Genomic DNA, 285,120 nt, shown 5'->3' on the forward strand with positions numbered 1-285,120 from the left:
TAACTCAAAAAGGGCTTCGCGCTGCCACTGCCTCTGCTGCTGCCGCCGTCACCACCACCGCCAGCCAACACAGGAACGCTAGCTTGGCTTCCGCTTCCTCTTGCTCCGCCCCTTCCTGCTACATCAGCAAGTCCAATGGGGCATGGAAGATCTTTAAATCCCATAACCCTTACAGTGACGTAGGCAACTCTAAACTAAGTTAAGGATGAGTTGTAGATTGGTGGAGGGAGTTGATGAGGGGGTTGTTGGGGGTTCCCCAGGCTTATAAAATCAAAGGTTCCGAAATCCCATTCTCCTAAAATGTCACTTGAGTTAATTCATTCCTTTCTAGAAAAATCTCCAATGAATGAACTTGGCAATTAAATTCAATGAATATTTCATCTACCATGTATAAGGTCCTGTGGTAGGCTCCCTTTTACTACTGTTATATGCAAATTAAGTGGTAAAAGGTAAAATGTTAAATTTATTGACACATCCAGTAAATCTTACAATGTTTTACATCTTTAAAAAACTTTTGATTTGCAATGTGCTCTCCTTTTGTTCCAATCACTTGTTTTACATGACTTGTCATTGTGTTCACAAAATTTTGATCCAAATCTTTAATTCTTCATCATGAAGCCAAACTTTTAACCCATTGGATATTAAGTATATTTTTGATGAATATTCCATTTTCACAAGTCTAACCTTAATTATAAGCCATAGGTTTTCAATGGAATTTAAATCAGTCAAATTCCCAGGTCACTGTCTAGGTAGGTAGCTAGGTGACATAGTTGATAGAGATTCTTGGATCTGAAATCAGGAAGACCTAAGTTCAAATCTGACCTTAGACATTACTAACTGTGTGACCCTGGCCAAGTCACTTAACATCTGTCTGCCTCAGTTTTCTCATCTGCAAAATAAGGATAGGATATAGCACCTAACTTTCAGGATTATTGTGAAGATCAAATGAAACATTTGTAACGTGTTTTATAAACATTCCTCAAAGAGATTTAGGGGGATATTTTACAGGATGATGAAGATGTTCAGATCTTTTAGACTCACCCAGACCTTTTGGACAATGGTTTTCCTGTAGCCTTCAATGAAAAAAAAAACCACAAGTTTTTTTTTTTATCAGTTAAAAACTACCTTCCTTCCAGTCTTTGGTGCTCCAGTCTTTACATTGCCTCGTCCATGGCAAATGTTTTTTTTTTTCTTCATAATAATAGCTAGCAGTTATTTTCCGACTGGTTTTCTTGCTGTTCTTTCCACTTGAAGAAGCCTGCATCACACTATGGAAGAATCGATAGCAACCCTTCTAGCTTCCAAGTTTTTGCCAAAAAGGTTTACTTTTTTTCTGAGGATTAATGAGGCCATTTTTTACAGCAATAGTTTGTCAGTTCGACACTGCTTTCCATTTCCAATTGTACTTTGCTTTATACTTCAGAGAGACAAGTTCTCTTTCATTGTGGGTTTGATTGACCCTTGAATTGCTTGACTTCCCCACACCAACAGTTGTTTCAATCTTTCCGAGGTATTTGTAAAGCAATTAATTTGCTCAGAACTGGTTTTGTTTGTAAGAATGGTTCAAATGCCTCTTTTTAAATGAACATCACATTTTTTTCCATTGATGATTAGGTTCATTTGCAGGGAATGTTACACTATTCTAGTCCCTTCTGGGGTTTCTGGTGAGTACAGAATAGTCTACACTATTTCATTTTTCCTTCCTTTATATTTTAAGGTCTTTCTTCTGGTTGCTTGCAGAATTTATTGTTTGTTACTGGAATTGTTTGTTCGATTTAATCACAATGAATGAATGAAGAAAGCATTTGTTAAACACTGACTGTGTACAAACCATTGTGCTAAGTGCTGAGGATACAATACCTAAGTAAGACAGTCTCTGCTCTCAGAGAGCTCAGGCCCTAATAGGGCAGACAGTACTTATGGAAGGTTCAGCAGCAAGTCAGATGGAAAAATCCCTTGATTCCTTTTTTTGTCTTTTTTTTTGGAGGGGGGAAGGCAGGGCAATTGGGGTTAAGTCACTTGCCCAAGGTCATGCAGTTAGTAAGTGTTTAAGTATCTGAGCTTGGATTTGAACTCAGGTCTTCCTGACTCCAGGGCCAGTGCTCTATTCACTGCACCACCTAGCTGCCCCCAAATCCCTTGATTCTTAAGGTGCAGTGGTAAAAATAGATGGTAGTGCATTTAATGCCTTTTTCACTGACAAAATCACATCATTTTCTGGTGTTGAACCATTTGATGGGGCCAAGGGCTTTGGTGGCAGGAACTTTTCCCTTCTGAGTCTGCAGAAGTTGTGTGGCTGTAGCACCTAGCCGCCCCGATGTTCTGCAATCTTTCTTATAGTCTTATGAAAAGTTGTAACTCTTATTACAACTTTTGCATTACTCCTTGGAGTAATATCCATTATTTTTTTTAAACCCACAGAATTAAAAATACAAGAAAAGAATAATAAAGCACATGTGAAGAATAATAAAGCATGAGATCCAGTAATTTATTGACTGAGAACTAATTAACGGTGGACAAACTAGTTCATCTCAATTTCACCTTTTAAAGGTCAGTCTTTTAAAGTCAGATTTGTGTCTAAATCCTACATCCATGTCCATTACTTTCACAGAATGAAAGCATATCAAAATTAGTATTTGTCCCAAGTAATTTGCACACAACCAGTCCAGACTAAGTTCCTTTTTTATGGATTTCAAAGGCCCTATATAGCCTATCTTTCTAGTTAAAAAAAAACCCCACAGATTTAGAGACAGAAGGAACTTAGAGGTTATTTCGTCCATACACACCCCTCTTACTTTACAGATGTAAACACTGGTGCTTAGAGAGATTAAGTGACTTCAATCAATCAATAAACATTTATTAAACACCTGCTAGTGTCAGGCACTGTGATAAGGAAATAAGAGGCAAAAGGCAATCTCTTCCCTCAAGGAGTTTATAATCTAACGGGGGAGACAATATGCAAACAAATATATATCTATGTACAAACTATATATAGGGTAAACAAGAAGTAATTAGCAGAGGGAAGGCACTAGAATTAAGAGGGGATACGGAAGGCTTCCTGAAGCAGGTGGGATTTTAGTTGAGACCTACAGGAAGCCAGGAAGATTGGCAGTCAGAGAAGAGGAGGGAGAGTATTCCAGGCATGGGGATAGGCAGAAAAAAAATGCACGGAGCTGAGAGATGGAGTGTCTTGTTTGTGGAACAGTCAGGGGGCCAGTGTTACTGGAGTAAGGTCTAAGTTACAGTGTCAGGGGATAAGCGAACACTGGAAAGGCAGAAGGGCACCCAAGGTCACTCGGATAGTAAATAGAAGAATTAGGAATCAAGCCCAGGGTTGTTTGACTTTAAACCATGGTATCGTTGTTGTTGTTTCCCATTAAACCATCCTAGCTTCTCATATTAATCTTCAGTGTACTCTAATCTTCAAACTAGACAGTCCTCTACCCTTTTACTATGTCCCATATAGTCCCACCTATCTCTGTGCCTCTCCTCCCTTCCTTCTGTTAATTCCTACTCATCCTGTTGTAGAGAAAAAAGACACATCATGTTTCCAGAGACTAAACTCTTAGCCCCCCAGGAAGTATGCTTTAGCATGTCAACAGAAGTGCTGCACAATTTGGGGACTGGACCTTCGGAGAGCTGGAAAGCCTGCAAGGGCTTAGGGAAGGGGGAACCTGAGCCTGAGATGGCAGGGTAGCCACTGGGAGGAGCATGGCAGTAACAATGGCTGGATCAGTCGTGGTTTCCTTTCCCAGAGCCATGTAGAAAAGAAGGGAAGACAAGGGTGCTTACCTAGGAGTCAGATAATGTTTAATCATGACCTCTTCTCTTATTGGCCGAAGCTCTGGTCAGATGGCAGGTACCTATGTTAGGGATACGGAAAACCTGAATTATCTCTGTCTAATTTCCCTTCCCACTCTGCTAGCTTGTTCTCAAACAAGCATTTGTGTGCCCGTTTGTGTTGACAATGGTCTAAGCCATTCCTTTACACTGACCTGGGTTGACCAGGACATTCATCCAGACATTAACTGTGTTCTGAAAGTGTAGAGAGGGCGTGTAAGTTTGTACCTGGCGGTGTATGAGCTAATCCAGTGTGGGGAGGCCCTATCGATCCCTTGGGATCTAAGGAGCTCTTGTTTACTTTTATGAATGATTGCAGAGCTCTCCCAGCCAGCAGAATCTTAAACTTGAACTGGGACTTTCACTTTCACCAGAAGAGTGAACTTGTTGGAACCTCCTGGCTGGTCAATCTGAGAGCAGCCAGGGCAGGTCCTTGAGGCTAAACTTTGACCTTTACCTGAAGGGGGAGGTGCAGGGAAAATAAGAGCAAGGAGTTTTTGCTTTCAGTTTACTCGGCAAACTTACTCTGAACCTCTTCCCTTCTGCTCCTTTAGCCCTTCCCCAGTAGCTGCACTATGAAGGCCAAGGCCAATGCCACCCTGATCCTCCTCCTATGTGGAAATGAGCTCTCTCCACAGGTCTCATAAGACACTTTATTTTGCAACTGCCTAGTGTACTTATCATACAGTGCTATATTGTAATAATAATGATAGAGCTGGCTGGCATGGATAGGGTGCCTACTATGTACCAGGTACTGTGATAAGCCCTTTACAATCATTACCTCATTTGAACTTCACAACAACCCTCGAAGGTAGATGCCATTATTACCCTCCATTTTACAGAGGAGGAAACTGAGACAAAGAGGTCAAGGGACTTGCTCAGGGTCACACAGCTACTAAGTGTCTAAGGCTGATTTGAATTCAGGTCTGCCTGAGTCCAGGTCTGGCCCTCTATTTCCTGTGCCATCTAGCTGTCCCTACGTATTTTAGTTATTTTATTTTTTACCTTGTTCCCTAGTTAGACTGTAAGCTCCATGAGGGAATGAATAATCTTATCTAAACTTTATTGACTTCCACTGTGCTTTAACGAATACCTTGCCTATAGAAGGAATTTTTTTTTGTTTTGTTTTGTTTTTTGGAGGGATGAAACAAAGGGGTTAAGTGACTTGTCCAGGGTCACATAGCTAGTATGTGTCAAATGTCTATGGCCGGATTTGAGGTCCTCTTGGCTCTGGGGCCAGTGCTGTATTAGAGATTGTTGTTTAATAAATGTTTGTTGAATTAAATTATATGATTAGACTTAGATGAAGTTAGTTCGTTTCACTCAAGTGAAATACCTCAGTATATAAGGTACAATTATCATACTAACCATTGCAGTTTTCTCTTGTGAAGCAAGATAAGAAAAAAGTCAAGTTTAAGTATTGGTTGATTAGAAATAGTTCAATCCAACAAACCCATTTAAAAACATTTAAGAAATACTTTCTACATGCAAGAAACTGTTATGTGCGAGGGAATCAAAGAGTCAATGCCAACCCTTAAGAAGTGTATCGTCTAGTAGGTTAGGTGACGTGGTAGAGAGAACACTGGGACTAGAGTCAGGAAAAGCTGAAATCAAATCCTGCCTCCTATATTTACCAGTTATGTGACCTTGGAAAAGTCACTCGACCACTTTGTGCCTCAGTTTCCTTATCTGTAAAATGGGAGGGGAGTAGGAACTTACTGGTCTTTAATACTCCTTCCAGCTCCATTAAGCTTACATTCTATTGGGGAGAAACTATAATGAATGCAAGCACATACATACAAAGTAATTTCAGCATGAAGAGAATTGGGAAAGGTTTTGGGTAGAAGGTGGTACCTGAGATGTGATTTTAAGGAAGCTAAGGATTCTATTAAGGCAGAGAGGGGAGGAAGGCAAGAATTTCAGACAGAAGGGAGCGTCTTTGCAAAGGCATGGAGGGGGAGTGCCTCACACCCAGATGATGCGCTGGTTCCCTAACGCCCAAAGCAGCCTGTCAATGCCCTCTTTCCTCTCTTCCCTCCCAAAAGGGCTTGCATCCCCAAGATTGACCCACCATCTTCATCGAAGCAATTTAGTGTGTTCAGGCTGATCTGTAAAATTGATTTTCACTCTATATTCACAATAAGCGTGCTCTGCTTTGTGAATTAAAGCCTCATGTTGGAGAACATACAACATGAAAATTTGAGAGAGCTGGTTCCTAAATTAGCTTTTTAGCTTGATACCTTGTACTGTTTTTGCTGTTGGGATTAGTGCATTTTAAAGGAATCATCAAAAGTAGTTTTTGTCTCCAAGTTTAGATTGAAAAAACTCTCCAAATTTATCAGTTTTTTATAAATGAAACAGAAATGAAAATAAATGGGAAAAATCCTTTCAACCAAGAATAACCATTCTATTTGAATCAGAAACATTTGGAGGTAGGGAGCACAGTGATATGCTATTAATTTTTATCTAGAACTAGCTCTTCCTTAGTTTTATTATAGGGCCTTTCATTTCTGTGTCATTAAAATGGGAAAGAGAATTGATTATTAAATAGCTGGAGGAGTTCATGGCTTCCTCTTCCAGGCCTGGCCCCTGTTGGCCAATGCTGGTACACATTCTGCTTAACCACAACCAGATCCCAGTAGAACCGGCTGCTGGCGCTGTTCCCAAGCTCGCTGATGCACTTCTCCTTCTGAGGACTTCCCTGCTCCCTACCCTGCGGCACAGAGAGAGTGAGGTCACCCTGGTTAGTCTTTAGAGAATTCTCTTTGCTACTGGTATGCATTCCTTGAGCACCCCACCTCCATTGGGAACATGGCAGCTGCCAAGGCTGGCCCTTGGACTGAAAACTATGTAAATCTGAGACCCCAGTGGCTCTGGGCCTTTAATCAGAGTAGAGATCCCACTGCACCACTGCATGCTACCCCATGGGAAGAGGGGGTGAGAAGGGCCACATGCAATTCTGTCTCTAAATGAATCTCCATCCATCTGTCTATACTCTCTAATACTGTGCTTGGCTGTGAATATTAATAAACCTTTTGACTCATCCTGGGGTCATTCAGGTTAACCCTACCCCAAATCTGTATGACAGTTTTCATTCTATAATGAATAATGAGGAAATGTCTGCTACTTCACAGATTTTTCAGAAGGACTAAATTTCTATGTGTGCATGTGTGTGTACTCATGTGCATGTGTGTGCGTGTGTGTGTTTATATAAAAGGTCTTAAAATTCTTGAAGTTTTTAAGCCTCAATAGCTAACATCTGTGTGTGTGTATACACACATACACACACCCAGAGAACATACATATACATATGTATGTATGAATAGCAGGGCACATAAAAGGTATTTGCCATTGTCAGTGGCAGCCTGGCAGCACAATGGATAAAGACCTGAGCCTGGTGTCAGGAAGACCTGAATTTAAATATGACCTCGGATACTTACTAACTGTGTAACCCTGGGCAAATTACTTCATAACTGCCTGCCTCAGTGTTCTCAACTGTAAAATGAAGATAATAGCGGAATTTACCTCAGAGGATTTGTTGTGAAGGTCCAGTGAAATAACACAAGTGACTAGCACGATGCCTAGCACATAGTAGGTGCTAAATAAATGTGGTTTCCTTTCTTTCTTCTTTGAATAAGGTGTAGTGAAAGGAGTGCTGGAGTTGGAATCAGGAGGACCTGGGTTCTAATCCTGCCTCCTGTGACCTCAGGCAAGTTGCTTAGCTTTTCTGGACCAATTTCTTCTATAAAATAGGGACAAGAGCTAGCTATGTCATAGTGTTATTCTGAGGAATTAAGGAAATAATGTATGTAAAGTGATTTGCAAACTTTGAAGTACTTTATAAATGTTGGCTATTATTGGGTTTTTTTGCAGGTTCAAATGGAAGAGAGATTTCCTACGGATGATGAGTCACTCAGTATGTTCCTAGTTATAGGATGACACTGTGTACTAGAAGGTGAGTGTCTTGGTGGTAGGAACTGTCCCAGATTGCCCTTCTTTGTAAACCCAAGGCTTGGCCCTTGTTAAGTGTTTAACAAATTCTTGTTGACTTGACTTGATTTGCATCAAGCCCCAGAAGAGTGAAATCCATATTCCTTTGAAGAAGGTATGCTCAGGAGAATCTGGGTAAAGCCCTCTGGAATCTCTGCTGTGTCTCCTTAAGGAGTTTCCCTCTTAACCAGGTGGGCTCCTTGCAAATGGTAAACTTGTCTAACCTACCACATTAAAATTGGCTCACACACCTTGGCCATACATACATACATACACACACACATGCACATGAACACACACATTAGGCTATATATACACTTTGCTTATGAATTACCATTGTGCTTCTCAAATCAATATACATTTATTAAGTGGCCACTATGTTCCAGGTGCTATTATACTAAATGCTGGGGGTGCAAAGGAGGTAGAAACAGTCTGTACTCTCAAGGAACTCATAGACCAATGTGGGAGATAACATTCAAACAACTATATACAAACAACACACACAAACTATACAATTGCATAGAAACAAGACATAGCTATCTATATCTATATTTTGAAGACAATCTCAAAGGGGAAGGCACTGGTACTTTGGGGGATCAGCAAAGGCTTCTTGTAAAATGCAGAATTTTAACTAAGACTTGAAGGAAGCCAGGGAGGCTGGGAGGAAAAGATGAGGAGAGAGACAGATAGGAGACATGGGGCACTATGGAATTCAGTTGGAGAAAATCATGGCATCAGGAGATGGAATGTTGTGTGGGGGAAGCAAGGAAGCAAGGAAGCCAATGTCACATGGAGGGGAAGAACGTGTAAAGACGCTGGAAAGATAGAAGGGGTCAGGTTATGAGAGCCTTTAAAAGTCAAACAGAAGATTTTATACTGGAATCTGGAGGTCAAAGGGAGCCACTGGAATTTGTTGAATAGGGGGTGGGATGAGGGGAAGAGGGGCATGACACTATCAGACCTGATCTTTTGGAAGGGAAATTTGACAGCAAAGTGGAAGATGGACTGGTTTGGGAGACACTGGAGACCAATCAGTGGGCTATTGCAATAGTCTAGAGGTAAGATGATAAGGGCCTGCCCCAAACTGGTGGCAGTGTCAGAGGAGGGAAGGGTGTGTATAAGAGAGATATTATGAAGGTAAAATCGACAGGCCATGGCAGAAGATTGGATATGAGAGGAGGAAAAAGTGAGGAGCAGAGAATGACACCTGGGTGACTGAAGGACTGATCATATACCATGTACTGACATTACCAATGGTACTCTCAACACTAACAGGGAAGTCAGGAAGAGAGGAGGGTTTAGGGGAGAAAAATGAGTTCTGCTGGCATATGCTGAGCTTGAAGTGTCAATGGGACATTCAGTTTGATGTAGTCAGACATCTCATTTCCCACTTAGCTGTACTCATTTTGTACTTTCTCCACAATGCTCCCACTAAACCTATTGCTGGGAAATCTCATCATCTTGCAAGATCCAATTAGCCTTATTACTCACACCTCGTTGGTACCCTCTGCCCCTCTGGTGGGAGGTTGGAACCATAAACTCCTCCTCAGAAGGAGAGGGGACAGGACTGACATCTCAGACGCTTCATTTCCCCCTGGCTGTGTTCTTTTTGACCCTCTTTGGGTTCTCCAACATTCTTCTGCCCCTGGCTGGATACCTTCCCTCTTCTACCCCCACCTTTTCATCTTTATTGTGTTGTTTTAACCCTTTATAAGCTCTTTGAGGGCAGTGGCTGTCTCCTTTTTTTCATATCTGTATCCCCAACACTTAGAACAGTGCCTGGAACTCAGTAGGTGCTTAAGAAATGTTAACCAACTCAACTCATGAGTTTGAAATATCTGATAGGCAAGGCCAGGATGCAAGACAATAGTTACAGTAATTCCAGTTACAGCTGGATAAATAAATATGAGAATAATCTACACAGAGGTAATAATTGAATCCATGGATACTGAAGAGATAACCAAGAGAAATGGTGGAGAGGAAGAAGCAAAGATGGCTCAGGAAAGAGCCTGGAGGGATACCCATGGTTTGTGGGCATGACCTGGATGAAGATTCAGCAAAAGATAGATGAATGGTCAGACAGGTATGAGAACAGAGAGAGAGCAGTGTCTTGAAAGCCTAGAAAGAAAAGCTGACCAAGGAGGAGAGGGTGATTGGTGGTGTCCAACGCTGCAGAAAGGTCAAGATGGATGAGACTGGAGGAAAGGTCATTAGATTGGGCAATTAGGAGATCTTTGGTAACTTTGAAGAGCCCTGTTTCAGTTGAATGATGATGTTAGAAGTTAGACTGCAGAGCGAGAGGACAGGAAGTAGAGGCACCTATTGTAGATGGCCCCAGGGAGGTTAGTCATAAAATGGGAGATACAGAACTACATCTAGTTCTAGCAGGAATGTAAGGATGGCATGAGATATTTTTGTTTTGTTTTTTAGGATGGGGGAGACATGGTTGTCTTTATGGGCAGTAGGGAAGCAGCTGGAAAAATTGAAGATTAGTGAGAGTGGGGATGATAGAGGAGAGCACACTGCTGGAGGAGAAAGGAAGAAATGAGATCACCTGTGCCTGTAGAGAGGTTTGCCTTGGCAAGGAGAAGGGCCACTTTTCCATGTGAGACATGGTGAAGGAAGAGAAGGCAGAAAGCATCTGTGTGACAGCAGATGAGGAGAAGGGGAGAAGAAGGGATTTTCAGTGAATGCTACTGTAATGTAATGCCAAGGAAAGGCAACTTCCCAAGGTTCAGAATACCAGCATAGGTGGCTCTCCATTTTATTCAGTGACCAACCAAGAACAGAGAAGATCAAAACATGACATCATTCCAAATACAGCATTTACTAAGGATGATTAAATAATCTCCAAGGACTACCTCACCCCAGGACCTTCCAATCATTCAATCAATTACAAAGTCCTGGTTCTAAATACTACTTTACCCCTAGGCTGTACCTTCATTTAGTCCACCACAAAGCCCCTCTTCTCAAATGGAGATTAATTTCCAATCTAAGTAAAATACATTCATTTTACTCAACCATAGAACACAAAAAGGTCAAAAGTTCCCCACCCCTGGATCACAATTGAATCTACCCCAGAGTTACATCAAGTTTAAGCTCAGCACTTAATACCCAAATGGAGGTCTTTTCTTCATCTTGACACAAGGCAAGTTCTCAGCAATCTTAGTTCCTGGGGAGACAAGGCTTAGCAAGGCCACAAGATACATTGCCAGTCTCCTCATTAATTCATCCTCAGTCTGTAGAACAGTCCTAGAACCCCTGAAAACATTAGCAAAACCCTCTCCCAGGATTTCTGTAAACATACAACAAGAAAATCCTTCTTGAGGGCTTCTGAACCAACAGAAAGGTTCCCAGACCCCTGCAACAACAGCACTGCCCTTCACCAGTGGACAGTATTCACTCTGTCTGCAGGACAGTCTCAGGGCTTCAACAGGACAGTCTTTCACCAGTGGACAAATCTGGCAAAACAACATCAAAACAGACAGACAAAGTACCAGCAAAACAGCCATGTCTCCTCAGTCCTTGGCAGCTCAGGGGGCAGGTCTCAAAAGTCCAGGGCGATTCAAAGCGGCCACCAGCAATTCTGTTAGTCTCTCTCTCTCTCCACGAGGTGCTGCTTCCAAAAAAAGTGTCTTCTGCCTCTCACTTGTCTCTCCAAATGTACGTCACCAGCTCCTCCCAGTTCAGGACTTTCTTTTCACATCAACAAGTCCATCCCACAGGTGGGATTAACAAGCTCTGGGTTTTAACACAATCAGTTTGAAAACCAAGCCAATATGGGGGAATCTTTAATTGCCATTACTATCACAGCTACCCATTTTTTTCAGTGATATATGAAGTTGAGAGGGTGGAGGAAGGGGAACAGAAATTTAAGGAGGGATAGAGAGGTGTAAAAGGATTGCCTTGCCTCAATTTCCTTGACAGCCAGTAACAAAGGCATTTACTCAAACAGCATAGTAAGAGTAGTGGTTATCAAGCATTTCCCCCCAAATTTTGAGGTGCAGTCTTCCATTAATATACATGGAGTCCGCAGGGGAAAAGACCATATCCATGCTTACATTACAATGGCAATGAAGATGTAACAATAATACAAGATCCCAACACCCACAGCGGTTATGAATATACTGGTATAGTTGTGAATCACAAAATGTAACAGGCTCTCTATATGGAGCATAGAACTAAAGCCTTTATTAAAATACCAGTAAACTGAGTCCCAGAACCAGAAAGCCAAAGTCATTACAGTAACCATGAAGTTGGTACACATGGTTAATGTAGTGAACACCCACATTGCCAAGCCTTCACAACAGAACAGGCTCCCTCAAGCAGGGATCCTCCTCTCTCACTTACCATACCTCCTCAGCCTGGTTCTTGGAAGTTCTCAGCAGAAATTCCCACAGGAAAGGTCTCAGCAGAAGAAAGATCTCAGCAGAAGCTGCGGCCTCCAGATGGTCACTGAGAGAAAATTTCCCCTCTCCCTCTGCCCCACCACCAGCAGCTGCCCTGCCTCCTCCATGCTTACCCCAGGAAAATTCTGTCTGTCTAGCTGGTGCTCTTCCTTATATACTTGTTAGCTCCTCCCTGTCCTGCCCCTTCCTGTTACATCAGCAACTTCTTCCCAAGGTGTTAACTACTTGTGTTAATTAAATAGCTTAAACAAGGTGTTAACTTGAAACAAGGTGCTAAGTACCTGCTTACTTGCCAATACAAGGGGGCTTGAAAGATCTTCAGATTCCATTAACATTACAGAAGAACACAAGTAGGCAACCCTTGAGGCCAGGACAATTCACTGCTCTGGAGTCCTGACTTCCTTTCTCATTTCAATCAGTTGGTTGTGGGGAATGGCTTTGCTGAATTGGACAAAGCAAGTTGTTAAAGTGCCTGGATGGTCCCAAAGCAGACCTGGCTGCTGATGGACTGGACAAGATCAATGACTGGCCACTGGGCATAGGTTTTGCTGGAGTTAACCAAGCATGTCACCCTGTGGCTGGGCCCTTCATAGCGCATGGCATTTCTGTTAAATGGATTGAACCGCTGGACTCCCTGAGATTGATCTTAGTAAGGAAAATAACTTTGGCCACTATGTGGAGTATATGTTGTGAATGGTGAAAGACAAGGCAGGACAACTGATTAGCAGCACACTTGCCCATTCAGGCAAGAGGTGAAGAGGATCTAAGTTAAGATTATGGCTGTAGGAGTAGTGAAAAAAGGTCAGATATAAGAGATGTTTTAGAAATAGAAATAGCAAGTTTTGGCAATGGATTAACTATGTGGGGTGGGAGAGTAAGGAGTGAATAGAGATGCTGAGATTATAAATCTGTGTGACTTGTATCCTCAACAGAAATTAGGAAGTTCAGAAGAGAAGAGGGTTTGGGAGGAAAGTTAATGAGTTCTGTTTTGGACACACTGAGTTTGAGATACCTATAGGACAGTCAGTTTGAAATGTCAAATAGGCAGCTGATGATGAAAGAATGGAGTTCAGAAGAGAGACTGAGGCAGATTGTATAGAATCATCTGCATAAATATGACACAGGAGCTGACTAGGTCACTAAATGAGAGGGTATAGGAGAGAAGAGATCAAACCTTGGGCTTCATCGACAGCTAGGGGGTGTGATCTCCTGGGAGAGGTTACTAGCAACTGGGGAGAATAAGGATGGGTTTCCTGTAGGTGGTGTCACTTAAGCTAAGTTTTGAAGAGAAGAGGGGAGTCTGTAAGGCATGATAAGGAAGACTTGTGTTCATGTCCCACCTTAGACACTGTGTGCGACCCCAAGAAGTCAGTAAATTGCTCTAGGCCCCAGATTCTTCATCTATAAAATTAAGGGGCTAGAATCAATTACTTCTAATAGACAATCCACCTAGACATAAATTAAATTCCGATATTCCAAGGGAATTCCTGGGGAGGAGTCAAGAGCCAAACAGATTGTGAAAATCACCCTTTTCCTCTTCAAGATTGAATCTGGACCATGTAAACTTAAACTTTAGTTTTGGGTCATGAGTTACAGCTCAAAAATAGTAAACTTAAAATCCATACAGGAAAAAAGATCCAGATAGATGAAAATGTCTCTTGTGCAGACTATCATATGTAAATCAAATGGTCAGTACCTCAAGTTAATAATCAGTACACACTGTATATCTAGAACAGGCACTGAAGATATATCTCACATAGCATTTTATCATATAATACTGTGAGTCACCACACTCTGTCCTGCTGACCAGACCATTTTTTTTCACTTTGGAGGTAAGATGTCCCTTGAACTCCCCACTGATCCAAACTAGATGTTCTAATACCTTGTTGAATATCCTTCCTATGCTACTGCTAAGTAAATCTTTTGTTAACTGCTGAATGACCAATGGGGGTCTCATTTTGTTCTAATATACCATTGGTACCTAATGGCTCAAATCAGACTTGCCTGTTACAGATATAAATGTAAAATGATCTAAAACAATGCAATGAAAATATTTGGCAAAGACTCTGCAGAGTAAATATGAGAGGACAAAGATGTCAGTGGTTTGTGATCTACAGATGGAGGGAATGCCCATGAAGAAGTTGAAGTTTTGCAGCATAATTCTAAAGCATTACTTTGAATCATTATTGCAACCATATGCTTACCTTGTGTTGGCAAACTCTTGGTTGATCCACCAACATAAGTTTCCCATGATTTAAGAGGGTTGACTTTTAGGCACTGAAGTGGGTACGTGTGCTTGCTATGGGACCATGCAGAGATGAGCAGGTACAGATAAGGAGGAGAATGTTGCTATGTTATTGCCTCCTACTGGGGCTGCTTCTTTTGAGAAAGTCATTATTCCTACTGCCTCCTCCCCTTTTACTGATTATTGATATCACCATTGCCTCCAATGTCCCCTGCCCTGGCTCTTTTGTGGGGCCATCAGGAAAAACTCCTTTTGTTCTGGTGTAGAGAGAGGAACCAGCTTAAGGGTTGGTGCTCTGGGACAAGGACTAGAATGAGCTCTGCCACCACACCTCCCCTCCAACCCCCCACCTTTTGGTTTAGTGGGATCCAATGGCAGAGGACGGTCAGATAGAGATGGTTTTCAATCTGCATTCTAGATCTCATTATATTACCATCTCCCCAAACCTATCCCTATTCTGTTGAGGGTACTACCATCCTTACAATCTACCACATTTTGAATCTTGGTGTTGTCGTCATTTATTTACTCCCAAATCTGTCCCCTTCTCTCCTCCAAGCACCCAACCACCATCCTAGTCCGGGCCTTTATTATCTCTCACATGAACTATTGCAGTAGCTTCCTAAGTGATCACTCTGACTTAAGGGTCTCCCCTCTAAAATAATACATCCTCCAAATTGCTGCCAGTGATTTTCCTTAAAGGCAAGACCGACCATGTTGTCCCCCTACTCATTAAACTCCAGTGGCTTCTTACTGATTCTAGTATCAAACATAAGTTCCCTATTTGGCATTTAAAGCCCTTCATAGTCTGTTCATTCTAATTTTTCACATTTGTATATCAGTTACCTTCTTGCACTTTACATTTTAGCCAAACTAGTCTTCTTGTTTTTTTGTATTATTTATATGGAAACAAACCATAATAGCCACTCAAGAATAGGAAACTAAGGGGCAGCTAGGTGGTGCAGTGAATAGAGCACCCACTCTAGAGTCAGGAGGACCTGAGTTCAAATCCAGCCTCAGACACAACACAAAAGCTAGCCGTGTGACCTTGGCAAGTCACTTAACCCCAAGTGCCCTACCGGCCCCCCTCCAAAAAGCAGAATAAAACAAAATAAAAAGAATAGGAAATTAAGGAACCATCCATTATGCAGCACTTGGTTAAAAAAGGGGGGGGAAGGATCTTTGGGAAACTTATGGATAAAAGTAAATTTTCTTGTTTTGGTTTATATGGAGTTAATACGTATACACAGAAACATGACTCTTCCTGTTAGGTTTATTTACAGTTACGACCTATATTTTTTGATCAGTGCGTCATGTAACATTTGATTTTTTAAAAAGTAGCTTAAAAAAAGAAAATCCACTTTTTCATATTGATTTCACGTTTCACATTGATCAAATTGAATGATTATTAACAATTATTATTTAAGAATCCTTTTTATCCCCCAAGATATACACATGAATTTTCTGGAAATAATGAAGCATGTTCAAAGACATCACTGTCACAGAAAATAATATATATATGTAGATATATATATATATATATACATATTTTAGTGAGAGAAAAAAGGATTTTGTATTACTTTTTAATAAAATATTTTAAATATATCTTTTTATCTAATCTCTACACTTTACAAATGTTGTACAATATATACAACATGCTATTAAAGTAGTGATGTATATAATTTTTAAATGTACAGGGTGTGGAGTTTAACTGCACTAAGACTTTTTGGACACATCATATGTGGAGGGTGTGTTCCAAATTTTTACTGATTGGGGTGGGTGCCACCTGAGAATGCCAGGTAGTGGGGATTTTATCATTCATTATTTGGTGGCAGAAAAAAAAATCTTAGTCTGGTAGCCTGACAATTTAATAGTTTTCCTGATGGTTTCTGACATTTATAAAACCTTGTTTTGGTGGCAATCTGTGTTTCTCATTAACTACACAAGGAGACACAACTTACTGCACAAGCTCCTTGGAGTAATGTTAGGAGTACAGCGTGAAAGATGACAAACTGAGCCACTGTTTTAACAAAACCGCTGAATCTTTTGGTGATTCCCTTCAGGAGGCCACTCTAATCTACTAGTCATGAAGGCATCTTTAATTTGCGATATTTTCAAAGGTTGAGCAGGATTAAACTGAATGAAATAAATTTTAGTTAAATATGCCTCATGTTTCCCTTTGGGATCAGAAAGGGTCCAAGGTTTACAGCCTTCTTGGTGCCCCCTTCAATTTCACTTAATATTTCTTTCTTCAGCTGTGACTTGGTCTTTTGGAGGAGCTCCTAAAACAATTATCTCTCTGCTCCTTTGCTTCAGGTGGATAAAGATTTTCCCTCCTCACTGGCTCTATACCCTTGAGGGGTGGTGTCAGAGACAGAGTACCACGACTGCATGATGGGCAGGGCCATTCCTAAGAGTTTGTTAGATCCAGAGTACACCACAGTGTCCACCCCTTTCTTCTTCCCACACCTACGCCTGGCTGAAATTCCCATAAAGACAGTAGCCCTAGGGGTGGCCAGGTGGCGCATTGAGTAAGAGCGCAGCCTGGAGTTGGGAGACCCGGGATCAGTTCAGGTCTCAGATACTTAGCACCCACACAAAATAACTGGCTGTGTAATCTTGAGCAAGTTACTTAACCGCAATTGCTTTAAAAAAAAAAAAGACAACAGCCCTAAAGAGGAAAAGAAGGGAGAGGTAGTCTGTGGGGTCAGTATGAAAGTGGTGGCTGGTAGCTGGCCAGTCCCTAGGTCTGAGTAATCTTTTCTGTGCCATCAACTGGCTTTGCTCCCCCTTTACTGGTGAGGGAGGAGGGGAAGTTCCTATTTAGCTTCAGCCCCCTAGGCCTTACTCCAGGTAGGGGGCTCTTCAGATCAAGGTACAGAGGTGAAGGACCAGAGGAAAGGCTCTATATTGTGGAAAGTGAAAAGCACTGATGGTAAAAGGGGCAGGGAGCTGCCATAGTAGTGGGTAGCGCCCTCCTGTGTTCAAAAGTGAAGCATGAAGCCATTATGTTTTAACTACTTTGCATTACAGAAGATTGGTTTGGCCTTCTGATGTGTTGTTTCCATAGAAGCAGAGCTTAACCTTTTAAGTGAGGATTATAAAGCTACCTAATTCATTTAAAATTAGGCTTCAAGCATATCAGCACTTAATGCTCAAGTGTTATTGTGGGACTTGATATAGTCATTGATCTAACAGCCTGGCAGAGTCTGTTATTTTCCAACATTTGAAGAATCTTATTTTGGAGGCAATCTATATATTTTCCATCAGCTCCACAAGGAGACACAACTTCTTGCACAGAATAACAGGAGTACTAATAAATACCTTTTAATTAACAGACAGCTTTAACTCTTTTTCATACATACAGGAATCTGGTACATAAGCAAGAAATATGCATGTTCAATTAAAGTTATTTATTGTTTTCTTTCAGAACGGACATAAGGAGCTTCTCAGGAATTGATTTCACAACACAATGTTATACACCATTTTCACAACTAGTCCTTTGTTGAATTTGTTTTAAAGAACATTGTAATTTAAAAATATCTAAATATTTACATAGTAATAAAACATATGTACATAAGATTGAGACATTATTCATAGATTTGGAATGATTTTTCTTTGCTAATAAAGCCTATAAAAGATTTCTGAATAAAGTCTGAACAGTAGTCACAGTAGGTAAACACAAAAACAATTTAAATTTACAAAACATTATTTCACTGTTGCAGTTTTACAATTTGTAACTCCAATTTGTGGATTCATTGCAATTATTTTTGGGTTACAACAACCCCCACCCCTCCTGAAGTGCTGAAAATTCCAAGCCATAGTACAAATGATTACTCCAGCCTCAGAAGGAAATAGTTTGGAAGGTTCATGGTACACATTTAACAGATTCCATGGTTCAAAAGCAACCGTTTTCACCTTCACTAGCAACATATTCATTATATTTTAATGGAGTTGAAAGGTCACCAATTTATCTTTTAGATTCCATTGAGAACTATTTCCTTCTGAGAGGCAGAAGACAAATTTTCAAAATGTGCTAGAGAAAAACAAAAGCCCTTGTTTCTAGCTCTTCAATTAGACTGTCTGGTTAAAAAAAAAAATAGAATCAATTTGAGAAAAGGAAAAATAAAGGTGTGTCAAAAACAGCTTCCCTGGATCATCTCATCCTATTACCCCCTCCCCCCTCAATATTCAAGATGTTACTGTAAAGTAGTAAGATTGATTCCATAAGCTATACAGGAAAAACCAGTCTCATTACTTCATAGCTACACTCAGTACTCACATTAGTTCACTGGCTGATGATCAAAATGGAATAGTAATTTATCTATGAGTTCTCCTCTTATCTCACTTTAATTTTGTAGTTGGGCCTAGTAGAAAGCACAGTGGAACAGGAATCAGGAGACCTGGTTCTAGTTGGGCCCCACCACTAATTAGTTATGTGACCTGCTACAAATCACTTAGCATCTCTAGCTTCAAGTTCAATGACTCAGAAAAAGAAGGGCTCAGACTAGACCATATCTGTGGTTCTTTCGAGCTTACCACTGATTAGTGCCTTGAAGTCAGAGGCTGTCTCCTTTTTGCTTTTGCACCCCCAGAACAGTTCCCATCACATAGCAGGGGCTTAATTATGTTTATTGAATTGGATATTATATGATTCTATGAAACAAATGCTGGCAAAAGATATTAGACTGTCAACATAGCTATTGATGAAGCAGAGGGTCCACACCTTAAAAATTAAGGTTATTTTTTAGCCCTTCTGATTGGTCTGCCAAAGTGCCCAAAGTGGCACTTATTACCAATTTTAGTTTGCTTTATGTAAAAGATGTGTTTCTAAAAAGTTATATATAAATAAATAAGCTCACTGTTTGTGAGTCAAATCTGTTTAAAATGCATTAGCTTGTTATCTTGAGAAATCCTGTGATAAATACTTTTGTAAAGTGAATCTGCCAATTTATATTTTTCTATAAACCCAGATTTTAATATTTTGAGTTTGCTTAAACTGGTTGCATAACAATATTAAAAACAAAACAAAACACAGAATATTTCACTAAGAGCCTTTGTGGCTACGGCAGAGTCCACATGATGTCCAAATATCTGATGCATGCAAACACAGTTTTCAAAAAGTCTATGAAACTGTTGTGTCGGGTTTTTAGGAGGCTAATTATAAAGATTGACTAAAATTTCCAATTTCTGATCAGCTACCTTTCTATCACGTAGAGAGAGCCTAGATCTCACAAATACTCGCTATTGCTCAAAAGCTTTCTCGTTCCCAACAACAGAGATATCATTAGCACTTAATCTGTTCCAAAGTCTCACTTTAGTTCCACTGATAACAGAGCTAGCTTGTTCTAACAGATAAGAGCTATCCTGTCCCCCAAAAGAAAACTTTATCTTCTAAGCCAATGGAGGTCAAGTTTATTTTGGCTTTCAGCAGGGTGCTCTCAGTGTAGGAGAATTGCCAGTCTTTATCTGTATTCTATATCTACATAACTTAAGTTAAAATAAATATGCAGCATTATACTGTGCACAATCACATGAAGGAGATGAAGGGAAAAAAGGGACAGAGAAAGCTGCTCGTTACAATGGATACCAAACTAACTGGATAATATATGGGACCTTCAAAGGGTAACAAATCAATTCTAAAGATGATAAAGGACCCTGAAACAATTTAATGGCTTGATTGTCCATGTTACAGAAAAAATATGTGAAAACAATTCAAACATGAAGGTAAAATGTTATAGAGCGTCCACATGGTATGGTAACCTGAAATGCCTACACAAATTTTAGAGAAATCTCCAAACAGAGTTACATTTGCTAATGAAATGCCACAGAAATGGAAGTCTAGGCAGTGAAATCTGGTTCTATGTCTTCTATCTTCTCTGTCCTGGTTTCAAAAATATTACCTAAAATACAGACAAGAAATAAAAAAGTAACTTCTAAAATGAACAATACGGTTATGTTCTTCAACAGTTAAACACAGGCATTCTTAGGAGGTAAAACACTTTCATTGTTCACATTCTTCTTTGAGGAATAAGGTTGCTAACTGTGCTTTTCTTTTTAGTAACAAAAGTTAGCAACTAGAAATAATGCTTTTTATAGGAAAGCTCATGAGTGTGGATGGCAGTTATTAAAATAAGCCCAAATGGACTTTGACGGAAGCCTTCCTGAATCCCTACTCCTCTCCCCTCTGTCCAGTCACAAATAACATCTCCCTACACTGAAATAATATGGTATTCTAGACCTCTTTTGCTGCACGTTCAACATCCTTTGTCTTTTCTTTATGCTAATCCCTCATTACCATCATGATAGTCTAAGTTTCTTGATGGCACAGATTGTGTCTTATTTTTGTATCCCCCTTGTACAGTATAGTTGTCACACAGTGCATGTATTCAATAAATATTTATTGAATAAATGAATGATCCTACAAAGCCCCTTTTCCTCAGATACAGAAGCCATATCTTAAACATTAGAGATGGGCTGTTCCTTTTTATTTCATAAATTATTTTTAATTTCCAAATCACTTTTCAGTTCCCTGATAGCTCTGGTGGGCAGAGAAATATCTTACACATATATGTGACGGAACCTGGGTCTACACGGGCAAAGAAAAGTGGAGAATTAGATAGACCTCTTGTCTAGTTAATTCAACTTCCTGTACTTTTTCATTAAGGAATTATTTTAATGCAATTATATGGATATTTATTTTAATATTTCACCTTGCCTATGGAGATACAGTCTGTTTCCTATTTTTCTCTATAGGTCATCTCACCATATTTAATGATAATGACTCACATTTTGTTATTTGTTAACAACTTGCATTTATATTTTGCTTTGGGCTATGAAAAATGTAATCTCCTGATAACAAATCAGTAAATTAGGTAGTATAAATATTTTAGCCCTATTTGACAGATGTTGAAACTGAGGTTCCAAGAAATTAAATGTCTTGCTCATGATTACAGAGTTAGTTAAATGTCTGGGATGAAATTTAAATTTGCTTCCCTGACTCAGTATCTAGGGTTCTATCTGCCATATCATGCTAACTGTTGGCTTGGATTGCCTGCTCTAGGTATTATTCCCTTAAGAATTCCTTCATTCCATAGCTTCTGCAACCATCCCTATATTCATCCAAACTAAAAATAACTTTTGTCTCTGTGCTGGAGTTAACAATTTTTAATAATTAATTATTATAAAAGTTTTTTTTCCTGTATTTTCAATTGATGTGTTCTTAAGTCTGCCAAAGGAAAAATAATCATGCAAGTCTTTACTAAAAAAACTCTATCCTTTTTTATTATAGAAAAATCTCTTATAATGCTTCAAATGTTTTCTTCCATGAGATGGCACAAAATTAGCAGCTACTGTTGAATATACAGAGCTGCTTTATGTAATATATAAAAATACATGTGATTTGATCACTAGCTGATGGCCTGTATATTTTGTTTTGGCTCTGCTGAAATTCTAAGAAAAAGAATAATAAGTATTTACTGTGATCAAGGTAGCCATAAGAACCCTTAACCTCCCTCTCTGTTTCTTTTTCTTTTTCTTTTTTAAGGGAAAAGAACCCAAGAGGTGAAGATGGAATTCTAAAGTTCAGAATGTGTTTAACTTAGTCCAGTCTGGAAAACAAGACAACTAAGATGCCTGTTAGGCCACTTGGCATGTTGCTATTGTTCTGGATCCACTTCTCATCTTTCTCTTTGTCTGTCATAGAGTCAATCTTAGCATTAAATTTCATCTAGAGTGAATAGAAGCTCTCTTTTAAGATTATCTCAGGATATGTGAAGGAAGAAAAATGATAAAAATTAGCATAATATTATTCTTGTTACTACTCAGCCACACATGAAAATGTACCGAGTGGTGACAGTTGAATGAGACAAGGGGTGTCTAATTTGCATTCAATTCAATGTCCATTTATTAGGCACCTAATATTTTTATGAAAGGTATTCTACAAGGTCTTGGAGATACAAAGACAACATTAAAACAGTCCTGGTCCTCAAGGAACTCACAATCTCCTGGAGGGAAAAAGGTAACATCAATACACAAGTGTGGCTGGGATCAGAGAACACCTCATGTACAAAGGGCAACTTAGATAAGCTGACCCTGAAGGAAGTTAGAATCTAGGAATTACCCACCAGTCATGGCATGCCTATGCAAAGTCCTAGAAGCCAGTGATGAGAGACTATACAGACAACAGCAAGGAAGCTGCCATAGCTAAGTGTAGAATACATGAAGAAGAAGAATGTGAAATAAGTCTGAAAAGGCAGTCAGTTTGTACAGGACTTTCAGAGCCAGAGACCTTTGTATTTTATCCTTGAGGAAAAGTGGTCAGTAACAGATCAGACGTTGGTCTAAAACAGTATTTTGGCATCTAGGAATGATGAATTGGGGAGAAGATAAGACCAGAAACTGGAGAAGCACTAGGAAGCTTGTACATAGGGCAGAGAAGAGGTGATAAAAGTCTTGTTAGGATGTGTCTGCATGAGTAGAGAGAAGGGAAGAGATGGGAGAAATGTTATAGAGGTAGAACCAAAGATTTGGCAAAAGACAGGAATGGAGGGGGAGGGTAAGGAAGAGGGGAAAGATGACTCCTTGAATAGGAAGAAGGGTGCTGTTCCCCACAAAAATATGTAAGTTAGGAAGGGAGGAAGTGTATCTAGTGGAAAAAATAATGAGTTCTCTTTTGTAAAAACTGAATTTGAAATACTTGTCTAGGTAGAGATGGCCAACAGGTGGGATGAACTCAGGAGAGAGACAAAACCTAAATAGGTAGATATGGGAGTTACCTGCATAGAGATGACAACTAAAACCATAAGATTAATGCCATGGAAGTTGGGGAAGGAGTGGTCAACAATGTCCAAAGCTACAGAAAAAGCTAGAAAACTGAGGACTGAGATGAAGCAATTGGACTTAGCAAATAATAGATCTTTGTAAACTTTGTAAGGAGAAATTTCAGTTGAGTGGTGGGGTTGGAAACCCAATTATGAGGAATTATAAGAAGTGAGTAGGAGGTAAGAAAGCCAGAAGCAAGGAGTGTAAAAATATGTCTGTGAAAAGGAAGACATGTATGGGAGATAGCTTGTGTGGGAAGAGGTGGGAGTGGGAATGGACAACTTATCAACTGGGAATGATTTGGCTGGCTTGGGCTATTGTGATTCAGTCAGCCGCTTTGAGCTAGACCTCTGAAATGGGGTCAAGCTGACCCTTTTTGCCCTTTTCTGGAGAAATTCAGAGATTATAACAAAGAGCAGATCTGGGTTCTGGTGGAGGCAGGCATAGGGGATAGATATGTAGTCTTTTTTCTTCAACTAGGAATGAACTAGTTGCCTTGTGCCAGAGGCAACTGCAATCACACATGCTCTCACTCAGGAGGCCCAAGAAGAAAGTGCTTGGACTCTTAGAACTTGACTTCAGCTATGGAAAGGCAGCAGTATAACCCCTAAGCCCAAGAGATCAAAACCTTGGACAGCATTAGATGGATTAAGGGGTAAAAATTCCTGAACCCTCCTTGACTGATTGTTGATTTCCTGGAGAATGTCAAGGTCCTTAAGAGTTAGCTTGAGAGGCAGCTAGGTGGCACAGTGAAAGAACTCTGGCCCTGGAGTCAGGAGGACGTGAGTTCAAATGCGGCCTCAGACACTTAACACAAAAACTAGCCTGTGACCTTCGGCAAGTTACTTAACCCCAAATGCCCTCCAAAAAGCAAAAAAAAAAAAGTTTGCTTGAGCACAGTATTCAGCACAGTACCTGGAATATAGTAAGCACCTTAATAAATGCTAACTGATTGAGGTGACCCATATTTCAAGAGAGAGAGAATGGAGTTTCTTGGCAGCATAAGTCTCAGGTTTGTCTCTTTAGTAAATCCAAATCTGAATATTCCAGAACCCATTCTTCTAGAGAGGGAAGGGAGAATAGCTGGGCAATAGCAGACTCTTAGAAAGAAAAAGACTGAGCACATGGCCCTGGAGCTGGGGGAACAAGGGCTGAGCCATGTTATAGGTGAACAAAGACCTGGACTATGTCTTCCATTCTTATGGTAAGACATTCAGCCAGCATACAGCTGATGAGAAGAGAACTGCCTTTCCAAAAAGTCCAAATTTGTTTTCCTTCTAGGGGAGTCCAAGCCCATAAGGGTAGTACCATAAATCTGCATCCCCAGAGTAAACACATAACTCACCAGATGAGGAGTTCTGAACCTTCTCTGTGTCATGGACCCTTTGGGAAGTCTGGTGAAGCTTATGGACCCATTCTCAGAGGAAGGTTTTTTAAATGCATAAAAATAACATACATAGGATTAAAAAAGGAAACTAAATTTATTGAAATGCATCTTTTAAAATATAGCTACTAAAGGGCGGCCAGGTAGCAGAGTGAGTAAGAGCACCGGCCCAGAGTTGGGATGACCTGGGATTGAATCTGGGCTCAGACACTTAGCACCCACCCAGAAACACCTGGCCATGTAACCTTGAGCAAGTTACTTAACTCCAATTGCTTAGGGGTGGTCAAGTGGCGCAGTGAGTAAGAGCACTGGCCCCAGAGTCAGGATGACCTGGGATAGAATCTGGGCTCAGATACTTAGCACCACACCCAGAAATAACTGGCTGTGTAAGCTTGAGAAAGTTACTCAACCCCAATTGCTTTAAAAAAAATATAGCTACTAAATATCCTGAAATACAGCTATCAGAATAAAACAACAACAAAAATCAAGTTCATGGCCTCCAGGTTAAGAATCTCTGCACTAGAATGAATGCTGATGGGGTAACTCTCTAGCAATCACAGCTGTTTCCATTCTAAGGGGACTTTACTCAGAGTAGTGCTAGGGGGACTAAGGCCCTGGGGAGAAAGAGAGGCTCAGGAGGAGGGAGAGCTGTATTGTTCATGGGCTATTGTGAGTCTGTCATGCCTTATCTGCATTTTTCACTGTTACCTTAAAAGCTTTTATGGGAGCTAGGGACCTTTTTACCTTCATCTGTGGAAACCTAGGCATGAAATATATTCCAGTCATTTTTTATGATTCCTAGAGAAAACTGGAAGCAAAGGAGTCAGAGAGGTAGGATTTATTTTAGTGGACGGCTGACTCTAAGAGCAGGTCTGTATAAGCCCGAAGTACTAGAGTAGTGGGTACATATTCAAAAGGGGCTTAGGACCTTGGTATCTAAGGACTCTTCCCTCACGTCATACTGGTAAGAAGATGTACTTCTGTGTGCCTCTTTCCCAAGGCAGCCATTGCTGGCTCTGAGGAGGGAGTCTGTGGGCATGTTCCCTCATCACCTATCCTTTAACTCAAACATGCTCTTGGTTCTATTGCCAATTAGAACTCTTTGAAAACGGGTCAAAAAGGCCCAGCTTTTAAAAGGGCCCAACTTATGGGGCTTGCACAAAAGGATAAGAGTTCTGATATACAATATACCAAGCCAACTAAATCACCTCCAACTGATGAAACTTGAAGAGGTGTCACGAGCCATGCCCCAAGAGAGGTTGCCCCATTATTTCAACAAGTTATCACTGGGCATGTCCTACATTCTTTATATGGAGATAGAATCAAAGTCTTCCCCAAAGGGTTACCACACCCTGTAATCTACTGGGTTCATCAGGCCAGCTGCCCACCAACCTTTTCATTAGCATATAAGATATCTGAACATGTTTTTGGGCATCAGGGAAGGATATAATAATAATAATAACAACTGACATTTATATAGCACTTTAAAGTTTATAAAGCAATTTATATATTTTTATTTTATTTTGCTTTTTTCTTTGGAGGGCAATTGGGGTTAAGTGACTCGCCCAAGATCACTCAGCTAGTTTCTGTGTTAAGTGTCTGAGGCCGCATTTGAACTCAGGTCCTCCTGACTCCAGGGCCGGTGCTCTATTCACTGTGCCACCTAGCCGCCCCAAACACTTTATATATACTATCTCATTTGAACTCCATAACAGCTCAGTTAGGAGGGTTCTATATATGCTAATAATTCTCATTTTGCAGATAAGGAAATAGGTTTAGAGGGATTAAGAGAATTCCTCATGGTCACACAGCTAATAAATGCCAAAGGCAGAATTTGAACCCATATCCTCTCCTAATTCCAAGTGCTACACCAACTATATCTTCTATACCATCTATCTATCTAAGCATATAAATAAAGACTGTGAATAGAGGAAAGATTGGAACCGTGTGTGTGTGTGTGTGTGTGTGTGTGTGTGTGTGTGAAAGAGAAAGAGAGAGAGAGAGAGAGAGAAAGTGAATTTAAAGGAACAAGCTTCCAGAATAGATGGGAGGTGATGGGAACAAAGGCACAAGTAGAAGACACAGCCTTTGCGATGGGAAGAACTACCTTTTCCTCAGAGACTGAAGCAAAGAAAGAGAGGAAGAAGGATGATGCCAAGAGGTTTTAGCTGTAAAAATGGGGAACAGAGGAAATTTACAAAGGATAGACTAATTCAGTTGTGCTACTAAAGAAACTACTACCCATGTTATATTAATTGGCACATTAAATTAACTGATCCAAAAGTATTATTTGTTGAGCATCCACCATGTGTCTAGCTACAATTTGTTCTTTAGAATCATTTTATGGCTGTTGTATAGATATGGACTAGACACAATGGCAGTCATCTTTCCAAAAAGATATGATTTTAGTAGGATTAAAAAATATAAAGATTTTGTGGATGAAAGCAAAGGCTCATTTCTGGTCTGCAAAATATCAAAATACTACCTTATTAGGATTTGTTCTTTTGAGGTTTTATAAGTATGCATCAGAGTAATAGGAAAAACTGTAAGATTTTCATGCTTTTTACAGTCAATCTGAAAAACTCCCTGAACACAGGACATTTAGAACCTCTGATAACAAGGGGGATTTTATAAAATCAGTATGCTTGAGCATCTACATCGCTAATATTAAAAACATTTTCCATTCAAATATTTTTGCACTATATTTTCCAGCAGGTGATCAAAATGTAAATGTATTTTACCTGTTGGTGGTACAGAAATGCTGTCCAGTTTTTCATCACAGTCAGCTACCTCTGCTGGTTACAAACATAAAACACAAATCTCATTAGTTTCAGAGAACACATTCATTTTACTGAATACAGTAATGCAATTAGAAAGCTGCAATACACATAATAGTTTTCACCTTCTTCCTTTAGTTGGGTTTGCTCCAATACAATGTATTATGTTAGTATTGAAACAAAGTAATTTTCTGACAATAATACAAAGCAGATTTTAATTTAGTAAATAAATGCTGGACAACTTTTAAGAACCTGCTCAACATAAAAGTTACTATGTATACACACACACACAAACATAAATACATATATTTTAAACAACAGTGTAAACAGGAACAGATAGCCCGATTAAAAACAAAGGAGCAAACCTGCTCATATCAACACAAACATCTTCACTACTCAAAGCATCATAAATTTCAAGGTATGAAGTCAGTCCGCCATTATGTTTTGGCAGAGAGGCTGCTAGGAATAATGTCATGAAGTCAAGAAGACTCAGATTCATATTCTCCATTTGACACACTTATTAGCTATATTAACATAAGTCTTGTACACTCTTTGATCCTCTCTTTTCTCATCTGTAAAATGGGTTACCTGGGGCGGTCAGGTGGTGCAGTGAGTAAGAGCACCGGCCCCAGAGTTGGGAGACCTGGGATCGGTTCCGACCTCAGATACTTAACACCCACACAAAATAACTGGCTGTATAACCTTGAGCAAGTTACTTAACCCCAATTGCTTTAAAATAAAATAAAATAAAATGGGGTACCTGGTATATCTGCCTCACAGTGTTGTCATAAGGTTCAAATGAGATGAAACATTTAAAGTCTTCTACAAATTTTAAAGCACTACAAGAATGTCAATTATTATTTGGTCCTTGAAAGTGACCTCCACACTAAAATTCTGAGATGAAAACTAAACATTTATATACCTACATACATGCACGCATACATAGTGTGTATGTTAAATGTCACATATATGTTTATGCATGCATAAGTGCATATATATGTGAATATATATACACATATATAAGCACATTAAACACATGCACACACCCTTTCTCTTTTTCTCTCTCTACAAAGTTAGTTACTTTATTTGGATGTTTGATAGGAAAGAATCTAGCACTCAAAAGTGTTCAAACTAGTTCATATTATCCCATGTGGGTAGCAGACTCAAATTGCAATAAAACTTGAAAAGACCTTTGGTGGCCTAGGAGAGATATGTCATGGATGGCTTACACGGACTTTAAAAAAATCAGGATAGTTAAAGTGTGTCAGTGGACAGGTGAGAGGGCTGAATTTCACTTGCCATCCCCAAGAAAAAATCCTGGCAAATAAAGCTTTACCTTATAAGAGGAAGAACTGAAAATTTTAACTCTCAGTGTAGTCTACCTGATAACAACATCCAGTCCATTTCTATATCCTTACCCTGGAATTCAACGTCCTCCACTTTCTGGTTCTAACTTACCTTTTTAGTCTTTAGCCTTCTGCCTTAGCATAGACTTATGCCAACTCTGCTAATGCACATAAATTCCCATGAAAACCAAAATTATGCTAGGCAGCCTCCCCCAATCTACTGACTGAGATCTTCTAATTTAAATCCCAATGCATAGGGTATTAGTTTCTTAATCACTCCAGAAAGTTATTATTCCTTCATTGAATTTCTTATGTCAGTTTACCCTCTCCTATTCAACAAAACGTTTCAAATTTCTATCATAGTTATCTATATACATCCAACATCTCTCTCTACTAGATTGTAAGTACTTTGTACATTCAACATTTAGTGGTACCTTTCACATATAGTAGATGTTTAATACATGTCTGACTGAATTATAAAGAAATTATAAATATTTAACTAATCTTCAAAAGATACTTTCCATCCGGAATCTAAAAATATAAACTATTGCCCATCCCTGATTTAAAAGTATCTCATCTTGCTTGGAGTTTTCAGGAAGCCTATAGTTCTAGAGAAATATCCACCAAGGTACACAAAAGAAAATTCTGTTAATGTATTGGACTGAACCTTTTTCCTATTCTGCTTTGAATATTTAAAAAAAAATTGCACACTGGCCATTTTGATCATTTCTGAAATGTCTCCCATGCGCTAATTCAAGTAACTCCTGCCTAAAATCTCCTACTGAAGCCTCTTTCCTTCTGATTTACAATGGTTTCACTGCTTAATGCATGTGCATTTAGGAAAACCACCCCAGGAGATCAGTCAAATGGTGTCTATAACAAATCATAGGATCATGAATTTGGAGATAGAAGAAACGTATACTTAGAGTCCAACCCCCTGATTTTACAAATGAGGAGACTAAGACACTGATTCCTTAAGTGACTTGCCCAAGGTCATACAACTAATAAGTGTCTGAGGCAGGGTTTGACCTCTGGTTTTCCTAAGTCCAGCACTCTTATCTACTACACCATACAGCCTCCAAGGAATAAGTGGGTTGATGTGAAACCAAGTAAATATTATGCCCTTACTGTCTTTACACAATCTTGATTTAAGAAATTGGCTAAAAAAAGGATAATGGGTTTTCTCTAGTTTACTGTCTAATACTTTATCCACCACTTGACATAGCTTTGACTTTCGTGGACATTTGGCCCCTCATTGCACATTACCATATAACAGCAGCTAGGAGGCACAGTGGACAGAGCCCTGTCTGTCATCAGGCAGGCCTGAGTTTAAATCCAGCTTCAGATACTTAGTAGCTGTGTGAGCTTGGGCGAGTCTCCTATCCTTTGTTTGCCTTACAGTTTTCTCATCCATAAAATGGGGACAATAATACTAACATCTACCTCCCAGGGATGTTATGAGGGATAATAACTGCACAGTACCTGGCAATACAGTCAGCTCTATATAAATGTTAGTTATTACTAAGGGCTGAAATTATCCCAAAGAGTGAAATAAGAAACAACAAGAAGGAAAGAAATAAAGATAATAATGTAGGGTACTTAAGAAACATTGGCAGATGAGTGACTGAAAACCAAGGGAGAAGGAGCAAACATTAAAGTAAGTGGACTGAATGCAGAGCTAATTTTTCTCTGTAGACCAGAACCTTAAAATATTTTTGTGAGGCAGCAGTAAGAGCCCAAACATTTATCACATCTGTGATTTTATATGTCAACTAAAATACAATAAACCTTAGAAATAGTTATTTACTTCCTGGAATTTACATATATGGAGCCTTTCCAGTTAGGCACAGAATTGCAAAAATCAGTTTTTAGTGATCTTTTCCCTTTGTAATTCAGAATCACCAATCCTTTCAACAATAACCCTATGCAATTATGTGTTTTAGTAAGTGTACTCTAAAGAATGGAGGGCATATAACAGATGAAAAAAAATAAAAGAAAATTAAGATATGCTGGTTGCATGAATTGGGACCAAGTGTCATGGCTGAAGAACATGATTGTGTTATTTAAATTTAATTATAACATCTGTTTGTAACAACAATCTCATAGTCTTTCTTCCCTGGTGACAGTCAAGTTGTGAAATTTGGAAAAGATTGAACAAGGCCAATAAAAATTTAATAGCAGTGACAGCTTTACTCTCAGATCTAACACAAATAAAAAAATTGTGGTCTCAGATCTGAGGTAATAATCTAATGAAAATGATATAAAAAAATCCACACCAGGAAAGGAATTATTCCAGTTATAGAAAAAATATATTACATATGATGAGAGCCCCAAATGAATTTCTATTTGGATTAGGATAACAACCTTTCAAAGTCTGTGCAGGGGAAGGTTTTTCCCCCTTCTAGAAGCAGTGTGGGCTTTCTTAAGCAGTCTGTTGATTAGCTTGCCCAGTCAGAGTCTGTATCTAATTCCAGGAACTGAGCCAAACATGATAAATGAGGTTGAAGTTGTGGAGAATGGATGATATAGTGATTATATTATCATTCAAATTGAAAATACTCATGAGGGAAAGTAGAAGGAAAACAATACTTAGGGCCTAATCCTCCAGGTATCTGTCGGGACTTTCTGAAAATATTCCTGTCAAATTCAAAGGAAATAAAATGGCATTTACAGGGGCAATGTTCCCATTTCAAGAGATATCACACTGGCTCTTTTTGAAAAGGAGGGACAAGAAAGATGGGGACAAAAACCTTAAACCTGCCACATCACTGTTTTAATAAGCAGTTTTGAGAAGTTCTTCTGATGGTGCTGTTCAGCTCAGCACATGGCACCCTGTTCTGCTGCCCAGTTTCAAAAGTGCCATGTCTCTGACACGAATGGATCAAGCACCAACACTGTTACACCTGGCCTCTATCTTCTTGTACTTTTTAGTTTGTTCTCTTCCCCTCTCCTTTCCTTTTTTAAATGGTGGACGTACAAACAGAACACTCCCCCTCTCAGTATAGCTGAGTGGGTAGATGGCGATCAAAAACATAGGTAATACCAGGGGTCAAAGGCTCCCTGATTACAAATTAGCTGATGGTGGAGTCAGAACTTGGTGTCCTGAACACATGGCGGGTGTGATTCTCTGTGCAGGGGGCAGACTGCAGTGGGCAAAGCAGAGAGTAGTTTTTCAATTTGGGGCCCATTCCTTAGGGACGGGGATATATAATGGAAGAAAGACTAATTGTTTGTGGTGGCTAGAACATATTTCTATTAATAAGATTGCTGAGATGCTAACAAAAGTGCTCCCTAGCTAATTCTTCTCCCCCCAGTTTTCTTTTTCCCTTTTGCTTAAGATCATGGGAATGCAGATACTGACCTTTTCTGGGGAGAGTGTACAGAAATTAAAACATAGGACCTATATAATACTACAGATCTAAAAAAGGAGGGATTTAATGGAGAACTGTGGCTCTATAGAAGTTACAAGAGAGGATGCCAAATAATCTAAGAGATCTCAAAAGTGTGCTAACTATTTAAAACAAAGTTTATTATTTCAACCATAGTTCCCATGGACAGCAAGGCTGCTCCTGTCTCTAAAGAATATTCTACTCTGAAATATCTCCTTACTTTATGACCTCTACCATCAAAGATTTGCCTTGAAACTAATATTCTTCAAGCACTTTAGAGACTGCTAACAGCTTTCCACAGCTAGAGGCAGGTGTTCTTTAATACAATATACTCTCTTTTTCCTCTCTGGGTGGTCTCTGCAGCATTTAAGTTAAATTAGCAATAGCAGCATTCTGGATTGATATAGCACTTATCTCCTGAAGAGCTCCAGTGGATCACATATTTTTTCATTTACCTTATTCTGCTCCTGTGAAGGAGGCAAGTTGGGGCAGATATTAAACTTATACTGTATCATAAAGGAATAAAAAGGAGCACATATGTTAATTGGCCATCTTAGGTCATACAGTTTTTGGGTTTTTTGTTTTGTTTTGCTTTTATATAACTAGAACCAGAAAGCCTGATGGATGGTTTATTTTTGGTTTACAATGGCTGTTTCTTTTGTTAAACTTTACTTTTTTCTACTTTTGTGAATGAACCCAGGTATCCTTTATGGTAATTATGTAAAATTTGAGTTTACTTTTTGTAATGTACTTTACTTACATATTTGAAACTCCCTTTTCCCCAAGTAAAATGTAATTGCCTCTCACTAAGGAAAATAGGTTTTTTTTTTCTTTCTCTAGGTTCTCTTACAATTATAAAAAAATGAAGAAAATGCTAGTTTTCTAGTAGTTTGCTATACGAACAGGGATTTCTGGGAAGAATTTAGTCAGTGGTAGTACCAGCTTAGTTCTGATTACTACCTGGTATCCCTGAGATACAGCATTTTTTTCTACTGAACCCAGCAAGTTACACTGATTTATTACTAGAAATCTGCTTTAGGGCCTAAGAGCTGAGGGGACAAAATACCTACCAAAATGACAGTGCCGAACCAATTAAATTTACTTTCCTTTGCCCCAGAGGGATTAGACTTCTGCTTGGTCTCAGGAGCAATGGCTAAAAGTTGCAAGGAAAAATGTCATTTTGCTAGATGGAAAAACTTGTAAACAATTACAACTAGCCAAAAGTGAAATGGGTTGACTCAGTACACAGTAGGTTTTCCCTTACAAGTGTTCAAGCAAAATCTGGATGACCATGCATTAAGTATGTCATTAAGGAGATTCTTATAAGGTATGAGCTGGGCTAGATCATTTCTGAGGTCTGGGGCAGAGAAAGGGAAATAAAGATTTCCCCAAAATTTAAAAGTATACTAATTACCTAATGCTTATTTTTAAAACATCTGCTATAGTGGAATAAAACCTTAATGGAGATTTCACATTGCAAAATCTTCTGAGGTTTGCAGCATGGCCATTCCTGAAATTTTTGTATTGATGAACCTCTTACAAAAGTCCTCAGGACAGAGACAGGTCAGTCACCTTTCCCTCTTCCTGTATTTTCTTGTTGGTTACTGTATCTTATAAGATATTTCACTGTCACAATTTTACCAAGCATACTTACTAAATGTTCAATATTCCTTCAAGAATAATTCTGGGGACAGCATGTGAACCAGAAAAAAAAATTATGGCATTTGAGTTAAATCACTTCTTTGGGTTTTTTTTTTCACTTTAAATGACTAAATATATCTTTTCTAAGTCTATGCAGACCCGGAGAAAAAATAAGAGGCAAAGAGAAGTAAATAAAAATTTTAAAAGAGGCTAATTTTTTTTATAAGTAAAACTCATTAAAGCACAAACAACACTGATAGACAGCACGGATCATGATATTAAAAGCAAATAGTTTAACATGACTTTTACTATCTCAATGAAGAATTAGAAATTCATTTAAACCAGACTTTTACACCTAAAGAGCACACTATGCTGACAGGCTTATTTGTTTTAAAAGGCCACTCAAATACACTTTAAAAAACCATTCAACAAACATTTATTAAACCCCATTTTATATCAGATATTATGCTAGGCACTGGAAATACAAAGACAGAAATGAAATAGTTCCTGACCTCAAAGAGAATGCACTTTATCACAGTCAAATCCATAGCAAAGTTAAAGGTGAGGGAGCACTAGTAAGAGGCAAGGTCTGGGCTTCAGCTCAGGCCGTAAGAGTTCACGCCTGAGACGAGGATGAAGGGCTGAGCAGTGTGTCGTAATCAAGCACTGTGTGGTTCTATGCCAGTTTTAAGCCCAGCCTGGTGCTGGTTGACCTCATCCCACTGACTTGTCCAAACCTCTGTCAAATGGAGAGGTCCCTATGCATTTGCCTCTATGGAATCCACGGGACGTGGGTCATCACTGTTCAGCTGTGTTACACACACCATTTGCCTCACTTCTGGTTTTAGGTTGTTCTTCTTTTATATCTAATCATCACAGTACAAGGAAGTATTGCCTGGTAGACAGAGAAGTCATGAAGACCTAGGTTCAGGACCCACCCTTGACACAAACTGGCTAGGTGGCCCTGAGTAAATCACCCACCTCTCAGGGCCCCAGGCAACACTCTAAACCTAAAAGTTGCTCAGCATTTTCAGATTTGCAGTGGTAGAGAGGAATTTCCTACACTAATGAAATCATGTCTAGACTCTCATCACCCCCCTCCCCAAAAAACATGTCTTAGTACTGAATTTTTGTTTAAAAAGCAATTAAAAATAAAATTTCATGAAATAATTTTCTCTAAGACTCAGCTCAAGCACTACCTTTCATGTGAAGTCTTTCCTAACCAACCTCCTTCAATTTTTAATGTTTTCCTTTCAAAAATAACTTTGTTCTAGATCTGTTTTCTATATGTTACCTCCCCCAAAAGAATGTAGGGTCCTTGAGGCAAGGGTTGATTCACTTTTGCCTTTGAATCCAGTCCAATATATGGCAGATAGTGCTTAATAAATGTTTGTTGACTGACTGATCCAAAGGCTCAAATTTCAGCAGTAAATTCAAGAAATTGCTTCCCTAAAGGACCCACATGTACAAAAATATTTATAGCAGCTCTTTTTATGGTGGCAAAGAACTGGAAATTGAGGCAATGCCCATCAATTGGGGAATGGCTGAACAAGTTGTGGTATATGAATGCAATGGGATACTATTGTTCCCATAAGAAATGGTAAGCAGGCAGACTTCAGAAAAACCTGGAAAGACTTGCATGAACTGATACTGAGTGAAGTTAGCAGAGCCAGGAGAACACACTGTGCGATGACTGACTTTGTTAGACTTAGCTCTTCTGAGCAAAGCAATGATCTAAGATAATTCCAAAAGACTCATGATGAAAAATGCCATCCACATCTAGAGAAAGAACTTTGGAGTCTGAATGTAGATTGAAGCACACTATTTCTATTTTTTGCTTTTTCTTTCTCAGGGTGTTTCCCTTTTGTTATGATTCTTCTTTCACAACATGCCTAACATGGAAATATGCTTAATATGATCATATATGTATGACTTTTATCAGAGTTCATGTCCTCTTGGTGGAGAAAGAGGGGGAGGGAGGAAATTCAGAGCTCAAAATCTTATAAAAGTGAATATTGCAACTAAAAATAAATGAAGTTTTAAAAAAGAAATTGCTTCCCTGAAGCCTGTGCATACCTGAGCCTCTTTTTAACCTTCTTCTGGCCAGTTTAATTTGATCCTGTAGAATCTGTACCCAGTCTCTTGGGCCAGGAAGTTTATCCACATGGTTAGCAGTGCAGTACTTTTCTGTGAAGACTGAAAGGAAATATAAAAGAACGTTAAAGTTCATGGTAAGGAAGATATATGAAGGTATGTGGCCACAAATTTTTAAAAATGTATTAATAATAGGAATTCTGCTTAGGGCTGCAGTTGGCATTGTCCATATAGATCTATAGCATCTCTTTGGCAAAGGTGGAAAAGAATGAACTTCTGGCCAAACTTGCCTTTGTTCCAGTAGAACTAGTTGCAAGCATTAAGTAACTGACATTGAAAAGTTCTATTTATAGGGGCAGCTAGATGGTGCAGTGAGTGGAGCACTGGCCATGGAGTCAGGAGGACCTGAGTTCAAATGTGGCCTCAGACACTTAACACTTACTAGCCGTGTGACCTTGGGCAAGTCCCTTTACCCCAATTGCTCTATGTTCCCCCCTCCAAAAAAAAAAAGGCAAAAAAAAGTTATCTTATGTAAGTGTGCTAAGTATCTGGTAGATACCTATTCTATAGTCAATGCAGAAAATGGTACCATGAACAAAAGAGGATAAGACAGACTGTTTAGCAAAATTATCAGAAGGATAGTGTCATTTCATTAATTCAGCATCTATGGTATGGGGAAGAATTTAAGTGTCATTCCAGTACAAATGGAAGCTTGGCAAGATATTCTCAATAAAATTATGCAAAAAAAATCTCCATGATACTGTTCTTATGGTGACATCATACCAACTCAATCATCACTCAAATTAAATGAAAATGCAATTGTGTTATGCAGTATAGCTTTTAAAAATCTTGCTACTGATGCCAGACTTATAAAAGTTCCAGATCTACTTTTGAGTCACCCTTTGGCACCTTATTGCACTAGCTTCTAGGAAAGAGCTGTCCAATCAAGCAAGATAGAAACTACAGTGAATCATATAAGATAAAAGCCTTGAAAGACAATTCTCTGATTGTAGTAGTACTACCAAAGCTAAAGGATCTGTTGGTGACATTTTTGCCTTATACTCTACTTCTGAGGGGTTCTTAGCTTGGTCTTTTCAAGTTAATGTTCACTGGGTCAAAAAGTAGCATCCTGTTGAACTACTACACTTGGGTTATGAAATGATGATAATTTTAGTTTATAAAAAATATTGCTTTGCCTTTTAATATCAATAGCTATATTCCCTTGGCTACACATTCAGTTTTGTAGCAGGAACTATTTTTTTCTTGTTGCCCTCACTGGTGTCTTATATAATTTCAGTGATCAAAGCAGATATGAGTCTAAGAGCTTCCTGGTAGCAGCAGCAGAAATCACAATTCACACAGCATTTCGAAGTGTGCTGAGTGTCCCAGTGATTATATGTCATGATCTTGTTGTTACAGCATGCCCATGACACTTTCTGGTTCATATGTAGCTTCTAACTATTCTCTTTATGTATATATCCAGAAATTCTATACACTCCCCTCCAAACTTTCCCCCTCACATAGCTAAAGGTTTGCTTTTTATCAATCATTTCATTATACAGTATCTCCATATTGCAATGTTGAGCTATACTATTATTTTTTTAATTTTCGCTTTTTCTTTCCTTATTCCTGACACATAAAATTAAAACTTCATACAATTGAGCCACAATTTTTCATCCGCTTTATTTTATGCTGGAACGGTATTAACTGTCTTACTTGTGTTAGCTTTCTTATTTGTGATTATGGTCCCTGCAGACCTTATTCATTATTCTTTATATAAGGAGGATTCTTCTACAAGTTTTCAACAAGTAGAATAGTGACATGGGTATATGAGATAAGGTATAAAAAGTATAACACCAAGAGGCATTAACCCAAAAATTTTATGTTTGTGATGTTATTCTCAATCAATACAAGTTTATTAAGTTTCAACTGGCAGAAGGCACTGTGATAAAAGTTGAAGATTCAAAAACAAAATAGTTTCTGTTCTACTAGATGGAATGAGGGAAACATGTTATTTATTTACACAAAATCCAAGGTAATTTGAAGACATAAATATCACTAACTGGGGGTATCATGGAAGAATTAATGGAAGAGGTAGCATTTGAACTAAGACTTGTAAGAAGAGAGTTTTTGAGAGACGAAAATTATTTTTCCACAAACTGCATAAGTTTTCCTGACTCCCAGCTTTCTTATCCTTGATTACACACAGTCAACTCATAAGGAACTTATGAAACCCTCACTTTTCTCAGAATGTTATCTGACATGCTTCCACCTGATAGCTGTATAGTTGATTTTTGAATCCAAGTATAAGATATTACATTTATCCCTATTGAATTTCATCTTACTTTATTTGACTTAATATATGTACTGGTTGAGATGAAATCCTTTTGGATTCTGACTCTTTCCTTCACCATGTTAGCTATCCCTCTTCTGTATATCTTTCTGTAATCTGCCATTTTGATAAATGTTCTCTACACCTTTATTCAGGTTACTGACTAAAATACTAAATTTTACAGAGGTATACACAGATCTCTGGGGTACTCTAAAAGTTCTCCTTCCAAGTTGCCATGGAACCATTAATGCATAGTTTTTGGGTACGTACAATCAACCAATTCTGAAGTTACCTAACTATATTAGTGTAACTAGCATTACATACTTTCCCCACATGCTTAATTAAAATCTTTGCCCAAACTATATCTTCAGCATTCTCCTGATGTGACTATCTAGTAACTCTGTCAAAAAAGAAATTAGGTCTGCCAGTCATCATGTGTTCTTTTTTTACTCAATTTTGTTTTATTTTTAGTTCTAAATTCTTCTCTTTTCCCTCAGCTACCCACAGAGAAGGCAAGAAAAACAAAGCCCATTACAAATATGTATAGTCATGCAAAACAAATTTTTGAATTAGCCACGTCCAAAAGAAAAGAAAAAAAAAACAAAGGAAGATAATATGTGCTTCAATTCTGCACTCTGAGTTTGTCACTTCTGTCTGGAGACAGGGACCATGTTTCATTGTGAGTCCTCTGCAATTATGGTAGGTCACTGTGTTGGTTCTCTGTGATGACTACTTTCTTTTCTAGATGTCCAAAGATAATCTCTTTAATAATCTATTTTATAATTTTTTTTCAGGAATAGAAATCAAGCTCACAAAAAACCAACATGGCTTCATCAAGAATGGTTATGCCAACCAGGAGAACAATTTGCATAATAACAATAGTATTGTAAAGACAATCAACTCTAAAAGCCTTAGCAACTCTGATCAACAAAATCTTCTTTCTTCTCCTTTCTTTCTTTTTAAAAACCAGTACCTTGTCCACCAATCCTATGGTACCTTTCCCATTCTCCACAATACAATTCAATCCAGCAATCATTTATTAAGTGCCTAATATAAGCCTATGCAAGGTACTGCACTAGGCACCAGGAATACAAAGACTAAACAGGCTGTGCACTCTAGGAGCTTGTATTCTACATGGAAGACACTCCACATGCAAAAATAGAAAGTCATTTCAAGAACAAAAGAATGCTAACATGTAAGGGGTGGTGGTGGTGGTGAAATGGAATTGGAAAAGGCCTTGTGTGATGAGAAGCATCTGAGCTGTGCTCTGAAGGAAGCTATGGATTCTTCAAGAGTGAAGATGGAATGCATTCCATACACAAGTGACCACTTTTAAAGATCAATGGTTACGGTTCAGAAATCACATCAGTCAGTTCTTTTTGGAGAGAAGTTCATCTTGAATTTATCAAGGGCAACTAAATGCTCTTTATCTCTCAACTTATCTTGGGTATCAGTTCCCTACGAACGATTATTCCCCCGTGCTTCCAAGGCCAAATATTGTTTTGTTTTAGGGGGCAGACAAAATAGAAGGAAACTTACCAGTCCAGTAGTTCTGTCTTCTCCATTGTCCATTATCACGGTCTCACCTATCCTCAATGGTCCTATCCCATTTTTGATCTTGTTCTTTCTCTCAACACACCTTTTGCCAGTTTTAGTGATCTCTGCTTCCCTCAGGTCATGCTGAACTTCTGTGATCCTGATACTAGTTTTACAGGACCATGTTATACTTTTGTATTTTTACTGTTACCAGACCTTGATCTATGACTCAATAGTTGCTTCTATTTTCTGTGCATTTCTTTAAAAAATTTACACCAGCTGCCAATTTCCTTGTTCATCTACAATATCTCTTTGACAACTTCATTTAACCTAATCATCATAATTAGCTTCTCAAAAAATGTCATTCCTGATAGCCTTTTTATCTTCTCTAAGTTGATTTCTCCTATGGACTTTTAATCCAAGAGATCCTATCTGTTTTTCCTCTGGATACCTTGAAATATGTTCTCTTAACATTTAAGATATATTGTCAGAATCCTTAGCTCTCCTCTCTAGTAAATTCTAAGTTGGAGCTTTACCCCAAGATTTCTAAAACTTCCACTCTAGTAATAAGTCAGTCAGTCAACAAACTGGAGAAGAAAATGGCAAACCACTCCAATATCTTTGCTAAGAAAACCCCAAAGGGGTCACAAAGAGTTAGACAAGACTGAAAAACAACTATGTGCCAGGTACTAATACCAAAGATACAAAGGAAGGCAAAAATCATCCTTGCTCTCAAGGAGCTCATAGTCTAATGTGGTAGACAACATGTAAACTACTATGTACAAACAAGTTATGGAAGGCACTAGAATTAAGAGGGATGAGGAAAGGCTTTCTGTTGAAGACAGAATTACAGCTGGCACTTGAAGGAAGACAGGGAAGCCTACAGGCAGAGATAAGGAAGGAGAGCATTCTAGGAAGGACAGATAGCTAGTGAAAATTCTTCCATTGGAAGATGGAGCCCTGTTTGAGGAACAGCAAGGATTATAGAGCAAATAGAGGGAAGTCAGGTGTAAATAGACTGGAAAAGTAGAGGGAGCCTGTTATGAAGAGCTTTAAAAGTAAAAGAGTGGATTTTATATTTGATCCTAGAGGTAATAGTGAGCCACTGGAGTTCACTGAACTACACTTAAAATGTCTATTGCACAGCTAGTATGAGATGCCCAACAAGCACTTGGAGACTTAGAAGTCAGGAGATAAGCAGATCTGTGGCTTATCTGCATAGAGATGACAATTGAATCCATGGGAGTTGATAAGATTACCAAGTGCCAGAAGAGAGCCTTGGGGAACTACCATGGTTACTAGGCACAACATGGTTTGAAAGTTGAGCAAAGGAGATAGAGAAGTAATTAGACAAGGTAGGAGAACCAGAAGACAGCAGTGCAATGAAAACCTGTAGAATAACATCAAAGAGGGTCAGACTTGTTGGGAAGTGGCTCCCTTATGACAATTCCTTTCATTGGTTACACTGCCTTTTGAAGAATGAAATTGTCATGAACACAAGTCAATATAAATTACTAGTTGCTTTTGGTGTAGAGTTGAGAAAACTCTAGCAGAAATCCAAATGAACTAAATTTCCCATCATACTTTATCATGCCTCCATGCCATGCTTGTGATCTTTCTACTTCTTGTACTTATTTATTTCCTCACAAACATCACATACTCTGTGCAGGGTGTTGTGAAATTTTACTTGTGTCCATAATCCTATTGCCTCCCATCTCATCCAGGATCTTAATTCACAATCTTCCTCTCTTTCTAATACATTTTCAATCTCTCCCTCTCCATGTGATCCTTCTCATGTAAGTACAAATATGCTCAGGTCTCTGCAGCCCTAAACCAAAAAATAACAAAATACCTTTCCTTGATCTTTCTAGCCCATTCAGTCATCAATTATATCTTTTCCTTCACAGCCAAATTTCCTGGAAAAGTTGTCTGTACTCCTCTTTAACCCCTCATTATCTAGCTTTTAACTCCACAACTCTTCAAAACTGCTCTCAGAGGCCACCAATGATCTTTTTAAAAGCAGATTTAGTGATATATTTTGTTTTATATCACTTAGATTTCTCCTTGTATTCCGTTCTTTCCCCACCTCTCAGAAAACTGTCCCATATAAAAAAAAAAAAGGAATAGGGAGGGGCGGCTAAGTGGCACAGTGAATAGAGCACCAGCCCTGGAGTCAGGAGGACCTGAGTTCAAATCCGGCCTCAGACATGTAACACAAAAAACTAGCTGTGTGACCTTGGACAAGTCACTTAACTACAATTGCCTTCCAAAAAGCAAAAAAAAAATTTTTTTTAATTTAAAAAATTAAAAAGGAATACGGAAAAAGAGGAAGGGAAATAATTTAGTAATATTAATACATGGAAAAAAATATGATGTTATATGCAACACTGCATAGTCATGAACTCTCCCCCCCCAAAACACACACACACACACACACACACACACACACACACACACACACACACACACCCTCTGGAATAAAGTGTATGTGTATGTGTGTGTGTGGGTATCTTCTCATATCTTTTTTTGGGAGGCAAGGTTTTTTTTTTGTAATTTTTCATCATTCATTTTTTTTATTGTTTTATAGTTGTCCTTTCCATTTACATTGTTATAGTCCTTGTGTAAGCTGTTTTCTTGGCTCTGTGTAATTCACTTTACAACTACTCACGTAAGTCTTTCAAAGCTTCTCTGTACTTATCATGTTAGTCATTTGTTACAACAAAGTAATTCCATAACATTCATATACCATAATTTGTTCAATGATTTTCCAATTGGTGAGCATTTACTTTGTTTCTAGTTCTTTTATACCAGAAAAAGTGATCATATTTTGATATATGTGGAGCATTTCTTTTTCTCAGTGGAATCTCTGGGTCATAGGGCACGAGCATTTTAGGCAGTTGATCTGCACAATTCTAAACTACTTTCTAGAATGATTACACTGATTCATAACTCCACCAACACTGAGCTAGTGTGACTATCTTTCTACAACCCCTCCAAAATGGACATTTCCATCTTTTGTTATCTTTACCAATTTGCTAGGAGTGAGGTAAAACCTAAGGGTTGTTTGGATTTGTCTCTCACCAAAAGTGAATGTTCTTTCATATGGTTATTAATAATTTATAATTCTTTTAAGAAATGTTTATTCCTATCCTTTGATCACTTATCTATAGGATAGGACCTCTTAACTGCCAAATCCAATGGTTTGTTTTGTTTTTTTGGCCCTTATCTTCCCAGATTTCTCTTTATCATTAACCACTATCACTACCTCCTTCAGGATGCTTTATCTTCCTTTAACACAACATCCTCCAGCTTCTCCTACCTTTCTAATTGCCCCCATTTCCTCCTTATCTTCTTTTTTAAAAATCAATTTTATTTCCACTGCCAAATTCTCTTACTCTCTCCTTTCCCTCCCCTAACCACTTTGAAGGCAAGAAAAATAAAACCCTTTACAAATATGGATAGTCATGCAAAAGAAATTGCCATGTTAGCTCTGTGAAAAAAAGGAAGAAAAAAAGAAAAAGGAAAAAGAAAATAAAATATGCTTCAAGCTTCACTCTGAGTTCATCAGCTTTCTATCTAGGGGTGGAGAGCATGTTTCATCTTGAGTTTCCTGAATACTTAATGTAGGTGTTTCTCAAGGTTCTGTTGTTAGCCCTCTTTTCATCTTTCTTTATAATACAGGTTCTTAACGTGGGGCCTATAAATTTGGCTGTTTTTTTTTTAAAAAAAAAACTATTTTGATAATTTTATTCCAATAGAATTGGTTTCCTTTCTGTTATTTTATGTATTTAAAAACATTATTCTAAGAGGGGGCTATAGGTTTCATCTGACTGCCAAATGGGGTCCATCACAGAATAGAATGTTAAGGATCCCTGCTTTACATTCTTTTCTCTGGCAATTTTACTCAGCCCTATAGCTTCAATGTTACCCCTCCATATATGAGAACCAAATCTCTATTTTTCAGCACCCAGACTCTCACCTCAGCTTGAGGTTGAAACCTTTAATTGCCTATGAAGACATCTCTACCTTCACATTCTAAAATCAACATATCCCAAACATAACTTAGTATCTTTTCTATCAAATCTACTCCTCTGTCAATGGTACTACTGTCTTGGTTGTTTGAAAACATAGCATTATATGGCTCCTTTCCTGTCTCATATCCACTTAGTTACTAAGTCTTATACATTTTACTTGTGCCAGGAGTGGAGGTGGGAGGGGCTGTAGAACATTTCATACAATGTCATACTTGGTCAACCTGTTGCTTAATTTTGTTGATGCTATTTTTTATTAAAATTCTGTTTCATTAGAGTAGTAAGCATGGAAACTAGACTGCAAGGACTATGGAGTGGGTAATAAGGAAGTAGATGCACCAAACTGTAAACCTTTCTAAAGTAAAGAAGAGACAGATAGGGTCTATGTGTCAAAACTATACAAGACTTCAAGAAGGAAAATGATCATGATCACTCGGAGTACCAAAAATAAAGTTTATTACTATTAAGTCTACATAGTAACAATATACCAATAAAAGTATAGCCAAAAAGAAGTTCTTCAGACTTAAATTGATAGTGAAAACAGATATTTAGCTTATTGCTTATTTGTGGACAATTTATATGCTTGAAAATACTTTTTTCTTTTATGCAGGTCAACATCCCTCCTTGCTCTTCCAAACACACAATATTGTTTTTTTCTTTTTAAATTAGTGGAGTCAAAATTAACTCATTCCCCACCCTTAATGTCCCTAAATATACAGCTTCTGGATGCTATCTGTATTCAGGATGAAGTTTATGAGAACTGGATGAAGATTATAGATCACATTCACCACCACAGCCACCAAGACCTGCTTCAAACCTGATATTTCTAATCACACCTTGAATACAGCCATTAAGACACTCTTTTAGAAAGCCTAGTTAGTCTTTATTTTCTCTTCTCAGTTAAGTCCTATGTAGTTTCAGTAGAAATGTGCCAGGGAAAAAGTTAACTCCCAAGCTTTCTGTCTGAGATCCTTGGAAGCACAGCATTACACACATCACAAAAATGCCTGTGCTGCTGATTATTGACATTCTAACTCGTGAATTGCATTCTAACTTCAAAAAGACATTCAACTAGCTCTACCTACTAAAGACTATACATCCCGCCTTCCATTACACTCATATAGATGAGCCCTAAGAACAAGACCAAAAGATTTTCATTATATTGATCTGAATGACTCAATATGCTATGTGAATAGAGGTATTGAATAAGCAAAGATATTCTTACCATTTTAAATTATAGCAAAAGGTCAAGTTATTATGCCTGTAACTTCCATTAGGAGTAATGATGTGAAAAGAAGTACTGCATTAATGCACTGTGTTCTGACTATGTTAATCGTAGGTCATTAAAAATCATAGTAGAACAATTTGCATTTGTCCTCAGAAAGCAATAGGTCATTAACTGAAGTTACCTCCCTCTTTCTATTTCAATACCATTATAGAGAAACAAAGGCTAATTTTAAACAACTCTAAATAACCTGAAGAATTGGAATAAGGCCAACCATAACACTAAATAAAAGAGCAAAAGCTCCTACTATCTTTAACATAATTTGATGTGCTAAGAAAAAGTGTGTTAAATAATGAGAAACAACAGATTTTAATTTTGATCTATATATGAATAATGACTTTTTCTTGATGTTTATATTCATTCGAATAATCTCCCACAAATACGTAAAAATGAAAATAAACTAATGGTGGATGAGCAAAAGCTACAACAGTGATGTGCACTTATTACAATCTTTGAGTAAGTCTCTTATACAGAATGGCTGACCCAGTACATCTGACATGTGGATGGCCACTGTGGATTGGTCATACTCCTTGACTAGTGGTCTCTTCACTCCAGAGTAAGGGGCTTTCAATGCTGATTTTTCTGACTATTTGTGTTAGGAAGCAGAATACTATATGGAATTTGGTTGTAGGTTTTTAAAAAAAATTAATTTTAACAAATACACTTGAAGAGGCAGGGACTACCTCATCTGTGCTGAGAGAGGATTCTTCACCTGAGTTACCAAATAAGCAGAACAAGGGACCCCACTTCATACTACTTGGTGCTGCTCTAAAGGCATGCTAGAAAACAATCTCAAAAGAACCTACAGAACCACAGTACTGTGGTTAAGCTGCAAATTGACAATGGGGGATAAATAATGAACTCGGCAGAAATTAGGATCACATTATGTTGATAAAATTGTTTGAGCAGAAACTTTAGAGCTGGGAAGGGCCTTAGAGATCACTTAGTCCAAAAACCTATTTTTACAGATGAGGAAATTGAGTCCCAGAGAAGTTAAATCACTTGTTTATAGCCACAAAAGTGGCAAATGGAAAAGTCAGATTACAAAGCTGGGACCTCTAACTCCAAATCCACTATTTTTTACAAATTGGAAATAAAATCTTGGGAAGTAATTAAACATATACACCACCATAAGATGCTTATAAAGCACTTTCAAACCTTAAAGTAATATATAAATGTCAGAGATTATTATTATTACTATTACATTAGTCAGTCCTGCACATCAGGAAAAGGATAGTCTGGAGGAAAGAAACAAGAGAGAAATGGGTCCTCTTTTGGCAACTTCAATCCCACTTCCTTCAGAACTCTTAGATTTCATGTTTGAGGAGGAATTCAGTTATCTAGCTCAAACTTTACCTGAACAAGGTACAATTCCCCTAGTATGGAGAGAAAGGCACTAACAATTGGGTGGACTAATTATTTTCTCATCTGTACAAAATCTTTATGGGAATAATATACACAATAAAGTGTCCCAGTTGAGGGCATATGAAAAGAGAAAGCAAGTTTCTGCAAATGGTATTCTATATAGACCACATTTCTAGTCACACAGTTGACTGAAAGGTATAGATAATACAAAAATTCCACTTATTGATTGGTTGGCTGCTGTCCTTTGTTCTAGAAGAGAACCAAAATGATGTCACTCTGCTGGGGCTGAGGTACAGCGTGTCTGGGCTGATCAGACCAAGAGGAGCATAAAAGGTTCCACCACAGGTCAGGCATTGTAGTCCATATGAACATTTGGAAGGGAGATGTCTCCAATTTGGGTATCTCGGGTTTCTTGCGAGCTAAAGCAATTCTGCTTGGCTCATAGAGCACAGCATCTTCTTTGATGCAGCATGCCACGCTAGGTGGTCCTGTGCCAGTGTCTTCCACGTCTCACAATTGATTCCAAAGTTCTTCAGGGAGACCTTGAGAGTGTTCTTTTATCACTTCTTCTGACCTCCACGTGAGTGCTTGCCTTGTGTTAGCTCTCCATCAAATAGAATTTTAGGCAAACATGAGTTTGGCATTTGAACAATGTGGTCAGTCCATCAGAGTTGCACTCTCTGCAGCAGAATTTGAATGCTTGGCAGTTTAGCTTGAGAAAGGACCTCAGTGTCCAGTACCTTATCTTGCCAGGTGATCATCATAATCTTCCTAAGACAATTCAAATGGAAGTGATTCAGATTCCTGGCATGGTGCTGGTATATTGCACAGGTTTCACAGGAATACAACAATGAAGTCAGCCCAATGGTTCTATAGACTTTCAGTCTGGTAGGCAGTCTAATAACCTCCTCTCTCCCACACTTTCCTTCAGGGCCTCCCAAACACTGAGCTGGCTCTGGCAATGCACGTGTCAACCTCATCATCCATGTATACGTCCCTGGAAAGTACACTGCCAAGGTAAGTGAACTTATCCAAGGATTCAATATTTCTCCATTTGCTGTAACTGACGGTTCAACATATGTATGGTGGAAGGAACCTGTGTTTTCTTGGTGTTAATTATTAGGCTAAAACTAGTACAAGCAGCAGAGAATAGATCCATACTTTGTTGTATCAGCCTCAGATGCTGCATTGAGTGCACAGTCATCTGCTCAGAAATAGTCCTACATCAACTGTCCCTCCATTTTGGTTTTGGCTTGTAGACTTCAAGTTAAATACTTTACCATCAGTGCAATAGACCCTGACTTTGATGCTGTATTAGCAAGCACCACTCTAGCACACTCGGGATGGCTAGCACAGATTCTTTTATGTGCTTTTCTAAAGGAAAGACAACTTTAAAGGGGTTAACATATTCCTTTAATTAACAGACAGATAAGTAGAAAGAAATTACTATCTAAGAAAGAATCCAATAGATAAGCCTTCCAACTGTCTAAACAGAATAATACAACCACCTACATATATGGAGAGCACCACCAACATCTGAGTAGTCGGGGGGAGGGGGTGGGACTCTCTTAACAAATGGCTACTCAGAGTCCCATCTAGGGAATCAAAAGTTTCTTCTAGTGAGTATGCCCCCAAAGTAAAATACCAACCTCCCAGTATATATAGTTTTCAACTAATAAACTCCAGGTCAGAAGGCATCACAACCTTCTTGACTCAGTGCCTAGTTAGCTTAGCACCACAAGGTGTGAAAGTCTTCCTACAAGCAAGTCTTCCCTTAAGCAAGCCTCCTCCTAATCAAGCTCCTCCTTAGGCAAGTTCTTCCCCAAAATGGGTTCTATGTGATTGAGGATATATCACAGCTGTGAAAGCAGCAAGACATCCATGACTGAAATGCCTGTGTATCTTTAGACCTGGGAACACGGCTCCTGTTTCAAGGGAAAGGGGGACACATGGTCACATAGGCCTATTAATAGACAGGGAAAATCTTCCCATTCCATTAACATTATAGATGCCATTTTCATCCTCACTGAAGTTGTCTAACAACATTGCTGAAAACATGCTAAAAAGCATGGGAGTAAGTACACAGTTCTGCTTCCCTCCACTGGTGACTGGGAAAGCATAAGAGCGTCATCCATTACCCAGAACCTATGTAAGTATGCCATCAACTAATGTACAATACTGATCAACTTCTCTGAGTTATTAACTATTTGATCTGGTGACACAAGATGCCACTTGTGTGATAACGGCTCTCTTCCCATACAAGTATCTCATATTAACATTTCAAAATCATACGAGATGCCTCGAAAGATTTAATAACTGAGATCACTCTGAGAGTTCATCCAGCCTCTGATTATTACCAAGCAAGGTCTTATAGCAGTATGACACAGGCTCATCAAAGGTGTTTGATGTTATCAGGAGGAAGTTCAGCACAGAGTCTGAATGGAAGAGGGCTTCCATATTGTGAAGTCTTCCAAATACTCCTCTTTGCAGATTATATTATGTCCATTATAGAAAATCTGAAAACATTTAAGAAGCTCCTCTAAAATCACTGAAAAATCTAGCTTAACTATATGTACTATTTTCAGTTCTGGGGACCATATTTAAAATGGCACTGAGAAAATGAAGAGTAATAACCAGAGGAGGACAACTATAATGACTGAGGAAATGGGGGATGTTAAAGAGAAGATTTGGGGAAGGAGTATAGTATAGTTGTCTTCAAGTATCTGAAGTACTGTCAAAAGGGATTGTTCTCTCTCATCATAGATGGCATAACTAGGAGCAATGAATGAAAATGGCAAAGAAGAAAATTTAGGTTTGCTCTAAGTAAAAAAAAGTTTTAATAATTACATCTATCCAAAGTTAAATGGATGATCTTAGGAGGTAGTGGATTCCTTCTCATTGTTATAGGTCTTCAAAGAAAATATGGATGACCTTTTGGAGAAGACTGTAGAGACGATGCTTTTCCAGGTGGGAGTTGGCTATCCACCTAGCCAATTGTGAATCTGCCTCTAATACAATCGCAACTACCCTTATCACAGAACATTTCCCCACTTTGCCTTCACCCTCCACTGCTCAAGCTCTGTTATCTCCCTTCTGAGCTCAGCATTAAAACCTAATACCCCTGCTCAGCACCCCCTACCCCAACCTCTAAACTACATCATGGTTGTGGCAGGTGCCCCTTAAAGATTGATCTCTGTGCTCTGGAGTAGTGACCTATGAGTGAGAGTCCTGCTTTTCACCTTTTCGTTTTGTACGGGGCAAAGTAAGTTGCACAGGAAAAGCAGGCTTTTATATGTTCTGCCTGCTTCATAGATCTAAAATGACCTTTCTCCCCTGACCCTTCTTTTTTCCAAAAGTACTTCTATAACTTTTGAGGGGACTGTCATCCTCTCAGGCATCTAGGTTCACACTCTTGGCATCAGCTTGAATTTCTTAGGTTTGTTCACTCACCCCACATGTCCAATCTGGCTGTTTGGTCTTCTCAACTCTCCCTCTCTCTAAAGCCACTGCCCTATTTCTGGCTCTCATCACCTCTCACTTGTACTATTACAATAGTCTCCCTACCTCAAATCTCTCTTCTCCAATCCATCCTCCATATAGCTGCATGATTTTTCTAAAGCACATGTTTGACTAGCTAAATTCTCTGAAAAAGCTATCTAGATTCAATGCCTCCATTTCCTCTCCTCTCACTCTTCTAAACCCTCTGCATCTGGCTTCTAACTTCACCAAGGATCCCTTGCCTGCCAAATTTAATAGCCTTTTTTCAATCTTCATCCTTCACTCTGTGCAGCACTTGGCACTGTTGATCACCTTCTCCTAGATATCACCTCCTCCCCAGGTTTTCTTGATGCTGCTCTCTGTTGGTTCTCATACTATTTGTTTGACTACTCCTCAGTCTCCTTTTGCTGGATCTCCAGCCATGTTACTCCCCCTAATAGTGGGTGTTTCCCAAGGTTCTGTTCTGGTACCTCTTCTCTTTTCTTTCTATATTATTTCACTTGGAATCGATTTGCAGAACTATATATCAAACCGGAGCCTCTCTTGAGCTCCAATCCCACATCGCCAGCTGACTAGTAGACATTTTGAGCTGAATGTTCCATAGACACCTTGAGTTCAGCATATCCAAAACAGAACTCATTCTCTTTTCCTATTGACTGTCCCCTCCTCTGAATATCCTCTTTATGACAAAGGTAACATCATGCTCTCAGTCACCCAGTTTTGTAACCTTAATGGCATCTTTGACTCTTTGCTGTTATTTACCCTATTTAATCAGTTGCTAAATTTTGTCAGTTTTTTGCCTTCACAACATTTTTTTGTATACATTCCCTCTCTTCATTTACATAGCTACCACCCTAGTCCAACTCCTCATCACCTTTCGCCTGGACTATTGCAAAAGACTTCCGAATGGTTTCCGCCAACTCATGCATCCCCACTCTAATCAATCTTCCACAAAGCTGCCACAGTGATTTTCATCAAGTGTAGGTCTGACCATATCACACATACCTCCTCCCCACCCCCACCCCCCCAACACAGACACACTCAAGGAATTCCAGTACTTCTCTATTACCTCCAGGATCAAATATAAAGGGCTTTGTTCGGCATTTAAAGATTCTTCACAACCCAACCACTTACTACCTTTCCACAAACTCTATGACCCAGACATATCGACTTACTTCCTGGTCCTTGACACTCTGTGCCTATCTCTGTGCCTTTGCATTAGCTCTCACTCCTTTCTGAAATGCCACTCCTTCCTCTTCCAATTCATGGCTTCCTTCCAAGGAAGGCTTTTCCTAGTTCCTCCAGCTGTGAGAGTCCTCCCTTCAAGGTTACCTCCAATTTGTCCTGTATGTACCTTGTCTATATTTTTTTATTTTCATGTTTTCTCCCCTACTGTAAGCTCCTTAAGGGCAGAGGCTATTTTCCCCTTTATTTGTATCTTCAGTGCTTAGCACAGTGCCTGACATGCAGTAAAAATGGAATAAATGCTTGGTGAATCACTAAACATGTCACTTCCCTACTCAGCAAATCTCATAGTTCTCTATTCACTTTAGGATTGACTATTATTCATTTTTATCTCATTTTTTTAAGTTTTGTATTTATGTAAATTATAAAAGATACATAATTATTAGTGTAGGAGCATATAATTTATAATATACAAAAAATGTATTGATAGGGATATATGATTTTTTAAAAGTTATCTTAGGTGAAAATAAAAAAGACAGTGAATTAAAAAGTGAAAATTTTTAAAATCCAGAAACATACAGAATAGGGAATTTGGGAAAATCTAGTAGGAATTATAGAACTATGGAAAGTCAGAGTAGCAATGTCTAAAGCACAAGGGATACTTATTAATCTTATATTTTATAAATGAACTTATTTTTACAGGAGGAAATGCCTGTTTTCGTGGCATACAGGAGTTTATTTTGTAATATATCAAACTGCATGTGTTGTAAAGACCAAAGCCTTCAGTGAATAGTAACACCTAGAGTACAATCTTCAAATGTCAAAACTGGTATAGAATGTTCAAATGTTTTCTTCTGCTCCTGATCCCAATCCAGATTCAACATTATTTAGTTAACAAGTATTTATTAAGTGACATTTTCACTGCATGGAGTTTATAGTCTTGTAAATTATGGTCAAAAAGTAACAATTATACCCAGATTAAACTCCCCTAGTGACACCCTTTGAGGATGAGAGATTATCTGGTAAATGGAGTAAAATCCAAGTGAGGGCTTTCATGAAGCTTACAACCAGCCCTGTTTGCTCCCACTGTTGCTACCATCACCAGTCCCTTGAAGGTATTATAGCTCTTCTCTTCATTTGCTAACCATACAAAGGAATTAAAAATTTATTGCTCTTGTCATATGAACCTGCAGACTTAATACCCCTAATAATAAAATAAAAATTGATGCTTATCATCATTAACATTTATGATATGACCTTGCATTTGAATAGCACTTTTCTTGGTGATAAGCAATTTAATTCCTTACCTTGTGAGATAGGTAGGTTTAAAAGTTATTAACTTTAATTCACAGATAAGTAAACTGAAGCCTAAAAAGATCAAGAAATGTGTACAAGGTCATTTAGAAAGAGAGTGGTAAAAATAGACCTGGACCTCAGGTTTATGAGTCCCAGTTCAGTTTTTTTTTCCTAATAGTGCATACTAGGCCACAGTTTATTGTTCACATCAGCTTCAGAGGAAGCGGTGAGGTGTCCTTCATTCCTTCTAAGTACAGTTCCTTCTTTGGGTTCTAGGTTTTATTCCCTTCTGAATCCCAGTAGATCTTGTTCCCACACGATTGCCTCCCTTCTCTAGAATCCTGAATATTTCTCCATATCATAATTCACTTTTGTCTCCAAATAATCACAACACTCTATCTTAAAAACAAAATGAAACCTTTTAATTAATGCTGCTAATTAATACTTTCTTTTACCAACAAACTTGTCCAATAAACTGTTTATACCTGTTGCTTCGTCATTCATTCTTCCCCTAGCTTCCTGCAAGCTACCTTCCGCTGTCATCATTAACAAGAATGATAGCTTACATATATGTGTACATACACACACATACACCTCATTACAGACTATTATAGCAGAAATGACTATATGTTGTTTTTTCCCCAGTGGAATGTAATCTCCTTGAGGGATAAGTCTACTTTTTCCCTTTGTATCCCTAATACCTAAAACAGTGCCTAGTACATAGCAGGTGTTATATATGTATTAGTTTACTGATTTGTTTCTAATTAATCTCTTGGTTGTTTAGCAAGACATTTAAGGTATCTTGGTCCCAATTTTAACTACGTTAACTTACTAATTTGTTGACTTACTAATACTGATACTAATAACCATCAACATTAGGAGCGGGAAGGCTCAGGCACATCGCTGCACCTCCCTCCTACATATACCCAGACACACATATTATGTCAGAAACCTTGTTGCTGGGGGGATAGCCACTTCTATATCTACACTGTCTTACTCCATATCTCTCCCAAGCCATCTAAGATAACAATTAACTAATCCGATAAACTTAATGTAATTATGTGTCTCATCCCTACACTGCTCAAGTACATTATAATAAGATCTTCTGGTATAAAATTTTTATTTGGGCTTTCTACATATTGTACTCATTCTTAAAAAAAATTCAGATGTGCAATTTAATTGGCACACTATTTACTGTCAACTATTGGCCTAGGTTATCTTTAAGGTCTTTTCCACTTCTAATAAGATTTCTACAATCCTTTTTGATACAATAACCCTGAGAGATAGGTATTGCTAGTATCATGTCCCTATTTGCAAATGAAGAACTGGAAATTTAGAGAAATTGAGTTCCAGTGATGACACCTGACATTCATCTAGTTACCTGACATAGAAAATTGGAGACTCATCCATCATTTTCATCTCTCACAATTAACCAGTGACCAAATTCTCTTGATTTTTACTTCAAAATAATTTCCACATTTACCTCTCCTTTTTTTCATCATTTTAATTTGCTTGTCTTAATTTATTCAACAAACATCACAATTATTGGCAAGGTAATTTGCTATGGAAATTCTGACATGCTCTTATGTACTTATTGCTTACAGTTTTGATAATTATATACTGCCTTGTTATGTAACTACTTAAAGTGTTTCTATATTGTCTTTTCAACGACATTTTAGGTCACCAATCTTCACAATAAGCAACTACTCTTTATAACAGGGACTTTTAATGGTTTTTATTCTTTTTTGCCAGCCTGATGAAACCTATAGACACCTTTCTTAGAATACTGTCTTTAAAATCATAAAATAAAATATAAAGGATTACAAAGGAAACCAATTATATTGCAATACGGTTCTCAACATTTCTTGTAGAAGGTGAGATTTTAGCTGAGACTCAAAGGAAACCACAGAAGTCAATAATAAGAGCAGAGAAAGGAGACCATCCCAAGGATGGGAGACAGCCTGGAAAGGTAGGAGGTGGCTAGATTATGAAGGGATTTGAATGCCAAAGACAGATTTTATATTTTTTTTGAGGGGGGAAGGCAGGGCAATTGGAATTAAGTGACTTGCCCAAGGTCACACTGCTAGTAAGTGTTAAATGTCTGAGGCTGGATTTGAACTCAGGTCCTCCTGACTCCAGGGTCAGTGCTCTATTCACTGCGCCACCTCGCTGCCCCAAAAAGCATTTTATATTTACTCCTGGAGGCAACAGGGAACCATGGGAGTTTATTGAGTAGGATTATAACATAAGACCTACACTTTAGGAAAATCACTTTTAGTGGCTGAAAAGAGGATGGATTAGAGTGAGGAGAGACTTAAGGAAGGTAGATCCTCCATCAGGCTACTGCAATAGCCCAGGCGTGAGATGACCAGGGCCTGACTAGAGTGGTGGCAGCATCAGAGGAGAGAAGGGGGCATATTTGAAAGTGGTTGCAGAGATGAAATTGACAGACCTTGTCAATAGCTTGGAGATGGGAAGGTGGGAAGGAGAGAAATGGTGAGGAGTCCAGGATGAGTACTAGGTTGCACGCCCAAAGAACTGGGCTAAAACCTGTTCTAAAACCTGTTCCTGTCTAAAACCAGTTCAGAGATCCCACATTAAGAATTCCTGCTCTATACTAAGGTTTTATTACATTTAATGTTATAAATTATATACACATTATTTTATATACCTTTAGAGCTACGTGTAGGCTACAATTTGTCATAATTTTTGGTTTTACCCAGGATATTAAGTATTACAGATGCTGAGCTCCTAACAAAAACTTATTTTTAGGTGAGATATAACTTCTATTCATTTCAAAGGTGGTGTATCAGTAAGAAGTTCTCCACTGCCTCATCATAACATGGGACTGACTGGATTCTTTAAGCTGATGCAGGTTCTACCATGTTAAAAAGGCTTTAAGCAATAGATATGTTTTCCCAGGATCTCACCAGTTGGCTACCTACCTGTTGTTGTTCTGACCACAGCAACACAAGATAAAAATAAAAAATAGTCCTTCATCCTGAGTGGCCCCCTTCTACTTTTGCAGTGACAGTGGCAGATCACGCATTTTATAGACTACTGATAAACTTCAAATAGGAAAAGCTGCTGGATTGAACCTCAACATACTCCACAATCCAACAACACTGGCCTTCATGCTGTTCCTAACAAGAACATTAAATCTCCTGATTGAGCCTTTTCAATGACTGGCTCTCATGCTTGGAGTGTTCTCCACTCCATACTTCCATTCCTTGGTTTCCCAGATTTCCCTTGATACTCAGCTCAAAATTCCATCTTCTGCATGAAGCCTTTCCATCCCCTCTACATCTTCACCTAACGCTGCCTTGCATACACATTTACAGTGCCCTCCCTCTGATATTACCACCCATTTACACAGAATACATACACATACACACGTGTACAATTTTGTTAGAATGTTGTCTCCATCATTAGAATGTGAGCTTCTTAGGGGAAAAACCGTGTATCCTTTCTGTGTGTGTGTGTGTGTGTAACACAATGCCTGGCACACAATGAGCAAATAATAAATGTGTGCTGATTAATTGAGTGAAACAAATATGTAAGTGGAACAAATATACAAGAAGATCTGTGACAGAAGAAATCCAATTGGGAAAGCACCGAAGAATGACCATACAAGGTAACTAAAGGAAATACACCAACGGCATAGAAAGAATACTGGACTTTTTGAAAACTCTGTGGCATCCTGGACAGAAAATTTACTTTGGAGTCAGGAAGACTTGGATTTAATCTTGCCTCTGATATTTAATGCCTGTGTGACCAGTGGGCAGGTGATCAACTTTTCTAGGTTTCTCTTTTCTCATCTATAAAATGAGAGAGTTGGACTAGATGGCCTATAAGATCCCCTTTAGCTCTAAATCCATGATGCTAAGATCCTATGGAAAAGTTAAAAAACATGGATTGAAAGAGCACATCATTAACTGCCAATCTATATGCCAAATCTCTACACAAAATCTTTGTGGAAGTTAGTTATATATAAATTAAAAACATCCTCAAGAGGGTTATTTTGGTAGAGAAAGGGCAGACTTTCACATGGGATATTCCACACTTCATTTCACAATTAAGTTGTTTTAATCAAATGTTTTATTAACTTCCAGTGTACATCATTCATTTCCACAAGATTTTCAGTTACAAATTTCTCCCCCTTTTTCTCCTACCCACCACCCCAAAATAGCGATCCCACTGGATATCCCCTCCTACAATCTGCTCTCTCCCATATCTTCTGCCATACCCCCTCCGACTTTCCAGTAGGGCACAGTGGATCTCTATGCCCCAATGCCTGTATGTCTTATTTCCCAGTTACATGTAAAATAATATTAATAATAAAAAAATTTAATAAAATTAAAATTAATTATATGTATATAAACATTTGATTTTAAAACTTTGAATTCCAGATTCATTCCCTTCCTCCTTTGTCACCCACCCTTACTGGGAAGATAAGCAATTCAGTATAGGTTGTACATGTGTAGCTATGCAAAACATTTCCATAGTAGATATATTGTAAAAGACTGACTATATTTCCCTCCCTCCTATCCCACTTCCCACCTATTCTATTCTCTACTTTGATCCTCTCCCTTTTCAAAAGTGTGTGCTTCTAACTTCTCTCCCCCCAACCTGCTCTCCCTTTCATCACTCCCCCCATTCCCTTGCCCCCTACTCTCCTGTAAGGTGAGATACCCTATTTAGTGTGTATGTCATTTCCTCCCTAAGCCAAATTCAATGAGAATAAAGTTGACCCATTCCCTTTTGCCTTCCTGTTCTTCCCCTCCATTGTAACCATTTTTCCCTTGCATCTTCTATATAAGATAGTTTACCCCATTCTGTCTCTCCCCATCTCCTCTCATTATATTCCTCTCTCAACTCTTAATATCACCTTTTAAGTATCATCCCTTTCTATTAAATTGGTGCTGTGCCCTCAATCTATGTATACCTGTACACATATATACACATTCATATATGTATTCATATGCCCATATACACTCCTGTATAGACATATATATATATATGTATGTGTATATATTTCTATTCCCTTCAACTATTTTCATACTGAAAAAAGTTTCATCAGTTACAATTATCATTTTTCCATGTAGGAGTGTTAATAGTTCAACTTTGATAAGTGGCTTATGATTTCTTTTCCCTGTTTAACTTCTCAAGCTTCTCTTGCTTCTTGTATCTGAATGTCAAATTTTCTATTCAACTCTGGTTTTTTCAGCAAGAATGCTTGAAAGTTCTCTATTCCACTGAATGACCATATTTTCCCCTGAAACATGATACTCAGTTTTGCTGGGTAGGTGATTCTTGGTTTTAATCCCAGCTCCTCTGCCCTCCAGAATATCATATTCCAGGCCCTTTGATCTCTCATTGTAGAAGCTGCCAGATACTATGTTATCCTGATTTTGTTTTCACAATATTCAAATTGTTTCTTCCTGGCTGCTCTTAATATACTCTCCTTGATCTGGGAATTCCAGAACCTGGCTATAATATTCCGAGGAGTTTTCTTTTTGGGATCTTTTTCAAGAAGTGATTATAGTGAATTCTATTAACCTCTATTTTGCCTTCTGGTTCTAAAATATCAGGGCAATTTCCTTGAGAATTTCTTGGAGGATGATTTCTAGGTTATTTCTTTGATCATGGCTTTTAGGTAGTCCAATAATTTTTAAATTATCTCTCCTGGATCTATTTTCCAGATCAGTCGTTTTCCCAATGAGATATTTCACATTGCCTTCTATTCTTTCATTTGTTTGGATCTGTTTAACATCATCTGGATTTCTCATAAAGTCACTAGCTTCCCTTTGCTCCATTCTAAATCTGAGGGAATGATTCTCCTCATTGAGCTTTGGAGCTTCTTTTTCCATCTGGCAAATTCGGCTTTTTAAGGCATTCTTCTCCTCTTTGAGCCTCTTTTGCCATTTGAGTTAGTCTGTTTTTTAAGGTGTTACTTTCTTCAGTCAGGTTGTTGACTCTCATTTCATAATTGTCTTGCATCATTCTCATTTCTCTTCCCAATTTTTCCTCCACTTGTCTTACTTGGTTTTCAAAATCCTTCTTAAGGTCCTCTATGGCATGTAACCAGCTCATATTTTTCTTGGAAGCTTTTGGTGCAGGAGTTCTAACTTCACTGTCTTCCTCCTGTTCCACGCTTTCTTCCTTTTTGTCCCCAAAATAGGAGTGTAAAGTTGGATTGCTGTGCTTGCTTTGCTCCCCTCATTTGCTCATGTTGCCACTCAATTACTTGACTTTTGGGCTTTTTGCCACAGTAGGACTCTGCTACCAGACAGGGGAGCTTCATCCCAAACTCTGGGGTTTTCTCAGCTCCCAAAGGTTTTAGTTGTGTGCCCTCTTTGAAGCCTCCACACCCTCTGGCATGCTGGTTGCACACCCTAGTAGCTTTACCCTAGACCACAATCCAGATCCAAGCAGGTTAAAGCAAGCACGGTTACCCCCCAGACTGGAATGCTCAGTCCCCCTACAATCTGCAGGCCAGGAGCTGAAGCTGCCACGTTGCTGCGGCTGCATGGCAGCTGCACCTCAGCCACTTCTCACCCCTGGGGCAAAGGCTGACCGTACTCCCAAACTACTGGATCCCAAAGTCCACACTGCACTGACTTCTCACTTTGTCCTTAGCATCTATGTGTTGATAATTCTGGAAACCACCACAGCTGCTGGTGATCTGAAGTCCCTCCAGCCAGCAGCTGGTCAGGCCTTCCCGAGGGTAAAACCCAGGCTGGGCTTGGCTCCCTGAGCACTGTGCTGGTTGATTCCTGCCAGTCTGTCAGGCTGTCCTGAGCAGGTGGTTAGTTTCTCTGTGTCATTTTGTGGGTTCTGTAGCTCCATAGTTTGTTTCTAGTCATTTTTTACATGCATTGGAGGAGGTGGAAGCCAGAGCTGCGCGAAAGTCCTGTTTCTACTCTGCCATCTTAACTCTGCTCCCTCAAGTACCCACAATTAATTTTAAGATGTAGAAAATATAAGCTCTTATTTTTCTTACTGTTTGGCAGCAAAAAGTTAATTTGATTGTATATAACAAAATGCTGTTTTACAGGCTCTTTTCCAATAAGTTGTCCCATTCACACATCAAAATCATTCAAGATAACAGAAATAAACCTGTTCAGCAACTGTCTGGTAAACTCCTGATGAGTCATAAAAGAGAGAGACAGAAAGAGATGCTTGCCAAAGGTATTGACCATTGTGGAAAAAATCCAGGACAAGGTCTAGGTCAAAGAGAGATTCCCAGTATATGCTAAGGTCTTCCAGATGGTCCTGTTTATAGATGACATTGTGCTAATTGCATTTAGCTTCAGGTCTCTTGGAAGAGGTCTATAATCACGCAATGGAGTTTGACCTGACTATTCACATAGGAAAGAAGAGTGGATGAAAAATGTTTATTGCCAAAATTTCAACATGCACATGGATGAAAATTGTAGCAGGTTTTCTTAAGCTGCAGTTGACAGAACCCTTAAAGAATCCCTGGATAGATTTCAGGAAGTCTGTGAATTTGCATGGGAAAATAAGTTATTTTATTTCAATATAATTGGTTTCCTTTACAATCCTATGTGTTTTATTTTATGCATTAAAGAAATTATCCTGAGAAAGAGTCCAAAGGATTTATCAGACTGCCAAAGGGGGACATGATAGAAAAAAGTCTAAGAATCTCATTCAGTGGCACAGTGAATAGCGCACCGGCCCTGGAGTCAGGAGAACCTGAGGTTAAATCTGGCCTCAGACACTTAACACAAATACTAGCCATGTGACCTTGGGCAAGTCACTTAACCCCAAGTGCCCTCCAAAAAAGCAAAAAAAAAATAATCTCATGCAGTTTGACCACCAGTCATAAAACTGGAACAGACAAAACAGATTAAACTGTGAGTTAGAACTAGAGTTAAATGAGGAACATAGTCATTTAGGCTGCCTTTAGAAAACTGCAAAACTGCTTTACTAATTCCAAACTTTCACTGAAGGCAAAGGCCTATTTTTTTTATTTTTTAGAAAATGCTAATGGTGTTATATGGCAGTGAGACACACAAATGGCCTATGAAGAATTAAGGATAAATATCACAGAGAACACTAGAGAGGGACATGCTGAAGTGAATAGGCTGTAACATTTAACCTATCAGGAACTCTGAAAATGAGGAGTAAAACATTTCACCAAGGAATTGTATGAGAAGAAGAGATGGACTGGTCATGTAATCAGATTGAGAGATGACTACTTTAATGGTATCCTTGCAATGTCAAGAAAAGAGGAAGGCCTCCAGCATGGGGTATACCCCTTGTGCCAAATTTATTGGAGGACAAAAACAAAATTACATAATATTAGAAGGTATAGATGGAAGGATCTATATTGTTGAAAGGAACTCCAAAATTGATCAGATCAAGTCAATTTGAGTATCTGAGTATCAGTAAGATGTGATGGAGTAATTCTTCAGCAAAACAATCTTTAGGAATGAAGGGGAGTAGAGAAATAATTTCAAATTGGTCCCATCTGATAGTATTTATGGTAATCATTTATAAAATGGAAATTTTAGTTTATGTGCCAGCTTCTGTTGCAAAGGATAGCTGAGAAATCCAAGATAGAACTCTTTTTAAGACGCTCCAAATTAAATCAATATATACTTTAATTTTTGTTGACTTAAAGGTGTGCATCACAAAGGAAATTTTTAAAAATGCTGGAAAAGATGGCTTAGAATTAAGGGGACAAGTTTAAAAAAAAATAGGAAACTATATGCTAATATGGTACGATTACTTTCTTTAAGAGAGTCAGAAAGCCCTAGCAAAACTAGTACCAACTAACACCACAATGCCATATTGTGGTGTGGCTATTACCCAAAGTCCATACTAGCAGAATGTAAACCTGATCAGCTTATATGGCACGTTGGAAATCATTAGAGTACCAGTAAAAACTATGTCTACTTTTCAAAGACAAGTCTCAATAAGCATAGAGGGGCTCATCACCTGGAGATATCGACTACCAGATGAATTCTTTGATTGTGACCAAGGCAACCCATGAAACACAGAAAAATACAAAATGTATTTCTTCCCATTCTGCTTCTTTATTGATAATGGCAAAAAAGAGAAAAAGAAGAATCACATAGGTCTTAGTATGTGAACATAAATGCAAAGTATGCTTGCTAAATAGGAGGCCTTTGTCCAGTGAGCAACATGTAGATATAGTAATGGAGGAAATGAATAATTTCAATCTTGACATTCTTTCTACAAATGAAATCAGAAGACAAAAGAAGTTTAAGCTAAATGGAATTATGGTTCACAGTTGTCCTTGGAAAGACAAAATAAAAGTCCTGGTTTTATCATGTGTTTAAAGGCAATAAGAACCTTGCTGTTGTCTAATTCCACTGGATATCTGGTCATCTTGCATTGCAATGTTCAGGACAAGAAATTTCAAAAATACTACCAATATAAGCTGTTGCAAAGGGTAAGGAAGGCAGAGAAATTCTACCAAAAAAACCCCCCAAAACCAACAACAACCTTGTTAAGACCCTACATACTAAATCAACATATACTTTAATATTCAATTATGTCAACAGAAAGATGGGAGAAAAATAAAAGTTTTGGTTAAATATGGTTCAGGTTTAAGAAATGAGAGTGGTAAAAAGCTATAAAGATTGTACTGAAGCCTCACATCTATATTTTCTCAAAGATTGCTTTCTTTGACAAGAGAGTCAGGAGGAACTAGATATGGTGAACATCTAAATTACATCACAAAAATAAAGTTGACTATGTTTTAGCAGGTAGGAAATTACTGATTACAGTTGCAGGATCAATTTCTGAATTGTTTCTTTGTACAATCAGGACAATAACTTGTTTGAGCGAAAATAAAATCAATAATCAATTTGGAAGAATAAAAATGAGAAGATATGGCATACAAGTGAACTCTTCCTTGACTTATCTGAACAAGCAATGCAAAAAAACCCATTAAGAAATGAATAAAAGAACAGACAACAGACTACAACAATTCTCTGAGAAGCTTAACTAAAACAGTTCCCACAAAGTGAAGAAGAGCTTTGAAACTGCATGAGTCAAACACCTGATATCCTTGCAAAGAAGAAGGCTATAGCAACCAGACAATAGCAGTTTATAATCTAAGCTTGTTTGTGAAATTTTATGGAGGATGGTAGAAGATAATGAGAAGTTACCACCTTATAAAACCTCATATCACCATATTTAAAAGCATGGGGAAAACAAAAAAGTTTAGGAGAAAGACAGTGTTGTAGATCATCTCTAGGGCATTTAACATGAACTAGAACAAGGAGAATAAATAGAACAAAAATGTAAAAAAAAATTGTAAAGATTTGTAAAACAAACTCTTTTTTCCCCTCTTGTGACAGGACCTACCAAATTTGTAGTCAAAGATTATAGCTCTTGATGTGCCACATGAGGAAACAGAAATGGTGCTAGATAAATCAAAGACAGAAAGAGCAGGTGAACTAGAACAACAACATAAAGAGAAGGCATGTGCTGCAAGTGAAACATTTTGCAGGAGTTGAGGAATCAATTTCAAAGATGTGATTGGAGGATATCAAAAGCTTCAAACAAATCTTTGACATTATTGCTATCAAAAAAGGACACAGAAAATAGCAATAATTCCTGGGTCATATCTCTATGCAATAGAAATCATCGATAGATTCATTGAGGCACTGAAGGTTTAAGAAAAGAGCAGATTTTTTTTATTTTTAGTTTTTTTTCAAATGCTTTATTAACTTCTGATTTACATCATTCGTTTCCACCAGATTTTGAGTTACAAATTTTCTCCCAGTTTTTCCCTACCCACCGCCCCAAAATAGCAGTCCCACAGGATATCAACTCTTCCAATCTGCTCTCTCCCATATTTTCTCCCATACTCCTTTTGACCTTTCCAGTGGATCTCTATGTCCCAGTGCTTGTATATCTTATATCCCAATTTCATGTAAAATATATTAATAATGGTATATATATATACATATATATATATATATTTTGAGTATTTGATTTTAAAACTTTGAATTCCAGATTCATTCCCTTCCTCCCTTGTCACCCACCCTTACTGGGATGATAAGCAGTTCAGTATAGGTTGTACATGTGTGGCTAATGCAAAACAATAACATAGTAGATATAAAAGACTGACTATATTTCCCTCCCTCCTATCGCACCTCCCACTTGTTCTATTCTCTACTTTGATCCTATCCCTTTTCAAAAGTGGGTGCTTCCAACTTCCCTCCCCCCTAGCCTATTCTTTCATTTGTTTGGATTTGTTTAACAGCATCTTGATTTCTCATAAAGTCATTAGCTTCCATTTGCTCCAATCTAATTCTGAAGCAATGATTCTCCTCAGTGAGCTTTTGAGATTCTTCTTCCATCTGGCAAATTAGGCTTTTTAAGGCATTCTTCTCCTCATTGCCTTTTTGAGTCTCTTTTGCCATTTGAGTTAGTCTATTTTTTAAGGTATTATTTCCTCAGTCAGGCTGTTGACTCTCATTTTGTAATTTTCTTGCATCATTCTCATTTCTCTTCCCAATTTTTCCTCCACTTCTCTTATCTGCTTCTTGAGGTCTTCTATGGCCTGTCACCAGCTCATATTTTCCTTTGAAGCTCTTGGTGCAGGAGTTCTGACTTCACTGTCTTCCTCCTGTTCCATGTTTTGCTCCTCTTTTGTCACCAAAATAGGAGTCTAATGTTGAAATCTTTTTTCTGCTTTGTTTCCTTTTCCTGGTCATGTCATCCCTCAGTCACTTGACCCCTGGGCTTTTTGCCACAGTAGGACTCTGCCACCAGACAGGGGAGCTTTTGTCCCAAACACTGGGGTTTTCTCAGCTGCTGGAGGTATTAGATGGGTGCCCTCTCTGAGGTCTCCACATGCTCTGGCAAGCTGGACACACACCCCAGGACCTCCATCCTAGACTGCAATCCAGCTCCAAGCAAGTTAAAGCAAGAGCTATTACCCCTCAGACTGGTGCTTGGTCCCCCCACACTCTGCAGGCCAGGAGCTGAAGCTGCCATGTGGTGCTGGCTGGCTGTGTTTTGCCCCAGGGGCCAAAGCCACACACTCCCACTTACTGGGTCCCAAAATCCAGACTGCACTGACCTCTCACTTCGTCCTTAGCATCTATGTGTTGATAAATTTTGCTGATCTGGGGTCCCTCCTGCTGGTGGCTGGTCAGGCCCACCCTGGGGCTAATGCCTCGATGTGGGGCTGGGCTCTGCTCCCAGAGCACTGCACTAACTGATTCCTGCTGGCCTGCCGGGCTGCCCTCAGTGGGAGGTTAGCATCTCTGTGTCATTTTGTGGGTTCTGCAGCTCCAAAATTTGTTTGTTTAGAGTCCCCTTTTTACATGGATTGGGAAGGTGGAAGCCGGAGCAGCAGGGAGGTCCTGCTTCTACTCCACCATCTTGACTCCGCCCCCCCCAAACCAATTTTTAATATACATTTATTCATTCATTCATTTTCATAAGTTACAATGGCTAAAAAATTCAAGTAGTCAGCTTGCTGGTGATGAGTTTGTCTCCCTGTACTTAGAAGGGCTTATTCTTGGAGAAAATACTAAGTCTATTGCTAGGATCACATGAAAACCTTTCTTTGCTAGAGCTTATGTTCCACTGGCACAGGCTTAAAGAACAAGAGTTACCTCCACATAGTGATGAGACATCAGAATAGGACTTTGTAGAGAATGCATGCAGATGTATTATGCCTTGGTATCCTGAATATTTTCTTTGAGAAAAGAACTGGTAGGTTCTGGACATGATGAGAACCAAATAATATCACAAAAGCATAATAGATTATATTTTAACTGATAATAAAAGAGTTGCTATCAATATGGGAATTATTCCTGAATCAGATGTCTCTGTACAGTTGTGCCACTGATTTATTCAGGTAAAGTACAGAATTAGTAAAATCATGATGAGGAGGATGACAGAAAAATATAATGTAGCCAACTGAAACAACTCAATCCTAAATTATTTTTTAAAAAACAATCAATAATGCAAAATGGGAAATGCATATCATAAGAGAAATCAATATCAGTTAGAATCTTTTTTTTTTTTGCCTTTTTGGAGGGCAATTGGGGTTAAGTAACTTGCCCAAAGTTACACGGCTAGTTTTTTTTTGTGTGTGGGTGTTAAATGTCTGAGGCCAGAACTGAACTTGGGTCCTCCTGACTCAGAGGTTGGTGCTTTACTCACGGCGCCACCTAACTGCCCACAGTTAGAATCTTTTTATCCAGAAACTTAATTTCTTATATAAATCTATTGCCATAACAAAAAGATCAAAAGAGCCTAGATAATGTCTTATAGCAAACATATGACTTACCTGTTCAGTGGAAAGGAACAACAGATAAGCCAATATAAATTTGGAACATAAATTCATTTGTAAAATATTTTAAAACTTGAAAATGTTTATAACCAGTACAATCTCATAATGAAGAAATAAACAGTGGTATACTCATCAAGAGATCCAACTAAGCAAAGTCATGTCAAATGTATTTAAGGACAAAAATATGACAACAAATAGAAGAAAAATGGATACAATCTGTATAGAATACTAAAATAACCTTTGCTAATAAGGATACTAGAACCACCACACTTGGACGCTAATGTTGCAGACCTGGGTATGCTTTCATGGGTAGTAAAAATGGAAATAAAGACTACAAAGACAAGAAAAATAAGCTAGAGGAACCAAGAATAGACAGAGGAGATCCTTGCTAGAGGAGACATAGTTATGAAAGTTCTGGGAGAACAATATGCAAGCTATCTTAAGGTGAAAAATAGAAAAATATTGAATCTTATTAATACCAAAAAGGACAACTAATCGAAGATCAAAGATTACTAATCTACATGACTATTCTCTTACATTACAAATGTTTACATTACATAAAATGTTATGGCCATCATCTTGATTCATGAAACAGGTACATCTTTGATGAAGATAGTAGTAGGGAACAATCAGGCTTTTGCGAGAAGTATTAAACAATGCACCATATCTTTACAAGATTTTTTAAAAAATTATTTTTTAAAATTCTGAACATAAACACAAAAAAGAACATTTTGTACATAGCAGAACACAAGAGGATTGTATATGAAACTGTTTCATACTTCTTACTTTTAAAAAATGTATATATTCAACACATTCAAAACTGTCCCCTTTATTTGTACTTCCTTCCTTGCACTAACAAATATTACTTCAATGACCTTTTTATATCACAACATTACTATTAATTCTTCCCCTTTCCCACAAACTCTTCCTCCAAATAAAACTGAAAAAATAACCCCTTGTGACAAATAATCAGTCAAGCAAAACAAAGCCATTCCCTGCAAATGTTTGTTTTCCTACACCTTGAGTCCACTACCTCACTTTAAGAGCTGACTAATATATTTCATGAGTCCTCATTGATTTGATGAGAGTTCTTAAATCTTTCAAAGATGCTTTTATTCACCATGTCTGTGTCCATGTATAAATTGTTCTCCTACTCACTTCATTCTGCATCAATTCATACTACCCAGGATTCTCTGAGTCTCTTGTTATTTCTTACAGCACAATTATATTCTATTACATACAAATACTACTTCAGTCATTCTCCAATTTGTGAGCACCCACCACACTCCCTTAATTTCTTGCTTTTTTTCCCCCTTTCCCCCTTTTAATCGCACCTTCAGTATCGAGAAGTTGTTTTGATTTTGACTATTCTCTCCCCTGTATTACTGTCCCTCTTTCATGTATTTCAGCATCTCCTTATGTGGTCAACCCTCCTTCAAGTATTTCAGACAAGACTAAGCTTTATCTAAGGTCTACTCCCCTTACCTCTTCCATGTCTATATACTTTTCTTCTCACATATCCCAATTATGAGAAACGACCAATTCCATCTTTTTCTTCTTCCTTTCTATACTACTACATTCTTTTACCCTCTTTGCCCTCCAAAAACCTCAGAACAGAACCAATTCAAACGAAGATCCTTTTGTTTTTCTTATCTAATTCCCTCAATATCTTTGAGGACATTAAGGTTCTGAAAGGATACTGGTTTCTTCTGCTTCCATTAGAATGTTAACTCTGCTTCACTGCACACCTCCTTCTAATTACTCAAATGAATTTACCTTTTTTATATTTTTTCATGACTTTATGTTCACATTTCCAAGTTCCTACTTTGCTCAGAATTATCTTAAAATTCTCTATTCCATCAAAGATATATTTTTTTCGCCTTACAGGATTATATTTGGATTTCCAGGTAAGTTATTCTACTCCTTTCAAGAGTCTTGTAGGGGTGGCCATGTAGCACAGCGAGTAAGAGCACCGGCTCCAGTGTTGAGAAGACCTGGGGATCGAATCCCAGGCTCAGACACTTAGCAACCACCCAGAAACACATGGCCGTGTAACCTTGAGCAAGTTACTTAATCCCGATTCCTTTAAAAAAAAATTTAAAAAAAAAGTCTTGTAACAGTTTTTCTTTGATAAGGCAGTTCTGGATTTTGGCAACAAGTTTCCTGGGACTTTTCTTTTTGAGGTACCTTTGAGTAGGTAATTGGTAGATTTTTTCCTATCTCCACTTTGCTCTCAAGGTTGAATAGATCTGGGAAGTTTTCACTTTTGAAAAGTCAATTTGGAACAAATTCAACAATATTGTAACAACAATCTTACCAAGAGGCATTATAAGATGGAATTCTAAATATTAAGATAACTTATTTTGCTTCTAGAAATAATATGTTCCTTTTAGGGCTTGTATGCTTATGCAGTTTTACGATCAACAAGGAAGAGGAATCAAATCTGAGCTCATATCTCTACCATCCTCCTAGCTGAAAGTATTATGAGAATACATATAATTTAACAACAAGAAATAACAGAAATCAGAAATATTAAATTAAATGTCATTTTCCACAATCCAAACATGGTGAATTAAAATAGCCTATAGGATCAAATTTTAAAATTTGTGCCATTTCTATTCTTGTTATAAAGGAGCCATTTAATCTTCTTAAACAAATTCTAGATAAATAATGATAAGTATAACAAAACAAAAAGTAGAAATGCAAAGTCCACACAAATTTTTAAATACTTCATGGAAGACACACAGATACATAGTCACACACACACACAAAGAGGATGGGATAAGATCATAACATATCCACAGGTCTTAGGCTTTAATGGCCCATTTTAGCAAATCTCAAGGAAGGGTGTAAGCCAAATACAGCCAGTTTTCTTAATCTTACAGGAATCATAGTTCATTTCTTGGAGTACCACCAAGAAGTGTTCCCTCCAAGAGGATGTTCTGATCTGTTATTGTTATCTAAGCAGACCATCGGTGCTAGCATCATCCCAAGAAAGCAAAGACGTTTGTGTATTTTATGTCAGTGAATAAAAGTAGCCAACCAGTACTCTCTGATGCACTTGTAATTTCTTATAAATGTCACGGATCCAAGAATAGGATTAATGTAATACATTTTGATTTCCACCAGTAACAAAATGTGATGATAAAATTTCCTAAATGTAACCATTATTAGTCCAAGTTAAAATCATTACCTAGGTCATAGGAAAAATAAATTTACTGCAGTGTTCAAATAGTCACTCTACATATTATATATGTCTATATCTATATACATGTATATATGTATATGTGTGTGTGTGCAGTCTATAGAGGCTACAGTAGGTATAGAATGAAGTAGTCCATTATATAAGGAGTAAACACATTAGTGAAATACTCTAATCTGTTTATGGGTTACCAATTATGTTCTAAATTCAAATCACAATATTTAGTTTTATCTTTAGGTAAAAATCTTAAGGTATAGTATCATATCTTCCCTATGCTGCTTAACACTAGCAAGAAGTAACTATTATGAACTTAAATTATATTTTACTTCAATGGATCCATAATGAAACTAATGTGGGTACCCTTTCCAAAGAGGCAGCTAGATGGCTCAGTGGATAGAGTGCTGGGCTTGGAGTCAGGAAGATGTGAGCTCAAATCCTGTCTCAGATACTTACTAGCTATGTGAACCTGGGCAAGTCATTTAACTTCTATTAAAATAGGCAACAGAAGTTTCACTTAATCCAACTGGAGAAGGAAATGATAAACCACTAGAGTATCTTTGCAAAAAAAACCCCATGGATAGCATTGGTGTACCATGGTTCACAAGGTCACCAAGAGTCAGACACAACTGACTGAACAACTCTTTCCAAAAGGGCATATTATAATCCATCCATGCCTTCTTATCTTATGTATCTATTGTCCACTAAATCTTCTATAGCTGTATCAATTAACATGGAGACCTTCCTTTTAGATCTTGTGATATAACATGCATACCAACACTTGGGCTGTTTATTTGTTATACATTGCTCTCACTATATGACCAGCTGATCTATGAATATATGTGGAGATTTGAATATATGTATATATATGAAGATATATGTGACTACTCCTTCGATGATATCTCTCATAGTGTTTCTGGTATACAAGTCATTGCTAGATCTCAGCCATATAGCATCACTGGAAGAACACTGGTTTTAAAAATGATAGGTTTTGTTCTAGATTTACAAAATCTCAAAGCTGCAAGGGACTTGAGAGCCCATGTAATCCAACCCACAACTGAACAAGAATTCACTCTACAATATAATATCCCTTAGCTTGAAGACCTCCAGTAAAGAGGAATCCCATGACTCCTAGAAGCAGTCCATTCTGTTCCTTAATACCTCTAATTATTAGGAAATATTTCCTTAAATCAAGCCTAAGTTTTTTTTATAGGAGGTTGATTAGGGGATGATGCATTTATTGGGAAGTGCATCTTTAAGACTTCAATTGTACCTCCCTATCAAGTGCTATGGATATGACTATTTGACTCATTTTAAATTCAGTGTAGATGGATTAAGAATTAATTTGTTGGATAGGACTGTGGAGGAAAAGCTGTTGGGGGAAGGGATACTACTGTGTTGGCACAACAAAAAAGTAGGTCAGTTGCAGTCAGTCTTTTGCTCTTATCTTCATTTTTTTTTTTAAAAACAGCAGGTCTAAGAGAGAAATAGAACTATGAATTGAACTGGGTTGTTTATCAGCTACTATTAGTCCTTTATGTGTTTCTGTATTTTCGGGGTGGGGGGAAGGAGCTAAAAAATGTCCTATACATGATACTATTGCTTTGGAAGGTGACCAATTTACTCACATGTTTCAAGACCCAGATGAGCTATAGTTAACTTATTTTCTGAGATTTCCTAGAGGCGACTTTAGGTTGAGAAGGAAATGATGCAAAGAAAGACTGATATGAAGGGAAGCCCCCAAGACTAACTATGTCTATGTAAGCCTAGTGCTTGGTATATTGGGCCATGGATTACATGATTCCCCCACTGTTTTTAATTCTGCCCTCTGAGCGGAACAAATTTAATCCCTCTTCCATGCAGCAGCCATTCAAATATTGCTTTTGTCATTCTAAACTGTTTCATATAAATCTTTCCACATTTGTATTCTTCATTTGTTTTCATTTTCATAATTTCTTATAGTGAAATAATTTTTCATTACATTCATGTACCACAATTTATTTATCCATTTCCCAATCAGCAGGCACGTAGTTTTTCTTTCAGGTTTTTTTTCTATAATAAATAATGCTATAATGTTTTCTGTTCCTGTAAGTCTTACCTTCTTATCACCCATAGTACCCTACTCCTTAGGGTATAAATCCAAAATAAGATCTTTGGGTCAAAAAATATGAATATTTTGGGCTGACTGTACAATTCCACACTGCTTTAGGAAATGGTTTTTACAAATACTGACTACCATTAAATTTTATCATCTTTTACCATCTCAGTCAGTATAAGATGCTACCACAGAGTTGTTTTAACATTTCTCTAACTGTTCTAATGTAAGTAATAATCACAATAGCTAACATTTTACAATGTTTTGAGGTTTACAATGTGTTTTACATTTATTATCTCATTTGAAAGTTGAGTGACTTGACTACAGTAACATAACTGGTAAATGTCTAAAGTAGGATTCCAATTCAGGTCTCCCTGACTTCAAATCCGATGTTCTACCCACTAAAACATCTAGTTGACTATTATTAATTATCATTATCAGTAATATTGATAATAATTATAATTGCCTTCTGGAATAATTTCCGTCCCAAATTATAAACCTTTTAAAACAGTTACTAATTCATCCTTTTGTCCTATTCTATTTTATTTACAGTATTAAGTAGCTGATCATTATGTTCCTTTAAGAACTGTATACTTATATTCATTGACCACTGATTTCCTGGAAAATAGTTCTTTTTCTTATAAACTTTGTGTCAGTTCCATATAGATTTTTTCATATCCTTTTTTTCCTGAGGTTTTTAATACAAAATTGTTTCTTCCTGTCTATACATTTTATTATTACTTTGGAAGCAATGTTTTTCATTGTATAAAAATCATTTATCTTTTATAATTTCTTATACACTGAAGAGGTTTAGAAGTGATCTGACAAGGAAATTAATAAAGCAAATATCAACTGAAAAATATCAGCCAAAAAAAACCATTGGCTGCCTGAGGTACTTTTCAAGATGGCAAACTGAAGTTGCAAAAGAACAAGCTGAGGTCAAGGTAATCTTTGCTCTGACAAGGCAATCATACCCTGTTATTCCTCCACAATCATACTAAAACAGATTCCCAGAGAATAGCCACAGAAAATTGTTTTCTTGCTAACATCTCCAAAAAGAAAAGAACCTAGAGTAAATGTATTATAGAGACTATTTCAGTACTGCTCAAGGAGCACACATTCTGAATAGGTCAGGGTCAAAGACTATGCCAGGAACCAAAGTCAATATGGCTCCATGCAGCTAAGATTCTTGAAAGCAATACACAATTTCCAATCCTCTCTCTTCCTCCTTTACAGTATAGGCACAACACATAGTATATCTATATTCTTTGTCCAAGATATACATACTGATAGGCTAGCTTAATGGGATGTCCAGTCATCTATGTATCATAGTCTGGACAACAGGCATTTTTCCTGTATAAAGTGTTGGGCAAAATTCTTTTGAGTGCCTGTTGATCTCATTGAGGATGCTATTCCTAGTCTGATGAAATCAGTATATCAACCACAATAGCAACTGGAGGAGTTTAACTTCAGAGAGAATAAATGCTTCTTTCATTTGGATTCCATGATGGACATCCTCCATAACACAGGCAAATACTTTTGGCAAATATTCATCTTCCTATTTTATGCCTCCCTCGATATGAATAATCAGAGGGTTGCCAAAAAAAATTAATTATTTTTCTTGTTTTATTTATCAAGGAATTTTGATATCATAAGAGACACCTTTTTAGAGAATACTTAAAGGTATGTTTTGCTCTGAGTCACAGTTCTTATGATCAGCAAAGAATAAAAGCAGTTATATCTTTTATTTTCTGTACCTTTCAACTGTGTCACTGTAAATATGAGGCCTGCTGTATTTTGTATAAGCTTTTCTATAGCTTCTCATAATTTCATCAAGGATATCTTTGAGACATCTGTAGATCAATCTCATAAAGATTTCATAGAGATAAGAAAGTAAGCATAACATAATTGTTATATCATGAATTAATTATGAAATAATTATCTTTTTTCCCAAAGTTAAACGGCAAAGAACGTAGGTGAGAATAGCTGAATAAGCATTCCTCTATTTTTGCATCATCTTGATCAACATTATAAATGCATATTTTATGTTTTACCAAAATTTATTACACAACATAAAATAGAAGAAAAACTTTAAGTTACAAGGAATTTAGATTCTCAAAATATAGTGAACTCAGCAGTTGGGGTTATTAATAACTGATATTAGTAATACAATTACCTTTCTAACCAACTTGTGTTCCAAATTATATGCATTCTAAGACGGTTACTAATTCAGACTTCTGTATAACTACTTTACCTACAGAATTAAAATTCCTCCAAGAAATGAAGTCCCACTGTTTGTTTTATCACTGATTTGTGCTATGATGAGTCAGTCTCTGGAGACTCTTGTGTTCTTCAGTTCCAATATGCTACAAAGGGCTATAATAATATTGCTTTGTGCTCTGAAGGATGTTGTATGGAACTGCTAAGGTTTTAGATGTTTATAAAATCTTTCGACATCATATGTCAAATGGTAATTATAACGATACAAGAAACTTGTGATAGAATGGTGGGCTTACATAAATAGAAGGAAAGAAACCCACTAAATTTCCATTAAACTCTCATAATCTATCAGATATAGTAGACTTGAGTTGAAGAATAAAAACTTTCTTATTTTTCCCTACCAATATATGCTAAGAAAAACCAGAAGAACTTTGCATAAATGAATTTTTAAAATAACATGTCTTATAATATACAGGTTAATTAACTTTGAGTTAATAGGAGCTGGATGAGTTGAACAGAACATTTAGATAAGTGTTAGGAGAACGGGATATTTATACATGCTATTTTTTCTTTTAGAAAATGTTTATCACATTCATTAGTTGGTAGATCTTATCAACATTGTAAAGAAAGTTGTTTTAAAAACCTTTAAGATAAATTGAGTAGAGGTGAGAAATATTACTATCACGGTGTAAAAACTGAGGCATAGGAAAATCACTGAAGGATAAGCTGGAACAATAATTAGTGTACCTTAGGAATTAGGTTTGCTGAGGCTGTGTCTACAAACTTGAGTGAGGTTTAAGGATATTATCAGGATAATTCAAATAAAAATCATATTTGTTTCAATTACTTGAATATTTTGGGTCAATTGTTTCCCAAGCCTGAATTATCTGGACAACTGCCTAAACACTTCACCGTGATAAATATTGTCAAGGCTGAATGTCCTGAGGTTATTCTAATCTCTAGCCAGGGAGTGGGAAGTTGACAGAATCAAGGCACATCTGATATTCCTTTTATAATGTACCTTTTCCAAACTCTTGCATAATGTCCAATATTTCAGTCTAAAATGGATAAGGAAACAAACATGTATCTGTCTACTTGCAAAGAAAAATTTCATCTACTATCCATTATTAGGATATCTCAAATGCTGCTTTTTAAATGGGCCATGATCATGTATGGTTTCTAATTTCCAATTTCTTTAATAATGTTAATATACTGTCCTGAAAAAAAAAGGAAAATTAAAACAATTTCTGGCTACTATTCAATGTGTTTAAAAGTTTCAGCAACAAAAAGCATCTTCAGATTTGACCTTAAAATTTTCAGGAGATCCCAACCAAATTAAATTGAAACAGGGCCCATCTTTCAGCAAATTGTAGTTACATCACTGACCATTTTTCAGAGAGTAAAACCCTATTTTCAGTGTCACTCCAGACGGCACCACTCTGTCCTGAAATGGAACGGACTGTGTCATCTCTGCAGCTTGTCATATTAACTACAACTTAACTGTCACATTAAGCAAAAATAAAAAATTCTAATGGAGAATAAGTTATGTATTAATAAAGGTTTCAGTTTCAGCACTAAACGAAGGAAACTATAGTAGAGACACATTGGGTGTCTGGCACTTATCAACTCTATTGAGAAGCATTTTTTTCTTTGCAGAATTATTGGTCAATTTCCACATATTCTTTTATTACTATAAAATTGATTTATGTTGCAAGATGACTGGAGAGAAAGGAATATATAAATGTATATCCTTCATATTTGTGTTATACAGACAGAATACCTGTGCATTGTGTCCATGGAATGGAATATAGGTGTTGTAATGGAAATGCAAATTTAAAGATCTTCCCTGCCCCTAGGCTAAAGTGCACCTGGAGCCTGGGGAGGGAGGCTTGTTTTTCAGTTGATACTTTTTGATTGGCCAGTGGGTCCAAAAGGTTGTTACATTCTCTGAGCCAGGAGAAGGCTATATAAGCCCTGATGTGTAGCTTTGTTTTGGGACTCACTTTGAGAAGTGTTCTGTGATTTGATCTGAATTCTGGGAAGCCGTTGTTGAGAGTCCCCCGGCTTTGAAAAACCCAGAATGTGGAAACCCAGATGTTGACTGGGTATGGATGTAATGGTTGGACAGTTTGGAAATCTGTCTACTTGATGTTTCTGTCTTGATAATTATGCCTGTATACTTTGAGGTTCAGGGTGCTGACCTTTTCTCCTGAACAAGGTAAACGATATATGTCTGACTGATTAAAGTAAGCTTGTTAACCCATTTTGAGTTGCTTTCCTTTAACAAAGCAGATCCAAGAACCTGTATGGGCAGCAAACCCTGAGGACGCGCTTGGGGTGCTTGCTGCTACAGGTGTATACACACATATGTGTAATATGTATATACATAAGTATATGTATATACACCTGTACTTCCATTCCACGGACATCTGATTCAGAAGAATAAGGAAATAAATTATTTTTTATCAATTATTTCCTTTTTAATTATTACATTAACCAATATTTCATTTTCATGGATTTTTCTCCTACTTAAGAATTAAATTATGATCTTTGCTTAAATAACACTTAAATATTTAAACCTGGTGCTTGATGACTATCTTCAGCAGATCCTTGCTACTGAGTACTTTTTTTTTTTTTTGCTTTTTGGAGGGGGCAAGGCAGGGCAATTGGGGTTAAGTGACTTGCCCGAAGTCACACGGCTAATAAGTGTTAAGTGTCTGAGGCCCGATTTGAACTCGGGTCCTCCTGACTCCAGGGACGGTGCTCTATTCACTGTGCCACCTAGCAGCTCCTACTGAGTGCATTTCTAAGTCAGGCAATGGACTTGGGCTAAGGAATTGGCTATGGCTGGCTACATGCTTATAAAGCACTTGAATACATTCTATAAATTCATCAGAAGCATGCTTCTCCATAGTTAAAACAATGGATCATAGCCATATGTTCAAGAAATTACTTAAGGCAAAAGGACCCATGTTTTTCTCTGCATGTGCTAGGATACTTGTCATGGACAATGAGGCTTCAATACAAGTCAGAAACAAACAAGAGTACATAACTCTATATCATAGACTAATAACTAGGCTTAAACAGTCCTAAGTAGTTTTAACCCAAGGAAAATAATTTTTGTGCTCTGAATTTATTACATTTAATTTCAACATCTTTATAAGAATAAGTCACAGCTTTAATTCTTAAAACAAAAGATCTATGAAAATAAAGTTTTTTTAATCAAGCTCATAATTAGTAATTATGTGGTCTATTAAATCAATCTTTATAGGAAGTGCTATATTACACTCCCTTCTCCTCCCCCCCCCACACCCCTCTTCCTTTTTGGTGCTGCAGTTGGTCCATTTGACTCTTACCATATATTAACAAATTTACCAGGCAAATAGCCAGCTCTAGTGATAGTGTTTAGAGTAATGAGTGATAATGTTTGTAAGTAAACACCTTGTTGATTAAAGTTTAGCTTTTGGAACTAATTCACTAATATTTCAGTTAATTTATCATGTTTTTTCAAGTTAAATCTTATTGAATAATAAACAAAATTGAACAACTGAACAAAAAACTCATTAAGTGAAATGATGTTGACCAACCTTTTATTGCACCCACAATATTTTGGTCTAATCCTTTCCGGTTGTCATTGAGTCCTCTTTTCCTCTTTCCATTGGGCAAGGAGTTTGCCAAAGTCTTGTCATCAAAAAATGCACATACCAATTTTCTAAAGAGAAGACTTCCTGAGCGAGTGTAGTTTGACAATATAGAGTCCAGCTGAGATTTAGGCATAAATACATCAAAGCCTTCGGCAAGTTGCACTTCTGGCTACCAAAAGAACATAAATATTGAATTAAAAAGTGTATTTATCTTATTGGAATATTCTAGTTGAACATCTGTACATCACAAAATATTGTTATTTATTGAAATGCCCATAAACTATAGATGACTCATCCCAAGATTCTGCAAACAAATATTTCTAGTTTGATTTGCACAACCGTTTATACTCTGTGGCTCTTTAATTTATGTTTCAAAAATTAAAAGAATTTTTAATCATTAGAGCTGTTTAAAAATGGACTACTAAGATTGTTTTTAACATACTAAAAACTGTATATTACAAAAATCTATTATAATTGTTTCAAACTTGAATATGTTGAAATATAACTAGGGTAAGCCTACCATAACTCTAAAAATATAAATCAATTTACAAATGATAAAATCCAAAATCAAAAAGAATAATGCCTCATTTAAACACTCTTCATTAAAGCTTTTACTACAAAAAAATCTGTGCACTTTCAAAACTGAAAATTTCTCCTCTTCCACATTAGAGTGCTCCTTGCATTATACTTATTTGTATCTATGTTGGATTACATGGCCTCATTGTTTTTCATCTTTATATCCCCAGAGACCTAAAATAGGTGCTAGGGCTTACAGAGTTGCTTAATGAATTTTCTGAGTTGAGTTGAAGTCAGGTAGTGCTTTAATTGTTCTAAATAGACACATAAAGAGTCAAGGTTACTCTCTGAGTTGTCAGAGGATGTGTGACTGTCAAGGAAAGGAACCTCATAACAGATTTATTCCAGACTCCTGACATCCCTGATTTCTGTTGGAATTTCTAAAATAAAACGTGGGAGTCTTTTTAGACAGAAGATCTATGGTCAGATGTTGCTTCTACTGCCCAAGTTCTCTTGTAAGGTAGGGGAGCATCTACTTTCCATTGTAACTAGAAGAACAAAAAATTATTTTGGAGATGCTGTATTAGATTTAGAATAAATGACTTACCTGATCCCAAAGTGCCTCAAAAAGAGTTCATTAGATATTAGGGTTTCTTCTAAAGGAGTATTACCTGAATGAGCATTATCATCATGTCACAGATTCAGAGTTGGAAGATTATTTCATCTAAATCACATTTAAAAATGAAACTCTACTACAATATTACTAACAAATGGTATGTTAGCTTCTGTTTGAAGATCTCCTGGGAACTGGAACCTACTCCCTCTTAAGCAAACTCATTTCACTTTTGGACAGTTCTAATTACTAGAGTTTATAAAGTTGAGATTTGCCTTTCTGCAACTTCCTAGTCCTTAGAAGCAGTTAGATAACACAGTGGCTAGTGCTCTGAGCCTGGGGTAAGAAAGATCAAAGTTCAAATCAGGCCTCAGACACATAATAGTTGTGTGACTCTGGTAAGTCACTTACAATCTGTTTGCCTCAGTTTCCTCATCTGTAAAATGGGAATAATAACACTTACCTCCCAAGAGTGTTGTAAGGATCAAATGAGATAACACTTATAAAACACTTAGCACAATGCCTAGCACATAGTATATGTTATATAAATGTTAGTTATTGTCATTATTCTTAAAATTTTTATTATTTTTATTGCAGAATTGTAGATCAATAAAACCCTCCTCCAAAACTCCTTCAAATAAATTAAGGTGGCTACCAAGTTCCTACTAAGGATTTTTTTGCCAAGTTAAACATCCCTCATTCCTTTGGATGAAGTTTATAATGCCATGTTCTCCACCTGGTTCACATTCTAGTCTGACTCCAATTTATTAAAGTTCTGCCTAAAATGTAGCAGCCATAACTGAACACAAGAATAAAGATGTAGTCAGACCAGCACATACTACAACCTGAAAAAGAGAAGACTTGGCCAGAGGATGGTTAGAAATGGGAGGAGACTCCACCCCCTCCAATTCATGTAAAAGGTGACTCTGAACAAACTTTGAAGCTACAGAACCCACAAAAGGACACAGAGAAGCTAACCTCTCACCAAGGACAGCCTGGCAGGCCAGCAGGAATCGGGCAGCACAGCGCTCTGGGAGCCAACCCCACAGCCAGAGGTTTTAGCCCAAGGGAGGCCTGACCAGCCGCTGGCTGGAAGGACTTCAGATCACCAGCAGCTGTGGCAGTTTCCAGAATTATCAACACATACATGCTAAGGACAAAGTGAGAGGTCAGTGCAGTGTGGACTTTAGGATCCAATAGTTGGGGGTGCGGTCGGCCTTTGCCACCGGGGCGAGAAGCCACCGAGGCACCTTGGCCACTGCCATGTGGGAGCTTCAGCACCTGGCCTGCAGAGTGTAGGAGGACCAAGCATTCCAGTCTGAGGGGTAATCACTCTTGCTTTAGCCTGCTTGGATTTGGATTGTGGTCTAGAGTGGAGGTCCTGGGGTGTGTGACCAGCCTGTCAGAGCATGTGGAAGCTTCAGAAAGGGCACCCAACTAATATCTTCAGCAGCTGAGAAAACCCCAGCACTTGAGACAAAGCTCCCCTGTCTGGTAGCAGAGCCCTACTGTGACAAAAAGCCCAAAAGTCAAGTAATTGAGTGGCAACATGAGCAGGCAAAGGAAGCAAACCAAGCAGAGCAATCCCAACTTTACACTCCTATTTTAGGGGAGAAAAAGGAAAAAAGCTTGAAACAGGAGGAAGACAGTGAAGTAAGAACTCCTGCACCAAAAGCTTCCAAGAAAAATATGAGCTGGTTACAGGCCACAGAGGATCTTAAGAAGGATTTTGAAAACCAAGTAAGACAAGTGGAAGAAAAATTGGGAAGAGAAATGAGAATGATGCAAGAAAATTATGAAATGAGAGTCAACAATCTGACTGAAGAAAATAACACCTTAAAAAACAGACTAACTCAAATGGCAAAAGAGGCTCAAAAAGGCAATGAGGAGAATGCCTTAAAAAGCAGAATTTTCCAGATGGAAAAAAAAGCTCAAAAGCTCAATGAGGAGAATCATTCCCTCAGATTTAGAATGTAGCAAAGGGAAGCCAGTGACTTCATGAGAAATCAAGATACTATTAAGCAGATCCAAACAAATGAAAAAATAGAAGGCAATGTGAAATATCTCATTGGGAAAACCAATGACCTGGAAAATAGATCCAGGAGAGATAATTTAAAAATTATTGGACTACCTGAAAATCATGATCAAAAAAAGAACCTAGAAATCATCCTCCAAGAAATTTTCAAGGAAAATTGCCCTGATGTTTTCAAACCAGAGGGCAAAATAGAGGTTGAAAGAATCTACCTATCACCTCCTGAAAAAGATTCCCAAAAGAAAACTCCTAGGAATATTATAGCCAGGTTCTAGAATTCCCAGTTCAAGGAAAAAATATTACAAGCAGCCAGAAGAAACAATTTGAATATTGTGGAAACACAATCAGGATAACTCAGGACCTGGCAGCTTCTACATTGAGGGATGGAGTAGCTTGGAATACGATATTCCAGAGGGCAAAAGAGCTGGGATTAAAACCAAGAATCACTTACCCAGCAAAACTGAGTATCATGTTTCAGGGGAAAATATGGTCATTGAGTGGAATAGAAGACTTTCAAGCATTCTTTTTTTTTTTTTTTTTGCCTTTTGGAGGGCAATTAGGGGGTTAAGTAACTTGCCCAAGGTTACACGGCTAGTTTTTTTGCGTGGGTGTTAAGTGTCTGAGGCTGGAACTGAACTCAGGACCTCCTGACTCCGGAGCTCTACTCACTGTGCCACACTTTCAAGCATTCTTGATGAAAAAATCAGAATTGAATAGAAAATTTGACATTCAGATACTTCAAGAAGCAAGAGAAGCAAGAGAAGGTAAACAGGGAAAAGAAATCATAAGGAACTTATCAAAGTTGAACTACTCATATTCCTACATGGAAAAATAATAATTGTAACTTATGAAACTTTTCTCAGTATGAGAATAATTGAAGGGAATAGAAATGTATATATATACCTATAAATATACCATACATACATATATAAGTCTATATAGGAGAGTATATGGCATATGAATACATATGTGAATGTATATATATATATATATGTGTGTGTGTATAGGTATACATAGATAGAGGGCACAGGAGCAATTTAATAGGAAGGGATGATACTAAAAGGTGATATTAAGAGGTGAGAGAGGAATATAATGAGAGGAGATGGGGACAGATGAATGGGATAAACTATCTCAAATAGAAGGGGTAAGGGAAAATGGTTACAATGGAGGAAAAGAACAGGAAGGCAAAAGGGAATGGGTCAACCTTATTCCCATTGAATTTGGCTTAGAGAGGGAATGATATACACACTAAATAGGGTATCTCACCCTACAGGAGATCAGGGGGCAAGGGGATGAGAGGGGGGATGATGGAAGGGAAGGCAGGTTGGGGGTGGGGAGTTGGAAGCACCCACTTTTGAAAAGGGAGAGGATCAAAGTAGAGAATAGAACAAGTGGGAGGTGGGATAGGAGGGAGGGAAATATAGTCAGTCTTTTACAATATATCCACAGAAAAGTTTTGCATTAGCTATACATGTACAACCTATATTGAATTGCTTATCTTCCCAGTAATGGTGGGTGACAAGGGAGGAAGGAATGAATCTGGAATTCAAAGTTTTAAAATCAAATGTTTAATATATATGCATATACTATTATTAATATTATTTACATATAAGTGGGAAATAAGATATACAGGCACTGGGGCATATTATTTTACATATAAGTGGGAAATAAGATATACAGGCACAGAGGGGGTATGGGAGAAGATATGGGAGAGAGCAGATTGGAGGAGGGGATATCCAGTGGGATTGCTATTTTGAGGTGGTGGGTAGGGGAAAAAGGGGGAGAAAATTTGTACCTCAAAATCTTACGGAAATGAATGATGTAAACTAGAAGTTAATAAAGCATTTGATTTTTAAAAATAAATAAATTATTTATCAGTCAAGGGCAAAAAGAAACATCACAAGTTATTTGATATTCATGATGAGCATTAGCTTATATGCTGTTAAAAAGATAAGGAAATAATAAAATTCTATGAAGAAGTGAATAGGACCCTATAATTAAATATATATTTTTAAAAAAAATTTGGGGGGGGGGCAGGGCAATTGGGGTTAAGTGACTTGCCCAAGGTCACATGGCTAATATGTGTTCAGTGTCTGGGGTCAGATTTGAATTCAAATTCCCACACTGGCCATGTCCAATAATCTACATTTAATTCTACACCTTTTGTCCACCACCTCTTTATCAGATATTGAGTATGAATCATTATTTGCCCTCTGAAATCATACTGCATAAACCAGTTTGTAAGTCTTTCAAAGTTGTCTTTATAACACTGTTGTTCTGTGTAAACTGTTCTCCTGGTTCTGCTCACTTCATACTGAATCAGTTCATACAAATTTTTAGAGATCAAGAATTATAAGGAAACTATTTTCTTTTACTATCAATTTTCATAGACTTTACTATATTGTTTATGTTTATGAACTGAATGTGTAACTGAATTTTATATTCAGTTTGATATTTATGCTAGCTTCCACTAAAATCCTACTTTAATTCTTAATCACTAGAGATATGAAGAGAAAAGTAGAACAGTTTTTGTCCCCAAGAAGCTTATACTCTAACAGGGGAGACAAAATGTACATTCAGAATATATACAAACTGAATGAAAGTTAGCTTTGGGGAAGGTATTAGCAACTAGTGGCATTAGTAGGAAAAGCTTTGTATAGAAGATAGTGCTTGATTTGATATATGAAGAAAATCAGAGATTCCAACAGATAGAGAGGGATATTAGGAATGGGGGGATAGCAAAGGCAAAGGTATGGGGAGGGGAGATAGAGTGTCCTATGAAGAAGAACAAGGAGGACAGTATTGTTGGACTATAGGGTATATGAAGGAGAAGTAACATAAAAAAAGAATGGAAATGTAAGGAAAAGGCATATTGTGAAGAGCTTTAAATGTCAGACAGAGGAATTTATATGTAATCACCGATATAACAGGGAACCACTGGAGTTGAATGAATATGTCTGTGATATGATGAAATGTACACTTTAAGAAATTACTTTGGTGGTTACATGGAGTATAGATTGGAATGGGGAAACCAAAAACCAAAATGAGAAACTAAACAGGGGGCTTTTACAATAATGCAGGTGAGAGATGATAGGGGCTTGAATTAGACAGATGGCTGTGAGTGGAGAGAAAAGAACATATGTAAGAGATGCAGTAGAGACCAAAAAGAGATTTGGCAATGATTGGATATTGAGTTGAGTAAGAGAGAAATAAGGATCACATTAAAACTGTAAACTTGGATGAAAAGAAGGATGGTTGTGTCCTCAACAGTAATAGAAAAGTCTGGGAAGTGGGATGGGTTTGGGGGAAAGAAGAGTTCCAGTTCATATAAGTCTTCCAAGTCTCCTTTTCACAAGTTCTTATGGCATAACACTATTCCACTAAATTCATATGCTGTAATTTAAGTGATTCTTCAAATGATGAGCATCCACTTAGTTTCTAGTTCTTTGCCACCAAAAAGAGGGATATCATAAATAGTTTTGTACATTTAGGTCCTTTCCCTCTTTCTTTGATCCCTTTAGGGTATGAACCTAGTAGTTAATATTGCTAGATCAAAGGGTATTATGTACAGTTTAGTAATATTCAGGTATAGGTCTAAATTGCTTTCTGAATGGCTGGTTCAGTTTACGGTACCTGTTTGCCTAAAGTCTCTCCAGCCTTTCCCATATTCTCTTTTTGTCAACTTTCTCAATTTGATGGGTATGAGATGGAACCACAGAGTTGCTTTAATTTGCATTTTTCTAATTAGTAGGGATTTGTAGCATTTTTCCTATGACTAGTATAGCTTATATTTCTTCTGAAAACTTCATATCCTTTGACCATTTTTTAATTGAAAAGTGTCCTTATTTTTATAAGTTTGAATTCTTTCCATAGATGGTTTAGAAATAAGGCCTTTATGTGAAGAAATTGCTGCAAAGAATTTTCCCCAGTTACATGCCTTCTCATAGTTTTCAACATATTTTTCACTTAACTTCACCTATTTTCATCTTTACACAAAAGTACATGCACTTGGATAGGTCTTACCAAGTTCTCATAATTTGTCTGCTTTGCTATCTTTTGCAAAAGAAGTTGATAAGCTGCTATTATTTTCACAGGACTCTTATTGCAAATGTTAATCATGAGCATTTCAATCAGAGTTAACTCTACCATGAAAAAGATGGGTCTCTGCCTTTGGATGTATAATAACACCATCTCCACCAATTTCTTTAATTGTCTCTCCAAGGAGAAACGGCATGCCATCCTTCTGTGTAGATACAATTTCTTTTTGTCTTCTGGATTCATTTAGAAAAAAATGATAAGATTGATATGATTCAGTTTTTCCTGTAAGGCATCTACTATCTAGTCACCAGACAACACTTTCACATTTAGAATGATGATAAAGTTAGTATTTGTAAATGAAAAACTGTGATTATTAGCACCCACTGTCTCCTTTTCCTTTGCTCTATTAGTCAGCCAGCAAGTATTTATTAAGCAATTGTGTGCCAGGTATGGTGCAAATTGCTAGGAATACAAAGAAACGCAAAAGCAGTCCCTGCCCTGAAGAAATTCCCATTCTAAAGACAGAGACAAAGATGAAAATAACTAGATATACAAGAGTTTATACTCAATAGAGTGAAGGTAATCTCAGAGGCAAAATTATTGGCACTGGCAGCTGGGTGGAGGAACAGAAGACCCTTAAAGAAGCTAGGATTTGGGCGGGGTCAAGATGGCAGAGTAGAAACAGGAACTTCACACAGGTCCACCACCTCCAATTCATGTAAAAGGGGACTCTAAACAAACTTTGGAACTACGGAACCCACAAAATGACACAGAGAAGCTAACCTCCTGCTGAGGACAGTCTGGCAGGCAAGCAGGAATGGGCCAGCCCAGTGCTCTGGGAGTGGAGCCCAGCCCCATGCTGAGGTTTCAACCCCAGGGCTGACCTGACCAAGCTACGGCTGGAGGGACTCCAGATCACCAGCAGCTGTGGCAGTTTCCAGAATTATCAACACATAGATGCTAAGGACACAGTGAGAGGTCAGTGCAGTGTGGACTTTGGGAACCAGTAGCTGGGAGTGCGTCAGCCTTTATCCCATGGAGGGAGAAGCCACCATGTGGGAGCTTCAGCTCCTGGCCTGCAGAGTGTAGGGGGACCAAGCAACCAGTCTGAGGGGTAATCGCTCTTGCTTTAACCTGCTTGGATCTGGATTGCAGTCTAGGGTGGAGATCCTGGGGTGTGTGACCAGCTTGCCAGAGGGTGTGGAGGCTTCAGAAAGGGCACCCAACTAATACCTCAGGCAGCTGAGAAAACCCCAGCATTTGGTATGAAGCTCCCCTGTCTGGTGGCAGAGTCCTACTGTGGCAAAAAGCCCAAAAGTCAAGTAATTGAGTGGCAAAATGAGCAGGCAAAAGAAGCAAAACAAGCAAAGCAATCCAACATTAGAATCACTCCTATTTTGGGGACAAAAAGGATCAAAGCATGGAACAGGAGGAAGACAGTGAAGTCAGAAATCCTGCACCAAAAGCTTCCAAGAAAAATATGAGCTGGTTACATGCCATAGAGGACCTTAAGAAGCAGATAAGAGAAGTGGAGGAAAAATTGGGAAAAGAAATGAGAATGATGCAAGAAAATTATGAAATAAGAGTCAGCAGACTGACTGAGAAAAATAACACTTTAAAAAATAGACTAACTCAAATGGCAAAAGAGGCTCAAAAAGGCAATGAGGAGAAGAATGCCTTAAAAAGCCAAATTTGCCAGATGGAAAAAGAATTTCAAAAGCTCACTGAGGAGAATCATTCCTTCAGAATTAGATTGGAGCAAATGAAAGCTAATGACTTGATGAGAAATCAAGATGATGTTAAACAGATCCAAACAAATGAAAAAATAGAAGGCAATGTGAAATATCTCATGGAAAAAACCACAGACCTGGAAAATAGATCCAGGAGAGATAATTTAAAAAATTATTGAACTACCTGAAAGCCATGATCAAAGAAAGAACCTAGAAATCATCCTCCAAGAAATTTTTTTTTTTTTGCTTTTTGGAGGGCAATTGGGGCTAAGCGACCTGGGCAAGGTCACACAGCTAATTCCTGTGTTAAGTGTCTAAGGCCGGATTTGAACTCACGTCCTCCTGACTCCAGGGCCAGTGCTCTATTCACTGTTCCACTTAGCCACCCCCCTTTTTTTCTTTTTTTTTCCTCCAAGAAATTCTCAAGGAAAGGTTTTAGAACCAGAGGGCAAAATAGAGGTTGAAAGAATCCACCGATCACCTCCTGAAAAAGATCCCCAAAATAAAACTCCTAGGAATATTATAGCCAGGTTCTGAAATTCCCAGATCAAGGAGAGAATATTACAAGCAGCCAGGAAGAAACAATTTGAATATTGTGGAAACACAATCAGGATAACTCAGGATCTGGCAGCTTCTACACTGAGGGATCAAAGGGCTTGGAATATGATATTCTGGAGGTCAAAGGACCTGGGATTAAAACCAAGAATCACCTACCCAGCAAAATTGAGTATCATGTTTCAGAGGAAAATATAGTAATTCAGTGGAATAGACAACTTTCAAGCATTCTTGATGAAAAAACCAGAGTTGAATAGAAAATTTGACATTCAGATACAAGAAGCAAGAGAAGCATGAGAAGCTAAACAGAAAAGAAATCATAAGGAACTTATCAAAGTTGAACTATTAACATTCCTACATGGAAAAACAATAATTGTAACTGATGAAACTTTTCTCAGTATGATAATAGTTGAAGGGAATATAAATATGTATATATGTCTATATTGGAGGGTATACAGGAGCATGAATACATATGTGAATGTGTGTTTATATGTTTACAGGTATACATAGATAGAGGGCAAGTAAATGGGAAGGGATGATACTTAAAAGGTGAAATTAAGAGGCAAGAGAGGAAAATAATGAGACGAGATGAAGAGAGAATGGGGTAAACTATCTCATATAGAAGGGGCAAGGGAAAATGGTTACAATGGAGGGGAAGAACAGGAAGGCAAAAGGGAATGGGTCAACCTTATTCTCATTGAATTTGACTTAGGGAGGGAATGACATACACACTAAATAGGGTATCTCACCTTACAGGAGATTAGGGGGCAAGGGGATGAAAGGGGGATGATGGAAGGGAGGGCAGGCTGGGGGGGAGGGAAGTTGGAAGTACTCACTTTTGAAAAGGGAGAGGATCAAAGTAGAGAATAGAACAAGTGGGAGGTGGGATAGGAGGGAGGGAAATATAGTCAGTCTTTTACAATATATCTACTAAGGTAATATTTTGCATTAGCTATACATGTACAACCTATAATGAATTGCTTATCTTCCCAGTAAGGGTGGGTGACAAGGGAGGAAGGGAATGAATCTGGAATTTAAAGTTTTAAAAATTAAATGTTTAAAATATATATGTATATATATGTACTATTATTAATACTATTTTACATGTAATTGGGAAATAAGATATACAGGTACTGGGGCATAGAGATCCACTGTGCCCCACTGGAAAAGTCGAAGGGGGTATGGGAGAAGATATGGGAGAGAGCAGATTGGAGGAGGGGATATCCTATGGGACTGCTATTTTGGGGTGGTGGGTAGGGGGAAAATGGGGAGAAAATTTGTAACTCAAAATCTGGTGAAAATGAATAATGTAAGTCAGAAGTTAATAAAGCATTTGAAAAATGAAAAATATAAAAGAAGTTGGGATTTGAGGTGAGCCTTGAAGTCAAGAAAACACCAAAGAGGCAGAGGTGAAAAAGAAGAACATTCCACTGTCATAATAGAAGGGGAAGAAAAACACACAAAACTGAAGGCTACTTTTTCCTTTTCTTTGTTTTATGGGTCTCTATAGCCAAGGGATTCATCAACCAATGGCCTGCCTACTGGTAATGAACCTCTCCAGACTTAGTTATAGCCTGTTTCATGTGAAGCAGACACAATTTTCTATTAGGATTGTGCTCAGAAACTGTCCAATATGGTAAACTCTACCACAGTTTCTAAGAACCTATATTCCCTAATACACCAAGATAAACCTAGGGTCATCTTCATGTGGTCATGAGTAGTAGACACAGAGGCAATACTTTGATAAAGAACTTAAAAGCTACTTTAATTCTATTGAGCATCCTAGAGTACAGAATGACTTCTTTTTTACTTTATTGAAAATTACTGGGGTGGCTAGGTGGCACAGTGAATAGAGCACCAGCCCTGGAATCAGGAGTACCTGAGTTCAAATCCAGCCTCAGACACAACACAAAAACTAGCCGTGTGACCTTGGGCAAGTCACTTAACCCTAATTGCCTTCAAAAAAGCAAAAAAAAAAAAAAGAAAAAATTACTTCAGGAATTAGAATTTTAGTACATTTACAATAAAGCAAGATAACCATTTTCTATTTCTTTCCAGACTTTCACATATGCCATTCCTTGTGTCTGAAATGTTCTCACTTCATTTCCATTAAATCTATCCTTCCCCTTCAAAATTCTGCCTAAATTCATTTGTATGGAGCCTTACTTAATTTCATCCAGTTCTGGTTTAAATAAATAAATGAAGGAATGAATCAATGGATTAATTAATAAGTAAATAAATAAATAAGCAAATAAATCAATAAATCAATAAACCCATTTATTCTACACATCTCTACAGCTGTAATGAGGATTAACCTCATCTCTGCAGAATGATTTTTTAATGTTTTTCAAGTGTGTGTATGATTATACAGAGTATATACAATGTATGTGTATACAGAGATACACATAAATGCAACGTAGATACATATACACATGTGTGTACATGTATATACACATTTCTACATGTGTACATATAATTATGTATGTGTACATATATGTTCGTTTATGTATATTTGTACAAAAGCAACATTATAATAAACAGCATGTTACCAAATGAGAAAATAGTACTATGAGTTTCTTAAGAAGTTGACCTCATCATGGGTTTCAATTGTCAGAGAATTTTACATAGTAAGTAAGAATTAAGTTAGAACTTCACGAACAGGAAAACATGGAGATGTTGGGTAGAGCAAACAATAAGATCAAAGGTACAGAAGAGGGAATGAGTGTAATGATGGGAGAATGAGCATATCAATCTGGCTAGCACACTTTAGGGCAGAAGTAGAAAAGACAGTTAAAACTAAGTAGTGTATTGCTTTGAATTCCAGGACTATGGAGGTTATTATGTAATTGCAATAATACAATGTTATACTTTTATAGCACCTTAGTTTTCAAAGCATTTTCACAGGCTTTGATTCTCACAATTGTGGGAGATAAGTAGGTCATTTTTATCTAAGTAAAACAAAAGTCTCAGAGAAGTTAAGAAAACTGACTTGGACAAAAACTCTGGTCTTTTGACTCAGTTCAGTGTTCTTTCTATTATACTACAATGCTTCTAGATAATGAGAAGCCACTGAATATTTTTCAGCAGCACAAATAAGATAACTGAAAACAGTGTTTTAATAAGATTAATAAAGCAACTGTGACATATTACAGTGAGAAGAGACTAGATGAAGGGAGACAAATTAACAGATTATAACAACTGTACTGGTAGAAAGTAATGAGATCCTATAATTTATGAAACAAAAAACTGAAAAAAGAGAATCGTTATGAGAAAGATTTTGAGAAGGTACACATAGCAAAATTTGATGACTGAAAGGAAATAATGGACAAGACAGGAAAGAATCAAAGTTGATGCCAAAGTTCTAAGCCTAAGAAACTAGGAAAAGTATCTGGAGTCAGAAAATGGAGAAGATGATGATACCAGTAACAAACATGGAAATCAGGAGGAGAATCTAGCTTTGGGGGATAGGGATGGAGAACTATTTAGACAAGCTGAATTAGAGGAGATGGTAGGACAACAACAAACAGTTACTGATAAGTTGTGCAATGTTTTATAGATGTACTCTCAAAACCAAAATTTTCCCCCAAAACTTCTAGGATCCTTCTATACTGAAATAGACCTTTACTCCTTTGATGCCCTCTTCCATAGGGTGTTTTTGGAAGCCCAGTTTCTCAAATAACCAATCCTACATACCTTCCCCACTTGCCCCCTCAGAACACTCTCTGAAAACTTGTCTTCAATATATTTTTTTTTCCTGCTCTGAAGATCCTCTTCATTTGAGAAGGCTTATAGCTAGAGGATAATAAACTAAGAAAACATTGTATCTATATACCTGGGTTTTAATGTGCATGTGTTTCCAACTAAGGGATTTCATTTCCTATTCCTGCTTAAAGAACAAAACAAGAAATTCCTATTAATGCTAATAAGAGCTACAGACAGAATTCTCCATTGCAATTACAGAACCAACTATCTAATTATTATTATTTTTAAAATATATTTTTTATGTGTGTAGTCATCAATCTGGCAAGCAATCCCTGAGTCAATATAACTGCTTCCGCAAGTGCTACAGCCACACCTACTGAAGACCCAAAAAGAAAATTCTTTCCACCAAGGTCCTTAGGATTGTCAAATAGTTCATCATCAAAAACAGATATAATTTTTTTATCAGTAAAAAATAACATTCAACAAGCATTGCCATCTCCTTAAAGCACCTTAAGGACCACAGCATCTTTCCATGGCCTTTTATAGCTAAAACCTTCCATAAGAGTTGTCTCTCCCATTAGAATCTATATGAGATCCTTGAAAGCAGGTTCTGTCTAAATTTTCTATTTGTATCCCCAGTGCTTAGCATAGAGCTTTGTACATAGTGAGCATATATTAAATGCTTTTATTCATTTATTTTAGATACTTTTTCTGTTGAAAACAAGAATCAATCTGTATATTAAATACATAATTTGGAGATAAAATGCTGATTTATTTCTGCTTTTCTTTAGGAGCAAGGGATTTTCCAATCAAAGATAATCAGTGCCTAATTGAGCTTTCACAGATAATGTTCAAAGTACTCTACCAAATGTATTAGCTTGTTAGTAAATAATAATCAGGAAGCAAAGAATAGGCAAATTCTTCATGTATTGTACATAAATAAAATCTGAATGCTAAAACTTTTATGTGGTAAATATAATAGCCAGTGAATTCTATTTTACTCAAAATATTTCATGAATATCTAAAAGACTTTTTCCATATGTTTCTTAATAAGAGAGGATACTGGTAAATCAAATAGTAAATAATAATGAATAATAACAATTCATTTTAATATTATAAAAGCCACATAGGTTCACCCTCAACTATAGGTAATTTTAGATTCAGAGCTGAAAAGAAACTTGGAGACCATCTTTTCTATTCAAACTTATTTTACAGATGAAAAAACTAAGGACCAGAAAGGTTAAACAAGTTGCTCAATATCACAAAGGTAGGGGAAATTCAGGTAAATTTTTCATCTGTTTGGATCATAAGTAGGACATTTTATCTCCCTGCTCAACAATGCACTTGAATTCAGCTTTACTAGTCTTCTAGTACCCCAGGCAGTATGCCTCCCCTAACCTCACATACACCATCAGTTGCCAACTTCTCTTACATCTGACCACTTCTCTGTACTCACACAGGTACCCTTTTAGTTCAGGTCTCTATCACCATTCACCTAGATTATTTCAATGGCTTCCTAATTGGTGTCCTGACTCAAGTTTGTCACCACTCTAATCCATTCTAAATGCTGCTGCCCAGAGATTTCCTTAAGAGCATAGCTAACTATGTTACTCCCCTAACTCAATCAATTCCAATTCTCTGGTTGTTTTTTTTTTTTCTAGGATAAAATATAAGCTCCCCTGTTTAGCTTTTAAAGATCTTTGCAAGCTGGGCCTATTCTCTCTTGCTGGCTTAATTGGACATCACTCCCTGTCTCACACTCTGCAATCAAGCTAAACTAGCCTCTTCTTTGCTTCTCACATAAAGCATGACATCTCCTACCCCCGTGCCTTTGCACTGGCTGTCTCCCATCTCTGGAATTCACTCCCTTTCCTCACTTCTGTCTTGAAGAATCACTCTCTTCCTTCAAAATACAACTCAAGCACCATGTTCTACATGAAGCTTTCAGATCCTCCAACTGATAATGCCTTTCTTCCCAAACTTCCTTTATTTGATGACTGTGCATTTGTTTGTATTTATTCTTTTTATATTTATTCTGTACATAATTATATATGGACTTGTAAGCTCTTTGGGAGGAAGAATTTTTTAACTCTATACCTCTATCCTTTGTATCCCAGGAGGCCCTGGGATAGCGTACAGAACATAGTAGGGACTTAATGTTTGTTGGTTAATTCAGTACTCAGCAGATTAATGTAAAAGGCATCTTTTTTATTCACATCTATCAGTTTGACTCAGTAATTATCCAATGAACACTTCTTATATCCAGAAAGAAGACATCCACAACTATTAACACTTGCCTGTTTTCCCATTTTTAGAAAGAATGACAATGTCAATGAATGCAATGAGAGCATTCTTGGTGAAAATAAGATGAAGCAGTATGTGGGCATTTCTGGTGATTTTTAAAATATAACTACTCCTTTACCATCACACAAATTATTTACAGGTATATAAAATTCTCTGTACATTCTACTTGGTGCTGAGAGAGATAAAGTAACTAGGTTTGTGATATTATTGATATATAGAACTTCATAATTAGTAAACTACCAATACATATGAGAATTTTCTCTGCAACACACAGTCTTAGAGAGCTGCCTATATTATTGAGTTTCAAGAGACTTGCCCAGGGTAACAAAGAATACCCCAGATCTTTCTGGTTCCAAGGCTGGCTCTCTATCTGCTTTGCCATAGATACATAGTTTAAACAAGGTCTAGTCTCTGCCCTCTCACAGAGTTTATGTAGTCTTATAGGTAGATATGGCACCTAAACAAATAACTACAATACAAAATAATACCTAAGTGTATTGGTGAGGCCCTCACATGACTGAGAAAGAAATCTAAACTTTACCTGGTAGGCACTACAGTGCCATTTTTTGAGCTGAAAAGTGTTATGACAAGATCACATACTACAATGCCAAGTACACAAGGGGTATAAAGGATGAATTAAATGGCATAGTGAAAAAAAGAGTTAGGAAGACTAGGAGGCTACTGAAACGCTCTAGGTGTGTAGTACTAGAGTAGGACCTGTAGGAAGACAGAGAAAAAAATGGTCAGAAGATACATAGAGGTAGATTCAACAGCATTTTACAACAGATTGAATACTTAAGGAATAAGAAAGGAAAAAACCCCAAAGATAACATCAAGGCTCCAACTATGGGAAAATGAATGAATGGTAGGGCCATTTGAAAGAAAAAATAATATATTAAGTGTTATGGAATCATAAAAAATTTTGATGAAAAACAATGACAGAGGATTTCTAGCAAGTATGAAGAGGAGAAATTTTGCAATGACCTGCATAGAGTGCACAATTATCTTTCTGAAATAGTCATGTAACTACTATCTGTCCCCAAAGTGCAGGGTAATCTTCCTTAAAAAAAAAAGTAAAGAAATTTTTTAATTGTCTCTCTACTTTCCAGGTTAACAGGTAGAATGGAATATTCCTTTTAAAAATAGCAAAGGTCTTCAGGATAAAAACAAATAAGATAAAGAATCTGAAGAGACAGAAAAGGAATATTGATAAGGGTTCAAAGGCTGGAGGGTATAAGATCATGACAGAGAAGGGAAAAGCAAGAAGGGCCACAAAACATTTAAAACAAGTTAATAGCTATAAGGCTGTTAAGGATGGAGTTGGACACCTTAAAAAAGTAGCAGCTACTTGTATCCAAAGGAATAATGGTATGGATCCACATGGATATGAAGGCATCAGATTAGGTTTCATCCAGTAAAAGTCAAAAAAGAAGACACAAATAATAGTGGTTGATCACTCCCTACCAGGGAGACCTGATACAACTATGTGTTGACAGTAGAGAGGTCTGCTGTCTAACAAGGGCATATATCTAGGGCATAACTAAAAAATTCCTAAGACTTATCACACCTTCTGACTATTTCCCATTTCTGGAGATTCACATGGATACAAATAATACTGCCAGGAATAACTTTAAAGTCATCTGTGAGAATTATGATGTATTAGTGAAGAAATGAAAACCTTGGGGGCACAGGTGGTGCTTTTCTCACTAGTATCAATTGAAAGCAAGAGTTTAAGAAGAAAAAAAAGATTTAAGAAGTAAATAACTAGTTAAGAAGATGGAATCTGCGAACAGGATTTGGATTTCTGGACCATAGGAATGAGGGACTCTTGGCTCAAATGAAATGTACTGAACAAGGGCTGGTAAAATTTATTTTCCTGGATTCTTGTAAATCTAATGAATAGGACTTTAAACAGGCTTGTCTTTTTTTTTTCTTCTCTTTTTCAAGCATCCTACCAATTTTTGTTGCTGAGGTGGTGACAGTGGCCATGCTGGTGCTGAATATATGACAATGCCATCCTTGTTCCTGAGCACAGTGATCATACCTGTGGTAATTGCAGCCCCGCAGAAGGCTCTGGAGAACTCAGAATAGCCCAACTGCCACCTCTCTCCCAATAAGTATATGATCTGCTTATGGTGCCAGTCCCAATGAGACACGTTTACTACTTTCATGACTCACAGCCTCTCCCTCTTCTAACTTTTCCAGTTCCTATACCCTACCCTCAGGATGTAAATTCATTTCAACATGTATTAAGCTTTTAATATGTGCTAGGTACAGAGCCAGGCCACTAGCTAAAACCTAGCCCTCAAAGAATTTGCTTCTGGAGTACAGAGATGTGAAGATAAGTGAATTCAAAGTAGGAGTGATATAGACAGTGCTCTAAAGAAGTCTGAGCAGGGAAAGGGCATTTTCAATTAGAGGCAATCAAGGAAGATGACAGAGAGGAACTTTGAAAGGAGAGGGAGATTATGAAAAGCAAAATCTACCAACCTACGCCACTGCACATATCAGGATGACGCACTGAGCCTGGGGAGGGCTACTAGTCTCGGTTGCTGATTTTAGATTTTAAATATTGTAGAGAAGATTATTGAACTGCTCCAGATTGCACTATCTAGCCTCAGAAGTCCCTCTCAATTCTTTTTTTTTTGCTTTTTTTTGGAGGGCAATTGGGGTTAAGTGACTTGTTCGAAGTCACACGGATTTGAACTCAGGTCCTCCTGACTCCAGGGCCGGTGTTCTATTCACTGCACCACCTAGCTGCCCCATCCCTCTCAATTCTAATGTTGTATGTAAAAGCCTCTTTAAAAGTCTTCTATTTAAGTTCTACAAGCTAGCCTTTATATTCCTGCCATAATTACTTTTCTGAAGCATAGATCTGGTCATCAAATCCAACAAATATTTATAAAGTACCTACTAAACACAGGACACTATACGAGGAAAAATTAAAGTCTCTGGATCAGGTTAAATTCCATTGAGGGAATGTATACACAAAAAATGTCTTAAAAAGTAATAAAAGGTAATTTGAAGAGGGAAAGACCACTAGAAACTGAGCAGCCCAGGGAAGTCTTCAAGAAGCTGATGGGAACTGAACATTATAGGACAATAAAGGATTCTGAAGTGGAAATGCAGAGGAATGGGGAGAAATGGCAAGTTCAATTTGACTGAAACAAGTGAGTGATGGAAAATAATGTGAGATAAAGTTGTTAAAGTAGACTAGGGCCAGATTGTGAAGATGGCCTTTATATTCTTTTTTTTTCTTTTTGAAGGGGGGAAGGCAGGGCAATTAAGGTTAACTGACTTGCCCAAGGACACCCACTAGTAAATGTTAAGAGTCCTAGGCCAGATTTGAACTCAGGTCCTCCTGACTCCAGGGCCGGTGCTCTATTCACTGTGCCACCTAGCTGCCCCTGGCCTTTATATTCTTCACTGAGGAATTTGTGTTTTATGCTAGAATCTGCTAAAGATTAACAATGAAGTGTAATGATGAGACCTATGGTTTAGAAGCTTATCTTAAGCAGTTTTGTGGAGGATAGATTCGTGCTAGAGGAAGAAACTGGAAAGGTTGAAAAGTAATTAAGAGCCTGTTACCTTAGTTTAGGTGATAGATGTTGAGGACCTGAACTGGTCTGCTTGAGTAGGGGCTGAAAAGAAATCAAAATGGTATTTGTAGTATGTGTGTAATTCAATGGCTATCCAGTAGTATCCTTCTCTTCTCATCCCTCTTTTATTTTAACCTTTGTTGATAGCCTCAGAAGGACCAATGACTTCATAGCACTACAATGTTTCCTGAGTTCAAATCTGGCCTCATACACTTACTACCTGTGTGTTCCTGCACAAGTCACTTAACCCTGTTTGCCTCAGTTCTTCATCTGTAAAATGAGCTGGAGAAGGAAATGGCAAACTCCAGTATCTTTTCCAAGAAAACCCCAAATGGAGTCATGAAGAATCTGACTCAACTGGATAACAATGATCCTCCACAGCATGGGAGTAGACAGAGCACCATAGTTTGGGGTGGCATGGTTCTGAGAGAAGTGACTATTTTTCTTTATATTAATAACCAATTGTTTAATTTGGATTAAGGTTTTTCCTTTCTATTTCCTCATTCTGGGACCAGCCCCTGTAGGTCATTCAGCCAGTCTTTAAAGGGAGGCTGACAGATGAGATTGGCCTAATCCTTCCTCATGCTCCAAGATCTTGGGAGGGACCCCACCCAACTAGGAGACCTTACTTCTATTTAGAGTGTAAACAGAATCTAATCTAGGTGAATGCCATCCTTAGAGTATTGTCTATGCCCTCAAAGTCCCTTCCTACCACTGGAGTTTAGGGTAACCCTACTCATGAAGGAAAAAACCAGATTCCTTTGCCCAGGTAGCTGAATCTCATAATCAGGACCTATTATCAGCAGGAGGAACTGAAGGCTTTCAGCACACAATCTCATTTGAAAGTCTATCCCCTCAAAAACCCTGATTAGGGTTGATTTTCACCTGCCAAAAGGTACCCCGTTTTCTAAAAGTGTTTAAGCATTCAGTGATCTCTTGTGGTTTTGTCTTTGGTTACTAAAAACACTGACCACCAATTTATTATCAGCTAACCTAATTAATAAATTGATTATTAATTACTCTTGGCCGTTCCATTCATCTCATCTCTAAGTTTTTAGGGAAGCTAGGTGGCTCAGTCGATAGAGTACCAGTCCAGAGTTGGGAAGATCTGAGTTCAAATCTAGCTGTAGACACTTGCTAGCTGTGTGACCTGGGACAAGTCAAAAAACCACTATTTGTTTCAGTCCCTAATGTGTGAAATGGGAATACACTGGGGAAGAAAATGACCAACGATTCCAGTATTTTTGCCAAGAAAACCACACAGAAAAGTCCACGGAGTTACAAAAAGTCAGACATGATTCAACAACAACAAACCTATCACATATCTCAAAGTGGGTGCTGAGACTTACAAGCTTTTATGCTGAAGATTCTGCAAGTTAAGCTTCAGCAATATGTGAACTGAGAGTTACCAGAAGAGCAGGCTGATTTTCAAAAAGGCAGAAAAACTAGAGACCAAATGGCCAATATTCAATGGATTAAGGAGAAAGCAAGGGAGTTCCAGAATAATATCTACTTCTTCTTCATTGACTACAGTAAAGCCTTTGGCTATGTAGATCACAACCAAATGTGCCAAGTCCTCAAAGAGATGGGAGTACCAGATCATCCTATTTGTCTCCTGAGGAACCTGTAGGCAGACCAAGAAGCAACAGTTAGAATCAAACATGAAACAACTGATTGGTTCAAGACTGGAAAAGGAGTATAAGAAGGCTGTGTATTATTGCCTTATCTATTTAACTTATATGCAAAGTACATCATGCAAAATGCTAGGTTGGATGAATCAAGAGCTGGAATTTAAGTTGCCAGGAAAATTTCAGATATGCTTACAATTTCACTCTGATAGGAGAAAATGAAGAAGAATTTAAAAGCCTCTTGATAAGGGTAAAAGAGTATAAAATCTGGTTGAAGCTTAACGTAAAACAAACAAACAAAAAAAACCCCCCAAAGATCTTGGCAACTGATTCCATCATTTCCTGGCAAAAAAGGGAGAAGAAATGGAAACTGTCAGATTTTATATTCTTGAGCTCAATGATCACTGCAGACTGTGCCTGAAGCCATGAAATTAAAAGATACTTTCTCCTTGGAAGGAAAGCTACGGTAAATTTGGACAATATACTAAAAAGCAGAGACATCACCTTGCCAATAATGGTTCATATAGTTAAAGCCATGGTTTTCTCCAATAGCAATGTATGATTGTGAGATTTGGACTGTAAGTAAGCTAAGCAGCATAGAATCAACACTTCCAAATTGTGGTGCCAGAGAAGACTTTTGAGAGTTCCTTGGGCAGCAAGATCAAATCCGTCAACACTTTTTAATTCACTCTATTCATTGGAAGGTCAAATATTGAAGCTGAACCTTAAATATTAGCTACATAATGAGAAGATGAAACTCACTGGAAGATACCCTGATGTTGGAAAAGATTGAAGGAAAAAGGGATGTCAGAGGATGAGATGGATAGATAATTATCATGGAAACATCCTTGCATAGACTTTGAGAGATAGTGGAGGACAGAAGGGCCTGGTGAGTTATGGTCCATGGGGTCACAAAGAGTTGGACATGACTGAAAGACTGAAGAACAACTATAATGCTATTATTCTCTCCAATTCTCTCATCTCAAGAATCCACTGTGTAAATCAGAAGGCAGAGGAGTTTGAGATCTTCACTCCTTTCAATAGTGGTGGTGTGCCATTCCTGTTCTTTCCCTTTGGGGAAATTTTAAACCCAAATTTCTTCTAGAGTTGAAGAATGCCATAGGAAATTGACAGTTAATACTGAGCTTTCACAAAGAAGGGCTTCCATTATTTTGGGTCCCCAAACTGTAAAGCAGTTTGTGAGCTATTACGCATCATTTACCAAGTAGCCTGTATCAGTATTATCATTAGCCTAATGGGTAGTAGCAAAAATGTTATGTAGGGGTATCTTTTTATAATGTTTTTAAAAATTTTACTATGAACTGGACAAATATGAACATTTCCAAATAAAAAAGAACATAAAAATTCCTGTATGTGATACTATGAATAAAAAAATAAAAATAAACTACAAAGAGTAAAGGGGAAAACTGTTTACATATATTTATGTAATTATATACTACAACACCCAGAAATAACTGGCCGTGTAACCTTGAGCAAGTTACTTAACACCTGTTGCTTAAAAAAAAAAGACATTATATACTACAGAGAGAGAATATATAAGATTAGAAAAATAATAGTGAAGTCCATAAATTCGAAGGAGATAAAAATCCAAGAAAGAAGCCCAAAATAAAATCTATTGTTAAAAATATCTATATGCAAATGCAAAAAATATAGGTAACAATCAAAGTAAACCAGAGTTCTTAATGCCATGAGAAAAATTAGGCTTCACAAATATCACTGAAACTTAAGAGGGATGAAACTCATCAAAGGACTAAGGTTTTGGATTATGCCTTAAAAAACAGTAACAATAAAACCAGGATAGGTAAATGGGGGCAGGAGGGTGGTGGTTTTAAGAATAGCATATTAATTTTTTTCATGCTACCCATCTTCACGTAGAGCTCTAATGGGTTTGGATTACAGAATAAAGCATATTTTCTTCTATCTGTTTTTCTTTTTCTTGTTTTTTTTTTTGGGGGGGGAGGGGTGACACATGATTAATGCAGAAATTTGTTTTGCATGACTATAAATATTTGTAATGGCTTCTACTTTTCTTTACTTCTCAGTGGTTAAGGGAAGGGAAAAGGAGAGGATTTGGAATTGAAAATTTCTTTTTAAATTGAATTTTAAAAAGTAATAGTATATTTATATTACGAAGATGCACTCACCTAGCTGCTAGAGGCAGCCAGATGGCCTACTGATTTGAGTACTGAGCCTGGAGTCAGGAAGACCTGAGTTAAAATGCAGCCTCAGATACTTACACTATGTGACCCTGGGCAAGTCATTTAATCTGTTTGTCTCAGTTTCCTCAACTGTAAAATGAAGATGATAATAATAACCCCTATATCACATGGTTATTGTGAGGATCAAATGATATAATATTTGTAAAGTGCTTAGTGCATTTCCTGGCACATAGTAGGTGCAAGATAAATGCTTATTCCCTTCCCTTGACATGACTTAGTCCAAAGAACCAGAGTAGAGAAAACATGATGGAAATTATTTGGGTGAAGATTAATAGAAATAGGAGTGTATGGTATTGGCAAATACTAATATCAAGACCAACTGGACAGAAAGAGAAAATAGATAAAGAATTCAATAAACAGAATGTAAGTCTGGCATAAAGGCAAAATATAGTAGTGTTGAGGAACTTCAATTATCTAGACATCTTCTGGAGTGTTCTCTTTCAAAAGCAGAGCAGCTAATAATTTATTGGCTTGACAGTGACAATTTAAGTCTTCAAAAGGAGAATAATGTAGTAAGGGTAACTGCTATCCTGGACCTAATCTAACCAGGAAGAAAGAACTACTTGCTGGAGTAGAAATGATGGAAACCTTAGGGGGAAGTAACCACTAGTGTCATTTTAGTTTCTATAACAAAGGAGAGTAAAGTCAGATGTACTCAACATGCACTCGAGATTTTTGGAAAGCAGATTTTAAAAGATTCAAGGAAAGGGTAGGTAAACTCATATGGCCTATAACACTACAGACGAAGACATCTGTGAGAAATTTTCAAGAATAAAATTTCTTAAGAGATATAAATCTAATGAATAGGAAAAGAAGGAATATGGCTGGACAGGGCACTTAGATGCAAAACTTACTTAGATTAAAAAGGCAAATATATCATCAGATGGAAGCTAGGTGAGATAAACAAAAATTCAATTCAAGAGGAATTTGGCATAAGCCAGAAAACTTGAGACAACCAGGTTATGAAGGATTTTAAAAGCCAAGTAGAAAATTATATATTTGATCCTGAAAGATCCTGAAGTTTAATGAATGGAAGTGAGCAGAATGGTGATGGGGAGATTTGACCTTTAGGAAGATCAATTAGTCAGCTGAGTGCAGGCCAGACTAAAGCAGGGAGAGACTTAAGATAGGGACATCAACCTGAAGGTTATGTTAATAGTCTAGGTGTGAGGTGATGTGGGCCTATACCAGGGTATTAGTAGTATTAGAGGAAAGAAGGGTGCATTTATAAAAGATATTATGAAAGTGAAATCAACAGGACTCGGCAACAGATTGTATATGGGGCATGAAAGAGAGGAAGGAATCAAGAAATACACCTGCTTTGTAAGAAAGTCTGGGAAGACAGTGGTTCCTTCAACAGTAACAGAGAAGGTAGGAAGACAGAAAAATTGGGTGGGAGGAAAGATAATGCATTAACTTTTTGACATGCTAAGTTTAAGATGTCTATGGGACATCCAGCTTAAGATTTCCAAAAAACAACTGGAAATGAACTATTGGTTTAGGAAAGAGGTGTGGGCTCTTTGAGTAGATACTAGATTCATTAGAACAGAGACAATAACTCAATCAATGGGAACTGATGAAATCACTAAGACATAGTGTAGAGAGAAAGGGGTCCAAGTCAGAGCCCTGGAGAGCGTTCATTGTTACTGGCCATGACCTAAACAAAGCAAAGAAGAGTATGAAGAAGTGATGAGAACCAGGATAGAGTATAATTGGTCCTTTTCAATATTCCTTAGTGCAAAATCGTCTATCTCCCATCATCTAAGTATGAGAATTATTCCCCAATACTCTTCCTTCTTTTCTCTTCCCTGATGACTTCAATAGTTTCCAAAGGTTCAACTATTATCTCTATACTGTTGACTTCTAACTCTTTTCATTCAGCCCAAATCTCTTTTCTAAACTCTACTCCTGGATCATCAGTTATATGCTGGACACCACCTGGAAATCCCATCACCATGTCAAATTCTACATAATCAAAAAGGAACCGATTATCTTTGCCCTTAAATTCACCCATCCTCATAAATCTCCTATTTATTTTGTGTACACCATCATCCTCTCAGTCATCCAAGACATAAAATCAGAGTTCTTAATTATCCCCTCTATCTCACTGCCAAATCCAATGTTCCCCAATCCTAGGGGTTTTACTTTCACAATAATCCTTCCATTCATTTTCTTTTCTCTATCCCTACATTTACTATCCTAGTTTACATGCTATCACCTTTGAAATGGGCTACAATAGCCTTCCACTTGTGGTCTTTCCTTTTCTGACCATGCCACTCTCCTGCTCAAAAATTTTCAGTGCTTCCCTACTGCCTCTTGAACAAAACAGAAATCACAGACTGACATCTAAATCCTCCACAATATGGCTCTAACAAACCTTTCTAGATTTGTTTCATATTATTCACCTTCATATATGTATAGTACATTTCACCCAAAATGGGTTACTATTACTGCCTGAACTGGACATTGCTTTGCTCATTTCTATACTTTCATTTCTATACTTGCTTGAAATGTACTGTTTCCTCATGTTTCCTCCTCAGTCTTTACCATAGCACTTAATTCAAATGCCCTTCTGTGAAGCTTGCCTTGATGTCCCCATTTGTAACATTCTCTTCATCTGTAAAGCACTTCGTATCTATACTTTTCTATAGGTATATTTTATTTCCTGGAAAAAAAAGTAAGCCTTTTTGAAGGTTGGGATTTGGTTTTCTTTTTCCTTTGTAACACACATATATTTGACAAACCAACGTGATTAAGTTTCTGAATTCTCTAAGTTTTTTTTTGTTGTAGCAACTATTTTATATTAGTTAACGTCTCTAAAAAAGGATAAAGTTAGAGATGTCATTTTTTGTTTGTTTCTCATTTAATAAACCAAGCTGGCTTGAGCTGCTAATAAGTGCATATGGTACACTTGATCCTTTTTTTCTTTACTGTCTTCTCTAACCAGTCAAAGACAGTTGAAATTATTTCTATGTATGTAACTGCTTATTCTCTAATACAATATAATAAATTTCACTTTTATGGTGATCAATTCCTTCCACATACAGCAGCTTCTAACTTTCTTCTTAAAGTATATGATATTCATGGCTAAGGCTTCTGATCAGTCTGATTGGCTTTTTTCATGTCTTAACTAGACATATATGTACAAAACACATACTTCCAAACAGTTTTTGGTGTCTTCCTATACACTACTTTCATACTTAAGTTGTGAAGTATCAAAGCATAAAATGACTTAACTTGGTAATTCTTCATAAAAATGCCCTACTTCAGGGTGGTTAGGTGGCGCAGTGAATAGAGCACTGGTCCTGGAGTCAGGAGGACCCGAGTTCAAATCCAGCCCCAGACACTTAACACTTACTAGCCGTGTGACCTTACGCAAGTTACTTAACCCCAATTGTTCTGCCTTCCCCCCTCCAAAAAGCAAAAAAACCCAAAACAACAACAATGACAAAAATTTCCTACTTTCTTATTCCCTCTGCAATGTATACTGTTATATAAGCTGCATTTTTCTTCATGATGGTGTCTTTGCTTAAATTCAAAACAAATATAATTAATCAATGAACCAGTCATAAAAATGGTACCTATTAAGTGTCTCACATTGTGCTAGGCTTTGGGAATGTCAATGCAAAAAATTAAACAAGTATAAGATTAAATGAACAAAGTATCTTATGAAAATTGTTTTTTGTTGCCTTTGGCCCCATGATGAAATCACTTCCAGGCCTTCATTCAGCTGCTATCATTCTTTTGTAGTTAGAATGTCAAAACAGAAAATAGAAACTTGTGGCTTGTTGATCAGAGATTATGCACTGAGAATACTATAAGAAGTTAAAGTAACAATGGTCTAAAAACTGGAGTGATTCTTAGAAGTACCATGATAATACAATACCTCAGTGTGGCATGAATTGATTCATGAAGGTCTCTACAGCACGGTGAAAAGTCAGGGTTTCTACCAAGCTGGAAAGGCTTCATATCCAGACTCAGCACCTGTCATAAATCTGTCATCTAAGAACCAATTTAACTAAATGCACAGAAACTCATCACCAGGTGACTGGTTACCAGATGATGACTTCCTTTGGTCAATAGTTATGCTGAAAACACTTATAAAATGGCACTTGTTCACTTCTGCTTCCACAGTGAATACACCAGTAAGCAGTGGATTGATTGTAAAGGGGTCTGAGGGTGCCAACTGCACAAATTACTTTCAGATGAGAAATAAATTCTTATTTTTGAAATGTTTTAAAGGTATAAAGTCATTTATTAAACTTTGTAGTAGTTCTTAGCAAGATCCTTAGGTCATAGCCTGATACTTTCATAATAAAAGACTATTCATTCTTGTTCATTTTAGGAGCTCTCATAGCACGTGTGAGTCAGAATACACGAATGCATGAACAAATACTGTAAACAGAATAGCAATCATAAATATTAAATATTTTTAAAGAAGCTATCTTATTAACTACTAAGTAAAAATATAGTCAGTAGGATTACAAGCCATCAAATAACAACTGTAAACATTTTAGTTATACTATTAAAATAAGAAAACTAGTGGAGAACATTAACCTCTTATTACATAAATGGTAAGAAACTGCAACCTAATTAGCAATGTAGCTTGTATCTATAACAGAATTAACACAATTTCTCCTTTTTATTATTAGTTTGTTTTTCTGGAAAGGTGAGACCTTATCTGCATGGTTCTGCTCATTTATGCTCACCTACAAAAGGATTTAATTATGTTCTTTTTAGTTCTCTATGATAAGGAAAATTGAAAACTGCCACTTCAAAATTAAAAATAAAAAAGAAATTAATGATCAGATTCTTTATGAAGGAGTTTTTTCTAGATGTCACTATCCTAACCAACAAAGCAAATCAATCACCCTCTTTCCTTCAAGATCAAGGAACAGAAGCTTTACTAAGAGAGAAAAGATGAGGGAAGGAACATTTCAAACAAAAAAAATTACCTACAGTCTCTATTTTCTTCATCTCACTTTCAAATGTATCAATAATTTGACCTGTTTTATTTAAAAAGTATAATGAGTTATCTTCTTACCCCTCCCCATGTGTATTTTGTACTAGCTAGTGAAGGAAACTTGTTAGTGCTACAAATTTATCTCAAGTTACATCACAGATTCTATAGTATTAAATATCAACTTACATCTGAAGATGGTGATTCAAGAACAATGCCAAATCCTAAAACGTGATTCTCCTCAGCTGGGATGCGTTCAGCTTTTTGGAGAACAGATTGTTCAGAGGTAACTGCTGTCTTTTCATTCTCTATTACACTGGACTTCTTATTCATAGGAAGAGATTCAGTGATCTTTGGGAGCACTTTTTTCTTTTTATTTCTTTTTCGGGACACAGCTGTTCTCTGGGAGCATAGATGGGAAATTGGGGTCTGTTGCCTGTTTTGACTTCCAACTGCAAACAAACAAACAGAAGTATGGTAAAAGTACCTGCCAACTCAATTTAAAACTTCTAATCAAGCTGTCTACTATTTTACAAATTTTGTGCTAAAATGAAGCCCTTTTATATCAGTACCTCAAATATGGCCTGGCAACAAGGATTAAGGGAATAAAATACAAAATTAACTTCGAGCTGGACACAAAAGCTAAGATATAAAAAAAAAAAATCTGGCGGTCATCTAATGCAAGCTCTGGAATGCTGCCAAAGAAAGTTTTAAATAAGAAAGGCTATCTAGGAGAAAAACCTTGCTACTGGTTTTCAAGCAAAACATCACAGAGAATATCTCAAGTGGATTTTACTAGTATTATAAGTTATAAGGAAAGAGGCAGTTATGAGGTATTCTAAAAAGAAAGTATCATATTTTAAAATATGTCTTTATATATATATATATAATTAGATTTATCTAATACATAAGAGAAATACTCTAGGAACTTAGTTTAAGTATATATCATTAATACTCTGCAGCATAAATACTCAGTGCAGTGTAATGGAAAGAGCAACGAATCTGGAATCAAAGTAACTGGATTTGAGTAGGAGCTTTTCTATTTACTAGCCATGAGACCATGGGCAACTCACAACTTTCCTGGGCCTCTGTTTCCTCAAAAATAAAATGATGTTAATAATATATGTATGACAAAAAAACTAGCCATGTAACCTTGGGCAAGTTACTTAACCCCAATTGCCCTCCAAAAGGCAAAATAATAATAATAATAATAATAATAATAATAGTAATATATGTATAATCTATGTTTTAGGGTTGTCCTGAGTAGATCAATTTGTAAAGCTTCAAACACTAGCTCTCAGTTATTATTGTTGTTGTTTCTGTTGTTATTATTACCGTTGCTATCATTATTATGATTATTCCATGAAAATTTGAACTACAGCATTTTGTTTAACTAACCAGCTGCTCTCTGTGTGGCTCCATGATTGGTAAAGATGCAGAAGTGGTAACTCTATGCTATTGTACCGGCAGATATGATTTGTAAGTCTGAGCAAAACATTGAGTTTGGAATTATTTTACAATACAAGTGATGTTTGTCACTGAGCATGTAGGCAGAATCTACAGCCAGGACCTGTTACTGACTTATTAGATTCATTCATATATTCAACAAATTATTTCTTAAGCATCTACCACGTTCATAGCTCTTTCCACATGGCTTCACCTTTCTGCACCTCAGTTTTATGTATCTGAAAAATGGGAACAATGTTTTTATATCTCATGGACTATTAAGTGAATTAATGCAAGCTATAAAACACTTTGAAATCCAAAGATGAAAAACACCACACATGTACAACAGTAGTAATACTGAATAAATACTTGAAGAATTAAAGTATAACAACTATAGTCCTTACAATATTGTTCCAAAAAAATAATGAAAGTTTATAACACATTTTGGAAGCCTTTAATGAAAACTGCCATAAAGATTTATACCCTCAAGCATAAAAACACTGCTAAGTGTAACTACTGGGCATGCCGGTAATAAATCCATAAATAAATGTAAGATATGAAATCAAAAGAACTATTAAGCTAAAAAAATTTTTTTATACTGTCATTTTTTCCAATGATCAAAAAATAATTTATTCCCAAGAAGAGGCATAGAAATGCAAAAATTATTGCTCATAACTATAGTAATTGGCCTACCTAGTTTATCTTGATGTCTATGCTAACTCTAGATACATCAAGTGAAGTGGGTTACTTGGACAATTATCACAATGATTAAGAACAGAAATATAGAGTTGGAAAAGATCTTAAAAGTCATCTAGTCCAATCCCTTCACATTACAGCTGATGAAAATGAAGCCCAGAGAAGGGAGGTGACTTGACCATGGTTATACAGAGGATAAAGCAGCGGAAGAATCTCAGTGTTCTCCCTGGTCAGCTTTCTTTCCATTGCCCTGCTCTGTCCCTCAGACTGTTCTTGCCTTAGTTGTGAGAATTCTTCACAAAGAAGTTTATCCAACTTGAGATGCTAAGGAATTGTTCAAACTTTGCAGCTCACTTTGCCTCTTTAGATATAGTTTAATCTTCCTACTGGCAAACTTAATACTGACTCCTGTCTTTTATCTTTTCCTTGAAATAGAATTAGAACTTTTAAAAACAGAACATAAATTTAAGTCTAGGAGGCAAAACATCTTTAGCAAATGGATAATATGATATAAAGTTTTACATTTTTTTAAATTAAGGAAAATGAGAATAATTAATTTTGTTTTATCTTGTATACAATCAGTGACATTATAAAATCCTGAAGTTCTGGTGTATAGTTTACAATCCATTCTCTAAAGAATCAGAAAAGAAAACATGGTGACAAGGTGTCATGTATTGTTATAGCAGAAAGGTTTTGGGGATTTAAAGAGTATATAATGTGTAAGCTTGTCATTTCAATAGCTAGGAGTTGAAATATAAAAATTATCATTCTGTTTTCATGTTCATGTTTCCTTAAATGAAAATTTTAGAAACTAAAATACAAGTAAAGTTAAGTGCTTTTTCCCGAGGAAAAAAAAATCCTGCATGATGTATAAAAGTAATTGTTATTTCTGTCTGAACTCTACTTCAGGAGACATTAACTATGTACCAAGTTACTGAGATAATTTCCATACATCACTTTAAAGTTTACAGAACTTTTTCCTCACAAAAGTCCTATGAAGTAGGTAGTACAAATACTATTGTCTCCATTTTATAGATTAGGAAACTGAGGTTTAGAGAGGTTAGGTGACTTGCCCAAAGTCACACAGGCAGGAAATGTCATGGGCAGGATTTGTTCCTGGTCCTGGTCCAGTCAACTTTCTACCTCCATTGCTGCCTCTGAAATTATTTATTTGTTATTATGTTATTATTGAACAGATTGAGTAAAATTCTTATCCTTAACCACAATAAAACAAAATACTTAAAAAATGACCATTTTACTTTTCATTGAGTATGTTACGCATTTAAAAGGTAGAATTTAGTTCATATGACCATGTGTGGCTAATATGCTAAACAATAAGCTTTTGGAATCAAATCCACATCACTAAATGTTAGGATTTTAGTAAAATTCACTAGCTGGCTAGAAAAACAAATGTGAATATCTTACTATTCTATAAACAAAAAAGAAAAAAAATCCTTCCTTGATCGGCACTAAAACTCTATCATACGTTTACATCCTTTTTTTTTTTCCTTCCATTTTTCTTCTTTGGGCTAATGTAAGCCTCCTTTTTCCTTGAGAAAACAGACATTTCATGACTTGCTGAAAGTCTGTAACTTCTCTATAACTAATATAATTCTGTTTTATTCTAGTTGTAAAGAAAGGGAAATCTAACTGATGTAGTTAAGAACTAAAATCCTGGGAACTCTAGAGTTCCACCATTGATGAGGCTCTATGAACAAATACAAGTCTCCCATCTTTTTAATGTCTCAGAAAACTATAACAGTCACCTCAAAAAATAATACAAATTGATTTCTCTGAACCACCAGGAACACAATGTTTACCTACTAGATGCCAATGAAATGAGCAATAATTAGAGGAAAGATCAATGAGATCTACCATTTTTTCTCACTGATCTCTTCATAAATGCTTTTGTACCATTGGGAGTCACACTAGAGTCCATGCTTTCTAGGTGGCAGCTACATATATGTAGCAAAACAAAGGAACTTCTCTATGGGCAGTATAGACATTCACAGACTACTTGGCATGGAACATATCTAATGTGATTTCTGGGACAGTAAAAGTAGAAGAGAATTCCTGTACAGGTACAGGTTTGAGATGGCTTCAGATGTCCCTTTTGATTCACAGATACTATGTTAGATTAATGAAATATATAAAGCCCCGAACCTAAGCATCTCAAGAAGTAATGAGCTAGATTGCCCCGTTCTCTTTCCTTGTTTGAATGAACTTTACTGTTGGTTACAAACAGTAAATAAAAACATTAAATACATTAGAAGAAATATTCAGAAATTCAATGAAACTAATACTTGTGAAGTAACTGAAGAACTCAGAATGACATGTAGCGAATAAAGACAGAACACTGTTAGCAATAAAAAAGTAAGTTTGTTTTGCTGAAGGATGAATGGATTACATAGGCATAAAGAGCTAATAAAATTGATAACATGAAGGAATACCATAAGAAAGCAAGGTGGGAGGGAGTAATAAAGAAGGCACAATAAACATCTGTTCCTAAAGATGTCAGATTTCATTAAAAGTTGAAAGAACCAGGTTTGAGGCCATTATTTTTATACCTGCTTGAATCTGCATTAATTTTCTCATGGTCTTGAGTTCTTGAAGAATGGCCTGCAAAGTTGACTGGCAGTTACAAGTACAGCAGTTTGATCCAATTGATGAATTCACTGCTGGAAGTTCTCCTAAGTATGAAAGAAAAACATGACAGACTCCAAACCAAAAAAATAAAATTTAAAGGGAGAAAAAATATATCTTGACAGGATTTTGATGCATATACTATTATTATGGAACCATGCCTAAGGAAAATGTACCTAATAATTTTCACAACCTGAATTTTGGGTCTGATTTTATCCAATTATACAGACTTCCATATAGTAAGATACATGCTGCTTCATGGTTTGGCAAAGACTGCATGCAAGTATGAACACAATGCAACCTCACAGCAGTCTTCTCTATTGTCAGACTAGTTCATCTAAGATAACAATAGCACAGAAATTCATTATAAACACTCTCACTGTATTATGCATAAAAAACTGACTCTAAGAAAGAATAGACTTGCAAAGAACTGGTAGTTGTATATGCAATAAAGGTTTATATTAAGAATTAAAAGAGAATCTACTCAAAAATAGTTTGAATACTAAAAATAATGCCTCATAATACAAGTAACAGTGGGTAAAATAAAAGCAGAGAGTTTGTTCTAAGATAGGGGAGAATATGAAAGGTCGAGTTATACTATGGGAGAAAGAATGTAGATATATAGTACTCCCTCAACTTAATAAAGAAAATTCTACATTTTTACCTCTATATCCTCCAGCTTTCTTTCAGCCATCACTTAATTCCCCTTTATTTCACATAATTCTCTTCTATTTCCCTTCCTAATAGGCTACAACTTTTCCCCATAGCCATTGTGGCAAAACTACACAATGCATTCCTACTATGAAAGTCCTTCTGATGTCACTATTCATCCTCATCCTCAAAAACAGAGTATGCAGAACACCTGGGCCTTATATATTAAGTACACCTTACATATTAAATACAATTTAATTTCTACAACATAAATTTTAATCCACGTAGCTTTTCCTGACCAAGAATGCAGTTAGAAAACTGGCCATAGCAAAACTACTTTATTCTTGAAATACCTTTAAAATTCTGAGTTGCAGGAAATCTTATATTCAAAATTGTAGGAAACTGACATGTGAAGACTCAAAAATTACATATGACAAATGATATATGCCTATAAATAGTCAATATCTAATAAAAGTATATTTAATATCTAATAAAAGTATATATGCAATAAATGATAAAAAATGTTTTGACATTGGTACATGAGAAATTTATGTGTTAACTCCTATTAATTATAAACAAGTTACTAATGTAAATCCACTATCAATTCTGCAAATTGAAAAATGAGACTTGCTTTTCAATTGTGAAGGAAAGGGTCTACAAACTTCACACAAAAAAGAATATTTAGTTTTTTTTTAATTATTTCTTCATATCAACAGTTTGGAGCATCTTAAAGAAGAATATTCTTAGTCAATTAGTATAGTCACTGTTCCCAGGTACAGTATTTATCGATTTTAGAGGACAATGGCAATCTTTTTCAACTTGTTATAAATCATTTTTTTAATTTTGAAGAGAACTGACTTTTTATTTTTATGGAGGAATTTTTAAAGAGCTATCGCCATCTATCCTGTAAGTAAGCCAAAATGTGAATTTGGTACTGGTTTGTATAATAGCTGAAAGAAAGAGAAGATAAGAATACAAACTCATTACCAGGTGTCTTTAAAGTAGTTTTTCTTGCATTTGAACTAGTTACTGAAGATTATAGAAACATCACAAAAATGTTTAAATAGCAAGAACACATTAAGGTTTTCCTTTTTGAGAAGGATACTACAAAGCAAGGTATAAAAACTGAATTTAATAAAATAAAATGGAAAAAAAGGAAAATAAAATAGAAAATAAAAAGGAAAAATATCTTTGGAATCTTCATTTTCTAAAGAAATTGAAAATGCACTTTCCCTTCAAATACATTCTTATTTGTCTTCTTCCTGTACAGATCAAGGCTCCGACAATGTATAATTTATACAAAGGAAAATGGGAAATATATTAATGGGTGGAATATTAAAATGTGAAGAAATACTAGTTATTATTTCCCATATGCATTCTTTCAAAACTCATGAAAAAAAATTGACACACTATAATTACGTGAATTTTTCTTTAAGTGAATTATTTTCATTGCTAATGAAGCTAAGCTGTAAAATATGGATTGCTGTTTCAGTAGCTGATGGATAAGATTAAAGCAGTGGTGCTACTTTGGACTCAAGGTTATAAAGTCCTCTTCTTGGCTATGAATTCAGTGTCACTGACACAGAGTTGCGCTATATTACAGAAAAATAAAAGAGTAAGCAAAAGGAAATATAAATATATCACTTCACTAAGCAACCTCTTTTGAGAGCAAAGGTCAATTTTCTATCATGCATATGAGGGAATGGTTTCTGCCTTTGCTCACTCTGCTTCCTATTCCTAGAATGTACCCTTTTTGCCCATGGAATTCCTACTCATCTATTCCTTAAATGCTACGTGGTCCATGAAGTTTTCCTGAATACACCTACCTACACACCTCCATCAGAATTTACCTTCCTCTGTGGATCTTGCACATAATGCCCCTTAATTATATTACAGGGGGGAGAGAGACAGACAGAGAGAAAGAGAGAGAGAGAGAAAGAGAGAGAGAGACAGGGACAGAGAGACAGACAGACAGAGAGAGAATGATACTTCCCACAGACTAGAAGTTTTGCACCATGTAGGTGCTAATAAATATTTTTTGGATTAGAATCATGAATAGCTTAATTTCTTAAAGCAGTACCTTTGCTTTTAACATAGTTTAGTCAAGTAAACAATTCTTAATTCTTAAAGTGAGTTAAAAATATTCTTGGACCTCAGTACAATTGGCAGCATTTTCAGTTATAACTGAGATTTTTACCTCTTCTAAAATGATTTGGCTGATTTTTGTGATGAAGGGTTTATTATACCGAACCCCCAAAAATAAACCACATATACCATAAAGCTTAACAATGAAAATCAGAACATAAATTAAGATCATACCATTGGATCCTCCAGTAGTTTTGGACTGAGTCTGGAAAGTTTTCGATCGCGTTCCATACTGCCCAGGGAACTGGCCAATTTGGGATGGTAACTCATTCCATGTACCACTGGGGGAAGGGTGGAGGCTCTGTGAGACCTCAGTGGAAGAATTCAAACTTTGAGCCCAGACTAAGTCTAAATCCTGGGGTTCTTCCTTTAGTTTTTCTCCTTCTTTGCCAACACGCTGATAGATTCTTCCAGTGCTGTCATTCAATAATCTTCTCATCCCTGTAATTTGTTTTTTAATTTCCATGCTTTCATCTCCTAATGAAAACAGAGCCAGAGTTATCACTGCAAATTAGAAAAAAAAAACTCCTTCTACCTCCTCCCCCACACATGAAATTACTGATTTCTGATGCTAGTTACAGTGATACAAATAATGCATAAAATAAATCTACTAATTTCATCCTGGCTATACTAGAAAACGACTGAATTTTCTCATGGTAAAAGATTTCTGGAACTTACTTTATCTCATCAATATTTTTCAAGTCCTTTCTAGTAAGAAAATATTTTGTTTTCTGCTAAGCATAAGGTAGAAGAATGTGCAGAGGGTGAGGCAGCATAGATAAAAGCCTTCCAGTCACATCATAGCCACTCATTTGCCTTCTCACCGTGCCTAAGTAATTTACTACTTTATGTTTTCTACACATGGACAACATTAACCAGGCTTCCTGTTCCATCCTTACACCACCCCCTAGCAAGTGTCTGGAGAAAGAGTTTATAACATTAGGAGGTAAGATATTTTTGGATAAGAACTGCATCATTTTTCATGTTTTATAAAGTGCCTGGATCAGTAATACTTCTGTAAACAAAAATAATGTGCTATAACATTATACTTTGTTGTAAAAAATCTTATCAATCCGTAAGTTCCTGGAGATCATAGACTTAGAAGGGACTGGAAAGGAAGCTGAAAGGGAACAACCATTTTACTGGTGAAGGAATTGAGGCCCAGAGAAATCAACAGGCTGGCTGATCATCACACTGGTAGTAAATGGTAGAACTGGGATTTCAACTTAGGTGCTCTGACTGCACATCCAAAACTCTTTTCACTCTATCACACTGGCAGGGACTATGTCATATTTTGTATCTTCTCCCAATAACTAGTAAAGGAAACCATACATAGTAGAGAACAATTAATAAGTATTATCTAATGAACTGGTAAATGATATAGAAATAATAAAGAAGACACTGGGATTTATTTAAAAATGGATTCCTTCTTAAGAAACCTTAAGGCCACTCTCCTCTACCCTACACATAACATGGGATTGTTGTTTCCCTACTTTCTTGGTTTGTTGATGATAAGGACAAAAATGCCTCTCTTAAGACAGCTTCCCACCCAGTTAAATGGGTATTACATATAGCAATTAATCAATAAACATTTATTAAGCACTCACAGACACTGTAAATAGTGGGGATGCTTAAAAGAGGTAAAAGACAGTGCCAGCCTCAATGAGCTTACAATCTAATGAGGGAAACAACATTCAAACAATTACATACAAAGCAAGCTTCATACAGGATAAATAGAATAGCATTAACAGAGGGAAGGCACTGAAATTCAGAGGGGTTGGGGAAGGCTTCCTGTAAAAGGTGGGATTTTAGTTGTGACTTAAAGGAAGCCAGGGAGATCAGCAGTTGGAGCAGAAGAGGATGAGCATTGTAGGTATGGGGGGCATCCAGAAAGAATGACAGGGCTGAGAAATGCAGTGTTCTCATTCATAGAGCAGCCAGGAAGCTAGTGTCAGTAGATCAAAGAGTATGTGTGGAGGAATAAGATGTAAGAAAAAGGCTAGGTTATGAAGGACTTTCAATACCAAATAGAAGATTCTATATTTGATCCTAAGGGCAACAGGGAGCCACTGGAATTTACTAAGTAGGGAAGAGATATGATTGGAGCTGCATTTAGGAAAATCACTTTAGTGGCTGAATAGAGGAAGGATCGAAGTGGGGAGAGACTTGAGACATATTCACCAGCAGGATACTGCAATAATCCAGGTGTACGGTGATGAAATCCTACAGCAGAACGTCAAAGAAGAGATTCAAGCATACTTGAGAGATATTGCAAAGGTGAAATCAATAGGCCTTGACAAAAGTTTGGTGATGGGAAAATGAAGAATCTAGGATGACTCCTATGTTGCAAGCCTGAGGGACTGGGAAGATGGTGTTGCCCTCTAAATGATAAGACAAGTGTAGGAGAGGGGATGCAGAGGATTTAGAGGGAAAGATAATGAGCTCTGTTTTGGACTTAATAAGTTTAAGATATCTAGTGGACATCCAGTTCGAGATTCTGAAAGACAAGCTAGAGATGCAAGATTAGAGGTCAGGGGAGAAACTGGGGCAGGAAAGGTAGATTTCTGAATCAGCCACACAGGGATGGTAATTAAACACATAAGAGTTGATGAGATCACCAAGTGAAGTAGTATGGTGGGAGAAGAAAAGAGGGCCCAAGAGGGAACCTGAGGGACACCAATGGTTAGAAGGTGTGATCTGGAGGAGAAAAAAAGACAGAAAAGGAGCAGTTAGATAGGAATGAAGACAACCAAAAGACAGTGATGTCCCAAAAATCTAGAAAGAACAGAGTATCAAAGAGGAGGGAGTGATCAATAGTGTCAAAAGCTGCAGGGAGAGGGGCAGCCAGGTGGCTCAGCAAGTAAGAGCACCGGCTCCAGTGTTGGGATAACCTGGAGATTGAATCCCGGGCTCAGATACTCAGCACCACACCCAGAAATAACTGGCCGTGTAACCTTAAGCAAGTTACTTAACCCCAATTGCTTAAAAAAAGCTGCAGGGAGGTCAAAGACAATGAGGATCAAGAAAGGGTTTTGGATTTGGCAACTAAGAGGTCATTAGTAACTTTGGAGAGAACAGTTTCAGTGGAATAATAAGGTCTGAAACCAGATTGTAAGGGGTTAATAAGAAAGAGGAGAGAAAGTGGAGGTACCTATTGTAGATCATCTTTTCAAGTTTAAGAGATATAGGACTATAGTGAGGATTGATTAAGCAAGGATTTTTCAGGATGGGGAGACATGGGAGTGTTTGTAGGCAGTAGGAAATGAGCTGGTAGAAAGGGAGAGACTAAAAATAAGTGAAAGATGTAGGGATGACAGAGGGGGCAATCTGTTAGATATGTAAAGGAATAGGATTGCTTGAATAGGTAGAGGGGTTAGCCTTGGTAAGGAGTAAGGCCACTTAAAGATGAAGGAGGAGATAGTGGAGGAAGGCACCTGAGTAATAGGACATGACAAAGAAGGAGATGAGGGAGTTCATGAGGGAGGTCCTGATAATTGGCCTCTTTTTTCCTGAAAATATGAGGCAAGGTTTTCAGTTAAGAGAGTGAAGGGAAGGGGAAGTTTGAAGAGGGATTGAAAAGCTACTGTGGAGAGTGGGATAGTGAGTAGAAAAGAAAGGTATTATAGGACTTCCTTGAAGCAGTAAAGGCTTACTTGAGATTGTGTAACATAAATTTGTAGTGGATCCAGTCACAACAGTTGTGTGATTTTTTCCACCTTCATTTAGTAGCACTTGTGTAAGACTGAATGGTGGGAGTGATTCAAGGCTGAGGCTTGACTGGATGTAAATGGCAATATGGTAAGGAGGCTAGGGATTCAAAAGAGGAGGATAAAAGTTGAACTGGTTCACCAATGAGTCAAGATGGGGAGAAGAAGAAAGTGATTAATGCAAGGGTAATGGCCTGGAGAGAACTGTGAGTCAAGGGATTAGAAGTGAAGGTACAGATAAAGAACAGGGTTATGTAAAGGAAGGCAGAGGGGGAGGTAAACAGCCAATAGATTATGGTCAGATGAAGGGATTCCAGAATAATCAAGCATGGAAAAACTACAGGTTCCCAAATCTTAGGTGACTGATTCATTCAAACTTCTACATACTGCTTTCTCTCAGCCTAGTCTGGTCCCTGACCCAAACTTAAGCAGTGATTCAGGACTTACTCTTTCTCAATTACATTGCAACTAGCAAGGAAATGAGAATTTCTCTCAACCATCTCCTTACCTAAATCAATTTTGTTAAGAGAAGTTTTGTATCCAAAGGATTTTTAAATTGTGGTATTAGTCTACTATACATTCCCTACAGGCAATTACTAAACACTATTTGATGTTATTATGAAGCACCATGCAATTATAAAGTATTTTAAAGAAATGATGACACCATTAGGGAATGCTAACCCCTATTGGGAGCTATAATAGAATCATATTTGTAATCAGAGTACCTAGGTTAAAGTCCCAGCTTGTGTTACTCTGTTCATATAACTCTCTGAGCTTCCATTTCCTCATCTATAAAGTGGAGACAAAAAACAAAACAAAACCCAAACAACCGAAACTTACACTATCTACATATACAAAAACATCTAATACAGTACTGGACTAGGGAATCCATTAGATCTGAGCTTGAACCCTACCTCAGTCATTTACCAGCTGTGTGAGCCAGGGCAAGTCACTTAACCTTTCTTTTTTTTTTCTTTTTGGAGGCCAATTGGGGTTAAGTGACTTGACCAAGGTCACACAGCTAGTTTGTTGTGTTTAGTATCTGAGGCCGCATTTGAACTCAGGTCCTCCTGACTCCAGGGCCAGTGCTCTATTCACTGTGCCACCTAGCCACCCCAACATTTAACCTTTCTCAGCCTCAGTCTGTCCAAGAGTAAAACAGGTATAACAATGGTGCTTACTTCACAGGGTTTTTATTAGGCCTAAGTGAGATAATACATATGTATGTATATACATGTTCTAGATTATGTACATATATATCATGTATATTTATATATAAAATCATATATCACTACAAATATTAAATTGCTATATAAAAGGTAGCAACCATTATTACATAAGTATATGCAATATATGAGTATATACAATTGAAAGAGAATTCTACCAACACCAAAATTAATTACAGAATATACTTCAAAATAAATATAAGAGATGCAAAAAATTTAAATAAAACATTAGGAGATTACAACGATATATTACAAATATTATATACTATGACCAGGTGGATTATACCAGTAATGAAAGACTGGTTCAATAGTAGGAAAACTGGCAGCTTAATTAACCACATAAATAACAAAATCAATAAAAATCATATGATTATCTCTATAGATGCAGAGTATGGTTTTTTTTTTTTACAAACTGCAACACAGCCATTCCTATTAAAAACACAAGAAAGCATAGGAATAAATGAAGCTTTCCTTAAATAAGTAGATCATCAGCACATCAGCAAGCATTATCAATAATAGGAATAAACTAGAAGCCTTTATAAAAAGATCAGGGGTGAAGCAAGGATGTCCATTATCACCACTACTATTCAATATTGTACTAGAAATGCTAGTTATAGCACTAGCAGAAGAAAAAGAAATAGAAGAAATTAGAATAGATGAAGAAACAAAACAATCAGTCTTTGCAGATGGTATGATGGTATGCTTAAAGAATCTGAGAGAATTAATGAAAACACCAGTTGAAATAATTAACAACTTCAGCAAAGTTGAAATTTATAAAATAAATCCACCTAAATCATTGGCATTTCTATACACTGCCCAAAAAGTTCAGCAATAAGAGACAAAAGGAAAAATTCTATTTAAAATAACTGAAGACATTACAAAATACTTGGGATTCTAGCTGTCAAGACAAATCTAGGAACTGCATAAATGTAATTATAAAACACTTTTCACAGGAGTTAAGATGGCAGAATAGAAGCAGGACCTCCCCACTGCTCCGGCTTCCACCTTCCCCAATCCATGTAAAAAGGGGACACTAAACAAACTTTGGAGCTGCAGAACCCACAAAATGACACAGAGAAGCTAACCTCCCTCTGAGCACAGCCCACAAGGCCAGAAGGAATCAGCCAGCACAGGGCTCTGGAAGCCCAGCCCAGCTCCACACCTAGGCTTTAGCCCCAGGGCAGGCCTGACCAGCAGCTGTGGCCATTTTCAGATTTATCAAAACAAAGATGCAAAGGACAAAGTGAGAGGTCAGTGCAGTTTGGACTTTGGGACCCAGTAAGTGGGAGTGCATGGCTTTTGCCCCCGGGTGAGAAGCCGCTGACAGGCCAGCACAGCTGGCCAGCGCTATGTGGCAGCTTCAATTCCTGGCTTGCAGAGTGTAGGGGGACCAAGCACCAGTCTGAGGGGTAATCGCTCTTGCTTTAACCTGCTTGGAGCTGGATTTCAGTCTAGGGTGAAGGTCCTGGGATGTGTGTCCAGCTTGCCAGAGTTTGTGGAGACCTCAGAGAGGGTACCCATCTAATACCTCTGGCAGCTGAGAAAACCCCAGAGTTTGGGATGAAAGCTCCCCTATCTGGTGGCAGAGTCGTACTGAGGCAAAAAGCCCAGGGGTCAAATGACTGTGGGGAGACGTAAGCAGGCAAAGGAAACAAAGCAGACAGAAGATTCCAACATTAAACTCCTATTTGGGGACAAAAAAGGAGCAAAGCATGGAACAGAAGGAAGACTGTGAAGTCAGAATGAAAATCTTCAAAGGAAAATACGAGCTGGTTACAGGCCATAGAGGACCTTAAGAAGCAGATAAAAGAAGTGGAGGAAAAATTGGGAAGAGAAAGGAGAACAATGCAAGAAAATTACAAAATGAAAGTCAACAACCTGACTGAGGAAAATCACACCTTAAAAAATAGACTAACTCAAATGGCAAAAGAGGCTCAAAAAGGCAATGAGGAGAAGAATGCCTTAAAAAGCCGAATCTGCCAGATGGAAAAAGAATCTCTAAAGCTCAATGAGAATCATTGCTTCAGAATTAGATTGGATCAAATGGAAGCTAATGACTTTATGAGAAATCAAGATGCTGTTAAACAGATCCAAACAAATGAAAGAATAGAAGGCAATGTGAAATATCTCATGGGATAAACCACTAACCTGGAAAATAGATCCAGGAGAGAGAATTTAAAAATTATTGGACTACCTGAAAGCCATGATCAAAGTAAGAACCTAGAAATCATCCTCCAGAAAGTTCTCAGAGAAAACTGCCCTGATGTTTTAGAACCAGAGGGCAAAATAGAGGTTGAAAGAATCCACCAAACACCTCCTGAAAAAGATCCAAAAGAAAACTCCTAGGAATATTATAGCCAGGTTCCAAAATTCCCAGATCAAGGAGAGAATATTGCAAGAAGCCAGGAAGAAACAACTTGAATATTGTGGAAACACAATCAGGATAACCCAGGATCTGGCAGCTTCTACACTGAGGGATTGAAGGGCTTGGAATATGATATTCCAGAGGTCAAAGGAGCTGGGATTAAAACCAAGAGTCACCTACCCAGCAAAACTGAGTATCATGTTTCAGGGGAAAATAATGGTCATTCAGTGGAATAGAGGGCTTTCAAGCATTCTTGCTGAAAAAACCAGAGTTGAATAGAAAATTTGACATTCAGATACAAGAAGCAAGAGAAGCATGAGAAGGTAAACAGGGAAAAGAAATCATAAGGAACTTATCAAAGTTGAACTACTGTGTTTCCCCGATAATAAGACCTATCCTGAAAATAAGCCCTCCCCTTACTGTGTAAGATTCCTCTAAAATAAGCCCTCCCCCGAAAATAAGCCCTATTGAGATTGCTACTGTAGTGAAGGTGATCCCCTGCGCCGAGCTGCATCCAATCAGAGCTGCAGCAGTGAGCGCGTCATCCTGTTCTTTATTGAATTCATTATTGAATAAAGGTACATTTTTTTGTTCACATTTACCTGTTTATTAAAATTGCTGTCAATGTTCATTAAAATAAGCCCTCCCCTGAAAATAAGCCCTCTGGTGTTTTTCTGTCCAAAAAATTTAATAAGACAGTGTCTTATTATCGGGGAAACATGGTATTAACATTCCTACATGGAAAAACAATAATTGTAACTTATGAAACCTTTCTCAGTAGTTGAAGGGAATAGAAATATATATATATATATATATATGTCTATATATGAGGGTATGTGGGCATGTGAATACATATGTGAATGTGTGTATATATGTATATAGGGATTTTCTGTGGGACTGCTATTTTGGGGTGGTTGGTAGGGAAAAAAGGGGAGAAAATTTGTAACTCAAAATCTGGCAGAAATGAATGATGTAAATCAGAAGTTAATAAAGCATTTGGAAAAAAAAATAAAACACTTTTCACACAAATAAAGTCAGACATAAACAACTGGAAAAATATTAATTGCTCACAAGTAGACCAAGCTAATATAATAAAAATGACACTTCTGCCTAAATTAATTTATTCAGTGACATACCAATCAAACTACCAAAATGTTATTTGTAGAACTGGAAAAAGTAGTTAAAAAGTTCATCTTGAAGGACAAAAAAATCCAGAATATCAAGAGAATCAATGAAAAAAAAAAGTGAAGGAAGGTGCCCTACCATATCTCAGTACAAAGTAGTAATCATAAAAACAATCTGTAACTGGCTAAGGAATAGAATGATGGATCAATTGAATAGATTAGGTATACAGTAGACAGTAGTAAATGACCATAGCAATCTTGTGTTTGATAAACTCAAAGATCCCAGCTTTGGCAACAAGAACTCATACCTATTAGTTTGCCTAATATGACAGAAAGGAAAAATGACAAATGTTCGAGGAGATGTGTTAAAATTAGGATAACTAATGCATTGTTGGTAGAGTTGTGAACCAATCCAACCATTTTGGAAAGTAATCTGAAACATGCCCAAAGGGCTCTAAAATTGTACATAGCCTTTGACCCACATAAAACATTACTATGTCTGTATCCCATAGAAAAGGGAAAAGGATCTATATGTACAAAAATATTTATAGCCATGCTTTTTGTGGTGGCCAAGAATTGGAAGTGGAGGAGATGACCATTAATTGGAGAAGGCTGAATGAGTTGTAGCATAATATTACCTGACAACCTTCTAATTGGTTTCCCTACCCCAATTCACTGCTTGCTCTAGTCCATCTTACATAGTGCTGCCAAAGTAATTTTCACTGAGTTATGACCATATGAATCCCCCAGTCAATCAACTCCAATAGCTCTTTGTTATACATTATTATAAAACTATTATATAATTAAGTATATATCATTATATTATAAAATATAAACTTATTATAAATTATTATAATATTACTTATACCAGTGCAAAATGGCACTTGCCCTGTTAATTACAACCCATGAGAGTTGCCTGATCCACTAAGAGTTTAAGTAACATGTCCAACCGGTATGTGTTAGGGGCAAGACTGAACACAGGCATGTTATCTATTGATTTTGGGGGGTAATTTTCTTTTAATTACTTGCCTACTATTTTTTCCATATAAATTTTTTTTACTGTTGTACCTAATTCCTTGAATTAGGCTACTGGTATGACATTAAGTCTATAAATTACTTTGGGTATTGACATACTTGCTATATGAGCTAAACTTAATTTGGTGCTGGGGCCAGCTTTCTAATTGTGTGTATTTTCCTATATTTCCATTAAAATAATTTAAAAATTAACAAAAGTTCTTGGCAGGTTAATATTAAAATTCTAGATATACAAAGAAAAGTAATTTTTCATTTGTAAAATGAAGGAGCTGGATTATTAAACAGCCTTTGAGGTCCCTTTTAGCTCTAAATGTATAATCCAATGATCCTATGAACTGAAAAACCAGAATAATGTTGTTACAAAAACCAAAGAAGATGCAAAGAGATAGATGGTCAATGTAAGTATGAGACATAAACCTCTTGAGCTGACAGAGTGTAAGTATTAGGCCAGCATTAATATCATAATCACCAGTCCAAATAAGTATGGGGATAGTTTCAAGAAGAATTATATCAAACAAGGCAATAGACAAAGCAGTATGCTTTAATCCTTTTCCTTGACTATTATTACAGTGAAGCTTAATCTTCAAGATAGTATAGATAAACCATATTCACAGATTGGCTATACAATGTTTCTGCATGGTACAATGCAAAGTGCTGGATCAAGAGTCAATCCCAGCTTGGCCACTTTCTAGCTGTTTGACTTTGGGCAAGCTACCACCTTTCTGGGTCTCAATTTTCTCACTGAAAAATGAGTGGGTTGGGTTCAGTGCTTGCCAGAGCCCTTTCCAGCTCTAAATCAATAATATAAATAAAAAGCATTTGATCCTAAGGTCCCTGTAGCAAAACTAGCTCTTCTATACCACTATTAAGTCTATACCCCAAAGACAAAAAAAAAGAAGAAAAGGACTAATATGCTATTTATAGCAGTGCTTTCTGTAATGGAAAAAAACTGGAATCTAAGACAGGTAACCATCTATTAGTGAATGGCTCAACAACTTATGATACATGAATGTAACAGAGTATTACTGTCTCGTAACAGAAAACAAAAGAGATGGTTTCAGGGAAATCTGGGAAGCTTTCTATTACAGAGTAAAATAAGCAATAGTAGAATTTTTATACAATGACAAAATTAAAAATAAAATTCTAAAAGTCTTGGGAACTCTGATCAATTCAATGACAAACTACAACTCCAGAAGACTGATTAAAACATGTTACCCATTTCTTGACAGAGAGGTGATAAACTCAAAGAGATGCAAAATAAATCATACATTTTCAGACACAGAAAATGTGGAAATTTATTTTGATTGACTACACATATTTGTAAACAATTATTTTCTTTTTTTTTCCCCAATGGGAAGTTGAGGAGAAAGGGTAATAAGTATAGAAAAACAAAAATTTTTTTTAGTTTTTTTTTCAGTGAGTCTGAAGCATCTTTCTTAAAAATGAAAAGATCAGAAGAAAAAGATGAAAGAAATAAAAACAAATAAGACAGCTCTGAAGCTACATGCTGAATTTAACATATATTTAAAAAGAAAAGCAAGCAGTATATAATAACTCTGCAGTTTCCTATACAATTTGCTTTTTTATGGTCTACTCTATGTATGAAATGGCTATTTTATTTAACATTTGTTAAGTTCAGAATAAAAATAAATTTAAAAAAAGAAAAGAAATTGAGGAACTTTCAAGCAACTTGCTGATGTGAAAGGTTCCAACCAACAACATTATTCACAATGGGAAACACTAGAACCTTTCACACTAAATAAAAGAGTAAAGCAAAGATTAACTTTTTTCTTCATTGTTATTTGATATATTTCTAGAATTTCTAGTGGTAGCAATATAACAAGAGAAAGAAGTTCATAAAGTTCAAAAACATAGTGTCAAAGAAGGCACAAAATTATCATCTGTTGGTAAGATGACTGTTTACTTAGAAAATCCCAGAAATTTGGCAAAGAAAGTAATGTAATTAATTTCCTTAGTAAAATAACAAGATATAAAATAAATCCATACAAATCAACAGTTTTTTTCAACATAAAGCAAGAAAATAATCCAGACAAAAAGAATAGAAGGATTAAGTTCCATTCAAAATGAGTACAAACTATATAAAATATTTGACAATCTACCAAGGCACAGTCAAGACTTATATAAATAAAATTATGAAACATTCATAAAAGAAAAACAAATAATTTGTGAAATGTTCATGGCTCTTGGCTGGGCTACCCTGTAGAATAAACATAATGATAAGACTTCAATTAATTTGGAGCAATAAAAAATATTAGAATGCAAGCTGAGAGTATGGATTATTTCATTCTTTGTATTTATACTTCCGGTGACTAGCAAAGTACCTGGCATGTAGAAGATGCTTAATAAATGCTTGCTGATTAACTGAGAATCCTTAACTTAAAAAGGGACAGAGGCATTTACATAACATAAATCAGATAATTTAAATTATATAAAATTGAAAAGTTTTTGCAAAAACAAGATTGATGCAATGGGGGTAATAATGGGAGTTTTCAATTGAGACTTGAAATTCATATTTACAATGTGAATGAAAGTAGAGAAAAATCAAATTTGCAAAGGGGTAACTAATAATGATAAAGAAGAAATAAGGAGAGTTGGGGCATCTAGGTGGTACAGTGAATAGAGCACTGGCCCTGGAGTCAGGAGGACCTGAGTTCAAATCTGACCTCAGACATTTGACACTAGCCATGTGACCTTGGGCAAGTCACTTAACCCCAAATGCCCTGCCCTCCCCCTTCCAAAAAGCAAAAAAAAAGAAGAACAAGAAATAAGGAGAGTAGTAAACCATAAAGATAACTGGATTTAGAGATAGTAATGGGGCTCAAATTCTAGCTCTGTCAGTTACTACCTCTGTGACAGTGACAAGTTGCTTGACCTCTCTGACTCAATTACTCATTTGTAAAATGGGGGGGGGGGGAGAGGCTAGAATGGAAAGTCTCTAAGATTAATTCTAGTTCTAACTATATAGTCATATGATCTTTTATCCCCATTATATGGCAATAAGGCAGAAAATTGAAAATAAAATGTATAAATATTTATAAAAATGCAAAATACGTAGTTTGATAGAACAAATAATAAAGAATTTAAACAGAAATCAGAATCTAGAAATGGAAATTGAATAATCCTTAAACAAATCCCTAAGAAAAGTCCCCAGATGTAGAGGGTCTTATTAGAGAATTATATTAAATGTTCAAAGAGTAATCAACTTCTATATTACATAATTTTTACCAAAAAAAAAAAAACAAACCCAAAAGAGATAGAAGATACCTTATCAAAATGCTAAAAGACAATTGTGATTCTAATACTCCAAACCATAGAGAGATAAAAAAGAGAAAGAAGGGGCAGCCAGGTAGCACAGCAAGTAAGAGCACCAGCTCCAGTGTTGGGATGACATGTGGATCGAATCCGGGCTCAGACACTTATTACCCACCCAGAAACACCTGGCTGTGTAACCTTGAGCAAGTTACTTAACCCCGATTGCTTAAAAAAAAAAGAGAGAAAGAAATACATAGGCTAATATCATTAATGAATACTGATGTAAAAATAATGAATAAAATATTAGCAAAGATATTACAGCAGCATCATCAAAGGATTATTTACTATGTCCAGGTAGGATCTATGCCAAAGATGCTTCAACATTAGGAAAATAACCTATTTTGCTAGACCATACACAGAACAAGAAAAAAATTTCTGAATCACAACATTACATCAATAATTGCAGAAAACTAAGCAAAATATAGCATTTGTGCCTATTATAAAACACTTAAAAAAAGGTTAAATGGATTTTTTTCCTTAACATGATATATAGTAATAAAACCAGGATATAACATTTTTGATAATGAAGAAAACACTAGAAGCTTTTCCAATAAGACCTGGGATAAAATAAGGTTCCAAAGTTGGTCACTGATAGTATTAGATATAGTTCTAGAAATCTATGGCAAATCTACAAAAAACACATATAAACACACACAGACACACATACAAAAGTAACTGAGAGAATGAACAAAGAAGAGTAAAAAATTATCTCTATTTTCAGATGATATGATAGTTAATTCTAAAAACCCTAGAGATTCAATAACAACAACAAAGTCAAAACAATTAGCAGCTTCAGTAGAGCTTCATTAAAAAGCCAGAATTTTTGTACACTAATAACAAAACCTAACAGGAGGAGATAGAAAAAAAATCCCACTCAAAATAACTACAACATGTGCAAAACATCTTGGACTTAAACTCAGGACATACATGAATACAATTGCAAAACACTCTCTAAACTGCTAGGTGTTGTGGTAAAGTACTGGATTTAGAGTCAGAAAGAACTAATTCAAATCCCCTTCAGATATTCATTAACTACATGATCTCAGGCAAGTCATTTAACTTCTCTCAGCTTCAGTATCCTCATCTATAAAACAAGGATATTAATAACACCAACTTCAAAAAGAATAACAATACAACTTTATAACACCAATAATAATTGCTGTGAATGAGATAATTTATATAAACCACTTCATAAACCATATTTAAAGTATTAAATGGTAACTACGGCAATGTTGGTGATAATGAAGTTGATGATGATGATGGAAATAAAGGAAGATTTAAATAACTGGAGAGATACTCAGTACTTATGGTTGGACCACAGCAATATAATAAAAATGAAACTATCTAATTTATACATTTCATATCATATCAGACTAACAAAGGGTTAGAACTTGACAAAATATTAACAAAATTCATCTAGTGTAACAAAATGTCAATAGTCTCAAGAGAAATCACCAAAAAAAACAAAGTTAAAGAGACCTAGCACTACACATGATTACCAGAAGTAATCATCAGAAGTATTTGGTGTTGTTTTTAAAAAGAAAAGTTGATAAATAGAATAGACAGGTTAACTATAAACAGAAGCAATCACATAAAATAATCCAGTTTTGATAAACCTTTTCTTCCTTCTCTTTCCCCAACAATTGATAACTGTCTCAGTTACCTCAACTGTAAAATGAGGCACTTAATAAATGCTTGTTTCCTTCCTTCCTCCCTTCCTTTCCAATATCTTGTTGGTGAAACCATAAATTATTATCAAACCATTCTGGGAAATAATTTGTAGTTATTCTGAAACATTAAAATTGTACATGCCCTTTAACCCAATGATAGTCCTATTAGGTAAATATTCCAAAATCAAATAAAGAGTGATATATTTCATATATATTTAAATATTTATTTATTATTTTTATTTAAATATTTAAAGCAGAATTTATTGTGGTACAATGATCAACCACAAATCCAAAGGGCTCATGATGAAATGTTCTGTCTACCTTAAAATAGAAAGCTGATAGACTCAAGACTGCAGACAGAAATATAGTTCTTTTTTCTTTCTTTTTTTAAGGGAGAGGTGTTTGGGGATGGGTGAGTAGAGAGATATGGCTAATGGGAGAATTTATTTGTTTTGTATGACTATACCTATTTATAATGGATTTTGTTTTTCTTGCCTTCACAATGAGTGGGAGAGGAGGATGGAGAAAATTCAAACTTGAATATAAAATGAATTTTAAAAATAATTTATTGTGATAGCAAAGAGACAGAATAAAAGATGGGTGCCCATCATGAAAGAAATGACCAAAGGAATTGTGGCAAATGGATATAACAATAATTGCTGCATATAAGAAATGAAGAATATGAAAGATTCGGAGAAACTTGATAATACATAAACAAAGATGCACAAAAGAGTAAGAAGAATTAAGAAAACAATGTACACACTGAACACAATTGTATAAACAAAAACAACATTGAAAGACTTTCAGAACTCTGATCAATGAAATGATCAATCATGACTTCAATGAACATAAGGGTAAAGCATCCTTCTTGTCTACTGGCAAAGAAATAGTGGACAAGTATGAGTCATAGCATACAAATTCCAACTTGACCAATTTCTTCATTTTTTTTTTTTTGTCTTTTTGGAGGAGGAAAGGCAGGGCAATTAGGGTTAAGTGACTTTCCCAAGGTTATAGAGCTAGAAAGTGTTAACTGTCTGAGGCTGCATTTGAACTCAGGTCCTCCTGACTCCAGAGCCAGTGCTCTATTCACTGTGCCACCTAGCTGCCCCATGTCTTCATTTGTTTTGCTTTACATTACTTGCAACCAATCACTGGGACTTGCTGGATGCTTAAAAAAAAAAAAAAGCAAAGACAAAATTTCTTATTTAAAGATTAACAGGAAGATAATTTTAAAGGGCCAAGGTAAGAAAAATGAGGAGGTATCTGCAGATGTTTGTGAAGCTTAAAGTTATACAGGTTCCTATAAGAACGAACTAAATTGAATTAGGTTTCAAGTAGGTTTTAACTATTTCTCTTGGTGGACCTTGGGAAATAGTTCTGTACCAAAAGGTTACATATATGATTACAGGAATGAAAGGGTAAGAGCTAACAGTCAACAGTATCAAATGCAGTGTAGTCAACAGAATGAGGATTGATGCTCAATGTACTTGTCAATTAGGGTTCCACTGATGATTTCTGAACAAGCAGTTTCATTAGTGTTGAAGAAACTAACCACACAGCAAGCAATAACGAATAAGATAAATAAGAATTCATCTGATAAATAAAAAAACTTCAACAGAAAGTATAGGCTACTATTTTAAGAGTTTGGCTATAAAAAGGAAGGGGAAGAAAAGATGATAATTTGAGGTAAAAGGGTAAAGGCATTTTGATGAGAAATATGGATGTGGTATATGAACAATAGAGAAAAAGACAATTCAGCTAGATCGCAGAGTATGGTAGAGGAATATTCAGTGAGGCTAGAAAAGTAAGTTAAGATCAGATTGAGATGAGCTTCAAAAAGTAAACAGAGCAGGTTATATTTTTCCTAGACCACTTCAGTTCACTGAGCAGAGGAATGTCATGGTAAGATTTGTAAATAAGGAATTCACTTTAGCAGCAGTGTGTAAGGATGGACTGGAATGGCAAGAGACTTGAGGCAGGGAGACTAATTAGGAAATTGTTGCAATGATACAGCAAAAAAGTGATGAAGGCCTTATCTAAGGTGGTAGCTATGTAAGTGGTAAGAAGGTGGTCAGATGAGCAAGAGGCTGTAAAGGCTGAAACATCAAGAACTAATAATAGATTGAATATGTATGGTTCAGGAAAGTGAAGAAGTAGAGGATAATGCCAAGATTTCAAACCTGAGAGACTGGAAGGATGATGGTATCTTCAACAGAAATAGTTAAGTTTCTTCAGTAGAGTGGATAATTTGGGAAGCAGGGAGATAAGAAGAAGAAGGATGGTAATAGTTCGGTTTTAGACATGTTGAGCTTGAGATGTTTCTAGGATATCCAGTTGGAAACGTACAAGGGGAAGGGATGATGTTGGACTGAAGTTCAGGGGAGAAACAGGGGCTAAATATATAGATGTGGGAATCACATGCAAAGAGAATAAAGATTTAACCAATGGAAGCTGATAAGGTTACTTCCATTTAAAGATGGAAGAAGACCTTGGACATAACCTTGTGCTTTATCAAGGATAAAGAATTTAATATAGCTGATTAACCAGCAAAGGAGACAGATGGGTGAGAAGTCCAGAAAAAAAAAGTGCTGTCAAGAAAACTCAAAATTCAGCAGGTCAGTTAGGAAGATGAGAACTGAGAAAAGACCATCAGATTTAGCAAGTAAGAGGCCTTTGGAAATATCGAAGAGCTGTTTCAGGTTGAGTGATGAGGTCAGAAAATAGACCATAAAGGGTTGTGGAGCAAGGGAGAAGACAGGAAGTAGAGGCAGCAAGTGTTGACAATTCTCTCCAAGAAGTTTGGCTGAAATTTGAAACTATGCCCAAAGGTCTATAAAATCATGCATACCCTTTGACCAAACAATACCACTACTATATCTGTGTCCCAAAGAGGGAAAAAAAGACCTATATGTACAAAAATATTTATAGCACCTCTTTTAGTGGTAGCAAGGAATTAGAAACTGAAGGGAGGTCCATAAATTGGGAGATGGCTATACAAGTTGTTGTATGTGACCGTCATGGAATATTACTGTGCTATAAGAAATGATGAGCATAGGGGCAGCTGTGTGGAGCAGTGAGTAAAGCACTGGCCCCAGAGTCAGGAGGAGCGGAGTTTGGTTCCGGCCTTAGACATTTAACACCCACACAAAAAAACTAGCCATGTAACCTTGGGCAAGTTACTTAACCCCAACTGCCCTCCAAAAAGCCAAAAAAAAAAAAAAATGATGAGCAGGATGCTCACAGAAAAACTTGGAAAGACTTACATAAACTGATGCAAAGTGAAATGAGTAGAACCAGCAGAACATTGTATATAAAAACAGCAGTAATGTTCAATGAAGAACTGTGAATGACTTAGCTAATATCATCAAAACAATAATCTAAAACAATTTCAAAGAACTCATGATGAAAGATATCATTCATCTCCAGAGAAAGAACTGATGGAGTCTGAATGATGACTGAAGCATACTTTTTCTTTACTTTCTTTATTTTTCTTGTTTTTTTACTGTGTTTTCTTTTGCAACATAGCTAATGCAGAAATATGTTCTGTATGACTCTACATGTATAAAGGATAAGGGAAGGAGAGAAATTGAAACTCAAAAAAGCTTTAAGAAGATTTTTAAAAATTGTTTTAAAATATAATTGGGGTAAATTAATTAAAAAAAGAAGTTTGGCTGAAAAAGAAAGGATTGATATACTGTAATAAAATAATTTAAGGGAAGGGTTGGGTGTAATGCAGGGTTTTTAAGGATAATGGGGACTTGGGCATGTTTGAAGGCAATAGGGAAAGAATCAGTAAACAAAGAGAGATGCAAGATTCCAAAGAGAGAAGAAATGGTTGAGATTGCAATTTTGTTAGAAAAGATGCTAAGGGCTGGGACTAAGCATATATATTGGTTATCACAAGAAGGGCCACCTCTCTTTCAGAGAATGGAGGAAAGGTAAAGCGAGTGGAGGAATATGTCAAGGGGGTTTTGAGATGAAAAGAAAGGGATGAAGGAGTTCAAATCACATGACATCATTTTTTTTTTTGCTTTTTTGGAGGGGAGAGGGTAGGGCAACTGGGGTTAAGTGACTTGCCCAAGGTCACACAGCTACTTGGGTTTGTGTGTGTGTGTTAAGTGTCTGAGGCCAGATTTGAACTCAGGTCCTTCTGACTCCAGAGCCGGTGTTCTATTCACTGAGCCACCTAGCCGCCCCCATCAATTTTCTCAGTAAGATAAGAAGCAAGGTTCTCAACTGAGAGAAGGGACCAGGAAGGGGGAAGTGATGGAGGTTTTGGGAAAAGAAGAGAAAATATAGAGTAACTTCTGCAGGTAGTGGGATGAGTAACCAATTAAGGAGCCACAAAAGGCCTACCCTAGTGCAGATAGGCAGGCAGTAAGGAAGGAAAGAAGCATTCATTAAGTGTCTATGTATTAGGCACTTTACTAAGCACTTTTCAAATATCTCATTTGATCCTTACAACAACCCTAGGAGGTAGGTGCTATTATTATCCACATTTAACAGTTGAGGAAACTGAAAAAGACAGAGATTAGGTGATTTGTCCAGGGTCACACAGATAGTGCCTGAGGACTGATTTGAACTCAGGTCTCCCTGACTACAGGCTTCCACAGAGTCACATAATTAATAAGTCTGAAGCCGATTTTGAATTCAGGCCTTCCTGATACCAGATCCAGCATTCTATCCACTGTACCACCTAACAACCTCCTAGCAAGAGCCTAGCTGAGATTGGATAGCATAACTAAAATTCAGACCATAACTTTGAGGTTAGGTATGGAATCAATGAAGACAGGAGAAGCTGATAAAGTAGACTCCAATTCACTTTTATGTGCTTATATCCCTTCACATCCACTATGATCCAGTCAAATGGACTTTCTTGTTCTTCCTCAAATACCCCTACCTCTTCCCTCTGTCTGTGCATAGATTATTTCCCTGGCCTACAGTGGACCTGATCCTCACCTGTACATCTCAGAATCCCTAGTTTCCTTCAAAGCTCAACTCATATACCACCTCCTACATTTCTATTACTCGTAAAAGAAAGTATTGCCTCCAATAAATTATCTTGTATTTAATTTGCATATATTTATATAGATCTGTGCATTGTCTCCTCTGATAGAATACAAGTGCCTTGAAGATAAGGATTGTTTCAATTTTGTCTTTATGTCCCTCTTACCATGCACAGTGTCTGGCACAAAGTAGACTCAAATGCTCGCTGACTGAGAAAAGGAAGTGCAAACCAAATTCAGAAGTGACTGAGAAGGATTTGGGAATGTTACTGACATTAGCAAATAAAAATGACAAGGATAGATTTTGTAAGAAGCATTCAGTAGTGATAAAAATAAAAACTGTAAATGTGATTAGTGGAACTGATTAAGTAAACAACATAGATAAGAATAACATTCAATAAATGCAAGGGTAAAACTGGGAGAACTTAGGCTTAGACTGATACTTCATACCATAAGTCACAAAAACTTCCAAAACTAAAAATGACATATATATATATGTGTGTATATATATATATATATATATATATATACACAACGCCATAGTATTAACAAATTAGAGCAACAGAGAAGAAGTCTTTCACAACTACAGATAGAGGAAGATTTCTTGATCAAACAAGGGATTAAAGGGTAATAAAATGGACAATTCTGAATACATAAAATGGAAAAAACTTCTGCCCCCCGCCCAAAATCCATGCAGTTTGAATTAGAAGGAAACAGTTAACTGAGAAATGATCTTTGTAGCAAATTTCTCTAATAAGGGCTGATACCCAAAATACTAGGAAACTGAAAGAGGAACAGATAAAAATGTAATCTGTCAGTTCTCAAAAGAAGAAATGCATACTAACAACAATATGAAAAAATACTATAAATCATTGTTTTTTTTAAAGAGAAATGGAATTTAAAATGACAAGTTTCTACTTCATACCATCTGATTGGCAAAGATGATCAAAAAGGAAAATGACAATTGTTAGAGAAGCTATGGAAGGACAAACTCATTAATATACTAATGATGGAGCTATGAATTAGTTCAACCAACCTAGAAAGCTATTTGGAACAATATTCCCAAAGTTACAAAACTTTATACCATTTGACCCAGCAAAACCACTACTATGCATATGCTCCAAAGAGAAGAGGAGAGGCACATATGCACAGAAATATTCATAATAGCATTTTTTTGTTATAGAAAAGAACTAGAAACAAAGTGGGTACCTAACAATTTAAGAATGATTGAACAAATTACTATATATGAATATAAATGAATATTACTGTACCATAAGAAATAAAGAAAGGTGCAGATCAAAGAAACTTGGGAGGACTTGCATAAAGTGAAGCAGAGCAAAGGAAGCAGAACTAGGAAAACAACGTACACAATGACTATGATGTGGTAAAGAAAAACAAATGAGAAAAACTTCAGAACTATCACCATTTCAATGATCAGTCACACAACCCTAGAAAATTGATGATGAATCCTCCTTCCTGTCCATTGGCATTTCTGAAATCATGAGACAGAAGTGAAGAATGGCATGGTCCAGGCACAGCCAACCTATGAATTTGTTTTGCTTGCCTAAGCTTATTTGTTATAAGGCAGGACATTTTTGGGAGGGAGGGAAGAGGGATCATGGGGAGAAGAAAGAAGATAATTAGTGAGAAAGACAGAGAGAGAGAGAAAGAGAGAGAGAGAGAGAGAGAGAGAGAGAGAGAGAGAGAGAGAGAGAACCAATGAAGTATTTGAAAAATACACATAAAACAACAGAAGGAAGCTCATAAGGGGGCACAGGCAAGTGGAGCAATGTTAGAACTATGTTAAATTTAACATTTTTTAAGTAAAATATGCCCTAAGAGAGATTCATGGTGTTATATACAATACTCTTTTTCTGTTCTTTGGTTAAAAAATGTTGGTCTTTGTTAACTTTGTCAAGTTCATAATAATTTTTTAAAAAGAAGCTGTTTGGGGTAATGAAGGTTAAACAATAGTCTAGAAGCTGCAGGGGGTTAATAAGGAATCACAACAACTCCTGTGTCTGTTAGTTTGAGCAAGTAGGAAAAAGTAAGACTTTCATTGCACACAACTTGAGGCATGTAGAATCGTGGATGGAAGACCAAATTTCAGTTAATTGGAAGAAATGTAAAGGAAGTTTAAAGAGAAGGCAGAAGGCCTAAAAGAATTCATTCACAACAAAACTGGGGATGTATTAAGAGGCTTAATTTTGTAATTGGAGGAATAGATAGAACTATGTTGTCCCCAGGACTTTAATCCAGCGGTTGCTGCTAATAGTTTTTTTGTTGTGGTAGTGGTAAAAGATTCTGTGTTTTACTAACTAGGACATAGGGAATAATACATAGTCATTACAGAAATCACATCTACCAATAATATTACATGTGAATTTATGTGCTTTCCAGGACATTTTCACTTGAAACTTTTAGAAAACTTTCATCACATCACTATCATCTTCAAAATTCCTAATGATTCCTGATTACTTCTTTTTTTTTTAAAGCAATTGGGGTTAAGTAACTTGCTCAAGGTTACACAGCCAGGTGTTTCTGGATGGGTGCTAAGTGTCTGAGCCCGGATTTGATCCCTGGTCATCCCGATTCTGGAGCCGGTGCTCTTACTTGCTGTGCTACCTGGCCGCCCCTCCTGATTACTTTTTACATCAATCTAGGGAGGATAAAATTTGCTTAATTGTTCTTCCTTTCCATCTTTGTGCCATTTGTACCTTTTTTATATCATACCAAAAATGTTTCAAATACAAAAAGACCTATCATCTTCTCTTACTCAAAATAAATAGATGGTCTAAAGATTTTCCCCTCAAAAACTTCACAATTTCTATGTTCATTCATTCAATTTTCCAGATGTGAAACTCTGGTATAAGATCTTTTACACTTCCCTCTCCCACACCTCTTATATAATTACTAAGTAGAACTGATTTTACATCTACAACATTGCTTACATCTATTCCCTCTCCCTGACTAATTTCAGTGCCACTACCCTAGTACAGACCCTCCCTATACCCCCTATGTATGATGCAATACACTCCCAATTTGTCTTTTCAGTTCCATTCTTCCCCCTTTCCTATCAATCCTTAACACAACTACCAGATTAATGTCTCTAATGCAAAGGTGTGATCATATTACTATTCTATTTAAAATCCTTCACCTGTTCTCCAATGCTTCCTAAGTAAAGTTCAAATTCCACAGTCTGGCATTCAAGGTCTTGCATGATCTGACAGTATCCTAACTTTCTTTTTTTTTTTTAAAGCAATTGGGGTTAAGTAACTTGCTCAAGGTTACACGGCCAGGTGTTTCTGGGTGGGTGCTAAGTGTCTGAGCCCGGGATTCGATCTCCAGGTGTTCTCAACACTGGAGCCGGTGCTCTTACTTGCTGTGCTACCTGGCCGCCCCAGGTATCCTAACTTTCTAGCCATGTAAAAAGTTCCTCAAGTACAGTCATACCTTATTTTATTGCACTTTGCTTAACTGTGCTTCATGGATACTTTGGCTTTGTTTTATTTTTTACATATTGAAGTTTTGTGGCAACCCTACATTGAGCAAACTTATTGGTGCCATTTTTCCAACAACATGTGCTCATATCATGTCTGTGTATCATATTTTGGTAATTTTCATAATATTTCAAACATTTTCATTATTGTTCTATCTTTTATGGTGAGATGTTTTACTATTATAATTGTTTCAGGGTGCCACAAACCACACCCACATAAGATGGCAAACTTAATTGATAAATTTTGTGTGTGTTCTGACTGCTCCACTAATCAGTCATTTCCCCATCTCTCCTTTTCCTTGGGTCTCCTTATTCCCTAAGACACACAAAAATGGAAGAATATTACATAAACCTAGTTGATACAACAACAGCAGGGTTTGGGAGGATTGACTCCCAATTTTAAAAGAAGTTCTACTGTGGGTAAAATGCTATCAAACAGCATTGCATGCTATTGAGAAATTTTTCATGAAAGGAAGAATCAATCAATGTGGCAAACTTCATTGTTGTCTTATTTTAAGAAACACTACAGTCACACAACCTTCAACAACCACCATTCTGATCAGTCAGCAGTTATCAACATCAAGGCAAGACCCTCCATCAGCAAAAAAGATTATAACTTGCTGAAGGTTCAAATAATGGTTAGCATTTTTTAGCAACAAAGTATTTTTAAATTAAGGTATATTCATTGTTATTTTAGACATAATTCTACTTCACAATTAATAGACTACAATATAATCTAAACATGACTTTCATGTGCATTAGGAAATGAAAAAATTAGTGTGATTCACTTTACCATGATGTTCACTTTATTGCAGTGGTCAGGAGCCAAAACCACAAAATCTCTAAGGTATGTCTATAATATAGAGACCATTCACAAACTCTGACTTAAAACTGAACATTGAATCTTTTCAGTTTTTGTTCCATATGTACAAAATTCTAGTCATACTACCCTCCTTCATTTACTACATTCCAGAAAAACTGGATTACTCACTGACCCTTGCACAGACGTAATGGTTTCCCACCTTCATGTTTCTGTTCACAATGTTTCCCATACCTACAATATCATGCTCAACACCACTGCTCCACTTATTAGATTTCTATTCATTTTTTTAAACAACACTCGATTGAAACTTCCTCTGTGAAGCTTTCCCTAATATTTCCAATCAATGACACTTTTCTCATTAAACATCATATCATTCTTTTTGTATCTCTTGTATAATATTTTGCATAAGCTAATAATGAAACAATATCAAGTGAACTTCAAGAAGGCCCACCGCATGTTACATGGACCCTGAGGTGGAATTATGTGAAGATATGAACAAGAGTTGCACAGAATGGTAAGGCATGGATGGTTAACAATCTACATTGCTGAAGAGTGCCTAATGGAGTGAGATCACAGATCCATTAAAGTTATAATTAGAGAGACTATTTGGTGCCATGGAAAAAAGTATGTCACTCTGAATCAAGAAGACCTCGGTTTACAACCTTTTCTCTAGCAATGACTAGCTATATGACCACGAACAGTTATTTAAACTAAGCCTCAGTTTCTTTACTTCCAAAATAATTCTAATATCTATAATCCTATTACTCCCTCCCAGATTTGTTGTGAGGATCAAATGAGATAATGTACTTTAAGAGCATAAGTAAGGGGCAGCCAGGTAGCACAGCGAGTAAGAGCACTGGCTCCAGTGTCAGGATGACCTGGGGATCAAATCCGGGCTCAGACACTTAGCAAAACACCCAGAAATAACTGGCCATGTAACCTTGAGCAAGTTACTTAACCCTGATTGCTTTAAAAAAAAAAGAGCATAGGTAAGCCTTAAAATTCTAGACAGATGCCATTTATTTTGTGATCCATTGTCATAGTTATCTTTGTATGTTCCTCAAACTTTCTTAGTGAAAGTTTGTATCTTCCCTAAGATTTAGTATTAGGTACCTGTACACAGAAGGTACTTAGTGTTTGTTACACAGAATTAAAGAGCTAGAAGATGAAGATATGGCTGGGTTAGAGGGAAAAATGGACTCCCCAATATTCTAATTCTTTTTCATACAAATATTCCCCATCCTTTCCTGTCCCTCCTATTTAACTGCAGTCCAGGGTTTTTCTTAAGTTTGTCATTAGATGTCCAACTAAATGTCCTGGGCTCTAGAGTTTTAAATTTTAAAGATGGGAAAAAACACCAGTAAAGTGAGGAAAGTGTTCATAGTAGATCTTGTCATAAATACAGAATTTCTTCACTTAACTAAAGAGAGTAAGGGAAAAGTTATGTGGGATATGAGTGGAAACACTGCTCTAAACAACAAAGCTGGGGTTGGCACCTTTACTTCAAACCCAGATTAGTATGCAGATGTTATCAGGGTCTCAACCAGCTAGCCTCAGATATAACAGGCATGTTTACAAGTGACATGAGTCTGGGGCTCATAACGCAGCAGTGAAAGGATTTGAATAGCATTAGACTGGCATATAAAGATGGTGGAAGAGCTAGTGTGAGTCACTTGATTGGTTTACTCAAAAACTGTATAGTATGGGATATCCAGAAGCATATAAGATTGGAACCTGTTGGGAGCTCTTTGTTGGTGGTAGAAAAATTACATCTAAGAAAAAATTAAACAATCAAATGTAGTTAAGTGGTATAACATGCTTGTATTTTAAGCCTTACTTCAAATGATTTAAAGAATAACTGGATAGTTCTTTCATTTCCTTAAGAAATACTGAGCTATGTGCAAAGCATAGTGCCAGATACTCCAGGAAATATAAAGAAATGCAAGATAAGGTCCCTGACCTCCAAGATCTTACAATCTAGGTGAACAGATATATTGCCTTACGCTACAATTAAGCTGGAAAGACGAGAAACCTGTTGGTGGGGAAATAAAAAAAGAAGAGGTGGGTGTTGTGGAACCTAGTCTGCTTCTTCAAATCAAAAACAGCCGTCCTTATGAACCCAATGTGGAAGGTAGAACTGAATATGGAGAGGGAAAGGGGACCCAAAGGCTGGCACAGCTCTTTTCACCTAAGAAGGCTTCTCTGCTGAATGGAACAACCCTTTCTAAAATGGCTGAGTACCAAAATTTTGTATAGGGTCCCTATTTACACTGCATAGAAATCTAAGAGTTCTGCTAGACTAATTAAATAAAATACATAGTTCTCAGGAAGATATTATTGCATGTAGTAGGTATCTACAAGTATTAGTATAACCATAGCTATGTCAAGACACAATGAAAAAACACTGAAATAATTTATTCTAAACTTTCTTTATAATAATACAAATAAAAATTATTTGATTGCTCCAAATATAAAACCTTTCCTAAGAAGAATTCTGTATGTAATTATTCTTCTAATAGGAATATAGAACTGTTTTCAATGTTTTAGCTAGACTAGCAAGTTTATAATTATCTGTTAAAATGAACACGATTTATATTTCCATGCTAACAAAGTATATACATTTCACCCTATGGTAGAAACCATGTGATTACTTTTAGACCTACAAAGTTTGTAATTAAAGGCCAGGAAAAAAAAGAAATAGAACTTACCCTAATATTTCATAGAAACGTGTAGAAAAAAATGTTTGAAAGAACTGATGATATAGAAAAATTACTGATAGCAGTGAATTAAAGATATTGTCGACTATCTTTGCAGTATTCTTGTAGTATTTAATAGGTTTTCATTTAACAAAAAATATAATTTTATCATTTTATGTTGGTAAGAGACAACTCAATATGACTTGATATGCTACTTCCCTATTAAATTGGCTGTACAGAAAATTTTCTTCAAAATAATATCAACAACAAAGAAGTGTAAATTCTCCTTTCTGTAATGAAGTGTTTAAGTATCTGTATTAGTGGTAATGTATGAAAGAACAGTATTAAATCTTAATATAGTGGATATTCATTTAATGCTGGGTGAAAAAAACCAAAGCAATTAAATGTATACACATGTAACAACTGCATCATCAATATAAACATTAATGATGATGACTATAGAAGTAATGTCTCTTTATACAATGCCTTCCTTCCAAGAAGCCAAAAGAACTTTCCTAACTGTGAGTGTCATCAGGAATTGATAGCATGTGATTACATTTTCAATAAATCTAGAAATACTAGGAGTGAGACAGCAAATACAGTGAAAACTGCACAAGAAGGTATGAGGCACAACGGTACTTTGTGGTAGGAAAGAATTGGAAACAAAGTGAGAACCCATCAGTTGGGGAATGGCTGGCTGAAAGTAGGTTGTATAAATGTAATAGAACATTATTGTGCTGCAAGAAAGGGAAAATATGATAAGTTTGAAGAAATATGGAAAGGTTTGTATAAACCAGCACAAAGCAAAATGAGCAGAATCAAAAGGACAAACTATACAATGACAACAACATAAATGAAAAATCACAAAAAGGAAGTCAAACTCTTAGTAACTGAAAAGCCAGTCTTGGTCCCAGAGAACAGAAAATAAAACACCTCTCTCAGCAGGGCAGAGGGACAAGGAATGACAGGGAAGAATGTTGTATACACTGTCATTTGTAAAAAGTATTTCTTCTGTTTTTGATTGTTTCTTTTTTAGAATAAAAGTTTCAATAGGAAGGGAGGTGAAGGGGAGTTTTTTCCAGAAATGACTTCAACATAAAGACAAAAGGTATCAATAAAAAGATATGCTTTAAGAAAATAAGGGGAAAAAGCAGGGGTGAAGAAATATACTAGAGACAACTAAAAACTATCAGTGAGGTAGAGGAGACACACACTTCTACATAAACTACAAATAAAATCTTCCTTTCCCCCAATATAGGTAGACTGCTCCTTAAGACCATATGTGCCTTAATACTACTCCATTATCCTGAGAAAAGTCTGTAGAGTCTACAGCATAATTTTCTAATTAATCCTCCAAAAAGGGGAGAAGGCAGATAGTATTTCTCCAATCCAACAAATGAGAAAAGTTAGACACTTGGTTCAAGATAAAGCAACTCTGGAAGGTGAACAGAACTCCTACTTGAAGGTTCTATAAACTAGGCTATATTGATGTTAAAGTAAAATCAGGTTAAAATTTAAGTGCAAAACTACTAAAAAAAATGCATCCTTATAACATTTACTCACTTATATTTCACACAATGCATACTCAGTTACACATTAAAGTCCCACTAGTAATTGAAAACATTATATATGAGCAATATGAATGAGTTAATGTTACCAAAAGAACCTTAACATTTGCATCTCTTGACTTTTTTAGGTTTAAGTTTGTGCCTTAACCTTGTATTTTCGTTACTTTCCCATTTATGTGGAGGTATAAAGACACATTTGAGATATAATTCCATTAAACATACAAGCAACTTCATGGACTATTATGTTAGATCAACTTTTTCTGTAAAAATAAATTGTTAAAGATATTATTCCTGGAACAGAATAAATTCTTGGAATTACTGAGTAACTTATGTACTGTACCACTGTTCCAAGAACACATTACTTATTTTATCATGACAAAGTAAAGTTATTAATCTTCTGGCTTCCATTTCAACAATGAGAAATGCTATAAGATGCACAGACACCTGCATTACATTTCAGCATAACTTTATATCATCCATAAACATTTCTGGTTTGGACATCTCTTCCAAACAAATGCACACAGAATACTGTATGTAGCATTTGATTTTATGAAACTATAAAAGTTCCTTGCTGTTAATTACAGAGACAAATGTCTTATCACACATTTGGTTACCAGATAGTATAATTACTTTTCTACATTAACCTTTCAAATGCAAAGTCTGATTTTCAAGTATAAAATATTGTAAAACACTAGAATTAAAATTCTTTACACTGTATTTCCACAAATTTGCAAAAGGATAATATGTAATTCTAAGAAAACCAATTTATAAGGGTGTTGATTATTAGGAATATTGAATAAGAATCTGATCTTTATAATTTTTAAATCTAATATACCATAATATATGAGTCTTTGTATAGTAATTACTACCCACCATCAACAGAAATACACCCTTTGATCTCTTCTGCTAGTAATGGTGAAGAATTGTAACTAATCTTTTATATTCATTCTCTTGGTCCCCCCTTTTATGTACCTGAAAGACAACTGACTGAAAGCAGAAGTGTAATCTGTAGAAAAGAATAGAGCATTTCTGTCCAAACCTAAAAGACTCACGTGAAATTTGAAGTTACAACCTGGACTCAAGACTATAAATCCCAAAATGAGAGGGATTGTATCTTACCTAGACTGTTTCACTCAACACAGTGTGTTCTGAATATAGTAGATGATAAATGTTTGTTGAACTAAAACCATGTTCTAACTGTAAACTAGCCTGGCCTAATGTTATAACATGGTATATTATACTTTGGGTCAACTCTTAATAAAAAATAATTGTCAAGGGGCGGCCAGGTGGCTCAGAGAGTAAGAGCACCGGCTCCAGTGTCGGGATGACCTGGATCAAATCCAGGCTCAGACACTCAGCACCACACCCAGAAATAACTGGCTGTGTAACCTTGAGCAAGTTACTTAACCCCGATTGCTTTAAAAAAAAACAATAAAAAATAATTGTCACCAAAAGTGAAGAAATGAAGAAAAGAGATACTTCTGATGAGTGAAAAAACACACAATTGTATCCTAACTGTAAGCATCCAATTAAATATATAAACAGGCAAAGCAAATTTTCATGTCAGGTCACTGCTTGTGGAGTTTAGACCTGTCAAAAAACCAGTGGGTGGTGTTACAAAATGGCCTATTTCATTCTGTTAAATTTAGAACTAATTTGAACCATACATTCTAGTTGACTAGGAGTGTGAAAGAAGAAGAAAGAGACACTAATCAGTTAATCTTTCCCTCAACAAATAAGATACTTTCCATATTTTCTGCATGTTTTACTATGAGATGCCTATCCCATTGTTGTAATTTCATGTTATTTTAAATATGATTATAATATTCTCTTCAGTGAAAGAAATCTATATTCCCATGTGAACCATATTTTGCTTATAAGCATGAAATTCTCTAAATATTCTTTAGTATGCTTTTTATATCCTTTACTCTAGTTAAGTTAGAAAAACTTGTCCTTCAGAGGCCAAGTGAGTATAAGACAATGTCAAAAACAGTTTATAAGTCAGGTAAATATTATCTTAAGCACTACTTTAAAAGTCGATAATGTTTTAAAATGTATAGACATTAAATAAGTACTGGTCATGCACTTTTTCATTTCTGATTCTTCAGAGTTTATGTCCTTCATATCCCCTTTGATAAAAACTGTTTTTAATCTGTTCCATTTCTGGGCAAATCTCTCAGGCCAACAAATTTCTACTCTGATTTAGATGATCAAAAAGATTTCTTAAACAAAACACAATATAATTTATTTGACTAAAGTTTCCAAAATCTCAATAGTCTGTTTGTATAGAGATAACAATGAATTTATAACTAGATTATTTATTCATTCAACAGATATTTGAGCACCAATCATGTATAACAAACTGCGGGCAGAAGAGAATGATTACACCAAGAATCAGAAACCTAAATTTTTGCCCTCTAGCAACTTAAAATCTAGTTGTAGGGGTGGCTAGGTGGAGGTCCTGAGTTCAAATCTGGCCTCAGACACTTAATACAAAAACTAGCCGTGTGACCTTGGGCAAGTCACTTAACCCCAATTGCCTTCCAAAAAACAAAAAATAAAAAAAATCTAGTTGGAGAAGATACACACACACACACACACACACACACACACACACACTGCAACATAGCAAGTGCTGCATGAATAAGAGATGAGCTATAGGAATTCAGAAGAAGAAAAAAATAACTTCTGGTTAGAATTAAGATCTTTCTGAAGTACGTAATATTTGAGCTGGTTCTGAGGACTAGGATGAATGTTCAAAGGTAAGAAAGAAAGGTGGAGGCAGGAGAAGAAATCAGATCAACAATACCATTGTTACTAGGAAAGCATAGAAATATACCACCACCTCATTTCATTCAGAGTACTCTGATTCCAAACAGTGAGCTGCCAAACCAAAGCTCCCATCCTTGGTCACTGTTTTCTACTCTCATACCTATGTCTTCCAGTCTCATCCTCACAATTTCCCTTTTCTACTCTATCTTTCCCTTCCACAGTGTCCTAAGGAACCCCCATTCTATTGTTAACAAACTACCTTTTATATTGATATGTGTCCTCCAAACATACAGTGACTATTTTTTATTGACTTTGTTTATACATGTTGTTCCTCGCCTGGCTCACATAATAGAATATAAGCTCTTTGAAGACATAGACAATTTTTTTTCTTTGTCCCTAGAAACTAACACAATGCCTAGAACACAGAAGACACTAAAAATACTTATCAAATCAATAGGATTAAATAAGTTGAGAATAGACATGGAGGTAAGAAAGGGCAAGGTGTGTTCACAGGACCTGTTTGCATTTGTTCTCATCTGGCATACTACCCTCTGACTATGGGAAAAGGTTTTCATGAGGAAATAGTTAAAGATAAGACTGGTAAACCTTACACCTATCAGGCTGGTTAACATGACAAAACAGGAAAATTATAAATGCTGGAGAAGATGTAGGAAAACTGAAACACTAATGCATTGTTGGTGGTGTTGTGAATTCCAACCATTCTGAAGAGCAATTTGCAACTATGCACAAAGGGCTGTAAAACTCTGCACACTCTTTAGTCTAGCAATACCACATCTAGGTCTGTATCCCAAAGAGATCATAAAAATGGGAAAAGGACCCGAACGTACAAAAATATTTATAGCAGCTCTTTTTGTGGTGGCCAAGAACTAAAAACTGAGAGGATGCCCATCAGTTGGCGAATGACTGAACAAGTTGTGGTATATGAATGTAATGGAATACTACTGTGCTATAAGAAATGATGAGCAGGTGGTCTTCAGAAGAATCTGGAAAGACTTATATGAACTGATGCTGAGAGAAGTGAGCAAAACCAGGAGAACACTGTACATAGTAACAGCCACATTGTGAGATGATGACTTTTATAGACTTAGCTCTTCTCAGCAATGCAAGGACCTAAAACTCCAAAGGACTCATGATGGAAAATGTTGTCCACATCCAGAGGAATAACGATGGAGTCTGAATGTAGAGTGAAGCATACTATTTTCTCTCTTTTTCTGTGTAGTTTAGTTTAGTTTTCTTTCTCATCGTTCCTCCCATTCATTCTACTTCTTCAATACAACATGACTAATGTGAAAATATGTTTAATAAGAATATATGTGGAGAACCTATATCAGATTGCATGCCATCTTAGGGAGTGGGTAAGGGAGGGAGGTGGAGAAAATTGAAAACTTATGGAAGTAAGGGGTGGCCAGGTGGCTCAGTGAGTAAGAGCACCGGCTCTAGTGTCGGGATGACCTGGAGATCAAATCTGGGCTCAGACACTTAGCACCACACCCAGAAATAACTGGCCATGTAACCTTGAGCAGGTTACTTAACCCCAATTGCTTATAAAAAAAAAACTTATGGAAGTGAATGTTGAAAACTAAAAATTAATTAATTAATTAATTAATTAAAGAAAAAAAAAAGATAAGACTGGTAAGGCAGAAAGTACAGGGTCTTAAAGACCAGGAAAAGGAGTCCAGGTTTTATCCCACAGATTAATAGAAAGCAAATGACCAGGGAATTTTTGACCAGGAGAATAATTTAGTATTTTAAGGAGATTAAACCTAAATCTTACAATAGTATGAAAGAAGAGTAAGCTAGGAAAAAGTCTAGATGATGAGAGAACAGTTTGGAGGTTATTATTAAAATCTAGGTAAAAGATTACAAGAGTGTAACAAACTAGGGTCATCAGAGTGAGAAGGGAAAAGAAAGAATGTATGTATAAATGTACAAAACTAAATTTAATAAAGTAAAAAGTGATTAGTAAAGAAGTAGAGAAAATGAAGAATAGATACCTTATTCATTAAAAGAAAGGAAATGGTAGCTAAAAGAAAACAGGAGAGTGAAAAGAGAAAGTATGGCTATTAAGTCTTAACTTTATATTAATATTGTGGGTTAGTCACAATCCACCCACCATCAATTTTTTTAGTTTTCACGTAAGTACTTTGGTTAACATAGCAACATTTGGTGCTTCTCTTGATCACTAAACAAAAACCTTGTTTCCTCAAGAGAATCTCTAAAATTTGATTCAAAAAATAATTTTCTAATTGTCCCTAAAACCATTCTATAAATCTGTCATCTGACTTGAATGTCACATAAATAATCAAAATGTTTTCAAATGTTAGAGCAGTTAAGTACTATTTCAAGACCCTAGGCTGTTTACTATATTAGCTTAGCATCAAACATCTAAACCAAAATTCTGTGTAAGAACACATGCTATTTAAAGTTTACATTACTGTTCCAAGCAGTATTAGTTGGCTCATTAAAATATCCAGAGACCTGTTTCAGCATTCTTTGCTACTTAATCTGAATCTCTCTTCCTTGCCACTAGGTTACAACATAATACTAACACTTAAAATTAATATAGGTCCTTAAGCCTTACAAAGAACTTTTATACACATTATCTCATTTGGTACTTACAACAGAACTATGAGGTAGTAATATTAATTAACCAGTTATTTTTATCTCCACGTTACAGATGAGAAAACTGAGACCTAGAGAAGTTAAGTGTCTTATCCATAGTTCATAGAATTAGGAAGTATCATAGACAGAATTCAAACCCAAGTCTCTCCACTATATAATTCTACTTCTCATGTTCATGGCCCCTGTGCTTCTACCTATGCTCTTACTACCATATCCTTCCCCCACCACCCTTCTCTATGCTTATCCAAATTTGATCCATCTTTCTTTTATTAATTTTTAAATATATTTATTTCATTATTTCCTAATTATGTTTTTTAAATGTTTTAACATTTATTTTTTTTAAATTTTGAGTTCAAAGTTCTCTCCCTCCTATACTTTTTGAAAGAGTAATATATCGATTATACATGTGAAGTTGTGCAAAACATATTTCCATCTTAGCCATGTTGCAAAACAAAACACACACACAAAAAACCCCAGGAAAAATAAAGTAAGTATGCTTCAATTTGCACTCCAAATTTCATCAGTTCTTTCTCTGGAGCTGAACAGCATTTTTCATCATGGGTCCTATGGAATTGTTCTGGATCACTGTCTTGATCAGAACAGCTAAGTCTTTCACAGTTGATCATCCTTTCAATACTGCTGTTACTATGTTCATTGTTTTCCTGGTCTCACTTCACTTTGCATCAGTTCATATAAGTCTTCCCAGGTTTTCCTGAAACCATCCTGCTCATCATTTCTTATATCACAATAATATTCTGTCACAATCGTATGCCACAACTTGTTTAGTCATCCCCAACTAATGGCCACCCTGTCCTATCTTTCAAGTTCTACTTTGGATCTCACCTCTCCTTTGAAGTCCATAAGATCACTTTGCTTTCCTTTCTCTGAATTGCTAAAGAACTTAATACCCACATTACTCATTTGGGCATTTACCTGTACTACTTAATTAATCACAGAATGCTTTGCCACAGGAAAAGCTAGGTGGTACACTGGATGAAGTGCAGGACCTGAAGTCAGGAAGATTCCTTTACCTAAGTTCAAATCTTAGCCTTAGATCAGACACTCAGCTATGTGACTCTGGGCAAGTCACTTAATTCTGTTTGCCTCAGTTCCCCATTTGTAAAATGAGCTGGAAAAGGAAATGTCAAACCACTCCATGATCTTTGTCAAAAAAAAAAAAACCCAACAAAAAAATCCAACCCAAATGGGGTCATAAATAGTTGGATACAATTGAAACAACAGAACAATCCTGCCATATATCATTATTTTAATTGCTACTTGAGTTCCTGTAGGTCCCAATTAGATTAGAAGCTTCTTAAGTTCAGGAGGTATTTTTTACTTCTTTTGTATTCACACTTCTCTTTTCTCACAGAACTTTTCTCCATGAGTGTTCAAATCATTCTCATGGACAACATTACAATTTGGAAGTCTACACAGTGAACTACCCAGGTCTAATATTATTACATTGGTTCAAAACATAAGAAAAATATCAAAACACTTGGCCAAATAAATGTTTTATTTGATCCAGGAAGAAACTAACCAAATTTTCTTTCCACAAAAGATGCTAATAAAGAACTTATACAATTTTTAAATTTTATTATTTTATTATGCAAACTTGCATATAGCTTATACAAATTTTTAAAGTATATTTAATTTGAGGACTTCTGAAACATGGAACAAATTTATTTTTTTTTAAACTTTGATCTCATCAATGTGAAGTATATTATCTTACAAATTGACATAAATGGACACTTCATATAAACATTAAGTTGAGTGTCCATGTTTCAGTTAAATACTGAGTAAAACTGCTATAACTGTCTTTCTGGTACTTTTAGTAATAAACTCCTTTTGGGTTCACTGAATTCCAAGCTAAGCAGTGTCAAAGCCATGCCTCAGTAAATTGTATAGCAAATACTACTTAAATCTATATTTTGATAATATATAAACATAAACTGAAAACATGTATTTTCATATCAGCAACAGAATTTTTAATTAACCTGTGGATACTGTCAATAACACTAGTCACAGATGCTTTAAAATATTAATTTTATAATCACTTCTTCCTTACTATTTTATTACTCTAGCTACCACAAAATCAAGATATTCTTTGAGAAGCATATCTTACTTCCTCAAAGTAAGCAAGATTTTGAGAAATATCACATAATATACTTTGATACTACTAAAAGCATAGACTCTTTTGCCCTTGACAGGAAAGGCCTTATTTAACAATAACTTCAATTACACATTCTAAAACTCATCTTTCTTTTCATGTACTTTATCTTCATGGGTTCTCGTTGTAAAAAAGGAAATCAGTGATGTCATCTTTAAGAGATTTCATTTTATTTCATTCTATATACTGGTTACATTAGCATCCTTCATGCTCCTCAATCTATATGCCTCTAGACTGGCATACCCAAAATAAATAGGCACTTGACAGTGTCATTACTATTTTCCAAGTACACAGAAAAAAAGCCCACTTCTTTGGAGAATAACTAAATCAAGGACATCATGTTCCCTTTTTTATGATAAATGCTGATTTTACACTAAAAAGCTAGTCCTTCATTTCAAAAGACTGAATAAGGCAGTACTTAAAAAAGAATTCCAACTGTTTAAATTTAGGGGTACTGAAAAAACTAAAATCCAAAAATATTCTGATTGTAGGTCACAAAATTTCATTTTATTGTGAACTGGTTGAAATTCCTTGAGGTTGAAACTTTTACCTTAGGTATTTAGTTCTTTTAACAAAGGTAAACCAATGCTAATAGCTATGTTCACCATAGTAATACTGCCTCCTTTAACAGATAAACTATTTCAGTTGTATTAGCACCAATTAAAGATGGTGTTGTATATTTGATACAAAGGTTATGTGATATAACTGATATCAGTTTAGTGATATAAGAAATACTGAAATGCTCTCCACCTTGTCTTACTTCTTTATACATAGATTTGATCTATTCCCTCTACCCTTTTATACAGGGAGTTTATATGACTCTGTAACTGTGCGTGTGGACACAAAACAAAGGCTATCTAAGCAAGAACTATACTCTCTTACCTTGAGTTGTTGTGGTGTTGTTTTGGAAAGGAAAGTTTACTCATATATATGCTGACTTTAGTCCCAACTAGTCTGGGTCTATTCAGGAGTCCTACTAACCCATCCTAGCATGCACTCTAAAGATTTCCACTTGCTGTCATTTACCCATCTTCTCTCCCCAGTTCAAGTGGTGATACTTTCTAGTATTTTTTTTTACTTGTTCCTTTCCACATGTTATTTCTTTATTATGCTGCATTAACCTTTTCCTTTAGGGTTGTAGCTAGAACATCCATTGCATGCACATGAAAGCTAGAAGAGGCAAAGCCTAAAGCAGACTTTGATGGCCCAGGAATATTCTACTTACTACCCCACTGCTTTAGGTTATTATGTAAAATCTCAATTATCATATAAATTACTAGGAGCCACCAAATATCTACCTGTTAGTCAATATACAATAATTTTAAGATCTTCAGGTACAATATTTGTACCAAAAATGATAAATGAAGAATGGAAATGTTTTTTCCTACCTACCCATCCGTCATGCAGCTATACTTGTTTGAAGGACAGTCAGAGATGCTGCTTTTGTTCTACTTGTCCTTTAGGTGAGCTGGGAATGAGGATGGTAAGAGGAAAGCACAGTTGTTCTTTCTGATCAAAAACTCTCTGAAGTATATAAAACACTATTGACCACCCTCTCCTTCTTAAAGTTCTTTTCTTGGTTTCAATGCTTCTCCACCTACCTCATTGGCTATTCTCCTTCCATCTCTTTCTATAGCACCTCTTCCCTCTCCTTCTATCCTCTATCCTAAAGATAGATTTCCCTTTGCCTCTGTCCTAGGTCCTTCCCTCCCCTGTTTTTTTCATAATCTTATTTGCTATCATGCTTCAGCTATAACTTCTAGATAGAAAATTCCTAATTCTGAACTTCTAGTTCTGATCTCTTCCCTCAATTGAAGACACACATTTCCCACTACCTACTTGCCACCTCCAATTTCATGTACAGCTAGCAGTTCAAGTTCTACAAGTATAAAAACAAATCCATCATTTAAAAAAAAACTTGTTCTTTTTTCTAATTTCCCCATTTCTGCTAAAGGTAAAACAATTTTCTCAGTCACCCAGACTCAAAAACTCAGTCATCTTTTTTCATCTCTGCCATCCTTCAACTAACCAATCCTCCAGTTCTTTTATGATTTTACCTCCACAATCTCTCTCCAACCCGTTTTTTTTCCCATCAGCCTCAGCTTCTCTGCACATTTACAAACTGGCCTCAGTTCTTTCTCCACTCAAATCCATCCTACACATTGTCATCAAATTAATTTTTCTAATGCACAGCTCTATTCAATTACTTCCCTCCTCAAAAACCTTCAATAACCCTCCACTCCCTATCAAATAAAGTTCAAACTCCTTGTCATGACATTTAATGGCCCTCCTCAATTCTGAACCACCCTTTGAACTACTCTACCTTTCTACCCTTATCCTACTTTAGCCCCCTTTGTAGGGTACACTATCCTAGCCAAATTAGACTCCACACTATTCTTGATATCATCCTATCTTCTCCCACCTTTCTTTGTACCATTCTATATGTCTGCAATGTGCTGTCCCCCTATCTCAACTTAGTGAAATCCTACCCTTCTGTCAAGGGCTCATCTCAAGTGTCATTACCTCCATGACAGACATTATGTGTCCCTCTTCTGAATTCTATTAGTATTTTGTTTATCCCACACTTACAATGTTATAAATGATGTGTATAACAACTCTGTACGTATTTCTTAGTAGGCTGAAAGCTTTTTAAGAAGGACCATGGTGTGTATCCTGTATGTTAGTACCCTTGTACATAACTGGAACTCAATAAATGGTTAGCTTGAAATGAATACAAAACACATGAAAATGATAAGCCCCTCAGTGATAACTAGTACTATCAAGAGATAGTTAGGCAGGCAATAATACTTCTGCTTTCCTCAAACTTTTAAAACTGTAGATTTAATTTAATTTTGTCATGGCAGGATTAGCAACCAGGCTACAGAGGTGAAGGGACATTACAATATGACAGCACATTAATCCTCTATCCCACCCAAGGCAGAAGCAAAACCAAACAAATAGCAGCTTCCTGGAAATTGAATTTCTGTTATCCAGATGTCAAAGATGTAATACCCCAATTACACAAACTATTGCCAGTGAAGCATGCCAGCAAATATGCAATGTAAATGGGGTGAGCACAGAGCTACAAAACTGCACAGTCAGCATCTGGCTCTGTGAGTGAGTGATAATTAGCACTGTGTGTAGACACTAATAAACATTTATGTCTGAAATTACAACTTTTAGCAATGTTAATAAGGGATATATTGGCAATCTGTAAAATAAAAGGTCTTGAAAAGAATGTCATACATTAAGCAATGGCAGACATTTCCCGTTCTTGCACAATCTTTTTTTTACCCCCTAATTGCAAATGGCCACACTGTTTTGCTAGAAATTAATCGACATAAGAACCTACCTAAAAAAATGGGTTGTGTCTCTTTGGCCTCTCCATTAACATCATTGCTGAAGTCAGAAACCTTATATATTTCATGGTGATAATCTAGAAGAGAAATAACCAAAAATTAGAATTCTAATGGCATGGAAGATATAAAAAAGGCATTGAACACTAGAGTGTTATTACATATGGTATTAAAATTCTACAATTTAATTTGTAATTGTAATTTTTAAAAAATCAAATTAACCATAGAATACAAACTCTAGCAGCACCCAAGAATTTATTAGTATTTTTGAAACTGCAAAACAAATCAGATTTTTGAGAAGAGCTTTGCCTGACCTATGTCAATTTTCACTGACAAGAATGTCAACATGAAAGTCCAGACATTTTTCTAAAGCTCAGCAAGTAAATTCGTAATCAAGAGGAAAAATGTATTGCATCCCAAGTCATAGAAGTCTTTTACACTTAACTTTACAACCAAATTTGTAGAGGGCTTATTAAGAGTACTCCTAACATTTAGCTACCACACACTTGATTTGAACAGTTAATACTGAAAAATACTGGGAATCATAAGCAGTTTGAAAGGAAGCCCATATGAAAAATACTAATTTGTTGTTTTAAATAGAGTAGGATTTGAATATGGAAGCCAGGGTCTCATCTTTCACACAAGGCTATCTTTTGCATTCAGCTACAGCATTTTAATATGTAGTGGCTTATTTTCTGGAAATGCACCTGCATAGTAGAGAAAAGAATCAGACTCAGAATTTGTTATAAACTTACTATGTCAGTCCAATTTAAAAATGCAGTATTTCACTAGCCACTCTGTAGAGGCTCATGTGGTTTTGATATAGTTCCCACAAATTGAGATCACCTAAATATCTGCTTTAAATGTAGATTTCTTTTTATATCCATGCCTTTTGGGGGCCTTGGACATTACAGACCAATACCTATACAACTACTCTCATTTTCAAGATACAGCAGAAAGTTATATAAGGTTAGAAAAAACAGAAGTAACATATATTCTTGAATGAATCAAGCCAAAAAAAAAGGCAGGCTATATATGGAGAAACTTTTAAAAGTTTAAGTAACTGAGCAATCAACTCTGTTGAGCAAGTTATAAAAAATAAAAAAGAACCTAATATTTTGAATAGGCACAGTGACTGAAAACCCCTTTCACAAAATTCTATCCACTTGCTCAACTATTTAAATCAGTTTAAATGGGAAGAAGACATATAATCAAATGAATTTTCAAACAAGCTAAAAGTAGGCTTTATTTGCTCCACACTAACATTTAGCTTAGCTGGGGTTTAATTAGAAAAAACCCTGTTATTTGCAAATAGCCCTCCATTTTTCATTAGTCTTACAAGATGACTTTTTAGAATTGTTAAAACAGTTAGTTTGCTCCCACCCCCAATAGCACACAAAACATCAGAGGAAAAACTGGTTCTGGATTTTTGTGTTTGTTTAAATTTAAGGTTGACTCAAAAAAAAGAGGTTTAAGGAAAAAAGATGTTCTGAACCCTCAAAATATAAATGTGACATTACACTGTACTAATCACCTACTTTGAATTTAACAAGGCACAGGGTAGTTAACAGATACAGCTTACTTTTTTTGCCTTTCGCTTTAATTCTTCTCAGTCTTTTCTAAGCCAAATTAGAAAAATTAAGATTCTAACAAGTAATTCATCCTCAACTGACAAGCGTTTCCCTGTCCTACTACTCTTTCCCCTCCAAATAACCTAAACCCAAGCAGTTGAGATATACACCTGTTAAATTATTGAGAGATTTATGGATTTTTAAAAACTGATTTTTACCAGATGCATAATTCTTTTAAAAATACCTTTTCCTAAACCAATCACACAACCCAACAAGTTAGATAGCGCCAATTCTTCCTTAGGCATTGTTTTTCCTCCGAAATGAAAAAAATAAAAATAAAACCCAACACCAAAACCTTTCAGATGGGGGGGGGGGGGGGGGGACAGGAGGAGGAGGGTCGGGAGAAATTTGGCCATAAGGACAGGAATCATTAGTCCAGATTTCTAAATGCCACTAAAATCGAATAGCAAACACCTCACTTCCCAAACCTGGCCACGGTAGTTGAATGCACAAGAAGGTTCTTTGCTCCCTAAGTGTCATTGTTTGTTAATTTCCTGATTCGCTTTTTGGGCTGTTTACGTTCAGTAACATCCTGCTTCCCCCCCCCCCCCCCCCTTCACAATACAACTTTATTTTGTGTACAGCGGTCTCGCCGTCAAGCATCTACGTTGCCCCCACCACCACCAAAACGCCCCCGCTTTAGAGCGGGTTCTTTAAAAAATAAATAAATAAAACCCCTTTTAAAAGGTACAGTTACTGAATTGAAAATATACAATTTCATTGACAAATAACAACAGAGGGTGAGGAGATGACAAGGGAGGGGGCGAGAGGGGCTCAGAGAGCGCTGGTGGCTGGGAGATGTTTACACCCCGGTAAAGTCTCTTCTCCGGGTCTCTGGCACCCACCCGAGAGAAGCCCCCTAGCCCGTCCCCACGTTCTCATTCTCTCTCTCTCTCTCTCTCTCTCTCTCTCTCTCTCTCTCTCTCTCTTTCTTTCTCCTTCTCTCTCTCTTTCCCTCTCTTCTCTTCTTACCTTGATTCACCAGTTTGAAGCTTTGGGATTTCCTGCTTCTTTTCCTCTCGGAGAACTCCATGGTGCTCGGGAGAAGGAAGGAGGAAGGGAATGTGGCAGGGGAGAGAGAGGAGGGAGGGGGCGGCGGCGCTTGTCACCCGGCCGCAGCAGCAGCCGCCAGCAGGACCAAGGTCCGTCTCTCGAATCAGCAGGAATGATAATTGTAAGAATAATGTAAACGAACAAAACAAATCCGGCCCCCCGGGCGATTTCGGACCCGGGCGTGGGCGGGGCTGGAGGCTTCTCCGGGACAAGTTACCACTTTGCTGTCGCCCCCCAGCCCCGCACCCCTTGCCCCCGGCCCGAAGAAAAGGCGAGGAAGCCGCCGAGCCCGGGCCCCGCCGCCCTCCGCCACAACTTTCGGCTGGGGCCGGACTTGGCCCGGGGCTGGCTCGGGGCTGGCCCCGGGAGCAGAGGGCTGGGAAGGGGGCGGGCAGGCGCCGGGCGCTTTTTTCCTGCTCCTTCCCCGAGAGGCGGCGGCGGCGGCGCGAGGGCGGCGATGGGCTGCCGGGGAGGCGGCGGCGGCGGCAGTAGGTCGGGTCGGGCCGGGAGGAGGAGGCGGCGGTGGCGGCGGTTGCGGCGGCGGAGCTGGGGGAGCCGGGTCAGAGGCACTCGCCACCCTCCCACCTTCCCCCCCGCCGGGGCGGGCGGAGGGAAGGAGGGGAAGGAGCGGAGGAGGGAGCGCCCGCGCTGCCTGGGACCCCGGTGCCACCTGCTGGGGGGAGCCAGCCCTCGCACCGGCGCCCCGGGCCGCCCCCCTCCCCGCCTCCGCCATCCCCCTGGGGGCCGAGCTGAGGGAGCCAACCGAGCCCGCCGGCCGCTCCCCGGGCTCGGCCCCCGGCCCCACGCCATCCCGAGGAGGCGGAGGCCGCACAGGCAGACGGACCCACGGAATGACCGACGGACCAAGCAGCTTCCCGCGAGCCGCGGCCGCGGCCGCCGCGCGCTCGCGCTCTCGGCCCGCGCTCGCGCCCCCCCCCCCCCCCGCCCCCCCCCCCACCCCGCCCCAGCGCATCGCGGCCGCCAGCCCAAGGCTCGGGGCTCGCTCGGGACTGGGGGGGTGGCTCCCCCCCACCGGCTTTGGGGAGTGCTGCTCGGGTCATTCCTCCCCCCCCCCCCCCCCGGCCTGGGAGGTATCTGGGGAGCCTCCCCCCTCACGGGCAGGATTCTGCTCGTTCTTCCCTTTTCCTTTGAGACTGCAAGTCTTGTGGGGTCCTCCCCTCTTGTCTGCTTCAGTCCTGGGGAGGTCGGTATGCCCCGTCACCCCCAAACCGCCTCCCACTCTCAAATTTCTGAACCAGGGAGCCCCTATTTTAAGCAGCTGTTAGGGGTTAACTCTCCTGACCACAAATAACTGCATATGAAAAGTACCAAAGCTACTAAGAAGGGTAGAGAGCATTGACATGAGCCCCGAATGTCGACGACAGATCTCGTCTGGGCGCTCCCGGAATTTGGAGAACACGTGTGGATTGAGGGTCGGGTCGTCCCGAGAAAACTTGTCATCCCCAAGGTTCTGCATTAGCTGTCTCTGTTTCCTCTTTAAAGACGAAATCCCTAAGGCAAATGCAAAAGACTGTCGTAATGATATCAAAATAAAAGGAATAAACAATAAGCATTTCATTAGACTTATTATGGGCATCTCTAAGGAGCACAGAGCACATCAAGGACACAGTTTGTTTCCTCTTCATAACATCCTCTGGGAGAGAGGGAAAAAATAATTGTATACTTCTTGGGATATGCAGCACTAAGTAAGAGCCAAAAAAGCTACTAATGGTTAAGACCACTGGAGTTGGAGTCAAAGAACCTGTATTCAAATTCCATCTCTGTCACTTATTCCCTGTGTGATCTTGGACAATCGAATCTAATAAACATTTATTAAATACCTACTCTGTGCCAGGTACTGCAGACACAATGAATAAAAAAGACGGACCCTGCCCTCAAGGAGCTCACAATCTAGAGAAAGAAGACCACGAAAAAGGAGAAAGGAAAGGGGAAAGGGTGGTTGATGGAGAGAAGTCACATCCTCCTTGGACCACAGTTTCCTCTTCTATAAAAGGAGGGGTTGGACTTGATCACCTCTGCAGTGCTTTCTAGATCTGTGATCATTTCGTATGAGGCATTTAGGTGGAAGAAGAGTTGGGTTACAGTATGCAATGTCCCGAAAGATTGAGTGCAATTTTAAATTGCAGGTATATAACAAATCCCTGGTCACCTTAAAGGCTAGTGAGGATTGGAGGACATGGTGGATTGGTAGTAGAACCATATTTCACCATGGTCGCCACCCATTGAGACTATACCAGAGGGGCCAAACTCATATAGACGCTTATAAAAAAAAGATCCCTTTAACTCTTACTAGCCATGTGACCTTGGGCAAGTCGCTTAACTCCAATTGCCCTGCATTCCCCCCTCCAAAAAAAAAATCCCTGCTGGTTGCATATTAACTTAGGAAACCATGTTAAACACTATGTTCTCTTGTATTTTTATTTATTTTGTTGACTATTTCCCAATTATGTTTTCATCTAATTCTTCTCTCAGAATTCTGCTCAGAAGTGTTGATCTGTGTTGGGTACCTTCTCTACATTAACTGACAGTTGCCCATGTTTCATTCAGTTCCTTCTTTCCCTGCTTTAGTGGATTACCATAGGGAAAGAATTGCTGGTCCTGCAGCCAGACTACTGGTAATCACTGTCTCTACACTTGAGTAGGCTGATTTTTGGCAAGTGGGCAATCTGTTGCTGGGACATGCTTGCTTACCTTAGCAAGATTCTGCCACACATTATTAAAGGCATGTTTTATGAATATTTAGGAAGTAAAACAGTGATCAATATGAGGTATTGTGGGTTAATAAATAACAATTCCACCAAACTAACCTTAATTCTTTTTTGTTTTGTTTTGTGAGGCAATTTGGGTGAAGTGACTTGCCCAGAGTCCCACAGCTACTAAGTATCAAGTGTCTGAGGTCGAATTTGAATTCAGGTCCTCCTGACTCCAGGGCTGGTACCCTACCCTACCGCACCACCTAGCTGTCCCTCCTTAGTTCACTTTTGACAAGACTGCTGCATTTATACAGAGGAACTCTGTAGGCATCATATACTCATATTTCGGTGAGGCATTTAAGTGAGAGAACCTCTCACAGATGGGATAAATCTGAAGTTCTATACTTGGAATAAAAATTACCGGCACAAATACAGGAAGAGAAAGATATGACTAGATAATTCATATAAAAATGAGCTGGGGGTTTAGTAGACTTCCAGCTCAATATGAGTTTATAGCACCTCCTTTCCCCCCAATAGCTCATGGAATCTGCAATTGCATTAAGAAAAGATTATTCTGTAGAATACAGGTTCTAAACCTGGAGTTTGTGAACTTGTCTTATTTTGTAACTGTATTTCAATATAATTGGTTTCATTTGTATTTTATTTTATACTTTGAAATACATTCTGAAAAAGGGTCCTTAAGCTTCACCAGACTGCCAACAGGACTATGATATTAAAAAGGTTGAGAACCTCTCGTCTAGAATGAGGGGAGATTATATCCTCCCTGCCCTTCCTGTTTCAATTTTAAAAGCATTTATTTGGCACCTACTATGTAGCAGGTACTGTGCTGGAAATATAAAGTAAAATATTGTACCAGCCTTAAAAGTTTTTATATTACTAGGTGGAAACAATGTGTACGCTGATAAATGAATACAAAATATATATAAAATAAATTATTTTGAGAGGAGCACTACCTGGTTGAATCAGGAATGACCTCTTCCAGGAGGCTGTGGTTGAACAAAACCTTGAGGGGAATTGGATTCTAAGAAGAGCTGCTAGGTGGCACAGTGGATAGAGCATTGAGCTTGAAATCAGGAAAACTCATCTTCATGAATTCAAATCTGGCCTCAGACACTTGCCAGCTGTGTGACCCTGGGCAAATCGCTTAACCCTGTTTACCTCAGTTTCCTCATCTGTAGAATGATATGAAGAAAGAAATGGCAAACCACTCCAGTAAGCTTTGCCAAGAAAACCCAAAGAGTTGGACATGACTGAAACAACTAACCAACAAAAGACTCTAAGAGGGGTTGTGTAGAAGAAGAACTTTGGAGGCACCAGAGACAGCCTGACAGAGGTGGGAGAGGAAATGTCATCAGACTATATATGGGGATTATTTTCAGGTTTTGAGCACCAGTTTTAGGAATCTAGGACAAAGCTAGGACCCATCCATAGAAAGGAAATCAGTACAATAAAAAAAAATTGATACTTGGCATAGACTACGGAACTGGGAGATGGTTAGCTTATAGAAGAGACATTATGTACAAGACACAAAAGTAATCTTCAGCTAAGGGCTGTAGTGTAGAAAGGGTACTCAATTCATCTTTTGCTCAAGAGGGCAGGTAAAAGTAATAGGAATTTCAAAGAGGAAAATTTAAGTTCACTAGAAGGACAAAATTCCTAACAATTATACTATCCAAAAATTGCATTGAACTACTTTGGAATGTAATGAATTTACCATTCCTGGAGGTCTTGTTTGTGAGTGTAGCATCAGGTCTTCAGCACTTCAAACCAAATCCGTACATTACTAAATCTATTCCTGTCTTTCCTTTGCTTTCCTTCCTCTACTCTATATTTCCTCTCCGACAACCTTAAATTGAAAGTCACAAGTCTTAGTACTCTGTCTTTTTAAAGTTTTTAAAAACCTCCGACCAAAACAAATCTGAGAAATAGACTGACTAAAGAACATTTAGGGACTTTAATGCCTATGAATATAAAATGAGGTTTTATTACACTTAAACTATGATGAAATCATTGAAGTTGTCACACCAAGATGCAAAACCCTAGAGAAGTTATTAACAAATTAGCACTTCCAGTTCAAGTGGGAATATGAATTCCACTTACCATAGAGAATAGTATATGTGTAGTTAAGAATAAAGGCCAAATATAAAAGAATGGTTTGGACAATTCAGTTGGATTTCCCTTGAATCTTTTGCCTGAGATCCAGGACTAGAATATGGCTCAGGAATGGAATTCCTTATTCAAAAGCATTGTTTGTGGACCATTATTCTGAAAAGGTGGACCACAGACTCTGGATAATGTCAATATCCATGTCAAATCAACAAAGAATTATTGAAAAACTGCTTTGTATAAGACCCTATACTTTTAAAAAATAATGTATATGCTTTTGGTTTTGGCAGGAAATAATGATTTAAATCAAAAGGACTTTAAACTGAAAAAGAAGAGAGAAGGAGAAAATATCCTATGTATATCCACCAAGATAAATAGCATAGAGAATAAGTACAATGAAATAATAATAAGTAACACTTGTAGTAGTTCATGTTTATGTAGTGTTTTAAGATTTTCAAAATGCCCAATATATCCCCCCAGTTTATCTTCACGACAACTGTCCTATGTTTTTGCTATCCCCATTTAACAGATGAGGAAGCTGGGACTCAGCTAAGTTAAATGATTTATCCAAGGTCATATAGCTATGTCTGAGATAATTTCTAAACCCAGGTGTTTAGTGACACATAGAAGTTTATAGAAGGCAAAATCCAATGAAGTACCAATAATTAATTCAGTGTCCTCAGGTGTCTATAAATACAAGAAGCCAAATGTGATGTTATAGAGACTTGAATTTATTAAGTTAATTTCTTTAACCCAAGTATAAGACTATCTTCAGTCCTATTAAATTTTTATCCTTTTAGATTCAAGCCAATTCTCTAGTTCTTCAAGGGTTTTTTGGATACTGATATTGTTATCCAATAGTCCACCTTCCCACTTTTTTCTCATCTGTGGATTTGACAAACATGCCATTCCTACCTATATCTAAGGCAGAGATACAAATGTTAAATAGCTCAGGGCCAAGCACAGATCCCAAGGGTACTGTCCTGGAGACCTCCTTCCAAGTCTGCATCAAACCATTAAGGACTACTTGGTGTCTGGTGACACAAATCCAAGTCTGCCTAATTGTATTCTCACATAGCCCAAATCTCTCCATCTTTTATTAAAACAGATCAAAAGCCTGGCAGAGAAAAGCATGGTATAGTAGTAATGAGGAATTTCAATTATTTGAACATCTGATGGAGTTCTTCATGCCAAAAGCAGAGCAGCTAATAATTTCTTGACTTTCTTTAATGATCGTTTTACCCTCCAAAAACTGGAGAAAACCACACAAAGAAATTATATTCTGGTTCTGATTGAGACCCATAAGGAGGATCTGGCTGATTAGGTGACAATGATCAGAACCTTGAGAAGGGGAAGTAACTTTTATTTTATAATTTGTGGTAGAGAAAAGGAAAACTGAGAATAATCTGACATGTCCTAGATTTGGGGAGAGCAGAATACACAGGTAGAAGAATATTTCACAGAAAAGAGAATAGATAGGATCCCATGGAACAAAGTATTAATGGACAGAGGGGAGAGTGACAGAAAGAGACAGACATAGAAGCAGAGAAAGACAAAAACAGAAAAAGATAGAGACATAAACAGAGAACCAATATCCTCCAGAAAATACTTTTGACAAAGTGAGCTTATGGCTGCTAAACAAGCAAATAACCATTTTTTGATCAGTGATTTGAAAAGAAAGCCATTGCCTCTAGAAGAACAGAGATGAGTTATTGAAAAAGAAAGCCTTTACCTTTACCTAGCATTTGCATGGGTAGCCCCCTTCAACTTACAGGGTGATCAGTCAAGTCACTATTCCACTAGCCTTGCTCACCAGCTCCACCTGGTGGTCCTATGCAGAAGATGGAGGCAAGGGCAGATAATAGAAGATGTCTAAAAAGTGTGGAATAGTTACCCCTTCCACATAGCTGGGGTTAGGAGCCTGGTGCTCCATTGATCTGGATGACCCTTCCTTCATACCAGAGAAATCTCAACTTCTTCTTTTATGGGGTGTTTACAGTACCTTATTGTAAAATTTGGGTTAAGTATTTGGTAATAGATTCTGTGTTGTCTGCTGGCCTTCACATGTCCTTCTGTACCTTCCACAAAACTTCCCCAAAATACCCTTTTAATTTCTTATGCCAACCTGTGATATATTGAAATCAACATGGATAAAGTCTCTATGTGGAAGGGATAACTATAGTTCTAAAAGAATAGTGTAATAGACAAGTTTAAAATAAAGTGAGGCTGAATAAGACTAAGGATAACAAGAAAGTTTTTTGCTCTTAGTTTTTTTTTTTTTGGTTGATTTTTTTTTTTACTATATAGGGGAGAATCCATTAATAATGGTTTATTAAGGGCGTACTCTATTCCAAGCACTGTGCTGGGGGTATAAAAACAAAAAAAAAAATGAAGGCAAATTCAACAGATAAAGTTTACCTAGATTTTAGCAAAAAGTTTTGATTCTAGTGGAAGATATTGAGAAATTGGGATAGATAATAGCACAATTAGGTGAATTCAGAGTTTTTTCAATGACTGAACATAGAGAATAGTCATTACTTGGCCTATGTCAACTTGGAAAGAGGTCATTAATGCAGTACCCCAAGAATCTATGGTTGGCCCTGTTATTTATCATTTTTTATCAACGATTTGAATGAAGCCGTAGATGGCATGCTTATAAAATATGCAGACAGAAAGCCAGGAGGAATAAATAACCTACTGGAAGACAGAACTAGGTTTAAAAATATTGACAGGGCAGAACTGAATCTATTAAGAAATATGACAGAATCTTATAAGATAAAATGTTATAGGGATAAGTGTAAAGTCATGCTTAGGTTTAAAAATCAACTTCACAAGTAAAAAAATGAAGGTGGTGTAGTTAGACAATAGAGTTATGGGAATGGGAATCTAAAATCTTCCCTGTCCCTAGGTCCTTTGATAGGCTTATGTGACTCTGAGAACATTCCTTGATTTGAAAATATACTCTGCCCCCTAATAGGCTGAATGTGGTCACATGGAGCCTATGGAGGGAGGCTTGTTTTTCAGGAATGCCCACACCTTTGTGATGCTTTGTGATTGGGCAGTGGGAAAAGAGGGTTGTGACATTCTCTGAGCCAGGAGAAGGCTTTATATACCCTAATGTGAGATTTTGTTTTGGGGCTCACTTTGAGAAGAATTATGTCGTTTGACCAGATGAGATGAGACACTGGGAAGCTGTTGAGCCCCCTGGCTTTGAAAGCAATGTTGGTGCTTCCCTCTCTGGTAACTGTGACTAGGTATGGATGCAATGGTCAGACAGTTGGAAGCCAGTCTGCTGATGTTTCTCTGTATTTGTTGTCTTCTTGTAACTTATTTGTATTCTCTGAAGTTCGGGTTGCTGACCTTTTTTCCCCTGAACTAGGTAAATGACCTATGTTTGATTAAAGCAAGATTATTAACCCATTTTGAGTTGCTTTCCTTTAGAAAAGCAGATCTAAGAACCTGTGTTGGCAGCCACCCTGGGTATGCTAGGGTGCTTGCTGCTACAAATAGTTTGTCTAAAAATGATGTGGTGGTTTTAATGACTATGTGCTCAATATGAGTCAACAGTGTGATATAGAAACCAAGAAAACTAATGCCATCTTATCCTACATTAAGAAAGACATAGTGGGGGCTGCCAGGTAGCACAGTGAGCAAGAGTGCCGGCCCCAGAATCGGGATGACCTGGGATTGAATCCGGGCTCAGACACTTAGCACCCACCCAGAAACACTTGGCCATGTAACCTTGAGCAAGTTACCTAACCCCAATTGCTTAAAAAAAAAAAAGACATAGTGTCCAGGAATAAGGTTTTGATAGTCCTTCTATTACTTCACCCTGGTCAGACAATGACCATTATTGTACTCAGTTTTAGGAACCATATTTTAGGGAAGACATTGATAAGATAGAGAATATCACCCATCTTCCCCCACACCCATTCAGTAAACTCCAGTGTTGTCTGTTGGCTCTAAGATCAAATATAAGATCTTCTATTAGGCATTAAAAGCTTTCACAATCTAGCCACTTCCCACCTTTATAATCTTCTTATACTTTACTCCCCTAAATATATTCTATAATCCAGTGACAATGGCATTCTTGTGTTACTGGAACACAAAGCAATTTCTCTCCTCTCTGCCTCTTCACTAGCAGTCCTCCATGCTCTCCTTTCTGACCTCTGCCACACCTCTCACTGCCCCAGTGACTACCTCTCTCAGATTGCCTCCCCTCTACTCTGTGTATATCTCATACATACCTAATTAATTCACTCATTGTCTCTCCCATTGAAACATGAGCTCCTTGAGGGCAGGGAGAGTGTTTTGAGGTTCCTTCTTGCCTCTAAGTTTTTGCACCATGCCTGGAACATGTAAGCACTTAATAAACACTTGTAATTAACTGAGAATGTCCAGAGGAAGACAACAAGGAAGGCAACATTGAAGTCATGCCCTATGCCTAAAGAAGGATCAGGAGAAGTATCTTCAAATATTTGAAGAGCTTTCGTGTGGAAGGGCTTAGATGTGTTCTGTTTCATGTCAGAGGTCACATGCAAGAGCAATGGGGAAAAATTGCAAAGAAAAATGTTTCAACCTAATGTCAGGGGGAAAATTGCTTAACAATTAGAGCTCTCAAAAAACCAACAACAATTAGAGCTCTCCAAAATTAGACTTAGGGCAGCTACATGGCATAGTAGATTGTATCCAGGCCTCAAATCAGGAAGACCTGAGTTTGAATTCATCCCCAGACACTTACTAGCTGTGTAACCCTGGTCAAGTCATTTAACCCTTTTTACAGCCTCAGTTTCCTCATCTGTTAAATGAACTAGAGAAGGAAATGGCAAACCCCTCCAAAAAAAACCCAAGTGGGGTCATGAGGAGTCAGGCACAACTGAAGAACAACCACAAAACAATTGGAATGGGATGCCTCAGGAAGTAGAAGAAGGATCCCTCACTTTAGGTCTTTAAGCAAAGGGTAGATGACTACTTATCTTTCTTCACGTATAGCTTGGGTCACATATTCTCTAAGGTTCCTTACAACTTGAAAATTCTGTGATTCCCTTGCAACATTTAAAACAAACAAAAACAAAGCCACCCAGACGTTACTGGCAACATCATTTTACTTATTAATTTATTAAGGATGTGTGTTTGTGTGTGGGGGGGAGGGGTAAGTAATATAGGTATTACACCACCTAAAGTAGAAGTCTGAAAAATTATAGGTTTAAATGCTGCCAAAATAACCATTCAGCTTAGTAAAAAAAAAAAAAAAAGCAAAAATATCATACTTGTTTGACTTATATAGATAAACACATCTATATAATTAGCTTAATTTTAACTACAGATAGTAATAATAGCATATATTTTAAAATTAATAATTCCAAAATGCCTTACATACATTATCTCATTTATTCCCTGATGAGGTATGGGCTCTGGGAGTTCTCTCAAGCTCTCCTTGAGTCCTTGTAAAGGCCCTGGGACTCTTGATTAAATCATCCCATTTGATGAGGCATTTGCAAGAGGCAATAAGCCTTACATTGTGGCTGAGCCCAAGCCTCTGTTACTAGACTTCCCACTCTAGGTTACTAGACTTCCCAACCTTTAGCCTATCAAAGTGTCAATCCACCCTTGAACTGGCCTAGCCCACCATAGTTTGTAGTCTCCAGTGGCCTCCAGGGACTTCCCACCCTTAATCACTCACTGACCTCATTAACTCCTCCTAAAGACCCTCCCCAAACTCCTCCCCTATACCACCCCTAGATTCTTCCTACAGCCTTATGTATATAAGACCCCATCCTGTCTTCATGTTTGTGAGAGCGCCATAGAATGAACTAGTACGGACTTACATTGTGTCAATGCAAGCAAACTGTTAATAAACTTTACTTTTCTTTGGCTGAGAGAAGACTTGAGTCAGATTCATTCAGCAGGACCCAGCGTGTTGGTATTTTGGGGTCTCCAGAGCAATTCTAACCCTCTTTATGGGTAACCTCTTCAGTCCCCAGTCCCAAAGGGTTCTGTTAGATGTTGTCTCTTATACGATCATCTATAAGTTATAATTTGTCTTATAATTTATAAATTATAACAAATTATAATCATAGTAGATTATTAAATAGTACTTCATAAGAGATAGCCTCTTTGGCATCTATTTCATAGAAACTTTGGAACTGGGACCAAATGAGAAAATGCATATATTATATTATTTTATATTAAGGTATGTTATAAATATGCTATATATTTTACATATGAAACATCATGCAATGTTTTATATTTTACATTTAAGAAAAGCTTAGGTCTGTATCCCAAAAAAATCATAAAAAAGAGAAAATGATCTACTCATACAAAAATATTTATAGCAGCTCTTTTTGTGGTGGCAAACAATTAGAAATCAAGGAGATGCCCATAAATTGGGGAATGGCTGAACAAGTTGTGGTATATGAATGTAATGGAATACTCTTGTTCCATAAGAAATGATGAGCAGGCAGATTTCAGAAAAACTTGGAAAGACTTACATGAACTGATGCTGAGCGAAATGAATAGAACCAGGAGAACATTGTACGCAATAAAACGTTGTGCAATGACCGATTTTGTTACTTAGCTTTTCTGAGTAAAGATAATTCTAAAAAACTCATGATGGAAAATACTTTCCATATCCAGAGAAAAAATTATGGAGTCTGAATGCAGATCAAAGCATACTATTTTCTCTCTTTTTTTTCTTTCTCTGGTCTTTCCCTTTTGTTCTGATTCTTCTTTCACAATTTGACAAATGTGGAAATATGTTTAATATGATTATATATGTATAGCCTATATCAGATTGCATGTCATCTTGGGGAGGGGGAATTGTACATGTACATCCTCTATCAGATTGCATACCATCTTGGAAAGGGAGGGGGAGAAAAGGGGAAAATTTAAAACTCAAGATCTTACAAAAGTGAATATTGAAAACTAAAAATTAAGTAATTAACTAATTTTTTTTTTAAAGAAAGAAAAGAGGCTTAGAAAGAAGGGAATTGCCCCTATGACTTGAACAAAGCTAATGAGTATTATGGGATTCAAACGCAGGGGCTAAAAATCATTCTCTTACATAATGTTACTTTTCATGTATCTAGTGTGTATTTTCCTCCTAAAAACATGTTTGTTTATATACTAGTGGGATACACACACACACAGAGGCAAATCAGCAGTTTTGACACTTTGAAATAATTTATTTTAAATTACCTTAGAAACTAAATAAGTTGAGAAATAGTGTTATTTTATAAAACATAGTGGTTAACTACAAAATGCATGTGGTTACACAAGCCTAAACTTCAAACGTATAATGTTCAACATATTATCACCTCAACAAACTCACAGTGATTACTGATGCATGCCTGCTCATTGCTAAAAGGAATTAGTGGTAGGGGAATGTATGGGAATTATATTTTGAACAATTCAAGAAAGGAGAATTCATGTTTGAATTTGTTAAAATGTATTCCTCCCAACTTCATACTTGATTTTAGTCTCAAGCTCCAAACATATATAATAGGTATGTTTCTGGACTGGTTACCACATGACATTTTGAGTATACTCTGGGACACTTGGAATATCACAGGTGGATTCTAAAGTATACACAGTCTACATCAACTCATGTGCTGTCTCCATTAAGCCTACAAAAAGATAGTGTGTTTCTGTATTAAATATCCAGCAAGGTAGTATAATTTCTATGTTTACTTTACTGAAGCCACCAGTTGAGTAGTCTTATCAGAGTGTTTCTGGTACACACACCAGAGAGAAGTTCCCAACACCATCTGAAGTTACAATTTACAGATCTATTGCTCTACCTTTTATCTGGAATCTCTATTCTCAAATAGCTCCCTCATTCACATGACAAAAGACGTTGGATTTCAGTCACAAAGTTTTATTAGATGTATCAAAAATGAAAGGAAAAGCAAAACTAATGCTTCCAAAATGGAGCCTTCTGCCCTAAGCATATCCAGAAACCTTTATCTTCATCCAAAGGTTATAGAAAAGATTAAAGAAAGGGTGTGTGTCTAGGACCCAGACTCCAGGTTTCAGAATTATACCAAAGAAATCCCATGGGTAGTGTGGGAGGATTATAAATTATTATTCCTATCCATTTCACCGACAATAAGGACCTCGGGATCCAGTCTCTTCTGCTACCAATTTGTCCCCAGTAGAAGGATGTCAGTCATCTGACCCCTAGGCACTGTTGATTGCTTGGTTGTTGTTTGTCCTTTGGGCACTGTTGTTTGGGGAAGCACAAATGGCTATCTTCACATGATCCTGACTCCTGGCAAACAGTCTCAGGTAACATCAGCGTCAACACTCAGTGGTTACTGCAGCCAATATTGGCCATCTAGAAAATTCAGTTAGATTGCAATGACTCTTCACTTAAGGCACCTTTTCATGGCCTTCAGGAAGAAAGTCCTTGCCAAGGCAAACATAAAAAAAGAAGAACCTCCAGATTTCTTCACCTGCATAGCTTTTATTATTTCCCGATCCTGCCTTGGGGCTTCTTGCTTGTTACAAAAACATGTTCTTGCAGACTCCCAGAGAAATGAAAATAGTACTTATTAGAATAGAACTCTTGATGAGGGAGGAAAAGTGAAAAACAATATTACTACTTACTCTCTTTAAATCATTATCATCAGCTTTGGGGCAGAGGGAGAAATAATAATTATCCAAATAGAAAAAAGGAAAAGTATGATAGAGGTCAGGGACAAACATGAGTAGAGGTAAGATATTACCAACAGTTACTCAATTTTTCACAGGTTTCATGGTACATGTGTTGCAGTCTAGGGGTACTAGGAACCCCAAAATGCCAGACTATGGGGTCTGCCTTGAAAGAATTCAACCACTCAAGCCTTCTTTTGGTCCAAATAGCAAGTTTATTAAGACACTGGTTGAGGGGGCAAGATTCCTGGTGAATTTGTGTTATTTGTGTGATGCCAATATAAGTGGGCCAGATTCTAAGAATTTGAGCATTTGATGAAGATGGGACTGATATTTTTATACAGACAAAGACTGTGGGAAAATCTGGATGAGATTAAGGAGTTACAAGTAGCCTGGAGTGGTCCAGGGGTAACAAGAATGAAGGGCTGGACTGGGGGGGTGGGGATGGCCACAATGAAAGGACAGTTGAAAGTATTATACTGGGATGGGCCTGATGCCTCTGGCAAATGCCAGGGATCCGGGCTGTTGAAATTTGTGGGAAAGTTCAAGGACCCTTTTTTAGGGGTGCCATTACTACATCAGCCCTATCACATGTACTAGCTTTTTTTAAGTGTTGGATATATTTATTGAATATTTTATTATTCAACAGTCATATTCAACTCTTTGTGATTCCCATGGCCCATAGTGATGGGTCACAGGCTCTGGGAAACCTCTTGAATTCTGATTGAATGTTTCCACTTGATGAGGCATTTGCCTGAGGTCATAATCCTTTCATTTTTGCTAGGCCCAAATCTCTGACTCTTACTAGCCTAGTCCTCCATTGTCCATCGGAATTCCCACCCTTGATCCAATCAAAATATCTATACCCAAATCTGTTACCCTTAAACTGGCCTAGCCCTCAGATTGTCTGTCGTCTCTAGGTGGTCTTCAGCTATTTCCCATTCTTGGGGTCTGATCTCAATTGCATCAAAGATATTCCTTAGGAGGATCCTCCTTAGCACCCCTAAATCCCCAAAACTCAACATGTATGATTCCTGGTCAGGGTGCTTGAGACCCCAAAATACCAATGCACCAGGTCATGCCGAATGAATTCAACTCAAGCCTTCTCTCAACCAAAGTAAAACAAAGTTTATTAAAGATTCACCATAATGGGTAGACTATTAAGGAGCCTAAGTATTTGTGACACTTGTATTAGACAAACTGGTCAGAATTAATCTAACACGTACTGAATCTGCACTAGATTGAATCTCAGTACCTTCATGGAGGCCAGATGGATCTTATATACAGAAAGATTGTAGGTGGGATCTAGGGGTGGTCTAGAAGTGGGGTTTAAGGAGGGTATTGAGGAGTGTAAAGAAGGTCTTGACCAGGACTGAGGTCAGACTCTGGGAATGGGATTAAGGGTGGGAAATAGCTGAAGGCTACCTTGAGATAACAAAAGAGAAGGGCTAGCCTAGTTTAAGGGTAACAGATTTGGGTATAGATATTTTGAGAGGATCAAGGGCGAGAAGTGGCTGGACAATGGAGAGCTAGGTTAGGTTAAGAGTAACAGATATTTGGACCTAGGATAATGAAAGTAAAATAAAGTAAAAATAAAGAAATTTGGGCCTCAGGCAAATGCCTCTTCAAGTGGAAAGATTCAGGGGGGTTCCCAGAGCCTAAACTCTATCAATAGCAACTTTCTTAAAAAGAAGCTGAATATGGAAGAGAATGAAAACTAGAAATCCCAGAATTTGCTCTCCTTTGGAAGGATTGACTCCCATTTGTTAATAATCTCATCTAGGTGGTGTGTGATGCCAAATCTTTGCAGTTCACAATGAGTTTCCCAATGAAAAGTGGTGACAGTAGGAGAAACCCCAGGAAACATCAAGGCCACAGAATATATTATGACATTTTCAGTACAATCACAAATCATCTTAAATCAGGGTAAAGTAGTTATGAGGTTGTTAAACATGAAGACTGACCCAGGGCCAGGGTCAGTACTGAGGCTTATCCTGTATCACTACCTACTCAAAGTGCCCCTTAGCCCACCAGCCAAGATTCCTGGGAGCCCCATAAGGAGAGGGAAATACCAAAATCATTGTCCCTTTAGATGTCGCTCCTGAGGAATTGTATCCCTTCTTCCAAGGGCTCTGCCCTTTTGCCAGAAACCAAATCATCTTCCAACAACATCATCCCTTGGTCCTAAGCCCTCTTTGGGAAGGAGATGTTCAAAGACCACTCAGGACTATGTTGGAAGCAACATAGAAGAGTTCCACTGGTTTCAGATTACAATAAACAAAGGACTATAGTGGGCCTGCCTTTGTTGCTGCCCACCGCCCTTGGGGCCAACTACACTGTCCATTGTTCCAGGGCTGAGCATCGTTCCTTTTTGCTGGTGTCTAAGTGCTGGCCCCCAATGATAGAACCTGTTCCTGCTCTCCTATGCCATAACCTGAGTCTGCAAAATATGTCACACAGCTGCTCCCCACTTCACCCTGTACTGGAGTTGAAGTGCGGCTATGAATGCTGCCATTGCTTGAGTCCAAGTGCCATACCCAAGTGACCCCCTGTGCCAGAAAAATATTGCTTTTGCCACAGCTGCTGCTATTGCCGACCTTGGCTGAGCTAAGCTTAACAAAATGAGCTGCTGATGCTGCAGCCCAAGTGCTACCCTTAGCATATGTACTCTAGCTGCACACCATCATCTCTGCCAGGGCGAGGGATAGAGCTTAGGACCTGTGCTAGGTCCACTCTGCAGAGAACCCTCAACTATCCTTCAATCAGAGAGAGATACAGTTTGGAAGAGCTAGAGCTGAAGCTATCTCTTCTTTTAAACTGACCCTCCCCTTTCCCCAGAAAATCCTGGGGTGTATTTGGCACACTTCCCCTTCCCAGGATATCCTGGGGGTATAGTCCATACATTTGTCCCTTTTCTCAATTCTGAAATGCTTTTCAAGTGCCTCTTTCAGTTTCTTAGTCTCCATGGTCCAGCTCCCAGGAGCATCCCAAATGCCATAGGAAAAATTCCAAACATTTTTTTCAGTACAGTTCTTAGTCTCCCAGCTCAAATCTTTAGGGACTTTAGGCCTTCTTCAGCTGGTGAACCTAGAGATCATCATCACCCCCAAATTTAAAAAATCATACAAAATTCAATAACTTCAGAGTATGGAGAGCACATTCATACCTGTCTCTGATTCCTGAATACAATTTACTATCTAACAAAGGTGTATGGGGTGTTCAGGGAGGATTAACACTTCTGGTGTGAAGTTTTGCCAAGCCCTTTCCAGGGCTGTTCATTCACCTTAGGTGTCCACTTGTCACTCGACTCTCAGATGCTCACCTGTGGCTCCAAGAAGCTATAGCATGCTCAGCAGTCCCACCCCAGTAAAACAGTCTTGGCAGACAGGCTAAAGTGGGTTGAGGGTAATCGACAGGCCTCAAACCTTTAGGTAAGTTAGGAGGATGTCTACTCCAAGCATGTAAAGACTTCTCTGGGCAGAATGGGTAGATGAGAATAATTGTTCCGATGGCCACAAAGGCAGCTGAAGCAGGCACTGTGGAACACCTAGAGCTTGGTCAGACGTTGAAGATGCCAGGGTCATGCACTGCATACCAGGCCATAACCAGTTGTCTTCACTTTTGTCTTGTTACTGAACTTCAATGACTCTGGAAGAGAGAGTGAGGCTGACAACTTTGTGTGACTCTGCCTCACTTAAATCCAATTCACTTTCAAGTGTAGACATCATCCATCAGAACTATTTTACTGCTTTACTATTGGACTGCTTGTGCCCAGCCTGTGGTAGAGCCTTCTGGACTCATACTAGACTGATCAGCCACAACTGAACACACTGAACCCTGACCCCAATATCATGATATCATTGGTCCACTTCAAAAATAAAGGACAAATGACAACAACAAAAACAAGTCACAGCTAGAAGCATCACTACCAGAAACACAGAAGCTACCTGGGGTTTGCCTTCCTTTGCATCGATATGACCCTTTCCCTGCTTTAACCATGTGGTGAGCCCAATGACTTTTTGATCTCATCTAATGATTTTGCTAGATGTCCTATTCCATTCCTGAGTCAGGCCAGGCTGGTGGTTTGGGTTCAAGACCAGAACATGTGAGGGCACTCATAGACTCTAACAACAGAATGAAAATTACTTAGACCTAGCATGGAAGGGATCTTCAGCAAGAAGACAACGTTGATTCAGTAGAGTACCTCCTTCTCCATCTGCTTGTTGGCTAGATTGGTTCACATTCAAAAGCTGGAAGAAAGGAGGAACTCCTAACGCTGAATTTGCTGGCTTTTGTGCTTGGAGCAGGAAGAGGCTAGTGAATGGTTCAAGCCCTAGCCGCTGGAATAAGTAAGTCTGAAAGATGGTTTGGATACCTTTTAAGGAAAAACTAGCACAGCATGTGTAGGGGTAGAGTGGTCAGAAAAACTAGCCTAGGTGAGAGTGATTAAGGGTGTGTAAGAAATGAGGCAAAAAGCAGCTTAGGTAACAGTGCCATAGGAATGTTGGTCCTACCATTACCAAGAGAGAGCTTTTCTATTTTTTTTCCAAATGCTTTATTAACTTCTGATTTACATCATTCATTTCTGCCAGATTTTGAGTTACAAATTTTCTCCCCCAAAAATAGCAGTCCCACAGGATATCCCCTCCTCCAATCTGCTCTCTCCTATATTTTCTCCCATACCCCTTTCAACATTTCCAGTAGATATCTATGCCCCAGTGTCTGTATATCTTATTTCCCAATTACACGTAAAATAGTATTAATAATAGTATATATATACATATATTAGTATTAATAATAGTATATATATATATATATTTGAATATTTAATTTTAAAACTTTGAATTCCAGATTTATTCCCTTCCTCCCTTGTTACCCACCCTTACTGGGAAGATAAACAGTTCAGTATAGGTTGTACATGTGTGGCTAATGCAAAACAATAACATAGTAGATATATTGTAAAAGACTGACTATATTTCCCTCCCTCCTATCCCACCTCCAACTTGTTCTATTCTCTGCTTTGATCCCGTCCCTTTTCAAAAGTGGGTGCTTCCAACGTCCCTTCCCCTCCTAGCCTGTCCTCCCTTCCATCATCCCCCCTCTCATCCCCTTCCCCCCCTACTCTCCTGGAGGGTGAGATACCCTATTTAGTATGTATTTTATTCCCTCCTCAAGCCAAATTCAATGGGAATAAGGTTGACCCATTCCCTTTTGCCTTCCTATTCTTCCCCTCCATTGTAACCATTTTCCATATATATATATATTTCTATTCCCTTCAACTACTGAGAAAAGTTTCATAAATTACAATTATTGTTTTTCTATGTAGGAATGTTAATAATTCAACTTTGATAAGTTCCTTATGATTTCTTTTCCCTGTTTACCTTCTCATGCTTCTCTTGCTTCTTGTATCTGAATGTCAAATTTTCTATTCAACTCTGGTTTTTTCAGCAAGAATGCTTGAAAGCCCTCTATTCCACTGAATGACCATATTTTCCCCTGAAACATGATACTCAATTTTGCTGGGTAGGTGACTCTTGGTTGTAATCCCAGGTCCTTTGACCTCCGGAATATCATATTCCAAGCCCTTCAATCCCTCAGTGTAGAAGCTGCCAGATCCTGGGTTATCCTGATTGTGTTTCCACAATATTCAAGTTGTTTCTTCCTGGCTGCTTACAATATTCTCTCCTTAATCTGGGAATTCCAGAACTTGGCTATAATATTCCTAGGAGTTTTCTTTTGGGGATCTTTATCAGGAGGTGATCGGTGGATTCTTTCAACCTCTCTTTTGCCCTCTGGTACTAAAACATCAGGGCAGTTTTCTTTGAGAACTTCCTGGAGGATGATTTCTAGGTTCTTACTTTGATCATGGCTTTCAGGTAGTCCAATAATTTTTAAATGATCTCTCCTGGATCTATTTTCCAGGTCAGTGGTTTTTCCCATGAGATATTTCACATTGCCTTCTATTCTTTCATTTGTTTGGATCTTTTTAACAGCATCTTGATTTCTCATCAAGTCATTAGCTTCCATTTGCTCCAATCTAATTCTGAAGCAATGATTCTCCTCATTGAGCTTTTGAGATTCTTTTTCCATCTGGCAAATTCGGCTTTTTAAGGCATTCTTCTCCTCATTGCCTTTTTGAGTCTCTTTTTCCATTTGAGTTAGTCTATTTTTTAAGGTAGTATTTTCCTCAGTCAGGCTCTTGACTCTCATTTCGCAATTTTCTTGCATTGTTCTCATTTCTCTTCCCAATTTTTCCTCCACTTCTCTTATCTGCTTCTTAAGGTTCTCTATGGCCTGTAACCAGCTCGTATTTTCCTTTGAAGCTTTTGGTGCAGGAGTTCTGACTTCACTGTCTTCCTTCTCCTGTTCCATGCTTTGCTTCTTTTTGTCCCCAAAATAGGAGTCTAATGTTGGAATCTTCTGTCTGCTTTGTTTCCTTTGCCTGGTCATGTCACCCCTCAGTCACTTGACCCCTGGGCTTTTTGCCACAGTAGGACTCTGCCACCAGACAGGGGAGCTTTTGTTCCAAATGCTGGGGTTTTCTCAGCTACCAGAGGTATTAGATGGGTGCCCTCTCTGAGGTCTCTACCCATGCTCTGGCAAGCTGGACACACACCTCAGGACTTCCACCCTAGACTGCAATCCAGCTCCAAGCAGGTTAAAGCAAGAGTGATTACCCCTCAGACTGGTCGCTTGGTCTCCCTACACTCTGCAAGCCAGGAGCTGAAGCTGACAAGTGGTGCTGGCTGGCTGGGCTGGCGTATCAGCGGCTTCTTGCCCTGGGGGCAAAAGCCATGCACTCCCACTTACTGGGTCCCAAAATCCAGACTGCACTGACCTCTCACTTTGTCCTTCACATTTATGTGTTGATAAATCTGGAAACAGCCACAGCTGCTGCTGATCTGGAGTCCCTCTGGCTGGTGGCTGGTTAGGCCCACCCTAGGGCTAAAGCCTCGGGTGGGGCTGGGCTCAGCTCCCAGAGCACTGTGCTGGCTGATTCCTGCAGGGCCTGCTGGGCTGTCTTCAGTGGGAGGTTAGCTTCTCTGTGTCATTTTGTGGGTTCTGCAGCTCCAAAGTTTGTTTAGAGTCCCCTTTTTACATGGATTGGGGAAGGTGGAAGCCAGAGCTGAGGGGAGGTCCTGCTTCTATTCTGCCATCTTGACTCCGCCCCCAAGGGAGAGCTTTTCAAAGGGTTAGACCACATTTTCAGTAGGAAGGAAGAAAGCAGAGTGAGTTAGAAGTTGTCTGTCTTTTAAAGTTGGGGTAGTGTGGGAGGTACTCGGAGACCAAATGAAGCTTCTGTTTTCAAATGTTCAGGGAAGGGGCCTGCCCATCAGAAAGGGCCAGTGTATGCTTCCAGAGTTCCAGGGAAGGTGCCCAAGTTTAGCAGATCAGGCAGGGCTCTTCTGATTACATAAGAATTATCTCTATAGGTCAGAAAACTAAGATTGTGAGAGGCTTAGTGGCTTAATTATGAGCACATTGTTGTCATTGTCCTTCATTCTCGAAGAGAACCAGTGACATCAGGAAAGTCATGTCTTGACTTGCAAGTGAATTGTATTTAAGTGAGGCAGGGCTGTGCCAAGTCACCAGCCTCACTTTCTCCTTCAGACTAGTATGGGTCCAGTGGCAAAATATAGATCATATAAGTAGAGGTAGCCCCGGGTGGGTGCAGTTGGAGACCTTGGCCTTTTTAAGCTAAGGTCTTTCCTAGGTCTCAGTTTGAGACAACACCCATTCAGTGATTAAGGGTAAGTAAAAAAGGAGTCAAAAAATTACTTCTTTTACTTATTAAAAAAAAAATCAATCTGGGAGGTAGAGACCCTTGGGATTTCTGGTCAGAACAGAAGTAATTGCTATTTACACTCACTCTGAGCCATCAAAATCCAAATGATGACTTACTCTTGTTGACCAATCAGTGAGAACCAGAGTAATTTGGGTTTAAGGTATGGTCAAGTAGTTCCATTTGAATGAAATTTTTATCAAAATCTGGTTTTCCAGTGCTATATTTCAAGAAATCCTAAATGAGACTACATGGGGCAAAGGGAAAAGAAAAAAAAATCTAGCCTGTAAACCCCAAGATATCTCAGGAGCTTTTCAGTGATCAAAATTTATATTCCTTTGATAAAGCACCCACAGGTATGATTCCCTATGTGGCTGGAAGAAGAGCAGGGAGGGTGAGAAGGTAGGTGAGAGGAAAGAAGGAAGGGAAGGAAGGAGAAAGGAAGGAAGAAAGGAAGGAAGGAAGGAAGAAAAAAGGAAAGAAGGAAGGTAAAGGAAGGAAGGAAGGAAGAAAGGAAGGAAGGAAGAAAAAAAGGAAAGAAGGAAGGAAGGTAGAAGAAGGAAGGAAGGAAGGAAGGAAGGAAGGAAGGAAGAATGGATTTGTGAAGAGCCTACTTACTCTATGTCAGGCACTATATAAACACTTTACTGGATTTTTTTGTTTGTTTGTTTTCTAGATAGATAAAAGTCCCTCTACCTGTTATGTTTGTGGGCAGAATACAGATCCTTTGATAGAGTACCCACAGGTAAGGGTATAATTAGATCTGAAAGGTTGCTAGGCAAAAATTTGTGAAGAACTTTGAAATCCATCTGCAATAATATAGGACTAGAGTTCTAGATTTAGAGTTAGAGGATCTGAATTAAAATTCTTACTATGCCTCTTGGTACCTAACCTTGGGCAAGTTGCTTAATCTCTTTGAGCCTCAGTTTCCTCATCTATAAAATGAAGATGTTGAAGAAAAGACCTCAAAGTTCTCTTTCTTCTCTAAATCTATGATTGGAACTCAAACCTAACTTTAATCCCACATAAAACTTCATCCCATCCAACCATCCCACTATCAATGTCTAGCCAGGATGGGCATCTAGCCATCTTCCCTGCCATTGCTCTCCTCTTATCACCTTTGGATTTTGGGAGATCCTACCCACCTTCCAAGCTGGGAGAGTTAATCTACTCAGCTTTGGGACTCACTCTGGGGCAGAGCTGCTGAGATTTGTTGATTTGGGTGGGGGAGAGTAATAAATCAAACCTCACCTTAACCTCAGCTCAAGTTAATTCTATTCAGACATCATTCCAGAGCACAAGGGTTTAACCAGAGTGGACATCTATTTCTTCCCTGGGCTAACGCAATGGCCTCCTAATTCACTTCTCTGCTTCTACACTCACTCATCTGCTACCTATCTTCTACCCAGGTTCCAAACGGATATGTCTAAAGCACAGGCCTGATCATATCACTCCTTCCTGAGAAGCTCCACAACTCCCAAATCCCTTTGTGATTATTTTGTATATTCTTATATGTGTTCATGTTGCTTTCCCCAATAGAATGCAAGTCCCTGGAGAGCAGGAATTGTTTCATTTTTGTCTTTGTTATCTCCAGGGCTTGGCATATAGTAGGTGCTTAGTTAATATGTATTGATTGAATGACATTTAGGGCCCTTTACAACCTGACTCCAATCTATTTTTCTAGACTAATTTCATATTTTTTGTATTATATTTCTATATTTATTATATTACATTATATTATGTTTTCTGTTTCAGCCAAATTAGCCTACTTGCTTCTTCATATATATGGTATTGACTGTCCCTCTGCCCCTTCCTCTTCATCTTGACCTCTTGGAACTCTGAACTCCCTTTATATTTAGTTCAAATGCCACATGCTTCAGGAGATTTTCTGACTCCCTGGTAATGCTCTCCTTCCCAACCTCCAACTAGTAAAATCCTTGGCTTCCTTTAAGTCTTAGAACAAATCCAACCTCCAACAGGGAGCCTTTCCTGATCTCCCAGGTGATAGTGTCATCTCCTCTAAAGTTAACTTCTGTAAACTCAGAAAATGAGGTGGCTACTAAGGTTAGTTTTCAGATTTCTAAAATTAACTTCTACTATGCATTTATCTTCTATGTACAGATTTATATATATTTATTCCCCTATCAGAATGTAAGCTCCTTTAGGGTAGGGACTCTCTGCTTTTTCTTTCTATACTTAGCATTGAGCTTGTCATATATTAAATATTTAGTAAATTTTCATTGATTGGTTGTAGGAACAATGTAGGTATCAAGGAGACCAGTGAAGGGACATTGCCAGCAGAGAGCAGAGAAGTCCAGAACAACAAGATAGATGATGTTCAGCAAAGATATGATACCCATAGAGGGACAGCAGAGACACAATGCAACTTCCAGTGAGAACAATTTGATTACATCATTGGAAGACACCAACAGCATCCCTTCAGGATTGGAGTAAATTGCCCCTTTGTATATGTGAACCATCTATAAATGTTTCCTTGCATTCCCTGAACATATCTATTCCTTACATATGCCAGCATGCATGATGCCTTTGATACCCACTCTTCTCACTGATGTGTATATTTGTAAGAAAACATACCCTAGGTTCATGGGGGAATTCTTACCTTATTATGCCATTTCATCAATTGCCTGGGCCTTGAATTAATTGTGACCTTTGGTTGACTAGCATAAGTAGACACCTTGATGATTGCTTTTGAGCAATGGACAGAATACCTTGAATAAGAGTTCCTTTTCTGAGGACCCTGTGTGTAAGAAGGGATTCCCTAGGCACTAAAATTTCTTTTATTAATAAGTCAGAAGCAAAAATGGGGAAGAAATGGAAATATTTTCCTTTAATTTTTCCCAAACTTTTCATGTTGTTATTCAGTTCACTCTGCCATTTAGACATTCATATATATACATGTTTATGTACTAATTCTCTTGAAGAAATTGTAGTCGCTTAGTGATTTTTATCTAACTAATCCTCATAATCTCTCTGTGAAATGAGTAGATACCAGTATCCCAGTTTTGCAGATAAAAAAAAAATCAGTTTCAGAAAATCACCTTGTGGTGAAAACTGTATAGTCCATAGGATTTCTAACTCTACAATCCACTGCATTAATTAAAGTATCTTCCCCATCACCTTTGACCTCTTAAAACAAATCTATCCTGAAAGGAGTTGAAGTTCTCTCTCTGCAATATAAAATGAAAGAATCTATTTTATTCTTCTCTCTCCACTTAATTTTCCCATGAGGAAGAGTTGGCAACTGGTCTGGAAACTGGTCTGAAAATTATAGGAACCACAAATTAAGAGAGTGTTAGTTTGATATGTCTGAAATTAATGCTTTAATTTATTCACCACAGAATGTCTTCACACATCGCTGTTTTCAGTAATTTATACCATATACTGTCTGCTCCAGTTAATGTGTAGAGCATGGCTAAATTATGCCTAAAAGGGAACATGATAACTATCTACAAGGAATGGAAGGGAAAAGGGTCTAACTAGGAGTAATGGGATTGAATTAAAATAAGACAAATTGGGATAGAAGGTCTAGAAAAAACCTGTCAGATATTTAAGGTATACTTAACGGGAACAATCTCCCAAGAAAAGTGGTTAAAGCTTCTTACAGCAGTCATTGGAATTGGATTAGACAAACTTCTAGGACATATTTCTATAGGGAACATATAATTATATGCTGTCTTCCAAAGTGTACTGGATGATCTAATAGCTTTCTACATGCCTCATCTCCTACAGTTTTCAATCCTGTGCTAATCAAGTCAAAGAGGACTTGGAATAGAGATCAGATGAACATTTTATAGACAAGAGACATATTTTGTCAATATGTTTTCATTTTGTTCTTTTCCCATATGTGCCTAACATACTGACAGAACTTAGATTCATTTTTTATAGCTAATTTAGTGTTGAGGGAACATACTGAGCTGATAGCTATGCACTGTCCTAATGATTTATGTTGACCTGGAGCAATGGGATTCCCTTGTAGAACTGGGTAGTGGTTCAGAGCACACAACACTTCTGAGTGCAACCCAAATCAAATTAAAATTTACTTTCCATCTAATTTTGATGTGTTGATGTATTAATGATAAAAAAGAAATATGTAAACCTGCAGTTTCCTAAGTCAATTTGTTCTCCACAGGGATCCTCATGTATGGTTTAGTGATCCCCATTTCTAGATAAAGTTTGATAACACTGGTCCAGAAGACCAGAGCAGCAGAGATCATGGAGGAGTAGGTATTCTGGCCATGACAAGGCTTAGGTGCCTTATCCTATGTTATATCTTATATTTTTACAGTCTAAAGGTTATAGTACCTAATTCCTTTATCAGGCTTGCATATATTTTTGAGCCATTTCCTGGTGATTTGGTTCTGACTCATATGGTATAAAAATCTTATGCTCACATTCACATCTTGGGTCATCTCATTTAGCCCCATTGCCCCTAAGTGGTGCCTGGGGTTTTCCTGGTTGATGAGAACTCTATTGAGAGCTGTGCCTCTTGGTAACCCAGAGTCTGGTGATTGAGAGATCTTGGGATGACTTTGTAACAGCAGTAGCATGTGTCCCTTCATATATTCTTTGCCCAATAAATAGCTGACTTGAATCATTAACAAGTGAATAGCAACTAGGTGGCACAATGGATAGAATGTTGCATTTGGATTCAGGAAGATCTGAATTCAGTTCTGCATCAAAACATTTACTATAGCAATGTGATCATAGGCAAGTCACTTAATCTCTCTCAGTGTGAATGAAATAGAAATAATAATAATGATACCTACCTCACAGGGTTGTTATACAAATCAAATGAAATAATATTTGTAAAGCACTTTATAAACCTTCATGTGATACATAAATACTAGCTATTATTTATGTTCTTTTGTTCTCTTCTAGCACCTGAAAGCAGATTGCCCAAATGAAACAGACAAGTAAGACAAAATTTGTAGACCATTGAATTTTTGACATCTCTCTTTTAAGACTTCCAAAGTAACATCTTTTTGGAGGGGGGTAGGGGATGATGGAAAAAGATGGCTCTTTTTTTGTGATTTCATCAATTGAAGGAATTTGAAGATCCCTCCAACATCTATTTCTCTGTAGCTTTGAGTTTTACAGAGTTGCCCCTGTTCACTATGCATAAAGACAGAGACTAGTTCTGTGATTTCACTCCAGATGAGAAAACTTCCTGTATCAATGCATAGGTACATCCTCTTTAATTCATAGTCTTAGAGAGTTGTCTAGAGCAGGGATCCAAACTATGGCCCAAGGGTCAAATCTGGGCAGTGTGCTTTTGTAAGGTCCCTAAGAGTGCTTTTTAGTTCTAAAATAAAGGTTTATTGTATTAAAAAAAAAAAAACAACTCTTAGTTTCTTGCAGTGGGTTGGATTTAATCCCTTTCAGAGGCAGTAATTTGCAGACCTTTGGTCTAGAACATTGAAAAAGTTGAATAACTTGGTCAGGACCATAAAGCCAATAAGTATTACAAGTCTTGAACTTATCTTCCTGCCACTGAGGCCAGCTCCCTATATACCCTGTAATTATTATTTTTAAGTATTGATAATTATAAGTATCATTATCACCATAATGGAAATCAATCAATTTACTTCACATAGATCTTCAATTCCCAACATCATGACCTTTGTAACCTATGACCTAACACTCTTGGCATAACCATTGATCTCTATCTATTCCCAGTGGATGTTTCCCAAAGCTCTAGTCTTTCTTCTTTCTATATCCTGTCTTTCAGACATCTTATCTATTCTCATATTTTCAATTTTTATCCCTGTTAGATAGTTTTTTCAATCTCTATATCCAGCCCTGGTCTTTTTCCTAAGCTTCAGTCTTGTATTATCAACTGCCTATTGGATATTCTCAACTGGATAGCTCAATAAGCATTTCAAACTCAATGTATCAAAAATGGAAATGATTATCTTTTCTCCTAAACCCACCTCTCTTCCTAACTTCCCTATTTTTGTTGGGAACACCACCATCCTTCCAGTGAATCAGATTAAGAACCTATGAATTACCTTCATCTTATCACTTTCTTTCACCCCTTACACCCAATCAGTTGTCAAGTTTTGCCAATTCTCTCTGGAGTCCCCTCCTCTAATTGGTGAATTCTTCCTAGACTCTCCATTTGGAAGAATTGTCCAAGTCAGCCATGCTCACTCCCTTATTACTCCTGGCTCAGTTCCTGATTCTTCAGATTCTCTACCATGTCTCAGTATTTCCTGGAGGATGACTCCCTTCATTCTTCTCTGGAAGATCTCTCTATCCCTGTAGTCTCCTTCTCTGATTGGGGAATTCCTCCTGGAGGAGTGGAGGAAGTGCTCAGGCCAACTGTATTCATTCCTTCATTCCTCTTCCAGCTCAGCTATTGACTCTGTACTTCTCCACTGTGTTCCTAGGAGCATACTTTCCCTTCCCTCCCTTTTTTTCAGTTCTCTTTTATGTGTTGTCTTCCCCCATTGGGTGTAAGCTCCTTTATGGCAGAAATTGTCTTTTTGCTTATATTTGCATCCCTAGCACTTAACATAGCTCCTGGCACATAGTAAGCTTTGCCTTGTTGATTCCTAGCATAGTTTGACCATGCCATTTATTCCTCTGTTCAAGAAGTTCAATTGTTCTGTATTTTTAGCTAGTAAAAGTTATGAATGTCTCTTTTCATTATTTGAAACCCTTCAAAATCTTGTTTCAGTCTACATTTCCAGGCTAATTGCACAGTATTCCATTTCCCACACTCTGTAGTCCAACCAGACTGGCCTAGATACTTTTCCTTACACAAAAAATTCTATCTTCTGTCTCTGGTCCTTTGCAGTTATCCCCGAGAAGTCAAATTCACTCCTTCCTCATCTCTGCCTCATAGAATGCTAGCTTCCATCAAGGCTCAGCTCAGATATCATCTCCTGTTAAAGTCTTTCCTGATCCTTCCAGTTGTTAGTGCCTTCCCTTGTGGATATTACTTTAATTTACTTTCAATATATTTTGTATTTACTTTCCTGTACCCATGACATTTCCAAATAATAGAACATATGATCCTTGAAGACTGGGATGGTTTTGTTTATTATCTTGTATCCCAGAACTAAAGCACAGTATTATGTGCCACATAGTAGGTATTTATTTTGTTGAATTGAATTATAAGAACTGCATCTATTCTTAGCAATATCCATGAAAATATTACTCTCTTTGACTTTTATTGCCCCTACCCAAAGTTTCCTTTGAGAGACCTTAGATATACCTGATGTCTAGGTTCCACAGAAATAGTAACAGAGCCTTCATTTCCTATACAAGAACTCTTTTTTTTTTTTTTTTGGAGGGAGGAAGGCAAGGAAATTGGGGTTAAGTGACTTGCCCAAGGTCACACAGCTAGTAAGTGTGTCAAGTATCTGAGGTCAGATTTGAACCCAGGTCCTCCTGACTCCAGGGTCAGCATTCTATTCACTGTGCTATCTAGCTGCTGCAACAAGCACTCTTAAGTTAAAAAAAAAGTATTTATTGGTTACTGGGTTCTTTTTATGTCACTCCACCAAAAAATGCAAAATATGTAAAGGACTTACAATAGCTCATAAACAATAGATAGAATCCTCTTCACTCTCTAATAGGTCCCATTTTCCCACAGACTCATAGAGTCCTCTAGGCTCTGTATTGCCCTGTGGTTTGGACTCCCCTGGGAAAGGAACTGAACTGATAGACTGGACACTTTTCTTCCCACACTGTCCAATCAATCACTGTAATAACAGAGTACAAAGTCCAAGTCTCTTGCTCTTCTCTGTTTTAGTTTTAGTCCTTTGTAGCTGCTCCTTCAATACCAGAAGTCACATAATCAGTCTTCTTCTCTACCCAAGGGACCTACTACTCATGAAATTTTCCTTCCCTCGCTAGAACAGATCTTCAAACTGTTGAACATGGGATTGCCTGTGAATCGATTCTTGATGCTATTCTATCCAAGAAATTCCCCCTCTAACTAAGGGTTTGGGGTTCAAGAATGACATTGTCCAAAAAATCCCCTATTGAAAAAAAATGAATGATCATATCAGCTTTTCCCATGTATCTCTGATGTAAGGAAGCTGTTAAATGGTCTTATGGGAGTACCCCCTCACCCTCATTTTGTATCCTTGACAGACAGTACAATCTAGTTGAAGCAACAGGGTACCTTGGAGGATTAGACAAGAGATGATGTCATGTACTATGAAGTTCAAACCAACCTGAACACCACTTTCCCTCAGACCTTGGTGAGGACAACCTAGGAGCCTGAGCTCAAGAACCCTGGGAAGAGCAGTGATTGGCAGACCACTAGCTTGGCTTCCTTCCCTATTAGCCTTTTCAGATGTTGAGGGGAACAATCCTTATGGAGAAGGAGTCCATCATCCTGCCACTATCACCATCTGCTGACCAATCACCATTGATGGGCAGATAAGCCCAAGAGCCCTAGGAACAGCAACTCCCCCAGACTACCAACCCTGATTTTTGAGATGAGATCTGGAAATTTCCCCTGCAGTTGCAGCCACCACTTCTAAAAACCCAGAAAAATAGATCTTCCCACCAAAATCCTTGATACTGTCAAATGGTTCAACATCAGAAACTGGTAGGGCTTTATTACTGGAATTGACACTAAAGAAGCTCTATTACTATTTGCTTTGCCACTGTATACTGAGGATCACTGGGTCTTTTAATCTGACTTGCAGTTGCAAACCCCTCCATTAGAATGTGAGCTTCTTAAGACAGGGACTGTCTTATTTTTCTTTTTGTATCCCTAGCACTTATCACAATGCTTTGTACATAGTAAGCATTTAATAAAATATTTTTCACTCATTTATTCATATCTCTAAAAGAAATGTGAAAAGGGGAAAAGGATAGACCTCATCTATTGGCTTTCATGACCAGCCCAAAAGGACTACCAAAACAGTTTTCCCCCAAACATTGGGAAAACCAACCAATTCATCTCAGAGATCAGAAATGTAATTTTCTTTTCTTTTAGAATGGATCTTTTGAAATACAGTAGACATACTTTTATAAATGATTACTGTTCCTTTAAAAACACATTAAGGCTTAAAATAATTTGGTACACATCTTAAGGTACATTAGACTCTGTTTACCAGTTAATTGCTACTATACCCCTCTTTCTTGTTCACTAATAACACTATGAGCTCTCTAGCTTTCTTTCCATTCCTTTCTTTACAGGCTTGGTTTTTAACCCACTGATCTACACCATCATTATCCCAGACTGACAATTCATCCTTGACACTACTCAGGCAACAGTAATAGGGACTAGAAACATTAAGCCAAGTGTTTTGGAAATGTTATAGCAATATGCAGACATGAACTATTACTATTGTTACATGCCATTGTAACTGCTGCCCATGGACTAACACAAGCCCTATTCTACTCTTCCTGGTGCTCATTTTAGAGATGTGTTTAAATTTTTAGATATTTTGCTCAAGATGACCTTAGTGAGCTCTGTGTTGTATTCAACAATTTGGTTAAAATATGTATGTGTCTGATATATATGTATATGTAAACACACACATATGATCATTAGTATAGCACTCACTACAGGCAATTTTCATATGTACTGTGAAATCTTACTGATTTTTTGTAAAGAGGAGACCATTTTATTGGGTCCCATAATTAGAAATTGTAAAACTCTCTGGTTAAATATGGACTTCTATCAAAAAAGATGTGTTTCAACAATTCTTCATTAGTTTAACTTCAATAAATTTTATACATTAAAATATACAATATGTTTAAAAAATAAAAGATTAGAAATATGACTACAGTATAGGATTCTATTTAGCGAGCTCTGCTGCAAATTGGGGTGAGATTGCCTTTTTTTGTGAAAATGATCAAGTTTGCAGTTAAACAAAGTGAGAATTAGCTAGGTTTGACTGTATTTAGCACTTCAAGTTTTCACTTTCCCCTTCAATCCTTATCAGTGATTTTCAAGAAAAGAAAAAAAGTCATGGTATTTTGCAAGGTCTCCTTTCTCCCTAATCCTTTCAAATTTTCCTTAATTTTTATTGCTATACAAATAGATCTTATTTATATTATTATTAATTTTTTTTGGTATTTGACTGAAGCATTTATAATGTAGTAGAAAGATGATTTAACTTAGAATCATAAGATTTGGACCCATCATTTACTAGATAAGTTTTATTTTCAGATTAGATCTGTGATTTCATTTTGTAGGGAACTTCTGATGAAGTCTAGGGATGCTAGTTACCCTGAAATGTAAGGGTACAGGGTAGGTCTGCCTTGAAAGAATTTGAGCACTTAAGCCTTCTTTCAATCCAAGTAGCAAGTTTATCAAGACACCAGTTGGGTGGGCAAGATTCCTAGAGAGTCTGAACTTAATAGGGGTAAGAATGATACTTTTATTACAGAGAAAGGGGAAAAGGGTCAGTGAAAAGATATTGATGGTATTAAGGAGTAGAAAGTCTGGGAGTGGTCTGGAGGTAACAGAGAATGAAAGGCTGGGCTAGCTAAGAGGGCCACAATGAAAGAACAGTTGAAAGGATTATACTGGGATGGGCTAGATGCCTCAGGAAAACATCAGGGATTTGGGCTGAGGAAGTGTTTGGGAAAGGTCAAGGGTCCAGATCCTATCCCACCCCCCCCATCACTTCCAATAAGGAAAATCCCTCTACCAATGTATATTGGCACCTGTCCTACAACTTACATTCTTAGAGAGTTACCTAGGGGGCTGAACAGTTGGGTAACTTGCCCAGAGTCATATATCCAATATGTGTCAGACATATTCAAACCCAGGGCTTCCTAACTCCCAAAATGACTATCCACTACACCATGTGGCCTCTCATGGATATGTTACTATGAACAATTCATCTAACTCTCTGAAACTCAGTTTCTTCATCTGTAAAGTGGGGGTAATAGCTATTTCTCTCAAAGCTATTATTTACCCTTAACAAGATTATTTTAGATATTAAGTGAGAAAATATGTGAAAGTGATTTGAAAACTATATAGTCCTATATCCCTAAGGTATTAGGAAATACCTAGGGTGGCTATGTGGCACAGTGGATAGGGTGCTTGGCCTAGAGTCAGGAATCTTCCTAAATTTAAATCTGACCTCAGACACTTACTAGCTATATGACCCTGGGCAAGTCATTTAACCCTATTTGCCTTAGTTTCTTCATCTGTAAAATGAGCTGGAGAAGGAAATAGCAAACCATTTCAGGACATGACTGAAAAATAACAAATTAGGAAAATATCCAGTTCCCTTACCTGTGTAGCAAGGGCTGTTCACCAAAAGTAGCATGCTATGCTAGGAAACCAAAAAGATGAGTGGAGCTCATTTTTGTTGTGTGGGCAAGTAGATTTTCAGATAGTTACAACATCATCTCCTTTAAACACAAGCTGATTTAGTCTCTATGTCTACAATTTGTAAATAAAACATCTCCAGATGCTTGAGCAATTTAATGCTCCAAACTATCTCTGGCATTGCTATTTTCTCAGACTATTTCTACAGCTGATGTTGCTGATTGGGGATTTTGCATTTTTTGTGAGGGGGCTGTTGTTCTCTACACCATTGTGGGTTGTTGTGTGAGTTGTTTTCTTGGCCAAGATAACAGCTAAAGGTGGTGAAAGATTGCAGTTGTTCTTTGAAGAATAAGCCCAAGGTTGATCCATCCAGCATAAGCACTGTGCACTGAAAAGAGCTCAGTGGCTGAGCAACCTACTTGACCCAACCCAACAGAGTATTTACACATTGACTTCTGATGCTTTGCCTTGTAAGGACCAAGCCAGCTGAGTCTCCTATCCATCAGAGAAGCTGTGCCCTGCAATGGAAACATCACAGATGATCAGTAGAGTGACTTATCCATCACTGCCATCATGCCCCTTAGTTAACTTCAAGAGGACCTCAATGGAGAATGAAAGGACATATAGGCCCTATATTCTGCAATTGGACATATGTCCTTTTTTATATAAAAATATGCCTGGGACATATGTATTCCCTCCATTCACTACCATTTTACCCTATTTGTGCCCACTCTTTCCCCTCATCACAGATTCTATGTGTATTGGTGAGAAAGTACTTTCCCTCCTAGTTTTGAGGGAAATGCTTTGTAACTACTGACCCTGCTATGGTATTTGAATAAATGCCTTTCCTAAAGAATTAAGTGACCTACTGATAGATTGATAATGGAAGCACACAGATGGGTGCTCATGGGCTAACGTTAGAGCATTCTTGATCTTTTAATCTCTGACATATAGTCTATAGCTGATTATTAAAGTGGAACTTTGTGATATCCTAAAGACATTTCTTGTCTTTATAGTATAAATGGGACAAATGGGACAGATGTTGATATTGCAGTTGTAGAACTGGGTGAACTTGGCAACTATTGGAGTAAAGGAGAGGGAATATTTTAAAATAACTGAGGTATGAACCTAGATTCAAGACATCATCCTGTAATGTCACTGGTCCTCTTCGAAAATGAAGGATAAACAAAAACAACAAGATGAACCTGAGTAACTAGGCAGACAATGGTGACTATACACACTATTGGTGGATTGGTCTAGGCCAGGCGTGGGGAACCTGTGGCCTTGATGCCACATGTGACCCTCTAGGTTCTCAAGTGTGGTTTCCCCACTGAATCCATAAAAGCAGCACTTGAGGACCTAGAGGGCCACATGTGACCTGGAGGTTACAGGTTCCCCAGTCCTGTCATCCTAGAAAGCTTGGAATTATACCTAACAAGTCACTAAATTGCATACCATCTGATCCAGGGATTCCATTAGTGGACATATATCCTGAGATCAAAGGAAGATGAAAAGATCTGATACATACAAAAATATTTATATCATGTCTTTTAATAGTATAAAAAACCCTGGAAAATAAAGGGGGGTATCCACTTATTGAAGAGCAACTAAATACATTTTCTTATATAGATAAAAAGGAATTTTATTGCACTATAAGAAATGATGAAATAAAGTGTCAGAAGAAAGTGGGAAGAGCTCTATGAACTGATGCAAAGTGAAGTGAGCATAACTAGGAGAACAATTTACATGATAACATTATATTAAAAAAAACTTTGAAAGATTTTAGAGCTTTGATCAACACAATGACAAAGCATGATTCCAGAGAAGCAAAGATGAAGAACATTACCCATTTTCTGCCAGAGTTAATGGACTTTAAAAAATGAAGAATGAAACGTATGTTTTTGATATAGTTGTGTGGGCAAGTTCTGTGCAAAATGTGACTAGGAAGATCTTTCACTGCCAGAAGTCTCCATTGGTCTATGGAGGGAGGCAGGTGATTTTCATTTATGCCTCCTTTCGTTTTTCTTTTGCTTTCTTGAAAAGAAAGGTCAGCTTTTGAGCCTGACTCCTTTCACCAGAGTAGGAGATTTACCCTATTTCTTAAAAATATATTTACCCTTCTGTGTTTCAAAATTTAATTTGTCTTTTCAGCTGGCAATTGTGATAAAAGGTGTTAACCAATGACATTACTAATCTAAGTGTATTAACATATGTCACCATATAATCATCCCACCCTGGTGTTTTATGTTGTTTTTTTTTCTGATCCAAAAATTGTTTTATAAACTTTCATCATGTAATTGTCACATGATATAATTCTGTTCATCACACTGCTTAAAAGGTAAACAGAGTAACAATACATTCACCAGTGGCTTATGGAGACACATTTCTCTCTTGAGCCTAGAATTCTCAGCACAGTGTATTGTCAGTATTTTTTAAAAGCCCACTTGTGTGGTTTGTTTAGAGTGCTGCAGTAATAATGATATTGTCACTCAACCCAATGAAGAACTGTAGGCACAAGGGGAGCAGGTAGGCAGGTGAAGCTTACCATGATGTGGTAAGACTTGCATCTTCCCACCTTTAACATATATTTATGAGTATTCTGTGTATCCTAATCTTGCACCAAAGACAGTTTAGTAATAAATTATTTTTAAATAATACCAGCACAAATTAAATTTTAAAAGGTTCTCATAATGGTAGTACCCCACTTTTCTGCAAAAAAAAAATTTGGCATAAAATCTATAACATTATACAGTGAAATTTGGTAATGCAGTACAGAAGAGGCAATTAGAGAGATAGTCCAGGAGAGAGGAAGATTTAAAACAGTTATATTTTGCTTGTACCAAATCTCTTTTTGAGGGCTCAGAGCTATAGAATAAAATTACCCATTCATTTTATTACTTCCAGGTCAGAGAAAATTCTTATACCCTAATTTTTCTAGGCAACTGAGTTAGTGATAGAAGCCTTGTCTAGAGGCTGGGGGCAAGAATCTGCCATCTTCCCAGGCTTGGTTAGTTGGAAAGCCACACCCAGAGAGAAGGAGTCCAGGAAGTGAAAGACCACAAAGTTAGAGCAAGGGGAGGAATTATCCATAAAAACATAGGAAGTAAGGGTGACTGACAGCTGAGACAGCCAAACAGAGCAAAGTATATTAAGCACTATACTACTGCTAGAGGTAAAGAAGTTGAAGGTTCAAGACTGAGCTTTGAGGAACACCCAGGGCTTGAGTAAAGGCTAAGGATAATAACATCACAAAAGAGACTGAGAAGTAGTTGGACAGGTGGGAGGAGATCCTGGAAAAGGCATGTTCCCTAGTCAAAAAGTATCTAGGAAAAGGCCAAAGGTCATTTCCAACGTCAAATCTGTAAATGAGTTCTTAGAAAAGACCCTCAGCTTTAGCATTAAAGAAATCTTTGGTGACCTTTGAGAGAGAAGTTTTAGAAGAGTGCTATCACTGAAAGTCAAATTGCATTAGGTTAAGAAGTGAATGGGTATTGAAAAAATGTAGGCATCAAGTATAGACTGTTCTTTGTAGAACTTTCGTAATAAAAGGGAAGAGATATAAAGTGGTAGTTTAACAGAATGGCAAGGTACAGTGGAGGTCCCTTTTGACCATTGAGTGATTGAGTGAGTGAGTAAGTGAGTGGAGAGGGGGATGGTATTATATAATGGGAATCTGAAGATCTTTCCTGCCCCTTAACCCCTTGATAGGCTTGGGTGAATCCGAAAACCTTCCCTGATTTGAAAATATACTCTTCCCCCTAATAGGCTGAATGTGGTCACATGGAGCCTGTGGTGGGAGACTTTTTTTTCAGGAATGCCCAGCCCTTGTTACTTTGTGATTACACAGTGGGTCAAGAAGGTTGTGATGTTCTCTGAGCCTGGAGTAGGCTATATATACCCTGATGTGAGGTTTTGCTTTGGAGCTCACTCATGGAAAGAGTTGTGTGATTTGGCTAGATGAGACTCTGGGCAGCTGTTGAGCCCTCCAGCTTTGAAAACCCAGATGTTGGTGCTTCCCTCTATGGTATATACAACTAGGTATGGATGTAATGGTCAGACAGCTGGAAGCCCTGTCTGCTTAATTGTGTTATTTTCTGTTGTAACTTCTGTTTGTATTCTCTGAAGTTCAGGGTCCTGACTTTTCCCTCTGAACTAGGTAAATGATATATGTTTGATTGATTAAAGTAAGATTGTTAACCCATTTTGAGTTGCTTTCCTTTAGAAAAGCAGGTCTAAGAACCTGTGCTAGTAGCCATGCTAGGTATGCTAGGGTGCTTGCTGCTACAGATGGGGAGGAAGATGGAATGAGTGAAAGTGCCATTAGTGCTAGAAAGGGGTGTACTGGAAAATGAGTCATCAAGATGCATCCAGGTCTCAGAGTCAGAAAGTGGAAGAAGTGGGAAAAGAAGATATCTAAGATGAAAGCAATTTTGTTACCTGTGGAACAGGCATTCTAGAGAGCACAGTGGAAGGGGTGGGTAGCTTTAGAGTGGTACATTTGGGTAGTAGGTTAGGGGAATGAGAATAAGGAATGAGAGTGTGGGGGGTAGGGAGACGGAGTTAGAAAATAAGGTTTGAATGATGACAGTAGAGGTTCAGAATCAGGGAGAAGAAGAGAGTATGACTAGATTGATATTTGTTAATCACTGTGGAATGATTTCAGGTAAATGGGAAGTTTGACCTCAGGGTTGAGTCCTCTTAGGGAGTTAGGCAGCTGAGGTGAGTGGACCAGTAGAGGGAGCTGATAAAATGGGATATGTCTCTTCACGCATAGGAAGAAGCAGCCTGTTGAGAGGAGAGGAGTGTGTGTGTGTGTGTGTGTGTGTGTGTGTGTGTACAGGCAAGATGAAGGAAGAGGCTTGTGTGGGATAGAATGATGGAATGCCATGTCTCTCCTTTCTCTGGAGGCAGGAGGAAGCCTGTTGAAGACATCAGCAAGCAATGGAATGGAAGAATGCATCAACGATGGGGATGGGGAAAACCTTCATGGAGGGGTAGAAAGGAGGAAGATGAGTAGTCTTATATGGTATTCTTATCATAGTCCTTATCCTTACCATAACTATTAATTCCATTTATCTGGATATAGGAAGGGGCAGCCAGGTGGCTCAGCGAGTAAGAGCACCGGCTCCAGTGTCGGGATGACCTGGATCAAATCCAGGCTCAGACACTTAGCACCACACCCAGAAATAACTGGCCGTGTAACCTTGAGCAAGTTACTTAACCCCGATTGCTTTAAAAAAAAAATAAATTAATGAAAAAAAAACAACCTTATCTGGATATGGGGATGGGGTGAGGAATTCTGTGGGCAAGGGTAATGAAGCAGATTTTTTAAAAATAGGATTTAAAAATACAAATTAGCATTGTTCTCTTTGAAGTACAAATATAACCTGCTTCGTATCATTAATTAGTCTCAAAAAATTTCAGGTGAAATGAAATTCAGCAAGGGACTATCCCACTGAGCATTATGAAGATGGACCTGTACTCCTCCCTTTGGGCCATTTGTGTTCAGACCTCTTCCCTTGCTAAAGGATGTGTATAACCAACAGTTCCTGACTAGTCCTGGGTCTCCATGAAGGAGTGCTGAGGTAGAATTGTAAACTAGCAAGTTGGTGGATTTAGATAGCTAACCACAAACTCAAAATCGAGGCCTACAGATTATAGGCCATATATAAAAAATCCTATTGTGTGCATACTTCAGGTCAATATAAAGGCAGGTCCTACCTAACCTAATATTCCAGTTGTGGAGGTGGCTAGAGAACAGGGATACCCAAAGGAGACTGTGATATCCAGCCTAAGCTCAACATTGGGACCTCTTTCTGCAAAACTCCAAAATGCTGCCAACTGCATTAAAATGTAGTTGGGAAATGTTTAACAAAATAAATTAAATAATAATAATAATATAAAAATAAAAAGGGGTTTAAGACAACATATTTCTATTTGAGTTTGACACCATGAGTACAGAATACAATGCCCTTGGCAGTCTGGACAAGGAAAACCACTTCATTCTAGCTGTTTTGCCCTTCATGCCATGAATCCCAACAGAATGGGGCAAGGCTATTAAAAGCTGAGATCAAGCTTAAGCTCTGTTCCTTTACAAGGTAATAGTGCAATTTAGGGTATGGTTCAGATCTATGTAATTGAGAGTAAATATCTTAAAAGAAGGAATATAAAGATATTACTGGGATCATTAAGGGAGTGGCAAATAATATTACATTTGGTATGAACAATTTTCAGTCCGTATATATGTATGTATGTGTATGTATATATACACACATATCTATATAGTATGTGTATACATACACAGAGGTATATATATATGTGTGTGTGTGTGTGTCTATGTCTTTGAGTCTCTCTCTATGTGTATATATATACATATATATTGTCATACAGAATCAAGTATATTGACATACTGAGTAAGTTGTGTGATCAAGTTGGTAGTACAACTTAAGGGTGAAACAAAATCTGCCTATAAAGTAATGAAATCAGTGTCTTGTGGGGCTAATAAATTGCCTCTCAAGTTAGTTACAAAAGAAGAGCTCCAAAAAATGTTTCAATGATACTATTTAATAATGAATATTTGAATAACATAATTATGGTAACATTGTTGGGAAACAAAGTTTCACTTTCCAAGATGGACACTGCATATTTAGATATTCAAATTCTCTTACAATTTTTATGTTTGTTTTTTTAATTGACCTCATTACTTTATAGATATACCACACACACACCACAGACGCTTACACAGAAACACACACATCATCTCTATGCTTCTCCTGTACACAGGCTTAATATTCTGACACAGAAAGAATCTGAAAAAGATTTCTGGATAAAGACGTGGTTTTGTTGCCTAAAATTTGCTGCTTTTCTGAAGTTCAAAGTCACCTCTTTTTAGGTTAGTTATAGTAAACTATAATTTAGTTATGGGGCAGTTAGGTAGAACAACCAAGGGAGCGCTGGGCTTACAATCAGAAAGACTCCTCTTCATGAGTTCAAATCTGGCCTCAGAAACTTACTAGCTGTGTGACTCTGGAAAGTCACTAAACCCTGTTTTGCCTCAGTTTCTCATTTGTAAAAAAAAAATGAGCCAAGGAAAGAAATGACAAACCACTTTATTATCTTTGCCAAGAGAACCCCAAAATGGGTTCATGAAGAATCAGACATGAATGAAAATGACCAAATGACAATAATTTAGTTATAGTAAATGGCACTTTTTGACAATCTAAGGGTGAACAGTTACAGAAGAAATTGTATTTAGCTTATAAATAAGAGCTTTTGTCCTTAAAGAAAAAACAGAAAAGGGAATTGTAATAAGTAAGAGACCCATGAACAGGAATAAGAATAAAGCTCCATGGCTTAACTACTTCTTTATGAATACATTCATTTTTTCCCCTTATATGGCCATTCTTCTTTCAGGTGGGCTCACAAACAGACAGGGAAAAAAATTCTTAGTTCCCAGTCTTACTTTTCATAAGTTGTGTTTTTCGTTATAAAATTAGGAACAAATACCAAGGTCTAATGATTTTGCATATTACCATTATTCACCTTTTTGTTTCTGGGTTAGAAAAAGAAAAAGAAAAATCATTGAACTGCAGCTATCAAGAGAAAGCTTTGTCAAGATAATGGATGGTGAACTTGGCCTCCAAGGAAGTATCAGACTTGGCAAACCAGAAGAGAGAGGAGAAAGAGGTCATATTAAATGGATCTCATTCCATGGAGGACCAAGGCCTCCTGTGTAGACGCACAAGGAAGTTTTCCCCAAGCCTTGACTGGTACAGAGGGCTAAGACTCAAAGAGCCTCTCAGTTGATGGCCTCTGGACATATTGATGTGGCTTGCTGGTAGCTTAAGGTCACCTAAAAGGGACACCTATTGGGTCCTTTCAGACTGTGTGTATATTTCAAGATCCCATCAATCATAATACCATGCATACCCACTAGCCCTACTAGCAAGTGTAGGCTAGTGGTACTGTATCTATACAGGTTAAATGTTGATATGTCTTTGTTGAATATCCTTTCTATGCTATGATTCAGTAATTCTCCTTTTGTTAACTGCTGAATGACCTACAAGTGTCTCGTTTTATGCCATCACAGAACCTAAAATAGCAGGGAACTGGACTGAGTCTGGAGGACCACCTATTACATTGCATCACCCAAAGATATGCACATCGCAGAAAACACATGTTTACTCATGAACACTAGACTCCTAAAGTCTTGCTGCTCTGCCACAAAGAAGTATTGATTTCCATTCTTCCAGAAGCATAATGGGCCAGTCCAAGATTCATATTAGCCCAGAAGTTCTAGTTCTTCCTGTTTTAAATCACTCAAATGGAAGAAAAAGGAAGACCTCAGGGCTATTGCCTGCAACTGTTCCCTACTGGCCACAGTTTAGCTAGTCTCTCTTTATTAGTGTGGTCATTCAATTCAGCAAACCTTTATTACACATCTCCCCTTAGGAAGGCTCTGTGCTAGGTGTTGCCCATACAAAGACAAAAAGGAAAGAGTCATGGAGAAGTAACATTGGGAGGAGGGATACGATAAATACATATTCAGAATCAAAGAAGATGAGGGTTGGAAGGAGCTTCAGAGGCCATGTAGGCAAATCACTGAAAGTGTATATCAAGGATGTAAAGGCAGCCTAGCATTATAAACAGAGTGATAGGTTTGATGGAATATCTACACAATGAAATCTTTCCTAGCCAAAAACAGCCCACAGTGAATTCCTTTAGCACTTATTGTCTGCACCATTCATTTAGTGTTTAATTGTTATGTATGTTTGTTATTAGGCTCCATGATTTTTTTTTTTTTTTTGCCTTCTGTAATTTCCATGCTACAACAATTAACTGGATTTACCCCAGGGTAATTTTTATTGTAATAAAATATTGTTATATTAAGAGCCTGCTCATTCTTTCCTTTTTTGTTGTTTTGCCTGATTTTCAACAATACATGTTTTCCTAATTAATTGATTGGTTGATTTTCAGCATTCATTTAAAAAAAAATTTGAGTTCCAAATTCTCCCTCTCTCTCCCACCCTTCCCCCATTCATTGAGAAAGCAAGCAATATATCGATTAGACATGTGAAGTCATGTAAAACATTCTTTCCATATTAGTCATGTTACAAAAAAATAAATAAAAAGCAAGAAACATGAAGGGAAAAATATGCTTCAATCCGCACTCAGAGTTCATCAGTTCTTTTTCTAGAGGCAGATACCATTTTTCATCATAGGTCCTTTGGAATTGTCTTGGATCATCGTATTGCTGAGAATAGCTCAGTCATTCACAGTTGATCATTGGATGATATTGTTACTATGTTACTGTGTTACAATGTCCTCCTGGTTCTGCTCACTTCACTTTGTAGTAGTTCATATGAGTCTTCCTAGGTTTTTCTGAAACCATTCCCCTCATCATTTCTTATACCATAATAGCAATACATATTTTTACAAATGGAGGGATCTTGTTAAACCTAGACAACCATAACAGTGGAAAATTCCAAGTATGACATTTAAGCTATTAAATATGAATTCAACCTTGGACCATGAGCAAACTATGTGCTTACAAAAGCTGTGACTCAGAATCAAAGCTCTTCATAGATTCAGTTTAATCTTGGAGATTCTCTTTGACTTATATTTCTTCCCTCTTCCCCAGCCAACATCTGATTTACAATGAAAGGAAAAGGACCCTTGTTCCCCTGCAAGCATTTAGTAAACTCTGGTGGCTTTTTTTTAGTATCAAATAGAAACTCCTCTCACCAGCGTGAAGAGTTTTTCATCATCTGTTCTCTTAAAACGTTTATAGAGGAGGTTGTTTAGGGGATTCCTGTGCAGGTATAGATTCATCCTGGATTCCTCATTATCTCCCACCCCTCCATGTCCAAGCTGTTGCCAAGGTCTGTTGTTTTCACCTTTGTAACATCTCTCAAATATTCTCCCTTTTCTTCTCTGACACAGCCACCACTCTAGTGCAAGCCATCATCACCTCATGTCTGGACTATTACAATAGCCAGTTGGTGGATCTGGCTGCCCCAGCTCTCTGCCAGTCCATCCTCCATTCAAGCTCCAAAGTGATTTTCCTAAAACATAGCTCCAACCATGCAAACCCCTCTTCTCAATAAACTCCAGTGGCTTCCTGTTGCCTCCAGGAGCAAATACAAAATCCTCTGTTTGGTATTCAAAGCCCTTCTTGCCTTTCCAGTCTTCTTACACCTTACTCCCTGGCACATACTCTTCCATTCAGTGACACTGGCCTCCTAGCTGTTCTATAAACAAGACACTCCATCTCTCAACTCCAGGCATTGTCTCTGGCTGGCCCCATGCCTGGAATATTTTTCCTCCTCCATCCCCCATCCTGTCTACTGATCTACTTGGCGTCCTTTAAGTCCAAATAATATCCCACCTTCTGCAAGAAACCTTCCCCAACCCCTCTTAATTCCAGTATCTTCCCTCTGTCAGTTATTTCTTATTTATCCTGTATATAGCTTGCCTTGTATATATTGTTCTCATGTTGTCTCCCCTTGAAGGCAGGGATTTTTCTTTTGCCTCTTTTTGTATCCCTGGCTCTTAGCAAAGTGCTTGGTACATAATAGGCACTTAATAAATTTCATTGATTGATTGACAGACTAATTGATTAAAAGTTCTAATTGTTCTACTGGGGGAGGGAAGGGAGTTAGAACTCCTGGGATCAACTGGTACCTGGGGAAGTGGAAGAGTTTCCCTGAAAGTTGTCATAACTATAATTGCAAATAAGATTGCAAGGGCATATTGAAACATTAGCTGATTATCACCCAGCCTGAATAATTTGGTAGAGCAATTTTACCACATCCCATGATAAAATGCCTTCTTCATTGGATAAATGATGTATTTCTGGACGTTTTTTCCCTCAAAGCCAGACTGTACTACAGTAGATCTGCACACATTGCCTGCTGCTGGCTCCATGATACCATGTTCTATGAGATTTTATGTTATGTTTTGGAGGGTTCCCAGGCATGCCATACCAAGAATTCCTCAGACCAGAGGTGGGGAAAGTCACAAGAAAGCACCCACACCTATACCAATCAATAAAGTCTTGGTGGTGAAAAGGGACAGAAATCTTTGTAAAGCACAAAATGGATTGTTTTGGTAAAACATCCCTCATGATGGAGCTTTCTTAATTAAATTTCATCAGTTTTAAATTTCTGTTGCCTAGGAATTTGTCAGTATTTCAGGAAAATGCTGCTTTTTAGCCCTGGAAAGGTATAACCCAATATTTCAATGTCAGTCTTATCATGGAATTAATAAATGATGAACTCCCAGAAAGACTTTAGGAAGTTCTAACTGACCCTTCAGTTTTATTAAGAAAATTAAAAGAAAGAAAGAAAAGAAAAATAGGAGAAAATTTTAAAATGTTTTATTTATTTATTAGCATTCTTTTCTTTTAAAATTTTGAGTTCCAAATTCTCTCCCTACTTCCCACTCCTCCACAACCCACTGAGAAAGGAAGCAATATAATATCAATTTACATTTGTGAAATCATGCAAAACATTTCTTTATTAGTCATATTTCAAAAAAATCAAGAAAAATAAAGTAGGGGCAGCTAGGTGGCCCAGTGAATTGGAGCACTGGCCCTAGTGTCAGGAGGACCTGAGTTCAAATATGACCTCAGACATTCAACACTTAACTAGACATGTGGCCTTGAGCAAGTCACTTAACCCCAATTGCCCTGCCTTCCCTCCTCCAAAAAGCAAAAAAAAAAAAGTAAAAAAATTATACTTCAATTTGCACTCAGAGTTTATCACTTCTCTCTCTGGAGGTGGATAGCATTTTTCTATCACATTGTTGTTTAGTTTCAGTCATGTCCAACTCTTTGTGACCCCCATTTGGGGTTTTCTTGGCAAAGATACCAGAGTAATTTGCCATTTTCCTTATCCAGTTCATCTTAGAAATGAAAAAACTGAGGCAAACAGGATTAAGTGACTTGCTCAGGGCCACACAACTAAAAAGTATCCAAGGCCAAATTTGAACTCAGGTCTTTCTGATTCCAGGGCAGGCCCTCTATCCACACTGTATTACCTAACTGTCCTGGATCAGAGTATTGATCATACTAGCCAAGTCTTTCACAGTTGATCACCATTATAGCCTTGCTGTTACTATGCACCATGATCTCCCAGTTTGTACTTCGCTTTGCTTCAGTTCATATCGGTATTGCCACGTTTTTTCTGAAACCATCCCCCTCATCATTTCCCACAGCACCTCAGTACTTCATCACAATCTATGCCACAACTTGTTCAGCCCTTCTCAAATTGGTGAGCATCTCTTGATTTCAATTCTTTGCTACCACAAAAAGAATTGCTATAAATGTTTTTGTACGTATAGGTTCTTTTCCTTTTTCTTTAATCACTTTGGGATACAGACCTAGTACTGGTATTACTGGGTCAAAGAGTATGCACAGTTTTATAACCCTTTGGGTTTAGTTCCAAATAGTTCTCCAAAATGATTGGACCAGTTCACTATCCCATCAACAGTTGGTTAGTATACCTGTTTTTCCCTCATCCCCTCCAGTATTTGTCATTTCTTATATGTGTGACATGGTGCATGAGTTTTTTCTCTCTCTAATCAATAGGGATTTAGAGCAGTTTTTCATTTGCCTATAGATTTGATTTCTTCTGCAAATTATCTTTTTATATCTCCATTCATTGATTGGGGAATGTTTCTTATTTTTATAAAATTGACTTTTATAAATTCTGTGCTCAGTATATATTTGAGAGATGATCCCTTTATCAGAGAAACTTGCTGTAAAAAATTTTGACATTACTTCATTGTCTATGGTACCTTTTTAATTTTTTTTTAGCAAAATGTAGTTTCTTTGATTATCCCTTATAATTAGATCTATTTTTGCTTTTGCTTTGTCTGAGATCATAATTGCTAAGCCTGCGGTTTTGTTTTGTTTTATTTTTTTTTTAAGTTCAGCTGAAGCATATTAGATTCTGCTCTAGCCCTTTATTTTAACTCTGCATGTATCTTTCTGTTTCAAGTATGTCTCTTGTAAACAGCATATTGTTGGATTCTGGCTTCTAATCCATTCTGCTTTTTCTGTTTTGTGGTTGAGCTCATCCTATTCACACTCACAGTTATGATTACTAACAATGTATTTCTTTCCATCACATTTTCTTCTGTTTCCTCTCTCTCTTTTTGTTCTGTCTCTCCTAAAAAGTCTATTTTGCCTCTCCTAATCTACCCTCCCTTTTATAATCCTCCCTCCTTTCTCTTAGCCCTTTTTTCCCCTATTTCCCTCTTGGGTAATTTACATTTCAATGACAATTGAGGGTGTGTGTATACTTACATTTATACATACTTGGATGTGTTTGTATATATCCATGTATGTGTATATACATACATATATATTTATATGTATATATGTGCATTTTATTCTTCCCTCTTTGAACCAATTCTGATGAGATTGAGGTTCATTTCCCACTCCCACCCCACATTTTCCCCTCCACTGAAAAAGCTTTTTTATGTGCTTCTTTTATGAAAGAAACTTTTCCCCATTCTACCTCTCTCTTCCTTCTTCTCCCAGTGCATCCTTCTTTATCACCCCTTTATTTTTTAGAGACCATTTTAACATAATCAGTTCACATTCAAACCCTCTGTCTATATAAACTCAAAAAGGAGAAATGTTAAATCAAAGTTTTCAATGTGAGCTAACACTACTATATTATTGAGATTATTGTTCACCTCCCACTAAGGCAAGGTATGTGAAAACCATGAAATTCCTGTTCCAAAAACAAGGCAAGAACTTCAAGTCTTATTGAAAATGTTCAACTGCTACCATATTTTCATTCCACAAAAGGTCACAGCAATTTAGCAACCATTCCTGAGTCACTTTCCTGCTTACCACAAAAAGGCAATCTGTAGAATTAGACTCACCAGTGTGAGGATGCTTTCTGGAATATCAAACAGTTATTGACTTTTCTGTCTGTGCTGGTACATTACAAAGAATGTAGATGGGCAGTCCTGACTACCAATGCTTCACCTAACAGTGTTTGACCTGTGCTTAGCCACTAGATTCCAGATGGCACAGAGATGACTTTTTTTGCTACTAATGAAGAGTAGTGTCATCTACCAAATGGAACTACACAGAACTTAACAGAAACCCTCTTGATCACTGCAAGAGTCAAGTTATTCTATTGGCTGCCTCTGTAGCTCTGTCTTTTATAATTTGTACTGTTCACAAAACTTCAGTTGGAACCCTTCAAAGCAGAGATGCATGCACAATTAAATCACCCCCTATATTGCCCCAGAATCCTTTTCTCTGTGTTTATGACTACATGCTTTTATCTACAAGCCCCTAAGAGTGAAATGTTACCTTTTGGCCATTATACCTTGCTGTTTTCATCCATTGGACATGGAAGCAGCTCAATGGTCAGCCTTTGATGAGCAGGCAGGCAAGGCAGAGGGCAGAGCTTGTATGTGTTTCAAGATTGATAGCTAAGGAGAGAGAGTCAAAACATCGACTAAAAGCAGAAAAATATCTTTGGCAATAAATGAAGGTACCAAAGGGAAAAAGACACTAGATTGGGAAATGGGAGACCTACATTCAGGCCTCAGAGCTACCAGGTCCATGTCTACATTTATTAACTCTTATTTAGATTCCTGATATCAAAAGTCATGAGTTGATTCCCTTTCAAATCCTAAAAGCATTTATTAGGAGAGGTGCTTCCTAATCACCAAATTCATGGACCCTAAATTCCTTATCATCTTTAGTCTTAATGCAGTTTGTGAAGCTATTGTTAACTCCTTACTCCCTGCCCCACCCCAATCCAATCCTTATCCTACTGAATGCTTTTTCTTCCTTTGGTTTTAGGGATATTCCTCTGTCTTGGTTCTTCTCCTACATTTCCGTCTCTTTCATTGTTTCTCCAGCAACAGGTCAAAGTCATTGATTGTTATACAAAAGATTACACATTATGAGAACTGATAGTTAAATTAATGTTTATATATATCCTTTAACAGATATTTATTAACTACCTATTATATGCCAGATACTGTTCAAGGTAAAGTTCTTAATATTACAGATAAAAGAAGACATGAAAGTAGAATCGCCAAGAACTGACAGCTGATTTGTAATGGGGCTGAAAATGAGCACTCATCATAGTACATTTTCCTAGCTTGAATTTAGGTTTACTTCCTGTATTTTTTTAATCTGTTGTCTCTCAGTGCTGATTGCTGTTAAACAAAATGTATATGTTGGATTCATGTAGCTGATTTAATTTTAAGTATTTTTTGGGGGTGGGGGAGGTAAAGCAATTGGACTTAAGTGACTTGCCCAAGGTCACATAGCTAGTAAGTGTCAAGTGTCTGAGGGTGGATTTGAACTCAGGTCCTCCTAACTCCAGGGCCAGTGCTCTATTCACTGTGCCACCTAGCTGCCCCAATTTTAAGTATTTAAAAAAAAATTTTTAATACTGCAAACATGACAAGCATGTATAGACATACTTATTTCCATTTACTAAGAACAAAAAATGTTGTATATAAAACAGAACATTTTTATTATGTGCCACTTCATTTTTAAAAAGTATATTATAAATTTAGAACTGTTGCTCTAAAACTGACCTGTGTCTTGGGTCCTTATACTCCCTTTTGTGCATCTTTAAAATGTTTAATTGATTTTCTTTTCTTCTTTTTTTGGCACCACTATCACTCCTTCTCTGTTATCCCCCCTAAACTCCAATCTCCTCCAAAAGTACCATCCTTCTTTGTAGCAAAATATGAAGTCAAGCAAAACCAAATACATATGTTGGCTATGTCCAAAAGTGTATTTCACTCTCAACCTTTAGTCTATTACCTCTCTCTTAGTTCATCATTTGTCTTATGGAATTATCTGGTCATTGCTGATTATAGTTCTTAATTCTTTCAAAAGTTTTTTTTTCTTTTAAAATATTTTAGCTGTATAAATTGTTTCTCCTGGTTCTGATATTTTCACTCTGCATCAGATTGTATAAGTCTCAGATTTCTCTGAATCCATTCCTTGTGCATTCTTTCTGTATACCGTTTATGAAAAATAATTAGTTTCTCTTCCTTATTTCTGATTTCTTTCCCAGTACATTTTCCCTCTTTTTCTTTCATCTTTTAAAACCATTACAACAACAGCAATAACAAAAAACACCTTAAGGTCTTATATTTGTTTTGTTTTTAAAGCTTAAGTAACTTGCTCAAGGTTACACGGCCAGTTATTTCTGGGTGTGGGGCTAAGTATCAGAGCCCAGATTCAATCCCAGGTTATCCCAACTCTTGGGCTGGTGCTCTTACTGCACCACCTGGCCACCCCTATATTTGTTTTTCTTAACTGTCTCCTTGGATGTTGAAGGCAGGGGAATTTTGAAGGAATATTTATTCCCCCCTCCTATCAAGATGTATACAAATCATCCTCATTCTGATTGCTTAAATATATTTGACTTTCTAAGTTACTTTAGACTCCCAGATTTTAATTTAAAAATTTTTGTGCAGTTCTGGTTTTTTCCACCAAGATTGCTTGAATGTACTGTATTCTATTAAGGTTCATTTCCCCCCCTGTGTGTTTGGGAGAGAGAGAGAGAACAAAGGCATACTAATTCTTTCTGGGTAGATTATTCCTAGTTTTTATCTTTTGTTTTTTTTTTAAATGTCAGGTTTTTATCTTTTACCTTTTGAAAGGTCATATTAAAAGATCTTCTCTCCTTTAAATAATTTTCAAATAGTTTGTGTGATCTTGATTGAGGTTCTTTGGTACTTGAACTCCTTAATTTGGGATCATTGAAGTTTTTTTTTCTTCTTTTGTCCTAGAAGCCCTTAATATAATATAATCCTGGGAGCTATTCCTGGATATTTTTCCATTTCTTTCAGGAATTTCAGTTACTTTTTGGAATTTCTTACAGAAGGTGATTGGTGATTTTTTTTTTTGTATTTTCATTTTGAAATCCTCTGGTTCTTAGATATCCAGGAAGTTTCTTTTATGATTTCCTAAAATATGATATCCAGGTGTTTTTCAGGGAGTCTAAACTACCTCTCTTCAAACTACTTTCAGGAGAGTTATTTTTTCTTTTTGCCATAGATTCATTATATTTTCTTCTATTTTCCAATCTTTTTATTTGCTCTAATATTTCTTATCTCTTGGAGTCATAGTTCTTTTTGTTCCATTCTAATTTTTAGGGATTTTTGCTACTGGGGTAAGTATTTTACCTTTAAGCTAAGTTATTTATTCTCCTTTCATTCTTTTCTTCAGAGTTTTTATTTCATATGTAATTTCATTCTTACTTGTTCATTTCTTCCAGCCACTTTTGGAATCCTTGTGGTCAAGCCCCTTTCCCCCTGAAGATTTTCTTGTGCTTGCTATGGAGTTTTTTTTTTTTTGCCTTCTGGGCTTATTTCTTGGGCATCCTTTGATCCATGGGATTTCTTTATTATATATAATGTTTTCCTCTCTTTTCTCATATCTCTAGCCTCAGTTTCTGGTTTGGAATTTTGTGCCCCCCCCAATACTCTTGGAAAGAGTAGTCAGACTATTTGCTCCTATCTCTGATTTCTTGGATTCCTGTTGCCAGTTTCCATCTCCTCTGATGTATCTGTGCTTAGGGTGCTGGAAGGCATGAGGCACTCAAATATCTCCTGTCATAGTGACATATGAGTATTCCCTAGCCAGAGCACAGACAGGCTTCTGGACTGTTTGTCTGAGCTTCTGATTGTTTCCCTGGTGGGATCCCTCTCTCATCACCTACAGGCTTCTGCCTTTCTTTTTGTGTATGAAATACTGGGCCGGATGAAGGAGTTTCTCAGTGAATTTCTTAATCATTATTAAATGTGGTGTCATTTTAGATTTCTACTGGAATACATGTAAGAGAGCTTTATTAAGGTTCCTTTATTACCTGTTATATCAATTAGAAGTTTTAAATATTAAATTTAGATGGAAAACACATTATAATATGTTAGTAGAAAGCCAACAAATATTTATTAAGCAGCTATTACATTTCTCAGGGATATACTTAAAAGCATTTGCCCACCTGAAATTAAAAGCTAATTTTAATTTTCCTATAGAAGCTATGACTTAACTATCGCCATGATTTTTAAATATTCCATTCCTACTAACCAGGCATTTGCAGGTCAGTGGAAACTATAAGTGGTTATTAGTTGCCATATTCCTTTCTTTAGTTTCTGTGAGTTAAAGCTAGAAGGAACCTCAAGGGTCATCTCCTCTAACTACCTCATTTTATAGATGGGGAAATTGAGGCCACAGAGGTTTAAAAACTTTTCCCTATGATCACATAGGGAATAATAACAGCTAGCATTTATATAGCACTTCAAGGTTGACAAAGCACTTTACCAATGTCTTATTTTATCTCATAATAACTCTGGGAGTTAAGGTGCTATTATTATTCCCACTTTACAGATGGGGAAATTGAGGCAGATAGAAGTTAAGTGATTTGCTCAGAATCACAAAACTAGTCTGAGGTTGGGTTTGAACTCAGATCTTCTTTGTTTCTATTCCAGTACTCTATCCACTGTACCACCTATGGAGCAATGCTGGGTCTCTTGGCTGACTCCACAGTCAACATTCTTTCCCACAGTACCGGCACATTGGTCACCTCAAACTGGCTTTCCTCATACATAGCCCTCTGTTTATGTAATCTTGTTTTCACTATTCCCTGTTCCTGGAATGAACTCCTTTCTCAGTTCTGCCTCTTAGAATCCCTCATTTCCTTCAAGGCTGAGCTCAAGTGCCTTCAATTTGAAATTTTCCTGATAACCTTGAGTTGCTAGTACTTTCCTGTCCCAACCGCACTGTGTCTATTTTGTGAGTGTACGTATTCTCCCCCTGGCTAATTTACAGACTTCCTGACTGCAGGCACTGTGTCCCTTCTGTGTCTGCATTCCCACCACTTAGCACAACATCTGGCACATAGTAGATACTTACTAAATGCTCAATGATTGATCAGTTAATATCGGCATAATACTGAGATCTCTGCCCATCTGACTGTTGAAAGCAAATTTGATATAAAAGACATAGAAGTGGTGAAACAGAATGAAAACCAAATTTTAAGAAGTTTATTGATTTGTCATAATTTAGGTATAGCAAAGAAGCTCTAAATACTTAGGTATATCTTATAATCTATACAATCTAACATTTGATAATAGGCTGCCTCTTATTTATTCTCTGGTTATCTTTGTGTCTATGTCTTGTTTTCTTGACTAGATTGTAAGTGCATTGAGAAATTTTGATTTTGGGGTGGCCAGGTAGCACAGCAAGTAAGAGCACTGGCTCCAGTGTCGGGATGATCTGGGGATCGAATCCAGGCTCAGACACTTAGCACCCACCCAGAAACACCTGGCCATGTTATCTTGAGCAAGTTACTTAACCCCAATTGCTTAGGGGTGGCCAGGTAGCACAGTGAGTAAGAGCACTGGCTCCAGTGTCGGGATGACCTGGGGATCAAATCTGGGCTCAGATACTTAGCACCAAACCCAGAAATAACTGGCCGTGTAACCTTGAGCAAGTTACTTAACTGTGATTGCTTTAAAAAAAAGAGAAGTTTTGATTTTATTTATAGCAGCTCTTTTGGTGGTGGCTAAGAATTGGAAAAAAAAAAGGATGCCCATCAATTGGGGAATGGTTAAGCAACCTGCCATGTGTGGTTATAATGGAATATTATTGTGCTATAAGAAATGACAAGCAGGATATCTAATACTGGTGCTGAGCACATAGTAGGCACTAAATAACTACTTGCTGAATTTGATAAATTGTAGTGAATTTTATATTTTACTCTATTGTCCTTTTTATCTTCTTCATCCCTTTTTCATTACAATTATTTGAGAATAGGCCATGTATAATTTAAAAAAAATAGACACAGCTAAGACAATTTTGTAAAGATGTTTCATTATATTTGCACAAAAGGATGAAGCAGGTACCTGGTGTTTGAAAAGTGTATTTTCCAAATGAATGACTTCTCTTTTGACACCAGAACATTAGTAAGCTATGCTGCTCTATTTCAGAACTCTCCAGTCATTTCATTCCCCTAACCTTAAAAAACAAATACCTTTCTTCTGCATCTTCAGGCTATAGTCTATCACTTCATATTTCCTTTCTCAACTTAGGGCCAGTAATATAGCATGTGACTTTGATGTACATGTTTACATATGCATTAAAATCAATGACTTGGAAATTTTAAAGTAGCCTGCATGTGTTATGGTATGCTACTAATCTGCTTACTTGGATCCTCTTAACAGCTTCTCTGAGTTACCCTGATCCTCTCTATCAGACCACACAGCTGCTCTAATAGACTCTCTGAACTTCTCCTGCTACTGTATCCTTGTCAATCCCCAAGTTTGCTGTGTCAACTCCTCCAATCTCTGCTCTGAGGAATGTTAGGACTAATAAATTATCATTTGTGTACTGTAATATAACAGTGAGACAAAATTAAACATTCCTTGAAAGAACATTTCAAAGGCATTTAAAACTAAGCTATTTAAAACCTAAAGATTACCAAAAACAGCCCTAGCTATATCATACATTAATTCCTGTGACTCTTTTGTTAGAAATGCCTGAAATCTGAAGGTCCCAGGGCAATTTTGAGTGGGGTACCCTTCTTTAGTCTTGATCCTCCCACCCTACCTTGGGAAAAGACAAGGAAACAGATAATTATGAATGATTTGAGGTAGTGCAATATTAGCACAGTAATCTGAGGTGGCTATATGGGGTAGACTAGGATGGGATGCTAGACTCAAAGTCAGAAAGACCTGAATTTAAATCCTACCTCTGACTTCTAATAGATGTGTGACCCAGGGAAAGTCATTTAGCCTCTGCTTGTTTATCCCCTCTTGGATCACTGCCTTGTTGTGGAGGAGTGACTTGAATAGCTTAATGAAAGCATCAGCTGTGCTGTGCAGGGTTACCCAAGATGGACAGGTCATGGTGGAGAATTCTGACAAAAGGTGATCCCCTGGAGAAAGAGACAGGAAACTACTCCAGTATCTTTGCCAAGAAAATCCCATTACCAGTATTAAAAGGCTAAAAGATATGGCATCAAATGATGAGCCCCTCAGATTGGAAGGATCTGGCATGCTATGGTCCATGGGTTCATGAAAAGTTGAACATGCCTGAATGAATAAACAACAGCAATCTAAGTGCAAAGGAGAAGTCTAAACAAAGTTCTAGGAGAAATTTGAAGATAGGATATTTTGCCCCTAGAATGGGGGTGCTGCATGGGGAGGCGGAAAGGTAATGGGGACATTTTGGGGAAGATAGAATCTATTTTGGGCCATGAAGAACGAGGAGTACATAAATAGATGAAAATGTTGGAGTAAGGACATCTATTCCAGGCACAGAGGACAATGTGAACAAAGACAAAGAAATAATAGAGGGCAAAATGGAATTAGTGATTGGAGAGTAGTCTAGTATGGTTGGAATGCAGAATATATGAGCCAGAATCAGGATGAGGCAAGACTAGACTCCAGACTGTGGAATGCCTTGAATGCCAAGATCAGTTTATATTTTATCGAGTGGGCAAGGGAGAACAGAGGAAAAACTTTAAGTAGATGAGTTATCCAATAATAGTGATGTATGAAGATCATTGATCTAGAGCATTGAAAGGACATCAGAGGCCATCAGTACAAGCCTCTCATTTTATCGATTCCATATTTGGTGCAATGGATAACTCAGAGTCTATGAATTCAAATGAATAGTACCTTTAATAAAACATATTCAGTAACCTACAGATAAAAGCAATCCACATGGTGGCAAAATCAGTCCACAGAAAAGTAAAATCAGTTAGTTAGTCAATAAGCAGATACAATCCACTCTTAAGGTGATAAAAGTAGTTGGCACAAATAGATTCCTAGGGCATCAGTTCTCCACCATTTTGAAAGCTATCTTCATATACTTCTTGCCAAAGGACCCACATTTGTGTCAATCCACCTGGGGGTAAGGTTAATTCTAACTGCCCCAGATCTGCTCCATAAAATCTTGTCTCACAATGACAAATGTGAAACTTAACTAAAGACATCCAAGTTTTACTAAAGTCTCGGTCCACAACACTCATGGTAGTTAAGTGACTTATCTGGGGTCACTAGGTAGTATCGGAGATGAAATTTGGTCCTCTGTTTATAGACACTGTGAATGTTCTGCTGCACCATACTGGCTCCTAAGGTATATTTCTCCTGGGAATGCATCTCTCTGTTGATATCCTTGATATTCTTCTCCTGCAAAATACTTTGTTGGTCATATGCTGAAGGATGGCAAAGAAGGCTAGCCTAGAGTCACACCTGAAGTCTTGCTTTTGAGATGTTAGTCTGTAATTGTGGTTAAGGCAATTGCCTCTTAGGGTCTTCAGTAATATCTCAAAGACTATAAGTTACAAAATTGCATACCTACATTGACGGAAAGCAATTCATCACACTGGTGAAATCACCATGCTCTTCTAAAAATGTATCTATATCTACATAGATACAAATTATTTTTTTTTTACAAATGTTCATTATGTGTCTTTGGATTGCCCTTGAATGATTGGTGACTTTCATCTTTTGGTTACTGTTATATCTCATGACCCAGAGCCATTCCCTCTGGAAGAATAGGGATGTTTAAAAAGATGAAACTTTGTTTCAGGGACATACTTGGGGGTCCTTAAAAGAATTACTTAATTTCCTAAATCCAGTCCAGTTCATCTCTGCCTTTTCATTTCTGGGCCCAGGTTATTGTCCTTCACTATTGTCTATCTAAGATATGGACCAACTCCTGACAGAGATGTGGAGAATGAGTCCAAGAAGGGTTAAGGTTTAGGGCAGGGGTGGGGAAACTGCAGCCTCGAGGCCACATGTGGCTCTCTAGGTCCTCAAGTGCAGCCATTTGACTAAATCCAAACTTTATGGAACAAATCCCCTTAATAAAAGGGCTTGTTCTGTAAAACTTGGACTCAGTCAGAAGGCCGAACCCAAGGACCTAGAAGGCCACATGTGGCCATGAGAACACAGGTTTCCCACTCCTGATTTAAGGAGTTGGGTAGGGTAGGCCTAGAGTTGGGTTATATAGATGATATGAAATCTTAAAAAAAAGTTTCTGACAAATTTTTCATCTCATTTATCTTCAGAATGTCATTAAACAAGATTATCACTCTTATTTTTTCAAGGAATATTGAATGATTTTGATATATGGAAGGGAGACACTTTGTTGGAAGAGAGCCCTGAAATTCTACCAGTTAGTATGCTTTTTTGTAACAAAAAAAGAAAACAGTGGGATTTTGTATTTTGCACACCTTTCAGTAAATTATCTGACAGTAAAGATACAATCTCACTGTGGAATATCAATTGTGAAGGTTTTCTTGTTCTCTACTAATATCCTGCAGTCAGTCATGCAATCAGTAATCATTTATTAATCACCTGCAACATGCCAAGCAGTAGGATAACTTTTGGGGCTATGAAGAAAGACAAAATGCAGTCTCTGCTCTTAAGAAACTTGCAATCTAATGAGGGAGGGATCATCATGCTCGTGTATCATCACACTGGTGCAATCAAGCAAGTTATATACAGGATTAGTTGGAAATAAACAACAGAGGGAAGGACTAAAATTAAGGGGGATTGGGAAAAGATTCTTGTAGAAGATAGGATTTTAGCTGGAACGTGAAAAAAGCCAGGGGAGTCAGTAGGTAGAAATGAGGAGGGAGAACATTCCAGGCACGGCCAACAGCTGGTAAAAATGCCCAGAATGAGGAGATAGAGCATCTTGTGTGAGGGACAGTAAAGAGGCCAGTGTGGAGAGATTCTAATAATTTTTTTTTTTTTTTTGCTTTTTTGGAGGGCAATTGGAGTTAAGTAACTTGCCCAAGGTTACACGGCTAGGTTTTTTGTGTGGGTGTTGTGTCTGAGGCTGGAACCGAACTTGGGTCCTCCTGACTCTGGGGCTGGTGCTTTACTCACTGTGCCACCTAGCTGCCCCCCTAATAATTTTTTTTAACATGGGGAATTGAGCATGCAGGTTGACATTACTAATTGATATTGTTAATGTCAATTATCTTTTTTTCAGCATTAGGAAGTTTTAAGATTTCTTTCCTACATGTTTAGTATCTTCACTTCTTTCTGATATACCTTATGAACAGATCATTTAATGCCTTCACAATTGTGTGGTTTCCAGCATGGATCTCCTTTTGTTTTTTTTTCTAATCCAACTACTTTTCCCATCCTTATTTTTCTTAGAGAAATTCCATCTCTACTATAAGTAAATCTGCAACTGTGAAGTTAGAGACCAAAGGTGGTGTCTCTCCTGTCCTCAATAGTGGGACAGTTTTCTTATAAACACCTTTGTGGACTGTTTTCATTTTTCTTTTGTTGTCCTTTCATTTTTATCATTGAAGGCTCTTGTGATAATTTAGTTTGTTGTTTCTCATCAAATATTATCTAAATTGATCTTATCCTCCACTACTTCCCACTGTTTTTTACTTTCCACTTTTTCATGAGGCAATAATGTTCTGTCATTCTTCTCCATGAGATTTTTTTTTTTAAGTTATATTCTAAACTGGTGTTGACTTTGGCTGCTATCTCTCTTTACTTACTATAGTACCAAACACAAGGCAGGAGGTTAATAAATACTTGATTGGTTGACTGATTTGCTCAGCATATTGTTAATCATGTGCTAACTAAGGTGTTTTCAACTTCATTTGGTCTCCTTGTTTTAATAAATGATTTACATCAGTTAATAACTATCTGGAATTATTATTGTCTGTTTCTATGGCCTTTCTTCCATCCATTATCTGTTTCATTGTCCATAAACAGTTTGAATGGGTTATGATTTAGTTATTTCAATTACATACCTTATCTTTTTTTCTCCTTTTTATTCTTCTAACTTTGTTTTAATTTTTTTTTTATGGTGTGACAAAATTTATTGGTGCCTAGAAGGCAAGGTATGGATAAGAGGGGAAGTTCTAAATGGAAGCTGGACTGTGGCAAGACAGATAATCTTAGTTAAGTGGTGATGGAGAAGGAAGACAGGCTCCATTTTTTCAGTAGATCATTCCTTTTGTGTCTCCCCTGGGCTTCTTGATCTTCTCAAAATTCTTCAGGATGATATCATATAATACAGCATAAGTATTTCGGATCTCCATGACCATCAGTCTTGTCTCTCCATACTGTGCTTCATCCAATTCATGAACCAGCTGTCGGTAGTCACCCACATGAGGCTGCTTTGCTGCTTTAGCCACTGCATCACCCCTTTCAGAGAAGTACTTTGAGATCTGGGTTTGGAAGCCATCCAACTTAGTTCTGAGTGTAGTCATCAGCTCAAATACCTTCTCCTGGACAGCTACTCCAAAGTTGTTTCCATCCTCTATTCGGGGCACCTGTAGCTGTAGCCACATGGAAACCATATTTAACTGTTCTTTCACATCTTTGATCTCAGGCTTCAACTGCCCCAGAAGGGCCACAATCTTCTCATTGCAGCTTACAGGCCCACAAGGAGGACCTTTATCTTTGTCTTCCTCTTTTTTCTTTTCATTCTTATCATCCTTCTCTTGTTGTTTCCGACGCTCTTCCTTCTCTTTTTCTTTGGCTGGGTCAGGGATTGGGATATCCGGGAGGGCCTTTAAGAGACTCAAATCAGCCTCATTCAGAGATGGATCCTTCAAGAACTCATCCAGCTCTGAAATCTTCTCAGGGAAATAAGTTCCAAGTAGGATCTCTGCCTGAGCACATAACTCCTTTCTGAACAAATCTACCTTGGCTTGGGCTTCGGGTCGGATACTGAAGGTGGCCATGGCAGGGGGGTTAAGGGGCCAGACGGAGCAGTGAGGCAGGAGCAAGGGGCAACTTTGTTTTAATTTTGATCTGTGCTCTTAACAACTGACTCTAGAATGAGTCCCATATCAGTAGAGTTTTTTCCAATATGTTAAAATATAATCAATTTCATTTCTTATAATTCTGTCTATTTAATCTATCAGTCTGTTTATCTATCTATCTATCTATCTATCTATCTATCTATCTATCTATCTATCTATCTATCTATCTGTTATTGTAGTTCAGTCACTTCAGTCATTTCTGACTCTCTGTGACCTCATTTGGGGTTTTCTTGACAAAGATACTGGACTGGTCTGCCATTTCCTTCTCCAACTCATTTTACAGATCAGGGACTGAGATAAACATTGTTAAGTGACTTGCCCAGGCTCACACAGCTAGTAGGTGTTTGAGGCCAGATTTGAACTCAGGAAGAAGTCTTTCTGACTTCAGGCCTGGCACTCTATCCACTGTGCCACCTACTTGCCCTTATCTATTTAGTTAAGTGACTGATGTTAGACAAAGATGTTTATTTGCCATTATGATAGAAGAGATTTAACACAGAATCCAAGTTGGTAAGAGATTTTATATGGACAGTGAGGTCTTCCAGATATTGCTGTTTAGAAATGACATTGCCCTGGTTGCATTTGGTCCTAAAATATTATAGAATCTATTGGAAGAAATCTATAACCACTCAGAAGAGTTTAGAATAACCATATATGTAGGAAAAGCCAAGTGGATGAAAAATATTTATTGGCGAAATTATGACATGAAATTAAATGTATAATCTGTAGAACTTGTCCATATACACATATACATGTTCATATGTATATAGATGTATATGTATGTATTTACATATATGCACATGACAGAAAGTGCAGATGAGCAGTAAATTGGTCCCAGAATGAAGCAAGGGAAGATGAATGAGCTGAATTGCCTTTAGCAAATTACAAATCCTTTTTAATGAACCTAAATTTTCCCAGAAACAAAGACTCATTTTAAAAAATATTAATATTAACAAGTATTGCTGTATGGCTTAGATTCTATAGTCTATGAGGATTAAAAATGATAGTTCAGGGAAGTTCAGATGACAACAGACAGATCACTCAGAGATAACTTTTAGCAAAGTTTGTTGCTACTGACAAGGGGAAGAAAACAGTTGCTTTTAAGGTCAGTCTTAGGTGTGGCCTCCATACCCACAATGGACAGCACATGGAAGGGGAAAGCCCAGTGCCCTTGAGGGCTCAAACTTACATAGGAGCCAATATGATGCCAATAGGACATCAACTTGTTTTCTATGTAAGATAAGGATATTTTCTAAATCACCTAATAAAGAGTGAGGAATGAGAGGCAGGGATGTAAGGAACTTAACCCTAAATGTGCTACTCCAACCAGAGGCTGTTAATGTCTAGGCTCTAGGCTTACTAGTCTTGGTATACTTGGAACCTGGGGGCTGGAACCATACCAGTCAAAACAGTTTTCACTTATTGACAGTCACAAAGAGGGCAATGATGAGTCACATAGAGGGTATGAGGAAGTTTATGATAAATGTAATGAAATATAATGTGATATAATATCTTGTCATATAATATAATGGAGACAAACATTTATATACTGCAAACTGTGTTCCAAGCACTGTACTAAGATCTTTAAAAATACATCATTTGAATCTCATAGTAATCCTAGGAGGTAGATGCTATTATTATTCCTGTTTTACAGTTGTGGAAACTGAGGGAAAAAGAGATTAAGTGACTTGTTCAGGGTCACACAGCTAGTAAATATCTAGGGCAAAATTTCAATTCAGGTCTTTTGATTCCAGGAATCCTATATACATTGTGATACCAGCTGCCTCTGGAATATCCTATTTTATCAATCAATGGACATTTATTAAGCATCTATTATGTATCAGACAAGAGGTCTCAGTGGATATATTGTTGGACCTGTGTAATGGGAATGTAAATTTTTAAGATCTTCCCTGCCCCTAGGCTAGTGCACCTGGAGCCTGGGGTGGGAGGCTTGTTTTTCAGTCGATACTTCTTGATTGGCCAGTGGGTCAAAAAGGTTGTTACATTCTCTGAGCCAGGAGAAGGCTATATAAATCCTGATCTGAGGCTTTGTTTTGGGGGCTCACTTTGAGAAGTATTCTGTGATTTAATCAGATGAAACTCTGGGAAGCTGTTGTTGAGAGCCCCTTGGCTTTGAAAAAAAAAAACCCAGATGTTGATTTGGTATGGATGTAAAGGTTGGACAGTTTGGAAACTGTCTACTTGATCTGTTTCTCTGTCTTGATAATTCTGTCTGTATATTCTGAAGTTCGGGGTGCTGACCTTTTCCCCCTGAACTAGGTAAACGATACATATCTGACTGATTTAAGTAAGCTTGTTAAGCCATTTTGAGTTGCTTTCCTTTATCAAAGCAGATCCAAGAACCTGTGTCGGCAGCCACCCTGGGGATGCTGGGGTGCTTGCTGCTACAACCTGGAGTCAGGAAGACCTGAATTCAAATCACACCTCAGACACTTATTAGCTGTGTGACTGAGCAAGTCATGTAACCTCTGTTTGCCTTAATCCACTGGAGAATGAAATGACAAACTATTCCAGTATCTTTGCTAAGAAAACCCCATGAACAATATGATCCATAGGGTCATGAAGAGTCAGACATGACTGAATGACTAAGTAACAAGTGTGCCTGATACTATGCTAAGTATACATCTAATGTTATAATACATATAATAGCTTACATATCATATTGTATGTTTCTATATTAATATTATACATTATAATAACAGAATATTACACTTGGAAGAAGAACTAGAATTAAGAATATCATTAGAGAAATATATGAGCAAAAAAGAAGCTAGTTTGGTCCTGTAACCAGATTGAGGAATAATAGATGTGCCCCCAAGTATTCCACTGGTGTCCTCATGGTGTCAGTACAAAGGGAGGGAAGTTAATGGCTTATTGACTGGACATCCTATGACAAATAAATGGGAGGGCACAGGCAAGACACACACAAGATGAGTTGTGTCCAGCAATTTATTGGAAAATTGCTAACATCACAGATTAGAATATTGAGTACTTCTTAGAATAATTCTGATAGAGACAGACTGAAACCATTTAAAAGACATGGGAGAAGTCAGTCCAAAAGAGAGACATGGAGGGGCCAACTAGGTGGTACGGTGAATAGAGCACTGGCCCTGGAGTCAGGAGGACCTGAGTTCAAATTTGATCTCAGACATTTAACACTAATTGTGGGACCTTGGGCAAGTCCCTTAACCCCAATTGCCTTGCCTAAAAACAAACAAATGAGAAAACCAAAAACAAAAGAGAGACATGGAGATCTAAAGTTTTCCTTAGCTAGTTGCTTGGATATTACACCCCATAAGAGCTCAAGATGACTCCTTGAAGCTATGAAGAAGAGAAAGCCGAAGACCCATATTCTTGTGGGGAAAGAAGCTTCAAAGTAGTCAAAGACCAGCAGATGGCAACAGAGAGCAAAAGGCACTAACTTCAACCACAAAGGGTATTCCTAAAGCATAAAGGAAGCAAGAGACTCATCTCAGTGAAGGTGCCCAGCAATAGTCAGCAAAGCATAAATAAAGGGACCACAGCAGAGCCCAGATCAGAAGACAAAGCAGATGGACAATGACATGCCACAGAATGCCACTGACGCTGATACATCCAAGGTGTGTGGACGTATGTGTGCCTTCGACATGTGTGTGCCCTGGTGACATGTGTCCTCTACACATGACCCACCACTGAATCCTGTGGCTTACAGTGCTCCTACTGGTGATGTGGGGAAGAGTGCACTTTGGGGTGTATGGGAACCATATTTTGCTTGGTATATCTTGCTAAATTATCAATTATTTGTCTTTTACTTTAAAGTAAAGCCTTTCACCTGTGGCTCCAAGAAGCTGTAGCATGTATAGTCAACACACCCCAATAAAATCATCTCAGAAGATGGGCTAAACTAGGTTGAGTATAATCCAACAGGCCTCAAACCCACTGGAGAGTTGGGCCGATATCTACCCTAAGCATGGGAAGACTTTCCCTAGCAGAATGGGCAGATGAGAACAATTTATTTCAACAACCATGAAGGCTGCTGAAGCAGGGGCTGTGGAGTGCTTAGAGTCTGGTCAGATATCAAGGACACCAAGGTCATCCGCTGCATCTCAGGCCATCACAAGCTGTCTTGACTTTTGTCTTGCCATTGGACTTTAATGACTCTGGGAGAGAGAGTGAGCCTGATGACTTTTCACAACTCTGCTTCACTTAAGCCCAATTCACATGCAAGAAAAGACATCACCCTACTGATGTCATTGATCATCTTGGAAAAGGAAGAACAATTACCCTCTAGTTGTACCCAACATTAGTTGGGGTTTGTGCAGTGTGATCTTTTGTGGGCACACATACACAAACACAAGTGCACCTCAAATCTAGAAGAGCTTTCAGTGGGGACACAGATGTGAGAGAAGAGCCAGGTGCTACAAAACATTTTCTGCCCCCCCCCCAAATTAAAATATATTAAGAGGATATGACATAAACATAAACAAATAGGAAATAGATCACAGGATTAGCAAAGAGACATGATGGTAGTAGTAGTCACTATCCAGAGGGTGGAATGGGTTCTGTTTCTCTGACAAGAGCTAAGTAGGTAGTAACTTCTTGACTTGCTTTAATGGTAATTTCATCTTGCAAAAAGTAGAGGAACCAATGAGGAAAATTTCTATTGTGAATCTGATTCTTGGTTTGGAAATGATGATAACCTGGATGGTAAGTGATCATTCCCTCATAGAGTTTGTGATAAAAAACAAGAAAGCTAGTCAGAGTCTGATATGCACCTTTGATTTTGGGAGAGCAGATTTTAGCAGGTTCAGAGGAAGAATATGTAGGAACCCATGAACCAAAATTCTATGGGAGAAACTATCCCAGAATGATATTCTGAAGACAGAGGGAAACAATTCTAACGAGAAGGAAAAGTGAAAGTTGTCTGAAGGAATCAATGTAGATGTACAAGGATTCCACTAACCTACTTAAATTCTTCTTCTTTTTTTTGCTTTATGGAGGGCAGTTGGGGTTAAGTGACTTGTCCATGGTCACACAGCTAGTTTTTGTGTTAAGTGTCTGAGGCCAGATTTGAACTCAGGTCCTCCTGACTCCAGGGCTGGTGCTCTATTCACTGTACCACCTAGCCACCCCTACTTAAATTCTTAAAAGATTATATATATATCTATATCTATCTATCTATCTATATATATATATATATGAGATGGAAGCAAAGACAAGTAAGAGATGATGAATATGAAAATATGTCATAGCTATAAGAATAGCTTCAGAAATACAAAACCTTAGTTATTGCTAATAAAGTAAAGAGGAATCTTTCTTTGATTATTGTCAGCTTGGGAGAAAGTTGTTAGAATGGCCCAGAGATTTGTACTTGGTCCTTTCTTCTTTAACTTTCCTTTTTAAATCAATGACTTGGAGTAAGAAATGGATGGCATGTTTATCCAATTTACAGATGACATAAATCTGGGAGAGATATTTAACATGTAGAATGAAAGAGTTAGGATTCAAAAAGATTTTTCTACAGGCTAGAACACTGGGTTTAGTCAATCTAATTTGAAATTTAAAAGCAACAAATGTAAAGACCTATCCTTGAGTTCAAAAGAATCAAAAAGATTTATTATACAAATACAAGAAGGGGGAGTCATGGGTAGGTAGCAGCTTAAAAAAAGGATCTGGGTTTTTTTGTTTTGTTTTGTTTTGTTTGTTTTGTTTTAGTGAATTGTGATCCCAAGAGGACTAAACAGTGTAAGGGAGTTGCCAAAAAAGCAAATGTGATCTAAACTAATATAATAATAATAAACTAATAAACTTGTGAACTAGAGAAAAATAAAATATCATTTTTTAAAAAGAGGTCAAACTTCCAATAAAATTGCAGTCCTTAATATTTTTTTTTTAAAGCATCTTGGGTGGCGGCCAGGTAGCACAGCAAGTAAGAGCACTGGCTCTAGTGTTGGGATGACCTGGGGATGGAATCCCGGGCTCAGACACTTAGCACCCACCCAGAAACACCTGGCTGTGTAACCTTGAGCAAGTTACTTAACCCCAATTGCTTAGGGGTGGCTAGGTGGCTCAGCAAGTAAGAGTACCAGCTCCAGTGTTGGGATGACCTGGGGATCAAATCTGGGCTCAGATACTCAGCACCACACCCAGAAATAACTGGCCATGTAACCCTGAGCAAGTTACTTAACCCCGATTGCTTTTTAAAAAAAGCATCTTGGGAGGCATTTAAAAAAATTTTTTTTGGTCTTTATTAATTTGTTTGTTTACTTTTAGTTTATAAGATTCAGTTCCACAGTTCTTTGAGTTTCAATTTTTTTCCCCTCCCTCTCTCTACCCCCCTCTCCGAGTGGAGGCATACAATCAGGTATAGGATCTGCAGATACTTTCACATTAGGCTTTAGTCAGGTTATAAAGAAGGATTGTAACAGATGGAATGAACAATGGGAAAGAGGAAATAAAACCAAACAATAAGAAGAAAGAGAACAAGTAGTTTGCTTCAATCTGCATTCAAACTATATTCTTTCTAGTTCTTTCTCTGAATGTAGACATCTCTATCCATCATGAGTCTTTTGGAGTTGACTTATAGTCCTGCATTGCTGAGAAGAGTCCAGTCTATCAAAGTTGGTCATCACACATACGTTGTGTCTGTAATTGTGTACAAATTTCTCCTGGTTCTGCTTTTCTCACTCAGCATCAGTTCATATAAGCCTCTCCAGGTAAATATGAAGTCCATCTGCTCTTATGGCACAATAGTATTCCATTACATTCGTATACCATAACTTGTTTAGCCATTCCCCAATTGATGGGCATCCCCTTAATTTCCAATTTTATGCCACCACAAAAAGAGCTGCTATAAATATTTTTGTACATATGGGTCTTCCTCCCACTTCTATAATCTCTTTGGGATACAACCCTATAAGGACCCCTTGTGTTAGAATCTCCGCAGCTGTCTTGGGGTGCACTAAGACCAGTTTAATGCATGAATTCTCAGAGAGATATGAAAGGGAGATGGGAGTCCATATGGGGAAATCATATAGCTCAAGTTTATTCAGAGAAAAGTGTGATTATATATTTTCTCAAGCCTTTGGTGTATGTGCATGCTTTGGAGTATACATGATTGATCATTAAGAGGGGAAAACAAAAGAAACAATCAGCTTTCAAGGGAGGGCCAAGCCAGCACATATACCTGTCATCCAAACAAGCAAAAGGCCATTAGGTGTCCTTGAAGGAGAACTTGCAGGCAGCTGTGACCTTGGAGACCTTATGACAAAGATCTGTGCATACCAAGGAATAAGCAATTAGTGTGCATTCAACCTAGTACAGCACCTTCTTTCCCATAGGTCTTCAACCTGGATCACTGGTGTAAAGGTTACCTGGCAGTCACCAGCCATTATAAATTTTATATGGGGACATCTGTCCCCTCACAATTCCCCCTTTTTGTTTTAAGACAGGTCAAATTTATGTCTGCATGTACATCCGTCCAGGCTAATAGAATGCATTTAAGTATACATAAAGTTATTATGGGAAATAAACAAAACAGGATTATAATAGCACATGCAATGCCTATCCAAGCCTCAAAGGTGGTCCACCAATGGGAACTGGATGAAAACCAGGATGTAATCTGTTTGGGTGCTTTATCAGGAGTGAGATCTTCAGTAGAGGCACAATCTATTTCTCTGGCAAGATGATGGAGGGCAGCAATGTCATTTTTTTTTTTTTTTTGGTTTGGTTTTTTTTTTTTTGCTTTTTTTTTTGGAGGGAAATTGGGGTTAAGTGACTTGCTCAAAGTCACATGGCTAGTAAATGTGTTAAGTGTCTGAGACCAAGCAATGTCATCTTTTAAATTAAGTGTTCAGAAAAAAAATCCATTTAAATTATTTTTTATGCATTACCAATCATATGAAGAAACATTAGAGTAAGTGATAGGCATAACACAAATATGTTTAAATCTGTAATCACAGAGAAGAGAGGTTTCAAAATGAAGCAAATCAACTTCATCCCCTACTGCCACTACTGCGTCAGTGACTTCTTTTATCATAGACATCAATGTTCTGTCTATATCTGCTTGTTAAATAAATCCAGTGGTTACATTGTGAGCTAAAGGCTCCATAAAGTGAGCCTGTACCATTTGATTTCTCACTTCTGAAACTTGACATGGCAATAGAAGTAGAAGAAGCAATTAAAGCAATCAGCATAGATATACCAATAATAATACAGCTAATATAGTGTTTTCTCCTAGGTTTGCTATTATACATGAGATTTTTAAAAGTATGTTCCCCCGAAGATCCATACCAATTTTCTGTATGTACAGGAACCACTGAATAGCGGGTGAGGGTTAAAATAAAAATTGTGACATTTCCAATTGAGGGATCAATGCAATATGACACATAAAAATTTGTACACGTTACATTAGAGAAAGGCAAATCAAAACAACTCTGAGGTACCACACCTCACCAGGCAGATTGGCTAAGATGACAAAACAGGAAAATGAAAAATGCTGGAGAAGATGTAGAAAAATTAGAGCACTGATGCATTGCTGGTGGAGTTGTGAATTGATTCAACCATTCTGGAAGCAGTCTGGAACTATGCCCAAAGGGCTATAAGTAATTTCATACCTTTGACCCAGCAATACCATTTTTGATTTGCATTTCTCTAATCAATAGTGATTTAGAGCATTTTTTCATATACTTATAAATATCTTTAATTTCTTCCTCTGGGAACTGCCTTTTAATATCCTTTGTCTATTTATCAATTAGGAAATTACTAGTATTCTTAGAGATTTGACTCAATTCTCTGTATATTTTAAGAATGAGGCCTTTAGAAAATGGAGGAGTAGAAACAGGACTTCTGTGCAGCTCCAGCTCCCACCTCCTCCAATTCATGTAAAAAATGACTCTAGACAAACTTTGGATCTACAGAACCCACAAAATGACACAGAGAAGCTAACCTCCCACTGAGGACAGCCTGGCAGGCTGGCAGGAAGGGGCCAGCACAGCACTCTGGGAGCCGAGCCAAGCCCCGTTGAGGCCCAGGTTCTAGTTTCAGGGAGGGCCTGACCAGCTGCTGGCTGGAGGGACTCCAGATCACCAGCAGCTGTAGTGGTTTCCAGAATTATCAACCCATAGATACCAAAGACAAAGTGAGAGGTCAGTGTAGACTTCGCAGGAACAGGGAGTTTGGAACTGTGATCCGGCCTTTGCCCTTGGGGCAAGAAGTAGCTCAGGTGTGGTGGTCATGACACTGCCTTGTGGCTGCTTCAGCTCCTGCTATACAGATTGTAGGGGGACCAAGTGACCAGTCTGAAGGGTAATCACTCTTGCTTTAACCTGCTTGGATCTGGATTGCAGTCTAGGGTGGAGGTCGTGGGGTGCATGAACAATCTGCCAGAGCATGTAAAGGCTTTAGAGAGGGCACCCAACTAATACATCCAGCAGCTGTGAAAACCCCAGTGTTTGGAATAAAGCTCCCATTTCTGGTAGCAGAGTTCTACTGTGGCAAAAGGCTCAAAAGTCAAGTAACTGAGTGGCAACATGAGCAAATGAGAGAAGCAAAGCAAACAGAGCAACCCAACTTTACACTCCTATTTTGGGGATGAAAAGGATCAAAGCATGGAACAGGAGGAAGACAGAGAAGTAAGAACTCCTGCACCAAAAGCTTCCAAGAAAAATATGAGCTGGTTACAGGCCATATAGGAGCTTAAAAAGGATTTGAAAATCAAATAAGAGAAGTGGAGGAAAAATTGGGAAGAGAAATGAGAACAATGCAAGAAAATTATGAAATGGGAGTCAACAACCTGAGTGAAGAAAATAACACCTTAAAAATTAGACTTACTCAGGTGGCAAAAGAGGCCCAAAAAGGAAATGAGGAGAAGAATGCCTTAAAAAGCCATTTTTGCCAGATGGAAAAAGAATCTCAAAAATTCACTGAAGAGAATCATTCCTTCAGAATTAGATTGGAGCAAAGGGAAGCTCGTGACTTGATGAGGAATCAAGATCCTATTAAATAGATCTAAACAAATGAAAAAATAGAAGGCAATGTGAAATATCTCATGGGAAAAACCACTGACCTGGAAAATAGATCCAGGAGAGAGAATTTAAACATTACTGGAGTACCTGAAAGCCATGATAAAAAAAAAGAACCTAGAAATCATCCTTGAAGAAATTCTCAAGGAAAATTGCCCTGATGTTTTAGAACCAGAGGACAAAATAGAGGTTGAAAGAGTCTACCGATCACCTCCTGAAAAAATCCCAAAAAGAAAACTCCTGGGAATATTATAGCCAGGTTCTGGAATTCCCAGATCAAGGAGAAAATATTATAAGCAGTCAGGAAGAAACAATTTCAATATTGTGGAAACACAATCAGGATAACTATTGTCCTGGCAGCTTCTACACTGAGGGATCGAAGGCTTGGAATATGGTATTCTGGAGGGCAGAGGAGCTGGGATTAAAACCAAGAATCGCCTACCTAGCAAAACTGAGTATCATGTTTCAGGGGAAAATATGTCATTCAGTGGAATAAGGACTTTCAAGCATTCTTGATAGAAAAAAAAACAGAGTTGAATAGAAAATTTGATGTTCAGATACAAGAAGTAAGAGAAGCTTGAGAAGGTAAACAGGGAAAAGAAATCATAAGGAATTTATAAAAGTTGAATTGCTTATATTCCTACATGGAAAAACTATAATTGTAACCAATGGAACTTTTCTCAGTATGAGACTTGTTGGAGGGACTAGAAATGTATATGTGTGTGTGTATGTATGTATGTATGTATGTATATGTGTGTATATGTATACATACATATATATGTCTATATAGGAGGGTATATGGGCATATGAATACATATGTGAGTGTGTGTATATGTCTACAGGTATACATGGACAGAGGGCACAGGACCAATTGGATAGGAAGGGATGATAAGTAAAAGGTGAAATTAAGAGGTGAGAGAGGAATATAATGAGAGGAGATGGAGAGAGACAGAACAGGGTAAATTATCTCATGTCGAAGAGGCAAGGGAAAATTGTTACAATTGAGGGGAAGAACGGGAAGGCAAAAGCGAATGAGTCAATCTTATTCTCATTGAATTTGGCTTAGGGAGGGAATGACACACACACTAAATAGGGCATCTCACCCTACTGGAGAGTGGAGGAGAAGGAAAAGAGAGGGGGGACAATGGAAGGGAGGGCAGGCTTGGGGGGGACGGAAGTTGGAAGCACCCACTTTTGAAATGGGACAGGATCAAAGTAGAGAATAGAACAAATGGGGGGTGTGCTAGGATGGAGAGAAATATAGTGAATCTTTTACAATATATCCACTATGGATATATTCATATATCCATATATTCATAGCTACACATGTACAACCAATATTGAATTGCTTAACTTCCCAGTAAGAGTGGGTGATGAGGGAGGAAAGGAAAGAATCTGGAATCCAAAGTTTTAAAATAAGATGTTTAAAAAAAAATATATATATATATATACATAATATTATTATTATTTTTCATGTAATTGAGAAATGAAATATACAGGCAGTGGGGCATAGAGATCTACCATGTCCTACTGGAAAGTGAAAGGGGAAATGGGGGAAGATATGGGAGAGAGCAGATTGGGGGAGGGGATATTCAGTGGGAATGGTGTTTTGGAGTGGTATGTAGGGAAAATCGGGGAGAAAATTTGTAACTCAAAATCTTGTGGAAATGAATGATGTAAACTAAAAAATAAAAAAGAGAGGAACAAAAAGAAATGAGGTCTTTGTCAGAGATATTGATTGTAAAAATTCTTTCCCAAATTTTCACTTCCCTCTTAATCTTGGTTACATTGACTTTGTTTGTACAGAAGCTTTTCAGTTTCATATAATCAAAGTTATCCATTTTGCATTTTAAAATGCTCTCTAATTCTTGTTTGGTCATAAAGTCTTCTCCTCTCTATAAATCTGATAGGTAAACTATTCCTTGCTTTCCCAGATTGCTTACAGTATTATCCTTTATACCTAGATCATGCACCCATTTAGACTTGATTTTGGTATATGGTGTTAGATAATGGTCTATGCCAGTTTCTGCCATTCTATATTCCAGTCTTCCCAGCAGTTTTTGTCAAATAGTGAGTTCTTATCCCCAAAACTAGGTGCTTTGGGTTTATCAAAGAGTAGATTATTATAGTCGTTGATTGCTGAGTTTCTTGTATCCAGTCTATTCCATTGATCCACTGCTCTATTCCTCAGCCAGTACCAAGTAATTTTGATGACTGATGCTTTATAATACAGATTAAAATCTGGTATTGCTAGGTCACCTTCCCTAGCATTTTTTTTTTCATTAATTCCCTTGATATTCTGGACCTTTTGTTCTTCAAAATGAATTTTGTTACTATTTTTTCTAGTTCTACAAAGTAATTTTTTGGCAAGTTTATTGGTATGGCACTAAATATGTAATTTAATTTAGGTAAAATTGTCTTTTTTTTAAGCAATTGGGGTTAAGTAACTTGCTCAAGGTTACACGGCCAGTTATTTCTGGGTGTGGTGCGAAGTATTGGAGCCTGGATTCGATCCCAGGTCATCCCACCACTGGGGCCAGTGCTCTTACTCGCTGAGCCACCTGGCCACCCCTAAGCAATTGGGGTTAAGTAACTTGCTCAAGGTTACAGGGCCAGGTGTTTCTGGGTGGGTGCTAAGTGTCTGAGCCCGGTCGATCCCCAGGTCATCCCGACACTGGAGCCAGTGCTCTTACTCGCTGTGCTACCTGGCCACCCCCAAATTGTCATTTTTATTATATTAGCTTGACCCAGCCATGAGCAATTGATCTGAATTTATTTGTGTGAGAAGTGTTTTGTAGCTGTGTTCATATAGGTCCTGGGTTTGTTTTGGCAGGTAGATTCCCAAATATTTTATAATATCTACAGTAACTTTAAATGGGATTTCTCTTTCTATCTCTTGCTGTTGGATTTCATTAGAAATATATAGGAATGCCTAGGATTTATGTGGGTTTATTTTACATCCTGCAACTTTGCCAAATTTATTGTTTCACATAGTTTTTTACTTGCTTCTCTAGGATTCTCTAAGTATATCATCCACAAAGAGTGATAACTTGTCTCTTCTTTGCCTAATTTGATTCCTTTGATTTCTTTTTCTTCTCTAGTTGCTACAACTAACATTCCTAGTACCAGAATGAATAAGAAGGGTCATAGTGGACACCCTTATTTCACTCCTGATCTTATTGGAAATGCTTCTAGCTTATCCCCATTACATATAATACTTGCTGATGGCTTTAAATAGATGCTACCTATTATTTTAAGGAAGGCTCCATTTATTCCTATACTTTCTAGTGTTTTTAATAGGAATGGATGTTGTACTTTGTCAAAAGCCTTTTCTGTACCTATTGAGATAATTATGTGGTTTCTGCTAATTTTATTGTTGATACGATCAATTATACTGATGGTTTTCCTAATATTAAACCATCCTTGCATTCCTGGAATAAATCCTACCTGATCAAAGTGTATTATTCTTGTGATAAGTTGGTGTAGTCTTTTTTTTTTTGCCTTTTGGAGGGCAGTTGGGGTTAAGTAACTTGCCCAAGGTTACATGGCTAGTATTTTTGTGCTAAGTGTCTGAAGTCGGAACCAAACTCAGATCCTCCTGACTCTGGGCCAGCACTTTTACACACTGTGCCACCTAGCCACCCCAGGTGTAGTCTTTTTGCTAATATTTTATTTAAAATTTTTGCATCCAAATTCATGAGGGAAATTGGCCTATAATTTTCTTTCTCCATTTTATCTCTTCCTGATTTAGGTATCAGTACCATATTTGTGTCATAGAATGAATTTGGTAGGACTCCTTCTTTACTAATTTTCCCAAATAGTTTGTTGAGTATTGGAATCAATTGTTCTTTAAATATTTGATAGAATTCACTAGTAAATCCATCTGGCCCTGGAGATGTTTTCCTAGGGAGTTGACTGATGGCTTGTTCAATTTCTTTTTCTGAGATGGGGTTATTTAAGTAATTTACTTCCTCTTCAGTTAATCTGACCAATTTATATTTTTGTAAATATTCATCCATTTCACTAAGATTGTCAAATTTATGTGCATACAATTTGGCAAAATAATTCCTAATTATTGTTTTAATTTCTTCTTCATTGGAGGTAGATTCACCCTTTTCATTTTTGATACTCATAATTTGTTTTTCTTCTTTTTTTTGTCATATTTGCTAAGGGTCTATCAATTTTATTGGTTTTTTTCATAAGACCAGCTCTTAGTTTTATTTATTAATTCAACAGTTTTCTTAATTTCAATTTTATTAATCTCTCCTTTGGTTTTAATTATTTCTAATTTGGTATTTAATTGGGTTTTTTCAATTTGTTCTTTTTCTAGCATATTCAATTGCACGCCCAGTTCATTGACTTCCCTTTTCTCGAATTTATTCATGTATGCACTCAGGGACATTAAACTTCCCCTAAGAACTCTCTTTGCTGTATCCCACAAATTTTGGAATGTTGTCTCATTATTGTCATTGTCTTGGATGAAGTTATTGATTGTTCCTATAATTTCTTGTTTGACCCACTCATTCTTTAGGATTAAACTGTTTAGTTTCCAATTAGGTTTTAGTCTATCTTTCCATGGTCCTTTATTGAATGTGATTTTTATTGTATCAAGATCTGAGAATGATGCATTTAATATTTCTGCCTTTCTGCACTGAATTGTGAGGTTTTTATGCCCTATTTACATGGTCGATTTTTGTGTATGTGCCATGTACTGCTGAGAATAAGATATATTCTTTTTTATCCCCATTCAGTTTTCTCCAGAGATCTATCATACCTACCTTCTCTAAAATTCTATTCACCTCCTTAACTTTTTTCTTTCTTATTTTGAGGTTGGATTTATCAAGTTCAGAGAGGGGGAAATTAAGGTCTCCCCCTACTATAATTTTGCTATCTATTTCTTCCTGTAATTCCTTTATCTTCTCTTCTAGGAATTTGAATGCTATACCACTTGCCATACATATGTTAAGTAATGATATTGCTTCATTCTCGATGGTGCCTTTTAGCAGGATATAGTTTCCTTCCTTATCTCTTTTAATTAGATCTATTTTTGCTTTTGTTTTATCTGAGATAAGGATTGCTACCCCTGCTTTTTTTACTTTGGCTGAGGCATGATATATTTTACTTCAGCCTTTTGCCTTTACCCTGTGTGTATCCCCCTGTTTCAGATGTGTTTCATGTAAACAGCATATTGTAGGATTATGATTTTTAATCCATTCTGGTATCTGTTGCGCTGCATTTTTAAAGACAATTTCTAACAATAAGCAGGTGATTGCCTGGCTTTACTTTGCCTTCCTCAGATTTCATCTGGTATATTATGTTCAGTTCTAGATGCCACAGTATAGGAAAGACACTTGTTAGGAAAGAGAACATGCAGAGGAGGTCATCTAGAGTATGGTCATCCATCTTGACTACAAAGTTTATTTATTTTATATATATATATATATATATATATACAATTAACATTGAATTTGCACATGAAGGAAATGGATGATTTCTATTCTGTCACTAAATATGTATACTATATATATTATATACTCATATACATTTACATAGATATATAGTGTTTATCTAACTGTGTACATTCCTCCATCCCTATCACCAATCCCTCAGCCACATGTAGGTTCCCTTGAAGCCAGATATTTCTAGTTTTTGTCTTTCTTTTCCCAAGGACTAGCATAGTTTCTAATAAATACTTACCTTAATAAATATTTAATTGAATATGAGCTTTGATTGAAAGAACTCAGGATGTTTTATCTGGAGGAGAGAAGACTCAGAAGAACCTGGAATTTAGTCTTCAAATACCTAGAGGGTTGTCATATTAAAGAGGAAATAGATTTGGTCTATTTAGTATCCAATGGAAGAACCAGATAGATGCTGCACAGAGGCCACTTAGGACTTAATGTCAGGAAAAACTGCTTAACAATATCCCACAGTGGAATGGGCCACTTTGGGAAGCAGCAGGTTTCTTCTTTTGTGTGTTTTTGCTAAAGACCATTTACTTTAATAGTTGACATAATTATCCATCTACACTCAAGTAGCCAGTCTTCCCAAATTCCTAGAGCCAGAAATATTCACCATCTTCTGGACAACCTTCATTGACTTTTTATGGCCCATTAGTCACTATATTTGTACTTGCACCCTCTTCAACTTGGAAGACTTTTTTCCTTACTGTAGATAATACAGGGTTACTTTGATCTCATGATGCAGAATGAGAGTTGGGCTTGAATAGTGACCCAAAGATTTTTTGGGAAAAATCATTCTATGCCTAGATAAAATGCTCTATGATGACACACAATCTAATTATTTCATTGGTATGAAAGTCTCCCACTGGTAGTGATATGAACAACTATCAAAGATGTAAGTGTATTTCCCCTAGATAGTATAACTAAGACCAGAGAGGAGCTCCCTCCTCTTCTCATTAGGAAGTGATGAACTCACTCCTTCATGTGATCAAAAGTAATGAAACCTTTTATTTCAATTTTATCATTAGGCGGCATGTAGAATTTCTTTTCTTTATTTTTCATTTTCAAATCCTGTTGTTGTTTATGCATTTCAGTTGTGTCTGACTCTTTGTGACCCCATTTGGGTTTTTTTTTTTTTTTGGTAAAGATATTGGAGTGGTTTGCCATTTCTTTCCCAGCCCATTTTACAGATGAGGAAACTGAGGCAAACAGCATTAAGTGACTTGCTCAGGGTCACATAGCTAGGAAATGTCTGAGGCTAGATTTGGATCCAGGTGTCCCTAACTCCTAACTTCCTAACTCCAGGGCAGGCACTTTAGTCACACTGTGCCACAAAACTGCCCCTTTAAGTCCTATGTTAGGCCCTTAAAGGCTGGTCTGAGTAACCCTGGGTAAGTCCCTCTCCAAGTCTCAGGTTTTTCCTCTGTAAAATGCAAATAATAACAGCACCTACTTCACAGGGTTGTTTTCAAAATCAAATGAGATGAAATATGTAAAATGCTTTGCAAACCTTAAAGCATATATAAGTACTAGCTATTAATATGATAATAATGATAAGGATGATAATGTATGTATCAGTGGGGAATTTGAAATTGACAAACCCATCTTCCTCTTTGGAGAAAAGTCATGCAGGGTGGAGGATTGTGTTAGGTTTAGTATTTCTTTTTCTTTTTTTGCTTTTTTGGAAGGTGATTGGGGTTAAGTGACTTGCCCAAGGTCACAAGGCTAGTTTTATTTTGGTTAAATGTATAAGGCTGGATTTGAACTCAGGTCCTCCTGACTCCAGGGCTGGTGCTTTATTCACTGTGCCACCTTGCCGCCCCCAGGTTTAGTATTTCAAGAAATATAGAGAAAACCTCATACTGAATTGTTCTAACTACAACAGGGTTTATTAGGTAATATGCAAACTACACAAATATATTCACTAATACAAGAGAGCTATAAGAAGAGTTATACATACCTGCTTCAATTCCCCACTGTTGGATCTTTGTGTTTAGCTCATAGAACTACTTCCAAGAAATCAGCTCTTTCTAGGTAACAGTCTGACCATGGTTTGCCCACAGATTTCAGGGGATGCAAGATTTTATGCTAATGGAGAAGTTCTCTTCCAGGATCAATCAATCAAAAGTCATTTATTGAGTACCTATTATATTCCAGATACCATGCTAAGGGGCTGAGGATACAGATACAAAAAAAAAATGAAAGAAAGAAAAAAAACACATTTATTTTCTTTTAAGAAGCTTGAAACATAAATAGATCAGGAAAATCTAAACAAAGAAGTTGGAAGAATTGTTTTGGTGTGGAGGTGTTCTCATGTGTCTATATCAGGCACTTTATTAGTGCCTGTCTGCAAATCTTCTTCCTTCTTCTTCCTTCCTTTCTTCTTCCCCTTCCTCCCTTCCCCCCACCAACCAAATAGGTCTGATCTAACTGTGATCTATCAAGGAAATAATGAAAAACATCCTTACTGGTCCCAGGTCAATATTCTAACTTAGAATTTTGGAGCTAGAGAGGATCTTAGAGGCAAGAAAAATAAACCCCAGAAAAGTTAACTGGTTTCACCAAGGTTACATAGCTAGTTAACAGAGAAGCAGTGCTAGAACCTTTGTACTACCTTCCAATCTAGGACATTTTTTGTTATACCAGTAGTGTCCAACTCAAATAGAAATTCAGGTCACTAAACTGTATATGAGGATCCTTGTGGACTGCATATTGACTTAGGAAACCATACATGTTTATATATTTCTTTTTATTTTATTTTATGAATATATATTAGCCCATTAAAATTAGAGAGGATCTACATTTTCAACTGGCTTAGGCCACACTCAGGAATGTTAAGAGTCACATGTGCTACCTTGGAGAAGGACCCGATGTGTATTAGGAGGACAATACAGGAAGTGAAAAATGTTATTTCATATGACTTATAAGGTTTATTAAAACTGCCCAAGATTGTGTTTTTAAATTAAATTTACTTTTTTTGGTTGAACACAAATCTCTTTTTTTCCCTTTCACTCTTCTCTCTATTGAAAAAAAAAGTCTTATAATAAATATACATAGTCAAGCAAAACAAATTCACCACCCAAGCATATGAAGCTAGTGGATTTTAGTGGATAAAGTGCTGATTTTAGAGTCAGGAAGACATGGAGTTGAATCTAGTCTTAGACACTGGCTAGCTATAATCCTCCTGAGCTTCAATTTACTTATTTATAATATGAGGAAGTTAGCCACAATCTCTCAGATTCTTTCCCTCTCTAAATCTATGAGCCTGTACCATATGAGGTTCATTTCTTTTTCATAGAAGAACCTTTTGAAGGAGTTGAATTTGTTTAGTCAGGAGGAGACTTAGCAGAGGACATAACAGTTGTCTTCAAGTATATAAAGGGCTGTCATATGGAAGACAGATTAGATTTGTTCTCTATTTCTAGAAGTTGCAAAAAGACAGATTTCAGTTTAATATAATTGTAATGGGAGGGTAGGGAAGGACTGGTCCACTAGGTGGCTCAGTGGATAGAGCTCTAGGTCTGGAGTCAGGAAGACCTGAAGTCAAATCAAACCTCAGACACTTACTACCATGTTTCCCCGATAATAAGACCTATCCCGAAAATAAGCCCTCCCCTTACTGTGTAAGATTCCTCTAAAATAAGCCCTCCCCCGAAAATAAGCCCTATTGAGATTGCTACTGTAGTGAAGGTGATCCTCTGCGCTACACGCTACATTACAGTACCCTCTGTATGCACCATCCCCCCCCTTCCCCGGTGAAACGCACACCGTGCTCCGAGCTGCATCCAATCAGAGCTGCAGCAGTGAGCGTGTCATCCTGTTCTTCCCCAGTGATTTGCTTATTGAATAAAGGTACATTTTTTTGTTCACATTTACCTGTTTATTAAAATTGCTGTCAATGTTCATTAAAATAAGCCCTCCCCTGAAAATAAGCCCTCTGGTGTTTTTCTGTCCAAAAAAAAATAATAAGACAGTGTCTTATTATCGGGGAAACATGGTAGCTGTGTGACCCTGGGTAAGTCACTTAACCCTGTTTGCCTCAGTTTCCTCATCTGTAAAATGAGTTGGAGAAGGAAATGACAAGCCCCTCTTTTTCTTTACCAAGAAAACCCCAAAAGACATCACAAAGAATTGGACACAACTGAAAAAATGACTAAAGAACAACAACAACGGGGAGGGACAGGCTAATGAGTGTACTTCTTGGTAGGTTATCTAGAGGATGTGTGTATTTCCCCTGCCTGGCTCTAATCCAACATATGGAACTTTACAATCCTGTGTGACCAAAGAATTGATAATGTGCAATGATTAAGCCTCTCCTAATTGACTGTGGAAATGGAAGAACCAATGGCTTAGATGGTGCTAAGTTAACATTGAATTTGCACATGAAACAGATAGATGATTTCTATTCTGTCAATAAGCTCAAAAATAAATTTATTTCTTCTTACAGAGATTAAGGCAAGAACTACTTTGAGCTTCCAAGTGAAGAGAAGGGAGCTGCTCTATTTCTCACCTTTTTAAAAAAAAATTTGTACATAAGCACAAAATACCTCTGTTTCTTTTGTGTTTATTGATCTTAAATTAATGAATATTTTGAGAAGATAGTGATTAAACAAGGAGGTGAGTTTGTGAGATCCATATCAGAGCCATCAGAGGTCCCAATGACAACTGAAATCAGTGGCCACCAGAATAGTAGTAGTCAGCGATGGAAGAAGCACCTGCTGACAGTCTACAAACATTTTTGTAAAGTATCTGCTATGTTGCAGGCACTGTCCTAAGGATTGTGGATACAAAGGAAAACAAAAAAAATGGCCCCTGTCCTCAAGGACCTTAATTTGAATAGGGGAAAAAACTTACAAATAACTTTTGTTGACCTTATAAAAGTTTGGTTAAAGGGGGGTGGCTAGGTGGCACAGTTAATAGAGCACTGGCCCTGGAATCAGGAGGACCTGAATTCAAATCTGACCTCAGACACAACGCTTACTAGCCATCTGACCTTGGGCAAGTCCCTTAACCCCAATTGCCTTGCCTTCCCTTCTCCAAAAATAAAAATAAAAAAAGTTTGGTTAAAGGAGACAAATAAATAGTGATATACAGTTACAGTATTTATTCCTTATTCCCTTAAGCTAGAGAACTTGTACAAGGAATTAGGAGAGCTAGGTCCTAACTGATGAACAGAGGGATCAGAAGACATATATATTTTAGAACCATCCCAATTCAGGATGACCATGTCACACAAATCCATTTGTTACCATCCATATGTGAGGAAAGAAGTTCCTTGGTTGTAAATGCAGGTTTCATTTTCATTTTATGGTCTCAGTATGTCTGTTTTCCTCCCATATGGAGTATGTACCAAGATAAGGGGAATTTCATCTCCAGACTTATCTGGTCTCTGAAGTTGCTGACACAGGAAAAGGCATTTTTAAAGCAAGGCAAAGCAGTTTGTTTTATTAATTCAGACTTTGGCCAAAAATATAATATTTAATGATTATCACTTTATATACATGCTGAATACAGTGTAAATGAAGGATAATATGAGAGAGAGCACACACTAGGAGGACAAGGGGGGACAGGAAAGGCTTCTTGTAGAAGGCGAAATTTGAGCTGAGTCTTAAAAGAATGCTTGAGACAAAGGTGAGAATGCTAAGTATAATGTGGAAAGATAATCACTCAAGAAAATGGTGGCTTTAGGGATTGGATCCTCTTGTGAGGGAGAGAAGTTTCAGCTATGAATTATTAAAAGGCCTTGATGCTTAGAGTTCAGCATAGAACTTCCCCCAAGGGAAACTGCATGAACTCAGCAAAGGGAGAAAGGAACTACCCAGTACAGGAGTTGGGAGGTACTGGTTGGTCATGAGTGTTCTTTATACAGTTGTACTTTAAATTTAGCCCTTCCTCTCCAAGGACCTTATAAGAAAATGTGTCTCTTGCACTATAGAGAATTATTTTTGTAACCATTTTTCTTGCTATACCTTTTCAATTTCTTTTCTAAAAACTAATAGAGTATAACAGATTCTGACTGATAATGGGAAGTACATCAGTGGGGGCTCAAGTATTGGATACAATAGTCCTCAAGATTACCCTTAGGATGCTGAGGAGAATAGTAAACAGTCACCTTTGGGACCTGACCTGGGAGCTCAAGTACCTAGACAAAGAATGAACCCAGAGAGATTGCTATAAAAGGAAAAAAAAACCCCACCAACTTTCTAACAATTAAAATTATCCAAGATCAGAAAAGAGATAATAACCTCCCCCTTACTAGAGGTCTTTAGGTAAAAGACTAGACAACAATTAAAAAAAAATTTGTAAAGGGGAGACTTGTTCAACCATTAGGTTGGACTTGAAGGCTTTTGAGGGCTTTCTGAGGTTCCTAATTTACTTGATCTGATTTACTTGACTATTTCATCATTCTATTTGATTCTAAACCAGACATAAGGATCCCTGCAGGTCACTTTTTGATTTAGTAAACCACATATTAACATTATCTGTGTTTTACAGTATTTTTATTTATTTTTTGTTAAATATTTCCCAATTACATTTTATTCTGGTTCAGGAGGCACTCCAGTCCTGCATTTGACACTGCCATTTTACAGAATATGATCTATGATATTTTATAACAGAATCTAGAGTGCCTATCAAGGGAGTTTTATTCTGAATAAGGCAAGCCAAGCAGAAATAATTTATCCTTTAAAAAAAAAGATCAGCTTGGCGTGGTAAATAGAAGGTAGGTTTTGAAGTCAGAAGAACCTTGTCCCAAGCCATGTTTCTAGCTGGGCAGATGACTTAAAGACTTTACAGTCTAAGGCAACTCTCTAAGATTATACAAGTCTTATACATTATTTAAGTTACAGATGAATTGCTGATCTATATCAGTGGTGAGAATTTCCACTCTAGGAGTTCCCTATAGTGACAAAATCAAAAGACTGCTCCCTTCAAGTATAAAGAACTGATTTGGAGCCACCTCAAACTGACTTGTGTCAGTGACATTTTTCAGTGTTTTTACACCTCAGAGGAAATCAGCAAACACTCCAGAACAGAGCTTGATTTGTTGTTTTGTTATTGGTCTAGACTCTAGACTTAGGAAAGTGATGGAGGAAATGTGTATAATGTAGAGTAAGCTTAAAAATGGGCCTTGCCAAAGGCGTATAGAAATCCATTTTGCCCTACAATAAAGTAAGGTGGGGTGGGGGGAATATAAGAGAGGACAGATTGGGGGAAGGGGTATTCATTATGCTTGCCATCTTGGGGTGGGGCGTAGACCAGAGTTGTTACTCAAAATCTTGTGGAAATGAATGTTGAAAATTAAAAACAAACAAACATATAGATAAACAATAGACAAATAAATGGGGGGTGGGGGGAAAGCGTGCCTTGCATGTATTTTGTTTTCCTGGAGAATCAGTTGCACTTTTGCTAGCACACAGTATACCCTAGTGTGACTTTGGGCTTAGTTTTGCCTTCTGTAAAAAGAGAGGAGAATGGATTAGAAAGGACCTGAGGTAACTTGCAGCTCTAAAGAGACCCATACTTTTTGTTTCATGGGTGCTGTTTAGAGTTCTCCGTGATGTCTCTTGGTGCCACCAGATGGCGCTGCCCTCGGAGGCCACGCCATCTCTCCGCGTCCTTCGTGCCTTCTTTGTTCTAGCCACTCCCTTCCTCAAGTTGTGTCCATCAACTTCCGCCGGAAGTGGCGGTTGTTGACCGTGTTTCTTAGCCCAGCGCCGCGTTTGGGTGGTTCGAGGTCCTCTGGCGGGGTCTCGGAGGCTCTCGGGGACGGAGCCCTTTGGTGTGGCGGAGCCGAGCCTGCGGCCGGGATATGGATATCCTCAAAGCAGAGATCTCTCGGAAGCGGCAGCTGTTGGAGGACAAGAAGCTGCTGGGGGTGAGACGCGTTCGGGCTGGGGAGGGGGAAAGGAGAAGTGGGGTGGCCCGGGGAGCGGGGGAGAGGTCAAGGGGCCTCCTTCCTCTCCAGCTCTTCCCCTGAGCATCTTGCGTGGGAGGTCAGCGCAGGGACCCCAGGAGCACCTCCCAGGAGCAAAGCTTTAGAGCTGGAAGGTGCCTTAGAAGCCAGGTCCAGCCGCTTTATTTTACAGGAGAGGAAACTGAGGCTCAGAAGAGTAATCATAATTCTAAGTAACACTTACATAGCGGTTTTGGGTCTTCTGGACTCCAAGTCCCGCTCTGCCTCTTTTGGGTCACCTACCTGTACTTGATTTGAAACGTTACATTACAGAGGCGTGACAGACTCAAGTTGCAGAGCAATGTTTGACTTTACAAATATGAATGCGAAGAATTTTTTTTTCTTTTTTAATGGGTTACGGAATGGGAGGGAGGGAAGAGATTTCTGTTAATTTTTTTTTTAATAGAGCGACGAGGTGTTATAGATGTGAAAAATTGTATCTACATTCAGATGAGGTCACTATTAATAGTTTTACTTAACTGCTTTACTTTGTTATAAGTAACCACTCTCTGGAGGAGGAAGTAATTTGTAAATGTAATAGAATTTAAAAATTAGCTGGCGTTTTCTTGGCCCTTCTATCTCCTCCTCCCTTCTCTCTGCAGCTGGTTTACAAGCAGTTTTGCGTCACAGGTGTACTTGGATGTGTCGTGAGCACCTGTTTTCTTATTAGAGCAGAATTAAAATACAAAGTAAAGACCCTGAAATGGATGTGGAGTTTTGGAATTGAAGGATTCAGCCGCTTCCTTTTACAGAGAGGAGAGCCATCTTCACGGTTGCCCTCTTCACAGAGTTGTTCTAAGATCAGAGGAGAGAACATCCATAAAGTGCTTTCCAAACTTTAAAGTGCTATAAAAATACTTGTTACTATTTGCCCAAACTAGTTAGTACCAAAGCCAGAGCTGGGTCTCTCAACTCCCAGCCCAGGACTCTGCACATTTCTAATACCTTTTGGAACCAAGTACTGATTGTGGATACTCTCAGGTGGGGTTGAGAGAAATCGTCTTTGATTTACTTACTGGTATGTAGCCCTGGGTTACAACTTCTTTTCCAAACTCTCAAGCCAAAAGGAAAAAAAAAGCACCTATATTTTGTCTTCATCTCCTCACCTTTTACTCACTTCTTAGTCCAATGAAATCTGACTCCACTCTACTTAAACTTTCTCAGAGTTTACCAAGGACTTCTTAATTGTTAAATCTGCTGGCTTTTTCTCAGCTTTCATCCTTAATACAGTGAAAAGAGCATGATTCTTGGTAAAAATCTTGCTTTTAATATATGTGTGATTCACACACAGCCTTCTGGGCTTCAGTTTTTCTTCTTTAAAATGAGAGAATTGAACTAGATGGTCTTTCCAGTCCTTGATCTTTTATCTATTATCTGTCTCCAACAACCTGCTGCTTTTGACACAACCTGTTGCTTTTGATGATATTGACCTGCTTTTCTTTCTGGATTATCTGTTCTCCCTACCCCTTTCATAATGCTTCCATTCTGATTCACCCCCAGCCTATCTGCCTGATCCCTCTTCTCTTCCTCCTTTTTCTTGATCTGATCATCTCCCAATACATAAACCCATCAGTTCCCAGTCGCTGTCATCCACCTCCACAACTGTTTTCACAACTATCTCCTATCTCTCTTTACTCATGTTGGCACCTGTCTAGTTCAGACCTTTATCACCTTTCACCTGGACATCCTTATTGGTCCTCTCTCCAATTCATCTTCCACACAGTTGCCAAAATACACTTTTTAAACTCAAGATCTGACCATGTCACTCCCCCATTCAAAAGTTTGAGTGGTTCTCTATCGATAACTTGAATAAAATACAAACCATTTTATCAATTAAAATCCTTCATGGTATGGCTTTTTCCATATACTACCCTTCCTTCTGTAAGGACTGAGAATGACCCTGTAGAGATGGACTAAATCTGTGTTTGCATTAATATAATAATCAGATAAGGAAACATCCCCTGCAACTTTTGATTTCATTAAACATGGCCTTTCATCTTTTGCCTTTTTTCCTGTGTCCCTGGACTATATAAAAACTATATTTTTGTGAATCTAAATCTTTTAGAATCTTTAGTATCCTTCACGATTTCACTCAACTACCACTTCCTACTTGAAGCCCTTTCTGTCCCCAAGTTGTTAATGTTCTCTCCCTTCTCAGATTGTTTTATAATTATCCATCCATATATATGTTGTATACCTCCAGTACAATAAATATATGCATCTTAAGTACAGGGATTGTTTTTCTTTTTGACTTTGTATTACCACTTCCTAGTATAGTGCTTTACAAATACCAAGTGCCTACGCACTTCATAAATGCTTTTTGTTGTTGAAAACAGACCTTTTATATTCGTTTCTCATGATATAGAAGAAAAGTTTGTATGTTCATCCCTCCTGGAAAGACTAAGAATACTTTAGACAGCAGAGAAGAATTGAAAGAGTGATCTTGATATACCTTTTGCATAGAATACAAGATCACATTGGATAGAGTGATTAGGGAAGATTTTTAAAATTGTTATTTGATATTTTTACAAGCAATTTAAGGAAAATTATGTTTCTAAAGTTTACTGATATCAATTTCACTGGGATTGTCAGCATTTTGAAGGACAGTTTTACATTTCATAATATTTTAATTTCCAATTAGAAAAATGGCCTGACACTAATAAATCAGTTTCTAAGTAGAAATTTTAAAACATTACAAATTAGTAAATTAAAATGCACTTCATATATGGAAAGTTGGAAAGTATTGGTAAAGAATATTGAAATTAAAGTTCATTCAGCTACTGTCTTTCCCTCATCCTCCACTGCCTACCCCACAAAAAAAGTATTTGGGGAATTTGTATTTTCAATTTAAAAGTATACCAAGTAGTCTAGTTTTTCTTATTGTTTGTGAGTCTTTAATCGAATATTCGGAGACATATGAACATTTAGGAGAGAGTAGCATTAAGTACTAATTACCAAATACCCCTGGTGTGCTGAGTACCATACTAGGAGAGATACAAAGTCTAAATAAGCCCTTCTTGCCCTAATGGAACTAAGTTAATTTCAGGATAAGCCATAAATATAGATAACTAATATAAAATATAATATGATGAGTACGTTTGAGAGTTGCAAAATAAAGTGCTGCTTGAGGTCCAATGGACAATATTGTTATGAATGGAGGTGGTAGTGGAGGGTTACAGATATTGGGGAGGCTTCATGTGGAGACATTTCAGTTGGGTTTTCAAAGATGGGTAGGCATTGAACAGGTATACAGGGTGAGGGAGGATATTCCAAGCACAGGGAGCTAATTGCCTGAGTAGCATGGTCTGTCTCAGGACAACTTCAAGTGAAAGATGATCATTTGTAGAAAAGATTTAGTCAGGTCTGGGTCGAATGACATAACCTAATTTCAAGATTCTTTGATTCATTGACAGTCTAGCATTTTTTCTCCAAGACATTTTTCTTCAAGACTCTCTCTTGGAGTCTTGATCTTTAAAGGCTCAAAAGGATAATTGGGGTTACTTGATTCCTCAGGATTACTTTATTAGGATATCTTACATTCAGCTGCCACATTTTACCCTTATGGTCTTTACTTTGTCTCCTCTTTCATTAATTAGTCAACAGATATATATTGAGCACCTGTTATGTGCCTACCCTTATAATAGGTTTTGGGACTGAAGTTAGATTTGTAAAAACTCAAAAGAATTTATATACTGTTTGACAGAACTCAATCATTTCCTTTTATCTCCTTCCTCCACCCCATCCCTCTGCCCTGCAGCCTTCAGTGGAAGTTCTCAATGAGAAATACATTATTGTTTTTTAAAAAATTTTATTTTCTGGTGGAAGAATTAGGTAAAGAATGATTAGGGATTAACAGTTGAGAAATGAGGAATGTTCTACAATTGTGTAAAACCAGTTTGAGGAAAATGTCAGTAACTGAAGGAAGGACAAAATGCAATCATAGATGCTCTGGAGTGGGAAGTTTGTCTGATAGAAGGGGGAAAAATTTTAGTTGCCTTATCAGCAGATCAGTAAATAGGGTGGTTAGGGAATTGTGTTGTCCCTTCGATGCTGAAGTTTTTTTTTGTTGCCTTTTGGAGGGCAATTGGGGTTAAGTAACTTGCCCAAGATTATACAGCTAGTTTTTTTGTGTGGGTGTTAAGTGTCTGAGGCTGGAACCGAACTGGGGTCCTCCTGACTCTGGGGCCAGCAAGCATCACCTAGCCACCCCCCATGCTGAAGTTTTTAAAGAATGTGTGAAAATATTTGTTATTTTAGGCAGTCATCAAGCATTTTTAAGCGCTTATTATATTTTAGGCATTGGGCTAAGAACTGGGAATAGAAGTGCAAGCAGAAAGAAAGACACTCCCTTCCCTGAAGAAGCTTGTATTCTAATGGAGGAAATAAAAGGAAGCTGAAAGTGTGAGAGGATTACCCTGGCATTAAGGTGGCATGGTGGACAAAGTCTGGAGTGTATTATGGAGAAGAATGAGACATGGCTGGCCTCTACAGCCTCCTTAAATGAAGGCTGTGGGAGGAGCTATCCAATCAGATCTAGACTGCAGGAGAGGAAGGTACACTTCCAGTGTGTGAATTCTTGAGCTGGCATGAGCCTCCAGGAAGAAGTTTTAGGGCAGGGATTTGTTCCGTGAAGTTTGGATTCATTCAAAGGGCCACACTTGAAGACCTAGAGGGCCACATGTGGCCTTGAGGCCACAGGTTTCCCACACCTGTTTTAAGGGGATGATGGAGAAGTTCTTGAGTGTAGATAGATTAGCTTTCAGGGACTGGGGAATCTGAGTAAGCACTGTTTCATTTGTTGTTTTACATACCAAGGAAAATGATTTTCAGAGTTCCTGGGATGGGTACAAGGTCCTTTGCTAGAAAGCCAGTTGACACTGCCATGTCTACCTCCTTCCAGCATAACCCTGCAGGGCCAGCACTTCTAAAGCCATGGAAATTGATTCTGTATAACTGTGTAATAAACAGGGAATAGCATAATGAAAGAATTACCAATGAATCAGGTGTGACATTGGGTGACTGATAATTACGAACACAGAATGTTGGTTTTGTTTTTTGACTTTTGTGAAAATTGAAATTAATTCTTAGTATCTAGACAAATGATATTTAGGCTTGCCTGGACACTGTTAATATGTGTATGTGTATAGTCATCTCTCTTTATGGTAGACTAAATTGATGGACTTTTATTAAGTATATACATATATTTTTTCATAGTATGTGTTTTATTTTCACTTCCAAATTCTCTCCCTTGCTCCACTCCCCATTCACTCACTGAGAAAACAAATATGATAATCAGCCCATTACATATGAAGTCTTGCAAAACATATTTCTACATTAGCCATGTGAAAAAAGCATGAAAAATAAAGTAAAAATATGCTTTAATGATGCGTTCAGAGTTTGTCAGTTCTCTCTCTGAAGGTGGTAACATTTTTCATCACTAATCCTTTGGAATTGTCTTGGATCATTGTAATGATTAGGGTAGCTAAGTCTTTCATGGTTAATAATCATTTTGATATTTCTCTTACTGTGAGTTCTCTTGGTTCACTTTGTATCACACGTTCATATAAGTCTTTCCTGGTTTTTCTGAAACCACCTCATTTGTCATTTATTATAACATAGTAGCACGCTATCACAATCATATACTACAACTTGTTCAGCCATTCCCCAATTGATAGGCATCCCCTCAAGCTTCCAGTTTTTACCCACACTAAAAGAACTGTTATAAATATTTTTGTACTTATGAGTTCTGTTCCTTTTTTTTTTTTTGTCTCTTTGGGGTCCTAGTAGTGGTATTGCTGGGTCAAAGGGTAATGCAGAGTTTAATAGCCCTTTGGATATAGTTCCAAATTGCTCTCCAGAATGTCTGGATCAGTTTACAACTCTACTAACAGTGAATTAATGTCCCTGTTTTTCCACATCTCCTTCAGCATTTGTCATTGTCGTTTTCTGTCATGTTAGCCAGTCTGATGGGTATGATTCATTACCTTAAAATTGCTTTAATTTTCATTTCTCTAATTATTAGTAATTTAGAACATTTAAAAAATATGATTGGTAACTTTGATTTCTTCTGAAATTGCCTATTCATATCTTTTGACCATTTACCAATAGGAAAATAATTCTTATTTTTATAAATTTGGCTTTTTTTAATATTTGAGAAATGAGACCTTTAACAGAGAAACTCCCTATAACTGCACCCCTCCAACCTCCCAACCCCCCTAGGTTTCCTGTTTTCCTTCTGTATTTGGCTACATTGCATATATTTTGTTCAAAACCTTTCAAATTTATCCATTTTATCTCCTGTGGGATAAAAGCTATTTCATTTAGTCATGAACTTTCTCCTTACACATACATTTAACAGGTAATTTTTTCTCCCATGTTTTCCTAATTTACTTATGACATCACTTTTTTTTGGTCTAAATCTTGTACTCATTTTGAGTGTATCTTGGTATAAGATGTGAGATGTTTTAATCTGTTCCTAGTTTCTGCCAGACTGCTTTCCAGTTTTCCCAGCATTTTTTGTCTAATAGTGAGTTCTTGCCCCCAAACTTGGATCTTTGGGTTTATCAAACAGTAGATTACTGTATATTGTATACCTGACATGTCTGTTCCACTCTTCTTCTTGTCTAATACCAGATTGTTTTGGTGATTACTGCTTTATAGTATAATTTAAGATCTGGTACTGCTAGGCTGCCTTCCTTCACCTTTTTTTTTTATTCCCTTGATATTCTTGACCTTTTGTTCCTCCAGATGATTTTGATTATCTTTTCTAGCTCTATAAAATAATTATGTGGTAGTTTGATTGGTATGGCACTGAATAAGTAAACTAACTTCGATGGTATTGCCATTTTATTATATTAACTCGGTCTATTCATGAACAATTACTATTTCTCCATATTCAATATATTCTTAAAAATCACATTTCTGATCTATAGAATCCAGAGATGGACCAGCTGGCACCTAAATCTCCATTTAGAGATTTAACAAATAAAACAGGTGTTTTGATCCTAGTGAGAAAACGGGAGCGCACGTGCGTGCACACACACAACACACACTCTTTCTCTCCTCTCTCTCTCACACACATACACACACACACACTCTCTCACACTCTCACACACTCTCTCACACACACACACTGTACACTCACACTCTCACTTTCTTTTACTCTCTCTGCCTTCCTCCCTCCCTCTCTCCTATCCCTCTCTCCCCCTTTTCTCCTCTCCCCTTCTGCCTTTGGATTATTTAATGTGCTTTCTTTGGTTGTTTTTAGTGCACATTTGTGTAGGTGGTTGGGATGTTTGAGGATAAGAAAAGCTGGAGATAGTTTATAGGTAATTACTGTTAGGAATTAGGTAATTGATAGAAAAAAGATAATCATAAAATGCATGACCACAGCTTTCTTCTTTTAATATTTGAAATGGAAACCACTCTGTGAAATTATAATAGAGATTGAGAGACCTGAGAAAGTGCTACAGAATTGCAGCCTGGTTAAGCAAGGCAACAAACATTTATTAAGCCCCCTTACTACGTGCCTGACTATTTGGTGGTGGAATTTTGCCTGTAATCACCAATTCTCTAATTATAGTATGTTTACTTGGTTGGAGGGCTATCTTATAGAGGCAAGTAGGAAGTAAAATGTTATTTGTACAAAGGCATCCTCCTTATTGGTGTAAGGTTTTAGGTTAGTGAGACCTGAGAGGAAGAAAAATAGAAAAAAGAAATAAGGGAGAAACACTGGGGATAATGCACATCTTTGATTTACAGTGCTAATTTACAGTGCTCTATATAGATACCCCAGCCAAGAGAATTATTAGATATTTTCAGTTCTCTTAGCTTTTCTTTTACTCTTCATTTGCTTTTGTCAGACCTTCTGTGGTGCTTTTTATTATGTTATTTTCAATTGATTATGTTATTATTTAACACCTTTGTCAATAATAATAGCTAATTTCTATCATGCCTTACAGTTATAAAGCATTTTACTTCTATTATTTCTTGTGTTCCCCACAATAGCCCTGTGAAATTTCTTCATTTTTTTGTTTTAGTGGATCTTGTGATTGCATCCATGTAGGTATTACCTTCAGCATTGTAGGTGGTAGGGAATAGCCCTTCCCTGCCTTCTTACCATCTTCATTTCTTTTTTATGTCTTCCCATAATTCTCCACTAATGTGCCTTTTCATGTTGTTTGGGCCTTTCTCTGTGTTAGGGGTTCATAACATTTTTTGTGTGTGTGTTCCATTGACTGCTTTGACAATATGGAGCCTATAGACTACTTTTCAGAATAATATTTTTAAGTGCATAAAGTAAAATACCTAGGATTACAAGGAAATCAATTATATTAAAATATAGTTATCAATATACTAAAAAAAATCCATAAATTCATAGACTGCACATTAAGCATTCCTGCTGTAAGTTATCTAATATTAACTATATATCAGTGCCACAGAGAGACTTCATTAGTTAGGCTTCACTCTGGCTATTCAGCTGGCCTGACTCCTTTTATATTACTTCTTGTTTGCTAGTTATCATCAGTAGTATGCTACAGCTTATTTATGCCTATCATCTATGTAACTGTTGCTCTTTGGGTTACTCAGTTTTGAGTCTTAAAGACTTTTGATATTCCAGATTTTGCAGCCACTTGACATTAGTAGAAGAAAAGCTAGTGTTAAAGAGATGGGGTCTTGTTTCAGCAAGACACTTGGGATTGTTGACAACCATGTGCAATTTTACAAAAGCAGTCCAATGTATCTACTCTTTTCTTGGGCATACAGTTCATTGTCTATCTACAGAGGCTTCCAGGGTGTTTTTACTAATGAACTGATAGGCCATGTGATAATTTGAACAATAGGAATTTTTCACTTGGTTTTTCCTGCATGGATTATTGGGCTTTTTTGGGTGGCTGTGAATTTCATTGAAGAAGTTCTGAAGTATTCTGTGACCTGATGCAATTGACACAAGGTCATCTCTAAATAGCATCTGGAGCTCATCACTCTTAGGCCTCTTCAGTTTGAACCTTTCACTGGACATCTTCCATGACCATGATAGATATCCATTGATAGCAGTTAGTAGATTGGCAAATAAAGTTAATCTTTGTTGTTTATTTACTAAGAAATCTTGTGTGATCTTCTTATATTCATGGACAAAGCATTGGAGGAGAACTTTTTTTTTTTTTTTTGCCTTTTGGAGGGCAGTTGGGCTTAAGTAACTTGCCCAAGGTTATGTGGCTAGTTTTTTCCCTTTGTGTGGGTGTTAAGTGTTGGAGGCTGGAACCAAACTCAGATCCTCCAGACTCCAGGGCCAGCACTTTACTCACCGCGCCACCTAGCCTCCCCTAAGGAGGGGAACTTTTAAGGGAACATTTTGCCCTACCCAGTTGAAACCTTGTTTCACACACAATAAACATAGTTGCACTTTCTGTATCTTTCAGTCAGTTTTGTGACTAAAGATGTATCATTTGTTAAAATCTACCTGTTTCTTTCTCATTTTTTATCAGGGGATACCTCCATGTTACCAAGGTTACCTTCCTTTGAGTCACCTAGGTGGTATAGGATAGAGCACTGGGACTGGAGTTTGGAAAATTTTAGTTCAAATATGGCTTTAGACACTTAATAGCTGTGTGACCCTGGGCACGTCATTTAACCTTTCTTTGTCTTAGTTTCCTCAACTGTAAAATGGGGATATCAGCACCTACCTAGCAGGTTTTTTTATTTTTGCTTTTTGGAGGTCAATTGGGGTTAAGTGACTTGCCCAAGGTCACATGGCTAGTTGTTTGTGTGTGTGTGTGTGTGTGTGTGTGTGTGTGTGTGTGTATGTGTGTTAAGTGTCTGAGGCTGAATCTGAGCTCAGGTCCTCCTGACTCCAGGGCTGGCCCTCCATCCACTGTGCCATCTAGCTGCCCCCTAGCAGGTTTGTTGTAAGCATCAAATGAGATGCACAGTATTTGTCGTATAATAAGCACTTTATGGATGTTGATTCCCTTTCTCCTCCATATGTTTGTTGTTGGGTCTCAGAAAGATATTTAAAAATGGAGACGTAGGTTGCTAGTTATTTCTATTTTCGTAATTGTCTTTTTCTAGTAGTAATACTGACTGTGATTTTTCCAGTTATTTGGTATTTTGTATTAGATAGATTCAGACTCGATGGTCTGAGTCTCAGGCCTGTGTTTTGTATACTCTTGTATACTTGCTCTGGTCTAACTTTTCTTTTTTTTTTCTCTAATACCATTTTTACTTCCTTGTATAACACATTGGAGACTGGAATGTTAGAGTGTAAATGTCACCTTATTAATGAGGAAAAGAGTGTGTCATAGAAATGTTGACAGAAGTTAAAATTCTTTTTATCAGTTACTTGTCCTAGTTTTATCTTTTATTACTTTTTGATGTTATAGTATAATTGGGTCACATGCCATGCTTTCTATAAACTCATTTTTCTGCACCTTCAATTCATGATGTTATTCATTTGTTCATTCTTCAAGCATTAAGCACATATGTGCCTTCTGCTATGCTAGGTGCTGGTCATAGACAGATAAAAATTAAATGGTCCCTGGCTTTAAGGTGCTTACAGGTTACTGGGGGAAACAACATATGCATAGAAAGTTAAATTTAAAAAAACACAAAAGGATTTCTGGGAAGGGCACTTGCAGTGGGGGAATTGAGATGGTTTGGGGATAGAAAGTGGCACTTGAACTGAGCTTTGAAAAAAGTGAGGGACTCTGAAGGTAAAGGTGAGGAAGGAAGTGTAATCCAGGATGCATCAGCTTGTACAAAGGCATGGAAGTGGGAAATGGAATTTCATAGAGGGAACAGCCATTTTACCTAGAATGCCTAGTGTGTGAGTGAAGAAATGAAAAAGCATTGAAGTACATACTGTAGGTAAAGCACTGTGCTAACTACTGAGGTTACAAATAGAAAAGTAAGACAGAGTGTCCTCAAGGAGGTCACATCAAAAAAATATTTATTTATTTTTAGTTTTCAACATTCATTTCCACAAGATTTTGAGTTAAAACTTTTCTCCCCATCTATTCCCTACCCCTCACCCCAAGATATCAAGCCTATTGAATACCCCTTCCCCCAGTCTATTCTCTCTTATATCTTCCCCCATCCACCCTAATTTTCTAGGAGGGCAAGACCCTGTCCCTTTTCAAAAGTGTTTGTTTCTAACTATCATCTCCCCCAGTCTGCCCTCCCTTTTATCATCCCCCTTCTTATCTCCTTCCCCCCCTACTTTCCTTAGGGTAAGATACCCAATTGAGTTTGTATGTTATTCCTTCCTTAAGCCAAATTCAGTGAGAGTAAGGTTGACCCCATTCCCTTTCACCTTCCTGCTCTTCCCCTCCATTGTAACAGTTTTCTCTTGCCTCTTTTATATGAGAAAATTTACCCTATTCTATCTCTCCCTTTCTCCTCCTAATATATTCCTCTCTTACCTCTTAATTTTATTTTTTAAATATCATCCCCTCATATTCAGCTGATCCTATGCCCTCTGTCTATGTATACATGTACACACATATACACATACTCACATGTATTTATATACATATATACCTTGCTATACATACATATGTTATATATATATATATATATATATCCTCATACTGATAAAAGTCTCATGAGTTACAATTATCGTTTTTCCATGTAGGAATGTAAATAGTTCAACTTCAGTAAGTTCATTATGATTTCTTTTTCCTGTTTACCTTCTCTTGCTTCTTGAGGAGCTCACATTTTAATGGGAGAGAAAATGTATTGAAAATTTCAGCTACAAGTCAAATGGAAAGATCCCATGGTCTTTACAGCACAGTGGCAAGGCATGTAGCAAAGCACAGATGGTAATGCATTACCTTTACTGTCTTTTCCATTAAAAAAATCATCAGTTTAAGATGCTTATCAATTTGACAGTGCCAAAAACATAGAGGGCATTTGCTTTCTTTTCTGGGTCTTCAGTAACTTTTTTTTTTTTTTTGCTTTTTGGAGGGGGGAAGGCAGGGCAGTTGGGGTTAAGTGACTTGCCCAGGGTCACATGGCTAGTTTTATGTTAAGTGTCTGAGGTCAGATATGAACTCAGGTCCTCTAGACTCCAGGGCCAGTGCTCTATTCACTGTACCACCTAGACACCCCTTCAGTAACTTTTGATACAGTACACGTAAAAGTAGTTTCTAGGCTACATCTCCAAGAATTTTTTCCTCAGGATAATGGCCTTTAGAGCTAGGCTGGAAGCAGGACTGGGGGTCTGAGGGCTACTGCCCAGGGCTTTTAGGCTTGCCTATTATTTGGTGCCATTTGATTTTTTTTTTTTTGCAAAAAATGTTATTTTTAGTGTTAATTTTTTCAAATTTCAGGTTCCAAACTCTCCCCCAACCTTTGAGAAGGCAAGCAATCTTCTATATGATATCAGTCATATATGTGAAGTCACATAAAACATATTTCTATATTAGCCATGTTGCAAAAAAAGGCAAGAAAAACAAAACAAGCTTGCTGCCTCTGGTCTAGAGGACAGTACTGTTCCCAAGATTCTTGGCTTCAGGGTCCTGGGCTATTTTCATTTAGTTCTCCCAGGAAAAGGACTTCTGGTTAAGATGGTGAGAAAGACCAGGGATCTGAGGACTCCCTAGGACACCAACTTAAAACCAGCGTAATCTCTGGTTGAACCTCTTCCTGCTAAGACCCAAAGTAGTGAACCTCTAGTAGTGACTGTGCAAGGAATTGGACCAACGGGGACCAATGTCAGGGAATCTTGCCACTGTTGACTACTATAGTAAATATGGCTTGATCCCAGTGCCCCAGCTGGTGCCTCTTCCCAGTCCAGGTCTGTGAAAGATGAGATGGCCCCCTTTTCTTTTCCCTTCCTTCCATGTCATCACCTAGAGACTTCAGTGGGGGAGATGAAGACTATGATGGAATATTACGACTTTGTCTCATCCTGGGACTGTAGCAAGATGCAATATTTGGGCCTAACCACTTTGTCTAACATTGCAGTGATGCAATCATTAGCCTTTTCTGAAAGTCCTAATCCAAGACTTGAAGCTGTAGATATGGGCAAACAGAAGAAAATTTCTACCACAATGAAGAAATAATATAGATTAAAATAATTCTGAGATAAAATCCCAGAGGAAATAAATAACTTTGAAATAATCATAACTAGAACCCAGAAAAAGAATGGTTTGGCCATAACGTCTAGAGTGGGTGGAAGGAATGAAGAGTTGAAATGAGAATAAAAAATGCAATTAAAGTACTTGGAAAGAGAATAAGCTGTTCAGAGTAAAAATGGACTTTAGCAAATTAGTCAAGACCTTGAAAAGTAGAGAAAGGTGCAAAGAATTCAGTGACTAGACAACAAAAAGTAATTAGAAGAAAGTCAAAAAACAGAATAATGAAAAAGAATGTCCTTTAAAAGCATAACCAAACCAAAAACCTGGACTTTCATTTTAAAAAATAATAAAGCTGCCTGAAACTGTTAGAGCTAGAAGGCAGAATGAAAATAGAAAGATTCTATTGGATATTTCCTGAAAGAAACCTCAAATTGAACACATCCAGAAATTTCATAGCCAAAATACAGTTTTTTCAGGTCAAACAAAAAATATTGCAAGGAGCTAATAAGAGATTAAGTTCCAGTAAATCTGGAAATATAGGCTGAGACTGATTGGGAAGAACTTAGGAAGCCAGAGGGATACGATTTTATGAGAAATGATGTGGTCAGATTTCTGCTCCAGGCCCATCACTTGACAGTTTATGAAGTAATATTGCTTCATATCTTTTCTACCCTTCTCAGTAAGGTTTTGAGAATGAATTTATACTCTAAACTGTTGTTGCTGTTAGTTGTCACCAGGTGTTTGCTGGTTGAGTTTCTAGGCTTTTTTTTTCTCTTTTAAATTTTGTTTCACTTTGATTAAACTTTTTGGGGAACAGAGATTTTCCATGCCTATGTATGTTGGTTTATATGTTTTCCATTTTTGGCATCAGCATAAATATTTACCTATCAAGTTAGGTGTCTTTTAGTTGAATGCTATATCTCCTCATCTTCATTTGTCTTAATTTAGGATTGATTTTTGACCTTTTTATGTTCTGACTATACATGGACATCTAATGAAGAAATGAATTCTCTCACCAATAACTTTATTTTCTACTAAGATATACTCTGTTTAATTTTTGTGATATTATTCTCTGCTTTGTCCAGAACCTTTCACCTCTCCTTGAAAGTGTTCATGGCATGTAAGAGTAAGGTTTCTCTGTAGTCTTTTAAGTTTTTTTTCTTGATTCTGATCTATGTTTTCCAGTTTATTTTTCACTAACTTTCTTTATGTCCACTTTGTATTGAAGTCACATTGTATTAAATGTATATACATTTATTATTTAAAAACCAGACCTGTGATTCATTGGTATAGCGAACTTGCAATGAATCAGCTCCCTCCAGCTGAAGTTTATTACTACCTGCTCTGCAATTTATAATTTTAGAGAGTTGCCTAGAGCCCTGAGAAGCCAAACAGCTTGTTGATCCTCTGTCTTTCTGGCTGTAAGGCAAGCTGTTGATCACTATGCAATGTGACTTTGTAATGTTGATTTAATTGTAGAGTGTCTTTTCTGAGTTCTTGGCAGGATTTCGGTCCCTTTTTACCTTTTGCAACAGATGTTGGTGTAGTTGTTTTCATAATTTTTCTGTTGTGATCATTATGAACACTGCAAAAAAAAAAAACGATGCAAGTCTGCTCTATGAAATGATGTTTCTTGGTGCTTTTTCATGTGTACTGGCAATATAAATATTCCCATAGCAGGACTGCAACAGGAATTTAAGACTTGTGTTTCCAACTCAGCATTGTCTTCATTACACCAGTGAAATCTAGTATCAGAGAAATACTTGGTTGACATCATATCCCTGTAAATAAAGTTAGTATTGATATCCCCTATTTTAAGAGGAGAAATGAGCAGACCAAAGTAGGTAAGTGTAAAGATGGGAAGCAGTGTACTGAAATTCCTGTTCTCCCATGCCATACTCACTAGCTTTTCATTAGAACATTTAGTGTTATTTTAAGTAAAGATTTAACCAATATTGTTGAAAGGAATATTTTTTTTTCATGTTAAAAGATGTTTCTGGGTAGCTATTTTACATGTATTTGAGACTATTAGCAAAATCATTGATACCTTTTCAAAATGTTAAAGTTAGGTGAAGCCTGACTTTTCCTTTGAAGTTATAACCATTTTATGTTACAGTCATTTAGGATTGGTTGCTATCTGCAGCCTTTTTTTTTTTTTTGCTTTGTCACATGATACCATTGTTTTAAAAGAGGCATTAGCCCATTTCATATCAAATTTGTTTTCTGCTACCTAGTATTTATTACTAAGAAGTACTGCCTGGAATAGTCCTATATATGACCGTAATTTCTTTTTGCTAGGTTTTTGATTGGTCTACTTCAGTATACCATGAATCATCTGCTTAGATATCTTGTCATTTTTTGCATTATATTGTGTTGAAGAAAGTATTTCTTTGCTGGTAGACTGCCTGAATTTTATGATCTCATTGTTGATGAGGTCTGATGTAACATAGATTTATGGGTCAGTGATATAATTATTCAAGGATTAGAATGGAGTATTTGAGGAAGATTCTAACTGTCATAGGTGTAAGAAATGGTTCCATATACTCCATGTGATCATAATCATACTAAATTTATATTCTACCTTTTATCCAGGTATCCTGTAGAAAAATTCTAACTATTTTTAGTTTTTGGATTATCAATTTGAATTAGATTTTTGTTTTTAGTATAATAGCATAGTACAGTGGAAAAAAACAATGGATTTGGAGTCCAAAGATCTAGTTTCAGATTTTGCTTTTACTACTTATATTACCTGTGTTACCTTAGACAAGTCACCTAAACTCTGTGGGTCTTAGTTTCCTTATCTTTAAAATGAGGAGTTTAGATCAGATGTTCTTTATGGTTCTTTCTTGCTTTAACTCTTGATCTTATAATACTTTTTTTTTTTAGTTCCCATGTGACAGGCCCCATATGAATGACAGAATTATTTTCATTCCCCACAGTATAGTTGTGTTACATTGAAGTTTAGAGAAGGAAATCAAATGTTGTTGATAAAGACTTCATAGGCAGAAATTGTCTGTAGAGCAATAGTATACAGCTTTTTTTAGAAGCAGACAAAATGTGTTCCTTACTGTAATTGTAGTTTGAATGGATTCTAAGTACATTAAGGCAGGGGAGGAAAGAGAGAAGAAAAATTGGAGAGATTAAGAGGAAGAATACATCTAGGTAGATACGGAAGGAGAAATTAGGAACTTGAGGACAATGAAGAAAATTTTATTCTGCAAATCATTAGGGCAGAATAATTTTGCTTTATCCACTAGCTTCTCTAATTTTTTTTTTTATATTTTCTCTTACCCTGCCGTATTATCTTTTCTTCAATACTCTAAATTGTGAGTGTATTTTTACCAGAAATCCATCCAAATAATTTTGGGCATATTTATGCTTTACTTTTTCCTTAAAATCACTAGGGAAGTGTAGTTCTGCAGATTTATTTTTTGAATCAAATTAGAAAATGTAGATTGGGATTTTAGACAGTTTCATGATGGTCTAAGCTCAAATTGGGCAAAGCCGTGGAATTCTTTTTGAAGATTTTTTTAAATTACATATTTTGTTTCGACACAGGAGACATTCTGCCAAACAAAAACATTCCAAAAAGCCAAATAACTTATATACATTCTCTAAAATTGTCCATAGTTTGTTTACAGTAAAAAAGGCTGCATCCTTTAATTTTGAAAATGTGGCATCAATACTGATCATTTAATGATTTTTTCCTTATTAGTGCCTTTTGTCATTGTATCACATTCGTTTCTGGAAGAAGAAGAAGAAGAAGAAGAAAAAATATCTTCCTTCCAGATATGCCCTTTAAGGGAATTAAGCGAAAATCCTTGATACAGTCACATCTGATAGTATGTGCAGCATTTTGCCTCAGTAAGCCTTTACTTCTTAGCTCTTAAGTAGAGAAGTATATTCATTATCTGTTTTCTAGGACCATCACTAGATTTTCATTTACTCAAATTTAGACTTTTCATTTATAGTGTTGTGGTCAGTGTGTAATCTTCTTTGGTTTTGTTTATTTCACATTATGTCAGTCAGATATCTTCATACATTTGACCTTTGTGTTTCAGCAGAATTTGTTTTCAATGATGACTTAATTCATATTGTTATAGTCATATGTGTGTGGTTGCATTTTATCATTTTTGTCAGTTTTCAAATTTTAAGGTGAAATCTCAGGGTTGTTTTGATTTGCATTTCTCTTAATGATTTGGAGCATTTTTTTCATGTAATTATAAATTTTTTGCAGTTCTTTTGAGAACCATTTATTAATGTCATTTGACCATTTATCTTTTAGTTGCATATATGTACATATATTCCCATATATATGCCTGTATATATATTTATTAAATATATTTTGCATTCCAAACTGTTGTTAGAGAAATTCGATACAAATCTTTTTTTTCCCATTTGATCATTTCTCTTCTTGTCCTAGATGCGTTAATCTCTTCTATACAGAAGCTTTTCAGTTTCATGTAATCAGAATTTCTCTGTTATCTTTTGTAATTGCCTCTGTTTCTTGTTTGATTAATAATATATCTCCTTCCCATAACTGTGGGAGGTGTATGATCTGTACTTCTGATTTTTAAAATAAAATGATCCTATATTATTAAGGTCACATATCTATTCATATCTATTATTCATATATATTAAGGTCACATATCTATTCATATATAATATCACATATCTATTCAGAATGTATTGTGAAATAAAGTATAAAATGTTGGCCTAGGCCTAATTTCTGCCGGCCTGCTTTATAGTTTTCCCAGCAGCATTTATCAAATAGGAGTTTTTCCCTAGATAATTTATATTTACCACTTTATTAAACACTGGATTATTGAATTCTGTTGTTTTTGAATCTCCTTTGTCCAGCATGTTCCATTGATTCAGCAGTCTGTTTTGTCACCAATTCCTTGTGAATTTGATCACTATAGCCTTATGATATAGTTTGAGTTCTGGAAGTGCTATTCTACTTTTGTCCCTACTTCTTTTCATAATTTCCCTTGATATTCTAGATCTTTTGCTTTTCTAAATGAATCTTATTATTTTTATCAAATTCTGTAAAGTGTCACCTTGGTAATTTGATTGGATAGCATTAAAAATACAAATTAATTTTGGTAATATTTTCACTTTTATTATATTGGCATGGCCTAGACATGAGCACTGATTTCTTTCTCCAGCTTTTTATATTCTTTAATTCTTTATGGAGCACTTTGTTATTGAATCTATTACACACACACACACACACACACACACACACACACACACCATCAGCAAACAGGGATAGTTTTATCTCCTTTTTACTTTAGTCCTTTAATGCCTTTTTATTGTCTTACTGCTATTACTGGCATTTCCAGAACTATATGAAATAATAGTGGGAAGAGTTGGCATCCTTGCTTTACTTCTGTATTTACTGGAAAAGGTTATAGTATATTCCCATTGCATATGACGTTTGCTTTGGAGTTTCAGTAGATACTCTTTGTGATATGTAGGAAAAGATCTCTCTATGCCTGTACTTTGTAGAGTTTTTAATATAAGTTGAGTGTTTTACATGGTTAAAGGCTTTTTCTGTCTCTGTTGCCAGATGATCATGTGGTTTTAGATATTTTTGGTTTTTAATATGATTCATTATGTTGATTGTTTTCCTCATTTTGAACCATCCTTGCAATCTTGGCATAAATCCTAGTTGATCATAATGAATGATTTCTTGGATAAATAGTTGGAGATCTCTTTGATGAGAGTTTATTAGTCTTTTGAAAAAGCCTGCTTTTAGTTTTAGTTTTCATTTCTTCTTCCTACTTCTATGGGTTGCTTTTTTTTGTTTTGTTTTCAATTTATCAATTTCCCCTCTTAATTTTTAATATCCCCTCTTTTGTGCTTATTTTAGGTTTGTTTAGTTAGTGGGTTTCTACTTTTGTAAGATGTATATTGAGCTCATCAGTCGTCTCTTTTACATAGTTACTAATTATTTCTAAGATTTTTTTCTTTGGTCCACTATTTAAGACTTCATTGTGTGTCTTTCATGGGTCTCTATCTTTTGTGGTCTCTGAGTAAATTTCTGTTTTTATTATATTTTCATTTGTAGAGGGTATACTATTTCTGCTTTTTTTACATTTGTGTGTAGTATTTCTGTACCCGAGTACATGGTCAATTCTTTTTTTTTTTTTAAGTTCCATATGTTACTGAGAAACATGTAAATTATTTTGCTATCCCATGTAGAAGATGTCATAAGTTTTTTAACTCTAGGTTTTCCAACATCTTTTTCAGTTCCTATTTTCCCTTTTGTTTTTTCCCTGTTAGATTTAGCAAAAACTGATAGGGATATTAAAGTCTCTTGTCGCTATTGTTTTACTGTCTGTGCTTTCTTTTAGCTCAGATAATGTTTCCCTTATGAATTTGGATGCAAAGGTGTTTGGAGCATAATATTTATTACTGATACAAGTTTGTTGTCTATAGGTCATTTCAGCATATAGTTGCCTTGTTTACCCCTTTTTATTTTGTAGGGTTTTTTTTTTCTTTGATTGCATGATTGTAACTCCAGCTTTTTTTGGTTTCACTTGATGTATAGAAAAAAATTTTTTTTCTCCATTCCATCAGTTTTATCTTTTATGTGCCTTTGTGTGTGTTTCTTTTTTTGTTTGTTTGTTTTTGCTTCTTGGAGGGGGGGAGGCTGGGTAGTTGGGGTTAAGAGGTCACATGGCTAGTTTTGTGTTAAGTGTTGGAGGCCAGATTTGAACTCAGGTCCTCCTGACTCCAGGGCCAGTGCTCTATTCACTGCACCACCTAGCTGCCCCTCTACTGTTGTTCTTTTCAGGTTATGATTTTTTCCTCCCTCTCTTCTGGAATAGATACAATATTATGTTTCTTCAGTTACTTTACTTTCATCTTTTTTTTAAGTGACTCTGTACCCCCTGGTGTCCTTCTCACTTTTGATCCACTCTTCTCATTTGTTACTTCTTTCCTTTAGGGTATTGTTTAATTAGTTCCTTTTTTCTCTTCTTCTTTTACCTGGTTATATAATTCTTCTCTCCCTATTTTCCTCACAGTTGAGTAGATTTCCCCTCTCTCTGCTCCCTTTCAAGTAATCCTATTCATTTTAAAACATTTCATTTTTCCAAACCCCCTTCCAAAAAGAATTTCTCTATCTTCATTATCTTTTTTCCTTTCTATATTTTCTAGATCCGCATTCTCTAATTTATGAGTCCAATAATTATCTGGTCTTTTTCTTTTCTCTCTGTATTCCTTTTCAATCAAAACTTCAGGGTATCAGTTCTAGTCTCTTGCCTCAGGAATAGGGAATCTGTGGCCACAAATGAAACAGGGCTTACTCAGGTCCCCCAGTGCCTGAAAGTCAGTCAATCCTCCAGGACTTCTCTATCACCTCCCTAAAATGGGGTGGGGAACCTGTGGCTTTGGGCCACACGTGGCCTTTGGGCTGCAGGTTCCCCACCCTTACAGTCTAGGCAGTTTCTGCCACAGCCTTGTAGAGCTTGTCCTGTGTATTACCTTTTTCTATTATGTCTCAGTTATTGTAGTTGTCTGAGAGGACACTGTTATATGGTAGAGCCCCTTTCTTCCGAGTCTTGGAACATGCAGCTATTACTGACGTATGCCATCTCTTTGGTACCTTTTCCCCTCATTTGCCACACTATCCCCTCTCTGACTCCATGCTCTCTCACTCCTCCAGACATCTGTTGCCCCCAGGAGTTCTAACTTCTTCCCTACTTCCCTCTCGTCCCCATGTAGAACAATTAGGCTTTTCAAACACCAGGCCATACTTAGTATAAGGTCCTCATCTTCCCTCAAAGACCATCTCTCTTTATTTATAGGAACATTCTTCATTGGAATTCTACCACTAAAGTAAGGTCTTCGTCTTCCCCACTTCTGACTCCCAGCCCTGCCCCCAGTTCATTCTTTACTTTCTCATCTTCTCCTGTAGGCTTTTCTTTTTCTGAGACCAAGACCACTTTTCTCTCTTTGCTGGCCCTTAATTTGACCCTGGCACATCATACTCTTCTCCATTCCCCTATTCTCCTCTATTTTCACATACCCCCTCATGTTATAATGTAGTTCCACTGATTGACCTATACGCATCCACTGATAGGCAACGTGTCTCCAGATTCTGTCCATAATGCATGCCCCCTGTCTACCTCTTTTCACTGCTTTCTCCCAGATTTCTGCCTTTACCTTTGCTATTGCTGTTACTCTTGCTATCCTTGACTGCTGCATTTATTCATTCCTGTATTTCTTTTGTTTGGGGTGTTCAAGAAGCAAATAATCTCTTCATTTCTAGTTTTCTTTCCAAAATATTTTAAATTCCTCTTTGTTATTGAATGGCCATCTTTGTTCATGTATTGGTTAAATTCAGATTTATAGGGTAGGTCCCTCTGGACTGTATCCTGAACTCCATTGCTTTTCAGAATGCATGATTCCTTCCAATCTCCTATGTTTTCTAGTGGGTGCATAATGGTCTTGTAGTTTTCTAATGTCCTTTCCTTTGTATTTGAAGTTCTCTCTTATTGCTTACAGAACTTATTTCTCAATTGAATTATTATATTTAAATAGTTTTACAGCCTTCAGTTTCCTGGAGGCAATCTGTAAATTTTTCCAATTGCTACTTGTTAAGATTTGCTTAAGCTTCACTTAAGACTGGAACTTGTCATTTTAGTTGTTATGGCTCATTAATAACCTAAGTCATTGTGTTTGTACTTAGATTTTTAATCCTGTCTTCTAAACGTCCTCTTAGCTTTTGAATTTTCTAGTTTGGTTTTTGTTCTGTTTTCCTACAATATATGAGTCAGGTGTTTTGAAATGTGTCAGGTTTTCAAAGAAGCTACCATCTTCTGTCTGAGAAGCCAGTGCTATATTTCTGGTTCTTTGAGCAATTCCTTTAACTTGAATAGGTTAGGAATGTTCTAAAAAGATTTTGAGATAATCCATCAAGATCTGCTGTATGGTTTTGATTGCCAGACATGCAATAGATTTTGAATTGTATACTAGAAATAATTCTGAGCAAGATCGAACTTGCGTACTAGACCATCTCACAAGGGGAACCACATATGGAACCACAGATTTTCATTGGCATTAGAGTTGAAAACTCATTAGTTCTTGCATATTTGGTAGTGTGCTGTCAAATTATTAGTTGACAGATTTGAAGAAGGGGAAAAAAAGAATCTTGGCTAGCATGACTCTCAAAGATGATACTATAGTATGCCCTTCCAATGTGGCATGCTACTCCTCATCATGCTTGCGTTTTCCAAGACAATTTATCTTCGAATTTTGATATGGTTGAGGACTTAAAGTTGGCACAGATATTAAGTAGGGCTTTTTGAACTGTTTCATTAATATACCCAAGGCCATGCATGTACTGGTTGATAAGATGGAATTATTTTCACTAGAACACAGCCAGTCCACAAGAATTAAATTACCCTGGAGCACAAGATGAATGATAATATGATTGTCAAGAAATATGTTCCTTAATTAGTATCACAGCCCTTTTTATTTAATAGAATAATTATAAGCAGATGATTAAAACAAATAATAAAAACCATCTTGAAGTGTAATTTCACAGGCTATTGGATTGCAGTGAAAAGGGCACTGAACTAAGAACCAAGACTTGGCTGCTCTCTCTTAGTATTGCTCCTTAACTGGCTATATGATTATGGATAAGTCACTTAATCTCGGAATCTCAATCACTTTGTTGTAAAATTGTAGAAAGGATATTAGCTACATCTACGTCACAGATTTTTTTTAAATGTCAAATGAAACGTGAAGTGCTTTTAAAAAGATATGAAATTCCTTGTAAATATTAGGTAGCATAGTACAAAATGGTTTTGGGATTCTATAGAACTTTGGTCTACTTCTGCATTTCCTGCTAATTAGTTGCATATCTTTAATCTTTCTGAGCCTTAGATTCCTTATCTCTAAAATTAAGGGATTAGAATAAATTATCTGTTCCTGCTCAGAAATTTTGTAATTGTATTTTAATGGTATCAATAAGTGATGATAATATAACCAGCCTTTATATAGCCCTTTGATATTTGTAAAACACTTTTCAAGCATCTCATTTGATCCTCACAACAACCATCCCCATTTTATAGATAAGGAAACTGAAGCATAGTGAAAAGTGAAGGGGCTTAATCCCACCTCCTTTTTTAAATCATCTTAGACCTTCTTTGGCAGTTTTGTGAAGCTTATCGATCCCTCTCAGAATATAGTTTTTAAATGCATAAAGTAAATAGGATTCTAAAGGAAGTCATTATCAATGATATCTGCTTAAGGAGATCATCCAATATTAAGAGTGATGGCTGTCAGTTAAGTGGATATTAATAGGTGGTTGGTAGATTTCAGTTCTTACTAATGTGTAGGCTAAAATCTGTATAAGAAAATTGAGTAGATTCCCTTTAAAAATATCTCATGAATGGGAATCACCTAAAGTGACTGCTCACTTTGTCTTTGCCAGCCCAAGTGCTATATAAAAACCTTAAGGCATAGGGAGGTGGTCATTTGAATGCATGGCTAGTTTTGGAGCAAGAAGACCTTCCTGGGTTTGATCTGTGACTTTACCACTTAGGCATTCAGCATGTCTAGGTCTCATTTTCCTTATCTTTTTTTTTTTTAAGCAATTGGGGTTAAGTAACTTGCTCAAGGTTATACAGCCAGATATTTTGTGTGGGTGTTAAGTATCTGAGCCCAGAACCGATCCCAGGTCTCCTGACTCTGGGGCTGGCACTCTTACTCACTGTGCCACCTGGCTGCCCCCTTCCTTATTTTTTAATGAGAAGAGTTGCATTAAATGATCTCTAACAGTCCTTTTTACCTGTGAATCTAAGATGCTGTGAACAGATGTCTAATAGAAAGAGCTGCAGCTAGAAACAGGTCCCACACATGTAGTTTCTGTAGAAAAAAATTAAAGGTAAGTTTGTTGGTAGTACAAAAAGAATTGCTTGTTGTTCATCTCTCTTTTTAGCTACATCAGATTTGAAGAATATTTCATAGCATCAAATTCTATTACAGTACCATTCTAGAAATCTGTAACAAAAAAATATTCCCTAGACACAGTCTATATGCCCTACCTAATATCTTAAGAAATCAAAGGTATTCCAAATGGCAAAAAAGAATTTGGGCAGTCCCTTGGAGCTCATTGTAATAGGATTTTGACACGTATAATACACATACCATATGTTATCTGTGGTTGTGTGAGTTAGCAGGGAATAGTAATTTAAGTATTCCATTATGTTTGATCAACCATGAATCATTTTTGCAAAGGTTATCTTTCAAATAAAACTACAAAATTAAATCAAAGAAGATGAAATCTATGAGTTTCATTCTATTGCCTTACTTTATTTCCTGAAGAACACATGCTAAAAAGCTATTGCATTTTCACACATCGGTACTTTGAAAATTGGTGAAATCTACTTAACTTGCTAGACATTGATGGAATTGAAGCATTGGGGACAGTTTTTAAACTGCTGGGATCAATACTTATTGGCACTGTGACAGGAAATGTTGTCTAAGAGTTGTATTAACCTATTTACTTCTTTCCAATAGGAAAGTAAAAGATATTTCAAACGTAGTGAACTTGCCAAAAAAGAAGAGGAGGCATACTTTGAAAGATGTGGCTACAAGGTATGAATTTTTTGTTTTTGTCTAGACCCGTTTCATCATAAAGTGAGCTCCCAATGGGAAATCTCCCTCTACCAGTACATATCAGAACTGTTATGCAACTTTTATAACCTTAAGAGTTATGTTAAAATAATGTATATTTATTCAAAATGTGTTTGGACATTTTAAAAATGACAATAAATTGTTGTTCTCTGTTCAATTTGTCATTGTTATACATTAGCCTGTAAATGAGAAGCCAACTGGAGAGGTATGAGTTTTTGGTATATGTTTTGTTTTGTTTTTTTTTCAAGCATTTTTAAATGCAGGAAGAACATGCATGATATTGGCTCTGGAATTTGTGTTATGGTTTGGCTTTTTGTGAGTAGCATGAAATGGCTTGAGATCAAAGCTTGAATTTTTTTTTTTTTTTAAATTTTGCCTTTTTTTCTGTGGACATAAGTACTGGATCTGACTCTGGGCTATGTTAATCTCCTCGGCCATGACCATCACCAGTATCCCCAAATTAAACAAAAGCAAAACATAATATACTAAAAAAAAGTTTAAAGATGGATAGACATATCATTTGTTATGGTTTTAAACAGGTATTTTATAGTATTAATAGCTCATATTTGGCCCTGAAGATCCAGTGCATGAAAAATGGTGCTACATAGCATTTATGTGCTTTTGTTTAATAGGACAACACATTTCAAGCACTAATTTTAAACTCTGCACTTTTGAAAGAAATGAATCATTGGGAAGGCTTTGTCTGTACCTCTTAGTAGCATGATAGAAATTATCTTTAAACTTATTTTGTTGACAGGGTTAGCTTTTATGGGGTTGAGAGGAGTTAAGTTAAAATTGTACTATAAGACTTTCTGTAGCCTTGACAATTTTTCTATTAAAGTTAAAGGACCTTTTGGAAGAATTTCACTTAATCTTCTGCAAGGTTTCAGTTTTAGTTATTAGAATGTAGTTACTATTATGCATGTAATATAGGAAGGAAGACTTCTGAAAAGACATTATACTAGCGTTTTGAAGACAGCATGAGGAATGCCTACAGTTTATATATGTATTCAGGTATTTTTTTGTAGTGTTTGGTGAGAAGATTTATATTTAAAGAGAAAGTAGTTGTGTTTCTCATAGCATCACATAGCAAACACTATTTGAATTCTGACTTTTTTTGTACATGTGTTTATTTCCTTTGTTCTTAGTGTGGGAAATTAAGTAGCAAGTATTGGATTACTTTTTTGCTACTACCAGTTTCTCTGATTTAGACTTGATCCAAGAAAGCATTAACTATATATTTAGTACATTTTCCCATGCCCTCCTAGATCCCTCTGTTCCTTTTTAGCTTAATGAAGTAGAGAATAATGTTTTTAAAATAATGGATGCTTTTGCTTAGATAATCTTAGTGATATGTATTTTATTTGCTTGTGAAGAGAGAACACTGAAGCAAGATAATTACTGGAAGGATATTGCTTGTAATTTTGAGCTCAGTTGACAGAATGTCTCAGATCTTTTCCCTAGAGCTATTAACTGTCATTTTATAATAAAAAATAAGATTTTTCTTTGCAGTTTGTGAATACCTTTTTGGACCTGGGAATATCTATCTCTGTTCCCAAGTAGGAAACACAGGCCTGACTTTCTAAAGAGCTTTTTATTTTTTTTCCTGCAGTGGAAATGTGTTCCTTGTATAGTTGTTACTTCTGTCCTCCTACAAATATTATTCCTTTCTCATAAATTTAGAGCTGGAAGGATGTTTTCCATCTTGGATGTCATCAAGGCCAAGCCCTTATTTTACACATGAGGAGACTGAGGCCCAGAGGAGGTGTAGTAACTTGTCAGAGATCTAATAGGTAGTAAGTAACAGGGCCAGGATTTGAACCCAGATTCTCTGATTCCAAATTCAGGGCTCTCTACATAGTACTACTAGATTAATGGCATCCCATTTTATTAACTAACACACTCTAATCTATACCTTTACTCCACCTCAGTCACAATCAGAGATGGTCAAGCCCTTGATCTTATCATCACGTATAAGTGTTCTAATCCCATGATCCAGAACTCTCAAATCTCCCCCTATGATCATAGCCTCCTCTCATTCCCTCTCTATCCTCTGCCTTATTCCTCCTAAACTTATTCTGTTACTGAACTCCTCTTCTCCTAGGTCATTTCCACCATCCTCACCTTCCTTTCCTCCCTTCCTAGTCTTGACCTTATATTTGAAACTATTTAACTAGGCACTGTTTTCTACTAGGCACTGTTTTCTCTCCTTGAATCCCTCGTCCTTTGTCCTGTTTATGCCTTCCCAAACCCCAATTTTGGTTATCAGTCCCTTTCACTTTCTCTTCCCTATTATGTACTACTGAATGCCATTTGAAGAAGTCACTAGCCACTAGCCTTTTCTCATTCCTCATCCTTTTTGAATTTTCTCCAACTTTTGACACTGTCAGCCACTTCCTTCTAGATAGTTTGTCCTCCCTCATTTTCCATGTTTTTCTGGCTTGACTACTTGATTACTAGTCTGACCTTTTATTTTAGTCTCCTTTGCTGGATCATAATAGATCTGTCTATCAAATGTGAATGTCTCAAATGCTTTGTCCTGGTCTCTTCTCTTTTTTTTTTTTTTTTTGCTTTTTGGAGGGCAATTGGGGTTAAGTAACTTGCCCAAGGTCACATGACTAGCTTTTATGTGTTGTGTCTGAGGTCGGATCTGAACTCAGGTCCTCCTGACTCCAAAGGCCGGCACTCTACTCACTGTGCCACCTAGCACCCCTCTCCTCTTTCTTTACTTTTTCTTTTTGTGAACCCATTACCCTTCCTCTGTACTCAGTCATTATTCCTTTGTAGATAATCTCTCAAATTTATATATACAGTTTCAGACTCTCTTTTTAATCCCAATTTCATACTAATAGCTTCCTAGTAGAAACCTCTACCTATATTTCATTGGTGTCTCAAACCTCATCCTGCCTAGAATGGATATATAGTTATCCCTTCCACATTGCAACTTTCTCCATTATGGTTTCCATTGTGGTAAGAAATTAAATGGCAATTTTTTGAGAGATTTGTAGAAGTCATAGATGACATAAAAAGGACCAACAGACTACACAGAACCTATGATAAAATACTTGACCCAAATTACAATAAGGTACTGTGAACACCCCATAAAATAAAGAGGAAAAAATTGAGACTTCTCAGGTACAAAGGGAGGGCCAAAGAATTTTATGCAGATTTTCCAGAAAGTGTGGACACTGTACCCCTACCCACTGCGATATGGAAGGGATAACTGTTCACCTCCTCTGTTAGCCCCTCCTCCAAACTTCAGTTAAACTCATTCTTCAATAACTTGAGTTAACACTTTGAGGTGTCCTTGAGTCTTCTCTCTCCTTTGCCTCCCATATGTAATTAGTTGCCATATCTTGTTGATTCTCTCTTGACAATATCTCTTCTAACCACCCATTCCCTTTTCTTCACTTACACAGCCACTATCTTAGTTAAGTAGTTCATTGCCTTTTACATGGATTATTGCAATAGCTTCCCACTTTGTATCCCTACCTCCAGTCTTTTCTATCTCCAATCTATTTTCCACACAGCTGCTAAAATAATATTCTTCAGTCCCAGGTCTAATTATATTACTTGCCCTGCTCAGAAATCTATATGGACTCCCTGTTTCCTCTAAGATAAACTATGAACTCCGTCTTGGTATTTAAAGACCTTCACAATTTGACTCTACCTAAACTTTCCTCCTTTGTGAAAATGGTCCAGACCCTATCCATCTTTTTCAGCTCAGTTTTCCAAAACTGTACTTTGGAAAAGAAACTCTTAATCTGTGAAGGAATTTTCCCTAAAAATTTAGAGGAAGAATATCTACTCATGTGGCATGAATAAATGAACGTTTTTAATAACTATTCTATTAATGTTCTCTAGAACAGTGGAATGTTTATTTAAAACAGACCTACAAACTCTTGGGCATTTCTCCAGATGTGGCCTCTGTGGTCTCTATGTATTTGGTATAGTTGGAAATAATTTTTTTAAGTATAAAAAAGTTGGATTTTGTGACTTCACTGGCCACAGACTGCTATAAAACATTTGACTTCCCTTATTCTTTAGGATGAGGCCAGAATAAGGTAAAAATGTATTAGGGATGATGGTGACTCCTTTCTCTATTTGTTGGATTGTACATATGTAACAACGGAAATAGGACATTTGATCACCTTACAAGAACAGTTCATTTATTCTATTTTCTTTTTTTGGTGAGGCAATTGGGGTTAAGTGACTTGCCCAGGGTCACGCAGCTAGTAAGTAAGTGTCAGTTGTCTGAGGCTGGATTTGAACTCAGGTCCTTCTGACTCCAAGGCCCATGCTCTATCCACTGTACCACCTATCTGTCCCCAGTTCATTTCTTTATTAAGAATATATGACTGTAAAAAATCCTGCTAAATTTTATTTTGGAAAAAATAACTTCTGCATAAAGTCCAAATTTTATGGCTTTTTATAAATTTTTTTTTTGTTTGGGAGACTGTCATGTGTTACTCTTCTGTATCACGAATGCCTTCTATGTGTGTGTAGTCTTTGTAATTTCACTTAGGTTGATAAATTTGATATTTTTACTATGAAACACTTAGAAGCATGTTCATTTACAGACTTCTTTAGAAGAGTATTTAAACCCCCCCCCACTTGTTTTTATTGAGATTTATATTCAATTTGATGAAAAAATTGACGAAACTGATAAAATAATGATAAATATTAACTATAGAATATTATGTAAGCTGAATTTCTTTTGCATAGGTACAGCCGAAAGAAGAGGATCAGAAACCATTAACTTCATCCAATCCAGTATTAGAACTAGAATTGGCAGAGGAAAAATTGCCCATGACTCTTTCGAGGCAAGAGGTAAGGTTGGGTGTTAATTGGTAGTAAAATGTGCATATGTTTTAATGTATCTTTTCTGTGCTTGTATTTATCTTTAGCTTTGTCTAGCTGGTTGCATGTATTTGATTCAGTATAGGTTATCTGTCAAAATAGAAATAGCATGCAACTAAGAAAAAGAGTGAAGCTCAAATTACCAGCTTGGCTTTCAAGGATGATGAATTTTTCAGCTGCATCTGAAACCCCACTTAGTCATAATAGGGTTACAGTCTAGGTTGGTAAAGGAGAGGGGAGGAAGGACCATCAAAATTACAGGTCCTTAAGTATTTAAATATTTAATTTAATTGGTTTTCCTTCTTGATACCATTGTCTGAATTCTTTCATATGAAAAATGAATAGTCACGATTTTATTCTCATTCTGAATTGAATACAACTTTCCAATTTGTGTATAAGTTGCTCGAGTCCAAACATTTACAAAATTATGTTTAAATGATAATAGTTGAAATTTGTAAAACACCTTTTGATTTATAAAGCACTTTTCTTATAATAACCCTGTGGGGGTAGTTAGTCTAAGTCTTAGTCCCATTTAACAGCTGAAGAAACTGAAGTTCAGAGGAAGGTTAAGTGACTTATCTCAGAATTAGAGAGCTATTAAGGATTGGGGCCAGAACTTAAATTTAAGACTTTTGTTTTTGAGACCAATACAGTGTTCTTTCCATTATACTAAATCAATATTTTACAGTTATTGTCCTATCTACTCAGCTGCTCTCCTGTACCTTTACCTATCTACTCTTCTGCTATTCTTTTATGAATGCTTGTTTTGTATTTGTCAAACTATATATACGTGCGTGTATGTATCTGTGTTGCTCTTTTTTCTCAGACTTGATAGAACTGAGTTCTGACTGCCTCTTTCACAACCTTATCTCCTATCCTCTGACCCCAGTACTCTTTCCTTATTAAATTGATGACAGTGTTTTATTGACAGTTGTAGTTTGATTTTTTGATTGATGAACTGTTGTATTTGTAGGAATTTAGCAATTTTGTTTCCATATATTTTTAGAAAATTGAAATATCAGTTTGTCATAAAAATCAATTACTCTGACGTTCTCTTTCCAGATAAGTATCATAAAGGTTTAATCATCATTATGCTTATCATTTGGAAATCCACAAATCAGGCTGTACTAGATATTTGATAGAATGTGGAGGAAACTATAGTACCTACCTTTAGGGAATGCAACTCAAGGATATTACATTATTGTATTACATTATAATATATAATACTTATGTTATAATTAGTGAAAGGAGCACTGAATAGGTAACTAGGGGCCATGTGCTATAACTAACATCCTGTTCATCCTTGGCTAACTTTGCTATTTAGTACTGAAATTTCTCTCTGCCTGAAATTAGAATAATTGCATCATACTGGAGCTGAAAGGAATCTGGAGGATTATGGGTGAATATTTTTATTTGTTTTAAAATTAAACCTTATTTTTTAGTTATCAGGCCTTTACCTTTCTTCCCCTAGATGAAAGAAAAAAAAAATCCTCATAAAAATTATGCACAGTCGCCATGTCAAAAAATATTTTATATATTTAGGCCATCACTTTTATTATCCAGGGGTTTGATAGCTTGTTTCATTATGAATTCTTAGGAATTGTGGGTGACCTGGCAATGTATAATACCATTTTATTCTAGCAGTCTCCTGAGTCTGCCACAAACTTTATTTTATCATTTGTTGTCCAGTACCATTTTTTTCAAATGCTTTATTAACTTCCGATTTACATCATTCATTTCCACCAGATTTTGAGTTTTCTACCCATTTTTCCCCTACTCACCGCCCCAAAATAGCAGTCCCACAGGATATCCCCTCCTCCAATCTGCTCTCTCCCATATTTTCTCCCATAACCCTTTCGACTTTTCCAGTGGGTCTCTATGCCCCAGTGCCTGTATATCTTATTTCCCAATTACATGTAAAATAATATTAATAATAGTATATATGTATATATATATGTATATATATATTTGAGTATTTGATTTAAAAACTTTGAATTCCACATTCATTCCCTTCCTCCCTTGTCACCCACCCTTACTGGAAAGATAAGCAGTTCAGTATAGGTTGTACATGTGTGGCTAATGCAAAATAATAAGTAGATATATTGTAAAAGACTGACTATATTTCCCTCCCTCCTATCCCACTTCCCACTTGTTCTATTCTCTACTTTGATCCTGTCCCTTTTCAAAAGTGGGTGCTTCCAACTTCCCTCCCTTCCCCCCCCCCAGGGCTGTCCTCCCTTCCATCATCTCCCCTCTCATCCCCTTTTCCCCCTACTCTCCTGGAGGGTGAGATACCTATTTAGTGTGTATTTCATTCCTTCCTCAAGCCAAATTCAATGGGAATAAGGTTGACCCATTCCCTTTTGTCTTCCTATTCTTCCCCTCCATTGTAACCATTTTCCCTTGCCTCTTCTATATGAGATAGTTTACCCCATTCTGTCTCTCCCTACCTGCTCTCATTATATTCCTCTCTCACCTCTTAATTTCACCTTTTAAGTATCATCCCTTCCTGTTAAATTGGTCCTGTGCCCTCTGTATATGTATACCTGTAAACATATATACACACATTCACATATGTATTCACATGCCCATATACCCTCATATATAGACATATATATATATATATTTCTATTCCCTTCAACTACTGAGAAAAGTTTCATAAGTTACAATTATTGTTTTTCCATGTAGGAATGTTAATAGTTCAACTTTGATACGTTCCTTATGATTTCTTTTCCCTGTTTACCTTCTCATGCTTCTCTTGCTTCTTGTATCTGAGTGTCAAATTTTCTATTCAACTCTGGTTTTTCAGCAAGAATGCTTGAAAGTCCTCTATTCCACTGAATGACCATATTTTCCCCTGAAACATGATACTCAGTTTTGCTGAGTAGGTGACTCTTGGTTTTAATCCCAGCTCCTTTGATCTCCGGAATATCATATTCCAAGCCCTTCAATCCCTCAGTGTAGAAGCTGCCAGATCCTGGGTTATCCTGATTGTGTTTCCACAATATTCAAGTTGTTTTTTCCTGGCTGCTTGTAATATTCTCTCCTTAATCTGAAAATTCTGGAACCTGACTATAATATTCCTAGGAATTTTCTTTTTGGGATCTTTTCCAGGAGGTGATCGGTGGATTCTTTCAACCTCTATTTTGCCCTCTGGTTCTAAAACATCAGGGCAGTTTTCTTTGAGAACTTCCTGGAGGATGATTTTTCTAGGTTCTTACTTTAATCATGGCTTTCAGGTAGTCCAATAATTTTTAAATGATCTCTCCTGGATCTATTTTCCAGGTCAGTGGTTTTTCCCATAAGATATTTCACATTGCCTTCTATTCTTTCATTTGTTTGGATCTGTTTAACAGCATCTTGATTTCTCATCAAGTCATTAGCTTCCATTTGCTCCAATCTAATTCTGAAGGAATGTTTCCCCTTAGTGAGCTTTTGAGATGATTTTTCCATCTGGCAAATTCGGCTTTTTAAGGCATTCTTCTCCTCATTGCCTTTTTGAGCCTCTTTTGCCATTTGAGTTAATCTATTTTTTAAGGTGTTATTTTCCATTTCATAATTTTCTTGCATTGTTCTCATTTCTCTTCCCAATTCTTCCTCCTCTTATCTGCTTCTTAAAGTCCTCTCTGGCCTGTAATCAGCTCATATTTTCCTTTGAAGCTTTTGGTGCAGGAGTTCTGACTTCACTGTCTTCCTCCTCCTGTTTCATGCTTTGCTCCGTTTTGTCTCCAAAATAGGAGTCTAATGTTGGAATCTTTTGTCTGCTTTGTTTCCTTTGCCTGGTCATGTCGCCCCCTGGGCTTTTTGTGACAGTAGGACTCTTCCACCAGACAGGGGATCTTTCGTCCCAAATGCTGGGGTTTTCTCAGCTGCTTGAGGTATTATATGGGTGCCCTCTCTGAGGTCTCCACACGCTCTGGCAAGCTGGATACACACCCCAGGACCTCCACCCTAGACTGCAGTCCAGATCCAAGCAGGTTAAAACAAGAGCGATTACCCCTCAGACTGGTGCTTGGTCCCCCTACACTCTGTAGGCCAGGAGCTGAAGCTGCCACATGGCGCTGGCTGGCTGTGCCAGCTTCTCAGCGGCCACACACTCCCATTTACTGGGTCCCAAAGTCCAGCCTGCACTGACATCTCACTTTGTCGTTCGCATCTATGTGTTGATAAATCTGGAAACAGTCACAGCTGCTGCTGATCTGGAATCCCTCTAGCCATGCATTCCCACTTACTGGGTCCCAAAGTCCAGACTGCACTGACCTCTCACTTTGTCCTTCGCATCTGTGCTGCTGATCTGGAGTCCCTCTGGCCGGTGGCTGGTCAGGCCTGCCCTGGGGCTAAAGCCTCTGCATGGGGCTGGGCTCGGCTCCCAGAGTGCTGTGCTGGCTGATTCCTGTCAGCCTGCCAAGCTGTCCTCAGTGGGAGGTTAGCTTCTCTATGTCATTTTGTGGGTTCTGCAGCTCCAAAGTTTGTTTAGAGTCCCCTTTTTACATGGATTGGGGAAGGTGGAAGGGGGAGCAGTGGGAATGTCGTGCTTCTACTCCGCCATCTTGACTCCGACCCCCTGTCCAGCACCATTTTTGGTTTTTCAGTTTGCAGTTTAACTTCAATTTAGGGATCTTTTCATTCACTCTTTTGAGTTTCTGTGTCTTTTAGACACAGTTTTTTTTGTCTCAGTTCATACTGATCTTCTGAAGTTTTTCTGAAAACATCTTTTATCATTTCTTATAGCAAAATGATTTGATTCCATTTATATACTATAATTTGCTCAACCATTGCCCAATTGATAGGCAACTCTTTAGTTTCCAGTTTATTGCCATTTACAAAAAAGAATGGCTATGAATATTTTTATACAAGTAGAACATTTTCCTTTTTATTGAATCTTTGTGGGTCATAGTCCTATATGTAATGGTATCAGTGGGTCAGAGCACATTGCCAGTTTAGTTACTTTTTGTACATTTTCCAAATTGCTTTTTAGAAGGACTAGACCAATTCACAGCTCCACTAATAGGGCATCAATGTCACGTTTTCCCTTCAGCATCTTTCACATTTGTCATTTTTCTTTTTTGTCAACTTTTCCAATTTTATGGCTGTGAGGGTACAACATCAGAGTTGCTTGAATTTGCATTTCTAATTATTTGTAGAACATAGCTATACCTGTGGAAAGCTTGGATTTCTTCCCTTGAGAACTGCCAGATTGTGGGTAGTTCTAAGATGTGAACCTATGTTTTAAAAATGATGTCTAGAAAAAAAGAGATTATATAATTTCCCTTAGTGTTATGTGGTTAATTTAGCAGGTTTTTTTGGGGGGGGTTAGGGCAGTTGGGGTTAAACGACCTGCCCAAGGTCACATGGCTAGTTTTTGTGTTAAGTGTCCAAGGTCAGATTTGAACTCAGGTCCTCCTGACTCCAGGCCTGGTGCTCTATTCACTGCATCACCTAGCCGCCCCATAATTTGGCAACTTTTTAAAAGGGAATTATTAATGATGTATAGCCATTTCCCACATACTAAGATTTTATTTGTTCTTAAATTGTGCTCAATATATTTGACCCAATCTATATGTTTCTCAATGTCTCATTTTGAGTTGAATGAACACATAACAGTTTTGGGGGGAAACATTTTATCTTGAATTTCAAACACTAACCAAAAGAGCATTTCCTTACACACAATGTAATACAAAAAAGAGGATCCTATATAAAACTGTGAGTCTCCATTTTATGGTAGCTTTATTCGTTAAAATATATAAGATAAATTCTGTATCTCACTTCCAAAACCATGCTTTCACCTGAAATTCCTTTCATTCTGTGCATTTAAAAAAATGTTACAAGGCCCAGTTTTTTTTGGCCGTCACTATTGCTAGATCTGCCCCACCCTGCCTAGACTTTTCCCCTCTCCCACTTAAGTAAAAATCTAGAGAAAGAAAACAAAAACAAAAACCTTCTTACAAACAAGCATACTCAAGCAAAATGAATCCTGATAGTGGCCAGATCCAAAATACATGTCTTTTTACTTTCATCACTTTCTCGTGAGGAGATGGGTTCCATAATGGTTTATTGTAGGTTCTCTTGAGACATGGTTGCTTAGTGCATTAATCAGTTCTCAGGTCTTCAAAGTTGTCTTTCTCTACGATAGCGCTGTCCTTTGTTAGTTGTTTTCTTGCTCAGTTCACTCTACATCAGTTCATACTACCCAGGCTTCTTTGTAACTGTCTTTTAAAAAAATTTCTCATGTCATAATTATCATTCCATCCATTACAGTCATATAGCACAATTTGTTCAACCATTCCACAGTTGTCTAACAGGCAGCTTAAGGTGCCTTCTTAAATTCTGGTTCTTTTTTTCTTTTCCCTTTTAGTTTCCCCTGCAGCATCTGAGAGTTTGTATTGTTACTCCCCTTCAGTATTATCTTACATCTTGTATCCCTTTCCCCCATTACTTCCTGTCTCTTTGTTGAGTTTGATGTATTTTCATTCAAAACTCGTGTGTGTGTGTGTGTGTGTGTGTGTGTGTGTGTGTGTGTGTGTGTGTGTGCGCGTGCACGGGCGCGCGCTGCTCTCCTTTCTTCATTCCAGATAGGAGTGAGGTTCATCTGATAGCTATCCTCTCCTCCCCCACTCCATATTTGTATGCTTTTCTCAGACACCTCTGTTCTGAGAAACAAGTTCCACCCCCTTCTTCCTTTCTACCCTGATATATTCTGTTTACCCTTTTAAAGCCCTCAGAACAAAACCATTCAATCCCTAGGACCTTTGATTTCTTTATTAATTCCCTCAGTGTCTTTTGAAGATACTAAGGTTCTGAAGAGACATTTGTTATTTTCTTCCCATTAGCAATAGGTCACTAGACAGTTACTTCCAGGTACTCAAATAAATTCACCTTTTTAGATTTCTCTGGACTCTTGTGTTTGTTTCATAGTTTTTCATCAGAAATTCTTGAAAGTCTTTTGTTCCATTAAAAATTCATTTCTCCATCCCTACACCTACCTGCACATAGGATTATATTCAGCTTTAAGGGTAGGTTATTTAGGATTGTAAATCTGGCTCCTTTGCTTTTTAGAATATTCTCTTCTAAGATCTCCTCTTAATTATTAGAAACTGTTAGTCTTATGTGACCCTGATGGTCATTCCTTGGTCTAGAGCTGCTACTTTTGAATTAATACATAATAACTAAATAGTGTCAAAGTACAGGTAATCCTGCACCTTGACATGTGGTTGTATCCTTTGGGCCTCTGGCCACTGAACTTTCCCTGGGTTAGCTTAGTCCAGCTTTCCCCCCAGGGCCTGACTTATAACCACTGTCTTTCAGTCTCCCAAGATTTTGACTGTGGGGAATTTGGACCCAGATTTCTTCCCATTTTTACTTTTCTATCCCCTATCCTAAGGTTATCCCTGTTTCTTATCCTAGCTCACTATAAAGGATGAGCTTTCTAACATTTAGTTTCCAAACAATTAAACAGACTAACTTTAAAAACAGAACAAAATTATTTTAAGCAGAGACTGGGTCATGAGTCAAGGATATGACCAATGAGGTTGTTTCTCCTAAAGATTCTTTGATTTAGTGGTTGTTACTCAGATGATATTATACAGAGTCATAGTATTTCATAGCTGGAAAGGATGTTAACATTAGTACAGTTCTCTTTTTTGTAAAGGTGCTTGAAGCCCAGCGAGATAATGATTTCTCAAGGCTGCTCAAGTAATGGTCAAGCAAAGCAGAGTGACTCCAGGTCCTGACTCCAAATCTAGTGCTCTTTCCACCATGTGATATCACTTCTATATCCCACTTGTCTCTTAAAATAAATTTTTATTCATATTTTTTTTTACATCATGTTTAAACCCTCTCTTATTCCGTATAACAAAGAATAAAGAAGGAAAAAAAAAACGGTTCAACAAAACTAAATGAAGTATCAAAGAGGTCTAATATTATGGGGAGTGTTCCACATTCATAGTTCCTCCTATCCACAAAGAAACTTGGGGTGGAAGTAGGGGAAAAGGTGCTTTCTTATTTCTCCTTTTTGAGACTTGGTCATTATAATTTCACAGCATTCAGTTTCAGTTGTCTTGTATTTTTTTTCCTATTTACATTGTTATTGTATATTGGTTTCCAGGTTCTGCTTATTTCATTTTCTGTCAGTTCACATAAATCTTTCCAAGCTTTTCTGTAGTCATCATATAACCTAATTGATTTTTAAAAAATGTTTTTTTTTAAAAGTAGTATTGAATTCCTTATAATGGTTAATAGTTCTACTAATATGCTTTCTAGGATGTTTGTTTGTCAGTTTATCAAAGGTTTCTTATTTTTTCAACATGAGAACTCATTCCACTGAATCAGATTGTTACAGAGAACTACTAGGCCCATCAAGTGTAAATAGGTCATACTACTAGGATATGTCAGAGGCAAGATTTGGACCTAGGTCTTACTGTCTCCAAGGGTAGTACTTTATTATGCCATGCTGCTTCTCACGTTAGTATTAATGTAGCATTAAAATGGAAAATAATTTAGCTTTAAGGAGACATTGTTGGGGCAGCTAGGTGATGCAGTAAATAGAGCACCGGCCCTGGAGTCAGGAGGACCAGAGTTCAAATCTGGCCTCAGACACTTAACACAAAAAAAACCTAGCCATGTGATCTTGTGCAAGACACTTAACCCCAATTGCCCTCCAAAAAGCAAAAAAAAAAAAAAGACATTGTAAAGGAAATCATAGTAGTGGACGGAGCATTTGTCTTCGAAGTCAGGTAGTCTTAGATTCAGATAACTGTGATCTGTGGCAAGTACCTCAGCAGCTCAGAGAGGGGTTGTGATTTGTTGGTGGAGGCTGGGGCAGAGAATCTTTTGCACAGTCATTGAGCCTTTGCCTTTTCAGATTTTTTTTAAAAGATACAATTTTTTTTCTCTCCAAGATATCATGGTTTTTGAAGATGTAGAATAAATGGACATTTTTCTTTATAGAACAAATAAAATTTACTTCTTTTGTGCTTCTGCAGCATGCTTAATTTAAAAAAATATATGACACTATAATTTTAGTAACAAGAGGACAGTCATAATCTTTCACCTTGTAGAATTTGCTAACGTAACAGACTATAGTTTCTTCAGGAATTGTATTTAAAAAGAATACTTAACTCTGTAATAAGGTTGACAGTAATTATTCTAAAATTAAGTACTAGAGAAACCTAACCACAATTATGACCCTTTTTTTATTCTCAACATATTTCATGCCTCTTTTGTCGTCTTAAAAATTATGATTTATATTTAAGGATTTATCTTAAATTCAAATCATTTTAGCTTCCTTTTTCATTCTACAGGATCTGCTTAAGAAAAGATTTGATGGGTTTTTGAGTCCAAAAAAATTCAGTAAACATTTATTACTTGCCAGGCAATGCTAAGCTGTAGGGGTACAATTAATCAAAAGACAGTCCTTGCCCTCAAGAAACTTATAGAGAGCTTTGGAGACCACACACCAGAGGAGGCAGGAAAGCAGTGAGATGAGGGAGAGAACACCAAGGGGGCATCTTAATCTTCTTCAGTGGAGTTGAAACCAGGCAGGGCAGCAGATGCAAAGTGGAATGAGCCGAGAGTCCAGTTTCTGCTCTCTGTGAAGGAGGGGTTTGGTACTTTGCTCTCCATACCTCCATTCTGAGGGGAGAGGAGGACAGAAGAAGTTAGTGTTAATCAAGGCTTGAGACGCAGCATGATGGTGAGTCTAGAAATGAGGAACTTACCCTGGGAGGGGCATCTTGTTCTGTGGAGTTGAAACCTGGTAGAGCAGTAGGTGAAAAGTGGAATTGAAAAAATATCTTGATTACTTCATGCTTAGTTTAGAATATTTAAATTAGCCTTCTTCATTTTAGACTTTATTTTATTTTAAAATGAATAGAATTGTGTTTAATTTATTATTATTATCATCACCATATCATTTTCACTTTTCTTGGAGTTCAGAAAGAAAGTGTTGTGACAAATCACTATCCTGTTGTATTCAGACTCATATGGACCATTACACAAGTGTATAAAAGAACTGCTTTTTGTTTTAAATTCTCTATAGGCTCACTGAAAGCATCTTCCATGCAATTTAGATAGCAGACAGGACAGTAGAAATGAGGCTTCTTGTCTTGTTCTGCATGATTTTTATCTCCTTAGAAAAGTCTGTACCTGGAAAGCTTTTTGTTTCACTATATAGCTTGGAGATCATGAATATTGAGGGTGAACATCTATTAAGATATTGTTCATAAATTTTTATAAATCAGTGTTATGTCTGGGTAATTGTGAGTAATATTTTGGTCTATGCTTAGGGCAGCTGGGGGGCAGTGGATAGAGAACCGGGCCTGGAGTCAGGAAGATCCAAGTTCAGTTCTGGCATTAGACACTTAATAGCTGTGTGACCCGGGGCAAGTCACTTAACCCTGTTTGTCTCAGTTTCCTCATCTGTAAAATGAGCTTGAGAAGGAAATGACAAACCACTCCAGTGTCTTTGCCACAAAAACCCCAAATGGGGTCACAATTGGTCAGACATAACTAAAATGACTGAACAGTGGTCTAGTTCAGTATAATTTATTGGTAGAATCCCCAGAATATTTTCAGTGTCTTTATTTGTAGTGTGGAAAGGTTTGCCAGCCCATTAAAGATTATGAGCTGAGTAATTTTGGCCCTTGGGTCATATATTCCTGGGTATTTGGTAGGTACTATGTTTTCTACAATCCGCAGAAATGTATTGCATTCAAGTGCTTCATTGTAGCACTTTATTACTGTTATTTTTTGGACTGGATCTATTATTTTATTCATATAGGAACTTCTTGGTGAGGAAAATCCTTCCACCAAGGCATATTGGCAACTGTTTCTTCATGCAGAGACTTAAAAGAGTTGCCTGGGTCAATGAGAACTGCCCTAGGCTGTGCAGCTAATATGTGTTAGAGGCAGGACTTGAACCCAGATTTTCCTGACTCCAAGGGCAATATTCAGAGCCCAACATTTTTAAACATTTATTTTCTGTTTAAAATAGGAAAAATGTAGGATACCCAAGTTTGGCTTAATGATTTATCCCCTTGTCTTAAACACTTGAATAATTTATTGAAGCTGATGTTTTTTTTTTCTTTCTTTGCCTTTTTTTTAGGTCATCAGGCGATTGAGAGAAAGGGGAGAACCGGTTAGATTGTTTGGAGAGACAGATTATGATGCATTTCAGCGTTTAAGAAAGATTGAGATTCTCACACCAGAGGTTAACAAGGTAAGTTGACAGATGAGAACCAAATAAATATTGGTGTTCCATATGTAAATAATGGGTTGTGTGAACAGAGTATAGCAATGTGTAGAGTGTATAAAACTACATTTTCTTGTATGCATTGGATGTACTAATTGCCAGGTTATTGCTGGCAAATTCAGTTTTGATCATGGCAGTGGCTCTTAGAATAGAATCAGATTATTTCCCTGGCCCTAGCTCTGTTCCATAGGCAGTTAATGAAGTTTTCTTTTTCATCTCTGTCATGGTCTCAGGCGCATCTGATCCTTTGATAGCAGCACTGGATGCTTGCTATTTACTTTCCACTATTCTATTTTGTAAAAGGACAGTATCGTGGAATTGGATGCCTTAACATATTTTTTTCCATAATTCTCTGATTTTAAGGGATAAGTTTAGTGCATAGGAGGGTAATGTATATTGCCTACCAAGTAGAATGAAAAGGGACCTTAGAAGACACCTTGTTCAACCTCTCAGCTCCCCTTTACAGCATCCTAATAGGTCATCATCTAGACTTTGCTTGAATACCTTTTTTTTTTTGGAGGGGAGAAGGCAGGGCAGTTGGGGTTAAGTGACTTGCCCAAGGCCACACAACTAGTAAGTGTCAAGTGTCTGAGGTTGAATTTGAACTCAGGTCTCCTGACTCTAGGGTCAGTGCTCTATTAAGTGCTCCACCTAGCTGCCCCCTTGAGTACTTTTAATGACAGGAAACTCATTAAAACTAGATGAGTTCCCCATTTTTATTTTTTGCCTATTTTAATTATTAGAAAATTTTTCTTTGAATTGAGCTAAAATTTTCTGTCCTCTTTTTTAGTCATTTGTCTTAGTTCCATCTTAGCTACGTAGAATAAATTTAATCTTTATTCCAGATACCAACCATTTTAAGTATTTGAAGGCAACTCTTATTTCTTGCAAGCCCTCCCCACCTTGCAGTATATACAGAAACACATGCTCTTACTTATCTCTTTTCCAGATTAAATATCCCCAGTCCTTTTAAGCATTTCTCCTATGACATACTTAACAGACTTGTCATCATTCTGGTTATTCTCCTCTAGTTTCTAGTTTGCCTATCATACCTTTTAAAACATCCTAGAACCAAACACAGTGGTGGATTGATTAGTGCAGAATATCATGAGATTGTGTACCTTTTTATGGATGTCTTCTTTCCAGGTTGATAGCAGTTCACTAAATATAGTAATACTCTTTTCCTAAGATTATTCAACCAAATACAAATCCACCTACTGTACTATCTTGTAGTACAACATTTCTCCATATTTTCTCTACAAGAATATGTTAAAATTTATCAGTCTTTCATAGTTGGGTACTCAGAGTAAAGCCCTGTGACATTCAAGAGGGTGATTCTGTGTGTTTTCTGATGGATGAGCAAGGAATTTGTTTTGAAAGGAGAAAAGGGACTTGGGAAAATTGAGGTGAGGACAGCCTATGTTCAGTGTTGCTCTATTATCTCACATGTTGAGAGAAGGTGCTCTCTCGGGTCAGAGTGGGGGCCTGAAAATTGACTGGTGTAAAAAACCACAAGGTATATAAAATTTAAAGTAGAAAATGTGTGAGAAGTTTCAGTAAGTACAGACTTTGGGTCTCTATTCCTTGAGAAATTTGTAGCACTAGACATGGAAGATGATCTTGAAGATGATTACTTAGATTTTAGCTCTCTTGATACTTTTCTTTGTCTAGTCATCAAGTTGATGTTAGCATAAACCTCTCCTACCAAAAGGTTTGCATTTGTATTGACTAGCTATTCCTTCAAGCCCAGATATGCTTAGAAGATTTAATGGTGAGGACAATAATGGTAACTGTTTTAAGAAGTTTAGTTCTAATTTGAATCACTTTCTTCAGTTAAGCTTATTTAAACTTTCAAATTCAGTTTCATATATTCATTTTTTAAAAATGCACATAGAATTTGTACTTGCTAGTGTGGTTTAATTAACCTAATTAAAATAGCTAGTTAAAAACTAAAGATGAAACTTCCTCAGTGAAATTTAGTGTTAATGATATCTTCCTTTTCACTGTTCCTAGGGTTTGAGGAATGACTTGAAGGCAGCTTTGGATAAGATTGATCAGCAATACCTTAATGAAATTGTTGGTGGTCAAGAACCTGGAGAAGAGGACACACAGAATGATCTTAAAGTCCATGAAGAAAACACCACTATTGAAGAATTAGAGGTAATCTCTGTAAAAATCAATGAAATTTAGTTGTTCTGTAGCAATTATTTATTCACAAGACATATGTATCTCATTTTAAAACTCAGTGATTTTGATGTTCAGAAGTATAAAATTTGAAGAGTTCTTTTTATTTCTTTAATAACTACTGTGTGTCTAGGTCTAGGTGATGTGCCAGTGTTGAAATGACTCTTTTCAGTAAGCATTTTTCTTGTGAAACTATATATGACATTAAAATTTGAAATGATGTGTGTCTAAAAGCCAGCTTTGTATGTATGTGTGTATTCTAAGCATATGTTGTTTTAAAAATTTTTAGGAGAAAAGTCTTTTCTACTTATTTTAAAATTCTGTCAGATTTGAAAACTGAAGCAATATTGAACAGACTTAGGGATGTAAAGTGAACTTCATGTTTTTTTCATATTTTAGGATATATATATATATATATACATATATATTATATACATATAGTCTGCATTTTGCCTTTTGCTCTCTACTAAGAGTTAGGAGCGCTTTTTGTTTTCTTCCCTTAGGCTTTGGGAGAGTCCTTAGGAAAGGGGGATGATCATAAAGACATGGACATCATAACCAAATTTCTTAAGGTAATATCTTTTCTTCTTAACGGGCTGACTGATAACACTTGGCACTGAGGACTCTCCTTATGTTTTCAGATTGTCAGATTTTTAAGATTTGGGAGGAAAACAGTCATCTATAAAAATAATAGCTGACTTTAATATAGTGATTTCAGGTTTACAAAGTGATTAATTATCTTTATTTTCAAGTCAACCTTGTTTGGTAGATACTATTATTACTTCCCTTTTATAGATGAGGGAAACTGATGTTGAGAGAGCTTAAGTGACTTGTGCCTAGGACATATAGCTGTTGAATGTTATATGTATAATGCAAGGAGGTACTTGAATAGAAAGCTTAATCAAAGAAAACATGTGCTCTCTGCTTTCATAAAATTCTATTCAAAGATGGGTGCATTAAGGTAGAAACGTATAAAATAAAAAATCAACAGTATGAGCAAGAAAACAAGGATGCAGAAAACTATTTTTATCCAGCAGTATACATAGCTTTTTTTCCCCCGAGTTTTTAAATATTTTCTTAATTGTAGAAGGATTCTCTTTTTCTCCTTAAATTGGAAAGAATATAGGAGAAAAAAATTTTGACTGAGAATTCAATTCAGTAAACATTTATTTTCTTGTTGTTGTTTAGTCATTCAGTTGTCTGCTGACACATGGTGTCACATGACCCCACGAACAAAGTCTTTGTGGTTTTCTTGGCAAAGATAATGGAGTGGTTTGCCATTTCCTTCTCCAGTGTGTCTCCATTTTACAGATGAGGAACTGAAGCAAATAGGGATTACATGACTTACCCAGGGTCACACAACTAAGTATCTGAGGTCATATTTGAACTCAGGTCTTCCTGACTCCAGGCTCAGTACTCCAGCCACTGTACCACCTATCTGCCCCTTAAACATTTATTAAGCACCTACTATGTGGCTAGGCTTGGAATCATGTGGAAGAAAGGTGATTATATGAAGGAAATGCTAAGGTGGGCGGAGGCAGGAAGATAGGGTAGTAAAGGGATATATGTAACACACCCACACCCACAAAGGTGCATATGTATTATCAGTAAACACATACAGACATTATCAGTAAATCTTCCCAGCTTGTCTTTGCTGATCCCTTTGGAGGGAACTATCCTATTAGCTGAATGTTTCCTGATAGTCTCCATTTATTCCTTTATTTCCTTACCAGTTTTATCTTTAGCCTTTCCAAGGAATTTGGATGCTATTATGTTTGAATCCTAAAAATACTCTTTTGTTAGGATTTAAATGCAGTATCTTAACATTATTTTAAATGCAACTGAAGATAGAGCATGTGTATATATTTGTCAAAAATCAATAATATCTGTTTCATTTGGTCACTTTTGCTCTAACCTAGCCTTCTGAGTGTACCCCTACATGAACTTTTTCTATGTAGTTGGTGCTGAGTTGCTGAGAGGGCTTAGTTGGAAATGTTGGGGAAAGGGATGGAGAAGAAAGGTTATAATTGTATGATCACTTTCTCTTTTTGCCCTTTTTCTTTGGGTGACATAGGGTAGCACCTTTATTTCACTAGTTGTCTAATGCTCAAATGCCCTTGCTGTCATAAGCATTAAATGATCACATTAATTGAACATCAGTCATGATCATGATACTGTGGAAGACACTTTGTAAATCTATAACTTTGTGGTAGAAGTGTGGTAGATACATAAAATTCATTTTTTAAGGAGCAAAGAAATACAATTTTAAGAAGTTTATAAGTTTGTTGAGTAGCATAAGGGGAAAAAAAGAACAAGGTATTTGAGAAATACGGTATTTGATGATCCTGCAATAAAATTATTTGATTTTTTTTTTATGGCATGGAAGTAACAGTGGGCTCTTAGCCCACTTAGAGGAGCTTTGAGTACTAATCTAAGAAAGGATTGGATGTTAATTGTTGGAGAACTAACTTGGTTAAATTTAGAGAGTCTTATCACCAGGTTGTTTTCATTTTGATGAATATTTTTGGCCATCACAGCCCTTGAAGATTATCTTCCCCTAGCTAACAGTTATTTCATACACTACCTACACTATCTCATTTGAGCCTCACTTGTAATACAAAACCCAAAGGATTATTTTTATTGTTAGTCCCATGGCCTCATACCTAGACAGTAGTCTTCTGGTGGGTCTCTCTTTCTCCTATCTCTCCCCACTGGACTCCATCCTCCACTCAGCTTTCAAAGTACACTTCCTGAAGTGTAGGTATGGCCATGTCAGGCCTCACTTTCCTCACTCCCTACCCATAATCCTCCTTGACTTTTAAAGCCCTTCATATAACATAGTCCCTTCCTACCATTCCAGCCTTCTTATAAGTTACTCCCTTCCATTTACTCTATGATCAAGTGATACTGGGATTCTTGATCTTCCTGGAATGAGATACTTTATCTCTCAGCACATTTTTTCTGGCTGCTCACCATGCATGAAATTTTCTTCCTCCCCACCACCACCTCCTTTCTTACTTTCCCAGGCTTCCTTCAGGTCTTACCTAAAATCTTACCATGTGCAAGAAGCCTTTCTTGTCCCCTTCAGAGCTAATACATTCACTCCGAGATGACCTTTAGTTTATCCTATATACATCTGGCTTGCACATAGTAGCTGTTTGCATGTTGTTTTCTCCATTAGATTTAGAGCTCCTTGAAGGCAGGAACAGTGTTTGCTTTTCTTTGTGTCCTTGGCATTAGCACAATGCATGGTACATAATAAACACTTAATTAGTGCTTATTGATTGACTGACCTCTGATGTTGCATCTTGTCAGTGGTCACAGTGCTAGTGTCTGGGACAAGAGCCTAGCCTTGTAGCATGTTGTTGGCTCTCCTAGATGGCTTCTCTGAAGGCATAGGAGAGTTGCAGTCTTTGTCAGTGGAGAGAATACCCACACTGATGACAGCACAGGCCATCGAAGCATACTTCATCATGGTGGCCTTGTAAGTAGCTGAGTGGGTACTAAAAATCTTAATAAAATATAGTTAATAAAAATTAGTGCTCTTAATTTCTTGCACCTTGTGTGTGTTTCACAGCTTTGACCAGTAGGTGGCAATGTGGTATAAATCTACCCATTCTCTTTACAGTTTCTTCTTGGAGTTTGGGCTAAAGAACTCAATGCTAGAGAAGATTATGTAAAACGCAGTGTGCAGGGTAAACTGAACAGTGCCACTCAAAAACAGACGGAATCATATTTGAGACCACTTTTCAGAAAACTGCGAAAAAGGGTAAGGGACATCTTTTAACAGTGCTTCTTTTTGCTGATGTTTAGTAGAACTCAGGTTTTCCCTTTTCAGAATAGATGTTCTTTTTTAGGACACTGAATGGATTCCCAAATTAATTAGCTTATTTTTTTCTTTTCAGACTCTTCCTGCCGACATTAAAGAATCAATAACAGACATCATTAAATTCATGTTGCAGAGAGAATATGTGAAGGTATGAAACAAGGATACCACATGCTGGGGCTTGAAATTGTGATTAGCAGCATGTCTATATTAGGTCCTTTATAGCATTCATATAATTTAGGTTTGGGGGGATCTTTATGAGATATTGGTATGGATATGAGAATCAGCTGGTCACACTTAAAAGTTGGCTCTCCCCCTTTGCTGCTCACAATGATCTTTTGGCCTCACTATCCCTGCTGGCCCTTGCCCAGACTTGGGAACATCACCTCCCACTTGTGTGCACCTGCACAAGTCATCCTGCATGCTGAGCATGCCACACTCCAGGTCTCAACTCAGATGCCAGAGGTGCATCTCAACTGTTAGTGATTTTTTTCTGCTTAAATTGTTCCTTGTACTCTTTGTGTGTGTGTGTGTGTGTGTGTGTGTGTGTGTGTGTGTGTGTGCATGTCCCACACCTTCATCCTCAAAAGGGAAGATTTTGGAAGGCAGGGGCAGTTTTATCTTTCCCCAGAACCCAGTGCAGTGCCTTTCATGTAGTAGGTGCTAAATAAGTGTTTGTTGAATTGGATTGATATCTAATTTAAATATGGGGGGAAATTAATAGTGCTGGATATGAACTAAGGCTTTGAGATCTTAACTGTGGGGCTCTTCCTTTGGAAAAAAAAAAAAACAGCAGCTTTGCTGAGGATTTTTGAGTCAGTATATAGACATACAGTAAACAAAAAGGTTACATTTTGAAAGTTTGTTTTTAAGCTAGTAATTTGAAAATTGGGAACATTTTTCACATAGCAGCAATGCTATAAATGTTAGTTATTTCCAGGCCAGTCTACAAATACCTACTTAATGTTGAATTACTAGTATAATTGTACTACAGTACCTAATCATTATTTATAGCATTGTTTCTATGTGAAATAATTTTCAGATTCCATCTGAGGATTCCAGAACCACAATTTCCCACACTGTAGCCCCATAGACCAGAGCACTTCTTTTCTCAATTCAGTAAACATTTATTAAACACTCTTACTATGTGTAAGACCATCTCTTGTCCCCCTACTCATTGACCTGCCTTTTTCCAAGACCCCAACAGATTTGGGGTTTGGGAGAGGACTTTGATATTCTAGGGCCCCTGAGATAGGATTTATGGATCTGTTAATTCACATGAACATATATGAAGACTTAGGATTATTTACTAACATAAACGATGCATGCCTTTTCTAAGGCATATTATTTTTAATTACTTAATGGAAAATGTGTGGCCCTTCATCTTGCAGCCTTCTCCCAATATTAAATACCCAGAATCTGATCTCAGATTATTTGGTTAACTTTGTATTTATTTACTTCATAAAAACAAAGAGAACGTAATTTGAACATTTAAACTAGTTTGTTTTGTAATCTGCTGAAACATAAGTATTGAAATTTTCATCAGTCGACCTATATTATTGAAATTATACATATGAGTCCCTATGATAAAATGCTGAGTTATGTAAGAAGCATCCATACCCTTTTTTAAACCTCAGAAAACCTGTAGGCCTGGAGCAAGTTTAACTGTTTATTCTGGCAAAATAATTTTCTGTAAAAAGAACTCTTGAGTTTTACCCTATTTGTAGCAATTGATTTGTATATATTTGGAAAATAAAAAAAATTTCTTTTTTATTGTGAATTTAACAATCACTAAGAAACAAAAGCAAGAAACAAGTTTGTATAAAAAACAACTTTTGTTATATATAGTTTATATGCATAAATATAATAAACGTATGCTTAATTTTTATATATAACATGAACACATTGTGTGTTTATATAGTACTCATATTAAATTTAGCAATGTAGTAATTGCTGTATTTATCAGTCTTTTCTTCAGTACTTTTTCGTTTTATTCTCTGCATTTTAAATCTAGCAGATTTTGAGCTTTTGAATTTGGACCTGTGTCTTCATTGATAGAAGGAATCGCCCTCTGGCGACATGAATTGGTGGTTGCTTTGCAGCAGAGCGGCCAGGCGACTTTCCTCGGGTCATTTTGACCTAGGTCTTCTTGACTGCAAGCCTGACTCCCTGTCTTTCATGCTACATGGCCTCTCACATGTAATTATTAAGATTCTTTTGAGGTTTAGTCAGATAAGCTTTTCTAAAACTGGCAAGGTCAGATATTTAAGATTTGCTTCTCTGCTTTCTGGTTTGTGTTTTTTCCTCCACCGATGGCTGGAACTGTTTTAGAAAAGCCTACTTACCTCCAAGAA

At 37.3% G+C, this 285,120-nt stretch overlaps 2 protein-coding genes and 1 pseudogene across 8 annotated transcripts in view; 1 reads left to right on the plus strand and 2 right to left on the minus strand.

Annotated features, from left to right (window-relative positions):
• Positions 1-17,879: 17,879 nt before the first annotated feature.
• Positions 17,880-154,443, minus strand: LOC138176000 (BEN domain-containing protein 7-like). Of its 4 annotated transcripts, none has more exons than XM_069106676.1 (10): positions 154,028-154,080; positions 151,421-151,504; positions 149,461-149,536; positions 112,606-112,908; positions 109,560-109,682; positions 105,040-105,302; positions 76,877-77,102; positions 35,918-36,037; positions 27,430-27,483; positions 17,880-20,384 (listed from the first exon to the last, which is right to left on the minus strand). In XM_069106676.1, exons 3-10 carry the CDS (start codon positions 149,462-149,464, stop codon positions 20,323-20,325), a joined length of 1,155 nt encoding a protein of 384 aa, XP_068962777.1. In that variant the 5' UTR covers positions 149,465-149,536; positions 151,421-151,504; positions 154,028-154,080; the 3' UTR covers positions 17,880-20,322. The 4 variants fall into 4 exon arrangements, with proteins under 4 accessions (XP_068962777.1, XP_068962778.1, XP_068962776.1 ...); XM_069106677.1 differs by having other exon boundaries at positions 149,457-149,536; XM_069106675.1 differs by lacking the exon at positions 149,461-149,536 and having other exon boundaries at positions 27,430-27,480; positions 154,028-154,443.
• Positions 154,444-211,489: 57,046 nt separating this feature from the next.
• On the minus strand, positions 211,490-212,441 carry LOC138175932 (proteasome activator complex subunit 1 pseudogene; annotated as a pseudogene).
• Positions 212,442-235,627: 23,186 nt separating this feature from the next.
• Positions 235,628-285,120, plus strand: part of LOC138176001 (pre-mRNA-splicing factor 18) — a 66,897-nt gene continuing 17,404 nt past the window's right edge. For 2 of the 4 annotated variants that reach the window (XM_069106678.1, XM_069106680.1), the window contains exons 1-9: positions 235,628-235,836; positions 260,532-260,609; positions 260,827-260,853; positions 265,374-265,478; positions 276,610-276,723; positions 278,770-278,916; positions 279,444-279,512; positions 282,569-282,709; positions 282,846-282,917. In XM_069106678.1, coding sequence (XP_068962779.1) covers positions 235,771-235,836; positions 260,532-260,609; positions 260,827-260,853; positions 265,374-265,478; positions 276,610-276,723; positions 278,770-278,916; positions 279,444-279,512; positions 282,569-282,709; positions 282,846-282,917 — 819 coding nt within the window. In that variant the 5' untranslated portion in view covers positions 235,628-235,770. The remainder of the gene's footprint in view (positions 235,837-260,531; positions 260,610-260,826; positions 260,854-265,373; positions 265,479-276,609; positions 276,724-278,769; positions 278,917-279,443; positions 279,513-282,568; positions 282,710-282,845; positions 282,918-285,120) is intronic. The other 2 variants (XM_069106679.1, XM_069106681.1) reach the window with 1 other exon arrangement.

Source organism: Petaurus breviceps, unplaced genomic scaffold (assembly GCF_028583685.1).
Source record: "Petaurus breviceps papuanus isolate PSGF00001 unplaced genomic scaffold, PetGlider_PUasm1.0 80, whole genome shotgun sequence".
NCBI classification, from domain to species: domain Eukaryota; kingdom Metazoa; phylum Chordata; class Mammalia; order Diprotodontia; family Petauridae; genus Petaurus; species Petaurus breviceps.

Coding starts and splice junctions, on each gene's coding strand:
- LOC138176000 (XM_069106674.1), bottom strand. CDS start 154,088: ATGGAGTTCTCCGAGAGGAAAAGAAGCAGGAAATCCCAAAGCTTCAAA. Junction 151,505..154,027: donor CTTCAAACTGGTGAATCAAG/GTAAGAAGAGAA, acceptor TTTCTCTTCTAG/ATTATCACCATGAAATATAT. Junction 112,909..151,420: donor GACACAACCCATTTTTTTAG/GTAGGTTCTTAT, acceptor TGTTTTCATTAG/GAGATGAAAGCATGGAAATT.